Source organism: Talpa occidentalis, unplaced genomic scaffold (assembly GCF_014898055.3).
Source record: "Talpa occidentalis isolate TD23 unplaced genomic scaffold, MPIMG_talOcc4v2.1 talOcc4.10, whole genome shotgun sequence".
Classification (NCBI taxonomy): domain Eukaryota; kingdom Metazoa; phylum Chordata; class Mammalia; order Eulipotyphla; family Talpidae; genus Talpa; species Talpa occidentalis.
In genome coordinates, this window is record NW_023600993.1 from 83934266 (window position 1) to 84215090 (window position 280825).

Sequence of the window (280825 nt, forward strand, 5' to 3'; positions counted from 1 at the left end):
CCCAGAGATGTTCTTGGGGCAGAAAGATTGAGTGTCAGCTCCCCCTCTTCTTCAACTAGAGCAGCCCCAATTTAAAAATCTGTTTTACAAGGAGGGTGGGAATTGTATGGGGACTATAACCAAGATAAAAATGAATACATTGTGCAAAAATGAAAAATGATGTAAAAAATATATAAAATGAAATTTTGAAAGTTAAAAAATAAATAAATAAAAATCTGTTTTATATACTTCACTTCCATAGAAGATTTCCAAGGACTGGGCTATGCCACTTTTTGAAAAGTTTGAAAATTGCTGTTCTGTGCAAACTCTCAAGTTTCTAGGTATAGAAACTGAGGCCCGGAGGGTGGAAGTAACGAGCTGTGGGTCACAGAGGTCATGACTGACAGGCGCAGGAGGAACAGCGAGACTCTGGACTTGGAGCTGAGAGCATTTCCCTCATGTCTGATGCAGCTGTGTAGGGCATCAGCGCTTCTGCCTCACACACCTCTGTGCCATTCTTGAGGATATTTAGCTATTGGCTGGAGAAATCTGGAAGCCCAACACCCCTCCCAAGGTTCTCCATATCTTTCCTCTCACTTCACACTTCTCTGAGGCCACTCAGCCTTGACACCCCTGGACAAATGCTCCCGGCTAGCCACCTACGCCAGCCTGCCTCCCCAGCAGGCACAAATTGGAGAGAGGAAGGTCTTGATAATTGGAAGACAAGGGAGCTGGCGAACAACTTTCCTCACTAAGAACAGCAAAACACTTTCCTGAACTGGCTACCCAAAAATGAAATAAAGTTGCATGTGGACAAAACAAAATTATATGAACTTTGCTAAAAGGCACATTTATGCCAGGGAGTAAATGAACCCTTGGTGTTTCCCTGTTAGGAGTCCTCCCAGGATTAGCGTAGCTGGATTATAGTCGCTCTTCCTCTTGGAATTATGTTATAACTTTGAGCTCCATTCCTTCCCTCAAAGATAAAGGGAAAGTTCAATACACATCTTAATTTGCAAGGGGCAAATTTCCCCTATTAGATTTTGTCAGCGTGATGCTAAAAATGGTCCTTTGGTTGACTTGTGGGTAATTGATTCTCTGACGCTGACAACGCTTAGGAAAATGAAGGTATAAATGATTGGAGAGTCACGCAGCCGCTGGAGCGACCGGGTGTCTGTGGAACTGGAGCAGCGCCTTACAGCAGAGAGAGGTCGACCACATCAGAGGTGAGAGGGGTGTCCTTGGGGGCTAGGTGGGATGGGGGCCAGAAAGTTGACCTTCTCACCCACTCAGAGACACCAAGATCAAGAGACTCAACACAATCCTCTTTGCCCAAGGACTGGTGAGTACATTTGGGCCCCCTGAGAGGCTCTGGAATGTGCTTTTGACGGTTGGCACAATTTTGAGGTTGTCCTCAGCCCATGCAGAAGTGGTGGGCCCACAGGTGTCTGTTGGAGGCAGATGAGGTCTAAATCCTCCTTCGAGGGTGTGCAGGCAGGTTTCCGGGGAAAGACATAAGCCTACTAGAGTCTCCTGTCAACAATGGGATTCTGCCATGGATCGGAAAGGAGCCAAGTAACTGTGCAAATCAATACCGCTCATTGATTGCTCAGAACCGATTCAACATAATTGCCTGAAAATTGATAACATTTTGCTTTCTTGCTCAATTGCAGCCGCGCTTCTTATTCCAGGTTTCCGACACAATTATCTCTCTTTGGAGCGCTCCATTACCTCCATGCTTGCCTCTTGATCCTTGTTTCAATGATCCTGAAGTATTTGTGTCTTTCCCCTGTAAGCTGCCTCAAATCCTTTCTGGAAGGAGGTGGGGTGTCATTCCTTTAAATGACAATTCAAGATGCTTCTTCGTTAAAAACTTAGATCTCTTTCAACCTGAAACACTATTGGTGAAACAATTTATAAATGAATCAGGATGCTAATGTTTCAGGGCTCTTAAATTACAAAGCAGAACATTTAAGAAAGGTAAGTTTTTTCCTAGGTGTTCAAAAGTAGCCTTGCTAGTTTTGGTGCTTGAGACCTAACCTCTTTTTAGCTGAAGGCACACCCACAGGATTATCATTCTTGACTGTAAGACTGGCAAAAATACCAACTGGCGTAAATCAAGTGCCTGTTTATCCAGAATCCAGATGACTTCAAATACATCTGATCACAGAAATCATTTGTAAGCACTGCAGAAAGCTAACTGATACTGGTAAAGATAGATAATTAACCCTAAAATGACTACGGAGCCTTCAAAGTGTAGCCGATGGTGAGATGGATTTAGACTACACTTAATTCAGTCAATACTACCTCCTTTGACTGGTCGTGTGGCCCAAGTCTGTCAACAGCTCTTTTGTCTGTGGTGACACAACTTCTAGTCTTATCATGCCATAAGATGGATGATTCTTGTTGTTTCCTATCTTTTTGTCCAGTTGGAGTTTGCGACCTCATGGATTAAGTTCTCATAGCCAAGATATTGCAATGGCTATGACCTATCTCTGGGTCACAAGGTTATGGCAAATATAGGGCCTCTTGGTTTACCAGATAATGCAGTTGCTTGGCATTATTCCAAAAGGGGGGGGGGGCGTATCTATTTATTGTGACTGCCCCTGCCCTGCCATCCAAGTCTTCCCTTCTATCATATTATTTTCTTTTTTTTTAAAAGATTTATTTATTTATTTATGCATACAAGAGCTGGGGTACAGGCTGGGGGTACAGAGCTGGGGTATAGAGACGTGGGGGGGGGAGGTGAGAGGATTCGCCAGAGACAGGGTGGGGAACAGAACAGGCAGACTGATGAAATACACTGAGGGGAGCAGCGGGCGAAACAGGAGAGGTCTGCTGCACCATGTGGGTTGCTCCCTGGCTGGCTGGGGATCGAACTCATGCTGCAGAGGCTGTGGATTCCTTTACAGTGTGGTGCTTAACCCCTTGCACCACCAGGGAGGCCCTATCATGTTATTTTCAACTCCTTAAACAACCAGATGTGCACAGGGATGCACCAACCAAACAGGTGTTCCTGTTTGTCCCCCTTTTTCTTTCCCCAAAGACCCAAAGACAAAGTGCAAAAGCTTTCAGTTCTTTTTCAGAATCGTTTCCCATGTGCAGGTGATGAATTCTGAAACACCCCATGAATAGGGAGCTGGTGAATGGGGTATTGTATAGGGAGGTTGCTGTGCCCAGGGGGCCGTCTGCTGCCTGGGAGGTCCCTTCTGAAGTGCCCACTCCCAAATGAATTTGATGGAGAACCATAGAAAAGGGCTCCTCTCCTGTCTGGGCTCATTCTTCGCCTGTAAAATGCAGATCGTGATACCTGCTCTAGAGGGCAAGTCTGAGGGTGAATTGTAGGAGCCAGAAAAGCAGGGGCCTTTTGGGAATTACTTGTTCCAGCCCTGAGGGAAGGGGCAGGAGGTGAGGAGGCCTAGGGCAAGTGTAGGCCAAGAGCAGGGGTTTGTGTTTGCTCTGGAGGGAGTAGGAGGCCCAGGGCTTCTGAGCAGGAGAATGAGATGAAAGAGTGGCTGGAAAGTGCCCAGGTCTTTAAAAGATGAGCAGCAAAGAAACCAAGAAAACCCGGGCTGCAGCAGGGATATAGAAAAAGTAGTGGTTGTATCAAGGGGCTGGTCTTGCTCCAAAGATCTCCCTGCTAGGAAATCTCACTGCCAGAGAGTCAGCCTGGATCAGACTGGTTGAAGGGGAACCAGATGTGAGATGGTGTGATGAGGACAGGAGACTGAAGAGCCATGGTCTGCGGAGATTTGGTCTAATGCATCTAAAAGGGCTTGTCATGTGGACAGAGGTACAGAAACTCTGGGTGGCACAGTAGGTGGATGTCAAAGGCAGAGCAGTAGGGGCAGATACCATGCTCTCATCTTTCTCTGGCCCAGTCCTTACCAGAATAGTAGAAGCTAAATAAGTATTTGCAGGATGTGATGAGCAAAACTCCTATCGAATAAGACAGACTGGCTTTGAGGTAGTGAGCTGCCTGTCACCCACAGGCAGCAAGCGTTTGAGTAGGAACTGGAGGATTTTCTATAGGGTTTGGGAAGGGAGAGGGTATACCTCAAGGAGGGGTTGACTTAGGGCAGCTCTGGAGGATTGGGGGACTTGGGCTGTGCAAAGGAGTCCCCATGGGAGTTCCCCTGGGGATCAGGGCACTCCCTGGGTTAGTCAAGACCCCAGGGCCTGTGGGGAGGGGTATGATATCCTTTGAGGGCAAGTGAGCCCCGAAAAGAAAGTGGATTCCACCAGTGCTGGCCCTGCCTGATGGAAATCACTCCTCAGCAGGACCAAGGAGGACAGGAGGACGTGGGGCGATCACAGGTTCTGCCTTTTGGGGGCTGGCTGGGGCTCTGGATGGGTCTGCACCCCCATGGAGTGTCTATCCCGCTGATGGGGAATGGGAAGACCCAGCTCCTAGGTGGCCGATTCATCCCTGGCCAGCAGCCGTTTCCACCCTAGGCAGGTCTCTGTTGACAGCTCTGGTGGAGCTGGGTTCTTCTCCCCGCTGACTGTTCTTCCCTTAATTGTAGAGCACCATGTAAGCAGCCCCAATTAAGGGTAATTAGGTGATCCCTGGGATGATCCTACTACACTGGCTCCTCAGGTTCCTGGGTCTCTTACTGGCAAAATCTAAGCATCTAGAGCAAGATTTATAGCTATTTCTTCTTTCCAACTTCCTACAAAATAAAAATAGGGCAAGCCTGCCCTTTGAGTCAGTCTAATATTAGATAATCACAGCAAAGACTTATGGAGAATTCCCTACATGCCAACCTACTCACTTCAGTTATCTCTTCTCATCTACCGTTCACAACACCTAACACAGGAGCCTCCCTGGTGGTACAAGGGGTTAAACACCGCACTATGAAGCAATCCGCAGCCTCTGCAACACGAGTCTGATCCTCAGCCAGCCAGGGAGCAACCCACAAAGCGAAGCAGACCGCTCCTATCTCGCCCACTGCTTCCCTCAGCAGTGTATTTCAGTCAGTCTGCCTGTTCTGTTCCCCACTCTGTCCTCTCACACAGACACCCCACCCCCTGCATCTCTGGCCTGTACCCCATATCTTGTATGCATAAATAAATAAATCTTAAAAAAAAAAGAAAAGACCCAATGTAGTAGGCATAGTTAATAAGACACCATTTTATGAATGGGGAAACTGAGGCTCAGAAAGGAGAAGTCACTGTCCTGGGACACACAAATCTGAGCCAAGATATGAACTCAAATTTGTCTGACAAAGAGCCTAAGCTATTAAGTCCACTCACTAGGTACCACACTGGATAGCGGTGACTTAGGGCAAAGGAAAGATGCTTGCTTAGCCCATCCCTTGCTGAGGCCTGATTTCCATATGCAATGCCCTATAGGAAGGAGAAGCTTCACCATTATCCTTAGTTTTCTGTTCAACCCTATGAGATCAGCAGGGTAACTTTATCATGTCCATTTCACAGATGGAGAAATGAAGTCAGAGCTTGTAACGGACTTGACCCCTGGTCTGTCAAGTTCTGTCTGTCTTTCAGAGTCTGGGTTCTTTTTCCTAACCTACATCTTCCAAAGGACAAGGACCAAGGCTTGCACCAAGGTCAGACCACAGCTGGGCCCAGTCAGTAAAGGCCATCCCTGTTTTATGCCTCCTCCTGACTTTCCCCTCCTATCATTTTCCAGGTGCAGCCCCCAGGGAAAAGGATGCTACTCTGGGTGTTCTTTCTCGTGATCCTCACCCTTAGCAGTGGCTCCCACTGCTCCCCACTCTCCCTGCCCCTCAGGTAAGTTGTCCTGCCAGCAGGACCTGGATTCCTGTCCCAAAGTCATCCATACCATGGGGAGGGCTTGAGAGTGTGAGTGGGGGAGCTTAAAGGATGCAGAATCAAGCTATCAGCAACAACCTAGCTATCTCTTCCGGCAGTTCCCACTGCCCATCTCTGGGAGGGGGACATCGAAGCTCCAGAGAGGTCATTCAGCTGGGGTCCCACCCTCCCTTGGGATGAGCTAGGCAAAGAGCAACGAAGTGAGTGCAGCAAGCAGCAAACCCCCACCCCAGCCTCATCTGGCCCTACCACCTGCCCTGTGACCTCTAACTCCTTCCATGTAGGATGCCACGGTATGCAGATGCCATCTTCACCAACAGTTACCGGAAGGTGCTTGGACAATTGTCTGCCCGCAAACTGCTCCAGGACATCATGAGTAGGCAGCAGGGGTAAGCAGAAGTTCTTCCTGCTTCAGTGCTTCCAAATGCATCAGGGTTAGGAGGGAACACATTTGGTATCTTCCCTTGCACAGCAGCTGTCATTTCTGGAATAGCCATGGAAAGACCCAGATAGCAAACCTCCCTTTTCCTCTAACTATTAAATAATCTATTAAATAATAACTATTAAATATTGATATGTGCTTCTCCCTATGCTAGGCTCCAATAGTAGCAACACCTATGGCCGCTACCGCCCCATTGTAACTCCATGCCAGAGGCCAAGACTCTGCGCTGCGATATTTCCATGGACTTGGCACAGAGCTGGGCACATAGAGAGCACTTGGTAGTGTTAGCCATTATGCTTCACTTCTTGTCTGCTCTCATAACCCTACAAAGAGGTATTCTCATTCCCATTGTACAGAGCCACTGATAGTTTGGAAAACACACACCAGACATGGCAGAGTGAGGGTCCAGACCACCTGACTTCACAGTCTGCACATTTTTCATCTTTATTTTATTTTGAAAAATTCCAAATGTACAAGAAAGCTACAGTCGATTTCCACATACCTTTCACTGTATTCAACAATTGCCTAATATTTTATCATATTTGCTTGTTCTCTATCTGTAGCTATAGGTCTATATTCAAATACAAACACCTGTACATTATTATTATTACTCTTCAGCAGAGTCATTTGAAAATAAATTGCAGTGATCATGACCCTTTACTCATAGGTACTTCTGCATATGTCTCCTAATTCCTAACAAAATGACATTCTTTTACATAATCACAGTATAACTTGCACTCAGAATCCACATTCAAATCTCATCAGTTGTCCCAACGTGTTCTTGATAACAATTTTCTTTTTCAAATCCATATTGCAATCCAGGCCCATGAGTTGTAATTATTTGTCACATCTTTAGTGTCTTTTAATCTGAAATAATTCCTTATTCTTGGGGTTCCCTGGTGGCACAAAGGGTTAAGCCTCAGCTCTATGAAGCTATCGCCAGCCACTGCAACATCAGTTCAATCCCTGGCCAGGGAGCTACCCACATGGTGAGGCAGATCTCTCCTGCCTTGCCCGCTGCTCCCCTCAGCAGTGTCTTTCAGTAGATCTGCCTGTTCTGCTCCCCACTCTGTCTCTGGTGAATCCTCTAATCCCCCCACACACACACCTCTGGCCTACACCCCAGCTCTTGTATGCATAAATAAATAAATCTTAAAAAAAATTCCTTATTCTTTCATGGCATTGACATCTTTGATTAGTAAAGGCCAATTATTTATAGAATGTGCCTCAAATTGGATTTGCTTGATGCTTCCTCATAAGTAGGTTTAGGGCATGCATTCATGGAAGTGGTGTTGTGTCCTGCTAAGGAGGTACATAATGTCAATTTGTCCCATTGTTGGTGAGGGTAACTATGATCATTTGTTTCATACCAGTCTTCCCCTCTGTAAAGTTAATTTTTTCCCTTTGTAATGAATAAGTAATCCATGAGGAGATATTTTGCAAATATGTATTTTGCAGCCTGTACTCCTCACTGTATATGTACTTCCTTCCCAGTCGTTGCCATGTCTAATTCAGTTGGGTGGAAAAGTCTACACCTGATATTAGAATAGGCTTAGGGATACACCCTGCTCTACTCCCTTTGCCCTGGGCTTTCCCAGGCCTCTCTGCATCCTACCCACATAGCAGCCTCAACTGTTCTCTTTTTCTTATCAAATAGAGAGAGAAACCAGGAGCAAGGAGCAAAGGTACGGCTTGGCCGAGATGTGGACAGCATGTCGGCAGACCAAGAGCAGAGAGCATTAGATAGCATCCTGGTGTCCTTGCTGCAGAAACACAGGTAGAAGCGTGTGTGTGTGTGTGTGCGTGTGTGTGTGTGTGTGTTTGGGTTCCCACTCAAAGAATACTTGAAGAAGGAATACTTCTCCAAAGGCCTGGGGCTCTGCCAAGAGAAAAGGGAATGAGATTCCTCTTTACACACATTAGGAACTGGGGAGAAAGTGTGTGACAGAGACTACAGCTTATCTGTTGCTGATCCATAGTGTAACAAAAGCCCAGACTCAGCATCTGTGTCCTAAAATGTAACTTACTTAATAGTTCTGGGATGGGGCTCAGGTAACTGAATTTTAACAAATATCCCAGGGGCTTCTGATATGGACAATCTGAGAGGTATGCCTTGGATCCCTTGCCAGGTTCACAAAATTATAAAACTAAAGAAAGACCAGCCCCTCCCAGCACCCGGTAGACCAGTGCTCCATCTCCCCAAACTTTATTCACACTGGGAGTCAGGGAAGACGAGGAATGAGTTTTCCCATTTTACAGAACAGGAAAACTGAGCCAAAGGAGAAGCAGCTGGTCCTAAGTCAGGCACTAGCAGGCCCCAGACCTGCTCTACCTCCCCAGAGCTTCTTCACATGGAGCTCCATTTCACAGACAAAGTTTCCCCAAAATGACATGACTTTGAAGAGACTGCTATGTTTAGAGCCAAATCTTAAACTGTGACAGCACAAGCATTTCCTGACATGGCGCTTCCTGGCACTTCTGGACCAATCTGTTTAGCAAATCCAGTTCCCAACAGAGCTTTCCATGTGCTCTGTCACCTTCTTCCCAACCTAACTAGACACCAAGTGCCCAGAGATCTCACCAACCACAACTGCAGACACATGACCAGCAGGTTGCAGGAGGGGTGAGAAACAAGCTGGGAGGTGGGATGGATACCTAGGGGGCCCTGGGCCTGGTTCTTCAATCAGCTTCCTGGCTTCCTCCTCTTGAAAGGAGGGTGGTAGGCTGATCACCTCAGAGGTCCCCAAGGCTAGAATTATAAAAATAATGTCTCTGAGAATAATACCTCTCCTGCGTCTCTCACACTGAGATTAGGTCATCATCCTGCTTTATGGCCCCAATCAGGCCCTTCTGGGGTAGGGAGACCCCAAAGGGGGACAAGACTAAAAGAATGCAGGTTTTGTACCTGCAGGTTAAAAGCCAGAGGCTTCAGATAACTAGTCACAGAGCAGCAGGAAGGGGTCCGGAAGCCTCTGCAGCCGTTTTTCCCTCTGCAGCTCTGCTGCGGCAGATACCAGGCTGTACTGGTGCGCCTGAGAAAACATAAAATCAGAATGGGCTTTTATACCTTGGTTGTGTAAAGCAGAAGGATTTGGCAGATGGCACTTTTGCACCCGCCACACTTATGTCCACCTACCACACTGTAAGGTAACAGGTTTGGACTTACCCATCCTCCTTCCCTGTGAAAGTCATCAGCGACAAGCAGGTGCCAGACTCTGGCTGGGGGTCCCTGCTCTGGTGGAAATCACACACTGAGGCAGGCAGAAAGTAAACAAGTGCTGTGCAGTGGATGACTTAATCTATGATAAATGGTAAGCAGTGTATGGGGCGTGGTGAATGTGGGCGCCAGAAAGAATAACCTCGTGTAACCCTGTCTGGGGATTTGAGGCAGTTTCTTTAAGGGGAAGTGACAGGGTCAGGATATCAGGGGGAGCCAGGTGGCAGAATTGGGGCTGAGACTAGGCTTCAATTTGCTGGCACACGGGAGATCTATCCCCTCATCCCCGTTGTCTATCCTGGCACACAGCCAGCCAGTCCTGGCCCTAGCGTGTCCTTCACCCCAGCTCCAGGTGTCCTGCTCTAACTCGCCCTTATTTCTCTTCCCCACTGAGCTTTTTCTTTCTTTTTGCAATAGGAATTCCCAAGGATGAAGACCCTGCCATGTTTTATATTACCTGCAGCCAAAACACAACGGTTCCCAGTTAATCCTATTTAATTCCTGACCTACTTTTTCCTTTATAAATACAATAAAAATCCCCATACTCGTCTGCATTTCAATTTTCTTTTATCTTCAGTGTGATTTTTTTTACATATTTTACATAGTTACATCTCCCAAAGTGGTGTTACAGGTATAAAAAAAATTGCTAACATTTACCAAGCGCTCAAGTCTTAGCCAACAGCATCATGCAGCGTCCTCTGTGCTCCTCACACCACCCAGTGTCATCCTTCTCATTTCACAGACAAGGAACTGAGGCACAGAAAACTTACCTGGATCACAAGGTCACAGCTGACAAGTGAAAGAGCTGGAATTCAAACCCAGGTAGTCTAGCCCAGAACCACATTCTTGATCATATTCCTCTTCTCTGGGCCAAAGTTGTTCTTCATCCACTGGTGACATGCTCATCTATAATCAATATGATGTATTAATTCATCAAATATTTAGAGCACTTGCTATGAGCCTGGCACTGTTCTAGGCCTGGGGGATATAATCATGAGCACACAAAGCCTGATGGAGGAAAAATAATAAAAACAAGTAAATAGAGAATATGTCAAATGGTAGCAAATGTAAAAGGAAAATAGTTTAAGGACATGCAGAGTGCTAAAAATGTTATTTTATCTCTATAATGTATGTATGTGCTATCTAGTGGTCACTGATGAGGTGACATTTAAGTAAAGACCTAGAGGAAGAGAGGGAGTTGGTCTTATGAATACTTCACTCCAGGTAGAGTGAAAACCCAGGACAATTGTCCTGAGGCAAGAGCGTAGAAGGAGAAAGAGCAAGGAGGTCAGTGTAGCTAGCTAGAGCAGCATGAGTAGAAGGAAAGGAGGCCAGGAGAGAGGAGGAGGCCAGCGCCTAGGGACCCTTGGAGGCCACGGAAGGGACTTGGGATCTCACCCTCTCTGAGATGGGAACCACCAGAGTTTAAGCAGGAGGACATGATCCGACTTACTTTTAAATTCTCTCTGAGAGTGGGCCTCCCCGGTGGTGCAGCGGTTGAGCGCTGGGTTGCGAAGCTGCCCGCAGCCTCTGCAGCTCCAGTTCGATCCCCGGCTGCTCCCCGGCCACCGGAGGAGGGTCCCACATGGCGCGCAGACCTCTCATGCTGCCCGCTGCTCCCCTCAGCAGTGTACTTCGGTCCTTCTGCCTGCTCTGCTCCCCGCTCTGGCTCTGGTGAATTCTCTCACCCTCCTGAGCTTCTGACTGTACCCAGTGCTTGTATAAACAAACAAACAAACAAACGAATGAATGAATGAATGAATAAATAAATAAATAAATAAATTCTCTCTGAGAAAGAGTCAAATTCTGGATACATTCTTAAGGCAGAACTTGTTTGCTGATGGATAGGGTGTGGGGACTGGAGAGGAGTCAAGAATTACTACCAAGTTTTTGGCCTAAACAACGGGAAGGATGGAGTTTCCATTTAGGAGCTTTGGTGATGGGCGGAAAATTCGGAGTTTGGGTTTGGACATGTTGAATCTGAGATGTCTATTAAAAGTCCAAGTGAGCATGTTGAGTATAAGAGTCTGGAACCAGGAGAGATGTCTGGGCTGTTGGTTTGGCTCAACTGCCATCGCCAGTCAGATGATCTTTAAAGTCAGGAGAGTGGGGTAGATCACCAAGGAAGAAAGAATAAAGAAAGGGTCCAAGGAATGACCCCAGGACACCCACATTTGTAAAGTTTGGAGGAAAGATTAGGAACCAGCAAAGGAGCCTGGGAAAGAGCAGGCAGTGAGATAGCAGGAAAATTCCGAGAGGAATTGCAGAAGCCAACTGGAGAAAGTTTCAATAAGGGACCATATCAAATGCTGATGGGTCAAGTCAATGGAAAACTGACCCATAGAAGCTACTGGTCACCTTGGCAAGAACAAACTGGGTAAAATTCTGACAATTGGATTAAGAGATGGGAGGAGAGTAATCAGAGCTGGAGTTATAGAGACCTGGCTGTTCAAAACGGTGGCCTCCAAGCCACATGTCTACTAAACACTTGAAATGTGGCTGGTATGAACTGAGAAGTGTTTTAAGTGTAAAACTGGATCTCAAAGACGATATGAAAAAATAAAAAAATCTCAACAATGTTTTATACTGATTACATATAAAAGTAATATTTTGGATATATTGGATTAGATAAAATATATTAAAATGAATTTCACCTGTTCTTTATTTTGTTACTTTGGTTGCTAGAAAAACTCAAGTCACCTTGTGGATATAATGTGGCTTGCATTGTATTTCGATAGGACAGTGCTGATAAGAGACGGTTCTTTTTTTTTTTTATTTATTTATACAAGCACGGGGTACAGTCAGAAGCATGGGAGGGTGAGAGAATTCACCAGAGCCAGAGTGGGGAGCAGAGCAGGCAGAAGGACCGAAGCACACTGCTGAGGGGAGCAGCGGGCGGCAGGAGAGGTCTGCGCACCATGTGGGACCCTCCTCGGTGGCCGGGGAGCAGCCGGGGATCGAACCGGCGCTGCAGAGGCCGCGGGCAGCTTTGCAACCCAGCGCTCAACCGCTGCACCATCCGGGAGGCCCTAGAGACGGTTCTTTTGAGAAGTTCTGCCATAAGGAAGCTGAGAACTGAAGCTATTATAGGGACCCTGGAATCTAGTCCTTCTTTGTCAAGTTATCTTCCTATTGTTGAGTTAATCTGATCTTGTTTGTTGTGAAAACCAGAAAACCCTGGTTAGGCAATACCCTGCTTCTCTGCTACCCTGGTGCTCAACCCCATTAAGCCAGGACCCCTGCCACCCTTCTCAGGAGTGAGCGGAGATCTGGGCTTCCTTTCCTCGTATCAATAGTCAGACAAAAAAGCTGACAAAGCCACTGACCTGAGGTACCTATGTCAGAGATGACGCATTTTTCTCTTCATGAAACATTTTCTCTGGGTCAGCTCTCCCCACGTATCATCTACCCTCCACATACTTCACATTAGAGTCTCAGAACTCCCTGGGTGGACCAAAATGCTCTGTATTTTTTTTTTAAAGATTTATTTATTTATGTATACAAGAACTGGGGTGTATGCCAGAGGTGTGGGGGTGGGGGGGTGAGAAGATTCACCAAAGACAGAGTGGGGAGCAAAACAGGCAGATCTACTGACATACACTGCTGAGGGGAGCAGCAGGTGAGACAGGAGAGGTCTGCTGCACCCTGAGGGTAGTTTCCTGGCCGGCAGGGGATCGAACTCATGCCATGCTGCAGTGGCTGCGGATAGCTTCACAGTGCTGTGACTTAACCTCTTGTGCCACCAGGGAGGCCCCCAAAATGCTCTGTATTTTGATTTGGGTGATGGTCACACCGGTGTAGTTAGATGTAGAAATTCACTGAACTGCCCACTTAAGACATCTGCATTTTACCATAAGTAAATTCAACCTGAAAAAACAAGTGTGAAAAGTCTGGTTGAGGGGATATGTTTTAAGTACAAGAAGAATCACAGTGTTGTAGAGTTGATGGGGACTCACACATGAGCAATCCCACCCCTTCTACAGTCTGGCACACACGGTACCCCATCCAGATCCCACGGGCCTGGCAGGCAGGTCTCTGGCCTCGCAGCAAAACCACAACTGTAAAGCCAACTAAGTTCTTCACAGGGTTTAGACCACCTGCTCTCCCTGGAAGCCCCCAGTTTACCCTCCACGTATGAATGTGAAGCGTGGGAAAGGCTTCGCAAGGGGCTACTGTGGCAGCTCCACTGAGGAGACAATACCAACAACGGGAAACAAAAGCCCCTCCAGAGGGGAAGGCTGGCCATTGAGAGCTGGGCAGTCCACTTAACCGAGAGAGGCAGGCAGGCAGAGAACCAGCCAAGGAATGAGAACAAAGGAGGAGACTCTGAATGATCCCCGCCTGGGCCAGCCCCCACCCTCACCCCAGCTCCCTTCCCCCAGACCCACCTGCTCATCTCTTTCCTTGGCCTGTCTTGACAAAAGCAAAAACTAAGGGCTCTCTCAAGTTCCAATTAGTTTTTCAAATGAAATAACGATCACTGCGACCTGCTGCTACTTGAGATTTTTGAGGTGAATGCAATTATAAAGGAAAAAACCGCGATGCCTACAATTCCTGGGCTTTATCACCATTAACTACAACAAGCATCTTGAAAGACTTGACCCTTTCCCACAGAGGTGTTAGGAGCTTCCCATTCTCATGGGGGTCCTACTTGAGATCTAGCACTACTTTTTTTCCCTGAAGAAATGCTCTAATCAATGGGGTACTTGCCATTTTCAATGATAATCCCTTATGTTTGCATTCACTTAAAGTTCACAAGGAGGCCCCCCACCCATTGCTTCATTTGCTCCCTCCACAGACCCCCAGAGAAAGGCAGAGGACGAGGACTGCTGGCCTCACAGAGGTGAGGGTCACGTGACCATGGGGTCCTATAGCTCCAGGGAGCAAAACTGGAACTGGTTCCTGACTCTTGATTCCAGAGTGGTCCTCTTATGCAATTTCGAGTCTCCGGGTCTCTCAGGAAATGCGAATCAAGTGAATTAAATGAACAAACAAATGTGGACCTGGTTCAAACTGTTTATCGGGCTCCTGCTGAGGACATGTAGGAAATAATGATTATAATATCATCACAAACAGAGTCAATGCTAAATGCCAGGAGCACTGGTATGTTTTTGATGTGATCTCGTTTAATGGGAAACTAAGACCCAGAGAATGATGCCTAAGGACACATGGTTAATCAGAAAATTCAAAGCTGATCACCTGGACTCTAAATCACCATGCTTATGGCCTCCCTGGTGGCACAGGGGTTAAGTCTCAGGGCTATAAATCTATCACCAGCCACTGCAGCATGGGTTCCATCCCTGACCAGGGAGCTAACCTACATGTTGCAGCAGACCTCTCCTGTCTTGCATCCTGCTCCCCTCAGCCGTGTATTTCAGTAGATCCACCTGTTCTGCTCCCCACTGTCTCTGGTGAATCCTCTCACCCCCCACCCCACACCTCTGGTCTGCACCCTAGAGTTCTTGTATGCATAAATAAATCACTGTACTTAGTATTCCTTAGCTAAGGCCAGGCCCAGGCACTGCTGTGATAGCAAAGAAAACACAGAGATGTTAAAGCAGTAAAAACAGATCTTATTTAGAACTACTGCAATAGGAGGAAAGAGACCTCAGTATAGAACTCAGCTTGATTCCAAATTCAGCATGAGCATATGGAAACTGACTAAGAGGATACATCAGGGGTAAGGGATCTTGGCTAACCCACCTAATGGGATTCTTGCTGAAGACAGGTAAGGTGGTCAGACATTAGCTAGGGGAAGGTGGACCTCATCAGTTATCAATATGATCAGGTAGCTAGACTGGGGGAGGGGAGACCTGAGGCTAAACAGACTTAGCAGATTCTTGCTAAAATTTGTATTTAAAATAAAATAAAATAATGGGCCTCCCTGGTGGCGCAGCGGTTGAGCGCTGGGTTGCGAAGCTGCCCGCAGCCTCTGCAGCGCCGGTTCGATCCCCGGCTGCCAGGTGAGGGTCCCACATGGCGCGCAGACCTCTCCTGCCACCTGCTGCTCCCCTCAGCAGTGTACTTCGTCACTCTGCCTGTTCTACTCTCTGCTCTGGCTCTGGTGAATTCTCTCACCCTCCCGGGCCTCTGACTGTACCCAGTGCTTGTATAAATAAATAAATAAATCTTAAAAAAAAAAAAAAGTTACTCTTTAAAAAAAAAAACAAAATAGGGCCTCCCCGGTGGCGCAGCGGTTGAGCACTGGGTTGCGAAGCTGCCCGCGGCCTCTGCAGCACCAGTTCGATCCCCGGCTGCTCCCCGGCCACTGGAGGAGGGTCCCACATGGCGCGCAGACCTCTCCTGCCGCCCGCTGCTCCCCTCAGCAGTGTACTTCGGTCCTTCTGCCTGCTCTGCTCCCCGCTCTGGCTCTGGTGAATTCTCTCACCCTCCCGCGCTTCTGACTGTACCCAGTGCATGTACAAACAAACAAACAAACAAATAAAACATGCCTCTATTAAAAAAAAAACAAAACAAATAAAATTTGTATTTTATAAGGAAGTACACAGATGGGCCTAGGAGCAGCTTGACTAAAGTTTGATCAAGCAAAGAATCTTTGTCAGTGATGAATAATTTGAGCAAAAATCTTGTGGATTTTATAAATGAGGCATTAGGCCTGCTGTCAACTTGAGCCTTTCCAGACCTGCTAGGCTACCAGCTAGCAGATTCTCCCCTGGAGGTTTGTTCCAGAGCTAAGTCTTTCAAAAGGCTGCAGCCAGTGGGTAAGGCCAGAAAGAACATGTGAGATAAGTTTCTGGCTCTGCTATATCCCAACACAAAACTCAAGTTCCCTGAAATTTGCCATTGGTCCTAAAATAAAATCCGTCCCTTTACCAAAGCCCTTAAAAGCCGTATTTGTTCTGGCTTCCAAGAATATTTTCCTTGCTAACTACACCCTAGTTACACTGGCCCACTTTCAGTTGAAATATGCCAAGCTCTTGCTTCAGAGCCCTTGCGTATTTTCTGCCTAGAGTGCTCTTCCCCAGTTCTGCAAAGGCTTCTTTTTCTTCAGGTGTCAGTTTAGCCTTCCCAACCCTCTAGTTAAAATTGCTTCCTTTGAAGTCTTTCTTACATTTAAAATCACTGCTCCCATTCCCCCATTCCCTCTAGCTTATTAGTGGATCAAGGACAGAAACTGTATCTTCTTGCTTATTGCCACAGCTTCAGACACAACAGAGCCTGGTGCAGAGCAAATGTCTGCTGTGCTTTATTCTGCTTCCTCTGGTCAGCTTTGGCACCTCTTAGCCTTGACAGCTCTTTCTCAAGGAAGCTGTTTCCTGACCTCCTTTTCTCCAGTCATTATACTTCTGCTCTCAGGCCCCATGGTTCCTTCTCTACATCACTGTCCATCAAGCCTCATCCAGCCTGTTTTCTAGAAAGATCTGATTATAGGTGGGCAAGTCCCAGCACGGTGGCCGTCTCTGCTCTCATCCCATACATTGCTGGCTACCCCCCTCATCCCCACACTCTGAGCTGCTGAGGTTTCAGCAGACCTAAGTAGGGACACTAGGAGTCACCCAAGAGCTATAGGAAACCAGTATCATCATCTCTTCTCTACAGGGTGAGAAAAGCTAATTAAAAGCAAGGCTGCAAAAGTCCTATGTCTACAGGAGTCAGGCAAGTGTCAACCGAGTGGAGCTGGCATGTAGAAAGGCCCATGAGCCATGGGAAGTGGAACCAACACCTGTGAGGGGTGGGGCTATGACAAACCAGAGTCCAGGACTCATCCAATGGGCAAAGGGTGCTGCTGCTATCAGCTCCAACCGAGTCACTGAGGAGGAATAAGGCCGCCATACTGCCAGTTGATTTCCTGTCAGGAGAATCCAAACCCCCAAACCTAGATTTTTATGAGATGTCTCAATTTATAAATGCTGGCAACTAATTCAAAAATTTTTTAAAGATTTATTTATTTATGCATACAGGAACTAGGGTACAGGCCAGAGATGCGGGGGGTGAGAGGATTCACCAGAGAAAGAGTGGAGAACAGAACAGGCAGAATGACTAAAATACACTGCTGAAGGAGGCAGTGTGTGATCAGGAAAGGTCTGCTGCGCCATGTGGGTTGCTCCCTGGCTGGCCAGGGATTGAACTCGTGCTGCAGAGGCTGTGGATTGCTTCATAGCGTGGTGCTTAACCCCTTGTGCCACCAGGGAGGCCCCTAATTCAATTTTTTTTTAAAAAGATTTATTCATTTATTTATACAAGCACTGGGTACAGTCAGAAGTGCAGGAGGGTGAGAGAATTCACCAGAGCCAGAGCGGGGAACAGAACAGGCAGACCGATGAAATACATTGCTAAGGGGAGCAGTGGGAGCGGCAGGAGAGGTCTGCGCGCCATGTGGGACCCTTGCCGGCGGCCGGGGATAGAACCGGCGCTGCAGAGGCTGAGGCTGCAGGCAGCTTCGCAGCCCAACGCTCAACCGCTGCGCCACCAGGGGAGGCCCCCCTAATTAAATTTTAAAAAAAATATGGGACCTCCCTGGTGGCGCAAGGGGTTGAGACGCAACCTATGAGGCTGTCCACAGCCAGTGCAGCACGAGTTCAATCCCTGGCCAGGGAGGTGACACATTATGGTGCAGCAGACCTCTCCTGACTCGCCCGCTGCTCCCCTCAGCAGTGTATTTCGGTTGGTCTGCTGGTTCTGTTCCCTGTTCTGTCGCTGGTGAATCCTCTCACCCCCCCTCCCCACCTCTGGTCTGTACCCCGGTTCTTGTATGCATAAATAAATAAGTCTTTAGGAAAAAAAATAATATGGATCAAGTGAAACATATCTGTGGGCCACCAGCTGGCAGCCTCTGAGAAAGGTGAAGTCTCCTTCCCATCCACATCACCCCATTCACCTGCAGAAATTCCATTCAGAACTAGCCCCAAATCCCAGAATTGTATAATCTTATTTCTTCTTTCCCCAGTTAAAATTCCAAAGTCCTGCTAAATTGGAAAGCAATTTGATTAAAGTAACTGCTACCCTCAAGTTCAATAACTACTGTTAGATTATCTGTGCTTCATATTTATCTAAATGATCATGTTTCAATAGAATTAGAAGCAATGAATCACACAGTACTTAAGTATGCCAACACTGAGCAAAGTATTTTAGATGCATTAAACTCCTTTAGTCATAAGAGGTAGCTGCTGTTATCTCTCTTGTAGGAAAGAAAAAAAAAAAAGTTAAATCACTTGCCCAAAGTCTCTCATCCTAATAAATGGGAACCGCAGTTTTGTGGGACACTTACATCTATGTGCTTAATTGCACTATTCAATATTACTTCTCTCCATTATAAAATTTCATGTAATGGTGATGCTGGGCGCAGTTTCAAAAGGAGCATTCTTGAGATGTGTGTGTGCCCTGTTAGAGCCTAAGATAACTCAAGTTGTCAGCCTTCCTTTCAGACAATCCCTCGCCTTTCCCACTGCATGTCAAGCTCAAATCTGTCAAGGCAAAAGCAGAACGGGGCCTTCAGATAGCAACAGGGCTCCCATGCAGAGAGTCGGTGCCCACTGCTGGAGAAGAAGGGAGGTTGCTGCCTTTCCCGGGAAAAACTCAGTACTGTTAAGCAAGGTTAGAAGAATCACTGGAAAAAGGCCTGGAGAAACACCCTGGCCAATGTGTTAATGGTATTTTAGCAAAGTCCTCACCTCACAGGTGCTACAAGCCCAAAAGTACTAGAGTAAACTCTCAATCAGTCCTTTGTTTCTGTTATTCTCTTTATTCCAAAACATGAATTACACATTTCAACTTTTTAAATTCAATATCTGGCTAAGCTGGGAATATTCACAGCATCTCTCTAGGGCACCATGCCAAAAAAAGACTATCTGAGCTCCAATTATCTGCTCCATGTTGGGGAAATAGAAAAACAACAAGTCAAAGTATAACCACAATTCTGACTTTTTTCTCTTTAAATAAGTTTTTTTTTCATCCCTCTTTTTAAACTGTGAATTGTTCTTGACTCCTTTTCTTGATGCTCATTTCAGAATTCAGAATTTCCTTTCTTCTTCAGGAATTAATGTGCTGTTCTGAAAGAAAATGGAAGCAAATACAAAGTTAATAAAGGTTTTAATTTAATGTTAAAGTTCCTAACTGATGACAAAAGAGACCCACTACAAGGTCCCATTCATAAGGGAATAATCATTTATCTATTAATTCTACTGATTTATGTCCCACTCCATTTCACAAAAGAACATGAGACATCTAGTTCAAACTAAAGCTTATGACAACTTCAACTAAATGAAACAAACCTGAGGCTAAACAAGGAAGTGGTATGTGAAAAATATAAGGAGATGAGGTAATTCCAGGCACACCTCTCACAGTGCAAGGCCATAAAGACCATAAATTTCAACCAGATGAACAGAGAGCAGGGTTTAAAAGATCGTTCATCTTCAGTTCTCCAGGTTTCAGGCCTACCCACCAATACATGACTGTCATGTGGCTGGAAGACAACATTCTGACCATTCAAGAACCCCAGCCATGCAGTCACACAGGGCCAAGTGGCAAGACTCAGTGTCTAAACCTAAATTAATTCCCCAAAATGGGACTCAGCATACAGGAAAATCTAAAGAGGGGATAAAAACGTCTCAATCTCTTTATTCTTTCTTTCCCCATGGCTGCCTTTCCCTAGATTCCAAGAAATGATAAGCAAGCACAAGAACAAAAATGACCATCTAGCCAGGCACTGCAACCAGCAGGGTGATAGCAGCAAGTGTCTGGGTGGCTCTGGCAGGCAGAGGCAGGTGCTGTGCTAACACACGGTCAGCCTCAGCAGGCAGTTGCATCCAGAGAAAGGTGAAAGGGTTAGTCAGCCACGAGCCTCTATCTTGGCCAGGCCACTATGCCCTCTTTTATTCCTGCTCAAATTAATGTCTGTCCTCAGGAAGTTTCGAAGTTCCAAACTTCCAAACGATCAAGTAACTTTCCTCTCTCTCAAGTAATACTACTTAGGGGTAGTAGAGTGGAGGTAGAATATCTAAAAATCAAGAAAAAAAAATCAATCCAGAGTTACCTGAAAGAATTAAAGAGCTCAACATTTAGCAGAAAGGATTAGTTCTGAAAGCATACCTCGTAAAGAAAAACTATACTTTAGGACAAAACCCAATGGGTATGGCCGGGGGGTGGGGGGCGGGGGAGAGGCTGACTACAAAGGACACAAAGGACTTCCACAGGAGACAGAGATGGCCTGTTTTGTTTATACAACTATAAGCTTGTCAAGGGTCACAGAAATGTAAACTAAAAAGGTGAATTGTACTGTATATAAATGAAACCTGAAAAAAATAAAACCAAAGTGTTGGTTTCTTTTCGTGAGGATGAGCTATTCCAGCTTATGCTCACACATGCGAGCTTTTGTTGACTTCTCCTATTTTCAGAGGATTAAAAATTAGATGTTTCACTGCTTTGGCAGAGAAAGCCATTTCCAAGGCACAGGACAAGGGGGACCGCAACATGAAATTCAAATAGCTCCCTCCTCTTTGTTGAACTGGTATAGGGGTCTGCAGACTACAGCCCACAACCTATTTCTGTAAACAAGGTTTGACTGGAACACAGCCACACTCGTTTGTTTATGTAGTCAATGGGTGCTTTCACATTGTGGTGGCAGAGTGCAGTAGTTGTGACAGAGGACATATGGCTACTTCCCAGAAAATGTTTGCTGATCCCTGGTCAGAGGAGCTCATCAATGAAAAAACAGACACTCTCCTCTCTCCTCCCCGCCTCTTGCCTCCATCTAGGCTAATACCATGATTAATCACTTGACATTTTAGTCTCTCAGGGTACAGCTCTGAGCCATACCGAGCTCTAGGAACCCAAGTTCTGATGCTGGCTTTGACCTGTGGCCATCAATTCCTTCATAATTTAGTCTTACCAAGCCACACTGTTTGGTGTAACCAGAGACAGATATTGCAAAAGCCTAGAAACAGTGACAGGGTGTGCCAGGATTTGCCATGGGACCATCATTTACTGAACTTAGATGTTCTGAATGGAGCTTTTAAGACGTTCATGTCTGGATCTGTCTTATCCTTAACTCTGCTCTTCCTGTGAACACAGAGGAGGCTGTTGTTTGTAAATAAAGTACGCCGTGGGACATGAGGTAGCAAGGAGTCTTAGTCACCAAATCCAGGGAAAGCTGCTCTGCCGGTTACCCCATCAGGTGGGCTCACATGGGGAGCTTTTGCTTATGCCCCAGTTCAGGCACAGCCTGGTCTAACAAGTTGGAAAACAGCTTGAGAACTAGGCTTTAGCGTGGGAGTGATAGGGAGGGATGAGCAAGCTGGAAACTAGATAGAACAGCTAACATGCATGAGGTGGGCAAGACGGGAAAGGGGCCCTGCTTCTGGGATGAGTCCACCCTTCATCTTTACCGTAGTGTCCTATATTTTGCCAATCTACTGCTCTGCTCTGCAGCGATCCTGCCAAAGGAAAGAGGATTTGAGAATCAAGAAAGGACAGTGAGAAGGGAAAAAAGCTGAGGAAAGAAATGACAAACACCCAACCAGAGCTTCCATTAGGGCCAGTGATTTTCCCAGTGGCAGAGTTCATTCTAGGACTCACAGAAGTGGCCACAGAAGAATATGCTTTAGCCTTCAGTGTGGGATTGGGGAAGGAGGGGTGAGAACCATGGTTGCTCTCCCCAGAAAATGTCCATAATTTGAGGATTCCAAATTAGGAACTTCTGCTAAGCAGGACCGAAATCAAGTAGTTTCCACCCCTACCTCCCCCTTGATTTTGTCTTGTGTGAACAACTTCCTGGAAAAAAAGAACTCAGCAGAGTATTGCCTTTTGGCTTCGTGAGGCCCACTGGCTGCTATGAGAGAAACAGGGCTCTGCTTAGAAAAAACAGCTGAGTCCCCAGGTCTTTCTCAGATGCACAGCACAGCTACCAAGTTAAAGGCAGCTAGAGGGCTGGACAATGAGGCAGCTGCCATTGTGGTGCTAAGGGAAGCTCTGGTAGAACCTGGGTTACTACCGAGAAGTCAACAAGCAGCCGGGTCTCCATGGTGAGGCCCTCAGAAAGCTCACAATGGATGCCCGGGCAGGAAAGAGGCCTCTTGCTCTCCCACCCACTAATGATCTGAGAAAGTCCCTCTCTGATCTGACCAACTTGGCAAGCCACATGGGAGTGCAGACTATTAAGTTAGATTCCTCCAGCTAAAATCCTGGAGAGGAAAAAGCAGGGCACGTCTGAAAATGTTAACTTCCAAAGGTAAAAGCAATTCTGACCTTTTCTTAGTGACCTTTACGCAGCTGAAATCACCCAAGTTCTAATAAAGTCAAATCAATGAGAAACACCTATGTGACATTTAAATTTGTCTGTAACCCAGGTTGGAAAGTCAAGCTGCCAGCAAGCTGCCATCGCATGGAGATCTGACCATTTGTGTGAACTTAAGATTGTTCTGGTTTCATCTGGGCATGAGGTATGGGCTACGGAATGGTGCTCTGCCGGGGCTGCTGCAAAACCTGCAATCTTCTGAGACCTGCATGGACCTCAAGCGCAGGAGGAAAAGGTCCGGGAGTCTGATACAGGTTACAGAGGAGTAATGCTCTGAGCATGAGAAGAAAGCAGAACCAGAGAAAATTTTCATATGGCCAGCATATTAACAATAATCTTCTGTCATGTTATAATCCATTTTAATCTTCACAAAACAATGATCTCTACTCTCACTCTAATGTGAAGGGGTAAAAGCCGTGGTAGTTTGAATATATTTAAAGCTGATCACAAGGCCCTTTTCTGACTTAAAAGGCTTCTGTATCACACTTGTCCCCCAAGGATATGAATCATTTTGTCATATACTCTTGTTCAAAGAGCTGGGCAAACAGCTGAGAAAACTATTTCCAATCCCACTCGGGGATCCTGACCCACCCCCAGCCTTACCTCTTAACTGCCTGATGGGCCAGCATCCGATTACCAGCCAGAAACGTCACACTGCCCAAGATGGCCAGGTACTTCAAGGTCTGGAACATGTTGAGCTGAGTCCAGTAGACATACATGAGCCCCAACATAGCTACAAGAACAAGTGTCGGGACAGCTAATTAAATGAAACCAAGACAACTCCCTGGGGCAGAGGAATTAGGAGCAGTGAGTGCTGGATAATGAAAAGATCTAGTTTCTAGATTAGCTTGTTTGATTCCTATTATGTGATGCCAGAAAATAGATTAACTCAATATATATATGCCTCCTAGCTTTGGCTACCAAGAAATCCAGTGGTGAAAACCAGACCTTGGCAACTTTTACTAACTCACTCCATGTTCCAGTTCACATTTATTTTCTTCAATGTCGGTTTTTTTTTTTTTAAAGTTTTTTTTTTTTAAATTTATTTATTTTTATACAAGAGCTGGAATACAGGCCAGAGGTGTGGGAGGGTGAGAGGATTCACCAGAGACAGAGCCAGGAGCAGAACAGGCAGAAGGACTGAAATACACTGCTGAGGGGAGCAGTGGGCATGACAGGAGAGGTCTACCACACCATGTGGGTTTCTCCCAGGCCGGCTGGGAATCGAACAGGCGCTGCAGAGGCTGCGGACAGCTTCACAGCGCTGCGCTCAAGCCACTGCGCCACAGGGGTGGCCCAATGTCAGTTGTTTTAATGTTGCTGTCATGTTATTGTTGGGATTCACTTATTTTTTTCAAATTCTGAATGAAAGCATGCAGAATATAAATGAATAATCTTTTCTATTAAAAAAAATTTTTTAAGGATAATTTGCCACTGTAACTAGGAAGGAAACAAGGTGGTAGGTTGAGTACAAGGGGCTCAGAACTGCACATCAAGAGCCCTGGGTTCTGTCCAGGAGCTGCCCTTCCCAATCACTTAATTTCTTTGAACCTAAATTTTCTCACCTGTCAAATAGGGATCATAATTCCTGCCCCAGTCACCCTCATCAGGGTTGTGATGAGAATCGAATGAAGGAATGTGAACAAAAAGCACTCTGGCAAGAAAAGTCATGACGCTAAACAAATTTATATTCAGGTTTTGTTCTCAGCTGACCCGGCAGGGCTATCACTCAAATCCAGTAACTGGACTGGAAAGAAAGGTCATCCTGTCAATTCTGTCCAGAAGGATGACGGATGAACTCCAGCAGGGGTTCTTAACCATTTTTGAGGTCACAGACCACTGTGTGAAGCTGATCAAAGTTAAGGACTCTCTCTTTCCCCAGAAAAAATACAGATAACACATTTGCTTAGAATTTCAAGAGATTCATCTACGGACCCCTACAAAATCCACACATAATGGACACACAGAGGGGAATCCTGAGTCAAAGAAATTAAAAAAAAATACTGAAGTCACAGTGAAATGCAAGGCATCACTGATCCGAAGTGTCGAAAGTCTCTGAAATGCTTAAGTGATTTGTGAATTTACTGTCTTGTTATGTTCAGGCCCTACGTTCTCAAGAGAACAATGCAGGACAGTGTGTCTGACCAGGGAAGGGACTGTTTTCTATTATTGTCCAGACACAGCCGCCAGCAAATGTGAAGATCGATATGGTGGGGAAAGATAACCTTTGGAAACTGCATTAATGCTCTTCATCCAGGAAGATGGCTCAATGTAAAGAAAGGATTAAGTGAGTAATCTCTGGAAATGAACAGGGCTATTAAATGAGGGTAAATGGCCTGCCGACAGTAGCTGAGTACAATGAAACCCAATATAATGACAGCTGTTCTAAACTGATGGTCCAAACAGGTTTATCATCATATTAACTGCCCTAAAAGGCCAGGAGGAAGAGGGAAATGTTATGCTATTAAGTCATTATAGTTAATAGGTTGCGGGTCTACTTAACAGGGCTTTTGCGTGGGCAGGCTAAATGTCAGCAGAGGTTAAATGGAATTAGCAGCCTGGGGCGCTTACCAGCATGTCCCAGGTGAAAGATAATTGTGCTAGGAGCAAAAGTGAAGTTGGAGACATTGGCACCAATCCGGATCCACTGAACGATGGAGAGAAATAAATTAAAAAGCCATTAGAACTTAAAAGGAAGACAACACATGCCATGTCAATGCTAATCCAATAAATAGCCCTAAGGGTTTAAAAGTTCAGAGTACTTGAAGGGCAGGGAATTTTTCCAAGTGACAACCACCCTACGTCCTCAAGAGAGACTGTTCCTTTTTTTCTTTAGAAAGGCCTCTCAACAACTGCTCTCAAATGTGCTTGGGTAACTCAAACCCGAACATCATTTTTAATGACAGCAAACTCTTCTATTTTAAAACAGGTGAGACCAAGAAGCTGAAAGGGCAGGAACTATATTTATGATGGCAGAGCTGGCATCCCAACTGATTTCTCTAAGTATTGCCAAGATGAACCCATGAGCAGCAGTCAGAATGCATGCTCTTGCTGCAAGTACTGGGCCTTTTGAAATTCTCATCACTCAAATGTGAGGACAGGTGCTCATCCCTGGATTCTGAAATCTTGAGATATGCCATCCAGATTCAGATCGACTAATCATTTTTTTTTTTTTAAATCAAGGAACACAGGCAACTTTTCCAAAGTAAGATCTAATGACTATTCCATATAGTCCTCAAAAATCCTCCTAACTTGTAACAACTGATCCGTGGTTATTACTTTAAAAGACAAAAAAATATAAACAGTACACTAAAGTATAAAAGGTAAAAATTTCCTTCCTCTTTAGCACACAAAAGAACCTCTCCTTAGAGGTGACCAACACTAGTAGACAATGGCTTTTTAAAGTTCCTCATTCTAAACATCTTAGCCTACCCCTTGTCTTCTTAACTCAAGCAGATGTGTTGGCAATCTTGTCACATCAGCATTTAAATCTACCCATTTTTTTTAATAAGCCACATATTAATTCACTGCAATGATGTGCCATAATTTATTGAACACTTGCTTATATGAGGACTTTAGGTTGTTTCTAGTTGGATACTTCAAATTGTGCTGAAACACACAGCCTCTATACTCTTATTTTTATACAGCTATCGGCATTGGGCCTGACTTCTTTCACACGTGACCTCATCTCTACACTCTTAGGGAACACCATAGTCTATACACTTTTATCATTTTTAATGGCTATTAGGTACTTTCTCATGCCCCTAATTAATGGATCAGTTTATCGGGCTGCTCCCCCATAGTGGGGAATTTTAGTTATTCTAAAATTTTTTGACCATCGGTTCCGGTCACAGCTGCTAGACCCCTTCGGAGCTGTGCTAGGGTCAGAGCACAAAGCCTCCTTTGGCACAGCAACATCTGCTGAGTCTGGTGCCAGACACACACTGCCCATGCTAATTACAGCTACTCACCAGAGCAAAGAGCAGAAGCAAGGGCGAGAGGATGAGGGCGGTGAAAGTATTGGACACCACTGTGGGGGGCCTCTTCTCAGGCTCTCGGAACAGGTGCTGCCAAAAGAAGACACACAAAGAATATTTAAGAAAGTGCCCTCCCCAGCAGGGCCTGCCATGTATACCAGGGACCAAAACACCAATGAGAACCAAGAAGAAATGCCTCCCAGAAGCTGAAACCACCAAACAAGGACTTGCCACTCAGCATTCTGCCTCGTCTCAATGATGGCTTCTGGATTTCAGAATGCTTCTGGGTTGCTAGGATGACAATGTCATATGTTGTTGCCCCATTTAAGTTAGCTGATTAAGCTAACTAACATTAAGATAGCTGAGTAAGCAACCTCACTCTTTAAAATTTAACATAACTTCATTATGGGTGGTTCCAACTGTAATTGACCCCAGAGATTTCTATTTGAGTCCAAACTGATTTATATGAGCAGTGCAATCAGGCATAAGTTGCTTCACCACTCTGCCTCAGTTTCTAGCTAGAAAATCGGGGATGGGAGGGTAGTGACCATCTTGCTAGGCTTGTAAGGATGTTGTAAGGACCAACTGAAACAGGACATTCAACTCTGCTTTGTAAGTTGTAACACACCCACACAAATTTAAATTTTTTTAAGACTTTCTTCAAATGTGTAAACTTGCGGCTCTTGCTTGCTGGCCAATGTCCAGCCTTCCCAAGGTCCACGATGAGGTAGTTCAGCCCCATGTGAGATTTCTGCCCCCAATTTTCAGCTCCTCTTTGCTACCACTGCCACTAAGGGTTTTTAATACAATCTGTGGCAGCTGCTGCCATCTACTCCACCCTACAAATTGACCAGCACCCTTCATCATTATAGTTATACCTTCAGCTATTTAACTGTATCTCCAATTCTTAAATAATGCTATTATTAACACTAGGAAGATTTTTAAAAAGAATCCTATTACTCTTGGGCACTTGTCCTTTTTTAATAGTGAAATGAGATTAAGTGGTCTCTCTGAAACACTTCAACATTAATTCATATGTAGGTTTCCACATTACTACAGTATGGCAGGGAGGCGCCACCTCTATTTCCTTAAACAGTACCCAAATAATTTAACAATTGTTGTGTCTATTTTATAAAATGTTCAGAAACTCTTCGAAGTTTTTCTTTCCTTTTCTGTTATATATTATGATCCTAACAAAAATCTGGCTGGGCTGGGCTGGGCAGGGGTTCTAATATTTGTGTGCAAGAAAGGAGAGTCCCTGAAGAGATAAAGGGCTTGCCTAGGGAGAGAAAGCCCTGATTTCCTGGTTGAGTCTTCCACCTGTACGACCCATCAGCCCTGACTGCTGCAGGAGCAGAGATGAAAGGCAAACCCATGTGGCATTCGCTGTCCAGCAGTGATTTGAGGGGCTGAGCCTCCTAGATGTTTAGGCAAAACAGACTAGGGTTCTAATTCTGTCTCTATCTGCTTTCTGGGAGCTAGTTACTGGGCTCTCTGGGCCAGTTTTTTCAGCACTTGAATGAGACTGATGTTTATGCTGCCAAATTGGCAGAGTAGTGAGGACCAATCTATAAAACATATAAACAGGTTAAAACAGGAACCAGAGCCATGGTCCTGGGGTTTGCTGCCCCTGCTCACTGTGCCCATTTCAGTTTCATGGTTAGTACAGACTCTTGGGATATACCTGAATCTCCTGCTTGGGGGTGAAAAGATTCTTGGACAGGACAGTGGATGGAGCATCTTCTTCAGGGAATTTGATGACCACATCAGCCTAAAAAATAAGGACAGTCTTCAAAGGCACAGGGCAGAGAAAGGGGTGCAACACATCAGCAGGACAGTATTCCCTGACTCACATTCAGGACCATAACTGAACAGAGCACCAAGCAGTCCAATTACTTCTAATCCATTAGTTGAAAAATTGAGGCAGTAAAAAATTCAAGAATAAAGTATTTGTTGAAAATGCTTTTTAGAGCAAGAGTTCCAATTTTCTGCAGGTCCGATGAGTCCCACAGAGCTGCTTAATACAAAGATCCCAGCTGGCACTTGGGCTGTTATGGCTGCAATCAGAAACTGCTTGGTATCTCTGGGAAGTGTGATTTAGTCACATTAAAAAAAAAGAAAAAGAAAGAAGAAACGAAACTGTACACTCATACAAGCAGCAGCCCAGGAGGATAGAGGAGCTCTGAACACAGCAGAAGAAATCGCAGCTGGCCCTCTGTCCTGCAGAGGAAACCAACCACAATTCAAAGCCCGCAATTTAGCTTCTGCTACCTTCACAGCCTCATCACCGGCTGCTCTTGACCAGATTCAGGTGGCCCTGCACAATGGACCCACTTGCGTCTCGCTGAAACCTTGGGCTTTCATATGAGTCAGTCCCCAACCAACAGCCCACAGTGCCCAGAGACTATTTTTATAAATCTCTGTAACTCTTCAACTCCAAGGCTCAAATGCCAAGTCCATCAATGAAGTTTTCTCTCATCATACCAATCAAAACAAGATATATAGGTGAAAAGCACCATGTAAACTATAACATGCTATGTAAATGTTGGATTTATCGGTTTCCTAGCATTTTGCACATCTTACAATTCACTGACCCATACCATTCTGAATTGTTATTAGAATCCAAAATCTGGACCTCCATAGTGGCACAGCAGGTTGAGCGCAGCGCTGTGAGGCTGTCCGCAGCCTCTGCAGCACAGGTTCAATTCCCGGCCAGCCAGGGAGATTCCCACATGACGCGGCAGACCTCTCCTGCCTCGCCTGCTGTTCCCCTCAGCAGTGCTTTCAGTCCATCTGCCTGTTCTGCTCCCCGCTCTGTCTCTGGTGAATCCTCTCACCCTCCTGCCTCTGGCCTGCACCCCAGCTGTTGTATAAATAAAATAAATCTTAAAAAAAAAAAAAAAAGAATCCAAAATCTTATCCCTCCTGCAAAGCTACAACATTTCTCAAATGTCAGGGCCGTTATTTCTTACATCTGTGTATCCCTCATGTTCCTTGCTATAAGATGAAAATCCCCATCTACTATATTTCTTACAGAAATTCAGACTACTAGAGGCCACTAGGGCAAATCTATACTTCATTCATTCATTAAGTCACTTCTAAGGACTTATTATGTGCCAGGCCAGCACATCCCTCTACTAATACTAAGGGAGAATACACACGCAGGTCTAGAGTGAAGCACCCCACACCTCTGAAAAAGGACCTGTTTGTGCCTGACTATGGTATAGCCACTGTTGCCTGGGTCAGAGTGTACTGAGGCACATACCACATTCCAAAGGATTGGATTCTTCAAAGTGGCATCCCCGATGATCAAGTAAAGAGTGTAGGTGCCAGACGCAGAGTCGAATTCGATCTTTCTCTCAGACGTGTCCAGCTCAAATTTATACACATTCTTGCTGTCCGGCTCAGCAACAAACACCACTTCCTGTCCAGTCTTCTGGTTATGAAGTCGGACGAATGTCTGACGAAACAATAATACATCTTTTCAGCTGGCAGGTTCTAAACTCCTGCTGGCCCAACATTAGATTAATGAGGCAGCAGAGTGCTGCTCTTCTGTCACACTGAGAACGTGGGATTTTCCAGGCACACTTGAGAGTGTGGAAAGAGTGGCCATCCCACCCTGATTCCCAGCTCAGAGATTTTAGATAACTTTTTGTTGGGATGAAGAAAGAAATTTAACTTAGGAGTCCAGCCAATTCTCAACTACTTGGAGGCTGAATGCCCAGTTTGTGCATGATTTAAGCCCTTTGCTCTTGCTGCAATTTCTTCTTCCTGCCAGCCTTTTGGCCACTTTGCTGCCCAATTAACTTCTTCACCAGAGGGTGAAAAGAAGGGAAATGAGGTGGAACTGTAAGAGGCCCATTTTCAATTTCCCAGTGCCTCCAGCTAAAGATTTAGTAGAGGAAGCTTGGGGATTGAGAGCAAGCAGAGTTCTAATCAAGCAGAGTAGCCTGGTGTCACAGAAAGAGCCCAGGCACTGAAGATGCATTAGGTTCCACTAACCCATTTGCTAAGCAGGTTAGTTGACTTCTTTGGGCGTTAATTTTTTCATCTTTAAGATAGAAAGATTAACTTCTACCAATAATATATTGGTGAGACGATTCACAATAACATATGCAAAGCATTTAGCACAGGGCCTGGTATATATTAGCTAATTAACAAACAGTAGTTGATATTATTATCAAGACAATGATACGACTCTAATCACCTTATCCTCCCAATGACATAAACTAAACAAGGTTTCTGCAGCAAAACTTAATGGCCTGAGATTTTCTTTCAAGTGTTTCAAAATAGAGAATTCTACAGTAGCTACATTGGTTCCATTTTACGGATCATAAGGCACAAGCATTAAATGAGTTGCCACAATCAAATGGCCAGTGCTGGATCCAAAGGAAAAAACATAAATCTCCTTTGTTACTCTCATCTGGATAACAAAGAACCACCATCAAAGTATATATTTAAGGAAGGGGTCCAGAGTTGTGAAGCATCTTGGCCATATCAATTAGTCTTGGCCAAAAAATGGGATTTAGGAATCCAGAAGCCTGATATCCCTCTTGTCTCAGGAAGCGCAGGTGGTAGTCGGGTTCTTTCACAAAATGCCATCTCCACCTGGGAGAGCTCTAAGCCACAGTTTCTAAAACTGAACCTTGCATGGGACAAGTATTCAATTAAAGTTATATTTCTCCACTAATTGTCCCTGGCTAATAACCCTAATCCCAATTTAGTCTCATAATTTCTTCTCTCTGTATTCTTTCTTTCCTCTGCTGCTTGGTTAGAAAAGGTCATTTTGAGAAGGAGAGGGGAAATGCTAAGAGGTTGAAGTGCTTAAAGATTAGTTAGCCAAGGAGTTTTCAGGTGCAAGGGAGAGAGAAGCAGAGAATTGGACCTGGGGACAGCTATTCTGGGGCCTGTACAAGAATCAGAAAGCAAAATGGTCTCTAAGTAAATCCACTGACCTTAGTGGCCTGCCCTAAAGCTGCCTCTCAGCATGGACACAAAGCTGCTGGCTCTTGCTAAGTATCACTACAAAGCATCTTAACCAGGCCACTGGGTCCCACATTCTTCCCTGTCTTTCAGCATACAAAGTATCTGAATTTCCCCTTACACAATACAACTGTGGATAGGGCAGGGCTGAAAGCAGTATTCCCAGTCAAGGGGACTGACAAAGGTGGGGGGGGGAAAGGGGGCAAGAGACAAGGTATCTGAGAAGACAGGTAGGACAGCTGTGCTCTGGATAAAGGGTATGGCCTGAAATCATCTAAGTCCAATTCAAATCAAAATCACAATGAGATACCACCATACACCAGTGAGAACGGCACATATTAAAAAAACTAGCAACAACAAATGTTGGCGAGGATGTGGTGAAAAAGGGACTCTCCTACACTGTTGGTGAGAATGCAAACTGGTCCAACCACTATGGAAAACTGGGAGGTACTTCAGACTACCAAAAATGGAGGTACCATATGACCCAGCAATTCCACTCCTAGGTATCTACCCAAAGGACACAAAAACATTAATTCAAAAGGATACCTGCACCCCTATGTTTATTTCAGCACTATTTATAATAGGTAAGATTTGGAAACAACCCAATGCCCAAAAATGGATGACTGGATCAAGATGTGGTACATATACACAATGGAATAGTATGCAGCAATCAAAAAAGATAAACTCATGCCATTTGCACCAACATGGATGGAACTAGAAGAGATTATGCTCAGTGAAGTAAGTCAGAAGAAAAAAGAAAATTATCGGATGGTTTCACTTATAAGAGGAATATAGGGGAACCAAATAAGGGATCAGGGAAAAAAAATAATGAAAAACAACAAAAATAAACAGGTAACTATAAATCAGAAACATTCTGCAGGGGAGGGGGAGGGAGAGGGATCAAAACAAAAGCAGGGGGCCTCCCCTGGTGGTGCAGCGGTTGAGTGCTGGCCTGCGAAGCTGCCCAGCAGCCTCTGCAGCGCTGGTTCGATCCCTGGCCGCAGGGCAAGGGTCCCACATGGCGAGACAGACCTCTCCTGCCGCGCCCACTGTTCCCCTCAGCAGTGTATTTCGTCAGTCTGTCTGTTCTGTTCCCTGCTCTGCCTCTGGTGAATCCTCTCACCCTCCCGCGCTTCTGACTGTACCCAGTGCTTGTATAAATAAATAAATAAATCTTTAAAAAAAAAAAAAAAAAAAAAAAAAAAAAACAAAAGCAGGAAGAGCACAAGGGACTATTGTGATGGTGCAGGAGTAAAATGGTGGTGGAAATTCTATAGGGACTACACCCGAGAAAAGAAAGCAAACATTGTACAAAAATGAACAATAATGTAATATATATATAAATAAGTTATTTTTAAAAATCCTATTGTTATTTTATATAGGGAAAAAAATATGAAGGCTTTTGCTTTCGTAATATGAAGCAGGTACAAGGTTAAAAGCGCTATTCTTCAGATTCTCACAGAAAATCTGCTTTGGACAGAACAAAACAATGCTTTGGATCCACTGCCTAGGTTCTCCTTTTTTTCCAAATTACTTCTATGTATTTTTTTGTCAGAAAGAAAAAAGCTTCAACTAGGCCTAATTTGCTTTTTTTTTTAATTTCTGATTTTTTAAATTATTTTATACATTTTTTACATTATTTTTCATTTTTGCACAATGTATGCATTTTCATCTTGGTTGTATTCCCCATACAATTCCCACCCCCCTTATTTTGACCCTAATGCCTCCTCCCCTCCTTTTGCCCCCCCCAACACCCGCCCCCATAGTGTCTCTGGTTTATAGTTGCTTGTTGATTTTGATTTTTACTTTATTATAATTAGTCTTTTTCCCGGTCCCTTATTTAGGTTTTCTAAATTCCTGCTATGAGTGAGACCAACCAGTAATTTTCTTTTTCTTTCTGGCTTATTTTACTGAGCACGATCCCTTCCAGCTCCATCCATGTTGCTGCAAATGGCATGAGTTTATCTTTTTTGATTGCTAAGTAATATATTCCATTGTGTATATGTACCACATCTTCTTGATCCAGTCATCTATTTTTGGGCATTTGGGTTGTTTCCATAGCTTACCTATTATAAATAGTGCTGCTATAAACATAAGGGTGCAGGTGCCCTTTTGAATTAATGATTCTGTGTCCTTTGGGTAAATACCTAGGAGTGGAATGGCTGGATCATATGGAAGCTCCATCTTTAGCAGGTTGAGGAATCTCCACACAGCTTTCCATAGTGGTTGGACCATTTTGCACTCCCACTGTAGTGCAGGAGAGTTCCTTTTTCTCCATATCCTCACCAACATTTGTTGTAGCTAGTTCTTTTATTTTTTACTTGTTATTTTTTTTAAAGATTTATTTATTTTTATACACGAATTGGGGTACAGGCCAGAAATATGGGGGGTGAGATGATTCACCAGAGACAGAGCAGGGAACAGAACAGGCAGATAGACCAAAGTACATTGCTGAGGGGAGCAGCGGGCGAGACAGGAAAGATCTGTCCCGCCATGTGGGCTTCTCCCTGGTGGGCTGGGAATCGAACTCATGCTGCAGTGGCTGCAGATTGCTTCATAGGTTGCGTCTTAACCCTTGCGCCACCAAGGAGGCCCTGTAGCTAGTTTTTTTAATATGTGCCATTCTCACTGGTGTAAGATGGTATCTCATTGTAGTTTTGATTTGCATTTCCCTGATTACAAATGATGCTAAACATTTTTTCATATTCCTGTTTAGGCTAATTTGTTTTTAACCTATCTTCACAACACCAACTAATCTTTTAAAAAAAGCATGTTCCAGGTTCAGGATTACAAGCAGTCCCACAGGGGGCCATATGGGAGGACCTGAAGAACTGTCAGGGTTCAGAGGAAGATCTGAAGGTGGGAATCTGAAATCTTCTGTAGTCAGGTTATATACCACAACACTCTAGTGGATGTTAACATACACTAATACACATTAATGTTTCAGATAAACAGAATGGTCTGGACTTCATTCTGACCTGGTGAGGGGTGAGTTCAGTACCAGTGTTCACATCTACCAGCTGGAAGAACAAAGCAAAGTTCTGATGGCTGTCTGCGATGAATGTGCCCTTGGCTTTGGCTGGGTAGGTCACCCTGAAAAAGACGTTCATACAGCAAGTTTTCAGAGATGATACATAGAGCTCTGAGGACAGAGTAAGCATTCAAATGTCACTTCATTGTCTTATCTTCCCTCTCCTACTCTAACACAGTCCTGCTGTGGACAGAAAGAAATGTACAATCTCTGTGGCCTGGGGGCAAACTAAACTGATAAAGTCAGGTCTGAGGACAGCACAGAATAAACTTTGATCAGGGCCTAGGAAAAATGCTATGTGCAGATGCTCCAGGCTTTCACTTCAAGAACCTAAGGATATCAACTCAATGGCATCAGGCACCAGGGGAGCTCATGTGTGTCCCTGTAGAGTGGGACTAGCAGACCACAGGAGACAAAATATCAGGATTGATGTTAAAAGCCTACGTAAGCAAGGTCAACAGACAAGCAGGTGGGCCTTCCTGGTGGCGCAAGGGGTTAAGTCTCAGCACTATGAAGCTATCCATAATGCAGCTGCACTGCAGCACGAGATCGATCCCTAGGCAAGGAGCTAGCTCACATGGTGCAGCAGACCTCTCCTGTCTTGCCTGCTGCTCCCTTAGCAGTGTATTTCAGTCAATTTGCCTGCTCTGTTCCCCACTCTGTCCCTGGTTAATCCTCTCACCCCCCACACCTCTGGTCTGTACCCCAGTTCTTATATGCATAAATAAATAAATCTAAAAAAAAAATTATGAAGGAAAAGAGTAATCCAGAACATAACTAAATTCACTGCTTCCTTCACTGATATAATCTTGTTTTTAAAAATTGTCATCTGAATGAATTAACATAGTTGGTAACATAGCTGACTGACTCAAATTTACATTCTGAGATAAGCTCCTTATCTCACTATGGACTGGAAGCAAATAGCTTACTCAGGGACTGACTACTGGTAAAGACAACTGCCAAATCGGCCTGGATGTCAAGCAGCATCCCTGGGGCTGTGCCAGAACTATAGCCTCTTTAACCTGGGGTGCAAATTGGATCACTACCGACAGAAATGACCGAAGGACTTGGCGCCTACATGTGCTCGTCTCAGCTAATGCTGGGGTTTCCTGTGTGTCCAGGTATCATCCCACTTACCGGGTGGTTTTGGGTGCAATACTCTGATCCTTATCCACAGTAGAGAGATCAACATTTGTGATGCCAACTTCAGTAGAGATCTTGACTCTGAGCTAGAGTGAAATACAGAAGATAATCTCAAGTCAATTGGTGAGTATTCCAGGAGTTACCATTCATATCCAAACTTCTCTACTCCTAATGATAAATAAAGGCGGGGGGGGGGGGGGGGGGGGGGGGCGGGGGCGGAAATCCAAAGACAAGCGTCTTCAATGGTTATAGTAAAAGGGTCGACCCAGCTAGGCACTATTTCCATCTCTCCTATTCTGAGGCTGAAATAGCTCCATGATCTTATCTCTTTTTTCCTTCACTGGCTTTGGTTGGATGATAAATATTTAAAAGGGGAGAGGGGAGAAGTGGAAAGAAAAAAAAATCTTTTCTTTTCTAATGTCCTTTAAAATAAATAAGGGGAAAATCTTTAAGCAATAACCTTCAAATAATTTAAATCAACAAATACTCAAATTCTAAAGACAGCTAATATTTATGGTTTATTATGTGAAAGGCACTGACTTTATAAGGACGATCTCAATTTGCAAACAGGTAAATTACTATTACTTTAGATGAGGAATGAAAGATTAGGGATGAAGTACTTCTGGTTCTCCTGTTGAGCAGGGGGTAGAATTATATTTCCCTGGCCCTTTGGAGTTAGGTGTCCCCATGTGACTTGCTTTGGCCAATGAAATGAACAGAAATCAAGGTTCAGCTTCCAAGTGGAAGCTTTGAGAGTTAGCGTGTGATTCTCTCTTTTCCTCTTATGTGAACATTGTGTGCACAGAGAGGTTCACACTTTCTGAAATAAGGACAACATGGAGCAGGGAGTACAGGTGAAACATTAATAAGACACCTAGTGTGTGCAAAAAAGAATCTTGTTATTGAAGTCTATTATCAGCACAGTTCATCTTTATTCTCACAATGCTTGAATTCTACATGTTCCTTATAAACTTTTACAAAATGAAGGTAGCCAATGCCAGTAAATATGAAATTTTTTTAAATTAGAATAAGATAAACCTGAAGTTGCTTCTCAGGTAGAATATGGTTTTAGTGAGCTTTCACCATGGTATAACACGGACAGGATCAAAAAGAGCTGGAGTTGAAGTGTGCAGCTCATCAACCTCGTCTTCAGATTCTGGCAAAAACAGATCTTAGACCCAGATGTGGCTTTATAAGAAACTGAATATTCAGACACAGGGGCTGTATTATTGCTTTTGATGACTATGTGAACCTCATATTAAATGATGCAGAAGAGATTCAGGCTAAAACAATGTCTAGAAAACAATTGGGTTGGATCATGCTAAAAGGAGATAACATTACTTTGCTCCAAAGTTTCTCCAATTAAAAATGACCAATGAGGTCAGAAACTTGATAAGAAGGCAATAGTTTGTTTTCTTTAAGTGTCCTTTGTTGGGGGTGTAATATTTTGTCTTTGATTACTCTTATGTTATTAACAGATGACAATAAATGCAATGGAATTTTTACTTAAAAAGATTTGTGAATTTCCTGGGCCTCCCCGGTGGCGCAGCAGGTTGAGTGCCATGCTATGAAGTTGTCCACAGCTTCTGCAGTGCGGTTTGATCCCAGCCAGCTGGCGAGAATCCCACATGGCCCGAAGACCTCTCCTGTCCCACCTGCCACTCCCTTCAGCAGTGTATTTCTATCATCTCCTGTTCTGCTCCCTGCTCTGTCTCTGGTGAATCCTCTCACCCTCCTGTCCCTCTGGTGTGTACCCCAGCTCTTGTATAAAAATAAATAAATCTTAAAAAAAAAAATTTGTAAATTTCCTAAAGTGAGAAAATATGCTAAAAGTCTATTCATGGGAAATTTTTGAGTTAAAAAAAATCTATGTTTGAATGCACAAATTATGAAAACCCAAGGCACTTTTTATGTGCAAACATGTTTGTGAGCCTTCCAAATATTTGTTAAGCTTGAATGTAATGTTTAAGGAGATCCTTGTCAAATCCACTGGTTTAGAGTCTAAATGAGGATCAAGGAAAAGAAATAGAGGACTGGACAAACCAGTGAAGGACAGCTTTGGCATTTTTCTAAAACACACTATTCAAAGTGTGACAGCCTCAATTCAAGGGCAAAGAAGAAAATTTAAAGAGGGATAATAAAGACAGCTATCAAGTAATTCCTTTAACAGCCTTCTCTTCTGCCTCCATAATAACTATTTTGTAACAACAGCCTCAATTATCAGGTTAAATAGGGTGTTCTGTTTTGTTTAAAAAAAAAAAAAAGTCAGAATGTAAAAGATTAACTGAGGCTGTAGAATAATATTACCTTCTAGTTTTGAATACACAGCCACCAATTGGCAGAACTATAATTAGCATCACTGCCTGTTACTACATCTAGGCAACTAGGTGAATTATGGCAGTGGATATGGGGAGAGCTGGGTGTCTCAACTTTGCTTCCCTGGGTTGTCTGCTGAACAAACAGCTTCACAACTCATACAGGACTTGAAACCTAAGTTAAGTTTACTATACAAGTTCAATGTAACGAGACACTTATACCACTTCCATCTGAAGAACTACTAGAATGGAATGTTCAAAGAAGTAGCCAAAGAACTTTGATTAGGCAACTGAGTTTAAGCAAGAAACCCACTGAGACTGCTTTTCTTACACCACCTGGAGCATCTGGAGTACATAGGGGCAGAGGAACCTCTTACCCTAACGGGATGCATACACACAAAGCATAATTACAAAAGACCAGGTTGCTGCTTTAGTGAAGGGATGCGCAAAGAGCTGTGAAAGCACAGGAAAGGGAACTATGACCTTGAGTTAGGCCTTTCTTAGGAGTGGGAAATGCATGGCAGGAAGCTTCAGGCAGTCCTCCAGTTTGGGGAGAGGTAGGAGTTAAGCAGTACTCCATGCTTATAAAAATAACCTCTTTTCATAGTCAACTACTCTGCCATTTTCATTAACATTAACTAGAAAATTCCCTCTTCACTTCTGTGACTCATCTTCTTAAGGGCTCACTCATTTAAATAAATGTGTAAATGTGGTCTTGAAATCACTGCCCCACTTAAATGTCCACAAACAGGAGACTAACTAAATAAATAATGGTACATGAACGCTATGAATTACCACAAAGCAATTAAGAACAAGGTAGGTGTCTATGGAGATATTACCTCCTACTTTTTTATTACCTCCTACTTTTGAATACAGAGCCATCTATTAAGAGAATGATATTTCATATCACTGCCTGTTGTTGAGTCTTGGCAATTGGGTAAGTTATGGCAGGGGACCTGGGAAGAAGGCCATCAAGTTAGACCATTGAGAGAAAACCTAGAAACCTCTGTGTTGAATACAAAGGATACAACTATTTATAAAATATTCCCTTTTGTGTAAATAACCAAGGATATGTATACATTTGTTGACAACATGCATACTTCTTTTTCTTAGTGTACACAGTTAACTGTTAATAATAGATTCCTCCAAGGAGAAGGACTAGATCGAAAGGATGAAAAAAGACTCTTGTACTTAATTCCTTCATTATATATCTTTTTGGGTTTTGAGTGTTTTTTTAACTACTATTTTTTAAAAAATATGGATATCTGAGTAATGACACTCTGTGCCACAGACTTTCTTCTTTACTAAAACATTATTGCATTCATTGTGATCTTTAAAATAATCACTCTCTTGCAGCAGATGAATATACACAGGTATTTAAAGACTTGAAATAGGGTTCTTCAATATCCTAATCACAGTGATAAGGAAGTCACGAACTTTTGGGTTTTGTTTTTTTTTTTTTAAAGATTTATTTATTTATGCTGGGGTATAGGCCAGAGATGTGGGGTGGTGGGGAGCGGGTGAGAGGATTCACCAGAGACAGAGAGGGAACATAACAGGGAGACTGAAATACACTGCTGAGAGGAGCAGTAGGCGAGACAGGAGAGGTCTTCTTTGCCATGTGGGTTGTACCCTGGCTGGCCAGGGATTGAACTCATGCTGCAGAGGCCACGGATTGCTTCATAACGTGGTGCTTAACCCCTTGCGCCACCAGGGAGGCCCATATTTTGGGTTTTCATCTTAGAATCCTGGCTATAAATTTTTGGAAACACCATGGTCATTTATGCTGCTAATCAAGATTCAACTGTATGTTTATTCTAGAGACATCATCAGCATTCCCAGACAATACATGACACATGGAATGACAAAGGGAAAATTGCAGTGAACTCAAGCCATTTTTGGTTTTTTCTCAGTCCTAATTTTTAAAGGCCCACTAAGTAACAGGGTTTTTTTTGTTGTTGCACAGAAACACTATAGGGCTGTTCTTGAAGAGGGAACAGTTTAAAACAAGTCTTTCTGCTCCTAAAATGTGACTACAAATGGGTATCTAGAAACATTCAAAAGAAAAACATTTTTATGCTATTCAAAAGCAAACTGAGAAATAAAAATCTTCACAACTTTTTTCAAAGCCCTGTTGTAAAGTGTTCAGTGTAGGATCTCTGTTGGCTAGCTCCTTCCTTCTTCAAACTAACACTACAGGATTAGTTTCTATATTAGGAAAGGGACTTGTTTAGCCACTTTAAATGAAGCTAAGCCTGCTTTACAGTGAATCATGCTAGTAGTCCTTTCTTTGTCTGTGCTGCCTGCCACATACATCTCAAAAAATGTTTTAATGCCAGGAAATGCAGTCTTTCTGCTGAGAGTGATAGACTCCCCGTTTAGCCAATTACTGTCAAAAATGATGGTGCATTAGGGGCAATTAATGCTAATGACAGTTTCTAACATCCACGCTTTCCCTGGTAGCAAGTCCAGTATCAGCAAGTGCTATGACAGCCTCCTACACCAAACTACCACATTAATACACTCTGACCAACGTCGCACATCTCTCAGAATAAACAGGACCTGCTGACCTACTCTGAGGCTCAAAGCGTGACTATTACTGAAATTACAAAGTTACATGTATTAAAGTGGTCAGAGCATTCACACACATGTACACACACACATACACACCTCTAACATAATGAAGAGGGAGAGAGGAGATTTTATAACATTTATTCCATTTACCAGGAAGGAAAAGGACAGAAATGGCTTTAATAGGAACGTATTAACATTATATAAGAAATAGCTATTAACCATTTCTGCTATTTAGTACTGAGATAATTTTTCCAACAACCACAGAAACACTTGAACAAACATACAGATTAAAAGAATAGAATGATAAGTCTAGAAATTAACCGTTACATTTGTGGTCAACCAATTTTTGACAAAGATACAAAGATAATTCAATGGGGAAAGAATAGCTTTTATCAACAAATGGTCTTAGGAGAACACACAAAGAAGGAAGTTGCCCCCCCTACCTTATATCATATTACAAAATTAACTCAAAATGGATCAGAAACCTAAATGCAAGACCTAAAGCTATAAAATTCTTATTAAAAAACAGGACTAAATCTTCACGAGTTTGGCAATGGCTTCTTAGCTGTGACAGTTGAAGGACGAGGCAATGAAAGGAAAAGAAATAAATTGAACTTCAATCTTAAAATCTATTTTGCTTCAAAAAACAACATCCAGAAAGTGAAAAGACAACATAGACTATAAGAAATATAACTCATATAACTCAATAGCAGAAAGACAATTAATGTAATAAGAAAGGCAGGTAAGAGGTGTATAGATTGGGAAAGAAGAAATAAAAAGAGAAAAATATATTTTTAATGAACAAAGGATCTTAATAGACATTTCTCTAAAGAAGATATGCAAATGACCAATAAATACACAAAAAGATGTTCAACATCATTAGCCATAGGGATATGCAAACTAAAATCATAGAAACCACTTTTACACCCACTAGGATGGTGAGAATGAAAGTGCTGGTATGTACAGAAATTGGAACCCTTACACACTGCTAGGAGAAATCTAAAAACTGTGCACTGCTTTGATAAACAGTTTGTCAGTTCCTCAAAAAGTTCAATATAGAGTAATGATATGATCCAGCAATTTCATCCTAGAGCACGAACCCAAAAGAACTGAAAACAGGTATTCAAACAAATACTTGTATATGAATATTCATAGCAGCATTGTTCACAATAGTTAAATAGTGGAAAAATACCAAATGTCCATCAACTGATAAATGGATAAGCAAAATGTGTTGATATACATGTAATGGAATATTATTCAGATATAAAAAGAAATGCAAGCTAACATGAATAAACCTTAAAAATATTTTGCTAAATTTGTGGGCCTCCCTGGTGGCACAGCGGTTGAGTGCTGAGTTGAGAAGCTGCCCGCAGCCTCTGCAGCACCGGTTCGATCCCTGGCCACCGGGTGAGGGTCCCACATGGCGCGCAGACCTCTCCTCCCGCCCGCTGCTTCCCTCAGCAGTGTATTTCATCAGTCTGCCTGTTCTGTTCCCCGCTCTGGCTCTGGTGAATTCTCTCACCCTCCTGCACTTCTGACTGTACCCAGTGCTTGTATAAATAAATAAATAAATCTTAAAAACAAAAACAAAAACAAAAACTGTTTTGCTAAATTTAAAAGGCCAGACACAAAAGGCTATCTATCACGTGATTCCATTTACATGAAACATCCCAAATAAGCAAATCATCGAGGGAAAAAATGTAGATCAGTAGTTGCCAGAAAAGGGAGGAGATATCCCTATAGAATAAGGAGTGTCTACTAACAGACATGGTTGCTTTTTGGAGGGTGGTAATAATGTTTTAGTCTCTAGTTAGAAAGCAGTAATGGTTATACAACTCTGTAAATAAAAACAATGAATTTATACTTTTAATAGATAAATTTTATGGTATGGGAACTAATCTTCAATAAAACTATTACTTAAAAAAAAAAAAAAGGCAAGCTTCTTTGTATATGGTAAAAGGTTCACCCCTGGAAGATGAATTATCAGAATTCTAAAGGCCCTGTTATGTGGGCAAACATCTTTACACCAAGTTATCCTTTTCTCCTTCAAAGTGGTCTGAAATGAGAACAACTAAGCACTGAAAAATAGAAAATTTAATCTCTGCCCATAGGGCATTCCAAACTTAATGAAAACCAACACAGAAGTAAACAACAATAGTAATATAATGCAATAAGGACAATACATACAAAATGTAAAATGCCATAGCAACAAAGTAAGTAGTTAGAAACCAAAAATATAAAAGAAAAAAACCTTAAAATTTGTTAGAAGAAAATATTGGTTTTTTTTTTTTTTATGCTGGAGATTTATATAGGGTTTGTTAAAAACACAAAAAGCATAAACTATTGAGGAAAAAAAGAACATAAAGAGTGTGAAAAATTAACTTTTATGGAGCAAAGGACGCCATAAAGCAATGCTGGGCAAGATATCTCGTGCTTACAACACAGATGAATATCCAGAATACATATAGAGGTATACCTCATTTTGTTGTTGTTTTTTTCAGTTTTATTTATTTTTGCGTAGAAGAACTGAGATATAATCCAGAGGAGCAGGGGGTGAGAGGATTCACCAGAGACAGAGTGGAGAGCAGAACAGGAGGATCTACTGAAATACACTGCTGAGTGGAGCAGCGTGCAAGACATGAGAGGTCTGCTGTGCCATGTGGGTTAGCTCCCTGGCCAGGAATCAAACTCAGGCCATAGCGGTGATATTGCTAAGACAACCCCGTTTGTGGCAACTCTGCCAAGTAAGTCTAAAGGCACCATTTTTTCAACAGTATGTCTTGCTTCATGTCTCTAGGTCACAATTAAGGTATGTGGACTACTTTTTTAGATACAATGCTTTTGCACACTTAATAGACTACTGTGTATTGTAAACAATACTATTATATGCACTGGGAAACCAAAATATTTCTGTGACACATTTTATTGCACTATTTATTTTATTCTGGTGGTCTGGAACTGAACCGCAATATATCCAAACTATGCCTGCAGTTCCTAAAAATATCAATAGAAAGACTAACCAAACAAAAGAAAAACAGATAAAAGATATATAACAATTCAAAGAGCAAACCTAAATGGCCAATAAATACAGAAAAGGGGCCTTCACGGTTGAGCGCTAGGTTGCAAAGCTGCCCGCAGCCTCTGCGGCGCCGGTTCGATCCCCGGCTGCTCCCCAGCCACCGGAGGAGGGTCCCACATGGCGCGCAGACTTTTCCTGCCGCCCGCTGCTCCCCTCAGCAGTGTACTTTGGTCCTTCTGCCTGCTCTGCTCCCCCCTCTGACTCTGGTGAATTCTCTTGCCCTCCCACGCTTCAGACTGTACCCAGTGCTTGTATAAATAAATAAATAAATCTTTTTAAAAATTAATAAATAAATACAGAAAAGATGCGCAATCTTACTAGTAAACAAGGAAAAGCATTAAAACAAAATACCATTTCATATCCACCAGATTATCAAAAACTGATAATACCCAGTGTTGGTAAGGATATGAAGGAAAGAACAAATCTTTAACAGCTAATATTAGAAGATGAGTACTCTATGATTCCACCATTCACTCTAGATAAACAATAAAACATGCATATGGAAACGTCAGAGATGCACTATTTGCAACAGTGAAACTCTAAAATGTTTCACAAGAAAATGAATTATAAAATCTGATTCATTCATAAAAGGAAGATAATTTTACAAAAAATATCCATTTTATGCATATAACTATATAGTTCTACATGTATAAGTATGGCTATCATAAAACTAAGAGAGTAAAAACAAGCAAATTGCAGAAGTCTATATATCTGATAATGCATAACATTTGAGAAGATGCAAATCAATGCAATATGTTATGTGTGTAGCAGAAATATAAAAACTGCCACTGGAATGACAGACCCCAAACCTGGGGGGAAGGAGAGAAAAAATATTTAAGGCATATACAGAGCTTAAATTCAATCTATAGGGTTTTATTTCATACCAAAAATAAAGAAACAGAAGTAGGCTCATGAAGTTTGATTACACCATTCTCTGTTCTTTTGTGGGTATTTGAAGTAATCCATACTAAAAAAAAATAAAATCTATGGAACACAGATGAAGGAACAACATTTGAACTAGACCTTAAAAGTATGTAGTCCAGAGTTCAGAACATGTACCAGGAAGGGGAAGAGCATTCCTCTTGGAGGAAACAAGAACAGAAGTCTATAGGCATGCAGGTGAAAAGCATATCTGAGGATGGGGAGGCACCCACACTGCAGCATGTTCATGTACTTTGTGAGGATCTTCTCAGCCAGGCTGAGGAGGCTGAATCTCACTCCAAGGCAAAAGGAAACCAAAGAAATGTTTAACCAAAGAACATGTGATTCTATCATTCTAGTAGCACTTATGAAAAATTAAATGGAAAAGGTAGAGACTGAAAACAATGAATCTAGTTACTTACCACTTTATCAAACCATACAGAGGATACAAGGCTCTCACTGAGTAGGGACACTGGACTAAGAACACAGGACTCACGCAAAAGACATTCAGAGGTGGAAACAACAGGACTTGGTGACTAACCAGAAGTCATAAGTAGAAAGAAGGAAGAGGTTAAGAACAACTGTGATGGGGCCTCCCTGGTGGCACAGGGGTTAAAGTCTTAGCACTATCAAGCTATTGCCAGCCACTATTGCATGAATTCAATCCCCAGCCAGCGAGCAACCCATATGCCACAGTGGACTTCTCCTGTCTCGCCCTCTGCTCTCCTCAGCAGTGTATTTCAGTAGATCTGCCTGTTCTCCCCACTCTGTCTCTGGTGAATACCCTTCCCCACCCCCCACACCTCTGGCCTACACCCTAGTTCTTATATGCATAAATAAACAAAAATAAATCTAAAAAAAAAGAACTGTCATGGTTGGTGAGTACAATATGGTTTTAATACCTGATGAGGGTATCTCATGTATGTGATATATGGGGGTAGCACCTTAAGCTGGATATGTTGTTCTCAAGATTGGAAAGGCAGGAGGAAGAGATTTCAGGCACACACACAAAATAACTTGCTTTAAATGTGCTCATATGCAAATAGGGTTCTTAATGAAGGAAACTAAAATGGAAAGAAATCTAGATTTTAAAGGTTCAAGGTGTACACTACAATTACCCACACTTTGGGTTACTGAATGGACTAGGATCAGAGGTCTCATGCCCCCAAAAGGCAGAGAATGAGGTAGAAACAAGACAGACTGAAAGTTCCAGAAAAGATCTTCTTTTCTGCCAAACTTTAAACACAAGTATTTAATCTACCTATCTATGTTAAGTAATTCCACTTTTGAAAAGGTCAAACTTTCTAGCTGCCTTGTCATTTCATTAAAAGAGGGTGTCACAGAAGCACTAGAGGAGCTTGCCAAAGGTCAAATCTGGGATGATATGAGCAACAAAACAAAAATGACAGTAATGGATCATAACTCATAAATTAAAATTAATATCCATGAGTCCAAAGTGTTATAAATGATTGAATCAATAAGTAAATGGGAGGGGGAATAATTTTTTCTTACAGTAAAATTCTAATCAATAAATGTAGAAGGAATGAAATAGAAAACCACCTTTTGAAAAACACTACAGTATCACTTCTCAGCGTTTTGGCTAAGATCAAGTGAAAAACACCACAGTAATAAGTGGCAGGCAAGATCATGAGGACATCTGACAGTCTCATAGCATCACTCCATAAGACAATTACAAAACAGAAAAACAGCTACTTTATAATGGAGAAATCTGGAATATTTTTGCAAAAAAAGTATGACCCAAATTTAATTATGAGGAAACAGAGACAAACCCAAAGTTAGGGACACTCTAAAACTAACTGGCTAGTACTCTTCAAAAGTGTCAAGGTCGGGCTCCCTGGTGGCACAGCGGGTTGAGCACAGTGCTATGAAGCTGTCAACAGCACCAGTTCGATTCACACCAGCCAGGGAGATTCCCACATGGCACGTCAGACCTCGCGCCCGCTGCTCCCCTCAGCAGTGCTTTCAGTGTTTTGCTCTCTGCTCTTTCTCTGGTGAATCCTCTCATCCTCCCACACCTCTGGCCTGTACCCCAGTGCTTGTAAAATAAATAAATCTTTAAAAAAAAACAACCAAAAATCAAAAGTATCAAGGTCATGAAAGACACTATCCAAACTGGAGGAAACAAAAGGCACATGACAACTACAGGAATATATGGCCCTACATTGAATCCTGGACCAGGAAAGGAACAGCAGTAGGATAACCAGTGGCATTTGAATTAAAGTCTGTAGGTTAGTTACTATTTATATTAGTTATTTTTATATTAATGTTTATTAATATGAGTTAAAGTACATTGCTAATTACAGTCATATAAGATGTTAACATTTGGGGAAGCTGGATGAAGGACAGATGAGAATTTTCTGTACTACTTTCATAATTTTTTAAAGATTAAGATTATTTCGAAATGAAAAAGTTTAATACCAAACTGGCATTGTATAGGGGATCCACCCAAGAACAGGACTAGAGGACCTTGAACAAACTGCTCTACCCTTGAGTCTCATCTGTGAAATGAAAATGACCCCACCCACCTTTGGAGTTGTAAGAATAACATAGTGTAAACAAAGCACATAAAACTATAACAGGGTTCTTGGGCCTCCCCGGTGGCGCAGCGGTTGAGCGCTGGGTTGCGAAGCTGCCCGCAGCCTCTGCAGCGCCGGTTCGATTCCCAGCTGCTCCCCGGCCACCAGAGGAGGGTCCCACATGGCGCGCAGACCTCTCCTGCCACCCGCTGCTCCCCTCAGCAGTGTACTTCGGTCCTTCTGCCTGCTCTGCTCCCCGCTCTGGCTCTGGTGAATTCTCTCACCCTCCCGCGCTTCTGACTGTACCCAATGCTTGTATAAATAAATAAATAAATCTTTAAAAAAAAAAAAAAAAAATAAAAAAAAAAATAAAAAAAAAACTATAACAGGGTTCTAGGAAAAGGTTATAGGATTACATGTAAGAGGTTAAACCATATTCCATAGTTTAAAAAAGAAGCAAAATATATCATTCATTTTAAATAAAATTCTATTCCAAAAGGTTAGAAATGAAAGCCATGGTACCTAAAGGGGTGAATGTCAATTAGCTGGGGAAACCATTAGTACGAAACACCTCATTCTGGCAAAGCATCAAATAAATGAGGCGTAGCTTTCCATCCTTAAAACCACTTGGATCCTCAACCCTATCACAGTCAGCTAAACATCTGAAACAGTTCATTATGACAGATTACTGATTTTTTGTGTGTGTGTTACCCATATAGCTTCATTACACTGTTGTGTGTCATTTGATGATTTTTATCACCTAATTAGCAATCTATTGAAGTCTACCACACAAAACACTAAAAGAATATTTATGCCTCGATGGAATTAGAGGTGAGTTTTATTTTTTCTGCTTTCTAAATTTTTTTTTCTTTCTAAATTTTATGTAAGATGGTAATGTTAAATTATAATGGAAAATGAATTAATTTACAAATAAAAGACAACATAATATGAACCAAGTTCTTAGCCAAGTCCATCAAACAGCATAATTTGAACTTATCCCTCTCTTAACATATACATTCACATTAGCCTGCTCATAAAGTTATGTCAGTATATCAGACCAAGTACAATTATTTGGTCATTTCCATGCACATATTAACATGACAGTGGACATACAAGAAAAGCACTTACCTCTACAGTATTTGCAATGTAACGGCTGTCACCTTCAACTTTGACAGAGAAGTCATAATAACCACTGGAAAACTTGACATTCATGAAGTTTAATTCAAAAACATCCCTGTGAAGGACAGCAGGATTAGCAAGCACCCACACAGGAGAGCCATGAGCAAACAGGGGCTACAGAGTGAGGTATTCCTTGAGCTAGACCAGGGCTACACCACTTTTGCACTTTCACTGAACCAACACACTCAGGCAGCTTTTTGATCACTCACAGATTCTAATGTTAGGAAAATTTGAAAACAACCTAAAATGACCTGCTATCTCAAGTCCCCAAAGTCATTTTCTCCTTTGTTTCCCCCTTCTTTGCTCCTAACAATCCCACCCCCTGCACTGCTAGCCACTTCTACAGTATGATCCCAATTATTTAAAGAAAAAGATCAACAAGGTTGGTGTAGTGCAGTATAATTACAGGTAATTTTTAATATTATTCCTTCTGTCCTGTTTTATGAATTTCCTAAAAGGGACATACCTTACTCATAAAAATATTAATTTTTAATTTATTTTATTTTTAAAAAAGATTTATTTATTTATTTATTTATTTATTTATTTATTTATTTATACAAGCACTGGGTACAGTCAGAGGCGCAGGAGGGTGAGAGAATTCATCAGAGCCAGAGCAGAGAGTAGAACAGGCAGAGTGCAGGAGAGGTCTGCACGCCACGTGGGACCCTTGCCCGGCGGCCGGGGATCGAACCGGCGCTGCTGAGGCTGCGGGCAGCTTTGCAAGCCAGCACTCAACCGCTGAGCCACCAGGGAGGCCCTAAATTTTATTTTAAAGTGGGAAAAATGGTAAAGAAATCTTAACTCTAACCACAAAGCAAAATCTCCAATGTTTTTACCATTCCACTAATCATTCCTTAAAATGATTTTGCTTTTTAATTTCACAAATTGCCTATGCAACTCTATGACAAGGAAATCCATTTCCTCTAAAACTTAGTTTCCAATCTAACTTACTAATTCAATCCTTAAAAGTTACAAACAAAAACAGACCCTTAATTTTTTAAAAATTTACATTAACAATATGCAATCATTAAAAATACAATTGTGGAAAAACATTTAATTCCATAGGGGAAATGCTCACGACACACTGTTTTAGATAAGGCATAATACTAATTCAATTTAAAAATATTTTTATCTGAATAGAAAAAAGGCTCGGGGCCTCCCCGGTGGCGCAGCGGTTGAGCGCTGGGTTGCGAAGCTGCCTGCAGCCTCTGCAGTGCGGGTTCAATCCCCGGCTGCTCCCCGGCCACCGGAAGAGGGTCTCACATGGCGCGCAGACCCCTCCTGCCGCCCGCTGCTCCCCTCAGCAGTGTACTTGGGTCCTTCTGCCTGCTCTGCTCCCCGCTCTGGGTCTGGTGAATTCTCTCACCCTCCTGCGCCTCTGACTGTACCCAGTGCTTGTATAAACAAACAAACAAACAAATAAACAAATCTTTTTAAAAAAAAAAAGAAAAAAGGTTCACAAAAAATGTTAATAGTAATTATATCTGGGTGGTAGAATTATGAATGAATTACATTTCTTTTTTTTCTTAAGATTCCTTTTCATAGTTTTTTTTTTTTTTTTTTTAAAGATTTATTTTATTTATACAAGAACCAGGCTAGATGTGCAGGAGGGTGAGAGGATTCACCAGAGACAGAGCAGGGAACAGAACAGGCAGAATGACTGAAACACACTGCTGAGGAGAGCAGCGGGTGAGACAGGAGAGGTCTGCCGAGCCATGTGGGTTGCTCCGAGGCCAGTGGGGTGCGAACCGGCACTGCAGAGGCTGCAGACAGCTTCACACTGCTGTGCTCAACTGCCTGCGCCACCAGGAAAGTGCGATTTACATTTCTTTAGGGTACTTTTTGGTATTTATCCTATAATAAACAGATATCATTCATATACCAGAGAATTCAAAATTAGTCATTGTCATATTACAATGACAAGAAAGAGAAACTAGATATAGACAGCAAAGAAAACGATAAAACTAAACCAAAACCCTCAATCTTAAAAATCCCTTTTTCAGATATATAACTATAGGATTTGGATACCAATAGTCAAGTTTACTGAACCAAAGTTTAGGTAAATTTGGTTATGGTTGTTATATATTCATATTAATCTAGGATATTGTGACTACCATGTGTATAAGTTAACTTCCAAAGCAAGTTGCTGGCATCTACAAATGTGCTCAGGACTTACCCTATACGACTGAAAGATGTCTTCTGGAGGACAGTGGCTCTGGAAGCAACAGATTTAGCATGTTCTAGTTTAACAGTGGCCTGAGTCAGAGGCTGGGACAGAACATTGGTAACCTGCAACTGGAAATAAATTAAAAAATTATCTGTAGTAACAAAGACTGAAGGAGGGCCTCCCCGGTGGCACAGGGGTTAAGTCTCAGTGCTATCAAGCTATTGCCAGCCACTGTGGCATGGGCATGAGTTTGATTCCCCAGCCAAGAAACAAGCCCACATGGCACAGCAGACCTCTCCTGTTTTTCCTGCTGCTCCCCTCAACAGTGTATTTCAGTAGATCCTCCTGTTCTGCTCCCCATTCTATCTCTGGTGAATCCTCTCACCTCTCCCTCCCCTCCGACACACACACACCTCTGGCCTACATCCCAGTTCTTGTATGCATAAATAAATAAAATAAATCTTTTAAAAAATAAATCAAAGACAGAAGGAGCAGAAAATTTTGTTCTTTGGGTGCTTATTCCATAGGGAGCAAACTCTACAGGGTAAGAAGCATCACATTTTCAGGAAATTCCTGCCAACCTCAAATACAGGAAAATCAAATAGAGGAAAAAACATGATTAGATTAGGAATGAGACAGATTATAGGATGGTAGATGTTAGGATGGTCTTAAAGATGATCTTTCCCAATGATTTCATTTTTTAGATAAGGAAATTAGAATCCAAGAAAAAGAAAATGACTGGGCCCAGATCATACACAGTTAAGTTTCCTTCTTTCTGACTCCTGTTTTAGTCAGTGCATTCAAGTATCTTACAAAAATTACTTGGAAAAACAAACAAAAAACTTTAGGAGTTTGGCAGTGGAAAAACTACTGAAGAAATATGGGTAACATTAATAACTAAGATTTGTTAGAAGTTAATTTTTTACAGATACCAGGCTCAGCTCTTTACATGTATCTTCCCACCATTCATGAGAGAGCTAAAGCATTCTCTACTTTACAGAAGAAGCTGAGGCCACAAGAGGCAAGAGTCTGCCAAAGGTAATATGGCCAGTTAAGCAGTTGGTCTAAGACTCAAAGTCCAATCTACGCAGCTTCAAGGCCAAGTATTTTCTGCTTTGCTCTCTTAGTGCCCCCTTGACTCATGGTGAACTATGTTAGCCAGGTTACTTCCAATCCCAGTCTTTACTGAGTTGAAAGTAGGAAGAAGAAAGGCAAATAGGAAGTGTGGGTGCTTCTTCAGAAGACAATCTGTGGAACTATCCTGTGTGGAACCCCAATGTTTAGACTTAAACAAAACGCTAATTTCTTATGAGGATCTTAGCTTATCACTGATTTCTCACAATAGCAATAAAATGTGTCATTTGAGATGAAAATTCAAGATTTGTGTATTTGCTCTGCTGAAAGAGCTAACACAAAAGATAAGTCTATGCTTACTACCAGTGAGGGAATGCTATGCTATGAAAAGACAGAAAGATACATTGTCAGCACCGGAGTGGGGGGGGTGGGGGGGGGGGGGGGGGAGGAGCCTGATAGTTATTTTAAGAAATATAAGCTCTAGAATTACTTAGAAAGTTTTAGTATTGGGAAAATGCATTTTAGAAGTATGACTTCTCTACACATCTGGAATTATAAACCCAGAAATGCAAATTTCTTACACTTTATTTAAAGACTTACTATTTTAAAAAATAAAATAATTTTTACTATTTTGGACAAAAAAAGTTTTCCTGGATAGATTTGAAAGGTTCTGTGGTCATGTACCCATTTCCAGGCTTAGGCCGATAGTCCTATTCTGAATGTGTTCTCAGGGGCTGTGTTCCTGCTATAGAATCCTGAAAACCTTATACTGGAAATGGAAATGAGCGCATTTTAGACATGGAAGTCATACCCGAAGAATAGCCTGTTCGTGAGTGTCGGCAGGAGAGCTCTCCGGTACCACCACAACTGGCACATGGTAGCGATTCTGGGAGAGTGCAGCAGCAGCGGAGGCTACACTGAAGGCTTCTGAGAGTGATTCAAAGTTCTTCTTGCTGAAGATCGCATTCATTAGCTGGATAACCTGATCCTGAAAGAAAACAGAAGTGCAGCTCTGGTCTTCCTCCAGTAGGAAGTGAGAGAGCCACCCCGGCTCCCGGCACCTAGCTTGAGTCAGTTCTTGTCTATTTCTAGGTGTTTGCATAGAAGGTCTTTTAGCCACTGATTCAAGTTGGTGGGGAGGGGAAGCAATATTCTGCATTTAAACTTAAAACTTGGATATGTTTGTATTTTTCCATTTTGCAGTACAAACTGAAATTCACACATTTATTTGTCAACCATTTAGAGAATGCTTACTATACCAATACAAGCTACTCCCAAATAACCTGAGATGTGAAAGTATATTATAAAATGCATGTAACAGTACTATTTGTTCAATGCCTTTATCTGCCAGGTACTCTGACAAGGGTTTTACATTTATTAACTCAAATCTTGACAAAAACCCTAAAAAGACTAATATTATCAATATTTTTCAAATGAGAAAACAGGTAACACAGGGTAACTACACAAGCTGTAACAGAGTAAAAGACCAAATTCACAGGTCTGTTTGTCTCCAAAGCCCTTGAATAAAATGTTCTTTCCTGACTCCCCTCACCCTCCCAACGAAACTATCTTCCTCCCAACCCACCTTTAAGCAGAATTGGGGGCTGTTTTTATTTACAAGGCCAAGCCTAATAGTCAAAAAGCAGCACATTAGAAAGAAACTAAAATAATTCTCCATTACAAACTAATGGGCTGCTTATAGGAGGAAACAGAAAGCATTTTTTTTTAAAGTGGAACCTAACAGGTGTTATTAAAATTCTGGAGGATGGGGCCTCCCCAGTGGCGCAGTGGTTGAGCATTGGGCTGCGAAGCTACCCACAATCTCTGCAGCACCGGTTTGATCCCCGGCCACCGGGCAAAGGTCCCACATGGTGCGCAGACCTCTCCTGCCGCCTGCTGTTCCCCTCAGCAGTGTACTTCATCATTCTGCCTGTTCTGTTCCCCGCTCTGGCTCTGGTGAATTCTTTCACCCTTCCGCGCTTCTGACTGTACCCAGTGCTTGTATAAATAAATAAATAAATCTTTAAAAAAAAAAAAAAAAAAAAAAAAAACCTAAAAAAAAAAATCTGGAGGATGTCTGCTTAGGAGGAAACATTTTCCACTTCAATCAGTTTTGTTTTTTAAAATCTACCATCTAACAAAAGAGCTCCCTTGTTCCCAACAGTGTTATTCACAGTCGACATAAAATAATTTTCTTTAATTGTACCAATTACATTTTTTTCATCACTAGGCTGTTGACATGTTAAAATGGGTAACTATTCAGCAGAATGGCTGTGTCAAAAGCAATGACAGCAAAATTGTTCCAGCCAAATACCTGGTTTGTAGAAGCTTGGAAATAAAGCAAGAGAAAGTTTAAGTAGTATATGTAGATATCACCAATTTACCTACTGTACGGTATTAAAGCAATCCCTAAATGATTTGTACCATAAGAATCATAATAGAAATTAAAAGAAAGTGTGCTATCTGTAGTTCTCCTATTCTTAGGATGAAGGAAAAAACACCATAATATTGCCAATACATGAATCAATTATTAGATCATATCCTCCAGAGACCATACAAAATTAATTCAAATCACTCAAGACAGATAATTATTTACTATTTCCTTGATATTCGGCATACAACTCTGTAATACATAAAAGAAATGAAAATTCTAACTTGGAACCCCAATCTCTCCTCCTAAAATTTAAACAGCAGCAGCTTGTATTTTAAGCCCTTTTAGCTCAAGAGTTAGTAACCTTCTCACAGACAAGGGATACAAAGGGGGCCCTACTCAAAAAGACTTCCCACACACATTCCAGCTAAAGGTTCTCTCAGGTTAACAAGCTCCTTTTGAAAAAAGAAAAAAGAAAAAAAGAATTAACTCTTGGCGGATGTCTAGTAGACACACATGGCTCTCAGTGAACTCTGTCAATCAGCAAAGATTAGCTAAGATTCAGTCACTGCTAAGGATGATGGGGTACGAAGGAGAACAGGAGACTTTGAAATAGAGGGCACTTCTCAGAAGAAAGAGGATTTGCCTGGGCCACCAACATGGAAAGCTTTCATCAGACAAGCAGTAAAGAGTATCAGAAAGAAAAGGGAAGAGAAACAAGGCTAATACACTTGGCCTTCTTGACACTACTTCATGGCATGTCTGTATCCCATTTAAAGCATCTGTAACAATTTGTTTACACGTCGATTCCACTGAGAATTGGTTTATTGAGGACAATTACATCTTTCTATTTCTCAATACCTAATGCAAGACATTAAGTGATTATCTTCCAAGACTAACCGAACAGCCCTCTCTGCAACAAGCTATCTTCAGCAGAGAAAGTCAACAATTCCTTTGGGGTTTATGCCTGAGAAATGTTAAGATAGGTACCTCCTTAATAGATGGCTCAGTGCCCACATGGTCCATGAGCTTGTAGGTGGCAGCCACAAACAAAGCTGTTGTTTCCAGTCCTTCTTCAAATTGGAGATACACACCTCCCAGTTCATCCAGGCGAGCAACAAGATCCTGTCACAACAAAATGGAAACATGTTGTAAGTCAAGTGAAAACAGAAAGGAGAGGCACAAACCAATGTCACCCTGGTATAGACAGTTTTGAGAAATCTCACTCTCAATTTTAAGACCACCTTAGTCACTTTGTATTTATTCAAAAAGGGTACTTCACAAAGTATATCGTACAGACATTTGAAGAGAATAGTATCTTGTGAGAACACTCCTTTCCCAGCTCCTTGCACCAGGCTCAAGCCCAGGAGCCATGGCACTCATGGCACTAGCTGCTCTGGGCAGGCCAGTGGGGCAGGCTGCAGTGCACTGAAGAAGCATGGTGACACAGATGGACTCCAAGGCCATCCACATGTTCTGCTCTGTGGGTCAGGACTGCCTATCATCCCTGGCTATGCAGGCCATGAGAATAGCCTCTGAGCAGCAGGAAGACTGGGCAAAGGAAAGGAAAGAATGAAAATAAAAACCAGTGACCCCTAGCTGAGCATCTATTACGTCCTAGGCATTTGAGAATCTCATTTGTTCCTACAGCCACCATATAAGAAAACTGAGGTTGAGTCATTAAATAATTTGCCTGAGATTACAAAGCAGTATATGGCCCAAAAAAAAAAAAAAAAAAAAAAAAATTAATTTCAGGTGTGTTTGGCTCTAAAACGTTGTACTATTAGACTATTCCACAAAAGGATAGAAAGGAAGTTTGTGGCCTAACTGCTGTGTAACTATCCTAGCCTCCCAAATATTCCCTAGAACATATGGCTCTGATATACAAAGAACAAATCAATCACTCACATGAAAAGTAATATAACTGGCTGTAACAATTCATGCATGTCTTGCCTGCAAGACATCTCTAAAGGGTCTCAAAGACAGAAAATTTATTTCGCAGAAAAATTCATACCTCAATCTCTTCCACAATGCTCCTCAAGTCAGCATGCTGGGACAGGTGGGATGCAGTCTGCAGAGCCTGGACTGTTCTGGAAGGTAAAAAAGTAGAAACCCAATAAACAGGCAAGTCTCTTTTCATTTACTCACCCCTTCCTACACTGGGAAATCTCAAACAACCCACTCTTGTATCTTAGAAGTATAAGACCAGAGTTTAGGGCTTCCTTGGTGGCCCTAAACACTATGAAGCTATCAGCAGTGTATTTCAGTCAATCCGTCTGTTCTGCTCCCTGCTCTGTCTCTGGTGAATCCTTTCACCCCACGGCACCTTCTGGTCTGCACCCCAGCTCTTGTATGCATAAACAAATAAATCTTAAAAAAAATACCAGAGTTTATTTACAATTTAATTAGAAAGATGTGACAAAGACTTTTTAGGAAAAGATCACTGCAGCTTGAGAAGGCAATCTGGGCAACAGCAATGGCAGTCTACACTGTGGCTCAGAGATGAAGCACAAGTTCACCGCCCTGTGAAAATCTGCTTTGTCCCTAAGGGCATCACATACGAAACTCTGAGACTACGACTTAATTAGGTTTATAAGAGAGAGGCTATAGGGAAAGGAGGATTAAATTCAACAAGGTGTTTTTGTACAAGGAGCTGTACTGTCAGAAATTGGCTTCCTACTAGGCCTCCCTGGTGGTGCAAGGGGTTAAGACGCAACCTATGAAGCTATCTGTAGCCACTATAGCACGAGTTCAATTCCCGGCCAGCCAGGGAGCTACCCACATGGCGCAGCAGACCTCTCCTGACTCACCTGCTGCTCCCCTCAGTAGTGTACTTCAGTCAGTCTGCCTGTTCTGTTCCCCACTCTGTCTCTGGTGAATCCTCTCACATCCGCCCCCCCTCCCCCCATGCACCTCTGGCCTGTACCCCAGCCCTTGTATGCATAAATAAAATTAAAATCTTAAAAAAAAAGAAATTGGCTACATATTAATTTTCTTACTCCAAAACCAAAGTTTGTGGCACCTACTTTTGTGGCACCAAAGATTGTTGGGTAGAGTTTAAAGCAACTTTTGTGAAACCAGATTAATGTAATATAAACAGGAAGCACTAAGTAAACACATGCTGATAGCTAACACTTATGCTATCAATGCTCCCCTGGGAGAACAAAAGTCCCTCACCCTTCAGGCATTAAATGAGGTGAAAGGAACAAAAGTTTTGGTTCCCAAACCAGAGTCTACTCTATTTTTCTTCTCCTATTACATTTATTTCTAATTATAAATATAAATTATAAAAATACACATCTGTCAAAAATTTAAACAATACATTGACAGAGAAAGCTAAAATACTTATAACAGCCCCTTAAAGATAACTGTTCTCCAATTTATTTTTCACCTTAGTAATATGCTGTATACATCTCTCCATGAGTACTTATAAATGCACTTCAACTTTATAAACAATGACACAGTGTTGCACTGCTTAGATGTAACATAATTTACTCAAACTCAGTTGATAAACATGTTTTACTAAGTCATACAATGCTGTAACCTTATTCATACATACGTATTTTAATTTATTAAAGTGAAATTCACGTAACAATCATTGTGAAGTGAACAATTCAGCAGTACTTAGTATGTTTCACAATGTTGTGCAATCATCTCTATCTAGTTCCATCAGTCCACCATAAAACTCCACATCCAGGATACAATTTTTTCCCATTTCCCCCTCCCCATCACTGCTGGTAACAACCAGTCTGCATTCTGTCCCTGCAGATTTGCCTATTTTGGGTATTTCACATAAACAGAATAATACAGTATGTGACCTTTTGTGTCCCACTTCTCTCACATAGCATAACATTTTCAAGGCTCATCTGTGGTATGGCCCATATCAGTACTTCATTCTTTTTTTCTATTCACATATTTTTATCCATTTACAAGTGTGCTTCTATAAGACAAACTTTTTAAGGTGAAATGTGCTAGGGATGTGCACAGAAGATTTCTGATTAGATTCTATTCTCATAATGCAGATAACTAAGGAAATGTAAATGGCATTTTTCTGGGTGGAAAGGAGAAAGCTGAGGACCCCTGGTGGTTAAACAGACTACTGCTCAACCCCACAACAGCTTCCTAATTCCCGAGAGATGACTGGGCCCTGGTGTGCAACCACCATTTATCTAGTCAAGTGTAGGGGAATGTAAAGAGAGCATTTATCTGCTTTCATCGAGATCATAACAATTTAGATTCCCTACATGGAAAACTAATTCCATTATGATGACAAGTTGGAAAACAGGAGTCACAATTTACACAGAGGGAAGCCCCAGAGTATTCAATGACTCCTACGGGATACTTGCTGTTATAGTGCTCTTGAGAAAAAGAAACCTGAATTTCAAACAAGATAAAAATCCCACATCTGCCTGTGATAAATGCTGAGCCCAGAAAAGTCTGCTAAGGTAGCCAAAAAAGAACTTTTCAATTAAGATATCATTTTTCTCTTCTGGGAATGAGTGAGCATCACTGCTGGTAACAACCTCAGAAGCTTTAGAATGAAATTAATCCATCTAGCTTTTGAAAAATTTTGTTACTGGCTTTAATTACTTATTCCCCAGTCAGCAATTTCTTTCCCTCTGGAGTACCATATTCAAACACGAAGAAAGTACAGTCTGTCTTGCTAATATATAGCAGATGATTCAGAGAAATTGGTTTATGACAGACCACAATGGCAACTTTTCAGATGGTTCATTTTCTTTTTTTCCATTCTAGACAAGTTTATGAACATCTCTTCCTAGAATAAGTTCACTGAAATCTACAAGGCCCATTTAAAAAAGTCCTAATTTATATCAGATTTCCTAAAATAGGGCAAATTAGTAGTAATATTATATAAGGCATCCTGCGATTTTGCTCTTCCCAGTAACCCTATGAGATAGCTATTCTCCCTATTTTACATACAAAAACTATGCGGCATAGGAAGATTAAACAGCAGCCTCATGGTCACAGAGTTAATAAGCAGAAGAGTCTGGAATTGAACAAGTTCTATCTGAGCCAAAGCAAGCGCTTTTCTACCTAGAAGCCTTCTACAACACAAAAGAATAGTTTCAACCTTTATTTACTCTTTGTTGGACATAGCGCAAATAAAGTAGCTTACATCTAATGTAAAATGGCTACAATACAGCCAAAGAAGTGACCACCTACCCTAAGAAAGGGAATGAAAAGGGAAGTGCTCTTTAGGAGAAGGAACTCCACTTGTTGCATGTGCACTAAGAAACAGTCACTTTGCTAGAATCTTCTCAAGTATAATCACATTTAATCCCGACATTTGTTCTATGACAGGGTTATTGGTCTCATTTTACAGATAATGCTCAGAGATTAATAACTCACTCAAAGTCACACCGCAAGGAAGAAACAGAGTTAGGATTAAACCAAATCTAACTAACTCCAAAAAGGGATATACTATCCTTATACTTTTTCCTACCCAGGGGTTTTGAAGAAGGAGATTTTCCTTTATACCTGCAGGAAACTGGGAAAATTTTTCTGTACAAGGTGATGTCAAAGTGAGGCACTGACAGTGACATCATGACATAAGAAGATGGTGACTGGGAAGCATTCCACAGGTGATTATGTGAACAGTTCAAAATAACGTGACCTGGAATTGAACAAGGACCAAGCACTATGCAAAATGTGATCAAAACGTCAGTCCTGGGAAAAGTATCAGTCCCAATGTCGAATATAAGCAGGATGAGAGTGATAGAGGTACTATCCACTGCCTGTGAACCCAGCCCTTAACAAAGGCATCAAGTTTAGAAAACTTTTGGTTCTTAGCAAAAACAAAACAAAGTTACACAAAACTAGAAAACAATGGAACTGTTCTGCAACAGGGAATTGGTGTCACCAACTACTTGCTAACCAGGCAACAGGAGTCCAGGTGGTCTACACTCTTTCAGGGGTTGAAATTAGATGAGGGACACACAGAAAACAAAAACCACATAATGTAAATGAGAACTTTTAGTGATAAATGAAAAAATAAGAAAAAATGGCATATGATCACTTTTTAAGTTTAGTAAGCATCCTTGTATTAGTTATAACTTACATATGTAACAAGCAGTCAACATGCTCAGAGTTTCTTTCTTATATTCTCCTTCACCTAAACCTTTTGCAAAGTTAGTAAGTCTGATTCCTAGAATACCCTCCTCTCCCAGGACTTACCTCTCCCACTGGGTGCAGCTGTCTTAGAAACTTCTCCTTAGCCCTCCTTCAACGCAGGGCCTCCCCTGCCAACATCTTGCTGTGCCCTGCCCTAGCCTCACAGGGGATGCCTGTGACTCAATGGCTCACTCTCCCTTCGTTATCTCCTCCCTTGGTTATCTATCTTCCTACCAGTCTCTAACCTCAAGGGCAACTTGGTCTCTAGGTGGTAGCCTGTTTATGCTCTGATTTGGTACTTGCCTTTTGCCTGAGCAGCTTAGGGAAGGTCGTGTCTAAGTGAGCTCTATGAGGATAGGGACTTTACCTGCTTTAGTTCAATATTACATCTACAGTGTCTACCAGAACATCTGGCACATAGCAGTTACCCAGAAAGTATTTTCTAAACCAAAGAATGAGCCCTCTCAAGTTAGTGCCCAACATAAATGAAATCTAGAAAGCACTCAAGATGATGACTCACGCGAGCACAGTCTCTTCCTTGCTGAGGCGAGCGGTAAGGGCACCAAGTGCTTCTTGGGAAGCCAGGGGCAGGCCAAAGCCACTGAGGGCTGCAACTGCATGGTAGATCTGGGTAACAGATGAATCTTCACTGACAGCTGCCAGAAGCAGATCTTTGGTTTCATTGGAAATAGAGATCTAAGAAAGGATTGGCAAACACGGAGATTTAGAACAGATGCTGGCATGCAGAGCAGTTGTCCACGTCATACCACGTGCTCACATGATCGTTGCCCCTCAACTCCCAACACCAGAACTGAATGTCTATAAAATCTCAGCACAACACTTCAGAAAATGCTGACAAGGCTTCTCTGTTCAACAAAATGGACTTCTAGAAATCTGGTGTCTGGTGGGGGGATTATTCCTTTACTTTGAAAGTGTTTAAATATTAAAGGGAGATGGAAAGAAAAATCAAGGCTTCCCAGAAGACAGGCAACAATTATAGGGAAAAACTTATTTAAAATTCATGAAAAGGAGAAAAATAAGCAATGCTTCCTTAAGGGAAAAAAAAAAAACCCACAAGAATGGACTTCCCACCCCATTTACGAAAACTTGCTTAAAAAATAATCTGACATGAACCTCCCTCTTTAAAAATATACTTTCCAGCTTAAAGTGCATATACATGTAGGAATCTGGACTCACCTCACACCCTGAGAGGGCATGGCTGGACTGGGCAGCGTAGAAAAGGGAATCCACGTTGCTGGAGTCAAGGTTTGATTTAATGAAGGCGCATGCTTTCTAAGCAGGGGGGAAAAGTAAAGGATAAATGGTGATATATACAGAGATTGGGAAAAGCACACGTTTTTGGATGGTAAAATTCTAAGCAATCTGAGAGCCAAAAGTATGAGTTACATAACATTTCACTTTTTAAGCAGTTATTTTACAGAGGACACTGTACTACCCAAAACTGCTGACTTCCTAGAAGGAACAACAAACCTGAAGGCACTCTAGTTCTTCTGAGTCCTAGAAAGAAAGGAAAGAAACTATTTTCGCTCATCACCTACTCTGGTATGACCTGTGCTGGTTGTTTACGATGGTCATCCTTTTACTGAACATAGGACTCATCCCCATTTAACAGAAAAAGAAACTGAAGCTTGGAGTGGGTGATGAAGGTGACAAAGCTAGTAAGTGGCCAAGTGTCTTCTCTCATTCCAGCCATACTAGGGTCTCCACTTTGACATTTCCAATGTTAAGTCAGGCTCAACGTATCTAAAGTGCACTCGAAAGCTTCTGTTTCTTCACCTGGATTCTCCAGCTCATGTACTGGCATCACCATGCGCCCTACTAGCTACAGCAGGAACCTGGGAATCATTCTTGCCTTTCCCTTACCCCCAAGTCTATTGAGTTTCTTTCCATTTCTCAAACCCAGTCCCCCTACCCACTGGCATCTCTCATTGTCTAATGAGGGCCCTTGCCATTTCTCACCTAGAAGATTACAATCATCTCCTATCTGGTCTCAAACCATGAATCCATTCCTCATGCTGCTTCAAGAGTGATCTTTACAAAACACAAATGGAACCAAGCTACTTTCCTACTAAAACCCTTGTGTGATTTCTTATTATTCTCAGAACAAGAACCAAAATTTCTTATACAGCATAAAACGCTCCCATGACTGACTCATTCTCTCCGCCAGCTTCATCACCACTTTCCCTACCTCCAACTCCAAAGTAGCACCCAGCAGTCCGTGGCAGCCCATGTTTTTGACCCTATTACTTTTACCACCCCCTGCCAGGAGAACCTATCCCTTGTCCTTTCTGTATGCCAAACCAGTTCCTATCTTTATCTCTGCTCAGATGTCACTCTTTCAGAGAGTCTTCACCAACATTCATCTCAGGATGAGATTCACCTCAGGATAGGCCAGGTGGTCTCCTATCTCAGTGCTCTCCCAAAGCGCTTACCATACTGTCCCAACTATCTGAGAAGAGACATCATTCATAGTACCTGGCACAGAGTAGGCACATAAAAGACTAGTGCTATTTCTGTATATTAAACTCCAAGAAATATCATTTAACAGCTATATTGCTAAATATTTTGGTTGAAAAGACATAAAATTCAGCTATTCAAAACTGAATGGCAATAAAAAGTTAAAAGTGGGTGCATCTGGGCATAAGGCAAGGTTGGCCACATGATGGATTGCTGCTTTCCACTCACAGCTATCCTACATTATCTGATGTTTTACTGTATGAATGTGCACTTAAACCTTGTTAATTTATAAATAAAATTTAAATAAGAGTCTCAAAACAAATGTTTTAACCAGAAGTTTGAAATAAAGCAAGGAGATAACGAAAAAGAACTAAACATTTCACACTGCACAGATCAGGGATCTGTAGAATAAAACCTATTTGAGGAGTCCTTTCAGCAGTGTGGGCAAGCTTAAGATGTGTGCTCTGTCGCCACCTGGTGCTTTAACAGTGATACAACAGCACCCAAGGCACCCAGAAGGTGGTTACAGTCACTGCCACTATTTTTTGAGTACTTAGTATTTGTCAATCTCTGTTCTGGCAGCTCCTCATTTTCATCCTCTTTAGTCTGGCCATTCAACTCTATAGTTTTTCTCTACTAGGAACACTTTTCATCCATTTTCTCTCTCCCTAGGCTACCTCATCCACGTCAATGACTGTATCCAGCACCTCTATGCAAGTAATCCTCAGATGTATACCCCAATTCAGACTTTTCTCAATGACCACTTGATGACTCAAAGGCAAGGCAAGCTCAGGATGGTGAAGACCAAATTCATGTCTCCCACACAAATCTAATTCTTACAGGATAGTCCAACCACTCATCTATGCAACAATCTTGCCCTATATCCCATGCCATAGTCTGTCCTCTACAAAGTACAAGTCTTTCCAAAATGAAAACTGGGTCCTGATATTTGCTACTTAAAATCAATTGCTTTTTATAGGAAGAGCAAAGTCTCTACTGTGGTGACCAGGGCACTGAGACTTGGCCCCAGGCCTTCTCCAGCCTCACTCCTCTTTCTTCCACTCTGTTGGACACGCAGTTTCCTTATAGTCTCTCAAATGTAACCTGCTCCCAGGTGTGCACAGGTACTTTGCACATGCTATTCCCTCTGCAAAATCCCTTCCCTTCTCCACCTCCCAGTTGATTTCTGCTTTTTCTTTAGAATTTAGATCAGCCATATCTTACTTCATTTATAAACAGCTATTGAGTGCCTACCACATGCCAGGTGCTATTCCAGGCACTGGAGACATACAACAAATAAAAAGGTCCACTATTTATAACAGTGTATATTTCACTTTCATAAAACTCATCACTATTACAAAGATCCATGTATACATTTTATTATATGACAACTACTTCCATTATTACAGCATACATTCCAGTAGAGCAGAGACTCTTTTTCTGTCCAACACTAAATCTTCAGAGCCTACCTACTACCATATTTAGCACACAGAAACTATCCAGAAACTCACTAAATACCTGTTGAGTGACTAAAAGATTCAGCAGCAATCAGCACAGATGGCAACTTCCTCTGCAGGAGGTTGGGGTTTATACTAAATTTTCTCAACAGACAAAACACGTGAGCTGCCCTCTCTGCTGGACTCCACAGGATTTTCCATATACTTCATAAGCACCTGGTCTCACTCCTATGATGCCTGACTCCTCTAGATGAGCTCTGTGGTCTTTTCTGCACTTGGGATAATGCCTGGCACAGAGCAGGTGTTCCTTACATTATTTACTGTCTGAAGGTGTATCTGATTCTATGCTATGCCCAGCAACTACCTGAGTGCCTGGGCCTCAAGAGCACTCAGTACTTGTACAATGGAAACAAATATACTTCCCTCTATATGCATTTACCCTATGTCAGACAACGAACTAAGCACTTCATACTTATTTTCTCATCTGAAATGAAAGATGTTCACTCCTAACACCCAGAGCTGCTTTCAATTCTCATATTCTTATTAAACTCCAACCTACCCAGTTTTTGCTGCTAAAATCTCTTGTGACAAAATAACCAAAATCTCCCCTAAGGATCTACCTGTGAGAGCAACCAAATCAGAGCATCTAGCATGGCTGAAGGAGCTCTTCCAATCAGCTGAAAATAAAAGTCAAGCAGAGGGCCTCCCCGGTGGCGCAGCGGTTGAGTGCTGGGTTGCGAAGCTGCCCGCGGCCTCTGCGGCGCCGGTTCGATCCCCGGCTGCTCCCCGGCCACCGGAGGAGGGTCCCACATGGCGCGCAGACCTCTCCTGCCGCCCGCTGCTCCCCTCAGCAGTGTACTTCGGTCCTTCTGCCTGCTCTGCTCCCCGCTCTGGCTCTGGTGAATTCTCTCACCCTCCCGCGCTTCTGACTGTGCCCAGTGCTTGTATAAACAAACAAACAAACAAACAAATAAATAAATAAAACATGCCTCTATTAAAAAAAAAAAGTCAAGCAGAACATGTGGCAGTAATGGAGACTTCACTCAATGGGTTTATTTGGCACCTAATGAAAATTTAACAGGTCTGAAATTGCCATACCACTCCCTTCCTTCCACTACTTCTAATGCACACACCACAAAACCACCACATCACATTTCCTAAGTGACTTGAAGACAAAGTATGAGTAACCCATTTATTTTCTGATTAAAAGGGCACACTTAGAGATCCTCCATTTCCATTCAGCTGAAGTTTACAATTCACTCATTCAACACCTATTTGTATGTAACCAATGGGGATAATTGAGAGAGGGAAAAAAGTCAAAGAGCATTAAATACTATTCTACAATATAGCGCTACTAATAATAGCCATTACTCACTATATACTTAGCACAAGCAACCACTATGCTAATTGCCCTATAAACATCACCTATGAGCTAAGTACCATTCTTATCTCTACCTTACAGATGAGAAAACAAAGACAAGGAGAAGTTCAATAAGCTGCACAGGCCCTTAGCTGTACAACAATGAAGTCAAGATCTTGAAGCCAAGCAGCCTAACTTTAAAGTCTGTATTTTAAACACAAAGCTGGCCTTATCACTGCGCTGCAACTGTCGGGATGGCTTTAATCTACATTTCAAATCCTGACCAATGTACCTTCAAACTCATGACCATCAGCAGAGAACATCTTGAGGAGTAAGTATCTCTAAATCCATGATGAACTCCAAATCAAGAAGTAAAAAGGTACTGCTCTGGTCAAAGTGAGAGTGACTCACCAGGGCCTAGCCCTGATGCTCAGTAAACAAGTGCCCAATGAACATGTAGTTCATACTGTTGATCCAGTGATGCAGACAGCTCACCACTCTCCACAGAAAAGGAACCATTAGTTCTGAAGGAAACAAAGGGCAGGAGCTCTGAAACCAGAGCCAGAGAGGGCCACAGGGCAGCTTAAGGCAAAGAAACTCAGGAGACTAAATGGACAAGTTATCATTCACTAAAACGCATTGTGTGGAAGAGGATTATACCACCCTGATCTGTAGAACCCAGGTATGACCCACATGACTTGCTTTAGGCAACAAAATGAGAAAAAGAAGTGGCACATATCTCTGCTATAAGCAGAAGTTTTAACTGTCGTGCTTTCATTTGCCTACTGCCTAAGTTTCAGATGAGACTGTTCTCCATTGGCTAAATCTTGGATGGAAGAAATAGGGAGCAAAGCCCGTGTTGAGCCATGCCATCATAACATGAGCAAAATATCAGATTTTGTCACAAGTCACTGAGACTTTGGATCATTTCTATGATAACATGTGAAAAGGTGGGCAGAATTCTGAAGATGCTATCTTGAGATTTCTATTCACTGATTATTCACTCAAACACTAATCTAAGAACTGCTATGAAGGAATTTTACAAGTGGAAAGAAAGCCCCAGTTCAGCTGACCTCAGAATTCAAATTATCCAGGCAGACCTGACTAAAACAGGCAAGCCCTTTAATAGTATTTTTTTTCCAGTTGGTAGCAGAAAAGAAAGTCAGAGGGATTTGAAGAGAAAGGACTCGACTTGCCATTCCAGACTGATATGGGGTAGGGGAGACCACATGAGAAGAAATGCAGGTGGTCTTGAGGAATAATTCACTCAAGACTGTTCTAGGGCCTCCATGGTGGCCTAGGGGTTAACTCTCAGTGCTGTCACCACTATGGCCTAAGTTCGATCCCCAGCCAGGGAGCTGAACCATATGGTGCAGCAGACCTCTCCTGCCTCGCCCACTGCTCCCCTCAGCAGTGTATTTCAGTGTATCCGCATGTTCTGCTCCCACCTCTGTCTCTGGTGAATCTTCTCACCCCCTGCACTTCTGGCCAATACATCCTAGTTTTTCTATGCAAAAATAAAAAAAAAAAAAAAAAGAAAAGAAAAGACTTCTAAAATTCAGGAAAGGTTAATCATGAGGCATTTCCTTTATCAAAGGTCCAAGGATATCAAAAATGCCTGATGCAATGACTGTCACTGTTTAATAAATCTGAATATCCCCAATCTTGAATTCCTTCAATATTCAGTAGCCACACACAGAGCAATTAACAACTACATGTGGTATTATACAGTCTCACTCAGAGCTACAGTAACAGTTCTTAAAGGATCACTGACTCTTCTTTATATTCTGCTACAAGCACTTCAAAGAGTCCTAAACATACATTAGGCATTTCAAACAAACAAAAAATCTGTCTAATTGGCAAAAATATGTCTTATTTTAACCTTGGTAATTCTCAAATGAGTTATTAAGTACACAGAAGGAGCACAGTGAAGGGATGAGGCCACCAAGTTGAAAGCAGCCTTACCTTTACATCTGGCACCTGGGCCCCAAGGCTCCTGAGTCCCACAATGGAGTAGAAAGCAGATTCCAAACTTGTGAAAGGGCGATCCAGTGCAGCTTTCAGTCTTTCCACGTCATGCTTGGTGAGGTAGTGAGTGGGCGTCAGAGCTTGGATGCTGGCTATGATTGTCAGGGCCAATAGGAAGACAGTGCTTGAACCTTGGGAGGAAACGACTATTAAACACATGCCATACTGTTCCAGAGTTCTATACACAACTCCAATGATGATGCACACCAAGGTCTGGGAATCATATCATGTGAGGAAGGGTGAGGCGACTGGGAGGTTTAACCTGGAAAGAAGACTTGGGTGCAAGGGGGGGGTCCTGTCTTCAACTATCTGAGGGACACCCCAGCAGCTCACATATCTCAAGCAGAGCACCCATCAGACATTCCTATGCCCCTCAAGAAAACCTGATGCTGAATTCTCATCAGGGCCTTGCCCACCTCTAAGATTTTCCTGCTTCAATTTTGATTTCTGTTTTCAGGTCAAGTATGTCTTCCTTCAAAAGATTCCCAACTGTTCTCCCCTAGCTTTGGCCCCCAGTACTGTAAAATACTGAAGAACATGGCTTCTGGGGCCAAATTTAAATCCTTACTATGCCATGATTAGCCGTGTGACCAAAGCAGTTAAAATGCGGCTATTCTGCGTCTCAGTTTCCACAAGTGTAAAGTGAGATCATGATAATACCTACCTCAGGGTTGTTAAGAGCATTACCTAAGTAAATACAGAAAGACCTTAGACTAGTGACTGGCATTTAGTAAGTGTTATAGCATTATCTAATTTTTATCTACTATTTCTAATAACATGATTACTGCTGTTGTTTATATCCACTCATAGCAACTTGTACTTCTCCTATGCAGTATTTTTTACAATTAAAATCAATGATGTAATTATCTGATAACTCTGCTAAACTGTAAGCTCCACAAGGATAGTTTTTCTTGTTCATCCCAGAATTTCCAAAATAGTACTGAATTAATATTTGTTGAATGGAAAAAAAAAATCCTTTTTCTATTATGCCTCAGGGGACATGAAAAAGCTATAGGAGTGGTACATTTCTACTTTTCATTTAAAAAAAAAAGTTTTGAAAAAGCTGCTTTACAAATTGTCTGCCACCCAAGTAATAGTAAGCACAAGGCTAACCATGGTCCAAATCCCTTTGCCCACGGTGTCAAATTTAGTTTGAACTAGAACCCGCTAAGAAAGGTAATTAATATATCCTTTTTTTACAAATAGGAAAACTGAGGGCCGAACAGCTTGCACATAATCAATACTGATCTTAAACCCAGGTCTAACTATAGTGTTCACACTCTTATTTTTTGAAAAATATTGGTGGATGTCTAATTAAGGGCATAAATTTACTTTAGTGCATGTATATGTTAAATAACCTAAAGAATGTGAAAGTTCTTTAAAAAAAAAAACACTAGAAAGAGAGCTATAATTTAATATTCATCAAATATTAAATGCCCACTATGTACCAAGTACTTTTTGGTGTGAAAGGTACAGCAAAAAAACAAAACAAAAACTCTCAACCCCGTGCAACTTACATTTTAGGACAAGAAAGACATTACACAAAATAAGAAATACAGGTTACCACATTAGAAGTGAAATGTGTTATGGAGAAATACTGCTGGGGAGAAGGGAGCCCTGTGGAAAGCTGCAATTTTAAACAAAGATATTGTGTACAGACCTGAAAAATAAGAAAACACAAATCACAAAGATTTTGAGGGAAATTATGACAAAAAGAAAAGTGGCAAAGACCCTGAATCAGAAGTGTATATGGTGCTTTTTCACATCAACCACAAGACAGTATAGCAGAGAGGAGTACATGAAGAGAGGCAGGGAAGAGGTGATAGCAGAGACCAAATCCAGAGGGCCCTGTAACCACTATAGGGACTTAGCTTTTATTGAGCAAGATGGGAGACACTGGTTTGAGCTGGGTGATCTGACTTATTTTTTTTTAAATTTTTTTTTTAAAGATTTATTTATTTATACAAGCACTGGGTACAGTCAGAAGGGCGGGAGGGTGAGAGAATTCACCAGAACCAGAGCAGGCAGAGGGACCGAAGTACACTGCTGAGGGGAGCAGCGGGCAGCAGGAGAGGTCTGTGAGCCATGTGGGACCCTCCTCCGGTGGCTGGAGAGCAGCCGGGGATCGAACCGGCGCTGCAGAGGCTGCAGAGAGCTTCGCAACCCAGCGTTCAACCGCTGCGCCACCGGGGAGGCCCTCTGACTTATATTTTAACAGAAGTACTGTGTTGAGAATAAACAATATTGTGTTGAGACTACGTAGGAGCAGGGACAGCAGTTGGGATATCAGTTAGAAGACTATTTTCACAATCCAAGTAAAAAGGTGATGATGGTTTGAGCCAAGGTGACAGCAATGGAAGTGTTCAGAAGTGGTCAAAGTCGGGCTAGAATTCAGTTTAAGCCAGAAAGAAAAGAGAAAGAGGATACTGAATCTCCAGTATCTTGTGTCCATGCATGTACACAATATATTAAGATTTAGTGAATGACGCTGATTAGCATTTTCCCACTCAGACTGTAAATTCCCCTAACACAGCATCTGTGTCAGAATCTCAATGTTCCCACTTTTTTATTAATAACTTTTTTTGGCTGAAATTTGAGCACTTGGTATGTGTCAGGTATGCTCATACTACCCTAAGTACTCTGCATGCATTAGGTCATTAAATTCTCACAACAGCCAAGCGAGGTGGCCATTATCTGCATTTTACAGACCAAAAAAAATTGAGGCTCAGATGTAATTTCTTGCCCTAAGACACATAACTAGAAGCAGGCAGTCTGACTCCTATGTCAGTTTTTAACCCCTCTACTACCTCCAACTTCTCAAATGAATCAGTGACTTATTCCTTAAGTTACCCTGGGCAAGTTACTTTCTTTCTCTGAGTAGCCTCTTACCTGCCAAATAAAAATAAAGCACATATTTCCCAAGTCGTGATGCGTCTGCGTTCTGCACAGTGCGCACTCCATAACTGGTAAGGCAGGTAACTTCACTGAGAGCTTACTTACCGCCAAAGCACAAAGTTATGCTCACACACCATCTCATTTAATACTCGCAGCACCGTATACGAGGCAAATAATATAACAAACCTATTTTACAAATGACAGAGTTGCAGAGGGCTTAAGTAACCCTCCGGGTCACATAACCGATAAGTGGCAGCCTACAAATGTGCACCCCGTGAGTCTAACTTCAGAACTTTCGCTCTAAAATCTAAGCCCCAGGAGAGAGAAGCTTTTGCTCCTTTCCCTAAAGAGAAAGCTACAGCCAAAGGACAATTTGCCCAAAAGCTCACTTAGGCCGCCTGGCCCGGGAGGCCGGACGAGCCAAATGAATGAGTGAAGCCGGCCCCAGGGTGAAGCGCGGTCGCGGTCCGGCGGCTGGGCCTCGGGGGGACCCGTAGACCACCGCACCCCCCCCACACCCCCACCCCTCCGGTCGCAGGCACTCCCACCCGCTGGCCGCCCCGCTGCCGGACCCTAGAACCCGAGAAAGCCCATGCCCTTGCCCCGCAGGGGAAGGGGATCCCGCTTGGTCGGCTCCCGAGTGGTCAGCACTAGCCCCCCGCGAGCGACGGCCCACTGCCCAAGGCGAGCCGGCCGCGGGGACCCCTCACTGAGCCATGCGCAACGCCTCACCCGGCGGCGCCATTCCTCCGAGCAGGTCCCACCAGGGTCCGAGCCGCAGGCTGACTTCCGCTCAGGAAAGTGGCTCCAGGAGCGCGCCGGAGGGGACGTCAGTGATTCGAAGGAGGCTTTACGTGCCGGGATGGGGTCTAGGCACAGGTCAGTCCCCGCCGTTCCACTAGGCCGGGCCGCTTCGAGCGGGCCTGGCCGGGATTCTAGGCCCGGTGCCCGCGAAGCCCCGCGGTCCTTCCGCACAGGCGCTCTTCACCGCCCCCCGGCGTCGTGGCCCACTTGGAACCGACCGCCTCGCAACGGTCCTATTCCGGCCGCTCCCGGGACGCGGTTGGCCGAGGCCTCGGGGTAGGCCCGAGACGGGGCCCCCGCTGATTGGCCCGTCGCGTTGATTGGCCGATCGCGGTGTCACTCAGCCGTGGCTCTGCAGCCCGGCCAGATTTAAAGGCGCGGGAGGGGGCCGGTGGGCAGGGTGAGCTGTAATAAAGAGGTTTGTTTGTTTTTAGAAAACTGTGGCAATTTCCCCCAAAGATTATTTCAGTTGTTAATAACTGGCCAGCGAGTGATGTTTTCTCGGACTTGCGAAGCATCGGTGTGGACTCGATGATTCCTCACACTTAGCTCTGTGAGGAGCGATTTAGGGCAGCTTTACCCAAGAAGTAACTGGCTCAACAATGGAAGTGACTTATCTAAGAACTCCAGTTACCGAGTCTGCTGGATAACACGACAGCGAACTGAGCCCCTGAGTAGATTATTTAATTTACTCACCACCAGTGTGTGAATCATGTGCTGACAGGTATTCTCATTTTAAAGAGAAGGAGCCGTAACGGTTTGAACCCAAGCAGTGTGACTATAATCCACGCCTCCCAACTATTGTGAACACACAAAAATATGCACAGTACGGTCAGTCTTATTACCATTATTACTGTTCCAAATAAGGGAGAGTTAGTTCTTTCTGTGTCTGGTATTGTGCTGTTCAGTATCTTAGATACTAGGTGAATGTGAGTATTTAAGTTTGAATGGAACTAAATTAAAGTTGAAAATTAACGTTGAAATTTTATCCACAAGTGGATAGTGGATAAGGTAGTGGACAGCACAGACTTACAGAACATTTCCACTATCACAGAAAGTTCTGTTCGACAGTTCTTATCTAGAATATATAAAGAATTCTGGGCCTCCCTGGTGGCTCAGGGGTTAAGACATAACCTGTGAGGCTATCTGCAGCCTCTGCAGCACTAGTTCGATCCCCTCGCTGGCCAGGGAACTACCCACATGGCGCAGCAGACCTCTCCTGGCTCACCTGCGGCTCCCCTCCAGCAGTATATTTCAGTACCTCTATCTGTTTTGCTCCCCACTGTCTCTTTGGTGAATCCTCTCACACAAAGCCTGATTTATTTCTCTATCAACTTAATGATAGAGATAATGTTAATAGAAATTAGACCTAAAAGTGGGTCATGTCTGTATACTTTACATTATGAATAGAACAAAATCGTGAGGAAATATTCTTCTAGTGTTTGAAGACATCCAATTTAAAAAAGAAGTCACTGAAATTTCAATGACATCTTACTCATTAACAGAAATTAAAATACCAGCTAGCATTCACTTAAGAACTACACTTGGGGACTCTGTTGTTAAACATTTACCAACAAACTCTTTTAAGCAGTCCAATGAAAAACATGGGCAAAAGACACTTTAGCAAAGATACGCATATGGGGTCGACTTCCCTGGTGGCCTAGGGGTTAAGTCTCAGTGCTATCATAGTGACAACCCACCTTGAGAAGGCCAGAGTTCAATCTACACACAGAGCAGCAGACCTGCCTGGCCTGCTCCCCTTAGCAGTGTATTTCAGTAAATCCACCTGGTCTGTTCCCATTCTGTCTCTGGTGAATCTTCTCACCCCCTGTGCCTCTGACCTACATCCCAGTTCTTCTGCACAAAAATAAAATCTTAAAAAAAAAAATACACATATAGTAAGTAGACATATAAAAAGATGATCAATAACATTGCAAATTACACCATAGTGAGATACTGTTGCACATACCTTGAAATGATCAATATAAAAAAAGTCCAGCAATACTAGAAGTTGACAAGAATGTGAAGCAACTGAAACTCCTAGGTGGTTTGTTTTTAATTAACTGTTTTTTTTGTTGTTTTTTTTTTTTTGTGGGACCCTCGCCAGCGGCCTGCAGAGGCTGCGGGCAGCCTCGCAGCCCAGCACTCAACCACTGCACCACCAGGGGAGGCCTTAACTACTTTTTTAAGTTGTTAAAGTAATAAGGGCACACAGGAAAAAATTCAAACTTCATTGGATTGTTTTTTCCCCTGAAATTGTTGTATTTAGTATTGATTAAATGAAAATATGAATACTTACAAAACATTTGTAAGGAAAAATAATGATTCAGTGAAACTGTACCTGAAGTTCTCTTTCTGGGTCTACCCAGTCTATCCCATTCTACCCCATTCTACCTCCCTCCCCTGCCCTCAGACTTCCCCGTCTTGCAGGTCAGATTGTTGCTTTACTTTTTTTTTTTTTTAAGATAGATTTATTTATTTATTTATTTATTTATTTATTTATTTATTTATTTATACACGCACTGGGTTCAGTCAGAAGCGTGGGAGGGTGCGAGAATTCACCAGAGCCAGAGCGGGGAGCAGAACAGGCAGAAGGACCGAAGTACACTGCTGAGGGGAGCAGCGGGCGGCAGGAGAGGTCCAAGCACCATGTGGGACCCTTGCCCAGCAGCCGGGGATCTAACTGGCGCTGCAGAGGCTGCGGGCAGCTTCGCAACCCAAGCTCAACCGCTGTGCCACCAGGGAGGCCCTGTTTCTTTACTTTTCTTCACAGTATTAGTATGTATGTTTATGGTGTTTCATATTTATTTATGTTTATATTATAACAGTATTTGTTTACTTTTGCATATTTTTAACTTTATATAAATGGAATTTACTGCATAGTTTTTCCATAACTTTCTTTTTTCTCTCAACATTGTTAGATTTATCTATGTCAGTGTACATTACTAAAACTCATTTTTACTGCTATGTAGTACTTCATTGGTTGAATATACTACATTTTACTCTACTCTTGCTAGACCATTGGGTGTCTCCAGTTTTTTGTTTTTTTTTTAAGATTTATTTGTTTATGCATACAAGAACTGGGGTATAGGCCAGAGGTACAGGGTGGTGAGAGGATTCACTAGAGACAGAGTGAGGAGCAGAACATGCAGATTGATTGAAGTACACTGCTGAGGGAGGCAGCAGGCAAGTCAGGAGAGGTCTGCTGCGCCAGTGGGAAGCTCCCTGTCCAGGGATCGAACTTGTGCTACAGTGGCTGTGGAGAGCTTCATAGGTTGTGTCTTAACCCCTTGCACCACCAGGGAGGCCCGGGTGTCTCCAGTTTTTTTCTATGATGACTACTGCTATGAAAATTCTTTTATATATATTTCTGGTGCACAAAAGTTTCACTGAAATACATTGTTGGGAATGGAATAGTGAGGCATGGTGTATGTACATTTTCAACTTTACTAGATAATGCAAATCATTTCTAAAGTGATTGTACCAATTCACACTGCTAACGGCAATTTCTAAGAATTGTTTTTACTCCACATCTTTGTCAAATTTGATGTTCATGTCCACATTTTAAAAATGTCAAACAACACAGAAATTCAAAAACTAAATTTTTCTATCAAGTCTCTTGCACTGATGTTAGGTTTAAGTTTCCTATGCCAAAATGTCTATCCAACATTTTTCTGTGCGTATCTGTACGCGCACTCTCACATACACACACACACACACACACACACACACACTTATAGCTTCACACACACTTAATAGCTTTTGTGAAATCACTGATTTCTTTTAATAAACATGGAATCATAGCCATGGTTTGGCAACTTGTTTTTTCATTCAATAATGTATGCTAAACATTCAGTCATTCACTCAGTGTGTATTGACATTACCATGTGCCAAACACTATTCTCTATCTTTTTTTTTTAAAGATTTATTTATTTGTGTATACAAGAACTGGGGTACAGGCCACAAGTGTGGGGGGTGAGAGGATTCACCAGAGACAGAGAGGGGAACAGAACAGGCAGACTGACTTAAATACACTGCTGAGGGGAGCAGCGGGTGAGACAGGAATGGTCTGCCGCGCCATGTGGGTAGCTCCCTGGCCGGGGATGGAACTCGTGCTGCAGTGGCTGTGGATAGCTTCATAGGTTGCATCTTAACCCCCTGCGCCACCAGGGAGGCCCTATTCTCTACTCTTGAAATGCATTTATGAACAAAATAGCCAAAGATCCTTGCCCTCATGAAGCTTAGATTTTAGCAAGAGGAAATAGATGATAACAAGATGAACAAATAAGTGAATGGTCTATTAGAAGGTGTGTGCTGTAGAAAAAGTGGGAAACAGGAGAATTAAAGGAAGTCTCTTTTAACTGTACCATAGCACTTCTTACCATTCACTCTCCATGAGGCTGACAATATGCTAGTTGCTGAGACTACAACTATGACCATGTAGACAGAGTTCCTTCTCTTACAGAGCTTGTAGTCTAATGGAAGATAGTCAATAAACACAATGAATAAAATAATTGTAAGTAATGGTTAAAAACTGAGGAGAAAATGAGAACGTAACTTGGAGCTGGGATGGAGAGGAGCCACTTAGCCTAGACTGGTTATTAATAAATATTTCTCTGTGGGCCTCCTCTGGTGGTGCAGGCAGTTGAGCGCTGCGCTGGGAAGCTGTCCACAGCCTCTGCAGCGACGTTAGATTCCGGCCTGCCAGCGAGGGTCCCACATGGCGCAGCAGACCTCTCCTGACTTGCCTGCTGCTCCCCTTAGCAGTGTACTTCGTCAGTCTGCCTGTTCTGTTCCCCACTCTGTCTCTGGTGAATCCTCTCACCCTCCCGCACATGTGACCTGTACCCCAATTCTTGTATAAATAATAAATAAATAAATCTTTAAAAATATATATATATTTCTCTGAGAGGTGAGGTTTAAACTTTCACTTGACTGATAAGATAAGGAGTCCTAAAAAACTAATTTTTCAAATCCCTTCTTCTTTCCTAGGACTAATAGGAGGGAAGAAGTAGTGATCCCTTGTGCTTCTGACAGTGATTCAGGAAGTGTGGATTTGCAGCTCAGTAATTTAGAGGAAATTAAAAAAGATCCAAGTAGTCTTGAACTTACAGGTAAAAAGGGGAAAGGATTTTTTTTTTAATGAAAGGAGGGAGCGGGGGAATGGGAAACTCTTTTCAAATCAAGTCGCTGGGTGACCAACCCTTAGTTAGATTTTGACAATGAATTTGGTTCCTGACTTTGAGACCTTAAAATATGGATGGCAAAGTGAGATGAAATACATTGTTGTAGACATATAGGAAATTAAACTGGGCCCTGCAACAGATAATCCTGCAAACTTGCACAAAGCTTCAGTGCAACAAGGATTCTGAGACGGGAAACATAGATGTGAGTGGAATCTGAATTGGGCTGCAGAAAACTGTCTTTCATTTATACTACAAATATTTGTTGAGTACCAGATGCTGGTCATGCAAAATGAACAAGGCTTATATAGTCCCTGCCTTTATCAAATTTACATTATAGTGCTAAAAATGACCCCCCAAAAGTAGACAAACAGGTTGTATAAGTAAGCACTATGAAAGTCTACGAGCAACTGGGATAGAATGAGATAGAATGGGCAGGACTCAAATGAGAATTTTGGAAGTTATGGTTACGTTCTTTCTTTAATAATATTTAGGAGGATAATTCGCCAAAGTGAGCAAAAAGGGGATTTAGGAAAGGTATCCTGGAGCTGAGTCCTGAAGGATGAGTGGGAGTTAGCTAAATAAAGAGGTGGGAGAGGGCCTCCCCAGTGGCACAGCGGTTGAGCGCTGGGTTGCGAAGCTGCCCGCAGCCTCTGCGGCGCCGGTTCGATCCCCGGCTGCTCCCCAGCCACCGGAGGAGGGTCCCACATGGGGCACAGACCTCTCCTGCCGCCCGCTGCTCCCCTCAGCAGTGTACTTCGATCCTTCTGCCTGCTCTGCTCCCCGCTCTGGTGAATTCTCTCACCCTCCCACGCTTCTGACTGTACCCAGTGCTTGTACAAATAAATTAATTAATTAATAAAAAAAATAAAATAAAATAAAATAAAGAGGTGGGAGAAAGTGGAGGAGAGGAAGGAGAAACATACACATAGAAGGAAGAGCCTGTGCTAGCAAGGATCAGTAGTGAATAAGAACATGGCTTCAATAATTGCATTTAGTGGATAACAAGAATGTGGAAGGGAATCAGAGGAATTTGCAGAAGCTATAATTCTGGATACCAAGAGGAACACACAAAAAGTGTAATAAGATGATAGCTGTGTTAAGGGGAAAATAGTAAGACTATTTGTCCAATAAAAATAAGAGGCTGGGTATTGACAAATAGAGGTGGTCAGGATATAACTCTACAGAAAAAGGAAAATGATGCCCTCATAATCCTTGTCACTCAGTTAGCAACAGAATAGTATTTGCCAACACTCATGGTACTAGGCCTTTATCAAACCGTTGAAGTGGGTTCTTTTATCATCCCCATTTTGGAAATGAAGAAATAGGCCCTGAAAAAGCAAGGCCACACAAAGAACACTAGAAAGCAGCAGAGCAAGGATCAAGCCTCAGCAGACCACCTCTGGAATACTACTGGAGTCTGCTCAAAATCAACATGCCTGAGGTGGGAAAGGAGATACCTCCAGCACTCCAGCTATAGCTTGGCCCACTGGAAAGAAAGGAGTATCAGCAAGAGGCTGGTACTTTATTTTTAGCTTTTGTCACCACAGAGTCACAGCCTTTTGAGCTGGAATAGTAATGTTTGCTGTTTAAGTGCTTAGTACAGACAAGATAACCAGGGTAAGCCTTTTGTAACTATTATCTCACTTAATGTTCCCACTAATTCCATTTTACAGATAAGGAAACTAAACTTCCAGAAGGCAAACTAACTTGATAAAGTTACAGTTTCTCACACAAATAAGAGGTAGAGCCAGGATTCAAACAAGTCTCAAACTGAGATGTTCATAACTACTTCAAGAGAGCTTAATCCTAAAGGGTTTTGTAGTTTAGGAAGCCCTTAGAGAATGCTGAATTTGTAATTGAGAAAATGAGACTCAGAGAAGGGAAGGGAATTAGTCAAGGTCATACAGCAAGTAGCAAAGGTGAAAACAGGACCAGTCTATCCTGATAGTCAGTGATTCTCCCCATTAAACTATGTAACTTCATATAGACATGTCAGCCAGTGACTTTTTCTTGGTATTAGACTTAGACATCACTGACCTCCCTGGACTCTCTGAGGAATCCCTCACAGATAACCTCAAGCACCCGAGCCACCAGGTCCCCCTCAGCAATATCACCAGTGAGAGGCTGATCCAGTCCATCCAGGAAGTTTTTAATAGGGAATTAAAGGTATGTACAAACAATCATTACATGTTATCTTATCCTTCCATTTATATAAATATTTTACACATTTATTATTTAATTTGAAAATATTTTACAGACTGTGAAATTAATATTTATACTTTCATCTACATGTTTTTGTAAAATGTCTTTATATTTATAAAAATAATCAAATTTCTATAAAATCAAAACCATAATTTAAAAAGTTAGCCTTCCAATCCTACTCTTCTGAGATAACTACTGTTAACATTTTGATGTATGTATTTTCAGATTTTTTTTTCTATGCATACAAACATATGTAATTATAGAAAAACATATATTTGAAAAAATACATGTAATTATAGAAAATTATTATATGTAGAAAAAATTTTCAACATTAATAACTATATCTCTATTATCCTATTTAATTGTACAGTATTCCATTGTTTGGGTGAATCATTTGTTCATTCATTCATTCAATGAAGAGCACATAACAGAAGAACTTATTAGGGAAGGTATTTCTGAGGAAATGACTCAGATCTGAGTAATGAATAAGAGAAACTAGGAGATGGTAGAATTAGAGGGAAATAGGAAATGGTATATTTAACAACTCTTGGCTCAAAGGAACAGAGTATGATTGAGGAATTGGAAAAGGCGTGGTTTCTGTAAGTCATGGTGACAAAATGAGGCTGAAGAGGTAGGTAGAGTGAGACCATACAGGTCCTTGAAAATAAGATAAGATTTTTTTTACCCTAAGAACAATAAAATGAACATCCTAATTTACATAACTAATACTCCCACCATTAGCCAGTGAGGTCCTTTCTAATTCTTAATGTTATTTGACAAATAATCTTATGTGTGGTTCTCTGTACTCCTCAAATGATTCTCCAGGGTAAATTCCTGGATGTAGTGTTGCTGAATCAACAGATACATATTCTTTTAAAGCTTTTAATCGATATTAGTAAATTATTCCCTGCGATCTTAAGCCTATATGTATTCTCATTGGCAGAATATATTAAATGCCCGGTTATGTACAGCTGTCCAAAATCAGTATTACTTTTTGTTTTTAATTTTGTCTAATAAACAAAAAAAGTATATCTGTTTATTTCCTTTATTTCATGACATGGCCCATCCTGCTGTGTAGTTTCTTGCTTGGTCTGGATCTTTATGAGAGGCAATTATTGCAGTAACATCTCTCTAGTTTGTGTTTCCAGTGAAGTCACCTTTTATATGTCTTTTAAATTTTAATCAGTCAATCAACAAATAATGAATGAGCATCTACTGTTAATAAGATACTGTATTCAACACTGGGGAGAAGTTGGAGTGATAAGATTAAAAGTGTTCACAAGCACACAATCTGTTATAGGACAGGGAGAGGGGCAGCCCAAACCCCGCAAACCTGCCTATTCTAAATGGGTTCTGCCATCCGCCGCATCAACACAAAACATAGGAGACTTTAATGGGAAGGAACTTTAATTAAACTAGGAAACAATATAGGTAAGGCAAAGAGTCTAGTTTCTAAATGAAGCACCCAAAGTTACCCATCCCCTCGTGGGTAAAAGTCCATCCATATGGGATCGGCCCAGAACAAGGCCCCAAAGTCTACCACAAGTCTAAAACATCTTCCAGTGGGGACCCACAGAAAAGGGTCACAAACAACTGGACAAGCCCGGAAGGAAAAGAGCAAAATCAACATCCAGATAAAAGCTGCCATTGTCACCTCCCCACGGGTCTCACCCACATCTGTGTCACCCAGTCCACGACCAAAAGACAAGCACAGTTTCTTCACGTGTCTCTAGGCTCCACGCGCCTCCTCCAGGTCTCCTGGCTCCATCCTGCTTCCTTTCTTCCTCAGTCTCTTCTGCAGCTTTTCCTCTTGCTGCTCAGCTCCACCCTCCCTTGGGTGGGGCAGGGAACCTCCCCCTTTCCTGGGGACCACCCTGTTACAAAACCAGGGTGCACCCATCACATGGAATACTATCCAGCAATAAAAGGCACAAATTCCTGATACATGTCAACAAGTTAGATGAATCTCAAAGACTGATACTGACCAAAAGAAGACGATCCCCAAAGGTTATAGATGGTATGTTTCCAGTTACATGGAATTCCAAAAAGAAAAAACAAATGCTATCATGATCAAGAACAGATCAGTGGTTCCTAGGAATTAGGGTATGGGGGAGGGTATGATTTCAAAAGGGTTGCATGAGGGAAAATTTGGGGGTAATGGAATTGCTCTATATCTTGATGGTAGTAATAGTTACATGGACTTATGCATGTATTAGGACTTATGCACATATTTTTCACTCTCCCCCTTAAAAGGTGAATTTTAGCATGTGGAGTGTAAAAAAATAGCCTTGGAAAAGAGGATGAGGAGGGTCTCTAGATTGCTGGTAATCTCTTACTGATTATATGGTGTTTTTTTCTTTGTTTTTAAAGATTTATTTATTTATGTATAGAAGAACTGGGGTACAGGCCAGAGGTATGGAGGGTGAGAGGATTCACCAGAGACAGAGTGGGGAGCAGAACAGGCAGACTGACTGAAGCACACCACCGAGGGGAGCAGCAGGCGAGTCAGGAGAATTCCACTGTGCCATGTGGGTGGCTCCCTGGCCGGGGATAGAACTCGTGCTGCAATGGCTACAGAACGCTTCATAGGTTGTATCTTAACCCCTTGAGCCACCAGGGAGGCCCTGGTGTGTTGTTTTTTTTTTTTTTTAAACAACTATTGAGATAGCTTTGACATGTATAAATTGTATAGATATCATATCTACAACTTGATGTTTTGATATTTGTATACATTGTGAAAAGATTACCACAATCTAGAATAATTTATTTGTCACATCTACATAGTTGCCACTGTATGTGTGTGATGAAGTTTAAGATCCTTTTAGCAGGGCCTCCCCGGTGGCGCAGCGGTTGAGCGCTGGGTTGCGAAGCTGCACGCGGCCTCTGCGGCGCCGGTTCGATCCCCGGCTGCTCCCCGGCCACCGGAGGAGGGTCCCACATGGCGTGCAGACCTCCCCTGCCGCCCGCTGCTCCCCTCAGCAGTGTGCTTCGGTCCTTCTGCCTGCTCTGCTCCCCGCTCTGGCTCTGGTGAATTCTCTCACCCTCCCGCGCTTCTGACTGTACCCAGTGCATGTATGAACAGAACAAAACAAACAAACCAGCAAACAAATAAATAAAGCATGCCTCTATTAAAAAAATAAAAAAAAAAAAAAAAAAAAAAAAGATCCTTTTAGCAAATTTCAGGTATTTAATACAGTATCTATTACTGTAGTCACCATTGCTGTACCTTAGTTTTCCATAATTCATTCTTCTAGCATGAATGAAACTGTATCCTTTGATTAGCATCTCCCCATTACACTCACACCGCTGCCCCAGGCTGCCACCATTCTATCCTCTGTTTCTATGAGTTTGACTTCTAGACTCCACATATAAGTGAGATTGTGCCACTTTTGTATTTGTGTGTCTGACTTATTCACATACCTTCCCCATTTTTATTCATGTTGTCACAAATGAGAGGATTTCCTTTTTTTTAAAAGCTGAACCATATTCCATTATATGTATACATATCACATTTTCTTTACACATTCCTCCATCAATAGATATTTGTGTTCATATCTTGGCTATTGTGAATAAAAATGCAATGGAAAGAGTGCTTATATCTCTTTGAAATCCAGACTTCATTTCCTCTGGATATACAGTCGTTCATCTCTTAGCAACAGGCATACATTCTGAGAAATGTGTGGTTAGGCAATTTTGTCATTGTGTGAACATCATACAGTGCAATTCCATGACTAGGTGGAATAGCCTCCTACACACCGAGGCCGTGTGGTGTGGACTGTTGGGACCACCATTGTGAATGTGATCTGTCATTGACAAATGTTAATCAGAGTATGCTATGTATATGTGGATTTTTTGGTTTGTGAAAAATCATCAGACTTTACCTTTTCTCTGTCTATAATGCCAATATAATTTCTAAGAAACACTTAAGGCCAGCATGTTGGTCTTTACGTTTTTGGAGGAGGGGGAGAAGGACATTCATTATTATTTTTATGTACAGAAGAAGTGACAGCATACACTTAGCCCATTTTAATGGCAAGTTCTTTCGCCTTTGCCTTTTCTAGCTTGGTGAAGTGAGCCACCAATTTTTGACCCAAGACAGTGCCTCCCCAGTGATGTCAGATCTCACTGTATCTGTCATTGTAATTGGTCCTGATAGCTTCCACCAGCATGGCCAGGGCTCCTTTGTTTTCTGAGTTAACCGTTGCAATGGCGACAGTGGTACAAGTCTTTCTGTGGACCAATCGCCCCAGCCTCACCTTCTCCTTGATAATGCAGTAGGAAACCCCAGTCACCCGGCACAGGGCAGGCAGGAACATGACCAGCTCGATAGGGTCCACATCATGCGTGATCACCACCAGCTGAGCCTTCTTGTTCTCCACCAGGGTGGTGACGTTATTAACCCCTCCTCAAAGTATAGGTGGCCTCTTAGTGGGAACATCCCCTTCGCTAGAAACTTTCTTTTCAGCTTGAGCCAACAATCTCTGCTTCTTCTCTTGCTTGATCTCTGGTCTGTATTTGTGGGCCAGCTTAAGCAATTGAGTAGTTCTTTGGCTGTCAAAGGCCTGGGTGAGGTGGTTAATGGCAGGAAGCATTACAGATGCTGCTGCAGCCTCACCTAGTGGGGCCATTTGACAAAGCTGGTGAGGTGCCTCTTGGGCTGGATGTCCTGTGCAATGACAGAATTTTTGGGCCTTTTCTCAAACAGGGAATTTACCACCTTTTTTGCCTCCTGCTTCTGCAGGACAGCAGGGGCCTGGGCCACCTTCTTCCCCTTGGCCTTCTTTCCTTTTGACATATTGGATAGCAACAGCATAAAATGGCCTTTACTTTTGACTTCAACTATTCTTTATCTTTTTCCCCCCAGAGGATTTTATATAAAGGATTTCTGTGTAATTAATAAAGGGCTTGGATTGCTGCATGAATTGGGAATAAACAGGTCTACTCCTTGCCGTGACCTGAATTCACAACTGGTCAGGGAAATAGATGAATAAGAAGTTAATTTTGTCAGACTGTCACAGATGCCATAATATACTCATGTGGTGTATGAATACACAGCATGATGCCTGACCCTATTTCAGATATCTATTATTTTAGATAATGAGTGATCTAGGTCTTAAAAGATGTATAGATTTTAGTTAGTTAACTAGCATAGAGAACACAGAAGATGCAAAGGTCCAGAAGCAAGAAAAGGCAGCATAAAGTTAATTTGATTAGCACTCAGAATGCTGGGGGAGAAAGGCAAGAAGTGAACTTGAAGAGGCTGTCTGGGGGCCTCCCCGGTGGCGCAGCGGTTGAACGCTGGGTTGCGAAGCTGCCCGCGGCCTCTGCAGCGCCGGTTCGATCCCTGGCTGCTCCCCAGCCACTGGAGGAGGGTCCCACATGGTGCGCAGACCTCTCCTGCCGCCCGCTACTCCCCTCAGCAGTGTGCTTCGGTCCTTCTGCCTGTTCTGTTCCCCACTCTGGCTCTGGTGAATTCTCTCACCCTCCCGTACTTCTGACTGTACCCAGTGCATGTATAAACAAAACCAAAACAAAACAAAACAAAATGCCTCTATTAAAAAAAAAAAAAATATATATATATATATATATAAAGAGGCTGTCTGGGGTCACATTGGGTAAACCTTGACCTCCATGAGTGCTATTGAAAGATTTTTGATAAGGAGTTACTTTATCAAATTTGCATTTGGGGAAGGTGAATCCAGTAATAGTTGGGGAAGTAGGTTGAAGGGGACAACACTAGAGCATAAAACCCATTGTTGTATTGTTATAGTAATCCAGGTGAGAGAGAAACAGATGATGAAGTCAGCCTCTTGCTGTACATTGCTGCATACTTACCAGAGAGCTTATACTGGTTCATATGATTGATCTACAGAGGGTGAAGATGGGACAAAATTCTCCTAAGATGGTAGAATTATTGGTGCCTTTTATTCTTTATACTTCATTTTTTCAACATTGCTATGATGGATATTGCTTTTATAAGAAAAATAATACAAAAGAGAATTTGTTCAAATCAGAATTTGCATTTTAATAGGAAACCATAAAGACTCAAAACAATGAGTCTTTAATGACATCCAAAGTGCTACAAGTAATAGCGTCAGAGGTCACCTTTAGGAAGCTTAATCAATCAGCAGTGTACTGAATGGGTAGATAAGGAAGCCAAGACTAAAGGGTGGGGTGAGCCATGGTGGAGCACTCAGTATTCTAGCTGAGAGGGGAAAAGGTAGGGCCAGTAGAGAAGGAATTTCACAGAAATTCTTCTGTAGTTTATTCATTCCTAATGAAAGGTTGCCATTGCATTGAATGAGATGTTACATATTTCAAACATTGCAATATATTTTTCAAAAGCCCTCTATAATTACTAAATGAAATCAGAACATACAGTTGTGTTTTTGTCCTTTTCCCACAAATTTAGAGTGAGCAGGAGAAGCTGTCATTCCTAAGATCTTTGTCTTCTCTCAGCCAAACATTACCTTGTGATGAAACCACAGGATCATTCATTCACAGTAACATAGAAGATATTGTGCATACCCTAAATGTAAGTATTGTGACCTTATTTTGAATTATTGGGACCATGCAAATTCAGTGACTTGGTCAACAAAAGTTTTAGTGGCTTCACCCATATTATCCTTTGCTGGGGACCAGCCTCCGGCAAAATGTCGTGTCAGGAGTTCCTGAAAGGATGAGACGGCGTCGGCAAAAACGAAAGGTCTACGGGGAAGGGGATGAGTTAGAATGAGGAGACACTGACACTTGTTGAGGTGCTAGTATCTTCTTCTGAGGGGCTCAGCAGGTTCTTTATTTATACTTTTTTAGCAAGCCGAGAGATTACATCATCATATGCATAGAAACAATCAGTGCATCCCTTTTCCCATAGACCTTTGGCTACTACGTGCTCTCAGTAAGAAGGCAAACTTCAAAGTTAATAAAAAACTAAGCCTTACACTAGAACTCCTTGATTCAGCTAAACAATTACCTAAGGCTGTGGATAGCCGCCAGTACATCCCTATCAGCTAAAGCCTAAGCAAGAAAAGACTTTTCTTATTCACATGGCCTTCAGCTGGGGACCGGCTGCTACTCAGCTATCAGAACTTTTTTTACCTAGAAACTCCTTAACTCAAATAGCTTCATTTAAAAACTTTCCCAAGAAACTTCAAAAGAAGGCAAAAGAAGGACCTACTAGAATTATTGTGCTGGATTGCTTGTCAGGCATGTACAATAAATTGTCTCCCATTGTCAAGTGGGCCAAATTGCTTAATACTAATTTCTAAACAGATAATTTTCTGTGCCATTTACTTACAGCCTGCTGACATGTACAATCCACTGCCCAATATACTCTCTAATAAATTTTTCTCTCTCTATGACCAAGAATAAAAACCAAAGGGATGCCAGATCTTCAACCCCACGGTGTGAGGCCCTTTCTCTTAGCTGCTTGTCAGTGTCCTATCTGGCTGGGGCAACAAGCCCCCTGCAGCAATCCTTTCTCTTAGCCTCTTCTCATATCAATATCTTTACATGGAGGAGAAATACTCGGGGACTGCACAAACACAGTCACTCTTAGGAAGCAATAAAAAGAAGAGGAGTAGAAAGGAGAAGAATAGCATTTAAATTTCTCAGTAAGGATGATTCTACATTCTCGTTAAGTAGTAGTCTTGAGGCAGATTGTGTAATCCAATACCTAATTTCAAGTGACAACTCTGCCTCTTTCTAGCCATGGAACTTGGGAAAATGACTTAACTTCTTAGTGCCTCAGTTACCTCATCTCTAAAATGAGAATAGTGGATGTGTCTATTCCACAGAACTGTTGAGAATAGTAAATAAGAAGAATAAGCCACATAGTATGGTACTTAATATATTTTGCATTAAAAAATTGCGGTTGTATTACTTTTATTATTGTATTCTGTCCTAATTGTGCTTCACTTCAGCCACACTTTTCCACTAGCTCATTCATTGCATTGCATTATTAAGTACTTGACAGTTCTAGGCACTTTCCTGGGTACTGGGACTAGAAGGACAAAGAAAACATAATTCATATTCCTGAAGACAAGTAAGGTGTAAACGAGTGTTACAGGGACTATAATAAGAGTTTGTTTCAATATGTATAGTATAGTGAGATCACAGAGGAGTCGTGAACAGTCAGTTCTATATCAAAAGATCCAGAAGGGCTTGACAAAGAAGGCACTTAAGCAAGTATTTAACTTCTTGGTACTTTAGTTTCCTCACCTGTGAAACATTCCCTTTGGTTTCACTAAAGCTTTAAAACTCTGAATCTGAGATTTCTTGTATATTCCAGGAAAATGAAAAGTTGTTTTTCATTACCATGGATATGTAAATCTGATTAGATTGATTAGTAATTTGCAGAATTGAAGAGTAACCAGTTAACAGATTTGTTAAATGATAGGTAATTTATCAAGGGACGGTCTTTAGAACACTTTGGTGCTTCAATAAATTATCCAAATTTCCTGAAAGTGTTCATTTACTCCTTGCCTTCCAAGAGTTTACAATCGATCTGGAAGTGATCACACACCTCATGAATAGATTGACAACCATTTAGATAGTACATCAAAAGGAATAGAATGATATAATGCAGACTCAAGTATGAATGCAATTTTCTACTTGACTTAGCTCCTCGGGGAAGAGCACTGTATGAAACCACAGGACCCAGCAAAACAGCATGATTCCAGAGTACACATCCACGAGAACTGACAGCAGCAAATTGCCACCTAGCTCAACCAAACAGATCAGAAGATCTACAAATGCAAGTCTCAAGCAGCAAAAGTACATTGAATTTCCCTTTGCTGTTCATGTGGATCTGTCCAGCCAGTAGTAAGATATCTACTGCAAGTCCCAACCAATCTTCAGATTGGCTAGGATTTCAGCCTAGAAGAGTTAAGTGCAGTTGGTGTCCATAAGACAAATGCAATTATTGCATTATTGTGCAAGTATATAAAATCCCTCCAAGCTCATGTGCAGGGGTTAAGTGTCCCTCCCAACAACCTGGAGGAAAGATACTCAAGAGGAATAGCGGTTTTGTTGGGGAACCCTCAAGGAAGAAAAAACTAGGGTTTGGGAGAGGCAGAGGGGGTATTGGTATGGATGATTTGGTGGAGGGTGAGTAGAACATGTTCATATATGAAAGAGCAAAAATGTAACTTCAAAAATAAAATAAAAATTTTAAACCTAATTTAAAAATGAAAAAAGGGGCCTCCCTGGTGGCAAAGCGGGTTGAGTGCCGTGCTGCGAAGCTGTCTGCAGCCTCTGTGGCGCTGGTTCGATTCCCCGCCGACCAGGAAGCTACCCACATGGTGTGGCGGACCTCTCCTGCCTCGCCCGCTGCTCCCCTCAGCAGTGTCTTCGGTCCATCTACCTGTTCTTCTCCCTGCTCTGTCTCTGGTGAATTCTCTTACCCTCCTGTGCTTCTGGCCTGTACCCCAGTTTTTGTATAAATAAATAAATAAATATTTTTAAATAAATAAATAAAATGAAAAAATGAGGGCCTTCCTGGTGGTGCAAGGGGTTAAGTCTCAGCATTATCAAGCTATAGCCAGCCACTGCAGTGCAAGTTTGATCCCTGGCCAGCGAGCTAACCCACATGGTGCAGTAGATTTCTGTCTCACATGCTACTCCCCTCAGCAGTGTATTTCAGTCATTCTGCCTGTACTGCTCCCCACTTTGTCTCTGATAAATCCTTTCACCCCCACACCTCTGGCCTACACCCCTGCTCTTGTGTGCATAAATAATTATAATAAATCTTTTTAAAAAATGAAAAAAAAGAAAAGTCCAGGGTCATTATAATAAAGAAGACTTTTAAGTCAATAGTCAGTTTCTCATGACCCACCCCAGTGTATGACTCTTTGGTATTCAAATGAAAAGAACCAAGGAAACTAGGAAAAGAACGTAGAAAGGAAGGAGAAAAATATTTTATGATACTTCACCAAAGAAGATTTATAAATTAGTAATTGAAAATATGTTCCACCACTGTGATTAGAGAAAAGCAAACTGAAGCCACAATGAGATGCAATTATACAGAGTACCAAATGTTGATGGGGATGTGGCGCAACTAAACTCCCATACACCGCTAGTGGGAATGTAAAATGACACAACTACTTCAGAAAACAGTTTGGCTGTTTAAGTTAAACATACAGTTACCATATGTCCCAGCAGTTTCACTCCTAGGTAAAATGAAGCATATGTCCACACAGATAAATATGTACACAAGTGTTAGTAGCAGCTTTGATTCTTATAGCGAAACACTGGAAACAATCCAAACATCCATCAACTGATGAATTTAACAATTGTGGCATATCCATATAATAGAATACCACTCGGCAACAAAATATATGCTACAACTTGGATTCATCTCAAGATAATTATGCTAGGGCCTCCCCGGTGACACAGCGGTTGAGCTCTGGGTTGCGAAGCTGCCCACAGCCTCTGCAGCGCTGGTTCGATCCCCGGCCGCTCCCTGGCCACCGAAGGAGGGTCCCACATGGCCCGCAGACCTCTCCTGCCTCGCCGGCTGCTCCCCTCAGCAGTGTACTTCAGTCCTTCTGCCTGCTCTGCTCCCCGCTCTGGATCTGGTGAATTCTCTCACCCTCCCGCGCTTCTAACTGTACCCAGTGCTTGTATAAATAAATAAAAATTAAAAAAAATAAATCTCACATCTGTTAAAAAAAAAAAAAAAAGATAATTATGCTACCAGACCTTGCTCGCTGCTCCCCTCAGCAGAATATCGTAGTAGGTCCACCTGTTCTGCTCCCCACTCTGTCTCTGGTGAATCTTCTCACGCCCCCGTACCTCTGCCCTGCATTCCAGGTCTTATATGCATAAATAAATATAAATCTTAAAAAACATAATTATGCTGCCAGACAAAAATAAAAGGGATATACTGTACGATTTCATTTATAGAAAATTCAAGTTATGGTGACATCAGATCAATGGTTGTTGGACATAAAAGTAGAGTGGGAAAGAGTAGAGAGGGAGAAATAGAGAGCAGAGCAAGAAAACTTTTGGAAATGAACCATATTTTCATTATCTTGATTGCGATGCTGGTTTCACAGGTATATACTTATGTCACAGATCATCTGTACACTTTAAATATGTACGGTTTATTCTATGTCTTAACTCAAAAAAACCAAAAGAATCTTTTGAGAACTTTAATCAAAAAATATTCACTGGCAACTGGGATATAGAATACACTAATGATATCATTGGGGTGAAATTAATACAGGAATATCACCTAGCCTAAGTCTCGAAGATATGATAAATGGGATTGAGAGAAGAGAGGACTGCAGTAGAGAGGGTGGAGAGTAGAAATTTTTAGATGCTAGTAGAGTACAATAGGAGAGAGTGGACCAAGACCTGTAACAGTGGAATTTTAATACAGCAGACTTGTCCTTAGAATCTTTTTTTTTTTCATTGTTTTATTTATTTACTTTTTTTTAAATAATAAATTTTATTTTTATATTCCCCATGCAATTGCAACCCCCCCATTTTGACCCCAATCCCTCCCCTCCCACCCCCCACCCCCCAAAAAGTGTCTCTGGTTCATAGTTTTTTGTTAATTTTGATTTTCACTTTCTTATAGTTATTCCTTTTCCTGGTCCCTTATTTAAGTTCTCTAGATTCCTGCTATGAGTGAGACCATCCGGTATTTTTCTTTTTCTTTCTGGCTTATTTCTCTGAGCATGATCCCTTCCAGCGCCATCCATGTTGCTGCAAATTGCATGTGTTTATCTTTTTTGAATGCTGAGTAATATTCCATGGTATATATGTACCACATCTTCTTGATCCAGTCATATATATTTGGGCATTTGGGCTGTTTCCAAAGCTTAGCTATTGTAATAGTGCTGCTATAAACATAGGGGTGCAGGTGTTCTTTGGAATTGATGTTTCTGTGTCCTTTGGGTAAATACCTATGTCCTTAGAATCTTTTAACTCTGCTAGCTTGCAACTCTGCCCTAATTCTGCATTTGGAGTCCTCCACAAAACCCTACTATGTTAATTGTTTGATTAAATAATTAATTAAAGGATACACTCAGCATTGAGAAGTTACTGTATTATTTGGGCAATGTGGCAGGAGATGGCTGAGAATGGTATTTCAGAAGAGTCTTCACTGACAATTTATAATAAATGCAGAAGGAGTTCAGAGGATAGCTCACTATGAAAAGTGATCCTAGTGAGACTGAGTTCCCTGAAGCAGAAAGATGGAAAAGAATGGGAGCTCAGAAGATGACATTTCTAGTTCTAGTTCTACAACTCAACCTTAAGCAAATCAACTTCACTGGACAGCTAACTCCACCAGGAAAATGGAGATAGTATTGTCTGTCTTCTTGGTTGCAGATAAAAGAAATCCCCCTAGATGCAGCCAAAACACAAAAGGGAAGATTTGTTCCCCAGAATTCTATGATAGGAAGAGCAACCTGCTCCAGGAAAGAAATAAAACTAGAAGGAAAAAAGAAAAATTTTCATAGACTCACAACTTTTTCTTCATTTCTTATTTTTGTTTATTTGTACTCATTTCCCTTCCTCCCTCCCTCACCCCCACACCATAACTCTATGTGACATTGTCCATAGGGGCCACTGCTCCCAAATTTTCACCTTTCTCGTTTTAGTAGACCAGTCAGACAGAGACTGAGGCACTCTGTCCCAATTCCATATTTCAGAGAGAGAGAATTTATTGTCCCTGGTGTCTACTCCTGGAGAGATGAGCTATGGTTGGTGGGACAGAATGACTTAGCAAAAAAGTGACTCTGAAGTGCCTGTTTCTCTGAGCCAGGGGCAGTTTCCAAAGAGGTTGAGTAGACAATCCTGTAAGTCTCCCACTACAACTGTTTACCTTTGCTCTTCATGTCCCCTCCCTGAGCTACATCTCATTTCATCTATACAGAGAAGGGAACTCAGGCACAGGGAAGTTAAGTTATACAGTCAGGGTCATACAATGAATAAGTGGCAGAGCCAAACTCAAACCCAGGTTCTGTCAAGCTGGGTTTATTTCTATCATTCTGCAGATTTTCCCACGAAGATAAGGCAGCTTTCCCTTAACAATTTGGAATTTGGAAAGTTACACCTTTTCCAAGGCAGGTAACTTAGCATAATATTAGGTGCTATAGCAGAGATAGCTGGTTTAGTGGGAAGGAGATTTTAGAATTCCTAAACTGGAAATAATCATTAGTAATAAAAATAATGTATAACAGACTCTATTTTATAGTTGTTGAGGGCTGCTCTGAGGTATTAATTAGCTCGCTTACTACTCACAATTACTCCATGAAGGTAACTAATACTGCTGCCTCCTTTTTTTTTTATAAATGGGGAAACTAAGATAAAGAGGTTAGATAACTTGTGTCACCTCAGATAGCTAGTAAGATGACCCAGATCTCAGCTTCTGGCTCCAAAGAATAAATTCCTAGGCAGGCCACTGTCCTGCAATGCTGAGGAGCAGCTACTGAAGGACCTGCCATGTTGTTCTTATAGGCCACCCACATCTCTGAATATCTGACCTAATGACTTGGCACTTTTTGACTCTAAAGTTCTTTCCCTCTTTTCAGGTGCTCGTGGAAGAGGAGTCCCTGCATCTGATCTTCAGCCCCGTGCTCCGGGAGCTCTTTATTACCATCTCTCACCTCAGGTGACACCCACATGTCCCTACACATATTTCCTAGATCCTCATTCAGGGCCATACCAGAGTCCACTGATATATTACATATCTTTAACTTTTGAAATGTATTTAGCTGGGGAAGGTGAGGCCAAATTCATGTTTTGGGAGAAGAATTTTGATTTCATATATGCTACCATTTGTACTTTGGAGTTCAGTTTGTTGTTGTTGTTGTTGTTGTTTTATTTATGTGCTTACACTGTGGTGTAAGCCAGAGGTGCGGGGGAGGTGAGAGGATTCACCAGAGAGAGTGAGGAGCAGAACAGGTAGATGTACTGAAATACACTGCTGAGGGGAGCAGCTGGCAAGGCAGGAGAGGTCTGCTGTACCATGTGGGTTGCTCCCTGGCTGTCTGGGGATCGAACTCATGCTGCAGTTGCTGGCAGTAGCTTGATAGTGCTGTCTTTAACTCCTGCGCCACTAGGGAGGCCCCTGGAGTTCAGCTTTGTCCAAGCATATTCAGTGTAAACTTATTGCCACATATGCTTCATGACAGTAGAGTTCCACAGTCTAAGAAATTTAATGGCTTCTTGCCTTTTTGGAGATCTGGACTGCACATTAACTGGTTGAAGGCTCCAAGAAATTCTGATAGTTAAAATATCTTTTTTAACTTGATTCAACCCATCATTCCCCAAACTAACAAACATTCAGGAGAACACACATTAGAAAACCATGATTTACTATATCAAACTATAGCAGGCTTCCCTTGATGGCTGAACTGGAGGAAACCTGGAGGCATGTCACTTTGGTGACCTCTTAGGGAGGAGAAGAGGATAAAGGGAGAAGGATGGAGGCTCTAAACCTGAAATCCTTTCCCTAACCACCTGTGAGATTTAGCTAAACAGATTGACAAGCTATGACATTTATCTTCCATCAGAATGATATGCCAGTCATTCTACCCTAACTTTTATTGTTGCCTTGATCCCTGCTTATCAATGTCAAATAAAACTCTCCCATGTTGTTATTCCAATACTGTCTTTTCTTAGTTACCAAGATGTCCATTTGCTGTACGGCTCTAAAGATCGAGTTGACTTGTTCAGTCTTATCATCACAAGTATAATCACTCTGCCCTCTGTAAAGACTCTTATCCACTTGCAGGAAATTACCCCAAGTGAACCCTACAACTCAGAGGTAACTTATGCTTTGCTTTAGTAACTTGCCATCCAGAGTGTCTGCTCATCTTGGCCCTTTGAGAGAGTGCATTTGATTTTTGTGGAACTAGCCAAATACCATTTAAGACAAGTCAGATGAATAAAATAAGTGGTTAAATTGAGTAGCTTTGCTTCCCCTGCCCCTTTTTTTTTTTGGTCTTCTTTACCCCTTCATTCTTTCTTTCTTTTGGCTTTAAAATGAGGTAAGTGTTTATACAGTTAGCAGATATTTAGGGTTATTGCGCTAAGCAACAGAAATATAGCAGTATACACTCTCCAGAGAGCTTACATCCCAGTGCATAGATACAAACTGCTGATAAATAAATAAATATAGCTAGCAGGTAGTGCCTTGAGAAAAAATAAAATGAGGAAAGAAAAGCAGAAAAAGTAATGTGGTTTATAGGCATGAGTTTTTTGGGTTTTTTTAAAGATTTATTTATTTATATATGTAAGCACTGGGTACAGTTAGAAGCGCGGGAAGGTGAGAGAATTCACCAGAGCCAGAGCAGGGAACAGAACAGGCAGAGTGACGAAATATACACTGCTGAGGGGAGCAGCGGGCACGGCAGGAGAGGTCTGTGCCCCATGTGGGACCCTCGCTGGCGGTCGGGGATCGAACCAGTACTGCAGAGGCTGCAGGCAGCTTCACAGCCCAGCGCTCAACCGCTTCACCACCAGGGGAGGCCCAAGAGTTTTGTTTTTTAATATAGGGTAACCAGGGAAGCCTTCCTGATAAGGTGACAATGGAAGAGAGAGGGTATGGGTAGCTCTGGAGGAGAAGCTTTCAGGAAGAAGAAAAAGCTCAAAGGCTTGATTTTCTTCTGTAGCTAGTAAACTGTCTGGTAAAGTAGTTGCCAAAGGGAACTTTGTTTCCTTTAATTCAAGATATTAGAAAGAGTCACAAGTCAAACTTTAGGCAAAAATAAAAGCCCAAACTTTAAAAAGATCTTAATGATCCTTAAATAGTTCCCAAATGTAGTTAGAATCAGTTAGCTATGGAGTTAATGCTCATGAATCTATTTGAAATGAAGACTCATTGTTTCACCTCATCACAAATTACCTACCAGTATTTTGCACTAGATTTGTGCTTTGAGTAAACGCTCAAGATAACAAGGAGAGCCTTAGAGGTGTAGTATTGGAGAACTTCTCAGGGTACTCCTGTTCCTGTGCCCTTTCAGTGTCTCTACAGGCAGACGTTTGAGAGTTTCTCTGAGATGCTCCAGAGTTTGGTGGTAAAAGACCCACATTTGGAAAATCTTGATGCCATTTTTAAGGTAAATCTTTTTTTTTTTAAATATTTATTTATGCATACAAGAGCTGGGGTACATTTATGTACATTTATGTACATTATGTACCCAGCTGGGGTACATTTATTTATGCATACAAGAGGTGTGGGGGGTGAGAGGATTCACCAGAGACAGAGCAGGGAGCAGACAGGCAGATCGACCGAAGTACACACCTGAAGGGAGCAATGAATGAGTCAGGAGAGGTCTGCTGTGCCATGTGGGTTGATCCCTGGCCAGCAGAAATCAAACTCTTGCTGCAGAGGCTGCGGATAGCTTCACAGGCTGCGTCTTAACCCCTTGCACCACCAGGGAGGCCCCAAGGTAAATCATCTTTAAGGGGAAAATGGAACACTATTCCTATTAACTGGGGAAAGTTGAAGAAAATGTGGGAGGATTAAATTTGGGGAGGCAGTATCATAGTCAGGAGTATCAGCTATCAGTTTTTAATCAGACAGGACTGGTTATAAGTTTAGCCACGAATGAAATCCCAGGTCTTGTTTCTCCAAACTTAAATGTAGATAATTACTGTGAACTTTAAATAAATAGTCTTCTATAAATGGTTTAACTGTTGCTGTAATTATTCCTTGAATTATTATTGCTTACTACTCTAGGGGACTTTCAGTCAATGACCAGAGAACAGTCAGCCTCATGAGTAAGAAGGCTGCTGCCTGCCTTTTAGGTGGGACTCAAAGGTCATTAATGACCACTTGCTACCCATTCCAGTAGCTGCCAATCCTCATCAGGGATGTATGCATTGGTGTGCATTCACTGCAATTCAGACATACTGCTCTCTTAACCTATTTTGAGATGTAGATATCAGAGAAAAGTAACTCTTCACGCTATTTTTTTAAAGATTTATTTATTTATGCATACAAGAACTGGTGTACAGGCCAGAGTTGCAGGAGGTGAGAGGATTCACAAGAGACAGAGTGGGGAACAGAACAGGCAGATTGACTAAAGTACACTGCTGAGGGGAACAGCGGGTGAGGCAGGAGAGGTCTGCTGCGCCAGGTGGATTAGCTCCCTGGCTGGGGATCAAACTCATGCTGCAGTGGCTGTGGATAGCTTCATAGTGCTGCAACTTAACCCCTTATGCCACCAGGGAGGCCTTCTTCAAGCTATTATTAATCCTTTGTGCCTAAGTACAAATGGACATTTATCCTTGCCATGATTGACCTTATTATTATTTCTCATTTCTCTTCTAGTTGTACATTAACACTCCAGCTAGATTGTGTTTCTCACCTTTATCTAGTTGTACCTTTACTTCCCTGTCTTCGCAACTTAATTCAAGTCATTCCTCCTTCCTGAAATGCCACCTTCTTTATGAAGCGTCTCCTCATAGACATTGTTTTCTCATGAATCCCTGCCTGACAATGCAGACGGGTGTAATTCTTCATTCTCAGTGCTTTAATAGCACGTCATTTTCTTCCCAAAAAAGATTTCCAAAGACTTAAAATTGCAGAAGACTAGAATAAAATAATTGAAGAAAGCAGGATGAAGGGAAAATAAGTCTTGAAAAACAGTCCAGCAGAAGCCAGTCACCATAGATCTTTATGCCTTATTTGTAATCCCACTTCTTTCATCTCCAACCTAAATTTCAGGAAATATCTTCAGATACAGTAGTGACATTTGGGTTTTCCATCTCCACATTTTCTTCCTAACAAAATAAGGGTGTTATCCAGGATCTTCCTGATAAATCATGTAGACTCCCTTTATTTTTCACAGCACATGGCCCCCTGGTTACAGTCTATAAAAAACCATGAGCGGGAACGGGCTGCAGCCAGCATGGCTCGGGTCCTAAAATGTTTATCTAAACACCTCAGCTTGACGGTAAGCAGCCCTTCAGTCACAGAGGAAGGCACCAAAGTCATCTGGTTCCCTTCCTATTTATGCCTCCCCTACTGGTGACTCCTCGGGGCTCACTTAATATGGCACTTAGCTATTATATGCAATATACATGTACATTAGTGCCAGTGGGGTCTGTGAACACCCAGACAATTGTATGCAGAATTTTGTTGGTACAATCTTTTGGATTTTTCTAAGGAATGTCCATACTTGTTTTTTTTTTTTTTAAGATGTATTTATTTTTATACAAGAGCTGGGGTACAGGCCAGAGGCATGGAGGGTAAGAGGATTCCATCAGAGACCAGTGCAGGGAGCAGAATAGGCAGATGACAGAAATACACTGCTAAGGGGAGCAGCAGGTGAGACAGGAGAGGTCTGCCACACCATGTGGGAATTTCCCTGGCTGGCCGGAAATTGAACCCGAGCTGCAGAGGCTGCTGACATCTTCACAGCGCGGCGCTCAACCCGCTGTGCCACCAGGGAGGCCCATACTTGTTTTTTTTAAATCAACTTTTTTTGAGTTGTAATTTATATACAATGAGATCCATCCAATTTAAGTGTGAAATTCAATGAATTTTCACAAATGTGTATTCCCTGGATCCCTAATTTTTTTTCATGCTTTCTTTTTTTAATTTATCTTTTTAAATTTATTTATGCATACAAGAACTGGGATATAGGTCAGAGGTGCAGAGGATGAGAGGATTCACCAGAGACAGAACAGGCAGATTGACTGAAATACACTGCAGAGGGGAGCAGCGTGCTGCACCATGTGGATAGCTCCCTGGCCAGCCAGGGATCGAACTCATGCTGCAGAGGCTGCGAATAGCTTCACAGTGCTGTGCTTAACCCCTTGCACCACCAGAGAGGCCCTCATATTTTCAAATCTACCTAAAAAGGTAAAAAATTAATAGAAAAATTAGTAGAAATAACCACCATTAACATTTTTATTTATTCCAAGTTCTTTTTTTTTTGGTGCATGAAGTTGGGGTGGACACCTTCTCTTCGGTTCTTTTTGGCTTCTTCTCTACATGTAACCAAACTTATTTTCTTCAAACCCATATCATTCCTTTGATCTATTTATTTTCAACTCTTTTGAGAATACATGGCCTTATATGATTTAGCCTCAGCCTGCCTGTCTACACCCCAGACTTACTCCAGTTGCACTGGCCTACCTTACATTCCTTACCATATAAATTTCTTTTGGCTTCATGCCTTTATACTTGCTACTTTCTCTGCATGGAATGACCTTCTCCAGCTGCTCAATAGCCAGCCCCCTCCTTATTCTTTAGTTTTCACCTCTCAGATTCTGTCACTGATTATGTTTCTCTTGTTCATCACCCCAGTAACACACAAAATCTGCCACATAGCAGATGCTCAAGTAAATGCTTTTTGAGTAAATATAAGTCAGCTCATGTCCTTTCTCTGCTCAAAACCCTCCAATGACTTCTTATCTCACACAAAATAAAGTCTAGAATCCTTACAATATTCTGTAAGTTGCTATAGCATCTGACCCAATCCCATCTACCTTCTGTTTCTTTGTACTTACTTTGCTCCAGCCAACCTATAATTTAGCCTGCTTACAAGATTGGATATTTTGCATGCTAACCAAATTCTTAAATTCGTTTGTTTTTTCTACCTTTATTTTCAAATTATCCTTCTTTCTTCACTATTTATTTTAAATTATATTTCTTTTTCTGGTATAGTTTTTTTGCCAGTTACCTTACCTTTTTTTTTTCCTTAATAAGGCAGGATATTGATAACCAAATTTTTAAGTTGCGTTAAATGATATTCCTCAATTTTGCATCCAATTTTTTCACTTAGCTAACTAGCACATTTTCCTACCTTACTTTAAATTCCAAAGATACTTGATACCTGGTGATTACATTCATAGAGTGACTATACCATGTTTAGGATATAATTTCTAGAATCATTAAAAATGGTGCTAGAAAAAATGTAAAAAAAAGAAAACAAAACAGTACTAGAGTGATCATCTTTTTATACAAAGCTTTTTCATTTTTCAGATTGCTTACTTAGGTTAGAAACCTGCCCTAATATTCAATACTATCTGCTGGATATACTATATCTACACATGTGAAATGTTAAACCTAAAGAGATCCAGTGTGACTCTTGCACTTCTTTTTTTTTTAAAGATTTATTTATTTATGCAAACAAGAACTGGGGTACAGGCCAGAGGTGTTGGGAGGTGGTGAGAGGATTCACCAGAGACAGAGAGGGGAACAGAACAGACAGAGTGACTGAAATACACTGCTGAGGGGAGCAGCAGGTGAGTCAGGAGAGGTCTGCTATGCCATGTGGGTAGCTCCCTGGCTGGGGATCGAACTTATGCTGCAGTGGCTGTGGATAGCTTTGTAGGTTGCATCTTAACCCCTTGTGCCACCAGGGAGGCCCACCCTTTCACTTCTTTTGGGTAAGGGGTGCAAGTGGAATTTCTTCTCAATAACTTAAACCTCTTCAATAACTTAAAATGCATTCTAATGACATTTTTCTTTTTCTTCCTAACTAGCTTCCACTGCAGTTCCAAAGACTTGGACACCTTGTGGCTCTGATGGCACTGCTGTGTGTGGACCCACTGAAAGAGGTGGCTGAGGAGGCTGCAGAGGGCACACACTACCTGCTACATATCACACTGAGGCTGAAGTGTAAGACTGTGCTGAAGGCAGTGAGGTCCTGAATAAAATTTCTAGCACAATGCAAGAATATCACATAGCACAACTCATTGTACCCTCATCTCTCCCATGTTCTAGAAAGGTGTTTAACAATAGTTCATAAGGAGAAAGCTCCATGGTCCATAGACAGAGATGAAACAACACTAACAATAATTAGAATCATAGTACTGGATTAGACCCATCAGTATCAACCGCCTGCATGACTGTGGAGTTAGAATGGCTGAACATGTGGCCATGTAAACAAATTGAGTGATTGGTTTGTTCAGAAGTAGAAGAGATTCTTGTCATTATTTGGGCCTTCATTCATTTATTTATTCCACAAGTGTTTATCAAGAACTTCCTCAAGTTCCAGTAACCAGGATACAAAATGGTCCAGTCTTTTCATTATTGCCGTGTGTGTGTGTGTGTGTGTGTGTGTGTGTGTGTGTTGGGGGTGGGAGGTGAGGTTCAGAAAATCAAGAATCAACAAATAACTGTTATATAAACAAAGATAACTGCTATGAAAGGAGATTATAGGAGCCATTAATAAGAATCACATCTACCTATGGGGTTCAGAAAAGACCTTTTTGAAGATAACCTGAAAAATATAAAACAATTGGCCAGGGGGAGAGATAAAAGGAGCATTTGAGGCAGAAGTAGCACCCTGAGCAAGGGCCCTGGCAGGTGCGAGCTTGAGGAATTTGAAAAACACGAAGATCAATGAATGAATCATTGAGTCCCTCAGAAAAGACTTTAGAAGATGTCTAACCCAGCACCCCCACTCTCACTCTCCAGTGTTTGAATCTCAGTCTGCTCTCTTCTCACCAAGTAGTTCCTCTCTTCGGTTTGCTTATTCCAAAGATATGGATGCTTTGCACTTCCCAAAGCAGCAGTGAACAATAGCTACCAAGATTTATAGCCAAGGAAGCATAATTGATTATTCATTCATCAAATATTTATAAAGCCCTTACTGTTCCAGGCATGCAGTGATAAACAAGACAGAGTCCCTTCCCCAAAAGAGTTTATTTCTTAGCTGGAGAGACAGTATCCTCAGCCAAGTGCTCAAGTACTTACCATAGATAAATTTCCAGTGAACATGAATCACAATAAAACATGGGAAATGCAAGGTGCTTTGAGTATTGGGAGACACAATAATCAGCAAAACTGGATACACGAAGAGTTCTCATATCAAAATTACCAAACACAGCACAAAATTATAAAATTTTTGTGGGACACTAAGCTTCAGAGGGAGAGCCCTCAAAAGTCCTTACCAATGGGGAAATGACTTAGCATACCTGAAATATACCCTCAAATCACTAACAAACTCTGCTCTATCAAAAAGATGGCATCTGCTTCAACTGAAAATGAACCAGACCTGCAAAATCAAGAAGAAATAAGCTGAAAACTATTAATATTTTGTATTTTCTTCTTAGATATTACTCATGACAAGAAAAATCACCAAAGTTTAAAAAAAGCAATGAAAAAATGCCAAGAATTCCTAGAATCCTACAATATTAAACAGTTCTACAGTTGCCCTATAAAGATTGCTCAGGTAATCAGTATGTTGGAGAGGATGGGAAGTGACCAGAAGTCTCATAGATTTGTTCATTGGAATGTAAAATGCAAAGCCACTTTGGGAGAAGTTCTGTTAGTTTCTTATAAAACCAAACATACAGGACTTCATTGTTTGGAGACAAGGTGTTATAGTGGTGACTCAAACACCTTGCCCTGTTCAAGTTCCGTGGTTTAGGCCAACCTGTCCATGGGCCTCTATACCACTGTTTGGAAATCTCCCCAGACAAACTCCCTTTCCATTGATTGTTTCCTAACCATGGTCAGTCTCTTGCAAATGTAAACCCTTGTCGCCAAAAGGAGCTTTAAGACAGTGGTTGGTCCAACAAGTCATGTGCTTATTAATATAGTAATTCAACAGATAATTAAACATCTACTAGGCACCAGAAACTACAATAAGGAATGGGGGAAAAAGAAAGCCTACAGATCTTACTCATGTAGGATCAAAAGTAACAGTTTCCCCATCTGTGCAGTGGGCATCCGTGAAAATTGGGAAGCTGGGTTGTGGTAAGGGGTAGATGAGAGTTTGTGTGGAAATGTTCTGCTTAGTGCCTTTCACATAGTGAATGTCCTGTAGGTGATATTATTATCACATGATGGACTTTACACTGCCAAGTGTAGTGAGAAGCAGAATGACACATTCTTTTAAATATTGTCTGCTATGGTCATTAACAGAGTATGATTGTTAACATAGACTCTTTTTCATGTTCAAAACCCTTTCTATTGTATCTTGAAAGTTCATTTCCCCTAATCATCGCAGGTCTTTGAAGTTTTTCTCAATTCTAATGAGCTCTGCCAATTTGCAATGACTATATTGGATGGCCTGAAAAATCTGAAATATTCCTGCACCCAGCGATCAGCAGGAGAATTACTGATAACATTAGTGAAAAATGCGGAATCCCGATTTGAGAAGGTAAAAAGTTCAGTGGCCATTTCCTGGGTTTGAAATACCAGCAAGACTGCTCCCCTCTTACAGCTGCTGAGGTCTCTGCTGCTGCTCCTATCCAGCTGAGAACAACCACTGAAGGAGAACAGCATCAGAGCCTTAGACCATTAATCAATGTTAAACATTCATCCATTCAACAAGCAGATAGCGAACATCTCGTGTACACAACTAGGGAGGGGGATTTTTATTGATATTTTACCAACAGGCTTTTTTTTTTTTGAGGTAATACCGGTTTAGGATCTCCCCTTCAGTGTTGTTACCACACCACACCCACCACCAACACATTGGTAGTCCTCCTCTATGGTCCATTATGGGGAGGGTTTTTTTTTAAATCTAAGGTATAATCCTTATATTTCAGAAGAATATAGTTTTCCTGAGAAAATATAATTAACACATGAGAAGGGTAGCTTCATTTAGCTCTTTATCCAAGTTGAAGTTAGTTGAGGGTGCCATATTTTTAAAAAGCAAGACATAAGTCATCCTAGAAGGAAGCTGACTTAATAAGCTTCAAATTAAGAGACTTATTTAAATGTATTTGAAATTGATACATCAAGAAAAACAATATATCTCTTAGAAATATGGAAATACATTCTGGAAGGGATGAAAGTAGTTGTCTCTCCAGACTAAACCTGAAAAGAGGGCAGGAGGGAACCTTTACAGACCATTGGACTTATAAAATTGCATGCATATGACACTTTCATAAAGATAAAAATATTTAGGGCCTCCCTGGTGGCGCAGTGGTTGAGCGCTGGGTTGCGAAGCTGCCCGCAGCCTCTGCAGCACCGGTTCAATCCCTGGCTGCTCCCCGGCCACCAGAGGAGGGTCCCACATGGCACGCAGACCTCGCCTGCCGCCCGCTGCTCCCCTCAGCAGTGTACTTCGGTCCTTCTGCCTGCTCTGCTCTGGCTCTGGTGAATTCTCTCACCCTCTTGAGCTTCTGACTGTACCCAGTGCTTGTATAAATAAATAGATAAATCTTAAAAAAAAAATACTTAAAAAAAAGATAAAAATATTTAATTATGTAATTTTAAAATCTATTTTGAGCTATTAAAGTAGAAAAGATGCAAAGAGAACAGTATGATGAGAACATGGAGAGATGGGCACTTCTATCAATTGTATGCTTCCAAGTATAAAAAATGACCAAGTGTGAGAAGCTATTTCCATCTAATAAATCTGGAAGTGAAGTATATTTTCTAGTGACTCAGCAGTGCTATCAACCAGCCGAGACCCTTTTCTCTCTTTCCACTATGCCTGTTCCTTAGTCATGAAATTGTTGCTGCAGTTTCAGACTTTGAGCAGTTAAGACTATCCAGCAAAGAAAGATGACGTTGCCTTTTCCCCTTTAATCAGGAAAAAAAAAATCTTTCCCAAAACCTCCAGTAGATTTTTTCTCATGTTCTTTTGGCCAGAATTGCATGACTTCCCCACCCTCGAACCAGTTTTTCGCAACTAGTGATAGTCACAGCCATCCTATGTAAGGTTGTTGAGGGCTACCTCTCTGAGCAACTGACATTTCCACAGAGACCTGAAGCCCTGAGTCTCTGAATGGGAAGGGTAGTCCAAGCACAAATGGACCAAAGCCCACTGGTTCCCGTTTCCTTCATCTGAGCATGTCAGACATCTCTGGGAGGAACTCAGATACTGACCCTCTGCCTTTCTTAGTGTCAGACTGGGGGAAAAACCCTGCTTCCTTGCAGCACTTTTATTAGTTTAGCTGTTATAAAAATCAATATATAATCATTGAGAAAATTAGAAAAAGCATATAAACAAAAAAATCCTGTCACTCAAAGACACATTATTACCATCTTTGTGTATACGTTTTTCCAAGTCCTTTTATATATATATATATATATATATATATATATATATAAAATATACATACAGATATATTTTAGAAAGCTTTGATAAAAAATATCTTTAAAAGTAATAAACGTTTTGGGCCTCGCCTGGTGGTGCAGCGGTTGAGCGTTGGGCTGCGAGGCTGCCCGCAGCCTCTGCAGCGCCGGTTCGTTCCCTGGCTGCTGGTGAGGGTCCCACAAAAAAAATGAATAAAAAAATTAAAAAAAATAATAAACGTTTTATTTTATTTTTTTAATTTAAATATTTTATTTTATATAATTCTTACGTCATTTTTCATCTTTGCACAATGTATGCATTTTCATTTTGGTTATATTCCCCATATAATTGCACCCCCCCTTATTTTGACTCTAGTCCTTCCTTTCCCCACCCCTCCCTCCCACCCCCGTAGTGTCTCTGGTTTATAGTTGCTTGTTGATTTTGATTTTTACTTTGTATTGATTAGTCTTTTTCCTGGTCTCTTTTTAGGTTTTCTAAATTCCTGCTATGAGTGAGACCATCTGGTATTTTTCTTTTTCTTTCTGACTTATTTCGCTGAGCATGATCCCTTCTAGCTCCATCCATGTTGCTGCAAACTGCATGTGTTTATCTTTTTTGATTGCTGAGTAATATTCCATTGTGTATATGTACCACATCTTCTTGATCCAGTCATCTATTTTTGGGCATTTGGGTTGTTTCCATAGCTTAGCTTAAACGTTTTTTTTTTTTTTTTTTTTTTTTTTTTTTTTGAAGAGTTTTTTTTTTTTTTTTTTAAAGATTTTATTATTTTTTATTTATTTATTTATACAAGGACTGGGTACAGTCAGAAGCGCGGAGGGTGAGAGAATTCACCAGAGCCAGAGCGGGGAGCAGAGCAGGCAGAAGGACTGAAGTACACTGCTGAGGGGAGCAGCGGGCGGCAGGAGAGGTCTGCGCACCATGTGGGACCCTCCTCCGGTGGCCGGGGAGCAGCCGGGGATCGAACCGGCGCCGCAGAGGTGCGGGCAGCTTCGCAACCCAGCGCTCAACCGCTGCGTCACCGGGGAGGCCCTAAACGTTTTATTTTAAAAGACACCCCAGGACATTTCAAAATTAGCCACAATATCCTCAATAACCATCAATGTCCCACAGGATTAAAGTCTTTGTGATTTCTTTTTTTTTTTTTTTTTTTTTAAATGTGATGAACACAGAGCAGGGGACGCCACATAACATTTTTTTTAAAAGATTTATTTATTTATACAAGCACTTGGTACAGTCAGAAGCATGGGAGGGTGAGAGAATTCACCAGAGCCAGAGCGGGGAGCAGAGCAGGCAGAAGGACAGAAGTACACTGCTGAGGGGAGCAGCGGGCAGCAGGAGAGGTCTGTGCGCTATGTGGGACCCTCCTCCAGTGGCCGGGGAGTAGCTGAGGATCGAACCTGCGCTGCAGAGGCAGTGGGCAGCTTCGCAACCCAGCGCTCAACTGCTGCGCCACCGGGGAGGCCCTAAAATCTTTGTAATTTCTTTTTTCTCCTCAGGTGCCAGAAATTATGGGAGTTATCTGTGCCCAATTATCTATGATCAGCCACCGTAGAGTCCGCCAACAAATCATAAATACTGTGAGTTTGTTTATCTCCAGGCCCAAGTATACAGATATAGTGATCAGCCATCTTCTGTGTCATCCAGTACCATACAGCAGGTAACAAAACCTAGGCTCTCCTCTGAATTGAATTAGGATATATGACACAGCTCTGAATGTTGTGGAACTTACTGGACTTCAAAAATCTAATGATGTTCTTGTAGAGAAGATAAGATATAGACAGATTCTTGCAATATAAATCATAATATAGACCATTAACATAAGGAAATAATCCAACAAATCCAGAGTAAAGAACATTCTACAGGATAGTCAGACTACATTCTTCAAAAAAGTTAATGTCGTGAAGGAAAAATTGGTGCTGGGGGCAGTTCTAGATAAAAAGACACTAAAAACACATTACCAAGTGCAATATGTTTCAGGACCTTAATTGATCCTGAATCAAAAACAAAAACTAAAAAAGAAAATTTTGAGATTTAAATATAGTTTCTATGCCAGATTATTAAATCAATGTAATTTTATTAGGTGTGAAATGATAATATGGTTATACAAAAGAATGTCCTTATTCTTAGGAGATGTAGATATTGAAGTTATTTCTCAATTCACTTGAGAATGATATATATATATCTCAGTATATATGCTTTATATATGGGAGTATAAATATATACATAAATGAGAATAAGCTAGAGAGAGAAACAAACAGACTGCTCTTTTTTTTTTTTTTCTTTTTTTTTTTTATTCTTTTCTTTTTTTTTTTAATATTAAATTTTATTTTTATATTCCCCCATACAATTGCAAACGCCCCATTCTGACCCCAATCCTTCCCCTCCCGCCCCCCACCCCCCAACAAGTGTCTCTGGTTCATAGTTTTTTGTTGATTTTGATTTTCACTTTCTTATATTCATTTTCCTGGTCCCTTATTTAAGTTTTCTAGATTCCTGCTATGAGTGAGACCATCCGGTATTTTTCTTTTTCTTTTTGGCTTATTTCGCTGAGCATGATCCCTTCCAGTGCCATCCATGTTGCTGCAAATTGCATGTGTTTATCTTTTTTGAATGCTGAGTAATATTCCATGGTATATATGTACCACATCTTCTTGATCCAGTCATCTATTTTTGGGCATTTGGGTTGTTTCCAAAGCTTAGCTATTGTAAACAGTGCTGCTATAAACATAGGAGTGCAGGTGCTCTTTGGAATTGATGTTTCTGTGTCCTTTGGGTAAATACCTAGGAGTGGAATTGCTGGATCATATGGAAGCTCTATGTTTAGTAGGTCCAGAAATCTCCACACAGCTCTCCATAGTGGTTGGACCAGTTTGCACTCCCACCAACAGTGCACAAGAGTTCCTTTTTCTCCACATCCTCGCCAACATTTGTTGTTGCTAGTTTTTTTAATATGTGCCATTCTCACTGGTGTGAGATGGTATCTCATGGTAGTTTTGATTTGCATTTCCCTGATTACAAGTGATGTTGAACATTTTTTCATATGTCTGTTGGCCATTTGCATTTCCTCTTCAGAGAAGTTTCTTTTTAGCTCTTCTGCCCATTTTTTGACTGGATTATTTTCTTTGTTGTTGCTGAGTCTCATCAGCTCTTTGCAGATTTTTGTGATCAGTCCTTTATCATTAGTGTTGGGTGCAAAAATGTTCTCCCAGTTGGTGGGGTTTCTCTTTGTTTTTGTTATTGTCTCTTTTGCTGTGCAGAAGCTCTTTAATTTGATGTAGTCCCAGCTGTTTATCTTTCTCTTCACTATCACTGCTTTGGGTGATGTGTCTGTAAAGATGTCTTTGCTGTGCAAATCCCGTAGTGTTTCGCCTATATTTCCTTCTATGTATTTTATGGTTTCAGGTCTTATGTCTAGTTCTTTAATCCATTTTGAGTTGATTTTTGTGTATGGTGTGAGGTAGTGGTCAAGCTTCATTCTTCTGCATGTAGCGACCCAGTTTTCCCAGCACCATTTATTGAACAAACTTTCTTTGCTCCAATGCATAGTCTTTGCTCCTTTGTCAAAGATTAGTTGACCATAAATCTGTGGGTTTATTTCTGGATTTTCTATTCGATTCCATTGGTCTGTATGTCTGTTCTTGTTCCAATACCATGCAGTTTTGATGATTATGGCTTTGTAGTATAGTTTGAAGTCTGGGAGTGTGATGCCTCCATTTCCTTCTTTTTTTTTCAGTAGAGCTTTGGCTATTCGGGGTTTTTGGTGATTCCATATGAATTTCATCAATAATTGTTCTATTTCTTTGAAGAATGCCATTGAGATTTTGATTGGAATAGCATTGAATCTGTATATTGCTTTTGGTAGGATGGCCATTTTAATAATGTTTATTCTTCCAATCCATGAGCAGGGGATGTCTTTCCATTTCTTTGTGTCTTCTTCTATTTCTTTTAACAGTGTTTTATAGTTTTCTTTGTATAGGTCCTTTACCTCTTTTGTTAGATTTATTCCCAAATATTTGATTTTTTTTGTTTCGATAATAAAAGGGGTGGTTTTTTTGATTTCTTCTTCTTCAGATTTATTGTTTGTGTATAGGAAGGCCACTGACTTTTGCGTGTTGATTTTGTATCCTGCCACTTTACTGAATTGATTGATGAGTTGAATTAGTTTTTCTGTGGAGATTTTGGGGTTCTCTATGTATATTATTATATCATCTGCAAATAGTGATAGTTTGACTTCTTCTTTTCCTATTTGGATTCCTTGGATGTCTTTCTCTTGTCTTATTGCTCTGGCTAGGACTTCCAGTATTATATTGAAAAGCAGTGGTGAGAGTGGACATCCTTGTCTTGTTCCAGATCTTAATGGAATTGCTTTCAGCTTTTCACCATTGAGAATGATACTGGCTGTTGGCTTGTCATAGATGGCCTTTATGATGTTGAGGTATGTTCCTTGTATCCCAAGAATTTCAAGGGCTTTTATCATGAATGGGTGTTGCACTTTGTCGAAAGCTTTCTCAGCATCTATTGATATTATCATATGGTTTTTATATTTCTTTTTGTTGATGTGTTGGATAACGTTGATTGATTTTCGGATGTTAAACCATCCTTGTGCCGCTGGAATGAATCCAACTTGGTCGTGGTGAATTATCTTATGGATACATTGTTGGATTCTGATAGCTAAAATTTTATTGAGGATTTTTGCATCAGTGTTCATTAGGGAGATTGGCCTATAGTTTTCCTTTTTTGTGTTGTCCTTATTCGGTTTTGGTATTAGTGTAATATTGGCTTCATAGAACGTGTTTGGTATTGTCCCTTCCTTCTCAATTTTTTGGAAGAGTTTGTGAAGGATAGGCACTAATTCGTCTCTGAATGTTTGGTAGAATTCATTTGTAAATCCATCAGGTCCTGGGCTTTTGTTTTTGGGGAGGTTTTTAATTACCATTTCAATTTCGCTGCTTGTAATTGGTCTGTTTAGGTGTTCTATTTCTTCTTTATCTAGCTTTGGGTGATTGTAGAGTTGTAGGAATTTGTCCATCTCCTCTAGATTGTTGAACTTGTTTCCATATAACTGTTCATAGTAGTTACTGATTATTCTTTTGATTTCTGCTGTGTCCGTTGTGATTTCTCCTCTTTCATTTATGATTCTGTGTATTTGTGCTTTCTCCCTTTTTTCCTTTGTGAGCCTGGCTAGGGGTTTGTCTATTTTATTTATTTTTTCAAAGAACCAGCTCTTGGTTTCATTGATCTTTTGGATTGTTTTTTTAGTTTCAATTTCATTTATTTCTGCTTTGGTTTTTATTATTTCTTTTCTTCTACTGGTTCTGGGTTTTTTTGTTGTTCTTTTTCTAGATCTTTGAGCTTCGAGATTAGGTTGTTTCTTGAGTTCTTTCTTGTTTTTTGATGTGAGCTTCTATTGCTATATATTTTCCTCTTATTACTGCTTTTGCTGCATCCCATACATTTAGGATATTGGTGTCCTCCTTGTCATTCAATTCAAAGAATTTTTTAATTTCTTCTTTGATCTCCTCGTTAGTCCAGTGGTCTTCCAGTAGTGTGGCTTTTAATCTCCATGAGGTAGGATAGTTCCTTGCCTTCTTTTTATGATTTATTTCTAGTTTGATGCCTTCGTGGTCAGAAAAGATGGTTGGTATGATTTCAATCTTGGTGTATCTGTTGATGTTTGTCTTGTGCCCCAGTATGTGATCGATCCTGGAGAATGATCCGTGTGCGCTTGAGAAAAATGTGTACTCCGTTTTTTTTGGGTTTAGTGTTCTATAGATGTCTGTTAAGCCCAAATGCTCTAGGTCCTTATTTAGAGCTTTAGTTTCTTTACTTATTTTTTGTCTTGTTGATCTATCCATTGTTGATAGTGGTGTGTTGAAGTCTCCCACTACATATGTGTTTTCTCTGATGTCTGTTTTCAGAGAGGACAACAGTTGTCTGATATATTTTGGTGCTCTTTTGTTTGGTGAGTATATGTTAATGAGTGTTATTTCTTCTTGAAGTATTGTCCCCTTAATCATAATGTAGTGACCATTGGGGTCTCTTTTTATTTTTTGAGTTTGAAGTCTGTTTTATCTGATATAAGTATAGCTGTTCTGCTTTCTTTTTGGCCCATTTGCTTGTAGGATTGTTTTCCATCCTTTGACTTTGAGCCTATTTTTATCTTTTGTAGCTAAATGTGTTTCCTGGAGACAGCAAAAGGTTGGGTTTTGTTTCTTAATCCAGGCTGCAACTCTGTGTCTTTTTATTGAAGAGTTTAGTCCATTTACATTTAGAGTTAATATTGATATGTTAGCATCTGTATTTGCCATTATGTTTGTCTTTCCTTTGATTTTATTTATTTATTCTTTTAATAACTTTTTTTTTTTTTTTTGGTCTTCTTTCGTTGTTATTCGTCCCTCTGAGGTTCTGGCTTTAGGATTCCTTGTAGTTTTTTTTGGAGTGGGGGTTTAGTCGCAATGAAATTCCGGAGTTTCTCTTTGTCTGGGAAGGTCCATATTCTTTCTTCATGGAGGAAAGAGAGCTTTGCGGGATAGAGTATTCTTGGTTGGCATCTGTTTTCTTGGAGTCTGTTGACTATGTCCCTCCACTCTCTCCTTGCCCGTAGTGTTTCTTCAGAGAAGTCTGATGTCAGCCTGATTGGTTTTCCTTTGAATGTTATCTGTTTCTTCCCTCTTGTCAGCTTCATTATTTTTTCCTTGTCCTGGATTCTTGGGAGCTTTACTATTATGTGTCTTGCTGTGTTTTTCCTTTCGTCGTGGAAGTTTGGTGTTCTTCTTGCTTCTTGTATATCAATTTTCAGCTCCTTCTTCTCATTTGGGAAGTTCTCTTCAATTATATCCATGAATATTTTCTCTGTTCCTACATCTCTCTCCTCTCCTTCTGGAATTCCTATAACTCTTATATTTCCTTTCCTCATGGAGTCAGATAGTTCCCGAAGTCTTTCTTCATTCTTTTTCCTTCGTACTTCTCTTTCCTTTTCTGTTTTGGTTCTTTTTATTTCTGTGTCTTCAAGATTACTTATTCGTTCTTCCATTTCATCTATTCTGCTTTCATTGCTTTTCCCAGAGTTCTTTAGTTCCTCCATTAATTCTTTGATCTCCTGCATTTCTCTTACTTCCCTCTTTAGGGACTCAATTTCCTTCTTCTGATCTATCACTTTTTTAATCATGGCAATTTTAAATTCTCTTTCTGGAAGGCTCAGAAGTTCTTCCAATTTGCTGTCGTTGCAATCTGGGGAGTGGTTTTCTTTTTGTGGTGTGCTTCTTTCCTGAGGAGTTTTTAGGTTGCGTGTGGTTCTTCTACTCCCTACTGTCTGTTTTCTAATTTGTCGTATGCTTTGGGACACTGTGTTGCTCGGACTGACTGACATCTTGGGTGAACTTCTCCGCTCCCCTCTGGCTCTTCAGGAGCCATCTCTGTCTTCTGGGGGCTTTCTGCTGGTTTTAGGCAGTTTTTACTGAAGAAATGTCCCTGTTCTCAAATGGCGAAGCGGGATGCAGTCCCTGCGCCTCCGGTTTCAGGCACACTCTTCTGCGCACCCGGTCTGCCCCGGACGTGGGTGCCTGCTCCCTCTGTGGGCTCAGACTGCTGGTCGGAAGGGGCCTGGCGTGGAATAACTTCCCGGCTGGCCACTGGGTCCTCCAGAAACCTTCTGCCCTTTTCAAGCAGTCTTAAGAAATGTCCTGTTTTATAGGGTGTTAGTGACTTTTTTTTTCCTGGTCGCTAGGTGGCGCCAGAGATCTCTCCTATTGTCCTTGGGGGGCTGTTTTTCGCCTCCCCCCACCCCGTGGGACAGAGAACAGAGCGGGAATGGTAGGGTACACCTCAACAGCTTTGGGGTGCTGTGTCTGCCTTGTGCCCCACCGTCGTGGAGAAACCACGCCCCGAATTTTCGTGCCCCGGGTCTCAGTTCAAAGCCCTCAGTTCCAGGACGCGGGCTGTAGCCCAGTTCAGTGGCGCGGGAATGGCGCCTTTTGCACCGCTCCTGTGCCTGGGCGCCTGGATCCTGCTTACTCAGGGAGGGACCTTCACCTCAGTGAGGACCTCCGCGCGTCTCCCCGCAAGCCTAGGTAGTCTCCCCGCAAGCCTAGGTCGCAGGCACGGGGACCTGGGCAGCCGCGATCCAGGTCTGCACTTGCTTTTCAAGCGCGCCGAGCACTCCGCGTTCCCGCGCCAGCTTACCGGCAGCCCGGGCTGTGTGCGCGTCTCCCGGGGTCTTTGTTCTTCTCTAATGGCGCCCGGAGCCGTTCGCTCACCGCCGCGGCGAATCCTGCAGGGTTCGCCTCAGCTCCCGTTCACGGGGTGTGGTGGCTGCAATAGTTCCTTTCCGCTCCCAGTCCCGCTTGCTGCGTCGTTTGTTCTTGTGGGCCGTTTTGGTTTGTTGTTTCCTCCTCTCTGCGGGTCGGAGAGTGCCGCCTCTGTGGGCGGGGGAGGGGAGCAGGGTTCTGCGCTTCCCTCCCTTCTAGTCCTCTTTTATGGCCAGTTTCTTCTTCGGGCAGTTCGCTGGCGTCACCCGTTTATCTTCCGTGGCCCAGTTCTCACTGGGACCTGCCGCTTTTCCTCCCTATTCACTTTTTTTAATGGGAGATCTTCCCTATTAACTTTTTTTAATGGGAGATCTTACTCGCAGCGTCTCCTCGCCGCCATGTTGCTCCGCCCCCCCAGACTGCTCTTTTTTTATGCTAGTGGTTTTCAGAGTTGGAAGCACCTGGAATTCCAGATGCTTTATGGGAAAGGCAAGTGAGACATTAGTGATACTACTTGTCACTGGAAGCTCAAATGTGAGGGACAAGGGCTGGTGTTAGGATAACAAAGGCTTGTTCAGAGACCAGTACCCAGAGGAAATGACTTGACTACTGTCCTAAGAAATCATCTCCCCAATTAAGAAAGGGAATGAAGTTTTACAGGTTTGGGGGACCAGGATTGAGAACAAAGGAGTTCAATTTTATTGGCTGATAAGCAGGATGGGACAAAGAAATATGGGCTTGGCTGAAGTTCATTGGCTAGTCACAGTCACTTAATTCGTGAAGTGAAAAGAGGTTTTTTTTCCTCAGATGACTGGAGTTTTGAATTTCTGTTAAGGCTCCCCTCTTCCATTGGGTTCTCAGTTCCCAGTTGATCTTGGAGCTCAGCTCAAGGTTGTTGATAAGCCTCCAGACTTGCTGTTTCTGTGAAACCAATTCTCCGAAAAAAAGTTTAGATGCATGTTTTATTTTTTCTTTTGTGCTGTTAGGCTCTGAAAGTAATTTAACTTTTTAGACTCATTCTCATTAAGATAGATCCCCAGGCCCACACCCACTTTATCTGCTTTGTATATTGTGATTCTGAGTAATAATTGTATTTGAAGAAAAGATTTCTCAGAGTTAAAAGCATGGAGAACCACTTCAAATGAAGGGTTCTCACAGTGCCTTGGTGTAGTGCTGATGGTATTTATAGGATGAACTTAGTAGACATTCTGCCACAAGCTAAATCTAATTAAGGATTTTTACCCATTCAGAGGAAAAATGAACTAATACAGATTTTTGAATTATTATTTCATATATCTCAAATAGATTTTTAAAAAGCTCAGCTACTTTCTTCAGCTTTTCTATACAAGATTCTTGTTTAAATGTTAGTGCAAATGTTAAATACGTCTACTTATTTTAAGTGTAACTTTAGCATAATTTTATTGTTTGTTTTTATTTGAACTCTTGGAGGACTTTAAGAACTTCTGCTTTAGATCGTACAGCAACTCTTAGAAATGGAAATGACTTAGTCAGGAAACTTCATCCTGATCATATTTTTGAGTATCTACCTTATGAAGCCCATTAGTCGGTTAACGTAAAGATTGGAGTCGTCATTCCTAAGATTCTGTTCAAAGCATCTGATGTGTGCAAGGTGCTGTCAGGCACTGGGGTGATAATGAACTGGACATGGACCTTGCCCTCAAGCAGTACATGTGCTAATAACAGACAGGATGAATAACCGAGGATTCCAAAACAAAATAATAAGAGAGGTAATCAGATGATACATTGGAGAGGAATTTTTAAAAGAATGGCTGCACCAGCCTAGTTTTAGTGTAAATTAGCCAAGTGGAACATGAATAGGGGGAGTGGAAAAGGTGTTTTAGACTGAAGAAATAGCAAAAATACCCAGGGAGGGTATGAAACTGCTTGATGAATGCTCATTCTCAAAGGGATGGTGAGCAAACAAAAAACATGTGACATCTACAGAATCAGGATCACTGGAGGTGAGGCCTGTTCCATATTTTTAAGAAATGAAAATCTTCAGAATTTTTTCACACTTAAATTTGTGAACTATTGATTTATGGACCAATGTGTGTGCTTTCCTAACTCAGATTCATTCCCAGCATATATAAAAATGTATGGAGACCAAAGCATTTTTGGAACTTTTTTCACAAAAATCAGTTTCTCAAACGCTTCTTTTATCCCTTCCAGAATTCAGAGAAAAAAATCAAGGGTAAGTGAATATAGGAATTTCATAATTTGATCCCAGGAATGCATGTTCATATTCTACAGTCTGTTTCCCCACATGAGCCTTTTTAGCATTCCACATTGCCCTTTTGACCATCCCTTCTTTGCTTTATTCATAGATTAGAATTAGCAGAATAGGAAGTGAAATATTGAAATATTAAGTCCTTCAGCATTTAGAGTGATTTGATGCATATAGTTGGAAGATCAACTTTTAAAATCACTGGCTTTGGGCCTCCCCGGTGGCGCAGCAGTTGAGCGCTGGGTTGCGAGGCTGCCCGCGGCCTCTGTGGCGCCGGTTCGATCCCCGGCTGCTCCCCGGCCACTGGAGGAGGGTCCCACGTGGCGCACAGACCTCTTCTGCCGCCCGCTGCTCCCCTCAGCAGTGTACTTCGGTCCTTCTGCCTGCTCTGCTCCCTGCTCTGGCTCTGGTGAATTCTCTCACCTTCCCGTGCTTCTGACTGTACCCAGTGCATGTATAAACAAAACAAAACAAACAAACAAATAAATAAATAAAACATGCCTCTATTAAAAAAAAAAAATGTTAAAAAAAAATAAAATAAAATCACTGGCTTTAAGCATGCAAAATTACCTAGGTAGATTCTGAAAATAAGAGAATGAATTAAAAGCATAAGTAACTCCCCAACCTTTCCCTGTAGTGTTCCTCCATGATGTTTATATAACTCTCAGGCCCTACCTTTGAGTCAATGATAGAGGTTATTATCTACTACTTTAAGGAAAGGTCTCATCTAGGGAGGAATCAAAGCTTTACTTTGGGGCTTGACCTTAACCAAAATTCAAGAGCCATGGACTGGATTTATTAAATATGGTTATAAATGAGTCTGACATTGTGGTAAGCTCTGAGAATTCGTGGGAGAAAAACCAGACATAACCTCTTCCCTCAGAGGGAACAAATAGCCACACATACAGAGACCTGACAGATAAGTTTGAAACAACCTCTATAAAGAAGCAATTTTAAAAGTGTTATGGGACCTCTCATGAGAGACCTGATGAAGCAGCAGCAAAGGCTTCATAGAAGAGATGACACTAGAGTTGAGCCTTGAAGAATTCTGAGTTTTAGGCAAGCCTGATAGTTTAAGGAAATTATATTAGCAAAGGTGTAGGATTTCCAAATACATGTTTGGTGAAATGAATGGTCTGGGGCAATTAGAATACAAGGTATATGATAGAGAAGTTGTGAGGCTAAAAAGATGTTAGGACAGTTTGTGAATGGTCTGGAAGTCCATGCTCAGGCATTGAGCATGGACTATAAAACCTTGAAAGTTTCTGTTACAAAATCAGATAGTAAGTCTTTGGCACCCTGAAGAACTAAGCAGAGAGGAAAACCTCTTTTAGATTGGATTCCAGACAGATTCTAGGAAGGTTGTGGTCATGGGAGGTCTAAGATAAGCCATTCTTCTGAGCCCTCTTACTCTTTGGAATTTCTAGGCATCTGACTGAGTTGTGGAGAACTCTGGAGGTAGAGCTTTCCAGTTCAACCTGGGTTCTGTGGAGACTCCTGAGGAAGCTACAGAAATGCCACAATGTGCCCAACCAGGAGAAGATGGCCTACGTAGCTGTTGCTGTAAGCCGTTGAGCTCTGCCCCTCCCTCTTCAGCCACAATGCTCCCCTCTGGAATAATTGGCCCAACACCCCGACTGGAGAGCCTTTCTTTTCATCTCTTGAAGTTTACTTCGATTATCCATTTATAAATCTACAGTATCTCTACCAAGGGGTTGACATGGAGAAGGTTGGGGAAAGTAAAAGTATCAGTATGGTGTGATGTATTTTAAACATTCCTTCTCTAGTCCTTTAAAAAAATATTTACCACCATTAAGAGTAATATTAACTAATAGGGGGAAAAAAGTCAAATAATACAGAAGAGTATAAAATAAAGAAAAGGTCCTGCCTGAGCAGAAGCCTGCAACATTTTCTGTAAAGAATCAGTAAATATTTTAGGTTTTCGGGTCCATATAGTCTCTATCACATAATCTTTGGATTATTTTTTTAACAATCTTTTAAACATCTAAAGACCATTTATAACTCATGACTGTGCCATCTCTCTAAAAATAAACTTTTTAGAAGTGTTTATACATATATAAACTTTTTTTTTTTTTAAGAATTATTTATTTATTTATTTATTTATACAAGCACTGGGTACAGTCAGAAGCGCGGGAGGGTGAGAGAATTCACCAGAGCCAGAGCAGGGAGCAGAGCGGGCAGAAGAACCAAGGTACACTGCTGAAGGGATCAGCGGGCAGCAGGAGAGGTCTGCGCGCCATGTGGGACCCTCCCCCAGTGGCCGGGGAGCAGACGGGGATCAAACCAGCGCTGCAGAGGCTGTGGGCAGCTTCGCAACCCGGCGCTCAACGGCTGTGCCACCGGGGAGGCCCAACTTTTTTTTTTTAAAGATTTATTTATTTATTTATACAAACACTGGTTACAGTCAGAAGCCCGGGATGGTAAGAGAATTCAGCAGAGCCAGAGCAAGGAGCAGAGCAGGCAGACTGACGAAGTACACTGCTAAGGGGAGCAGCGGGCGTGGCAGGAGAGGTCTGCGCGCCATGTGGGACCCTCGCTGGCGGCCAGGGATTGAACCAGTGCTGCAGAGGCCACAGGCAGCCTCACAGCCCAGCGCTCAACCGCTGCGCCACCGGGGAGGCCACATATAAACTTTTTGTCTATGTATTTAGTATGTGTCCTCCCCAACATTTTTTTCTTTTAAATGCTTTACTTTTTAGAGCAGTTTTAGGTTCACAGCCAAATTGAGCAGAACGTATACAGAATTTCTATATAGTCCTTCTTCCAACATGCATAGTCTTCCCTACTATCAATATATACTTTTTGCTTAATTTTCTCCCCTAAGTTTATGGTTCAGCTTTTTCTAGCCGAAGTTACCATACATTTCTTCTTAGTTTCCAAAATTATTTTGACATCTTAATTATCTCCTATTCTCTCTGTTCTTGTGAATTTATGCTGTTTTTAAAATCCTTACTGATGTCATTTTAGTGTAGTTTTAGTAAACAGAGCAGATAAAGGTATATATATATATAATCATTTTAGTCTATAAAATTGTGTGTATATATCTATATGTACACATATATTAACAGGATTATACTACAAAAACTTTTTGACCTCCTTTTTTTCCTTTAACATTATATGAATTATTTTCCATATCAATATGGGCTCTCTGCTAGTCTTTTCATGGCTGCATAGTAATTTATTTATTTTAATTACTTTTTTGAAAATAGGTAGCATTTATATGGCACAGATCCATTTACCTCATCCATTTATCTCATCATTATTTTGGTGAGGTTGAAACTGTATTTTTTTGGTCAGCCAATTATATTTCTCCTTTTGGGACTTAACTGCTCATGTCCTATAGACTTGTCCTTCTAATATTCAATATGCACACAAACCACGATCCCCTGGGGATCTTACTAAAATGCAAATTCTGATGCAGAAAGTGAGGGGTGGGACTTAAGAGTCTCCATCTCTAACCAGCTCTCAGGTCATGCCAGTACAGCAGGTAGTAAGCCTTTTTCTATTTCTTGATCTGTAAGAGAATTTTATATATTAGAAACATCACATTGATGCAAATTCTTTTCTAGGTTATTTGTCTTCTTTGTATGTTAATAGTTTCCTTTTATAACTACTAGGTTTCACTCTTTGGTAACTTTTAATGACCAACTCTTATTTCTTTTTCCCCTCATTTCCATGTCCTAGCACTGATTCCCTCTGTCATTCTGCCTATGGATTAGTAGAACCAGAAAGCATGTTCTGACACAGGAAGAAGTAAAGCAAAAGTCAGGATTTGGGCTAAGCGATGTTCAGGTTTGCTGTGTACCTTTTCTACCACAGGCAACAGATGCCCTTTATGAGCTATTTATTGGAAACAGGCTCCGAGCAGCTACATTCCGACTCTTTCCTCAGCTTCTCATGACTCTGCTCATCCAGATTCACCACAGCATCAACCTCACCATGTCTGATGTCACCATCCCAAGTGGCCTGTACGGAGAGCAGAAAATGTCTTCAGAGGTCACCCCTTTGTGGTAATACCTGTTGTGATTTCATTACCTTAGCCAACCCTTGCTAAGCTCTGAACACAGTGTTGGACAGAAGAATAGCCAAGATGTGGTTCCCAACTGTTGGGGGAGCTGATGGTCTGCTTACCTCATGAGACAGCAAAATAAAATGCCCAGAAATTATTCCGGGCTCTCATTGGTTATTTTTGGTTTTGCTGGTGCTAAGGCAACCTGCTAAATAATATATGATATCATTCTAGCCCTTTCTTGATAAATCAAGTAGAGATGGCAACAAGCAACACATCCTTAAACCCACCTCCAAAATAGTGCTGATCCATGGTTGAACAATACTTCCTTTCTGCTTTTTTGCATGAAAAGTTGTTTTTATTTCTCCGTTTCTCTGTAGAAATGTCTTGGTGTCACTGTGGATTTCTTTCAGAGGATGTGCTATACAATGTAGAATATTTAAGAACACCTGAGTAAGAGTCAGGAGAACTGAATTCTCATTCATCGATTTAACTAGCTGGTTTTTGTGGGCAAATCTTTCTGTTGTTTTGTGCCTTAGTTTCCTTAGATGTAAATAACATTAGGTGCTCTCCGAGGACCCTTATAGCTTTAAGATTCTTTGATGTTATGTCCAGGATACTGGTTCAGTAAGTAGTTTTAAAAAGCAGTGGAGGTAAATTTTATGGGGTAGCAGTGGATATCAGATCAGCAGCCTATACCATATATTTTCTCATAGATTTCTTTCCAAACTCCCAGAAAAGCAAAATCTGTTTAGATTTCTTTATGCTAAGAATTTTCTCAGAAGGGCCTTTCAAGTTATTGGCACATTAAGAGTCTTAGGGGAAATCTAGAAAGGAGAAAGGAGAGAATCACTAGCTAGTAGCTGTCAGTTCATGACCCTCCTCAGTGAGAACAGGGTGGTTGTGTGCTGGTCAGTGGAGAGACCCTTTCTCTTCACTCACTTGTACTGTTTTTGTGGAATTTAGTTTTGCCATGCAGGCTACAAAGACACTCCTCCTCAGAACATGGTGCTGGCATGAATTCAACATCATGGAAAAGAATAAAGGATGGGTCTTCCTAGAAGGAGAAGATTGCCATCTTCAGGGAGTATCTCTCCTTGCCAAGTAAGGCTTCCTTGCATGCATTATCCCCACCTGCTCTAAATCAGTATTGGTTTGGATATTTTTTTCCCTTTTAGTTGTCATAATAATCTTCTCATCAAAGAGTGTACAAATAAACATAATGCCAGGAAGATTTTTCAGGGATCCTGGCCCTGCCATACCTTCCTGTATACCTGAGGTCAGGCAAAACTTTAAAGGATCCCCAACCCTGGGCACAGTGCCCTCTGGACAAGAGCATCTCTAAGAGCTGTTCTCTCGGTGTTCTGTTTTGCAGTGCACTGCTGGAAAAAAATCATGTCCTTGCACATAAGATTATGTACCTGTTAGTCCCTTTTCTTAACCGAGGGGATGACAAACATAAACTCACATCTGCAGGCTTTTTCGTGGAGGTAAGACCTCTTCTTTGGAAGTTGGATTCAGGAAGCTTATAGAACAGCAGTACTTGCCTTCCTAGGTTCTAACCAACTTGCTGTTAGATGGGGATGCATTTCAGACATGAGATAGAAATAATTTCAGATTCAAGCCTATTGAATTGCTTCTGCCTACATTCGTTATTCTTTGTTCCTCGTGTACCTGCAGTGTAAGCATCACCCTGTAATGTACGTGTTATGGAGTAGAGGTTTCAAAGGAAAATATATATTTTGGTGTTGGTGGGAAGGTGGCTTCTTTCATGAAAAAGGATTTAAATATAACTTGTTTATTTCTTTGTTCTTGCAGCTTCTCCAGAGTCCTTTGGCTAGGAGATTGCCCAGCATATACTCTGTTGCCCGCTTGAAAGACTGGCTACATCATGAAAATACTATTTTTAAAGTTTTTGCCCTGAGAGGACTGTATTATCTTATGAGACACCAGGAGATGGTAGGATGGAACCCCAGACCACTGATTCTTAAGTCAGAGAGCTTTAGATTTATCACTTGAGTTTATTTTATTTAAAAATATATGTATCTAGGGCCTCCCCGGTGGCGCAGCTGTTGAGCGCTGGGTTGCGAAGCTGCCCGCAGCCTCTGCAGCGCCGGTTCGATCCCTGGCTGCTCCCCGGCCACCGGAGGAGGGTCCCACATGGAGCGCAGACCTCTCCTGCCTCCCGCTGCTCCCCTCAGCAGTGTACTTCGGTCCTTCTGCCTGCTCTTCTCCCCGCTCTGGCTCTGGTGAATTCTCTCACCCTCCGCGCTTCTGACTGTACCCAGTGCATGTACAAACAAACAAACAAACAAATAAATGAATGAATAAAATACATGCCTCTTAAAAAAAAAAGAGTTAAAAAATAAAAATAAAAATAAAAATAAAAATATATGTATCTATCTGCAACAAAAATGGCAAGATTAATAAGTTAATTCTGGTTGGATACATGAATATTTGTTCATATAATATGCCTTATTCTATTTACATTTTACATTAATGTTTTAAGCTCTAAAACCATGAGCTTCTTTTTTTTTCCAAAGATTTATTTATTTATACATATAAGAACTGGGGTACAGGCCAGAGGTGCAGGGGGTGAGAGGATTCACCAGAGACAGTGGGGAACAGAACAGGCAGACTGACTGAAATACACTGCTGAGGGGAGCAAAGGGCGAGACAGGAGAGGTCTGCTTGCACCATGTGGGCAGCTCCCTGGCTGGGGATTGAACTCCTGCTGCAATGGCTGCGGATCGCTTCACAGTGCTGTGCTTAATCCCTTGCACCACCAGGGAGGCCTTAAAACCCTGAGCTTCTTTGGAGGGTTTTGATAAGAGCAGAATCCCATAAGTTAATTTCTTCTTAAATTCCTACAAAGGAATCTTTTAACTTTTGTTTGGATACCTTCCATGTTGGGGAACTTACTGTGACCTGAATTGGCCAAATTTCACTTTCTCTTATTGTTAGGAGAGCAATTCCTTACATTAAGCCCGAACCCATCTCCCTGGACTGTCCCTACATCTGGTTTGTGAAGCAGCTCACAACAGTCCTCTCCCACTTTACATATTAGCCCTGCCAATACTGAGAGAGAGCAGTCACGCCCTCTTTACTTCTCTGCTCTTGACTGCCAGCATGACCAAAAATTCAACAAACATCAGGTGCTGAGTAAAAAAAGGTGGGACTCCCTACTCCAGCTCGAGTGCTGTTAGAAGAGGTGATAATGAGATCCCTTTTTGGCATACAGAGGGAAGACATCAGAAGCCTGTTGCCAAGCATCTTAGACCTCCTGCATGAAACCAATGAGAAGATAGTCTTGCTGGCCATCCAGATACTGCTGCAGTTCGTCAGCACAATGGATTTCACCACCCTGACTGACATGATGAGGACTCTCTTCTCCTTATTTGGTGATGTAAGACCCTGAGAGAGGAGACATTTTCCTAGGAGAGAGTAATTAGCATAATAGCAAGTAAAAGTCGTAATAGTAATAAATATACTCTATTTGATATGGTGCCTTTTACATTCAGAGCACTTTAACTTTCTTAAGACCCTTCTAAGAAAGAAAATATCAAAATCAACAAACAACTATGAACCAGAGACACTCTATGGGGGGTAGGGGGCGGGGAAAGGAGGGATTGGGGACAAAATAAGGGTGTTGTAATTGTATGGGGAATATAAAAATAAAAATTAAATTAAAAACAAGACCCTTCTAGGTAACCAGTGATGTTGGTAGGGTTGGTGTTATTGCCATATTTCAGATTAAAAAAAAAAAAAATGAGACATAGAGACTTGCCAAAGATGTAATCCAGCTTTATGAGATAGGGAGTATGTCTAGGAGAAAGCATTGTCTTTCCTCTCAAGGAACAATCAGAACTGGGTCAAGATGGTAAACTGTACATATATTCATTCCTCTCCCAAATCCCAAAGATTTTTTTTTTTTTATTTATACAATAGCAGGGGTACAGGCCAGAGGCGCGGGAGGATGAGAGGCTTCACCAGAGACAGAGTAGGGAGCAGAATAGGCAGACAGACCGAAAGCACTGCTGAGGGGAGCAGCGGACGTGACAGGAGAGGTCTGCAGTGCCATGTGGGAATCTCCCTGGCCAGGCTGGAATTGATCCAGTGCTACAGAGGCTGTGGACAGCTTCACAGCGCTGAGCTCAACCCGCTGCGCCACCAGGGAGGCCCAAATCCCAAAGATTTTTCAAAAATGTATGGAGCACAATGAACTACATCCTTGAAAGGTTCAAACTTGCGAAGACTGATATTTTGAATTTGGTGTGGATGGTTATACCACTACAAGGCACGAGCTGTGGTAATTACAGGTGGAACTGTGCCCACATTTCATTTGTAGAGGGGGGTGAATAACACAGAATGCTCAAGCAGCAGGTCTTACTGTCTCCAAGTTGATTTGGTGTCTTGCCCTCAACACCCTATTGCTGATAGCCTCGTGCTAAGACTAGTGTTTCATCCCACACAGAGCTCATGTCGAGCATGAACATTTTCAGTGACTGGCTTCCCTCTGGATACTCTCCTCACAGGTGAGACCTGATGTTCATCGTTTCTCCATGACCCTCTTTGGAGCTTCCATAAAGTCTGTGAAATACGCAGATAAGAAAGGTGCAGAGAACCAAGTCCTGGACAGCTTAATCCCATTGCTGCTATATTCTCAGGATGAAAATGATACTATAGCTGAGGTAATGCCTACTGTCACTTGCTTTCAGCCCTGAAAAGCTTCAAATCCAATGCCAAATCTGCACATAAGAATTCATATATATGATGGCAGGGACTCTGTGAAACCATCTTTATTTCCTACTTCCTCTTGCACAGTCTTCATTTCAGTTATCTTGCTTGAATGAAATTGTATGAAAAATCTCACTCCTTGTTGGTGTACAGCAAATGACTGCCCTTTGTGGGTAAGAACAATATATTATAACTTTATATAACTCTGCCCTAATGATCAGCCTAATAGAGCTTTAAATATAGTACCCATTTCAAAAAACTTTTGTTGATGACAATGTTAATCTTCTATTAGCTATTTTCTTTCATTTTTAAGAAATGTCTTATGGCCTTAAGATTAAGGTGGGTCCTGACACCTTGTTATAAAGAAAGTTTTATGACCTTGTAGCCATAAATATAAAATATTTCAGGTGCCAATAAAGTATTGAGCAGAACTTCCCAACCAAGTGATGGTGAAGTTTGCTCTGTGCCCTATAGGGGTTACAGATGTGTGGAGGTATTGATACCACCCCAGTGCCTCTGTCAGCCCTTGACAGTCAGGCAACTGTAGAGCAGCCGAGACCCTGGGCTGAGCTCCAGTTCATTTATTTTCACTGCTATAGAGAATTCCATCATGTGAATATTCTATAACATATCAACTTGTCCTATTTCTAGATATTTAGATTTTTTCAAATTTTTCATTATTACAATGCTGCTACGGATATTCTAGTACATATTTCCTTGGATATGTATGTAAGAGTTGAAGGGCATAAACCCAGAAGTGAAACATCTATCTCTAGAGCATGGGGTCTTGGGAACTCCTGCCCAAGTCTCTGTTCTGAGTATTAGTCCTCGTAGCTCTCACTTATGCCCTGGAGCAATGATTTCTACATCCTCCCAGATACTTGAAGGTTTTATGGATCCACATTAGGGACTAATTGGGGATGCTGAAGAAGGGCGGTATTCTGGCCCCTTTCCACCCCTCTCCTCGCTTCAACCAGGATTATTCTGAGTTTATCAGCTTTTCATATTGGATTTAGTATTAGTTTTATTTCAAAAAAGTTTACCCCAGCTAAGAAATGTTTGAAAATGCCCACCTATGTTCATCTTTTTCACAGGAGAGTAGGCAAGTCCTAACTATATGTGCCCAGTTCCTGAAGTGGAAGCTGCCACAGGAAGTGTACTCCAAAGACCCCTGGTATATCAGACCTAATGAAGTTGGAAAAATCTGCACATTCATTGTATGTGGGCTATAATGATTTCATGATTTAAACTTTAGTAAGCTGACGTACTGATTTTTATCAGACAAGGATTGTAAATGGAGGAACATAAATAAAAGAAGCATTTCCCATCTCTTTTTACATCAATAGTTGATATCTATGAACTGTTTTGAACTGTAAAGCTGTTTTTCTACATTTTCTCCCAAGTCACAAATTCACTTTCTATTATTACCTTTCCTCATAAAAAAGACTGGTAAACTCTTAGATTCTGGAGACTCTAACGTGAGCCAGAGTTTTCAGGATCAGGCTGATAATACATGCTCAAAAATTACTTATGACTCAATTGAAATAGTGTTTTGTATTGCCTTTACAGTGATCTCTAATCCTTCCCTCTGATATCTTGGATGGTTTTACCCTTCATCATACCATGTTCAGAGAACTCAAGCAAGGGCTGCCATGCTGTTGTAGGCCATGCAGCATGAAGGCAACATGCTAGTGATTCTGCCAAGACTTCGATGGCATCCTTTCTCTTTAAAATTTGACAAGGATACTGTGGCCAATCTCAGAGCCAGGCTTGGGCCAGGCAGCTACAGAGAGTCCTAGGAAGTTTTCTTTTTTTTTCCCCAGGAGGTTTTCTAGACAACTATCTCTAGAACCAGTCTCTACTATCAAGACCCTAGGAGTGACTATTCTCAGGCATCTTCCATATATGTGGCCTATTTAGGACCCAATATGAGTTCCTCTAGTAGGCTAGGACGCCCCGTAGTACCCTAGTATTAGGCTTCCCACTGGGGATTTTCTCTCTAACCTCTAACCAAAGTGATGCACTGATGACAGTATTTAGAGAGGAACATGGCCAGGATTAAAACTTCCTCAGGAGAAATAAAACCTCCATGGAAAATTAAATAGAAACTCAAGGAGTACCAGCAGAATGCTCAGGGCAGGCAGGAGCTGTCAGGGAAGAATTAATAGGGAGGCAGAGCTCACAGAGCAGGAAAAGTGTATCTCTTATATACAGAGAAGTGAAGACGGCTTTAAAGGCACTCCATGCACAGTATGCAGCATGAGTGTGTATGAAGCAGGTGTACTCGGGATTTAGCTTTGTTGAGGGGCTTATTGTTGTGGCATAATATTCACTGGGCAACTATAGTTACTTTAAGCCCTGTACTCTATATGTATTTCTACCATAGACCCTAACTCTGGAAACTATGATGAGACTGATATAGTGCTGTTTGCGACTTTACACTCTTTTTTCCCCACTTAGGGAAAGAAATGCCAGGGGAAAGTTAACATCCTAGCTCAAACATTGATGTTCTCCAAGAATACAAAACTCCCCATCAGAAGAACAGCAGTCTTGTTTGTAGGTACAGAGAAAATCCTTTCATTCCTACAGTCACTTTTATCCTGTACTTTACCAAATTGTGTTGTTGAGTATCCCCTTCTTTATGAAGATGACCTTGAAAATACTTCTTTGGAGAAAGGGTTATATTATCTATAGTAAACAATCAGGTGCTTGGAAGTTGGGTTTTTGGAATCAGTCTATCAAAAGGTAAATTCTGCCAGCTGAAGCCAGATCACAGACTCACTGACTTTATCCTGCATCTAGGGCTTTTGTCACAATACATGGATCACAGTGAACTCAGGATGAAGGGTACTGGCTGGATAGAGAATGGTAAGTGATAACATCAGTGGGGCTGGGGTGCCTCATATTTTGAAAGGTGTCTGAGACACAGTGATGGTAGGTAGACTCTGTGGCAGAGTTAAGACTCTGAGATCCAGAAAATCTGACTTTCGCAGTAAGAAAGCCCTTGGAAACTTCAACTGAATGATAAGCTCATCCCAGTCCAGTTCTCCCTGTAGGAAAGAACAGGACCCTATTTGTGTGAAAACAGGCTTAACATGTTGAGTGTTCCAGGAACAATTCCTGAACTTCCTCGGGAAATAAGATGTTACCCAAATACACTCTTTTTTTTATTTATTTATACAAGAACTGGGGTACAGGCCAGATGCTCGGGAGGGTGAGAGGATTCACCAGAGATGGAGCAGGGAACAGAACAGACAGAATGATGAAATACACTGCTGAGGGGAGCAGCGGGCAAGACAGGAGAGGTCTGCTCACCATGTGTGTTGCTCCGAGGTCGGCAGGGACTGAACCGGCACTGCAGAGATTGCAGACAGCTTCACAGTGCTGTGCTCAACCACCTGCACCACCAGGGGATGCCCCCAAATACACTCTTTTTTTTTTTTTAAAGATTTATTTATTTATTTATACAAGCACTGGGTACAGTCAGAAGCGTGGGAGGGTGAGAGAATTCACCAGAGCCAGAGCGGGGAGCAGAACAGGCAGAAGGACCGAGATACACTGCTGAGGGGAGCAGCGGGTGGCAGGAGAGGTCAGCATGCCATGTGGGACCCTCCTCCGGTGGCCGGGGAGCAGCCGGGGATCGAACCGGCGCTGCAGAGGCTGCGGGCAGCTTCGCAACCCAGCGCTCAACCGCTGCGCCACCGGGGAGGCCCACCCAAATACACTCTTAACTAATTTTGCTGACACCTTACAAGTATCACAGGTGCAGCACTGTTTTCTATAGGTGTTTGTCCTTATAGACATGTCCTTATAGTAGGACGTGGTAATAGAGATGTTTTATAGTTGTATAAGGTAATATCATGCAAATGGCTTTTTGAACTGTCATTGAGTGAAAATTTTCTATAATTATACAACTTTGAGGATGTGGTATTCAAAGAATTATACCCACTGAAGAAGTAGTGGATCTCAAATATGTATATAAGATTATATATACATAGATTGGGGTGAACCATATGAAATTGCTGTTCTTCAGAACAAAAAAATCAGCTGTTTCATGTGTTTTAACCTATTGAAATAATGCCACCCTCTTCATTCTCTAACAGTGGCCTATCTGTCTTAAAAGTAGGTAAAATAGAGCCTCCCTGGTAGCGCAGGGGTTAAGTCTCAGCTCTATCACTTTTTGCCAGCCACTGCAGCATGAGTTTTATCCCCAGCCAGGGAGCTAACCCACATGGCGCACTCTCTCCTATGTATTCTGTAGAATACGTAGACGTCTTAACATAAGAACAGAAAGACACTAAAGTCTAGTGATGTATTATTCCATTTTGGAAATAACTGATAAATTAAAAGCTAAAATGTTCCTTAAAAAATTAAAAGTTCTAATTTATGAAGCGGTTTTGAACATTTTTGAGACCTTAGAGAATTAAAATAAAATAATTAAAAATAAAAAAGGGAGTCCATCCTAAGTATAATTACAAAGACAGATCCATAAAACAAAAGACTGATAGTTTTGTTTAGATAAAAATTTTAAAAACCAACTTTTTTTTAGATGTATTTATTTATGCATAAAGAACTGGGGTACAGGCCAGAGGTTCAGGGGTGAGAGGATTCACCAGACAGTGGGGAACAGAACAGGAAGACTGACTGAAATACACTGCTGAGAGGAGCAGCAGGCGAGACAGGAGAGATCTGCTGCGCCATGTGGGTCGCTCCCTGGCTGGCCGGGAATAGAACTTGTGCTGCAGAGGCTGCAGATACTTTCACAGTGCTGTGCCTCACCCCTTGTGCCACCAGGGAGGCCCTAAAAACCAACTTTGTAAAAAAAAGGAAACAGAAAAAACTGAAGAGTAAACAGGAAATCTGAGGGGATGTATTTGCAATATGATAATATCCTTAAAAAATATCCTTAAATTCTTTGCATTCTCAAAAGAAAGTATCCATGAAAAATATTTTAGAAAAAAATTTATAATATAGTGGATAAATGATGATGCTATATTAAGGCAAGCAATTATTAGATAATATGTATAATATGGTTCCATTTGGACAAAAGATAAAAGTATACATGTGTAAATAAATGAATAAAAAACAGGCCAGAAAAATAGCAATGACTTTCTCTGATAGTAGGATTATAGTGATTTTTTTCTTCTAGTGCTTAGTATGTATTGTCCTAATTTTCTACACAATGAACATGTATTTCTTTTGGAATAAGAAAACAACAACTAAGTATTTTAAGAACAGTTTAAAGGGAATGATGATATGAGAGTACCCTCCAGGACTAACACAGAAACTTAGGAATTAGCAGTATTAAATATGACCTAACAGGTCCAGATAATTTGACTTTATGTACAGTAGTTGGGAATATGATTATTGTAAAAGAGTAAAATATTTGGCAACTGAGGAGCATGTTTTCTAAGTCAAAATTAGAATTGGCCTACACACATATAAGCTTTCAAGCAGAGGTTTGGAAAAAGTTAGCCCTTCATCTCTTTTGCTGTAGGTTGTTGGCTGTTTAGCCTGTGGCCTGAAGATCATTTCCATAGATTTTTTACCTCCAACCTGGATTTTCTTTCCCCTTAGATCTGAAAGAGCTGCTATATGACCCTGAGCCCTCTCTGCGTGTCATTGCTTCCCAGGCTCTGTTCCGAATCCAGAAGATGCAGACTGAACCAAGTCCTGGGCCAACAGTTTGTTGGTTGAGGAAGCTCCTGGGCTGTCTTCCTACCTAGAAATGCAAGTCAAGCAATGTCAGGTAAAAACGAATCCTTTCAGAAACCACAGAAGCAACCAGTGCGGCTTTTTGGGGTTTTTTCCAGCTTCAGGCAATGCTAGCAGCAAACTACTTCTTCCCATTTAATTACCTCAGAACATTTAAGGAATGAGAATATACAAAGGGGGGCAGCTCTTGGTTTCAGTTTTCAGAAATAGTGAAAATGTAGTGAATTTTTGAGGCATACCAGAATATCCATATTCTTGTCTCGTTAAACTAGTCCCACTCCAGTATTCTAAATAAATGTTAATGTTGCAGTGTTAGTATTGTTGGGTCTTTTGTCAAGGCCCACTCTACTTATCAGAAGCTCTAAGAATTAAGAAACAATCTGTTGTTATAGTTTGGTATAAGTGATCTATTTATTTTTTTAAAGATTTATTTTCTTTATACAAGAGCTGAGGTACAGGCCAGATGCGCGGGAGGTAAGAGGATTCACCAGAGACAGAGTGGGGAACAGAACTGGCAGACTGATGAAATACACTGCAGAGGGGAGCAGTGGGCGAGACAGGAGAGGTCTGTCGCGCCATGTGGGACACTTGCTGGCCAGCCAGGATCGAACCGGCGCTGCAGAGGCTGCGGACAGCTTCACAACGCTGCGCTCAACTGCCTGCACCACCAGGGAGGCCCATAAGGGATTTATTTTTATAAATCCTTTATGACCTTTCTCTTTCCTTTTCCATTTCTCTTAAAAATCCTAAAGCCAGACAGCCACCCTCCTGCCCTCCTGGGCCTTTGCAGGTGCTCCTTGTCACTGACCTTCTCCCTTTCCAGGGCAGCAGTGGCAGCTCTCCTCCCAGGGCTGCTGGCCTGTGACAATGCAGGACTCTCTCTTAACAAACCTGTCCCTTTCAGGGGCAGCTCTTTCTGCCTGCTTGTGTCTGTGCAAGTGTCCTTTACTCGTCTCTCTCTTTTAATAATAAACCTGCCCTTTTGGATATTAAAAAAAAATCTTAAAGCAAGAAAAAAATGTCTGAAACAGTGTCATACTAAATCTCTCCAATATATGCAACTCTCCTACAACTCTCCTACAACTCTCAGGTCCTCACATGGGTCTATTATTTGTTGAGTACCCACTATCTGCTTTAAACATAGATGGAGAAAATTATCTCAGAAGCAGAAATTTCCTGAGGAAGAGATTAGTTTCTGTTGTAAAGTGTTGATAAGCTGCACAGGGCAGGGTGGGAAACCCCCAGTGAGATGCTGGATTAATTAGAAATGGTCACTATTGGTCTATTTCCCAGGCTTTTGTTTTGTTAAAGAACATAGTGGACAGCTAGAACTGAACTATCTAGGGCCATGGCGAGGCTTCTTGGAGGTAGGATGGAAAGTACCTTTGTAAAGTAAGCAGTATAAATCTTTACCTCTGCATCTCCCCGACTCCTGCTTTCAACCCCATCCCTCTGCCAAAATAGAACAAATTTAGGAACAAGTTTCTCCATGATTCATGGTCAACTGGATTTTTTAAAGGAATATAGCTTTAAGAAGATCCCTGCCCAAGAGAGACTGTCATATTTGAAACTAGAAGTCAGGAGTTTTTGAGCCAAAATGCAGGCTCCAGCTGCCTGATGCAGGAAATCTCCCTCGAGCAGAGCCTATAATATACCTTGAGGATGGCCACTAGATGTTAAACTTCAGTGCAGCAAGTACATTTGCATTACATGCATTCCTTGCTGCTTTCTCCTTGGTTGACTGCATGCAGCCACTTTTGAACTATCCATTTTGTGGATTATCCAATAAAAGTGACAAACACAGGGGCCTCCCTGGTGGCGCAAGGGTTAAGACGCAACCTATGAGGCTATCCGCAGCCACAGCAGCACGAGTTCAATTCCCGGCCAACTAGGAAGCAACCCACATGGCGCAGCAGACCTCTCCTGACTTGCCCGCTGCTCCCCTCAGCAAGGTACTTTGGTCAATCTGCCTGTTCTGTTCCCCACTCTGTCTCTGGTGAATCCTCTCACCCGCCCCACCCCACGCCTCTGGCCTATACCCCAGCTCTTGTATGTATCAATAAATAAATCTTTTAAAAAAATGACTAACACAGTGAGTCAGGATCAAAGTGCATTATATAATTCTTTAAATTCTCAATCACTATATTTATTATTATCTCCATTTTGCAGATGGGGAAGCTAAGGAACAGAACATGTAATCAAGCAAATGTTCCAAATGTAAGGTGATATTGAGTCTTAATTTATCAAATAGAAAGTTTGAACAGTTCTTACCTGAAGTTACTGTACCTAATTTTATCTTTTTAAATATTTTTCCAGTTTTATTGATAAATAATTGACATATATCACTGTGTAAGGTATATAGCATGTGTCCAAGGTATACTGCATGATAGCAGTAGGTTCAGCTAACATCCATCTCCAATATAGATACAATAAAAAAAGAAAAGGAAAAAGGGAAAATTTATCCTTGTGATGACTATAGAATTTACTCTTAACAAATATCCTGTATATCATACAGCAGTGTTAGTTAGGTTCCCCATTTGCAGAGTCAACCAACCAGGGTGGAAAATACATACTATGAGGTTAGGTCTGTATTGGTTGCATCTTTACTGAATACGTAGACTTTTTTTTCTTGTCATTATTCCTTCAACAATAGAGGATAACAAGTATTTATATAACACTTATGTTGTAGTGGGTATTATAAGAAATCTAGAGATGAGATATATGAGAGGACGTGCATAAGTTATAAGCAGATACTATGCCATTTTATGTAAGGGAGTTGAGCATCCATGGGGGAAGGGGGATTCTGGAGCCAGTCCCCCTCAGATACGAAGGGATACTATTGTCATCATGTTGTACATTACATCCCTAGTACTTATTTATCTTTGACTGTAAATTTATACCTTTTCACTACCTTCCTCCAGTTCTCCCTCCCCGCACCTTCCACCTCTGGTAACCACAAGTCTGATCTCTTTTTCTATGACTTTAGTTCTGTTATATTTTTTAAAATTGATTTTTAACCCATTTATGTTTACTACTATATTATTGGCATTTATTTATCCCACCTCATTTCATATTATGCGTTTACCAGATTGAAGATGTATTCATTGGCTTTAGCTCAACATCACCAAGAGTGAATCATGTACACAGGATGGTGAAACAAACCAATGACATCATGAAGATAGTTTTGTTTTGTTTTGTTTAAGAATCCACATATGAGATCATATAGTTTTTGTCTCAATTGATATTGTCTACCTAGACCCCATTTTATTTTTTTAGTGGGACAGAGTACACACTGTACAGAAATGAACTGGAGCAAAATGTGGCATTCTTAAGCAATATTTTTGAATCTTTGTTTTGATCTCAAACAATTCCTACCTCACAGCACAAAACAGATCTAGTTTTGGGGTGCAGTTTATATCACTAGTGACCTGTAAGAGGGTGAATGGATCCTTTCTCATTAATGGAATTTTATTCAGCAATCAAAAAAGATAAACTCATGCCATTCGCAGCAACGTGGATGGCGCTAAAAGGAATTATGCTCAGAGAAATAAGCCAGAAGGAAAAAGAAAAATATCGGATGGTTTCACTTATAGCAGGAATATAGGGGAAACAAATAAGACATCACTGTAAAAAATAATAACAGTACAAAACACAACAAAGCAAAAACGGACAATTATAAATCAGAGACATCCTGCAGGGGAGGAGGAGGGACAGGGATCAGAGAGAAGGAGGGAGCACAGGGGACTGAGGTGACGGTGCACAGGTGCATTGATGAAGGAAACTCTATGGGGACTACACCTGAGGGCATGGGGGGAAGCAAAGATTGTTTAAAAATGAACAATGATGTAAAAAAAAATTAATAGAAAAAATAAAAAAAATAGAAAAACCCTAAAAAAATAAAATAAAATAATGTTATTTATGCTGGAGTCCCTTTACCTCCAGGTAGACTTTTATTTTCTAAGTAATACCACCAGCAGGGACTAGAGTAGCAAGCACAATACTTACTCTCTTTTTAATTATGCTATATTGTGTTAAAATTCACAGAGAAACATCCTTTGAGAGACAGAGGACTGACTGCACTTTATTGAACTACCTCAGCAGGACTGAGGTAGTACTGGGAAGGACTGAAGGACTACCTAAAGTCTGTTTATTCCAAATATCTCCAATACTTTTATGCAAGGTTATCTCCAGAAATAGATCTGTATTTTAGGGATTTTAAAAGTATACAAAACAAAAATTTTGGAAATTTAATTTTGTTATGTTGAAATAAAAGTTCAATATAATTGAATATCATTTTGGTTTTATTTTTACTTTTTTTACTTTGAGAATTGCTTTTCCTTCTTATACTGAGATAAATGCTTTATAAGAAATTATTTTTTTTCCTCTTACTAAAAGATTAAACTATCATGGAAGTAAAGGATAAGGTTGGGGAATCTCTCAGGCAACAGCCTGACAAGGCAACAGCCTTGAGAAGTAAAACTGCTAGGTTAAATTATAAAATAGGCCAAATCTTGGGCCTCCCCAGTGGCGCAGCGGTTGAGCGCTGGGTTGCGAAGCTGCCCGCAGCCTCTGCAGCGCCGGTTCGATTCCCGGCTGTTCCCCGGCCACCGGAGGAAGGTCCCACATGGCGTGCAGACCTCTCCTGCCGCCCACTGCTCCCCTCAGCAGTGTCTTTGGTCCTTCTGCCTGCTCTGCTCCCTGCTCTGGCTCTGGTGAGTTCTCTCACCCTCCCCGCTCTGGCTCTGGTGAGTTCTCTCACCCTGCCGTGCTTCTGACTGTACCCAGTGCTTGTATAAATAAATAAATAAATAAATCTTTTAAAAAAAAAATAGGCCAAATCTCTCTGTTCCTTCCAACTCCCCCCACCCCTTCCTTCTCCGGTTCTTGGTAGTTCCTTTCCTACCTCTCCCTCAGGAAAGGATCTGATGAACTCACTGTTAGTGTGTTTAATGCAAGACTTAATGAGGTTAATTCTTCCAGAGTGTTTTGCTTTTTAACAAGGTATAGAATTCTAAGGCCAAAAACATGAAAATCTGGGCTGCTTTACTAAGCAGGATAGAGACAAGAAGTACTTGGAGATGGAGTTGGAGATGATTTGGGGAACAGAGATTTTCCTGCCATCCTCCAAACCTTATGACAAAAGCAGCTGCTTTCTTTCAAAAACTTCCTCGGAACACACAGAGTGAAAAGGATGAGAAAGGATAACTAACAATCGCTTCCTGTTACGTTCTCCTATGAATGAGACTGACAATATGGAAGGGATATCAAACATAGGGTTCAACCTTACTGACTCCTCCTAGCACATAGGTTTTCAGTGAAATCTTCCCCAGACTACTGTAGAAGCCCACTGTGAGGGTAAAGAATCTGCTTCCTGAATTTTTTTTTTTTTAATTTTTTTTTTGTTTTGTTTTGTTTTATTAATAGAGGCATGTTTTATTTATTTATTTGTTTGTTTGTTTTGTTTATACATGCACTGGGTACAGTCAGAAGCACGGGAGGGTGAGAGAATTCACCAGAGCCAGAGCGGGGAGCAGAGCAGGCAGAAGGACCGAAGTACACTGCTGAGGGGAGCAGCGGGCGGCAGGAGAGGTCTGCGCGCCATGTGGGACCCTCCTCTGGTGGCCGGGGAGCAGCCGGGGATCGAACCGGCACTGCAGAGGCCGCGGGCAGCTTCGCAACCCAGTGCTCAACCGCTGCGCCACCGGGGAGGCCCTGCTTCCTGAATTTTTTAAGATTTCTTTATGCATACAAGAGCTGGGGTACAGGCCAGAGGTGTAGAGGGTGAGAGGATTCACCAGAGACAGAGTGGGGAGCAGAGCAGGCAGATCTACTGAAATACAGTGCTGAGGGGAGCAGCGGGCGAGTCAGAGGAGGTCTGCTGTGCCATGTGGTTCACCTCCCTGGCCAGAGATAGAACTCATGCTGCAGAGGCTGCAGAGAGCTTCATAGGTCGTGTCTTAACCCCTTGCGCCACCAGGGAGGCCCCAAAAAGTTAATTTTCTTATTAAAAGTAATGAACCTGATAAAAACTATAAAGAGGAAATGCAATTTTCTCTGAACTAAATTCCAAACCTTAGATTTCTGATAAGAGTGTAGGATCAGGGCCTCCCTGGTGGCGCAGCGGTTGAGCGCTGGGTTGCAAAGCTGCCCGAAGCCTCTGCGGCGCCAGTTCAATCCCCGGCCACTGGGCGAGGGTCCCACATGGCGTGCAGACATCTCCTGCCGCCCACTGCTCCGCTCAGCAGTGTGCTTCGTCAGTCTGTCTTTTCTGCTCTCCCCTCTCCGCTCTGGCTCTGGTGAATTCTCTCACCCTCCTGTGCCTCTGACTGTACCCTGTGCTTGTATAAATAGATAAATAAATCTGAAAAAAAAAAAAAAAGAGTATAGGATCAGACAAACTGCAAAATAAGATCTTAATCTACCTCTTCTGCTATCCTCCCTATGCCTGGTCCATAAAAAGTGTTTTTTTGTCTTAAAATGTACTTGGTCTCAGTGAGGTCAAACAAACAAAGTAAAGGCAAAGGATCACATCTTAGTATTGCAAAGTTAAGGAATGTTTTCTTATCTGAAGAAGTTAGTAATAACTTAGAAACTAATAAAAGTTCTCAGTGTCTTCACAAATATTGGGAAAATAACATTCTTTTATGTTATTTTTATATTCCCCAGACAATTGCAACCCCCTTATTTTGACCCTAATCCCTCCTTTCCCCGTCCCCCACACCCCATAGAGTGTCTCTGGTTCATAGTTGTTTGTTGATTTTGATATTTTCTTTCTTATAGTTATTCTTTTTCCTGGTCCCTTATTTAAGTTTTCTAGATTCCTGCTATGAGTGACCATCTGGTATTTTTCTTTTTCTTTCTGGCTTATTTTGCTGAGCATGATCCCTTCCAGCTCCATCCATGTTGCTGCAAATTGCATGTGTTTATCTTTTTTGAATGCTGAGTAATAGTCCATGGTATATATGTACCACATCTTCTTGATCCAGTCATCTATTTTTGGGCATTTGGGCTGTTTCCAAAGCTTAGCTATTGTAAATAGTGCTGCAATAAACATAGGGGTACAGGTGCTCTTTGGAATTGATATTTCTGTGTCCTTTGGGTAAATACCTAGGAGTGGAATTGCTGGATCATATGGAAGCTCTATGTTTAGTAGGTCAAGAAATCTCCGCACAGCCCTTCATAGTGGTTGGACCAGTTTGCACTCCCACCAGCAGTGCAGGAGAGTTCCTTTTTCTCCACAATCTCGCCAACATTTGTTGTTGCTAGTTTTTTTAATATGTGCCATTCTCACTGGTGTAAGATGGTATCTCATGGTAGTTTTGATTTGCATTTCCCTGATTACAAGTGATGTTGAACATTTTTTCATATGCCTGTTGGCCATTTGCATTTCCTCTTCAGAGAAGTTTCTTTTTAGCTCTCCTGCCCATTTTTTTTACTTTTTTTTATGTTTTATTTATTTATTTATTCATTTATTTGTTTGTTTTTTTGTTTATACATGCACTGGGTACAGTCAGAAGCGCGGGAGGGTGAGAGAATTCACCAGAGCCAGAGAGGGGAGTAGAGCAGGCAGAAGGACCGAAGTACACTGCTGAGGGGAGCAGCGGGCGGCAGGAGAGGTCTGCGCGCCATGTGGGACCCTCCTCTGGTGGCCGGGGAGCAGCCGGGGATCGAACCAGTGCCGCAGAGGCCGCGGGCAGCTTCGCAACCCAGCGCTCAACCACTGCGCCACCGGGGAGGCCCTCTCCTGCCCATTTTTTGACTGGATTATTTTTTTTTTGTTTTTGTTGAGTCTTATCAGCTCTTTGCAGATTTTCGTGATCAATCCTTTATCATTAGTGTTGTGTGCAAAAATGTTCTCCCAGTTGGTGGGGTTTCTCTTTGTTTTGTTATTGTCTCTTTTGCTGTGCAGAAGCTCTTTAATTTGATGTAGTCCCAGCTGTTGATCTTTGCCTTCACTATCACTGCTTTGGGTGATGTGTCTGTAAAGATGTCTTTGATGTGCATATCATGTAGTGTTTCGCCTATATTTCCTTCTATGTAAAATTAGTACACATGGCCAAAATTTTAAAGGTAAATCAAGAGATATCTGTGTCTGTCATTGTCTTTTGCCTCCAGAGGGTGCCTGTATACATTCTAATAGAAAACCCAAATTTTGAGATTGTGATCTGGAATTTTGATTAAACAAAAACTAGTTCAAAATTTAATGGATTAATTTGAAGCAGGCATGCCTTGAGATTTTAATGTTGGGTATTAATACTTAAATCTGTTTAATCATTATTTAAAGTGGCTAAATCTTATAAAACTAAGGTTTTGCTAAATTTAATAATGAGAATTTGTTGACTAAAGTCACTTTATCTGAAATTACTGAATTTTCAGATTTACTTTTTGCTCCTTCCTATAACGAGCTAAAATTTAATGTAATCTCACCTAAAAGGTAATTAAAGGATGTGTTTAGGTAAGCTGTCTAGTCTAAAGGGATGATAGTATAACAGCTATTGCAATGTCTTACAATCAAAAGATTAAAAACTTGGATGTAAAGTGTGTGTTTAAAAAGGAAGGAATGTATTGGAAATAGATATTTTGAAAGGCTTGAGAAGGATTTAGTGTCAACATGAAATGGTTATCATTGAAATAAAATCATAAAGAATGAAAAATCACACCATTAAAAGTCTGAGAAAGGTATGGTAGGAAAAGAAATTTTTTGTGCTTGAATGACTTGCTGCAAAAGAATATTTAAGTTACTAAATACATAGTAGTATACTAAGCAGTATACTAAATTACTAAATACATAGTAGTATACTAAGTATACTTAGTATACTACTATGTATTTAGTAACTTAAATATTAGTTAGTCCTTTTTTTGCATATGAAAAAATTAAGGTGTTGTTGTTGTTGAATTAAGGTATTTTTTTTTTAAATAAATTTTATTTTTATATTCCCCCATACAATTGCAAAAGCCCCATTCTGACCCCAATCCTTCCCTTCCCGCCCCCCACCCCCCAAAAAGTGTCTCTGGTTCATAGTTTTTTGTTGATTTTGATTTTCACTTTCTCATATTCATTTTCCTGGTCCCTTATTTAAGTTTTCTAGATTCCTGCTATGAGTGAGACCATCCGGTATTTTTCTTTTTCTTTTTGGCTTATTTCACTGAGCATGATCCCTTCCAGCGCCATCCATGTTGCTGCAAATTGCATGTGTTTATCTTTTTTGAATGCTGAGTAATATTCCATGATATATATGTACCACATCTTCTTGATCCAGTCATCTATTTTTGGGCATTTGGGTTGTTTCCAAAGCTTAGCTATTGTAAACAGTGCTGCTATAAACATAGGGGTGCAGGTGTTCTTTGGAATTGATGTTTCTGTGTCCTTTGGGTAAATACCTAGGAGTGGAATTGCTGGATCATATGGAAGCTCTATGTTTAGTAGGTCCAGAAATCTCCACACAGCTCTCCATAGTGGTTGGACCAGTTTGCACTCCCACCAACAGTGCAGAAGAGTTCCTTTTTCTCCACACCCTCGCCAACATTTGTTGTTGCTAGTTTTTTTAATATGTGCCATTCTCACTGGTGTGAGATGGTATCTCATGGTAGTTTTGATTTGCATTTCCCTGATTACAAGTGATGTTGAACATTTTTTCATATGTCTGTTGGCCATTTGCATTTCCTCTTCAGAGAAGTTTCTTTTTAGCTCTTCTGCCCATTTTTTAACTGGATTATTTTCTTTGTTGTTGCTGAGTCTCATCAGTTCTTTGCAGATTTTTGTGATCAGTCCTTTATCATTAGTGTTGGGTGCAAAAATGTTCTCCCAGTTGGTGGGGTTTCTCTTTGTTTTTGTTATTGTCTCTTTTGCTGTGCAGAAGCTCTTTAATTTGATGTAGTCCCAGCTGTTTATCTTTGCCTTCACTATCACTGCTTTGGGTGATGTGTCTGTAAAGATGTCTTTGATGTGCAAATCCCATAGTGTTTCGCCTATATTTCCTTCTATGTATTTCATGGTTTCAGGTCTTATGTCTAGTTCTTTAATCCATTTTGAGTTGATTTTTGTGTATGGTGTGAGGTAGTGGTCAAGCTTCATTCTTTTGCATGTAGCGACCCAGTTTTCCCAGCACCATTTATTGAACAAACTTTCTTTGCTCCAATGCATAGTCTTTGCTCCTTTGTCAAAGACACAAAGAAATGGAAAGACATCCCCTGCTCATGGATTGGAAGAATAAACATTATTAAAATGGCCATCCTACCAAAAGCAATATACAGATTCAATGCTATTCCAATCAAAATTTCAATGTCATTCTTCAAAGAAATAGAACAATTATTGATGAAATTCATATGGAATCACCAAAAACCCCGAATAGCCAAAGCTCTACTGAAAAAAAAAGAAGGAAATGGAGGCATCACACTCCCAGACTTCAAACTATACTACAAAGCCATAATCATCAAAACTGCATGGTATTGGAACAAGAACAGACATACAGACCAATGGAATCGAATAGAAAATCCAGAATTAAGGTATTTCAAAGCTGCTTTCACTAGCTTCCCATAACAAAGACTGTTTAGGGGCCCCCCTGGTGGCACCCTGGTGGTAGTTAAGTCTCAGCAGTATCAAGCTATCACCAGACTCTAAAGCAGGAGTTCGATCCCTGGCCAGGGAGCTAACGTACATGGCACGGCAGATTCTCCTGTCTCACCCACTGCTCCCCTCAGCAGTGTATTTCAGTAGGTCTGCCTGTTTTCTGTTCCCCACTCTGTCTCTGGTGAATCCTCTTACCCCCTAGCCCACACCTCTGGCCTATACCCAAGTTCTGGTATGCATAAATAAATAAAGCTTTTTAAAAATAAAATAAAATAGTTGATCTGAAAATTGTGGTGCTCTTTTACCCTCAGGTTACCTGAGAAAAATCTTACCCTATGAGCATTGCCGAGCTTTGTCAAATATCTGTTCTTTAAAATCTTTGTCACTCTGAGTAATTAAGCATTTTACACATCTTCTCTGAAATAAAAAATTCTAAACTAGTAAAGTTTTTGTCTTAAAAGGATTCCTAAGACACCTGATAAAATCTATTTCATTGTGAAAAACCAGTTGTGTCTATTTGGGTATATTGATACCTCACAGGTATCATATGACATATTGATACCTCATAGGTATCATTGTCATAAAAATTGTTACACCTTTTCAACATAAATGTAAACTAATGGGAATGATCTAAAAAATACAAAGACTTCTTAAAACCTAATGTGTTTTGGTAGGTCCCTAACACTGACTCTAGTGGAGTTCACAATTCCAAGACTCTGGTCATAAAAGCAAGGATCACATGATTACCTGCCTCCTTCAGGGCATGCAGAACGCAATCGTTAAGTTGGTCAATTTTAAAAACTGAGGGAAGTTACTCAGAAGATCCAAAATCCTGCACTATTTCAAGCTAGATTTGCTGAGGCTATGAAAAAGTACACTAATCTGGATTCAGAGACTGTAGAAGGACAAGCAATCCTAGCTGTGCACTTCATTAGCCAGTCTTGCCCTGACATCAGGCACAGTCTCCAGAGATGGAATCAAGGGCCTCGGGCCCCTTTCCCCATATTTTTGGACATAGCCTTTAAGGCCAACAATGACACATAGTGGGGCAGCCAGGCTAAAAGAAAAGGGAGGACAACAGAAGGGCCCAGTAACATAGCAGCTGCCATTGCCAGCACCCTGCCATCTCAGACTCACCCAAGGTCCCATGGATCCCATGGCATTTGGAACCTGTTAATGGACTGCCAGCCTAGTTCCACTGCCACGTTCAATCACATAAAATTTGCAACAAATTGGGACACTTCAGCCATGAGTGTCTGAAGAAGCTGCCCCCAGGACCATTCTCCAAGAGGGAGGCCAGCCCAAACCACAGGCTAGATGGGAGGACAAACTGACCACTAGCTGCCTCTGACTATGAAGCCAGTGCAGGCGAAGATCGCTGAAGAAGTCCAGAGGTGAGACAGCCTCCCCTATTTACTTTTTCCTTCTTGTTTTTAAAAAAGATTTATTTATTTATTTATACAAGCACTGGGTACAGTCAGAAGCACAGGAGGGTGAGAGAATTCACCAGAGCCAGAGCGGGGAGCAGAACGACAAATTACACTGTTGAGGGGAGCAGCGGGTGGCAGGAGAGGTCTTCACGCCATTTGGGACCCTCGCCCAGTGGCCAGGGATTGAACTGGCGCTGCAGAGGCTGTGGGCAGCTTCGCAGCCCAGCGCTCAACCGCTGTGCCACTGGGGAGGCCCCCCTATTTACTTTTTCTATGGGTAAGCCCTGGGTAACCCTAGAAGTGGCAGGCAAAGAGATCACATTCTTGGTAGAAAGGGACCACTTGCTCTGCCTTGCTCCAATTCTCCAGGACCAACCTACTGTTCAAATGTCCTCCTCACAGGTATTGATGGCCAACCTAAACAGTACCACTGCCCTGTTCACTACAAGGCCATGTTTATACATTCATTTTGTGATCTTGCCTTCTTGCTTATTCCTTTCAGTCACAGAGGATTGAAACCTACAGGCACAAACAGCTACAAAATTCTTGGACCTGGATGCTTGGGCATCCCATTTTGGACAACCTGCACCACGGATAGCTCTTCAAAACAACACATTAACAGCTAAAATTGACTCTGGTCTGAAAGCCCAAAGTGCAGCCTTCTAGTTCCCTTTCACAGCCCATCCCCTGTCCTGACAATAAGCTAGGTAGGGCCAGTGCTATGCCCCAAAATTCAGCCTGAAGCAACTACAGAAGCTAGATCTTTGCCCCATTTCCAAATATTTGTTATTGTCCTCTCAGGAGAGGGGGGGAAATGCTGGGGTACAACTGACTAAGGTTAAGGACAAGACCATGAAACTGACCACTATGATGAGAAAAACCAGGCCTGCTGCAGGAATGTAGAAGCAGAAGCAAAAGCCAAAACATGTTTCTGTGTCAAAGGCCAGAGACCAGACATCCCAACAGATAACTGGTGCAAACTGGCACCCCAGGCTAGAAAGCCCGCAAAAACAGAGTCTCAGGGGCCTGCCTAGTGGCGCAGTGGGTTGAGCACAGCGCTGTGAAGCTGTCCTCAATCTCTGCAGCACGGGTTCAATTCCCGGCCGGCCAGGGAGATTCCCACATGGCGAAGCAGACCTCTCCTGTCTCGCCTGCTGCTCCCCTCAGCAGTGTATTTCACCCAGTCTGCCTGTTCTGCTCCCCTCTGTGTCTCTGGTGAATCCTCTCACCCTCCTGCGCATCTGGCCTGTACCCCAGCTCTTGTATAAAAATAAATAAATCTTTAAAAAGAAAAGTCTCAAATCCTTCTGAGGGTGCAGACTTCTCCCACCTCACCTGTTGCTTCTCTTAGTCTATATTAATAAATCCACCTGGTTCCGTTCTCCCCCGTGTCTCCGGTGAATTCTTTCACCCCCGCGCCTCCAGCCTCACCCTGCTCTACCCCCAACAACCCCTAATATCCTTCAGCCATTCAAATGATCACTCACTGGGGCTATGAAGATAGAGTCCAAAGCCTCCAGGGAGTAACTTTTTTCTGTTCTTTCCTGCATCTCAGAACTCAAGGCACAGGTCTCAGTCAGACCGAGTTTGGCACACCGCGGGAGTTACAAACCCGGGCCTCACAGGCTGGCAGAGTTATTACTGAGATGAAGGACACCACCTGGCAAAAGGCAGGAAACCAGACCCAAAAGCAGTCCAGAGAAGACCTGTGCGCCGGCAGCAAGACGGGGCCTGAACTACAACTCCCAGAAGACTCCGCGCCGCACGAGAATCACTCCGCTGCCAATATTTTGTTCGGCCGGTTGCGCCAGAGCTGCCCACCAAGGGGCAAGCCGCGGTTTTTTCTTTCCGACCCGAGACTTCATCTTCTCACATTTCCGCCGAAAGACGGCTGGCGGCTCCGGAGAAGGAATGGACTTTTTTGAAGAGAGGCGCGGAGGCAGACGAACGCAAAAAAAACCACATGACACCGAAAGGGCCGCTTTTCGCGCGCTTTGGCGCGGGGGGTTGTGGGTACCGCGCCCGGGACTGAGGAAGGAGCCGCGGCTGCGACGGTGCCGCCGCGGGGCCCGAGGGGATGTTCGCGGACGAGCCCCACGCCGAGGGGTCGGCGGTGGTCGCCGCGGCCGGCGAGGCGCTGCAAGCCTTGTGCCAGGAGCTGAACCTGGACGAGGGGAGCGCGGCCGAGGCCCTGGACGACTTCGCCGCCATCCGGGGCAACTACAGCCTGGAGGTGAGCGGCGGCAGGTGGGGCTGCCGGGCCGACCCCCGCTAGGCCCCACCCTCGCCCCGCCCCGCCCCGGCCCCGCGGCCTGGGTGGGGGGTTCGCCCGCCGGTAGGGTCGCGGCCCGCCTGGCGCGGACGACCGCGGAGCTGGAAGGGCGGGTGTAGATGAGCCCAGCTATACGTTGGTGGGTTGGGTTTGTGGTTGTTTTTTTTTTTCTTGAGGCGGGAAACAAGTCTGTCAGAGGAGCGGCTGGTCCGGGCCGCAGGCCGCTCAGGAGTCCTCCAGTCTCCCGTCTTCCAGACTGGGCTTCCCGCCCGCCGAGGCGTCGCAGACGTCTTGGGGCGGACCTTACATCTGTTGTTTAAAAACCTCGAAAATGGTGTAAGTCCAATCGTGTGCTTGGACACCGCTGCTCAGAGCGTTAAATGTCATCTCACCTCTCTCTCCCCCGCAACCTCTCGAACACCTTCTGTGGTCCCATTCCTCAGGTGAGGCAGTTGAGCCCCCCTGAGCCCCCCAAAGGGTAAGCACGGTCAGCCTCACCAGGGAGGTGGTGTGGGTCGCTCAGGTGTGATAGCACAGCACGCCACAACAGGTGGAGCGAAGCCTGTGAGTGTGCTGCCTTGCTTGCTTGCTTCTCAGCCCCAGCTTCCTCCTGTGACCTGGGAGTCTGAGGTTTTCCGGATTCTTAGCACAGTGTCTGGTCCTAAATAAAACACGACTGTCAGCTTGACTGGGAGTGTTATTTCCCAGGCAATAATATCAAGGCCTAAGATTATTCACATAATTATTATAGGGAGCCAGACAATCATAAGCCCAGTTGTAGAGACAGACTTGTGATGGAATACATAGCATTCCAGTGTGCGTTTATTCAGAGGCTTTCCTGGACTCACCCAAATTGACATCCACTGGACTCACACCGAGAGGGCGCCTGACACTCCACCTAGTGAAATAATTAGTTGCTAGGTTCGAAGGTATAGAGTTGGGTATTTGGAGCTGAGTTGGGTATTTGGAGTTGGGTATTTGGAGTGTGTCTGTATAGGAAGGGGAGATTTTTATCTGAGAGCAAAACTTGTATTTCTCCAGAGTAAGACTGGATAATGGACACTGATTGGCATGACTGGAAAGCTGAGGGAATAAGAAAGTAAGGAAGATTATGAACTATGGCCTCTCAGTTGAGAACAGATTTTTAAAAGCCTGAGGAAGCATTTCTGACGTCATAGGTCCGCATATGGTCTCTCATTGAATAGGTATTTATGAAGTGCACGCTGTAGTCAGGTATTAAAATAGGGTCTAAAAATGCACCTTTTTCCATTCTTGAATATGCCTCCTTGTGTGCTTTCTACATGCTATTCCCCTTGCCTGGAAACTTTTCCAGGAAAAGAAGGAAATATTAAATTAGAGTAGGAAATATTATTAAAGGAGGAAATCTCAATTTGGCAGAGTAGATCAGGACATCTTAAGTGTTTGATTTAGAAATTATGGATATGTGAATTAAGATACCGTGTTTATTTTAACCAGCTCCTACCTGATAGACGTCTCCTTATATTTTCATTTCCCTCCACTCACTATTTGCCAGTTTTAAGTCTACATTTGAATCAGTCAAATTAAGTTGATCACTACACTATATTCACCCACAACACTTTGCCGTCTTCTCTTCTTATAGCGTATCTCACCAATTATAGGTAATCAATCTTTTCTGCGCTCTAGACTTGGAGTTTGCTGAGGTCAGAAACCATCTTTTTATTTCTGGGGCCTAGCATCAAAAAACTAGAATAATATGGGTTTTTATTTTTAAGGAAAAAAATTAAAGCACTGATCCTAGGACTTAAATTTTCTACATTTTAGTGGTATTTTCATCTAGTCTGTGTCCAGGGGGCCTTCTAATTTTAGGGTGCTAGTCCCAAACAATTCATTAATCAAGGCTTCTGAAAACACTTGACTTTATTTTTTTATATATTTTATTTTATATAATTCTTAAATCATTTTTCACTTTTGCACAATGTATGCATTTTCATTTTGGTTATATTCCCCATACAATTCCCACCCACTCCCCCCTTATTTTGGCCCTAATCCCCCCCCCCCCCGTGTGTCTCTGGTTTATAGTTACTTGTTGATTTTGATTTTTTCTTTATTATAATTATTTTTCTTTATTATAATCTTTTTCCTGGTCCCTTATTTAGGTTTTCTAAATTCCTGCTATGAGTGAGGCCAACCGATATTTTTCTTTTTCTTTCTGGCTTATTTCGCTGAGCATGATCCTTTCCAGCTCCATCCATGTTGCTGCAAATTGCATGAGTTTATCTTTTTTGGTTGCTGAGTAATATTCCATGGTGTATATGTACCACATCTTCTTGATCCAGTCATCTATTTTTGGGCATTTGCGTTGTTTCCATAGCTTAGCTATTGTAAATAGTGCTGCTCTAAACATAGGGGTGCAGGTGCCCTTTTGAATTAATGTTTCTGTGTCCTTTGGGTAAATACCTAGGAGTGGAATGGCTGAATCATATGGAAGCGCTGTCTTTAGTAGGTTGAGGAATCTCCACATAGTTTTCCATAGTGGTTGGATCATTTTGCAATCCCACCAGCAGTGCAGGAGAGTTCCTTTTTCTCTACATCCTCGCCAACATTTGTTGTTGCTAGTAAAAACATTTGACTTTAATCTCACCTGCTTTAATGCTTTGAGCAAATAAGATATCTCACTACTTTAGGAACACTGGAGTGCAGCTTTATTGGTTGCCATCCCTTACCACTAACCCCTTTTGGCTTATTTCAAAGTCTGATCTTAAAAGAGCATCTGCACAATGGTGAATAGAAACAGTACTATAGTGTGCTATGAGATTTATGTCTAATTCTTAATCCTTAAAATTTCAGGTATAATTCCACGGTGATGTCATGAAGTGATTCCAGCTTGTAGATAGCTCAAGTCTAAAATGGAGAGTTGTATCAAATTCCCGAATAGCATGTTTTTTTATAGCATTATAAATTGAAATATTCTCTAAACCATAGAGCCATACTTGCTATTTTAATGATTAGGGTAAATAATTCCCCAAATCTTTACCTCACCTAAGTTACAGTCTCAGATGTTGTGCAAGATAGGTATTAATTTTTTATGCCTGACTCCCTTGCTATGTTTCTATTCTATTCTTTCCCTTTTCTACCAAACAGATTTTTTTAAAAAACATGAAACTAAAATGGTAGAAAAGAACTTAAGCATCATCAAGGCCATGACTGGTAGTTTAAAATCAAGAAAACTAATACTGAAAAATTTTAACAGAATTCTTCCAATAATATTAGATATGGGATATAGGTGAGAGATCTGTCTTTAGATTAATACTAATTTATCATGTTACGCAGAATGAGAATAAGGAGTTTTATATTCATTACTGCAATTAACTAAATTTTGTGACCTTGGGTAAATATCACCTCTTTGGTCTGTTACATACATAATGAAAATTGGACCAGATAAAACTCTAGTTCTAGAATGCAAGCATTTTAACATAATATATTCCATTTTTGTCTTTCTTTTTTACCTGCCAGGGAGAAGTTATACACTGGCTAGCATGTTCATTATACGTTGCGTGTCGCAAAAGCATTATTCCCACAGTTGGAAAGGGAATCATGGAAGGAAATTGTGTTTCACTTACTAGAATACTACGTTCAGCTAAATTAAGGTAAAGCACTTTGGTTTTTCAAACATTATTTTATAAGTCCTAAATTTAATTTTACATTTTAATTTATTTTAAATCATTTAACTCATTTCATTCTGTTTTTTATCTCGATTGGTATCCTTTCCCAATTCTCATATTCTTCTTCTGCCATTCCTCCTCAAATTCTGACTTCAGTCAGAGACCTCTGTACTAAATCTTAATAATTTTTTTCATTTTTTAAAAATTTGGAAATAATGTTACGCTTTAAGAAAAGTTGCAAAAATAAGAGAAGTATAAAGAACACCCACAGTGGCATCCCTGGTGGCGCAAGGGATTGAGACACAACCTTTGAAGCTGTCCGCAACCTCTGTAGCACGAGCTCTATCCCCAGCCGGCCAACGAGCAGCCCTCATGGTGCAGCTGACCTCTCCTCACTCGCCCGCTGCTCCCCCTCAGCAGTGTCCTTGGGTCAGTCTGCCTGTTCTGTTCCCTACTTTGTCTCTGGTGAAGCCTCTCATCCCCCACACCTCTGGCCTGTATCCCAGCTCTTGTATGTGTAAATAAATAAATCTTTAAAAAAAAAAAAGTAAAGAATACCCATATACACTTAACCCAGATTCACCTATTGGTATTTTACCCCATTTGCTTTTGCCTTTGACCTTAAATGTATAGAACTTTATCTATTATGCAATATATTTTCCTCAACCATTTTAAAGTAAGTAGTGTACATCCTGGCTTTTTACCCCTAAATACTTAAGTGTGTATTTCCTTGATTATGGTAGTTAATCAACATCAGCAGAGCTAACATTGATAGAATAATCTATCAACTCTTCCAATTTATTCAATAATGTTCTTTTTTTTTTTTTTTTCAAAGATTTATTTTTATGCATACAAGAACTGGGGTACAGGCCAGAAGTGTGGGGGGTGGTGGTGAATGGATTCATCAGAGATAGAGTGGGGAACAGAACAGGCAGAATGACTGAAATACACTGCTGAGGGGAGCAGCGGGCGAGTCAGAAGAGGTCTGCTGTACCATGTGGGTTGCTTCCTGGCCAGGGAATCGAACTCGTGCTTGCAGTGGCTGCGGTTAGCTTCATAGGTTTGTGTCTTAACCCCTTGAGCCACCAGGGAGGCCCCTCAATAATGTTCCTTATAGCATTTGTTTTCTTTAAGGACCATCTCCAATCTAGAATTAGGCATTGCAGTCACATATATCTCTTTAGTCTTCTTTAATCAGGAACATTTGTCATAGCCTTTGTCTTTTTGGACATTGAAATTTTTGATGACTGTAGTTTAAATCAACCACACCAGGGCCTCCCTGGTGGCCTGCAGGTTGTCTTAGCACTAACACTGCTGCGGCCAATGAACTAACCCACATATGGCACAGCAAACCTCTCCTGTCTTTTTTTTTTTTTTTTTTTTAAAGATTTATTTATTTTTATTTATTTATTTATACAAGCACTGGGTACAGTTAGAAGCGCGGGAGGGCGAGAGAAGTCACCAGAGCAAGAGCGGGGAGCAGAGCAGGCAGAAGGACGGAAGTACACTGCTGAGGGGAGCAGCGGGCGGCAGGAGAGGTCTGCGCGCCATGTGGGACCCTCTGCCGGTGGCCGGGGAGCAGCCGGGGATCGAACTGGCGCTGCAGAGGCTGCGGGCAGCTTCGCAACCCAGCGCTCAACCACTGCGCCACCGGGGAGGCCCAACCTCTCCTGTCTTGCTGGCTGCACTTATCAGTATATTTCAGCAAATCCATCTGTTCTGTTCCCTACCTTGTCTCTAGTGAATCCTCTCACCCTCTGCACCTCTGGCCTACATCCTAGTACTTCTACAAAATAAATTAATTAATAAAAATATGTAATAATTTTAAAATTCACCCACACCGCTTTTAAAAAAAAGTAGTTCTCACTTTGGATTTGTCTAGTGCTGCTTTCTTATACATTCCCAGATGGAATACTATATAAAAATGATTTTGTGTCCTCGGTGGATGAGACTGGACTCATGATCTCTGTCTGCCCCTCGTTGGTGATGTTACTTTTGATCACCTGCTTAAAGGGTTTTCATTTTTCTCTGCTGTATAGTTAGTATGCTTTTCCTTGCAACAGGTAAACATTTGGTAGGTGTAAGGTATAGCTTTTACTTAATCAGCTATCAACCATAAGGAACTATTGGTCTGGGTACAAAACAAAAGAAATGGAGTGATTCATATTTGCATGATGCTAATGTTCTCTGTTTTGAGGGTTTTTTTACCCATGACAGAACAACTTGAATTTGTTGTCTATTTGCTCTTCTGGGTTTGTAGGGCAAAAGAGAACATATTTTATAACTCTATCCACGGAGGTAATTAGGTTTAAGTTCATTTTAAATTAGAAAAAATTTCTCAGGAAGATTTTCATTTCTATAAATTGGAAAATAAAAAAGTCCACACAATTTAAATAATCTTCAGAATAACAATTTTATCATGGTGATAAAAATAAAGTGAAGGTATAATTAAGATTGTTATAATTCAGGTAGATTTTTTTAAAAGATTTATTTATTTATACAGAGAAGAATTGGGGTGTAGGCCAGAGGTGCAGAAGGTCAGAAGATTCACCAGAGACAGAGCAGAGAGCAGAGCAGGCAGACTGACTGAAATACACTGCTGAGGAGAGCAGCAGTTGAGGCAGGAGAGGTCTCCTGCACTATGTGGGTTAGCTCCCTGACCAGGGATCGGACTCAGGCTATAGTGTTGATAGCACTGAGACTTAACCCCTAGGCCACCAGGGAGACACCCTCCCCCATCCCTGGTAGTTTTTTTTTTAATTGAAATAAATTTTATCCACTGTATTATAAAACAATATGATCTTTTTCTATCAACATTTCTCTTACTGACCATACAAAAATTTTTAAATCTTAGAAATAGTTGTTGGAAAACTAAATAAAAAAGGAAAACTTAAAATTTAGAGTAGTACATATTCAGATAAAAATTTCAAATAATGAAAAGTTCGAAAGTCTGTCATGGTGGTGGTTTCACAGTATAAATATATTTAATACCGCTGAACTATACATCTTAAAATTACTACAGTGATGAATTTTACATTATATGTACTTTTGCCTTTTATAAAAAGTTTGAAACTTTTTAAATAATACAGAAGAGTTGAAAGAGATCTTTCATCTATACATACTATGTTACATGACAAGGGGATAAGAGGAAAGAATCAAAGATACACACAAAAACATTTCTTTTTTTAAATTTTTTTATTATATGTATTTATATTTATATATTTTTATATTTATATATATTATTACATCATTCTTCCTTTTTGTGCACTGCATGCTTTCTCTTCTCATGTGTAGTCCCCGTAAAATTCCAATTCACCCATGCACTGTCACTCTAGTCCCTTGTTTTCTTCCCTTCCCTGTTTAGATCCCTTTCCCTCCCCCTCCCCTGCAGAGTACCTTTGATTAATAGTTGCCTATTAATTTTGTTTTTTAATTTATTGTAATGTTTTTTTCCTGATCCCTTATTTGGTTCCCCTCCATTCCTCTTATAAGTGAAACCATCAAATATTTTTCTTGTTTTTTCTGACTTATTTCACTGAACATAATCCCTTCCAGATCCATCCATCTTGCTATGAATGGCATGTGTTTATCATTTTTGATTGCTGTATAGTATTCTGTTGTGTATATATACAACATTATCTATTTTGGGGCATTTGTGTGTTTCCACGTCTTACCTACGGTAAATAGTGCTGCAGCAAACACAGGGATACAGGTATCTTTTTGAATTAATGTGTTTGTGTCCTTTGGGTAGATTCCTAGGAGTGGAATTGCTGGGTCAGATGGAAGCTCCATTTTTAGTAGTTTGAGGAACCTCCACACAGCTTTCCATAGTAGATATTTTTGGCAGAAGCATTCATGCAGGGAAGTCAAATCCATATCCAGAGAAAGTGTCTATTCCAGTATGAAAAAAACAGTGTTCGTTCCATGATGGGAAAAAATGCAGTGTACTCAACCACCTACCATATCACTGGCTAAACACTGTGGGGAATGATGGCATATTGAGAACTTTGTGTTGGCTGAAGTTGCTGGCCAGTTAGGCGCTCAGCAGTGACTGTAGCCAGCAGGCCTTGGTGACTGGCATCAATATACCACATTTTATTTATCCATTTACGCATTTTATTTATCTATTTATTTGATGGGCAACTTAGTTCCCATCTTTTGCCTATCATAAATAATGCTACTATGAACATTTGTGAACAAGTTTTTATTTTCTTTTGGATATATACATATGTGTAGTATTGTCAGATCCTATGGACTTGACTAATTAGGCTTGGAAAATGCCAGGAACAAAAGGACCCTGGTTATGCAGCCAAAAAGTTTATCACAGAATCTGTCTCACTAGGACATAGCTTGTGTGATCAGCAGTGGATCTTGCCATTGTGTTTGTTCCCATGGGCAAAAATTATTGCTGTTGATCCTGTTATAAGAATTACTACTTCCTTACTTAACTGCACCACCAGTTTCATATTTAAAATCCTAAGGAGATAAATCTGATCAAATATCTGTGAAGCTGATCTGTCTATTGATAATAGATGGCAAGAATTGAAAGAAGGATATTCCTCACAGGAAAGAGTTTGACATGCTGAACATCTCCCACCTTCAAAACAAAGCCCTCTATAAAGTAGTATAATTTGTCAGACAAAAAAATCTTTAGTAATCTGGAAATTATTATTTTTTTAAATATTTATTTATTTAGGCATACAAGAACTGGGATACAAGCCAGAGGTGCGGGGAGGTGAGAGGATTCACCAGACAGTGGGGAACAGAACAGGCAGATTGACTGAAATACACTGCTTATGGGAACAGCGGGCAAGACAGGAGAGGTCTGCTGTACCATGTGGATAGCTCCCTGGCCTGCTGGCAATTGAACTTGTACTGCAGAGGCTGCAGATAGCTTCACAGTGTTGTACTTAACCCCCTGCGCCACCTGGGAGGACCCAAATTATTATTTTTTGCTACTATTAACAAGACTCAAAAGACACTTAGATTCTCAGGTTATAGTCAGCATGCCTGAAGTTTCAATACTTTTTGACAGTTACCTTTATATATTTATTTATTTTAAAGATTTATTTTTATTTATGCATATAAGAACTGGGGTGTAGGCCAGAGGTGGGGGGGCAGTGAGAGGATTCACCAGAGACAAAGTGGGGAGCAGAACAAGCAAATCTACTGAAATATACAACTGAGGGGAGCAGTGCGTGAGACAGGAGAGGTCTGCTGTGCCATGTGGGTTAGCTCCCTGGCAGGGGATTGTACTCATGCCCCAAAGGCTAGCAATAACTTGATAGTGCTGAGACTTTAACCCCTGCACCACCAGGGAAGCCCTGACAGTTACCTTTTAATGTCTTCCATCACTTTTTAAAAAAATATTGCAAGTGTCTTTCTTTATATAGTGGTAGACACTTAAATGCGCTTAACACTACACATTTTCAGTCTAACACCATACTAAACCAGGAACATAAAAAATGTGCCTATAGGGCCTCCCCGGTGGCGCAGCGGTAGAGCGCTGGGTTGCGAAGCTGCCCGCGGCCTCTGCAGTGCCGGTTCGATCCCCGGCTGCTCCCCGGCCACCGGAGGAGGGTCCCACATGGTGCGCAGACCTCTCCTGCCGCCCGCTGCTCCCCTCAGCAGTGTACTTCGGTCCTTCTGCCTGCTCTGCTCCCCGCTCTGGCTCTGGTGAATTCTCTCACCCTCCTGCGCTTCTGACTGTACCCAGTGCATGTATAAACAAAAACAAACAAACAAGCAAACAAATAAATAAAGAAAAACATGCCTCTATTAAAAAAAAAAAAAATGTGCCTATAGGGCTTCCCCAGTGGCCCAGCGGTTGAGAGCTGGGTTGCGAAACTGCCTGCAGCCCATGCAGCGCCGGTTCAATTCCCGGCTGCTCCCTGGCCACCGGCGAAGGGTCCCACATGGCGCGCAGACTGCTCCTGCCGCCTGCTGTTCCCCTCAGCAGTGTTCTTCGGTCCTTCTGCCTGCTCTGCTCCCCGCTCTGGCTCTGGTGAGTTCTCTCACCCTCCCGCGCTTCTGACTATACCCAGTGCTTGTATAAATAAATAAATAAATGTTTAAAAAAAAAAGTGCCTATAATTGAATTAGCCAAAAAGGTAGATTTAATAATCTAAATAATTTTCTGGGTATGTACTACCATCTTGGTTTATGTTTGATGGTAGAAACGCACACAGGTGCTTTGTGATTAACTTCCAGAATCCACTACTTGGGAGATTCTGTCTTCCCTCTAGCTCATTTTGTGAATTTATCCTTAAATAACAATTATATTAATGGTTTACATGCAGAGCATTGTGTAGCTGCTGTTGTAGGGAACAAAAAAGTGGTAAGTACTGTCACTCCCTGCACAGAATACATTTTATATAATGACCACTAAGTCAAACTCTATATTCCCACGGTGATTCTGGGACCAGAGTATTTTCATGGCATTTGAGAGTGAGGTATTTTTGCTTTTTGCTCTTTTTTAAAAAATAAATTCAGACTTTTAAATAAAGATTCTTAGGCATAAATAGCATATTCTTTATCCATCCATTATATGGTTTCATTTTAAAGTTGCTTTTCCTCTCTATTTGTTTAGCTTAATACAGTTTTTTAGTAAAATGAAGAAGTGGATGGACATGTCAAATCTGCCACAAGAATTTCGTGAACGTATAGAAAGATTAGAAAGAAATTTTGAGGTGTCTACTGTTATTTTCAAAAAATTTGAGCCAATTTTTTTAGATGTATTTCAAAATCCATATGAAGAGCCACCAAAGTTACCACGAAGCAGAAAGCAGAGGTAAGACTTTTTAATCCTTACATAGTGATGTAAAAATCATGATATAAGTTTATTAAAGGAATTGGCTTTTTTTTTTTTTTTTAAACAGATTTATTTATTTATTTATTAATACGAGCATGGGTACAGTCAGAAGCGCGGGAGGCTGAGAGAATTCACCCGAGCCAGAGCAGAGAGCAGAACAGATAGACTGACGAAATACACTGCTGAGGGGAGCAGCAGGGGGCAGGAGAGGTCTGCGCACCATGTGGGACCCTCACCCGGTGGCCAGGGATCGAACCGGTGCTGTAGAGGCTGAGGGCAGCTTCACAACCCAGTGCTCAACCGCTGCGCCACCAGGGGAGACCCGGAATTGGCTTTTTTTTTTTTTTTTTTTAAGTATTTTTTTTTTTTTTTTTTAAGTTTTTTTTTTTTTTTTTTAAGATTTATTTATTTATTTATACAAGCACTGGGTACCGTCAGAAGCTTGGAAGGGCGAGAGAATTCACCAGAGCCAGAGCGGGAAGCAGAACAGGCAGAAGGACCGAAGTACACTGCTGAGGGGAGCAGTGGGTGTGGCAGGAGAGGTCTGCACGCCATGTAGGACCCTCACCCGGCAGCCGAGGATCAAACTGGCGCTGCAGAGGCTGCTTGCAGCTTCACAGCCCAACACTCAACCGCTGTGCCACCAGGGGAGGCCCAGAATTGGCATTTTTAAAGCCAGATTTTTATCAGAAGTATTCATCTGCAAAAAACTTACATTTCCTTTTAAATCCATTTATAATTACCCATATCTGAAAATTTAGGATAATGCTTTTTACTTTTTTTTTTCTATGTTCTGATAGTTTTGCACAGATTGGGAAGGCTTACTTATTTTTTTTTTTTTTAAGATTTATTTTTATTTATTTATACAAGCACTTGGTATAGTCAGAAGCGCGGGAGGGTGAGAGAATTCACCAGAGCCAGAGTGGGGAGCAGAGAAGGCAGAAGGACGGAAGTACACTGCTGAGGGGAGCAGCGGGCAGCAGGAGAGGTCTGCGCGCCATGTGGGACCCTCCTCCAGTGGCCAGGGAGCAGCCGGGGATCGAACCGGCGCTGCATGGGCTGCGGGCAGCTTCGCAACCCAGCGCTCAACCGCTGCGCCACTGGAGAGGCCCAGGCTTACTTATTTAAAAATGAATCTTAGATTGTCCTTTATGGATGGAACTTTAAATGTAATTTAACTTCACTATTTGCTGTTTGTTTGCTGTTTCAATTTGAAAGGAATATATGGAATAATATTTAACAAGTTAATCAGATAAAACGTACATTTTCCCCCCTTTTAGGAGGATTCCTTGCAGTGTTAAGGATCTCTTTAATTTCTGTTGGACGCTCTTTGTTTATACTAAGGGTAAGGTGACACATCAGTATTTGTATTTCTCCTGTGGAAATTTAGTGATAATTAACCTGCTTTCTGGTTTTCTCTTTTTTTTATAAAGGTAATTTTCGTATGATTGGAGATGATTTAGTAAATTCTTATCATTTACTTCTGTGCTGCTTGGATCTGATTTTTGCCAATGCCATTATGTGCCCAAATAGACGAGATTTGTTAAATCCATCCTTTAAAGGCAAGACCTTATTTATTTTTGAAAACTGATCATCAGTTTTTATAAAAAGAGTTTTAAGAGTTGATCACATGTGTTCTTTTTTCCTTTCTTTGCTCTTTATATCCTGTCAAACTAGGTTTACCATCTGATTTCCATACTGCTGATTATAGTGCTTCTGAAGAGCCACCCTGCATCATTGCTGTACTGTGTGAACTACATGACGGACTTCTAGTAGAAGCAAAAGGAATAAAGGAGCACTACTTTAAGCCATACATTTCAAAACTCTTTGACAGGAAGGTACTGTACTTATAATTAAATGACTGACATTTTTAGGGGTCAGCAGCAGAAGCCCCACAACAGTGTTTTAAGTTCTCAACATTGTAGGACTCAGGCTCAAGATTCCTAGGTTTCAGTCTCTGTTGTGATGTAGAATTTCCTTATGATCTGTGATGAGTAAAATTGAATTGTTGAATAATGTGACAAACCATATATATACGTTAAGTAAGTGTACTGTCAGAAGCAACTTTAGGAAATCCTGATAATTATGAAGGACAAAACATGAGAATAAGCCTGATAGAATTATGAAAAGCAGGTCAGAATATGCTAATTTACTACCATAATTTGAATAACTGGATAATAACTGGGTATACATGGTAGGATAATAAATATACATGGCAACTTAGTTTTAATTCCATATAAGTAGAGCAGAAAATCCCCTTTAGTTTTGTTTATACTTGTAGGCTAGCTGCATGCACTCTGGATTTTTTCTCAAAAATTCACTTAACTATTTCTAAAATTAAAATTGCCTTGTTTCTTTGCGTCTGTTTCTCCAATATTGAGCCATTTAATTCAGCTAATTCATGCATAAAAATATATATACACACATATCATGGCTTCTTATTTGTATTTTAATGTATTAGCAAATTAAACTTTTTTTTTTTTAAAGATTTATTTATTTTTATTTATATAAGCGCTGGGTACAGTTAGAGGTGCGGGAGGGTGAGAGAATTCACCAGAGCCAGAGCGGGGAGCAGAGCAGGCAGAAGGACCAAAGTACACTGCTGAGGGGAGCAGCGGGCGGCAGGAGAGGTCTGCGCGCCATGTGGGACCCTCCTCTGGTGGCTGGTGGCTGGGGAGCAGCCGGGGAATAAACCGGCGCTGCTGAGGCTGCGGGCAGCTTCGCAACCCAGCGCTCAACCGCTGCACCACTGGGGAGGCCCAGCAAATTAAACTTTTAAAGGAACCCAAAAGATTATGTCTGCTGTGTTCTGCAGAAGCAGCATACTAGTGACTGTTGGATATGATGACCATACATCTTGGTTTGCCAGGATTATCTGGTTTTTGCCTCTTGGCATGATTATGATAACACCCCTTGTACTCCACAAGCGTCCTGGTTTTGAACAATGGTCTTCCTGCCCATAGGCCACATGTGTGAAATGTTCTTTATTTCGTTTATTTTGTTAAATTTTTAATTCACATAGATCTTTTAGACGCTATGGCTGTACTGGTTTAGAATTTCTATATGGTAACTGTCATTGCGAAAAATGATGGCTATTTATGATGGGCTTTCTGTCCTCTTTATTTTAACCTGTTTCAACCCATAGTGAATCTTGGCCCCAAAGGCACTTGAAGTTGCAACCTGTGATGGGTAGTAATTTAAGTATAGTATTAATAAAATATTAATAACAGTGTAGTTTTCCCCCCTTGCCAATGATAGTACCTATATTTCTGAGTCATTTTGTTTGCCTTATCACATAATCATTCAGTAAATGTTAGTTTCCCTTTTCCTTAAGCCATTAATTGAAATTAGATGGCTTTTATGAGAATCACTTGGGAAATTTGTTTAAAAATCCTGTTTCAACTCAGGCCTGAGGCCATCAGTTTGAGTGGAAAATTTTTTCATGTCATACAGCTGACAAGAAAATGATATCCAAGGCCTATAAAGAATTCATACAACTCAACAAAATGAAAACAAGTGATCTAATTAAAAAATGGATAGAAGATAGAAGAGTTACATAGACTCTTCTCCAAAGAAGACATAGAGCTGGTCAGCAGGCACATGAGAAAAATACTATCATCAGGGAATGGCAAATCAGAATCACAATGAGATATCATCTCACAACTGTGAGAATGGCCCACATCAAAAGGACTAGAAACAACAAGTGCTGGTGAGGATATGGAGAAAAGGAACCTTCATATACTCTTATTGGGAATGTTGACTATTCTGGCTCCTCTGGAAAATATTTATAGCGGTTTCTCAAAATATTAAAAATAAATCTACCATCTAAGCCAGCAATTCCATTGCAGGTATCTACCTGAAGAATGCAAAAACACTGATTTTATTGTGGTACTATTTACAGTAGCCACATTGTGGAAACAATCGACGGACAGATAAGTGGATTAAGAAGACATGGCATATATATACACGATGAAATACAACTCATCAGTAGAAAAGAATTCTTGCCATTTGCGACATGAATAGAACTGGAGGGGATAATGCTAAGCGAAATAAATTAGAAGGACAAAGACAAATACAGATGGTTTTACTTATGTGAAATATAGAGAACAAACAAAGGATCATAGAAAACCAAACCAGCAAACCCTAGAAATCTATAGAATTAAGGCTACCAGAGGGAGAGAGAGAGGATGGAGAGCAAAGTATAGAAGGAGATCCAATAGACTATGAAGAGGTATGATGCCGTGTCTCTGAGTCATATACAGTGTTGTAAACCAGTGTTGCCTCAAAGAAAAAACAACCAAGCTCACCCCTAAGTGTATTCTGAGGTTGCTAAAACTTAGAAACCACTACCATCGATAAACTTCAAGGTATTTTCAAAAATTTGACTGTGTTTTTTAATATCGGTTTACATGCTAAATAGTTTTTACTGTCCTGAATGGATTATTTAGTTTTTCTGATTTTTGTGTATGTTATTTATAACTACCACCAATATGAAAATTAGACTAATGTCATGTTTTTGTGTATATGTTAATATATTTAATTATATGATATCACAAAATTACTTTCTCTTCCAAGATTTTAAAAGGTGACTGCCTCTTGGACCTTTCCAATTTTACTGATAATAGGTAAGTATTTAGCACTAATGTTATCTGGCATATTGTAGTCTGCCAATAATGATCTGTTGCACTTTGTTAAGTATAACTTGTTGCAGTTTGTTAAGTGTAACATACCAAGGTAACTGTTCCAAATTCAAGTTCCTTCTGTGATAGTGACATTGAATGTGTGATGTCACTAAGCCTTGTTGTTTTTCAGTACATTTATTTTATAAGAAACTTTTGGTACTTAATACATCTGCTATCCTGAGAAACTCAAGCAAAGCTAGCTACTTTTTTTTTTTTTTAAGATTTATTTATTTATGCATACAACAACTGGGGTACAGGCCAGGTGTGGATGGTGAGAGGATTTACCAGAGACAGAGCGGGGAACAAACAGGCAGATTGACTGAAATACACTGCTGAGGGGAGCAGTGGGCGAGTCAGGAGAGGTCTGCTGCACCATGTGGGTTGATCCCTGGCCGCCTGGGACTCGAATTCGTGCTGCAGTGGCTGCAGAATGCTTCATAGGTTGTATCTTTTTTTTTTTTTTAAGATTTATTTATTTATGCATATAAGAGCTGGGGTACAGGCCAGAGATGCGGGGGTGAGAGGATTCACCAAAGACAGAATAGGGAACAGAACAGGCAGACTGACTGAAACTCACTGCTGAGGGGAGCAGCAGGCGAGGCAGGAGAGGTCTGCTGCACCATGTAGGTTGCTCCCTGGCCAGCCGGGGATCAAATTGGTGCTGCAGAGGCTGCAGATTGCTTCACAGAGCAGTGCTTAATCCCTTGTGCCACCAGGGAGGCCTGCATAGGTTGTATCTTAACCCCTTGCACCACCAGGGAGGCCCCAAAGGTAGCTGCTTCTATGTTTGATTTTATATTCTTATTTAATCAAATAATGTCAAATTCAGAATGTGCTTGTATATTTCAAAGCTGCTACTGTCTCCTCAATGATAAGATCATCATTAATTAGGTTCAATTGGTTTTCAGATAAAGTATATATTCTCTTTCACTTTTCAAAGTAATTTATTAATGTTTATGTATGTGGATGTGAAGAATGTCCCTATTAGATAGGAATGTTTGATATCATTAGATAGGCAGAGTTAACAAAAAAATTAGAACCATCCACTTTTCCACGCTGTAGAGTCTAAATTTATCTTCAAGATAAATGCATTGTGCAACTTAGTTTTATTCTAGCAGGCTAAAAGCATTCTCTTTTCAGCAAAGCAGTGAACAAGGAATATGAAGAGTATGTCTTAACTGTTGGTGACTTTGATGAGAGGATCTTTTTGGGAGCAGATGCAGAAGAGGAAATTGGAACGCCTCGAAAGTTCACTGGTGACGCCCCAGTAGGGAAATTGACAGCACAAGCTAATGTGGAGTATAACCTTCAGCAACACTTTCAAAAAGTAATATAACCTAGCCTGGCTTCAATCTTGAATAATCTTTTTCTCTCTGTGTATGATTCTACTAACAGCAGAAGCATCTTTCAAGTTAAATCTTGAGTTTCTTCTACTAATTCATATTTCCCATGAAAACCTTAAAAGGTAATTTTTAAAACTATGTCACTTAGTATTTTTACCTTATTTTTCTATTTTTTCATATTTTGAATGTATTTTCCCACAATACCTGAATTTTTCAGTAGGGTATGTTTCACTGAACCCAAAGGATTTATAATTTCTTACCATTCTTTATATCAATTTAGCCACTGTTCTGTTGATTTAAAATGTAGTTTGTTTTCCTCCCCATCACAAACTGTGTTTTTCCTGAACTCCAGCCATATAACTTTGGACTTGATCATATGTGGCAAAGGCTTAATTCTGTATTTATGTGTAAAATGGTTTGGAGGATGAAGTCTAATGGAAAATTCAGCAATCTAGAAGTCATAGATAACTGAAGTTTTTAATCCAAATTCTCCTTTGTCAATTTAGGTTTTTTTTCTAATGTCACTATGCCTGTTTTCTGATATGTAGAATGAAAGTGTATGTATTTCAAATGAGTGTTGTGAAGATTAAATGAAATTATAGATAGAAAGTACTTTGAAAAAATGTTACTCAAATGCAACAATATTAAATACATAATGAGGGGGGTGGTGACTTTTTTAATCTCACAGATTTTTCTTTTCTAACAGAAAACGTCATTTGCACCTTCTACGCCACTGACAGGACGGCGATATTTACGAGAAAAAGAAGCAGCTATTACTCCTGTTGCTTCAGCCACCCAGAGTGTGAGCCGGTTACAAACTATAGTGGCTGGACTGAAAAATGCACCAAGTGAACAACTTACAAATATTTTTGAGTAAGTCCAATACTATTATTTTTCTAAATGTCTCATTTGAATTAGATTATGTATACCATTCTGTTTTCAGTATATTCAGAATTCTTGAGATAGTGCTTTTTATATATACATAAAAATATATAAGTTTTATTATACATTTCAGCACAAAGCACGTTGATCTAAAATCATATGCCTGTTAAAGTATTAAAAATTATATATCTTGAAGGTGTGTAGCTCTGGCAGTTCACTCTTATAAATACCCCTAAGTTATACATTACTGTTTTTCTTTCTACATTGACTTTAAATGGGTTCAGTCTAAATGTACATCAAATGATACAACTGATGCAATGGATGGTGCAACCATAAAATGGAATTAGATCCACTTGTTTAAGAAAATGCATGTTTCCTAATAAAAATGGTAGGGTGAAGCCAGATCAGAGAACCATCTTTCCTAACACCAATGATATAAGAGTAGTGAAGATCAGCAAACTGTTTCCCAGCAACAATCAAATGAGGGATATGATCTTATGGTATAAATTTCCAAAATGGTAGTAAATAAAGAAAATAAATGAACCTGGTATGCCCAGGGTATATAGGACCTTGAAAATGCTCAAGGTGTGGAGAGAAGTAAATGGGGTGAGTAGGCAGATAGGTAAAAGCTCCTCCTCAACTGAAAGTCCCTATATACCACACCAGGGTTGCATCAGAGATATGAAAAACTCCAGGAGCTTCCATTTTCCAAGATTTCATGCTGATTAGGGAAACAGTTCTCATAGAACTAGAATATATCCCTGACTGGTACATTGAACTCTAGAATGTGGGGGAATTTAACAAAGTCTCAGAAGAGAAAGCAAAGCCCTGGGCTTCTATCAAAAATGGAGCATAGTACCATATAAACTACTCAAACCTTCATTCTGCAGAAAAGTGAACAGAAGACTTCCCAGCCTCAAACACAGCTCAGATAATAAGCAGATATACAGATAAGGTAGAAAGACTGTCAGGAAGATCTACCCTTATTGTATTTGAATAAATAGGTCTGTGCTGAATTACCCATTTAAGCACAAATTTTTTTTTTTAAGATTTATTTTTATTTATCCATACAAGAACTGGGGTATAAGCTAGAGGTGCAGGGGGAGGGGGGGTGGTGAGAGGATTCACCAGAGACAGCGGGGAGCAGAACAGGGGTATCCACTGAAATACACTGCTGAGGGGAGCAGTGGGCAAGACAGGAGAGGTCTGCTGCGCCATGTGGGTTAGCTCCCTGGCTGGGGATTGAACTCATGTTGCAGTGGCTGGAGATAGCTTGATAGTGCCCTCACTTAACCCCTTCCACCACCAGGGAGGCCCCAAAAATCAATTTATTAAGAAGTGGTAAGGGGGTCTTCCTGGTGGTGCAGGCAGTTGAGCTCAGCACTGTGAAGCTGTCTGCAGCCTCTGCAGTGCTGGTTCAATTCCCGCCGACCTCGGAGCAACCCACATGGCAAGCAGACCTCTCCTGTCTCGCCTGCTGCTCCCCTCAGCACTGTACTTCAGTCAATCTGCCTGTTTTGTTCCCTGCTCTGTCTCTGGTGAATCCTCTCACCCTCCTGTGCATCTGGCCTGTACCTCAGCTCTTATATAAATAAAATAAATCTTAAAAAAAAAAGGGCCTCCCGGGTGGTACAGGCAGTTAAGCGCTCCACTGTGAAGCTGTCCCCAGCCTTTACAGCACGTGTTCGATTCTGGCTGGCCGGGGAGAATCACATAGCAAAGCAGACTTCTCCTGTCTCGCCTACTGCTCCCCTCAGCAGTGTATTTCTTCAGTCTGCCTGTTCTGTTCCCCGCTCTGTTTCTGGTGAATCCTCTCACCCTCCCGCGCATCTAGCCTGTACCCCGGTTCTTGTATAAAAATAAAATAAATCTTTAAAAAAAAAAAAGAAGTGCTAAGGAAGGTAACTGCAAACATTTTATAGCAACAAGAAAAAAGAAGGAAACAAAATTCAAAAGACAAAAAACCTAGGAACCAATAAATGGGAAGTTGATCCATGAACCTGAAGTGTTTTTTTTTTTTTAATATTTATTTAATTATACAAGAACCGGGGTACAGGCTAGATGCACGGGAGGGTGAGAGGATTCACCAGAGACAGAGCAGGGAACAGAACAGGCAGATTGACGAAATACACTGCTGAGGGGAGCGGTGGGCGCGACAGGAGAGGTCTGCCGGGCCTTGTGGGACCCTCGCTTGCTGGCCGGGATCAAACCAACATTGCAGAGGCTGCGGACAGCTTCACAGCGCGGCACTCAGTCAGGGGAGGCCCTGAACCTGAAGTTTTAATATTGTTAAAATAACCGTATTACACAAAGCAATCTACAGACCCAATGTAATTTCTGTCAAAACCCCAATGACTTTTTCTTTTTAGAAACAGAAAATAAATTCATAAAATTTATTTGAAAATTTATTTTTAAGATTTATTTTATTTATGCATACAAGAACTGGGGGGTACAGGCTGGAGGTGTGGGGTGTGAGAGGATTCGCCAGAGACAGTGGGGGAACAGAACAGGCAGATTGACCAAAATACACTGCTGAGGGGAGCAGTGGGCAAGCCAGGAGAGGTCTGCTATGCCATTCGGGTTGCTCCCCGCTGGCCAGGGGATCAAACTGGTGCTGCAGAGGCTGCAGACAGCTTCATAGGTTGCATCTTAACCCCTTGTGCCACCAGGGAGGCCCATTCATCCAGATTTATTGACGTATAATTTATATATAATAGTCATCCATTTTACTGAACAGTTATGAGGTTTCACACATGCATACAGTTGTGTAACCATCACAATCAAGATAGACTAGTTCCGTTCCGTTATCCCCTCTTTGTAATTGAGCCCTGTGTCACACCCATCCTCTGGCAATGACTGATATGTTTTCTGTCCTTACAGTGTTGCCATTTTTTGGAATGTCGTATAAGCAGAAACATAATACAGAGGTCATTGACTACTCTGGTGTTGAAATTCTAAAACAATCTACCAAATAATTGTATAATATTTAAAACTAGACTTCTTTGAAATACATTAGGTTTACATGTCTAGGTGTATCATTGAGAATAGACCTTTGGTCACTAAAAACCATGCTAATTCTTCAAAGAAGAAATGTTGGTAGTCTGGATTTTTTTCCCCAAGTAATTAGGTTCCTCTTGCATTTTATAGATCTTGTATGCGTAATCCTATGGAAAACATTATGAAAATAGTGAAAGGAATAGGAGAGACTTTCTGCCAACACTATACTCAATCAACAGATGAACAACCAGGATCTCACATAGGTAAGAAGATAAAACTAAAGTTGGCAAGCACTGAAAATAGTTTGTCCCCCTACAAAGTAGAAATCCAAGTTTTCCCTTCTTTACTATTCTTAATATTTAAGATTTGAGTTTTTGTAAGTTTTGTTTTTTCAACCTTTAATAGCTGCATGTCATTAACATATTTTCCTTTTATTCTGCCTGTAGACTTTGCTGTAAACAGACTAAAACTTGCAGAAATTTTGTATTATAAAATATTAGAGACTGTAATGGTTCAAGAAACACGAAGACTACATGGAATGGATATGTCAGTAAGTAAATTCATTCTCGCAGCCACTGGCAAAATCCAAAAATCCTAAGCTGAAACCAGTGTGGTTGAGAAGCTATATATGGCATTGTAGGGGTCAGTAATCAATGGCAATCTTAGCCAAGATGACATATTAGGGCCTCCCTGGTGGCGCAAGGGATTAAGCAGTGCACTGTGAAGCAATCCGAAGCCTCTGCAGCACGAGCTCAGTTCCCCAGCCAGCCAGGGAAAAACTCACATGGCAAGGCAGATCTCTCCTGGCTTGCCCACTGCTCCCCTCAGCAGTGTATTTCAGTCAGTCTGCCTGTTCTGTTCCCCACTCTCTCTGGTGGATCCTCTCACCCCCCGCATCTCTGGCCTGTACCCCAGTTCTTGTATGCATAAATAAATAAATCTTAAAAAAAAAAGATGACATATTAGTTGATCTTAGTTGTCTTTGGTACATGGAGATGTTACCATCTCTGGGCAGAAATGTGAGATACATAAAATTTGTCTTTGGTTCACCATTAGTAAGTATGCTTTCCTTTCAGTCTTTTTTTTTTTTTTTCCATTTTTAATTATTTATTTATGCATATAAGAGCTAGGGTACAGACCAGCGATGCGGGGGTGAGAGGATTCACCGGAGACAAGAGTGGGGAGCAGAACATGCAGATGTACTAAAATACACTGTTAAGGGGAGCAGTGGGTGAGACAGGAGAGGTCTGCAGTGCCATGTGGGTCAACTCCTTGGCCAGGGATCAAACTTGTGCTGCATTGTCCACAGATAGCTTCATAGTGCTGCATCTTAACCCCTTGCACCACCACCGGAAGGCCCCACCTTTCAGTCTTGTTCTTCATTCCCAGCTAGCTAATAATGAAACAAGACAGAATGGTAGTAAGTCTAGCAACCTCAGGTCATTATGTATGTAGCATTAGGAAGTCTCAACCATTGGTGTCTTTAAAACTTTTCTGAAAATTTTAAAGATTATTCATATATACAAGAACTGGGATACAGGCCAGAGGTGGGGGGATGGGGGTGAGAGGATTCACCAGAGACAGAGTGGGGAACAGAACAGGCAGATTGACCGAAATACACTGCTGAGGGGAGCAGTGGGCGAGTCAGGAGAGGTTTGCTGCGCTATCTCAGTAGCTCCCTGGCCGGGGATTGAACTTATGCTGTAGTGGCTATGGATAGCTTCATAGGTTTATAGGTTGTGTCTTAACCCCTTGTGCCACCAGGAAGGCCCTCTGAAATATTTTTACTTCTTTAGAGAAGCATCTGCTAATCTCTTGCCTATCTGTTGGTGGTATGTAGCAGAACAAAGAAGGGAAACTTGGTCTCAAATTGAGTCTGCAATCTCTCACCTAAAACCATAGTATGTTTTCTGTCTGGTGTTCTCAAGCACTTCGTTGCTCTAATTCAGCCTCTGTGGAAAATAATTCTTCAGGTCCCTGTTGGGTTGAACTAGAGGCCTTATCATCTGACTCCTTATAGTTTTGAGGGTTGGGTGGGGGGACCTGAGGACTTCTAACTACTGCAGATTTTCAAATCCTCCAGCCTTGTCAGCCTCTGCCTAACCTGTTTTCCATTTTGCCTGTGCCCTCCATTGCTGTGTTTTTCCCAGGTGCCTAAAACATTTATTTGAAGTATGTCTCTCGAGGCCCTTATGTTTAAGCATCCTACTTTCTGCTAAGTAATTTGTCATTCTCCCATGTACTGTCAATCTTCATATATTACTTTTTGCTGTTACAGATGATTACTGGTTTTTTCCAACATTATTTTTTATTTTAGTGCTTTCTAATAAGCTCATGTTGACAAAACAGCAACCATAAAATTGGCATAATAAAAAAGGAACAAATCTTAGTACTTTCATGTTGATGGGAATGTTTTCTATTTATTATTTGCTCAAATTTCAAAGCAGATTGTTGTGTGTGACTCTTAAATTTAAGATCTACCACGGAGCAAGATTATATAAGAACATTCCTTACCAGGGCCTCCCCTGGTGGCACAGCGGTTGAGCGCTGGGCTGCAAAGCTGTGCGCAGCCTCTGCAGCACCAGTTCCATCCCCGACCACCGGTGAGGGTCCCACATGGTGCGCAGACCTCTCCTGCCACCCGCTGCTCCCCTCAGCAGTGTACTTCGGTCTTTCTGCCTGTTCTACTCCCCGCTCTGGCTCTGGTGAATTCTCTCACCCTCCTGCACTTCTTACTGTACCCAGTGCTTGTATAAATCAATCAATCAATCAATCAATCAATCTTTTTTTAAAAGAAATTATTTAAAAAAAAAAAAAAGAACATTCCTTACCGGTTTGAGAATACAATGTACAGTTATTTTGTTTATTTCTATAGTCTTTATAAAATGGCAAAGAATGAAGTTACTGAAAAATAATAAATTGGCTCTTTCTCTTCTTCAAGGTTCTTTTAGAGCAGGATATATTTCATCGTTCCTTGATGGCCTGTTGTTTGGAAATTGTGCTCTTTGCTTATAGCTCACCTCGCACTTTTCCCTGGATTATTGAAGCTCTCAATATGCAACCATTTTATTTTTATAAGGTGAGATGAGAGCAAAGTTCTGTTATGGTATACCTCACATAAACATTCTATTTATTTTAGAGCTGAAAATAATTAACTGTAGTGATATCAGGAAAATACTTCCAGAGGTATTCTGAAAACATATATTCCTTTTGGGTAGAATCAAGCACAAAAGGGAGAAGATGAGAATAATAAAGCCAGCCTCATAGCTTCAGTTCATTTTCCATTGCTGACTTGCAAATTTATCAGCAAGTAAGTATTTAACTTTGAACTTTCCGTGTTTACAAATGGAAGTCACTAGTCTGTTAAGTAGATGCATGATGAAGAGCAAAAACACTTTCTCCCAGGAGAAAGAAAATGTCTAAAATTGTGATCCTGGTCTACCTAATGAAACTGTAATAACAGATCATGCCCCTTCCTCAAATTTGAGCTGAACATGAGTCTTATTTTCCCTTTTTCCCTGCTAAAACTGCTTTTATTAACTTTTCTTATAAAACATAGAGGTTACTGCTATGATAACATTTAATGCTCCTTAGTGTCTGAATTTAAGACTGATGCTACTATTACATTTAATTGGCATGATTTAATTAATATTTTGTTATATGTGTTACTTTTAAACTATTAATGATAAAAAAGTTAGTTTGAAGAGTTAAATTTTTTCCCTAAAATTATAGAAAATGCAGATAATTGGAAGTCTTATCTGTTTGAATTGTTGACTGAATGGGATTTTAGTTTCCTAGAGGAAATTGCTTCTACATAGTAAGTCTAATGTTAATGTGTTAGTTCAGATTTCCCACTAGGAAATATATATAATTTCATTCAAGGATAACATTAAATTTTGTCCTTAACTAAAGCAATTTGTTTTTACTTGTAACATCCTTTTTTCATTTAAGAAGCTAAATGCTTTTGATTTTTAATAATGTAAATAATATGTATTCCTTGAAGAAAACCAGAAAATATAGTTAAATATAAATATTAAAATCACATGTTATCATTATAAATAAGAGATGAATGTATGTGGTTATTATAAGTTAATAGTAATTACAAATAATCATTATTGATATTTTTGTATGTAAACTAATAAACCTTCCCCTTTTTTTCACCCAATGCTATGTTTTATTCTCAAATCAAGTTACATGTTACCTTCAATTCTTTGCCAGTCTACTGAGGTTTTAAGTATAAGTTAGCCTGTTAATTAAAAATCAAGACAATAGTAGTACTGGCGTAAGCATGTTTTATTTGGTCACTGGGCAGGATAGATATTAAAATAGAATTGTAGTGTATATAAGTAAAGTTCCTTTTGTAAATACATTATTCATTCTGTTCTTTTGAGCTCATTGGGAAGAGTACTCTGAGATGGGGCAATAAATTCAAAATAGCACTGTATTGGGACATGCTAAGATCTGACTTGTATCACTGTTGTGTGTTGACCAATTTCTACCTATCATTGTCTCAGTTTCCATGTATAAAATAACACATGAAAAACAGAAATGTATATGAAAGTATTTGAAGATACCAAAAACTCCTTCATAAATTAAAATGTTTTTAATAAGCCATGGAATTATGGTTCAAAGTTATCTTTGGTTCTGTGTTATTACTATGACCAGAGCTAGCCATATACGCAAGCCAGGTATAGAATTGACTGCTTAAGAACACATTGCCATCTCAATTTTCTCTTCTTCAGGTTATTGAGGTGGTGATCCGCTCTGAGGAGGGGCTCTCCAGGGACATGGTAAAACATCTGAACAGCATTGAAGAACAGATTTTGGAGAGTTTAGCATGGAATCACAATTCTGCATTGTGGGATGCTCTTCAGGCTTCTGCAGACAAAGTTCCTACTTGTGAAGAAGTGAGTCAGGGCTAGGCTGGTAACTAATGTTATTTTGTAAAATAACAGCTTTCTTTACAAATAATTGACATACTCTACAATTCACCCATTTAGAGAGTACAATTTAGTGGTTTTAGTATACTCATAGATATGTGTAGTCATCAGCACACTCAGTTTTGAAACATTCATCCCTTCAAAAAGAAACTAATCTTTAGATAGCATGTCACTGTTCCCTCTAGCCGTAAGTAGGTGGTAATCTACTTTTGTTGTAGTGATTTGCCTATTCTGAACATTGCATATATGAAGTCATAAAATATGTGATCTTTTGTTATTCTTTCACTTAGCATAATGTTTTCAAGGTTATGTTGTAGTGTATGTCAGCACTTCTTTTTGTGGCATAAAACTCCATTACATGAATATACCACTTTTTTTTTTAAAGATTTATTTTATTTATGCATACAAAGAGCCTGGGTGTAGGCCACAGGTGCGGGAAGAGAGGTGAGAGGATTCACCAGAGACAGAGTGGGGAACAAAACAGGCAGATTGACTGAAATACACTGAAGGAAGCAGCAGGCAAGACAAGAGAGGTCTGCGCCGTGAATATACCACTTTTTTTTTTTTTTTTTTTTTTTTTTTTTTTTTAAAGCATATTCTTTTTTTTGTTTTATAGAGGCATGCTTTATTTATTTATTTATTTTGTTTGTTTGTTTTGTTTATACATGCACTGGGTACAGTCAGAAGCGCGGGAGGGTGAGAGAATTCACCAGAGCCAGAGCGGGGAGCAGAGCAGGCAGAAGGACCGAGGTACACTGCTGAGGGGAGCAGCGGGCGGCAGGGGAGGTCTGCGCGCCATATGGGACCCTCCTCCGGTGGCCGGGGAGCAGCCGGGGATCGAACCGGCGCCACAGTGGCTGCGGGCAGCTTTGCAACCCAGCGCTCAACCGCTGCGCCACCGGGGAGGCCCACCACTTTTTTTTTTAAAGATTTATTTTATTTATGCTTACAAAGAGCCTGGGTATAGGCCACAGGTGCAGGCAGAGAGGTGAGAGGATTCACAGGTGCAGGAGGAGAGGTGAGAGGATTCACAGGTGCAGGAGGAGAGGTGAGAGACAGAGTGGGGAACAGAACAGGCAGATTGACTGAAATACACTGCTTAGGGAAGCAACAGGCAAGACAAGAGAGGTCTGCTGCACCATGTAGATTAGCTCCCTGGCCAGGGATCGAACTCATGCTGCAGTGGCTGCTGATAGCTCCATAGCACTGAGACCTTAACCCCTTGCGCCACCAGTGAGGCCCGGTATACCACTTTTTTAACACTTAATCAATTGATGGACATTTGAGCTTTTTGCACCTTTTGGCGATAATTAATACTGCTGTTGTGAACATTTATGAATGGGTATTTGTGAAGACATATGTTTTTATTTTTCTTGAGTATTTGTCAGTAGTAGAATTGTTGGGTCCTGTAGTAACTCAGCTGAAGCTATTGGGCCAGACTATTTTCCAAAGTGACTGTACCATGTAACATTCCTATCATCAGTGTATGAAGATTCCAACTTCTCCACATCTTCTCCAACACTTACTACTTGTTTTTTTGTTTTTTGGGACCCTCGCCGGCGGCCGGGGAACAAACCAGCGCTGCAGAGGCTGGGGGCAGCCTCGCAGCCCAGCACTCAACCGCTGTGCCACCAGGGGAGGCCCATCTTATTGTAATTTTATTTGCATTTCCCTTATGGCTAATAATGTTCAACATTTTTTCATGTGCTTATTGGCCATTTGTATATCTTCTTTGGAGATATATCTGTTTAGATCTCCTGCCCATTTTTTTAATTGGGTTATTTGTTTTTTTATTATTGAATTGTAGGAGTTCTTTATAATTTTCAGCTACAACTGCAAAGCTTTTCTCTCCTTCTATGGGATGTTCTTGATGATATCCTTTAGAACACAAAAGTTTTCATTTTAATGATGTCCAGTTAATATTTTTCCTTCTGTTTCGCGCTTTTGATGTCATAGCAAAAAAACCACTAATCCCATTATTTAAATTTTTTTGAATGTTCATATAAGGAAATATATACTTCATTTAGTTATTTAAATTTTTAAAAATCAAAGATTTGTGCATAATACACCCAAATCACACATTTAACAGTTTAGTGTTATATGAGAAAATGAGTTTTTTCCCTCTACCTCATCTGTTTCTTTGATCTTTTGCAGTAGATTGTGTGTAATTGTGATGTTCACTGTTGATCAATATTTTCATTGTAGAATCCAAATAATGGAAAGCTCTAAGTCTGAAGGAAAAGGATTTGAGTTGAACCTCTTGGTTTATTACTTTGTAGTAGTGTATATACTTGGGCAAATTTTATATTTTGAGCCTCAATTTTCTCATCCCTACTTGGAGAATAAGTGCCTATCTCATAGGTTTACTCCTGTGGTCAATGAACTTAACTAAATTATATGATTAAATGAGATGAAATCTTTACATATATCAAGCAATATTAATTAAGTACTTTAGGCAAGTTGTTATATTTTATGAAGGTAAGAGAAACAAAACAGTAGAAGTAGTTAAAACTTTTTTCTCATTTTACATCAGTGGATTTATATATATCTAAAGCAGAGGGATTTTGTTTTCCACAGGTTATATTTCCAAATAATTTTGAAACAGGAAATGGGGTAAATGTACAGGGACATCTTCCCATGATGCCAATGTCTCCTCTAATGCATCCAAGAGTCAAAGAAGTTCGGACTGACAGTGGGAGTCTTCGAAGAGGTAGATTCAACATTGATAATGAAAAATAATTAAAGATTTTTTTTTTCAGAGAAAATTTCAAGTCCTGCTAATATATTAAGAAATCTGATATTTTTATCAGAATTTGAAGAGGAATTTAATGCTTATGCTTGTGTGATTCACTGTATACTTTTTAATATTAAAGTAATAAAATTTCCACTCTGGCTTTTTAACTGTACCTTTTTTAAATAGATTATTAATCTATTGTGGAAATACAGTATTTTCACTATTTAATGAACATGCACAATCTTTTCTAAGGCTAATGGGAAGCTATTTTTTTTTTAAAGATTTATTTATTTATGCATACAAGAACTGGGGTACAGGCCAGAGGTGTGGGGGTGAGAGGATCCATCAGAGAAAGAGTGGGGAGCAGAACAGGTAGATCCACCAAAATACACTGCTGAGGGGAGCAGCAGGCAAGACAGGGAGGTCTGCTGCGCCATGTGGGTCAGCTCCCTGGCCTGGGATTGAACACATGTCTCTGAGGCTGGCAGTAGCTTGGTAGTGCTGAGACTTTAACCCTTGCCCCACCAGGGAGGACCAAGAATGAAGGTGTTTCATTTTTTTAAAAACTTACAAATAGCTTACGCTGCTTGTTGCCTTCTTGTGTGATTTATAATACTGAGTGAGTATCTTTTTTGTTGTGTTCCTTTCCAAGTCTAGATCAATTTCCAACATTTTATCCTTTGTGCTCTCAGTGCTTTAAAGTATCTCAGAAAGTTCCTTTAATGTTAAGCTTTTTCATGTTGGTCATCTTCATCCTTTTCATCGTAACAACTTACATAGTGTAGTCAAGTTTCATTTTCTTGAACTTCACCTGACTGCGTATTTAATTTCTTTAATAGCAGCATTTTCAGTATTTCTATGGTAACCTGTTTATTCTAGAACTTCATTGACACATTTAATTTCACTTTTAACATTATTACTTTCCATTTCTTTGTTGCACTTTCATTTTTTTTATTGACAATTTCCTCTCATTTATATCTGGTTTTGTGAAATGTCACATGGATTTATCACAGAGACAGGAGGCAACATAACAATATGCTTTGCTGTCTGCATGAATTGAATAATTGATGTATCCTGACCAACTTTGGGTTGCCCTGTCCAGACTTTAAAAGAAATGACATGATTGATTGATCACTGATCGTGATTCACATTATGATGCAGATAATGATTTGAGAACTAAAGTTTGTAGTTTTTGTAGTTACTTGGTTTATATACCATAGCAATTGAAATTTGAACTGATTTGTTAGGGCTGTTTAATTTAAACTGCAGTTACTGAAATTCATGCATATTGGAACTGCACAAAGTGTGAACTCTGTGTGCATGTCAGTGACTATAATTTCTATGTATCTATTGCATATATATGTGTATATGCCTAGCAAGAGATCTGAGAACTGAGATCATGAAGAATGATTACAAAAAGGGAACTCTCAGACCTCCCTAGTGGTGCAAGGGATTAAGCTCTCCACAGCTGCTGCAGCACCAGTTTTATCCCAGCCAGGGAGATGACCCACATGGTTAGCAGACCTCTCCTGCCTCCCCCCTGCTCCCCTCAGCAGTGTTTTTCAATCAAGCTGCCTGTTCTGCTCCCCCACTCTGTCTCTGGTGAATCCTCTTACCCTCTGCACCTCTGGCCTACACCCCAGCTCTTGTATGCATAAATAAATAAATCTTTAAAAAATAAAAATAAAAGGTAATTCTCTCCCGGTGGTTGGATTTTGAATGAGTGTTGCTTTCCTCATTATATTTCTTTTGGTATAGTTTACATTTTCTTTTTTAATTAGGGTATAATTCACATATCATTAGATTCACTCTGAAGTGTACAATTTAGTGGTTTTAAGTATATTCACAAGGCAATACAACTATCACTGTTATCTAATTCCAGAAAAGGGCGTGGGTCACTTCCCTGGCCTGGGATCAAACTCTTGGTGCAGTGGCTGTGTATAGCTTCACAGTGCTGTGTCTCAACCCCTTGCACCACCAGGGAGATCCCATAATTCCAGAACATTTTTATCACCCCAAAAGGAAACCCAATCTTATAGCAGTAGTTCACTGTCTGTTTTACCCCTCCCCAAGTATCTGAATTGCTAATCTACTTCCTGTCTATGGATTTGCCTATTTGTGGACATTGCTTGAAAATGGAATCATATTATATGGCATTTGTGATTGGCTTCTTTCAGTTAGCTTATTTTCAAGGTACATCTGTGTATTGTAGTGTGTATCAGCATTTCATTCTTGATTATTATTTCATTATATGAAATAATACGCATGCCACATACGCATGCCACATACTGCTTTTTCATTCATTAGTCTATGGACATTTGGATTACTTCCACTTGTTAGCTATTACAAATAATGCTGCTGTGAATTTTCAGGGCATATGTTTTGTTTTGTTTTTTTTAAAGAAGAAAATGTTATTTTCTTATAGGAGCTCAGGCAAGAGAGGCAAATAATAGAAAATCCTTAGAAAACAATAGTATTAAACTTTTACTCTGGCAGAAAAAATACAATTTATTAATTTGTATATTTATTAAATTTTTATTGAGTTCCAGTGTAGATTTTCCAATACTCTGGTAGGAAAAGATCATTCCAGGGTGTTTGCAGCTAACTTCATGGCTGTAATATCAGTCCTTACTTGGAATGTTTGAACATCCATCACAGACAGATTCAAGAACTGCCTTGCATTTTTAGATAAAAAGCATCCAGGTAGATGCCTGTTAAGGGGTAACAGAAGCTACTGAAGTAATTTACTTTTTTTTTTTTTAGTGAAAATGGGAAGATAGCTGTTTTAATAACCCCCAGAATTCTGGAGATTTTTCTTATACCATGACTGTTACCTCAGTAATACAGAGAACTCTAAAATGATTGCCAGAGGTAAATTTTGTACTATTTAAGCATGTTTTGAAAACATACTACATGACTGTAATTATCTAGCAAATGTAAAAATAGTGAAATGCTTTAACTTTGAAAGCATACATACACACTCACACAGCCCCCCCACACAAACACACACAAATATATATATGTTAAGATATGTGTGTGGGCCTCCCTGATGCAAGGGGTTAAGTCTTAGCACTCAAAGCTATCAGCAGCCACTGCAGCAAGAGTTCGATCCCTGGCACAGCAGACTTTTCCTGTCTCACCTGCTGCTCCCCTCAGCAGTGTATTTCATTCAACCCGCCTGTTCTGCTCCCTGCTCTATCTCTGGTGAATCCTCTCACCACCACACCCCCCACCCTCTGGCCTATAACCCAGCTCTTGTATGCATAAATACATAAAATAAATCTTAAAAATAAAAAGACAGAATGCAAGTGAGGAAGAATTGTGGGTAAAGATAGAGGGTTGCAAGAGTCCAGGGGAATTCTTGTACTTAGTGGAGAGGGAAAAGAGGTCAGCTCTAGCAGATGGATAGCTCTATAGGAAAACATCATTCATACCTTTTTTTTTTTTTTTCTAATTTATTTATACAAGCACTGGGTACAGTCAGAAGCGCGGGAGGGTGAGAGGATTCACCAGAGCCAGAGTGGGGAACAGAACAGGCAGACTGATGAAATACACTGCTGAGGGGATCAGCGGGCGGCAGGCGAGGTCTGTGCTCCATGTGGGACCCTCACCAGCAGCCGGGGATCGAGCCGGCGCTGCAGAGGCTGCGGACAGCTTTGCAGCCCAGCGCTCAATCGCTGCGCCACCGGGGAGGCCCCTTTTATTTTTTTTTAATCAACACACTACTGTCTACTCTCATATTAAAGCAAATTAAGCAGAGTCATATCACCTTTACTCATCTTCGTCTAGTAGACTTATAAAAGATAATCCCATATCTACTAAATCAGAAAACCATAGCTACCACCTTAAACTTCTTGAAGGGGGATAAGAGGGGGTGGAGGAAGCAAAATTATGAACCAGATCACTGATTTTTTTTTTTTCCCTTCTGAGCTGTTATTTATTAGATAAGATGGGGAAACAAGCTAACTGGAGTACTTATTAAATGTAGTGATGATCTGGGCCTCCCAGGTGGCACAGCGGTTGAGCGCTGGGTTGCAAAGCTGCCCGCGGCCTCTGCGGCGCTGGTTCGATCCCCAGCTGTTCCCCGGCCACCAGAGGAGGGTCCCACATGGCGCGCAGACCTCCCCTGCCGCCCGCTGCTCCCCTCAGCAGTGTACCTCAGTCCTTCTGCCTGCTCTGCTCCCTGCTCTGGCTCTGGTGAATTCTCTCATCCTCCCGCGCTTCTGACTGTACCCAGTGCATGTATAAACAAAACAAACAAACAAATAAATAAATAAATAAAAAAAACCAAAAAAAATAAAAATAAAAATAAATGTAGTGATGATTTCATTCTATCTTTCATTTTCTATTTTACCTTGATATTTTGCTCCATTAACATAGGCAGAGGTTCAAGAACCAAAAAAGTGAGCTATCATAATTTTCACATTTTATTGTAATGAATTAATTTCATGTCTCTTTTTTTTACTAGACTTGATATGCTATGAGGACAGAGGCCATATTATTCACTGCAGGATGCCTAGTGCCTAGCATAATATCTTATCTGTTAAATGAATGAGAAGCCTGCTTTATTGTAATATACAGCAAACTTTTAAATTTATTTTTCTTTTTATTAGATATGCAGCCACTGTCTCCAATTTCTGTCCATGAACGTTACAGTTCTCCTACTGCGGGAAGTGCTAAAAGAAGACTTTTTGGGGAAGACCCTCCAAAGGAAATGCTTCTGGATAAATTTATAACAGAAGGAACAAAATTGAAAATTGCTCCTTCTTCAAGCATTACTGCGGAAAATATATCAATTTCACCCGGGCAGAGTCTTCTAACAATGGCCACAGCCATAGTAACAGGGACAACAGAACATAAAGTTACAGTCCCATTGCACGGTAACATTTTAATGCATTTTTCTATATTTTTTGAGTTGGATAAAAAAATTTAAGAAATGTCTTACTAGACTGGATCATGTTGTCTTTCTTCAACCTATAAAATTTTTTATTTTTTAGAGCAGTTATAGGTTCACAGCAAATTGAATGGAAGGTACAGAGATTTCCCATGTACCCTTTGCCCAGACACACAGCCCCCTGCATCATTAACATGAGAATTGGTATATTTGTTACAGTTGATGAACCTACATTGATATGGCATTATAACTCCAAGTCCATAGTTTGCATTAAAGTTGACTACTGTTATTGTACAGTCTACAGATTCTACAGATATCTGATGATACATATCCACCATTAATGTATTGTACATAAAGTATTGCACAAAATAGTTTCACTTCCCTAAAATCCTCTGGATTCTATAAATCTATAGATTTTTTTTTTAATCTATGCTGGTTTTTGAATTTTCATGTTTTATGTACTTACTGACCTCTTTGTTAGAATTTATTTTATATCTGACCTTATAAGTGTTTTGGGCAAAATTCTTGTTTGTTGATTAAAAACATCTCTTTAAGAATTCAAGAAAAGACAATATTGTTGTTTCCACTACAGAAATAGAAAAAGAATATCACAGCCTAGAATTACTGTGTTTGTGGTTCTTCTTTCCTTTTCTAATATATTCCTACGCATATACACAGAGAAAGAAATAATTGCTGCTTTTCTGGAGCACATGCAGTTTATTTCTAAGAGTAAGAATCTTGCTTGTACATTCAGGTATTGCAAATGATGCTGGAGAGATCACACTGATACCGCTTTCTATGAATACAACTCAGGATCCCAAAGTCAACAGTCCTGTATCACTTACAGCTGAATCGTTAATTGATGTTTCTCCAAAACATACCCATCTGACTAAGGCACAAGACATATATCCAGCTGGTATAAACAAACCAAAGAGAACTGGGTCCTTAGCACTGTTTTATAGAAAGGTATGTATTTTTATAGTATCTAAAAAAATCCCATTTGATCAGTGCAAGAAAGATTGAGTAACAAAGGGCAGCTTTAGCTGCTCTGTGTGTGTGGCAAAATATATAACAAAAGGTTAGTCATTTTAACCAGTTTTTGTACAGATATGTCATTAAGTACATTTACATTGTTGTGCAGCTTTCACCACCATCTGTCATCTTTCTAAACTAAAACTACCCATTGAACAACTCCCATTCCTCTCCTTCCTGTAGGTGCTTGGTAACAGCCATTCTATTTTCTGTCTATATGAATATGACTGCTCTGAGAACCTCATAAATAAAATCATACAATATTTGTGACAGGCTTATTCCACTTGGCATAATGTCTTTAAGGTTCACCCATCTTGTAGCTTGTGTCAGAATTTCCTTTATCCTTTGTCTATCCCCTCATCTGTAAAAGGGACATTTATTTTGTATCTACCTTTTTGTTACTGTGAATAATGCTGCTATGAACATTGGTGGGTACTTACCTATACAAGTCTGTGCTTTCAGTTCTTTTGGGTCTATATTATCAGAAATGGAGTAGTAGGTCTAAATTTAATTTTTTGAGATACTGTCACATTTTCCACAGTGGCCACACCATTTTACATTCTCATCAGCAATGCACAGGGTTTCCAAGTTCTCTACATCCTTGGTGTTATTTGTAATATTTTATATTTTTTATAATAGACATCCTAATAAGTATGAAGTGATATTTTAAAGCTTTGATTTGCGTTTCTCTAATGGTGATTTTGAGCATCTTTTCATGTGCTTGTTGGCCATTTGTATGTGTATCTTCCTCAAAGAAATGCTTATTCAAGTCCGTTGCCCATTTTTCATTTGCTTTTGTTGCTGAGTTGTAGAAGTCCTTTATTTATTCTATTACTTATCAGACACATGATTTGCAAATATTTTCTCCCCTTCTATGGATCGACTTTTCACTATTTTGATAGCTTCCTTTGTGGGAACAAGTTTTTAATTTGATGAAAACCAATTTGTGTATGCTCGGCTTTCTTGCTTTGTATTTTTGGGCTCATATGCAAGAAATCATTGTCCATTCCAATATGCAAATTTACTTCCTCTCACCTCTTTCATGACAATTCTTGAGAGACCTTGCATTTTCTTTCACTTCCCGTTGCCTTCTTTACTCTGTTCCTCAACTCTGCCCACCTCTTATGCCTAAGGACTGTTTTAAGTCAACTCCAAAATGTAGCATCTTCCCCATTTATTTCCTATTTTAACTTTCAAAATGGCAAGGCGTGGGCCTCCCCTGGTGGCGCAGTGGTTGAGAGCTGGGCTGCAAAGCTGCCCGCAGCCTCTGCAGCACCGGTTTGATCCCCGGCCACTGGCAAGGGTCCCACATGGCGCACACCCTCTCCTGCCGCACCTGCTGCTCCCCTCAGCAGTGTATTTCATCGGTCTGCCTGTTCTGTTCCCCACTCTGGCTCTGGTGAATTCTCTCACCCTCCTGCGCTTCTGACTGTACCCAGTGCTTGTATAAATAAATAAATAAATCATTTTTTAAAAAAAATGGCAAAGTGTACTACATTTGATAATGATTCTAAGATTGATAAAGATAAGTATTTCTGAATTTTCAATTCTCTATTTCAGAATCTATTTTGTCCTTTTCCTTCCATTTAATTGTAGCCCATATATCAACAAAGAATTGATAGATAGATTAGAAGGTAGAAAAAATTTTATGTTAAGAGAATTGTAAAGTCTATAAAAATTTCATATAGCCATGCCTTGAATCAGTGCAGCTATTATCCATTCTGTATTTAGTGTGATAGTAGCATTCTTTGCCTGAATAGAATTTACTATAATTTTATAATAGTGAGTTAATGGTCTAATGAATTTCTTGTTAGAGTCAAAAGTTTTCCAGAGTATGTGTATCTTTAAGGTATTAGATTAGCTCTGTAAACAACAATTAACATGTATTACTTAATTACATTATATAAATATTATTTACACATTTTTAATCTTTCTAACTAGACCTGTATCTTTTATCTTTCATCACAAATGTAAAGTTTTAGCATCTTTCCCACTGTTTCCTGTTTATTGTTTGGCCAGCTAGACCTGAAACAAAGAATTGGATGTAGAAAATTGGTTCACTGTAAAATGAATCACTGGTGGTTTTAGAGTCAACCACGTGTCTCTCTAGCCAATATAAGCTACTGAATAGCTTACACTTGTTTTTATACCTAATTTGTGGACTTTTTTTCCCTGCCAAAGATACTTCTCTGTAAGTGATGCCTTTTTAATTTTTCCTCCTGAACATTTAAATTTACAGACTTAAACAGCATAGTCTGGGTTAGTATTACCACACCAGGGTTACCAGTTCTTAAAACAGTAAAATGCAGTAGTCCTTGAATAGTTAAAAAACCTTTTAAAATTTTGCAGGACCTTTGGGGCATTTGCATTAGTAGTAATTCATATATTTGTGTATATGTAAAAGTTTCAGGACATTGATCAGAATTTACTCTGATGTACTTCAAAACAACCAAAACAAAAACTTAAGTATCATTTACTTTAATTTTTCATGTATTCTTAAAAACAATGTAGAATATAAGGGAAATTGTTTAAGTAATTTCACTTACTGAGTCATTTTTGGAGTCAGACATTTTAGTTCTTTATTACCTGAAATTTTAGCCTTTTGGGCACTCTTACCTGAGCTAAAACAAAAATTTCTGAACATTTGAAAAATTATGTATTCATAATGGTGTTGATGTAGCTAAATCCTGTTTTTTACTGTTTCTTACATTGCACAATTGGCAGTACAGAATAGCAGATAACATCTTTTCATAAAGAAGTTTTGAGGTGGTTTGTCAAAAAAAAATTGCTTTGGGTCTTCCTGGTGGCGCAAGGGGTTAAGCACCATACTGTGAAGCAATCTACAGCCTCTGCAGCACTAGTTCGATTCCTGGCCTGCCAGGGAGCAACCCACATGGCGCAGCAGACCTCTCCTCTCTCGCCTGCTGCTCCCCTCTGTAGTGTATTTCAGTCATTCTGCCTGTTCTGTTCCCTACTCTGTCTCTGGTGAATCCTGTCACCCCCTGCATCTCTGGCCTATACCCCAGCTCTTGTATGCATAAATAAATAAATCTTTAAAAAAAATTGCCTTAATCTATATTTTGCTATAACAGTATAGTACTCTAGTACTACAGAATAGAAATTTTTATGTAATTTAATATATCAACAGCCTAAATGTTTGTTAATGTTGGCCTGGAAACCCACATTAAAACAAATTTGAGAAATCAAGTATCAGTTTTTTGCATCATTGTGCTGTCTTCCATCTTAGGTCTATCATTTGGCAAGTGTACGCTTACGTGACTTATGTTTAAAACTGGATGTTTCAAATGAGTTACGAAGGAAGATATGGACATGTTTTGAATTCACTTTAGTTCACTGCTCTGATCTAATGAAAGACAGACATTTGGATCAGCTACTTCTTTGTGCCTTTTACATTATGGCAAAGGTATGTATAAGTTGGGAGAAGGTCTTTGTCCTAGTTGATTATATTTGAAATATGAGGTGAAGAATATGTTGCACTTGATTGTTAATTTGCTTTAAATGTCAACAGCCAGCTATGCCCACCATTGTTAGTTAAGTAGTAAATTCCAGCAACTGTATCTATTCACTAGATTCTCCATTTGTAATGATCAGTTTTCCCACTTCATAAGAATAATACATTGGCTATAAAAATACGGAAAAGATCTTAGAGACTATTTGTAGTAAAATAGCTCACCACATAATGTTAATAACAACAGTTCCACCCTGACCCCTGCGACACCTCTAGTCTGGTAATTTAAAATAAAATTGTCATTGCATTGTAGGTGAATACCTGAGGCTCAGAGGTAAAAGTAACTTGGCCAAAGTTGCATAATAAGTGGAAATCTAGAATCTTCTGATTCATAATCTGATATAAAATGACATCTAGACTGATTTCCAGTGACTTATTGCTGGTGACTTATTGCTCTTAGAAGAACATTTTACTATCTAATTGCTATAACATGTTTTAATTGCTATAATTTGTTTTTTAAAACTGATATCTGACATCATCTGGGATTATATTGCCACATTGGCTGTCCTAATAGACATACAGTTATTAAAACCTAACTTTTAAAACTCTTTGAGACAGAGAACATGTTTTCAAACTCCTTTGTGACTCTTCTCTTAAAATATTTCTTTAAAATCACAAAACAAAATAGGTAATAATAAGTGTTATTAATATCTTCTATATTTTCCAGAGAACTGTGAGACTTCAGGCTTTGTCATTTCTAGCTCATCATTATGGAAAACATGTTTAGTGCTAATGGACAGTGAAACAGAGGAAAGGATTAATTAAAGTGAACTTTATTAAAACAAATAGACCAGAAGGAATTCCTTTATGGATCTCTAATTCATTTTCTCCCTTTTGGCCACAACTGTGACTTTTTATCTAAGTATTTGAAGTGTTAAAAGCATAATCCTATAATAACTGCTCAGTTTTATTGTGAATCACCACAAGACATTTTCTCTCCTTACTTTCATTTTTTTTAAAGATTTATTTATCTATTTGTTTATTTGTTTATTTATTTATACAAGCACGGGCCTCCCCGGTGGCGCAGCGGTTGAGCGCTGGGTTGTGAAGCTGCACACGCCGGTTCGATCCCCGGCTGCTCCCCGGTGCCGCAGCGGTTGAGCGCTGGGTTGCAAAGCTGCCCGCAGCCTCTGCAGCGCCGGTTCGATCCCTGGCTGCTCCCCGGCCACCAGAGGAGGGTCCCACATGGCGCGCAGACCTCTCCTGCCGCCCGCTGCTCCCCTCAGCAGTGTGCTTCGGTCTTTCTGCCTACTCTGCTCCCCGCTCTGGCTCTGGTGAATTCTCTCACCCTCCCACGCTTCTGGCTGTACCCAGTGCTTGTATGTATAAATAGATAGATAGATAGATAGATAGATAGATAGATAGATAGATAGATAGATAGATAGATAGATAGATAGATAGATCTTTAAAAAAAAAATATTTATACAAGCACTGGGTACAGTTAGAAGCACGGGAGGGTGAGAGAATTCACCAGAGCCAGAGCAGGGAGCAGAGCAGGCAGAAGGACCGAAGTACACTGCTGAGGGGAGCAACGGGCGGCAGGAGAGGTCTGCGCGCCATGTGGGACCCTCCTCCAGTGGCCAGGGAGCAGCCAGGGATCGAACGGGCGCTGCATGGGCTGCGGGCAGCTTTGCAACCCAGCGCTCAACCGCTGCGCCACCGGGGAGGCCCAATTTACTTTACTTTTAAATAAGTATTTAAAAACTAATAAAACCTGAGACTTGCAGGGGATTTAGCAGATCTTGAGTTCATGAATCATTCTTTTTATAAGGAAATGCATTTTCAGTTGAGTTCTGCCATAGCAATGTCAGTGCTTTTTGATTAATGAAACTATTAGCTGAGTCCCCATAGGCCATAAAACCTGAACTTTAAAGGTAGTGAAAATCATAAATGGTAGTGGTTTTTAGTCATGAACTGGCCTGGGGTTAATGGCTCTCTGCAAGACTGCTCTCAATGCTAACTTAAATTGAAGTTTTCATTCAGAACAATTTTTCTGTTAAAAGCATTTTATAAATGCAGTTTTTATTTTCCCTAGGTAACAAAAGAAGAAAGAACTTTCCAAGAAATAATGAAAAGTTATAGGAACCAGCCTCAAGCTAACAGTCATGTGAGTTACATTATTTTTCCTCCTGTCCAAAAATAGATTTGTATTATTTTTCTGCTGACAAGCCATATAAAAGGTAAACTTCTTTCATAGTGTTAGTGTACTTCAGATTTTTTTGCTTAATGGATGCCTTTAAACTCTGGACAATTTCATTAAATGATAGAATGAGTAGAAGCCAGGAAATATGGCCATCTGACTCACACATATATTTGCATATAATTCTCCCATTTATTCATTTGTTAAGTGGATCATTTTTCATTAGAAAGTCTAGTGAAAAATACCTATGATAATATTTTTTGATTATATAAGTTTTGATTTGCTGATGATGCTTAAATCCAGTAAAATTTGAGGATTTGTCAACTTAAGTACAGCTTCTTTTGCCATCTGCTGAAAACCTTGTCTACATTTTTGAATAGGTGTCAAGCATTTCTGATAATGTTATAATAGCCATAGTGAGAATCCTGTACAGTCTTTTAGTAATGGAAGTGCAGAATGTTAGCATAATGACAGGACATAAAGTATGAATTAATGACTGCTAACTCTATGTTATTGTTACTGCCGTAGCTGAAGAACACAGGGTTAGGTTATCTTAAGACTTTGGCCATTCAAGAGCCTGGCTGCTCTGCACCAAGGGAGCATAATGGGCTCTTCTCTGGCTCCAGTGATCTGCCATCGTAGACAAGAAGAGATGTATTGGCTCAGATACCAGGCCCAGTACGGACAGTTATATGCCCTTCTAAGAGAGCCCCCCAAATAGTTTTCATTTCTTTACTTAAGCCCTAAAATTCACTAATAGTGATCTAGAGATATTAGAAAAGCCAGGTTAGATGTTTGTTATATCCATCAAAGAATATCAGGGCCTCTTCAGAAAAACCCTCAAAAGCAGAGCCTAGAGATGTCCACATTGTTCCTAAAGATGATTAAAATAAAATTAATATGGGTCAAAAATGAGCCAACTGACAACTTCTTAAATATCTTCTCAGTATGAATACTTATAGAATGAGGGTGAATGGATTATGCTTTGAGCTATCTTGGAAGTAGGAGAACATTTAGGAATAGAGAGGGTGACAGATTTTCATGTGGTCACCTGAAAGGAGATGGGGATAGGATAGGAGCAGGAAAATAAACCCCAATGACATTAAATGACTCTTCATGTAAGGAAATAAAAGGAAGGAAGAACAGATTCAGACCTTTGAAGTTGCTTTTATTTGGCAAAACCTGCTCATCAAAGTTTGATGCTACTTATATACTTAATTCTTCTATTCTACAGACTTCAACAATGGCGTATTTTAGATAGTTAGTCCTGTTTGTGTATCCCTCTTCTGCATTTCCCAGTCCAGTAACATTTTACCCTTGATATCACCCATACAAATGCTTTTTAATTGACTTGATAGTTTAGTCTCCCTATTTGGGTTTTCTTTACCTATGCCTCTTTGTACTCAGCAGTTCTTTATTTCCCTCACTGTCCTTTAGGTCTATAGAAGTGTGCTATTGAAAAGTATTCCAAGAGAAGTTATGGCATACAATAAAAACACACATAGTGATTTTGACATGACAGATTGTGGTAAGTTGCCCAATTTAACAATCATGTGTAACATAACTTTGATTATACTGTACAAACAAAGTGGCTACCAGGTAATATGAAGTCAGAGAGGTAGGTAAGGTTGGATAATACATTTGTATTTTGGAAAGAAGTAAGTTGGAGAAACATATGGGTCAGTACCTCCCTCCAAAGAAATTCTGTACTGCAGTAATTAATTTGTCCCGTTTAACTGTGTTTTAGCAATTTCCTGGTCTACTTACATTAATAAAACACATAAATCTGAATGACAGGGAAAGTAAGGTAGTCAGTGATCTGCTTGGGGAGACAATTATGAAACTATTCTATAACTATTCTGTCACTACCAGCAAGGCTGCCACCCAGTTGCTACCATCATACTAAAAGTTTAGGCACTAATTATTATTTTTTGAAGAAAGAAAAACCAAATAGTATTCTTATGTTGGTAAGTTTTGAAAATGCCTCTTTTTTTTTTAATGATTTATTTTTATTTATTTATGCCTACAAGCACTGGAGCGTAGGCCAGAGGTGCAGGGAGGAGGGGTGAGAGGATCCACCAGAGAAAGAGTCGGGAACAGAACAGGTAGACTGACTGAAATCCACTGCTGAGGGGAGCAGTGGATGAGACAGAGGTCTGCGTACCATGTTAGCTCCCTGGCCTGGTATTGAACTCGTGCCTCAATGGTTGGTGATAACTTGATAGCACTGAGACTTTAACCCCTGTGCCACCAGGGAGGCCTGAAAATGCCTCTTCTGCCTATCTCCTCCTCTTGTTCTTATCTCATCTTTCTGTTACTCAGTATGTATGTATGTATGTACCATGTTTTACTTAATTCCACAGTGTGGGACACTTCGGCTGCTTCCAATTATACACAACTTTATGAGGAACATCCATGTAGCGTAATCTTTGGTCCACATAATTAGGATAAATTCCTAGGGAAAACTGACTGTATCAAAGTCATTTTTTTAATTTATTTTTTTTAATTTTCTAACATTGTTGTTCATTTTTGTACAATATTTGATTTCTCGCCTCAGGTGTAGTCCCCATAAATCTCCCATCAGCACCTCACCCATGAGCCATTGCCATTGTCCCTTATGCTAGTCCCTCCCCTGTTCAAAGACATTATAAAATTACATAAATATCCATTATCATTATGGTATCCACTGGGACCTGAACTTAAGATCTTACCCCCAAAATCCTTTAATAATAATCTCCTAGATGGCCTCCTTGATGGCACAAGGGGTTAATTCTATGAAGCTGTCTACAGCCACTGTAGCACAAGTTCGATCCTTGGCCAGGGAACTAACCCACATGGCACAGCAGACATCTCCTGTCTCGCCCACTGCCCCCCTCAGCTGTGTATCTCAGTTGATCTACCTGTTATGCTCCCTACTCTGTCTCTGGTACTTTCTCTCAACCCCCACACCTCTGGCCTGTACTCTAGTTCTTGTAGACATAAATAAATCTTTAAAAAAAAAAACAAAAACATTGTTTTAAAATAATAATAATCTTCTAGAGTCTGACCTCATTTAAGGATATATAGGCCAAATTCAATTCTTTTAAAAGTCTGTTCAGATAACACATATTCTGGTTCCTGGAGCTATAGCTAGTTGCTCTAACCCAGATATATACACACCTAAGACAATCACCTTGAGAAGAACAATTCTGGTTTTATAGAAAATAGATAAACAATGTATAAAACAATACTATTTTAAAAACTGCACAGTTTATGGACCCTGAGCAGGTAGCTCAAAATCCCAGTAGTCTTTCCAACCTAACATAAAGGTTCACTCAAGGCAGATTCCAAGATTTCTATATATAGGATTATCTTAACCTTAAAGCCAGGATCAAACAATATGCATCAGAGTTTAGGGCTGGGCATCTTCCATGATAGTAAGCCCCAAAGACCTCATTGGTTCTCTCTTTTATGCTATTATGGTTAGTTAGTCTCAGATATTTTAACCAAAATCATATTTTAAATTCTTCTAATTTCTCCAACATAAGCCAATTTTTAGCATTATGTATAATTAATAAATGGTCGCTATTTTCATTGATAAAAAATCATTTCTGACTTTGAGTATGTTAATTAGCACAGCATTGGTCATTGAGATCTGCCTAACAGTAACCCTTACAGTAGCCTGTAGAGAATGAGCTTTCTGATTAAAACCCAGCTCACTACTCATGGACAATACATTGTTCATTGTTGTGTTAGTAGACACCCCACATTGGCATTCATTTTTTTCAAAGATTTATTTATACATACAAGAGCTAGGTTGGGGCCTCCCTGGTAGCGCAAGAGGTTAAGCACAGCACTGTAAAGCTGTTCGCAGCCTCTGCAGCACAAATTCAATCCCCGGGCGGCCAGGGAGCTGCCCACATGGCACAGCAGACCTCTCCTGTCTCACCCGCTGCTTCTCTCAGCAGTGTATTTCAGTCAGGCTTCCTGTTCTGTTCCTCACTCTGTTTCTGGGTAAATCCTTTCACACCACCCCCCGCACCTCTGCCCTGTACCCCAGTTCTTGTATGCATAAATAAATTAATCTTTTAAAAAAAAAAAAAAGAGAGAGCTAGGGTATAGGCTAGAGGATTGACCAGAGACAGAGTGGGGAGCAGAACAGGCAGACTGACTGAAATATACTGCTGATGGGAGCAGCAGGTGAGACAGGAGAGGTCTGCTGCACCATGTGGGCTAGCTCCCTGGCCAGGGATCGAACTTGTGCTGCCGTGGCTGCTGATAGCTTGTTAGTGCTGAGACTTAACAACCCTTGCGCCAAAAGGCCCTTATTAATTAAGGCGCCAAAAGGTATTATTAATTAGTAATTTTTTAATGTCCTTTTTTTAAAGATTTATTTATTTATGCATACAAGAACTGGGGTACAGGCCAGAGGTGGGGGTGAGAGCATTTACCAGAGTGGGGAGCAAAACAGTCAGATTGAAATACACTGCTGAGGGGAGCAGCAGGCTAGTCCGGAAAGGTCTGCTGTGCTATGTGTGTAGCTCCCTGGCCAGGGATCGAACTCATGCTGTAGTGGCTGCAAATAGCTTCATAGGTCGCGTCTAAACCCCTTGCGCCACCAGGGAAGCCCTAATGACCTTTTCTAAACTCATTTGTCTAAGACTTTATTCCTTAAAATTCTTCAATTATTGAAAGCTAGGTCATAACATACAACACAAAAACAGTTAAATTCTCTCAGTGGACAAAAATTGAGCACATTTTTATAGTGTTGCCTTTTTGAGGTCATGAGAAACTGCCTAAGTGTTACTGGAATGGTCTAAAAATTCTGAAGTTTTAGTATTGCTGTACTGGTCAAGCCCATAATATCTCAACATAACTCTGATTTATAAATAAGTTCTTGCCCTTTTTTTTTTTTAATTTTTTTTTTAAATTTTTATGCATAGAAGAACTAGGGTGTAGGCCCAGAGGGGAGACACTAGCTATAAACTGAACATTAGGATTCTTGTACATGGGAAAATAAAACTCTTTGAATACCTGTCACCTGCCAAGTATTTGCAGAAAATAAACACAAGCAATTCATCATTCTTCTTCCTTTCCACTTATGAAGATAAGCTTTACCTTTTAGAGTCTTTCCAACTTTCACAAAAAATCAGTATGATTATTTGCAGGCCCTTTTGTTATCTGAAGCTCAAGGTTTGCCTCTGCCAATCATATCTGGAGCTCAGTTTAGCTAAACTGTAATCCTCTAAGGGCCACCAGTCACAGTGAGCTCAAAAGGTACAATTGCAAAAAAATCTTGCTGCCGTAATATCTAGAGAAATGGAGCACCTACCTTAAGTTTAATGTCTGCATTTCTCTAGATTTCAATTTAATTATATGTAATATAGGTGAATTTCTGAATCTTCAAAAAACATAAATTGGGGCCTCCCTAATGGCACAAGGGGTTAAGTGTCAGCACTGTGAAGCTATCAGCAGCCACTGCCACTTGAGTTCGATCCCCGGCCAGAGAGCTGACCTACATGGCACAGCAGATCTCTCCTCTCTCACCAGCTGCTACCCTCAGCTGTGTATTTCAGTCAGTCCGCCTGTTCTGCTCCCCACTCTGTCCCTGGTCAATCCTCTCACCTCCCCACCCCTGCATCTCTGGCCTACACCCCAGCTCTTATATGCATAAATAAATAAATCTTTAAAAAATAAATAAAAACATAAATTGTTTTACATAAAGCAATTTTTTATATTTTAGAGTCATAATTCAAATCACCAACTTAAATATTAAAACATATAACTCTGAATTCTTTCAGCAAACTTGGAAGATGCTGCAAAGACACCTGAATGTTCCAGTGGACCAGTGAAAGAGGAAAGAGGTGATCTTATCAAATTTTACAATACAGTATATGTAGGAAGAGTGAAGTCATTTGCATTGAAATACGATTTGTCAAATCAGGACCATGGGGTATGTTTTATGTTTTACTTTATTAATATTTTAGCCTTAGTTGGATTATTATGGGTCTATTTTGCTAGATAAATGCTTCAGATTTAAAACCTAATGGATGATTTATATAGAAGAAAATATACTCGTAATTAATCAGAGTGATTGGGCCTCCCCAATGGCGCAGCAGTTGAGCGCTGGATTGCGAAGCTGCCTGCAGCCTCTGCAGCGCTGGTTCGATCCCCGGCCGCCAGGCGAGGGTCCCACATGGTGCGCAGACCTCTCCTGCTGCGCCCATTGCTCCCCTCAGCAGTGTACTTCGGTCCTTCTGCCTGTTCTGTTCCCCACTCTGGCTCCGGTGAATTCTCTCACCCTCCCGTGCTTCTGACTGTACCCAGTGCTTGTATAAATAAATAAATAAATCTTTAAAAAAAAAAAATCACTTAATCAGAGTGATTAAGGATATGATACAACCGAGACTAGAGGAAATCATCGAAATTTTATCCATACTGTGATTATGTTGCTAGAAACTATGTATGCATATGTGTAAGAACATGGAAAAATGAAAATAATTTATTCTGGTAATTTTTTTGTTTCAGATTTATATTGTCTAAGATAAAGAAAAAAGGAAATAATCATTAATAGAGGCAACATTAAGAAATTTTTTTTTAATTTATTTATCTATGCATCCAAGAGCTGGGGTATAGGCCAGAGGTACGGGGTGGGGTGAAAGGATTCACCAGAGACAGAGTGGGGAGCAGAACAGGTGGACTGACTGAAACACACTGCTGAGGGGAGCAGCGGACAAGACAGGCGAGGTCTGCTGCACCTGTGGGTCAGCTCCCTAGCTAGGGGTCGAACTTCTGCTGCAGTGGTTGCTGATAGCTTCATAGTGCTGAAATTCAACCCCTTGCACCACCAGGGAGACCCAACACTAAGAAACTTTTATGCAGGCCCTAAAACTGGTAGTACCAGCAGGCCTGTGAAAGTATTACCAGCACATAACCTGAGATTGGTTCACAGGATACAAGACTTTATTTATAAGAAAAAGGGACCTTAAAAAAGAGAGAAGGACTTAGTATAAGTTGCATCCAGCCAGTAACCATGTCTGTGTATATGTTTGTCTCTGGATTTCTGTCCTTGTCTCGCTCAAGGAATATAGTCTGTGAGTATCCTCAGGGGCCATGACTGCTCATCCTACTCCATCAGTTCCACCTCCCCCCTATCATGTGCTATATTGTGAATATCTCTATCATTAACAAATTGAAGTTATCTTTAAGTGAAATTGATGAATATTAAAAAGCCATCTTTATTTATTCTTGGACTAAAAACATTGTACAAAATAGTATAGAAAAGTGCAGTCCCTGCTCATCTATTTCTGAATCTTTTGTATTAGTCTTAACCATTTTATTAACAGACTAATTTTATATTGGACTATTCCTACTGGCTCATAGAATTCTCTGTCTCTCTGCTACTGCTTTGGTTGTGGGTATTTGTGTGTAGAAAAAGTCTTACTGCATGTGTTAGGACATTGATTATTCTTTATTTTCTGAACATGGACATAATGTTCCTATGTTGCGGACTTATTCCTGGCATCTTGCCCAGAATTCTTAGTACTTTATAAAGGATTTCTTGAAAGATATCCAGGAAAATAGTTTACCTCTTAACTGTAGCAACAGGAGGGGTAGTAGACCATTTCTTTGTTTTTTTTTTTTTTTCTTTGAGCAATAAATAAACTCTTCCAATATAACTGACTCCTCCTAAGTAGGAAATGCCAATAAGAATAAAAATATGGTGGGATTCAAAAAAAGCAAGAAAATGTTTTATCTTAAAAAAACTTTCGGTTATTTCAGATGGAAGCTCCACCACTCTCTCCTTTTCCACATATTAAGCAACAGCCAAGCTCACCACGTCGCATTTCCCAGCAGCACTCCATTTATGTCTCTCCACACAAGAACGGGTCGGGTCTTACACCAAAGAGTGCGCTCCTGTACAAGTTCAGTGGCAGCCCTTCTAAGGTAACGTACACACAAACTTCACTCCATAACAACATATGTACATATGTTAAAAATTGGATTTCATATTACCAATTAGTAATCTTTATTCTTGTTCTTTTTTTTTTGAAAAGTTACCACTAATAGATATGAACAATTACTATGGCAAGTTTCCTGTGATCAAGAGCAGTGTGTTCATTTAAGCTAGTTAATTGCTACTGTTGACATAGTACTGGGGAGTTCTCTGCAAGAGAACAATGTGTTTTCTTGCTCAAGCATGATCTTGAAAAGGGACTAGTAAGGCACTACCTGCAAGTGGTCAGACATAGGAGATACTAAGTTTTAAGAAAGGCTTCGGAAGTAAAAATTCATTTGGTAGATGGCAACCATAATAGCGAAAAAATGGAAAACAAAGGCCTGCCCTTATTTACAGAGGTAGCACTAGTTATCTCCATTTTTATTCCCGTAGAATAATGCTCTGACAGGGACATGATTGCTATTTTCAGATATTTCAAGGGCTGTCAAGCAGAGATGTTCAGTATAGCTTCAGACACAGTACCAACTAGAAGAAAATGCAGTGAGACAGATTATAGTTCAGACCAAAGGCAGTAGCAGCACCTAAACTCATTAGTTCCTCATAAAATTCCACAATCATCTGTTAAGTCTCCACTATACACTTAGAAAACAAAGTTGACTAATACATTACCTCACAGATTTGTATTTCCTCTTCATAGATGATTTCCTAAAAGGATGTTTAGAATAGATTCTCACATAAAATCTAAGGTGGGACCAACTGACTTCTAAGGCAGTGATCTTGAAACCATAGGTCAGAACCATCTGGGGGACTTGTTGAACATAGATACCTGTCTCACAGACCTACTGAATCACAAAGCTTTGTAGCCAAGTTCCCTAGACAGATGTGATGCATGGCTCTCAGGAACCACTTCTCTAAGGCCTTGCTATTCAGAAAGTGGTTTATAAACCAGCAATGTCAGCATTACCCGGGAACATGCTAGAAATGTAGAATGTCAGACTTCACACCATTGCCTCTGAATCTGCATTTTAACAAGATCTTAGATCATATTGAGCACATTACAGTTCAAAAAATAGTGCTCAAGGAGGAAGATCTCACACTTAAGGGAGCATCAGAATCATCTGGAAGAATTAATAAAACAGGGCCTCCCTGGTGGTGAAAGGGGTTAAGCACCGCACTGTGAAGCAATCCGCAGCCTCCGCAGCACGAGTTTTATCCCCAGCCGGCCAGAGAGCAACCCACATGGTGAAGCAGACCATTCCTATCTCTCCTGCTGCTCCCCTTAGCAGTGTATTTTAGTCAGTCTGCCTGTTCTGCTCTCCACTCTGTCCTGGTGAATCCTCTCACACACACACACCCCTGTCCCCCACATCTCTGGCCTGTACCCCAGCTCTTGTATGCATTAATAAATAAATCTTGGGCCTCCCCGGTGGCACAGTGGTTGAGTGCTGCGTTGCGAAGCTGCCCGCGGCCTCTGCGGCGCCGGTTCGATCCCGGCTGCTCCCCGGCCACCGCAGGAGGGTCCCACATGGCGCGCAGACCTCTCCTGCAGCCTGCTGCTCCGCTCAGCAGTGTACTTCGGTCCTTCTGCCTACTCTGCTCCCCGCTCTGGCTCTGGTGAATTCTCTCACCCTCCCGCGCTTCTGACTGTACCCAGTGCATGTATAAAACAACCAAACAAATAAATAAATAAAACATGCCTCTATTTTAAATAAATAAATAAATAAATCTTAAAAAAAATCATTAAAACATAGATTATTGGATCCCATCCCCAAAGTGTCTAATTCAGTAGGAGTAGGGTGAAGCTTAAGAGTTTACATACCTGATGAGTTCCTAGATATCTGCTGCATTTGGTCTGATGGCCACACTTGAGAATTACTGTCATAGGTAGATCCAAATTTTAAAACCACCTGAATAGATTAGGTCTAATCACCCTTTTTAGGTTGGAATACATTCAAAAAATAATCTTTCCTTCAGTGTTTAGCTCTAGATGGAGTATATAGGGCAGAAGAAAACCTCTTAGTTATTTGTTATTTCCTCTGTCTCCCCTTTTACCTATACATGTCCTCTATTTTTTCAGAGTTTGAAAGATATCAACAACATGATAAGGCAGGGTGAGCAGAGAACCAAGAAGCGAGCAATAGCCATCGATGGTGATACAGAGTCACCTTCCAAACGCCTCTGTCAAGAAAATGATGATGTTTTACTTAAGCGATTACAGGATGTGGTCAGTGAAAGAGCAAATCACTAGTGCTCTTCCTGTCTCTATAATAAAAGCACTTTCAGGTTGTTGGCAGGAAGTTGGGGCTCTTTCAGCCCTGTAGATGGTAAACGTCACTGGGTTATAAGAAAAATTGCACCAAAATTAAGCGCTTTTTTTTTTTAGCAACTAGCCCAGAATCTAGTTGACAGAAATGTATTTTGAATTGGATTGGAGAGGAATGTTTTAAGTGCCTTTTAAGTGTATTGATAATCTTAGAATTTTTAAGTATTTGTTCCTTGGGTTAGTTTTTAAGATGAAGAAAGAAGAAACCTTGTAATTTTTTAGCTTACTTTTTAAAAGAATCAAATCTCTCTCTTGTGCTTTGTTAATATGAGGGTAAGTATGTGTGCTTTGAGATATTTGTGTCCTTAATTTAATATTGCAGGTTGGTTCCCATAGCACCTGCACCATAGGTGATGCACAAGCCTGTCTCTGACCCACTGTAGTAATTCCACATCCAGATGCCATTACCATTCTGGGTTGTCTAGTCCCAACTTCTCATGCCCTTCCTCTCATTGAGCATAAGTAGATTTGTGCCTGAGCCTTTGCACTGCCCCCACTCTTTGCTTGCCAACCCCTAAGCTCTCTTAGCCTGGTTACACGTCTCAGTAAATGGGATGCTTGCTTCTTCTTTAAACTACAATCACTGTTTTCCAAATGCATGTTTAACTATGTATGATTATATAATGTAATTCTCAGAATTGGAAGCTGCTTCTCAAGTCAAGGAAATAAAATCAAAGTTGTAAGAAACTAAATTTTCTTGTGAGGTAGCACCATGATAATGTGCGAGATACTATTTTTGAGGTCATAAGGTCAGTCATTATCAGTGGCTAATTGATTCCCTAAGAATAGTTAAAAAACTTTTTTATAATCACATTAACATCACCTCCTCCTTTGTAATTGTAATATCCTTCAGTAAAACAGCTGCTTATTACTTCCCCCTATTTGTTCTCACTTATATTGGTACATTGTGAAGTTCCCATTATGGTTTAATCACTGGGGGGAGAGGGGCCTTAGGAAATTTCCCAGTATTAGGGATACAGCTTTCCAAAGAATCAGGTGTTCAATATTCACTTTTTCTAGTGTGTTTCCAGAAACTGGAAGGACATGAAGAAGCCATTCTTAATTAATTTTGAGAAAATGTTCTCAAATGTATATTTAACTGTAAACATTTTTAAAATGCAAAATAGTTAATTTAACCTATGTCTAACCATGGCTATATTGAATTAGTCTAAATTTTGACTGTAAATTGGTAATTACTATTATCAGGAATTTTATTTTTTAATTTTAAGAAAAATTACTTTGGTAATATTTTACTTTTCTGAAAATTGCATACTCTTTTTTGTGTAGTATCTACACATTATAAGCCAAATAACATGTCTTGAATCTTTGTACATATTTTTATGTAGCTATAACTATTATTATGTCACTTTCATCTGTCATAAATGAGCATGTGAACACTGACTATATGAGAATTCTGAATATGTTTTAGTAGTTTTCAGTACTAAATATCAATGTACATAAAATGGTTAATAAAATGTTATTTTTGAGATTGAAAAATTGCTTGTGCTTTTTTCTGTGTGACTAGAAGCAATTGTAATTGTACAGCCATCTAGAATCTATATTTCTTTAAATATCTGCTTTATATCTTTTAAATACCTTAATGTTACTTGAAAGTGAATGTTCCTCATGGTTCCCAAGAGCTAGGAAGAGAATGAGTACCTGATTGTATAATGGGTACATTTTAGGATGATGAGATTATTTTGAAAGTTGACATAAATGGTAGTTGCTTAAATACACTAAAGGAGACTAAATGGTATACTTTAAAATGTTGGATTTTAGGTTAATTTCACCTCAGTTTTTAAAAATGCCCTAGATATAGGGGCCTCCCTGGTGGCACAAGGAGTTAAGTCTCAGAACTATGAAGCCATCAGCAGCCACTGCAGCACCACAGCCACACTGACATCTCCTTGCCTCTCTCGTGAAACCATCCCTGAAGTTGTAAGAGCAGCCACCAGAGCCTCTACCTTGATCCTGGCCTTTTGGAGATTTTCCAATGATTGTTGAGGGCCTACAGCCAATTTTTGTAATTTTTTCCTGATATCAGGGGCTGTCTGTAGCATGAATTTATCGTTTAGTAAAGTCTGGCCCTCATAGGACTCTGGGTCTACATTTGTATATTTACGCAGTGTCTCCCTGAGTCAATCCAAGAACACCACGGGACTCTCATCCCCCTTTTTTTGTCGGGGTCGGGGCAGGGGTGAATTTAGAAACTTGAGTATAGTTAAGTGTCTTTTGTTTGGCTGTCTTCAAACCCCTAACCATGTATTTCACAAAGTGAATTTGTAAGAACATGTGAGTTTTATCATTAAAATTTCAGCCTGGATCTACCAAGGGAACTGCCTGGGCTCCTACAACATACTCAAGAAGGGATGATCTGGTTTTCCCGGGTTGAGGCAAGCTCAATCAGGCTCTACGTGCTGCTAAAGCGACCTGCTGGTATTCTGCTAACAGTCTTAGCACTGTGAAGCTATCAGCCACTGCAGCACAAATTCGATCCTCTACTAGGGAAGCTAACTCACATGTTGCTGCAGACCTCTCCTGCCTCCCCTGCTGCTCCCCTGGTCATATAGAATTTGGTCATATAGAACTTGTTGGTTTAAATCTGACTATACACCACTGCCTGTAAGTTGTTCAAAAGAAATATTGATGTTATTTTGCTGATTAATCCTGGTTTGTTCTTGTGCATAGTCTCTAAAAGTCGCCTTTTTTTTTTTTAACGAGAAAGCCATCGTACAGTAGCCATTTTTGGATCATCTGTAAAAATTGTCTTTTGTTCTTTCATAGCTTTGGCTAAAGCTATGAAAAGGATTATTCCTTTTGAAAAGGATTATTATGAGAACATTTATTTTTAGGGCTTTTACTTTCAGGGTAATTTTCCCTTTCATTTAGTGGCGCTGAAGGTATTGAAGGCTGAGGAATATTAAGTACCTCATATTTATGTTTAGTTTCCTTTTTTGAAGTTTCCCAAAAGGGTTTCAGAGCCATTTGTACCAAAGCCCATGTTGAAAAATCTACAATAGGGATTTTTATACCTTGTTTATGATGCCTTTTCAGTTTCACCAATTTGTTTCCAAGTTTCTACGCCCAAAATACCTTCATCCGGGAACTAGGGAGAGGTCTGAATGACCCACTCTAACAGCTGATTTAAGCTGTCCGTGGAGACAGTGGCTCCACTCTGTTCTAATAGGCATTTTGAAAGGGTTACATAGTTATGATATGCCAAATTCTTCCCCATTTGTTACCCAATCTTGGAAAAAGTCCCCTGAGTTGCAACCAATGACTATAGAGGTTAGCCAGAGAACGCACCTACCACACATACCTTCCTTGAGCTTCCAGGGTTCATGACCCTGTTGGATGCTACTGCCACAGTCAGAACAGCCTAAGAAGTTCTTTGCCATTAATGAAGACTTGGAGTCTAAATGAATTTGCAACAGGGAGGAGGCTGGGAGAGTGCCATCGAGAGCAGCTCTGCCTTCCACTCTTCCAGCCCAAGCTTTTATTAAAGATATGAACAAAGGAACAAGAAAATAGCATGAAATTGTGTTTTTGCTTACACAGATTAATAAGTTATTGCTGAAAACAAGTTTTTTCTGGTTAGTAGGGAACATGCACCTAAGCCAGTACTTCCTCAGAGAACAGGAGTCAATTCTGGAAACCAGAATTTCTTTTTTTTTTTTTTTAAAGATTTATTTATTTATTTATTTATTTATTTATTTATTTTTGAAGATTTATTTATTTATTTATACAAGCACTGGGTACAGTCAGAAGCACGAGAGGGTGAGCGAATTCACCAGAGCCAGAGCGGGGAGCAGAGCAGGCAGAAGGACCAAAGTACACTGCTGAGGGGAGCAGCGGACAGCAGGAGAGGTCTGCGCACCATGTGGGACCCTCCTCCGGTGGCAGGGGAGCAGCCGGGGATCGAACCGGCGCTGCAGAGGCTGCGGGTAGCTTTGCAACCCAGCACTCAACCGCCGTGCCTCCGGGGAGGCCTGGAAACCGGAACTTCTAACACCCTGGAACTCCATATGCAGAGTAAACAGGTACCGTCAGAAAACTCCAGCTCCATTTAGCTGCCAACAAAGTCTTAGCACTATGAAGCTATCAGCAGCCACTGCAGCACAAGTTCGATCCTCGACTAGGGAAGCTAACTCACATGGTGCAGCAGACCTCTCCTGCCTCCCCCACTGCTCCCCTCAGCAGTATATTTCAGTAGATCTGCCTGTTCTGCTCCCCACTCTGTCTCTGGTGAATCCTCTCACCACACCCCCACCCCCACACCTCTGACCTAAACCCCAGCTCTTATATGCACAAATAAAATAAATCTTTTGGTCCTCCCTGGTGGTACAAAGGGTTAAGATGCAACCTATGAATCTATCCACAGCCACTGCAGCATGAATTTGATCCCCAGCCAGGGAGCAACCCACATGGCGCAGCAGAACTCCTGACTCACCCGCTGCTCCCCTCAGCAGTGTATTTCAGTCAATCTGCCTGTTTTGCTCCCCACTCTGTCTCTGGTGAATCCTCTCACCTCTCCCCCCCGCCTCCCCCGCCCCACACACACACTGACACCTCTGGCCTATACTCCAGCTTTTGTATGTATAAGTAAAATCTTTAAAAAAAATAAAAAGTCTCTTTGTGCCCCTTGATCATCATCCCTGCCCTCCCCACATCTTCCCCGCCATGCACACCCAGCAACTGTCAGCTTGCTTTTTGTCATTACCTTTCCAAGAATTTCAAATAAATACATAATAGTACATAATCTCTTGTATTTTGAGTCTTTCACTTAGTATAATATTTAAGAGATAATTCATGGTATCTATAAATATTTCCTTTTTCTGATGAGCAGTTTCCCATAATGTGAGTATATTACAATTTGTTCACTACTTCATGAACGTGAGTTGTTTCCTGTTTGGGCTATTAATAATTATGAACATTTGCATGGAAGTTTTTTTTTTAAGATTTATTTATTTATGCATACAAAAACTGGTGTGTAAGCCAGAGTTGCAGGGGAGGAGAGGATTTACCAGAGACAGAGTCAGGACCAGAACAGGCAGATCTACTGAAATACACTGCTGATGGGGAACAGGAGGGAGGCAGAAGAGGTCTTCTGAGCCATGTGGGTGCTGCCTGGTTGGCCGGGGATAGAACTTGTGCTGCAGTGGCTGGCAATAGCTTAATATTGCTGTCTTTAACCCCTGTGCCACTAGGGAGGCCCTGCATGGAAGTTTGTAAAGATATTTTTATTTCTTCATTCCCTTATGAGTTGGAAGTATTTTTTTGACTTTATAAGCTATCAAATGTTTTTTTTCCAAGTGGATCACTTTGCATACCCATCAGCCGTGTGTACGAGTTCCTTCCTCGGGCTTCCCCGGTGCCGCAGCAGATGAGCGCTGGGTTGCAAAGCTCCCCGCAGCCTCTGCAGCGCCGGTTCGATCCCTGGCTGCTCCCCGGCCACCGGAGGAGGGTCCCACATGGCGCACAGACCTCTCCTGCCGCCCGCTGCTCCCCTCAGCAGTTTACTTTGTTTCTTCCGCCTGCTCTGCTCCCCGCTCTGGCTTTGTGAATTCTCTCACCCTCTCGTGCTTCAGACTGTACCCAGTGCTTGTATAAATAAATAAATAAATCTTTAAAAAAAAAAAAAAAAAGAGTTCCTTCCTCATGCATATTTCTGATTAATGGGAAAAATTAACAAAAGGCAATGGAAAACACCAATGGCCATTGTGAGAAATTTTGAGCTCCCTAATTTCCTTAAAACTAAATTTCAGAGGGCCTCCCCGGTGGCGCAGCAGTTGAGCGCTGGGTTGCGAAGCTGCCCGCAGCCTCTGCAGCGCAGGTTCGATCCCCGGCTGCTCCCCGGCCCCCAGAGGAGGGTCCCACATGGCGCGCAGACCTCTCCTGCCGCCCGCTGCTCCCCTCAGCAGTGTACTTCGGTCCTTCTGCCTGCTCTGCTCCCCGCTCTGGCTCTGGCGAATTCTCTCACCCTCCCGCGCTTCTGACTACCCAGTGCTTGTATAAACAAAACAAACAAACAAACAAATAAATAAATAAACATGCCTCTATATGTTAAAAAAAAAAAAAACAAAAAAACACTAAATTTCAGAGCCATGACTCTAAAATTGTTGAAAGTGATAGGGAAGCTTATTTCAGTTGGTATCTTTTTTTTTTTTTTTTTTAAGATTTATTTATTTATTTATACAAGCACTGGGTACAATCAGAAGCGCGCGGGGGTGAGAGAATTCAGCAGAGCCAGAGCAGGGAGCAGAGCAGGCAGAAGGACCGAAGTACACTGCTGAGGGGAGCAGCGGGTGGCAGAAGAGGTCTGCGCGCCATGTGGGACCCTCCTCCAGTGGCTGGTGAGCAGCCGGGGATCGAACCGGCGCCGCAGAGGCTGCGGGCAGCCTCGCAACCCAGCGCTCAACCGCTGCGCCACCGGGGAGGCCCTCAGTTGGTATCTTAAGGCCTCCAAATGTTACCAGGAGACTCATACTGTCTCTCAGCAAAATAAAAACTTTAAACCAAGGTGGACAATTAAGAATAAAATGACTTCAAAATCCTCTCTCCCCTCTCCATCTCCTTTGTCTCCAAAAGTGCAGCAGTAGCAAGAACTCAGACCTGCCCCTGGGCCATCTCTCTCTCCCTTCTGTACCGCCTGCCATTCCTCCATACCTTCAACTCCTCCACTCTACTTCTTCCATGGAACCACCCCTACCCCTAAGACTCTCTCTCATCCCTCCTGCTCTGAACTTACTGGAACCTGCCCTTTTAAAGTTAAGCCTCTTCTGGGCCTCCCTTATGGCGCAGGGGTTAAATTCTAAGCTCTTTCAAGCTATTACCAGCCACTGTGGCATGAGTTCAATCCCCAACCAGGGAGCTGACCCCACATGGCACAGCAGACCTCTCCTGTCTCGCCCGTTACTCCCCTCAGCAGTGTCTCTCAGTAGATCCACCTGTCCCGCTCCCCACTCTCTCTGGTGAATCCTCTTACCCTCTGCACTTCTGGCCTATGCCCCAGTTGTTGTATGCATAAATAAATAAAAGGAAATGTTTAAAATAAAAAGCAAATAAATAAAGTTAAGCCTTCTGAGGATCCAACATCAAATCTCTTATGTGTCCTGGACTAAGGCTGGCCAACCAAATTGCAAGTCATAATTAAAAGAGTTCCATCAGTGGGCCTCCCCGGTGGTGCAGTGGTTGAGCGCTGGGTTGCGAAGCTGCTGGCGACCTCTGCGGCGCCGGTTCGATCCCCGGCTGCTCCCCGGCCACCGGAGGAGGGTCCCACATGGCGCGCAGACCTCTCCTGCCACCCGCTGCTCCCCTCAGCAGTGTACTTCGGTCCTTCTGCCTGCTCTGCTCCCCGCTCTGGCTCTGGTGAATTCTCTCACTCTCCCGCGCTTCTGACTGTACCCAGTGCATGTATAAACAAAAACAAACAAACAAATAAATAAATAAATAAAACATGCCTCTATTAAAAAAAAAATTTAAAAATTTATTCATTTATGCATGTAACAACTGGGGAACAGAACAGAGTGGGGAACAGAACAGTCAGATCTACTGTAATACACTGCTGAGGGGAGCAGCAGGCGAGACAGGAGAGGTCTGCTGCGCCATGTGGGTTAGCTCCCTGGCTGGGAATCGAACTCATGCTGCAGTGGCTGATGATAGCTTGATAGCGCTGTCTATAACACCTGCACCACCAGGGAGGCCCCCACATCTTCCTTCTGATGCTAGCTCTACTCAAGATAGCCTTCAATTCTATGTTAATGGACTGAACGAAGATCTTTCTCTGTTCGTTTAAAGAATCCAGGTTAAATGGAAAATTATGTCCACTTCAGATTTAGATAATTTGGCAAATCAGCTTATTTGCACCCTAAATGAGCCATGAAAACAATGTTTCAGGCACCATCAACCTTCCAACCAACATTTTCAGTGTCGTCCTAATAGCAAATTACAGGGTTCCAAGGAACTACAAGGTTGGTCTATAAATCTGAGCTTCAAAATTAGCTGCTGTGATTACAGTTCTCACTTCAATCATGAGTAAGGAACTCAAGAACCTACTATCACTGGCATATGACATCATGGTCCAAAGGGATATTTCTCAAAGTGATAACCCAGGAGAACTGGCCTAATGAGTCCAATAATTGGCCCCAGAAAAGGAAAAACAAGACAGAAATTAAACAATTATTGGTATAACAAAAAGAAAAAGCCCTGGATTTGGTCAAATAACAACCCAGTCTACCGAAGTCTCTAAAATTTCCATTCCTAACTAGTATACATGCATTAAACCATTAGTCCACTAATAAAATGATGTAATTCAGGGCCTCCCTGGTGGCCTAGGGGTTAAGTCTCAGCACTATCACCAATATAGCCTGAGTTCAACCCCAAGCCAGGAAGCTAATCCAAATATGGCACAGCAGCCCTCTCCTTTCTTGCACACTGCTCCCCTTAGCAGTATATTTCAGTAAAATCAGCCTGTTCTGCTCCCCACTCTTTCTCTCTGGTGAAGCCTCTCACTCCTTTCCCCTCCCCCCCCAGACCCTGTGCTTCAGGCCTACACCCTAGTTCTACAAAAAAAAATTTTTTTTTTTAACATTTATTTATTTATTTATACAAGCACTGGGTACAGTCAGAAGCGCGGGAGGGTGAGAGAATTCACCAGAGCCAGAGCGGGGAGCAGAGCAGGCAGAAGGACCGAAGTATACTGCTGAGGGGAGCAGCGGGCGGCAGGAGAGGTCTGCGCGCCATGCGGGACCCTCCCTGGTGGCCGGGGAGCAGCCGGGGATTGAACCGGCGCTGCAGAGGCTGCGGGCAGCTTTGCAACCCTGCGCTCAACTGCTGCGCCACCGGGGAGGCCCTACAAAAAAAAATTTTTAATGATGGAATTCATGGATCAATATTGGTGGGGAAATCTCGATAAGGCCGCAAAAACTACCTATTTACTTATTCCACCTGTCTGAAATATAACCCAGCAAAGCTTTTCACACTGCTCTTAGACATTTTAAATCACCTAATGGACCATTCGAGCCCTGGCAGTTGGATTTCATGGTTATCCCTGTCTTGTATATATAATGTGTTACTCATGATCTGTGTGTTTTCTCATAGGACTGAGGTCTTCCCTTATAAACAGGCTATTGTCTCTCTGTGGCCAAAGTCGTTTTGGAAAGAATTATCCTGGGAAACACCTTTTGAACTTCACAGTGATTAGGAAGTCACTTTACAGGCCAGGTGCAGTTTGTGCAATTTGCCCACTTTTGCAACACTTTCATTGTGTTAACATTCTCAGTCATCTAGCTTAGTCAAATACACCAACAGTAATAATAAAACACAATTAACAACATTTTTAGGGACCCTCCAAATGCTTTGACCGAAAGCATTGCCTCTGGTCTTTCTAAATATTATCAGCTTTTTCCCCGTTTGGAACTCAAACTCCCACCCTTTGACAGTCACAGGATTGCCCAATGTACCTAGCCTCTCCCTCTTCTGATGCAGTTGACAAAAGGAGATATAATTCAGTATTATCAAGGCCTAATTGAAGATGTCAAAAATTACCATGTTTTCATTGAACAACCCATTCACAAAATGCTCCAGGAAGACAAAGACCTTAAGCAACATACTTTGCAACCTGGAGACTTCACCTACTGGGAAATACAGCTAACACTTGTGTAGCAAATTTCAGGAAAGAGACTCTTAGGTTCTTGTGACACATCTGAAAGAAGGTACCAACTCCTGACTGGACCTATATGTCATCTAGTGACCAGACAATGAAAATTTCCAGGAATAAAGCTTTCCAGGAATTTGAACAACATCTTAAGAGCAAGATGGCTTCCCAAAAATGACCAAACCAGGCCTGTATATGTTTTTCTCATTGCTACTTTTTTGCCTCATTTTCTTACTGTTTTTCCGCAGAATTCAGACAGTCCCATTTGGATTCCTGATAGACTGATTCGACATCATGTCTCAAAGGCTTCCACCAAAGCGCACATTCCTGATCCCCCACTTCTCCAGCCCACTCCTTGGGGATTTCCCTCGCCTCATGTATTTACTAATTACTCTGATTTGTTAGGTGGTGATTTGGACTCTTTTATTTTGTTCAAAAGTACTAATAATTTTTCCTTTCATGGGGGAGTGGATTCTTCTCCCATGTGTTTTACTTCTAATTCCAGGTATATGATGACTTCATTGCATGGCTATTTACCCATTAATGGTAAATATTTGTTGACAGATTCCCCAAAATCTTCCTCCAGGCCAAAGCGTGATTTATGGATGTTGCTTTTACCTTTTCTTGGTCCTCACAGCTCATTTTACCTCTTTGAGTTTTATGTCTTTTCTGTTAAATGAGTATAAAACACGTGGGGTCTGAACCAATTCTCTTCCTCCTGATACTAGACTGTTCTCTCCCAAGCAGGGTAATATATTACCTGATTGGGTCAAACATGTTATAATACAGCAATTGTCCACAGTGATTCATCCAGAAATAAAGACAATCCAGGCTTGTTGAAGTCATTCCCTTACTGGAGGAGCAGAAGCTTTCTTTCATTTCTAGATGGGGGTTGTAAAGACAGGATCTCTGAGCTGTTTGCAACACGTAGCCCTCATGTTCCTACATGGTTTGCACCCTACTTCATGCATCTCTTAGAACTTTACCTTCCACTCATGTTGCCCATCTACAATGGTCTCCTCACTGTTGATCAACTCCAGGCCTGCTCCTGCTTTAGAGCCTTTGTGCCGCGGACCAGTGCAGCGTTACTCACCTTCTCTCAGGCGCAATTTTTTTTTTTAAATTATTCTTTTTTTTTTAAGATTTATTTATTTATTTATTTATACAAGCACTGGGTATAGTCAGAAGCGCGGGAGGGTGAGAGAATTCACCAGAGCCAGAGCGGGGAGCAGAGCAGGCAGAAGGACCGAAGTACACTGCTGAGGGGAGCAGCGGGCGGCAGGAGAGGTCTGCGCACCATGTGGGACCCTCCTGTGGTGGCCGGGGAGCAGCCAGGGATCGAACCGGCATCAGGCGCAATTTTTAATGTTGAGTTGAGTCGTGCCCCACATTGGGCGCCACCTGCCGCGGACCAGCGCAGCGGTAGACTAGCAACGCCGACTCAGGGATGAGAAACTGTGCAGGATGGTCAAGGATTCGGCGCATAAATGACAGACACACTTTAGGAGTGAATATCTGACTGTAATGTGCTCAAATCACCATGCATTTTTATACATTCTCAAACAGCATTGGATTACATAATTCTATTTTTCTCAACAAAAATTAATGTTGACACGAAAGATATATTTTCTTGTTTTCCACAAAAATGTGTGCAGTGTTCCATAGCAAGGTACATAATACAATTTTCTAGGCAATGATTACAAGTTGCTAAGCATATGTGGTTAACCATACATGAAGTACAAACATTGTTACTATATTGCTGAACCTGTTCTGCTAGTTCTAACTCAAGTGCCTCAATTTCTCTGACAACTTCTTTCCGTGTCTCTAAATTCCAGTAATCTTTGAATCTAGCTAAAACCATTTTTAAGTAACTAACTTTACTTTGTGATGAATAGGAATTCCATGGTAATCCTGACCTTTCAATTCTGTCCCAGAGACTTAAGGGCGCCACCTAATTCTCTTTCCTTCAATATTAACTATTCTTTCACCATTCAGGTAGATTCCTGTATATGACGTAAGCTCATCAGTGGGTTCTGGGATTATGTATTTAACTTCATTCTTTCCAGGACCACCTCGGGGTGGTTGCCAAAAGCGCTTTCCAATCACATAAACAACTCCAAGTGAGGTCTTGACTGTTGGGGGGAGTTTTCTAGCTATTATATTTAAATGTCAATTAATTCATACAATAATTCCACGAAATGAGGAAAATTAGAACGATTCAAGGAATTAGAGAAAAACAACTCATGATCAGAAAAGTCAGCAGAAGACAGTTCAGTTACAGTACCATCACCAGATACGTTCCTAGGAGTCAGGAGACGAACAGACAAAGGGTTACTTATTTTGCTACACAGGGAAAATAAACATGTTATGAGCATAATGATCAGCAGCAATCTTCTCGGGGTCCGATGTGTTATCCGCAGTACTCTTCTCGGGGTGCAGTGTGTTCTTCCCGCGTGCTCGGTACCTTGACCGTGCCAAACATCAAGGACTAGATTGTTATCACTTGAGTTCTGCCGCGGGAGGGGGTGCCGCACCTTTGCACCTGCTATTCTCTTCACCTGGAATGTTTTCACTCCAGATCCCTACATGGCTGACTTCCCCATCTCCTTCAAATCTCTGTTCAAATGTCACTTTTTCAAAGGATCTATTATGACTAATATTTCCAAAATTGTGACTCTATCCTCTTTAATGGTTTTTTCCACAGCACCAAATTCTTACATATAAGTTTATTGTTGTCATTTATATTATTCTTCATTGCCAGTCTCCCCCACTAGAATAAAAGTTTCACTAGGGCAAGGGTTTTTGTTTCTTTTGTTCATGTGATGTGTCCCAGATGCCAGGCAAATAGTAAGTACCCAGTAAATATTAATATTTATTGAAGGAATAAATGTATTGATAACCAGAGAAGCGTAACTAACACAAAACTGTTCTAATGAGGTTGTTTTGAGGACTCAAAATTATAGAATAAAGCACAGGTAGAAAGTCTGATTCATAATGGGCAGTCAAATATGGTTGTTATTGTCATTCTGACAATTCTTTTTAATTCCCAAAAGAATTCTCAGACCTGGTGATAAGTTTTTATATCTATCGGTAATAGAAAGGGACTTACAAAGCACATACCAGGAGGTGCTCTTTGGATTTATATGTGTATATGTATACATATGTTTTCTACATTTTGTTTTCTAGGTTTTATTTCTTGAGCATTATATGGTAAGAAAATCTTACATGAAATTGTTTAAAAAGAGTTTTCGCTTGATTTGGGGGTTTCGGTAGATGGAAAAAGGAATGTGCTGAGGAGGCTAAGTTCATAAAGGATGAAGAGGAAGTAGACCAAAGAACCAGAGTGTGATGGGAGCTGGCATTGAGAACCAGCAGCATTGACTGAAAATGAAGCTGTGGAGAGAGGTAAAACCACAAGCAGAAATAGAACTGCTCAGTTCAGCTGGGTGGGTAGAAGGAAAGGGAGGGTTTTATGTAATGATTTTATGTAAAGGTTTTTAGTCTTTTCTAGTTCTAACAAGCGAGACTGGCATCAGAGGAGAGCAGTCATTTCTCTTTAATGTGCACAGGGTCTGTGTCTAGTATATTTGTTACAAGTTGTGGAATGACTGACTGGATGGGATCACCACCTGGAAGAGGAGTTAAGTGAAGTGACAGACTGGAAAGTGCCCAAGCTTTGGAGGCAGCTCTGAATTTCAACTCTGTCACTTTGATCAGTCAAGTGACCTTGAGCAAATAACCAACCACATTGTGTTAGATCTTGAGCTCTTAGAATAGCAGATTGGGGTGGGGGTGGGGAAATAAGAAATACGTCATTAAATTATACTTTTTTAATAAAAGCAAGCAAATAGAAAAATAAAGTTTGCCATAGAAACTGCTTTGTGTAAACCCAATTGATTTAACCCAAAATCCTGCTGATATCACCTTCTACTATCCTGGAAACCTTGCTGTGGTGCCACCCACAATTTTTTAAAAAATTATTTTAAACCTATATATTTACTAGAAGTAACATTCATTTACATCACTGTATATGATTCAGGGAAATGGGCTCATCCCTGCTCAGGTCTGGCTCACCACACTTCACCCAGGAAAAAGCAACTACACCCCATTACCGTATACCGTTGGGCCCTGGCCCCACCCTGTTCTCTCCCTGTTCCTCACAAGTTTAATAAACACAAGTTTCAAAACAATCATTTCTGAGTTGAAATGCCTTTCACATGTATGCGATTTGTTGCCTCCTTCACCACCCTTGTTTCTGTTTCATAAGTCTTTGAACTGGTCTTCCCCAAACTATTTTGGGACTTTCTGGGCTTGGCCCTCCTGCAAAAAAGGAAGACAACTACACAACTCTGTACTTACCCCCACAGGCCTATGGTAAAAGGGAACAATTGAAATATTGGGGTTTATTCACATAAAATATTTTACATCAAAACTCCCATTAATAAGCAATTGTTGGTAAGTGATTAAGACCAGAGACTTCAGGGTTCTTTTGTGTAGAAGAACTGGGGTGTAGGCCAGAGGTGTAGGGGGTGAGAGGACTCACCAGAGACAGAGTGGGGAACCAAACAGGCAAACTTACTGAAATACACTGCTGAGGGGAGCAGCGGGCAGAGACAGATGTCTGCTGCACCATGTGGGTTAGCTCCCTGGCCAGGGATCAAACTCAGGCCATGGTGGTGATAGCACTGAGACTTAACCCCTAGGCCACCAGGGAGGCCCAAGAGCAGGAATTTTGGAGTCAGGCCATATTGCCTTGGTTTGAATATAGGCTTCATCACTTCCAACCTGTGTGAAACTGGGCAAATTACTCAGTTATTTCTCTGTACCTCAGTTCCTTACCTTGTAAGGTTTGTAAAAGTTGACAAAAGAGGAGGCATTTAAAAAATGGAGCTGGGGGATCCATTCTAAAGAAACTGTCTTGGTCATCTGTTCCTTGAACTTGTTAACCTAAACATAAAAGGCTAAGATTAGAGGCAGTCAAGTGCTTATTTAGGATTAAAGTGTTGCATTTTAGAATACAGTTTTTTTTTAAAGATTTGCTTTATTTATACAAGAGCTGGGGTACAAGTCAGAGGTGCAGGAGGATGAGAGGAGTCACCAGAGACAGAGCAGGGAGCAGAATAGGCAGACAGACCAAAAGCACTGCTAAGGGGAGCAGCGGGTGAGACTGGAGAGGTCTGCCATGCCATGTCAGTATATCCTGGCTGGCCGGAATTGAATCCACACTACAGAGGATGCGGATAGCTTTCCAGTGCTACGCTCAATGCTCAACATACTGGGCCACCAGGGAGGCCCCTTTTTTAAAGATTTATTTTATTGGGGCCTCTCTGGTGGCAGAAGGGGTTAAGTTAGCACTATGAAGCTCCACAGCCACTGCAGCACAAGTCCAATCCCGATCCCCTGCCAGGGAGCTAACCCACATGGCATAGCAGACCTCTCCTGTCTCACGCGCTGCTCCCCTCAGCAGTGTATTTCAGTCAATCTGCCGCCTGTCCTGCTCCCTACTCTGTCTGGTGAATCTTCTCACCCACACCCCACCCCGCACCCCTGGCCTACACCCCAGTTCTTGCATGCATAAATAAATAAAATAAATCTTTAAAAAAAATAGAGTTAATTAGTTGATCATTTAACCTATTCTTGGCCATACATAACTGGATACTGATTCTATCCTCTGGCAAAAGTCCATAATCATCTGTCCTTTATGATCAGAAGTCCATTCTACTGGATTCTCAAACAAGGGTTCCTGAAACAACTACTGTTTGGTCATCTTCAAGGGTCTTATGGCCCAGTACAAATGGCCAGTAAGCAGTTTTTCCATCATGACAACTCTGACCCTATTTTATTTTATTTATTTTTTTAAAAAGAGTTATTTGTTTATGCACACAAGAACTGGGGTGTAAGCCAGAGGTGCAAGTGGGGGGTGAGAAAATTCACCAGAGAGAGTGGGGAGCAGAACAGGCAGGTCTACTGAAATACACTGCTGAGGGGAGCAGCGGGCGAGACAGGAGAAGTCTGCTGTGCCATGTGGGTTAGCTCCCTTGCCAGCCAGGGGATCAGATTGAACTCATTCTGCAGTGGCTGGTGATAGCACTGTCTTTAACCCCTGCACCACCAGGGAGGCCCTCTCTGACGCTATTTTAAAGTGGTTCCACTTACGTCTGTTTTTCATAAACTCTTGATCTGGACTAAGCTGCTTACATTTCAAGAAGCCAATGTGACCCTTTTGTCTGAACAATCAGTGAAGTCCAAATCTAGGCTTGCTTTTCATCACTAATGACCCATCCTTCTCTTTTCATAAAACCCCCTGCCTTTTGCTCCTCCTTGAGACACTGGGTTTCTAGCCAAATCTGTGCTCCCTTGAATGCAATTCTTAGGTTCCAAATAAGCATGCTTTGCCTTTTTACTGTCTCTTGATTTTTAGGTTAACAGGCTATTGTGATACTCAAGTTATTTGCAAAGTCTGTAGAACAGTGCCTGGCACACAGTAAAACTCTGTGTTTGCTAAGAATATTTTGTGTCACCACTAGATCACTAGTTCATACTGCTTGAATTATTCATCATTTATCCCTTAGAGGGGGGTCCATGGCTGGGTTGATGGGATGGGTGTTGCCTCTAGCAGAGATAGGAGCTCTCCTTTACCAGTTAATTGCATGGACCAAGGTTTTTTTTTTGTGGGACCCTTGCCGGCAGCCAGGGAACGAACCGGTGCTGCAGAGGCTGCAGGCAGCCTCACAGCCCAGCGCTCAACCGCTGCGCCACCAGGGGAGGCCCGCATGGACCAAGTTTTATAGGCAAGTTTGAGTCCTGCCATGGTCATAGTGTAACCGGAATACCGGAGTTCTGTCACCACCAATTACCAATAAAGTAGAGACAGGAATTGAATCTTTAAAGTGTGCTTTAATCAGACAGCTGGCAATCTAGAAGGCAGGGCTAATATCCTAAAGAAACTGCCTTAACATTTCATTTCCAGGTGACTTTTTATCGTGAGTTGAACAAAGAGAATTCAGCAGTAAGCAGGCCTTCATTGCTGCCAGGAGATTGTGATGTACAGACCACGGAGCAACTTATCACCCTGCTGGACATCTGGCTAGTGTGCTGAAGCTGGTCTTCTGATAGCACTGGTTCCTCGCACTCCTCCAGACATGTCCTTGGGCTGGAAAATTAACTCAGAGCAGACAGGCCATAAGCAGTACATGTGTGCAGTTTTCCTACTCTACCAGCTTAGCATCTCACCAGATCTACTCCTCCTCCCTAGCCCCTATCAAGAAGAGAAGATATAGGGAGGGCAATGGCGGCATTTTCAGAGGCTGTTACCACCAAGTAGTGAAAGTTATTGAAGATAAATTTTAATCAGATTGGCCAATTTGTTTCCTTAAACTCCCGGTGTTTGGGGTGGAGAGGATTCTCTTGGAGAGAAGTCCATTCTGTAACAGGGTGGTCTTCAGGAAAAGGGAAGGTGCCAGGATCCCTGTCCCACCCAAGGGAGGGTGGAGCTGAGCAGGGAGAAAAAGAAGCTGGAGAGACTGGGGAAGGAAGGAAGAAGGATAGAGAGTAAGGAGGAGACTTGGAGGAGGCTCATGGAGCAGAGAGACATGTGAAGAAGCTGCACTTGCTTTTTGGTCCTGGACCATTTGAAACAGATGTAGGTGAGAGACCCCTGGGGAGGTTAATGGCAACCTTCATCTTGATTTTGATTTTGCTCTTTTCCTTCCAGACACCCCTTCTGCCCTTTTCCTTTGGGTCCTCCCCAGCAGGTGCCTTAGACTTGTGGCAGGCTTTCAGTCAGGCCGCAGAGGCCCTGCTTTGGGCCAACCCTGTTTGTCTGGACACTTACTTACAAGGGGCCGGGTATCTTTGGGTGCTTGATTTGGAAATTATATTCATCCCCATTCTACCCCTTTTCTGTATTGCACATTGACTGTGTTAAAGTTCCCTTCCATTGACGGTATTACACACTAGAGTATGTTTTGTCTTGATGTGGCAAATGGCAGAACCTATTTAGAGTGGGCAGGTCTGGGGGTTTTGGGGGGCCCCTCTCTCTATCCTGTAACGGATTCTGTATAGCAACCTAAAGATAAGACTAATAGGGTTTGTGGCTAGGCATATCCAGGGCGCTCTAGCAGCCCAGTCAACTGGTAAAGCCTAATACTGTAGAACTTGTGAAATGCAAGAAAATACCTTCACATACTGTTTTAAGTCATTCCAAGATCTTTCAGTTTTGCTTCTTACCCATTTTTCCCAAGATGTTGGCAGCCTGGTGGCCTTTTAGGTTTGGGTCTCTGAAACACGGCCAGGGACAAGCCTGGGATTTTCAGCAGAGGGTACCCTCAATTCACCCCGAAAAGCCCCGGCTAAGGACTGTGTCGGGACTTCCTTGGGTGTGTACTCAATCTTTCTCGACACAGCCTTTACTTGGCACCGCCCTTGGTTCGGTTTCGAGCAGAGCCCTTTCTCGGAAACCCCCTGGGCGAGGTTGAAGACCATTGAGTTGTCACGGCGCCTGCGCAAGGAACCAGCTGGCCAAAGTGGCTGAGCCGCGGGCGCCCCAGCTGAGCTGTCAGTGCGCCTGCGCGGAGGCGGGGGCCGGCTCTACTAAGCTGACTCGCCACCGGGGCCGGCCGCCAGTGCGCCTGCGCGCGGAGCGGGCGCCGCGGTGCTTGACTGTGTGGAGCGGGTTGCCGGCTGTGGCCATGCAGAGCTCCGACTCCGAGAAGCCCCCCAAGCGGGCCCGATGCGATAGCAGCCCGAGAACGCCGCCAAACACCCCTATCGTAGAGGCGAAGATGTCCCCGCGCCTCGAGCTCCACCCGAACCATAAAACCTGGGATCCGGAGCAGGTGTGCTGCTACCTGCAGCACTGTGGCTTCAGAGACTCGGGGCTGCTGCAGCGCTTCCGAGGTAGCGGGGCACTGGGGCTGGAGGGGCGAGGGGTGCGATCCGAGGCGGGGGCCGCTGGGCCTGCGGAGGGGGCGCCCTGATACAGTGAGCAAGTGCCTCTCAGAGGCCTCGGCACGGAGAAGGGGGAGCTGATGCGGGAGGCACCCGCAGGGGTGGGGACCCCAGGCGGGGGGCGCCCTGGGAGGGATGACCTGAGGCGGAGAATGGAAACCTGAGGCGCGGCGGAGAGCCAGAGAAAGGGGCCCGAGGGGGGAAGGCTGATCTGGCGCCAGAGGCACCGAAGGGGGGCACCTGAGGCAGGAGGTGAGGTGGAGGGAGGCGAAATGGGGCGTCTGGGTCTCGTGGGAAGGAAGCCGACTTTGGGTTGCAAATCTGGGCGGCGCAGGCGGTCCAGTTCTGCTGGGATTCTTCGGGAACTTGCGGCCCCAGCGCTGGACAGGAGAGACTCGAGTCCCTCGGTCGTGTGGTTGCTGTCATTCGGGCGCCCCGGTCTCGGGAGACCCCTCTGCTACCGCAGCTCGGGCACGCTTGCCAAGTTAGGGTGTGTTTTGGTGCTGATAGGTTTTGCTTTCCTCTGCTTGCCTCCTCAATTTGGGGATTTCCTAAAAAGGGAGGAGCTTGTTTTGTTAATATCCCAATCCAAACCATAGTATCCCAGGAGGGCCCAGAATGACCTGTTGATTGTACTTCAGTTTCGTAATGATCATGTTTTATTCTCCAAAAGCATTTTTGGGATGTTCAGTTGACCAGCGAACTCCCTGCAGCTCACAGTTTGGTCTCATCTCACCTGAGGTGTGTAGGTTGTGTTAAGTGACTTTACTGACTCAAGTTCAAGCAGCCATCCCACCACTTGAAATGCATTCAGCTCTCTGTGATGGGTGTGACCCCTTATCCTCTGGCTTGTTCTAGAGGGCAGTGATGTGGTTTGCAAATCCAGCAAACTTCTGCAATTGTGGGGCCCTGTTTCTCCGCTCTGGTGACTTGGGTCAAAATAAAATCAGTAGTTCAGGTAGTAAAGATAGCTTGAATGGGTGTGGGAAATTGTGCCTCTTCTCCTTCCCGGCCCCCTGTTCTCTGTTGGAGTGGATTTTTTTCCTTGTAGTAGCAACAGGTGGTGATAAAGGAGTTTAATTTTTCTGGCTCCAAAATGTGATTGGCTATGTGTTGGCTGTCTGTTCAATGGTGTTCTGTAGATTAATTCATCTGCTTCCAGAATGATCTGTTCTCTTGAATCCACAGTCTAGTACAATGCTACCAGAAGATACTGCTTATTTTTAGTTGGTGTTTCACAATTCCTTCTCTTTGTTTTGTCAGTTAGGCCTCTCTTTTTCTCTCCTGCAGACCCCTGAACTTGTGGTTGCCCCCAAGCCTGAGCAAGCACTGAAAAAGTGGGTTATGCCCCTTGTCAGCTTTCCCTGGGATCTGAGCTGAGCACAACAGGACACTGTCCTGACAAACACCAGTAGGGTCATTTTTCTTGCTGGTTCCGCTTTCCTTCCAAACATTCTGCTTTTCTCTGCCTGTACTTCCTTCACTTTATTTTTTTTTTTTAAGATTTGTTTATTTATGCATACAAGAGCTGGGGTGTAGGCCAGAGGTGGGGTGTGTGTGAGAGGATTCACCAGAGACGGAGTGGGGAGTAGAACACTTAGATTGACTGAAATACACTGCTGAGAGGAGCTGTGGGCGAGACAGGAGAGGTTAACGCCCTGTGGGTTAGCTCCCTGGAGGGGGATCAAACTTGTGCTGCTGTGGCGCTGTGACACAACATCTTGTGCCACCAGGGAGGCCCCCATTTCTTCACTTTATAAAAAGCCCTACAATTTTCTGTTTGATTTTGAGCTGCTTGCAGATTTCTAAAGTGGGAACTTTCTCCTTATTGTGGTAATCTTTCTAAATCTCACTATCTAAGTCTAGATGTTTTTATTTGACAAACCCAGGCACAAGGTGTTGGAGCTCTTACCTCATTAGGGAATACATTCTCACAACAAGAACCCTGGAATTTTTTAGATGCTATCATCCATATATTTTTCCCTGCCCTGCCCCCCCTTAACCATATATTTTTTAAATAGATGATGTATTTGAGGTTCAGAGTATTAAATAACTTTCCAAGGTCACACAGCAATAAAAAAAGTGGAGTTTGATTTCAAAGTTAGGTCTTTGGACTCCATAATTCATGCCAGCTACAACTTAATAAGTTTTCATCAAAAACCATCAAATTTCTCTCAACAATTAGGAAATAAACCAATTTTTTGAATAACTGGAGAACATAATCAATTAAGAGAAGTGGAAAGAAGAAAGCACCCCAATAGAAAAATGAGCAAAATACAAGAACAAACAATTAACAACAAACCAGTAAACAAAAGTGTTCAGTCTCAATAGCAATTTAAAAAATACCAACTGTTTAGATGAGAAGATATTTAAATATTAATAATAGGAGAAATAGGTAACCCAGTGAAACTGATGGAAAATATTGATTGTTGAGCTCAACCATGGATAGCTTGGCAATACTTTTTATCTCTAGGAAACTTACAGGTAGGAGCGTACAGATGTCAAAAAATATATGCAGGATTATTTTTTAAAGATCAGAGATCAATTCATCTAACCATTGGTTATAGATAGCAAAAAAAGTAGAAATTACCTAAATAATAATTATCAATAATTGTGACTGTACTGAGAAATGAAATTAAAATAAAGGAGGTTGTCCAGAACAGAATCTGAGGTCATTAGGAGAGTAGAATTTATGCACATATACCATACCCGACCACTTAGCAACTCAAATGATGAACTTGCCCCAAACAAACCTGAGCCTCAATGTGGGCTATCTGTTGTTCATATGCACTAAAAAGCCAGGCTTCCTCCTTTTGCATGTTTATATTTCCCCTTTTCGAGAATTTTGTTAGTTTACCTCTAGGAACTCTGCCTGTATAAAGTGTCTTTTTTACTCCAGAGTGGAGTTTCACAGGGCCTTGTTAAGGTGTGCTTCTGGATTACCATCTCCATAACTATCTCAAATAAAAGTCTTGTTTTCATTTGCAGATGAAGTTCTGAATGGTACTGAGTGAATTCTTTATTTTTTTTTTTACACTTTTTTTTTTTTTTTTTTTTTTTTTTTTAGAGGCATGCTTTATTTATTTGTTTGCTGGTTTGTTTGTCTGTTTTGTTTATACATGCACTGGGTACAGTCAGAAGTGCGGGAGGGTGAGAGAATTCACCAGAGCTGGGAGCAGAGCAGGCAGAAGGACCGAAGTACACTGCTGAGGGGAGCAGCGGGCGGCAGGAGAGGTCTGCGCGCCATGTGGGACCCTCCTCTGGTGGCCGGGGAGCAGCCGGGGATCGAACCGGCACCGCAGAGGCCACGGGCAGCTTCGCAACCCAGCGCTCAACCGCTGCGCCACCGGAGAGGCCCCTGAGTGAATTCTTTAAATAATAGTAATAATTAAGTGATGGTTAGCATTTATTGAAAGTTTACTTTGTGTGAGATAATGGTCTGTGCTCTTGATGTTTTTTGTCTTAAAAAATCTTTATAACTCTATTTAAATTCAGTTATGCTCATTTTAGGGGCAAGGAGCTTATGGCTCTGAAAAAAAGTAGTTAAATATATCTTACTACATAGTATATCTTATGGAAGATAAGACTGTCATCAGTTTAAAATGATGTAGTTTAATAATTGGCAAGAAATAAGTTTATGACATGTTAGCTATGAAAAAGTAGGTCATAAACAACATAATCTCATTTATGTAAAATTACCTAGTTGCATGGATGAATGCCTTGAATGATATTAACCAAAATGTTAACAGTGATTATCTATTAGGAAAATTTAAATTGATATTTTATACTTTCTGTATTTTTAATTGTTGAATTTATTTACATTATTTTTTCATGATCAAAAAATACAAAAAAAAGCCACTTTCATTTAAACTCTTTCTTTCTGGAAAACTACTTCCTCATCTTGTTAGCTTCAGAAAGATATTGTTTTAAAGTAGTCTAGAGTTTTGAAATCTTAGGTCAGGAAGGACTAGAATTAATTATATAAAAAGAGAAAGAAAAAACAAATCATATATAAAGCCTTTAGAGGTATAGTATTGCATGCTTTTGTTGGAGGTTTTAGAACTAAGTTAACACTTTGGGAAACCCTCAGGCTATTTTTTTACATGACTAATTTAAGAATGAAAGAATTTTCCCCACCCCAGAAAGGGGTCAACTTGGTAAAAACCCCACAGGTTTGTTGTTGTTTTTTGGCAACTGAGCTTATGCAAATTTACTGAAATAATTTTTAAATTATCATCTTCTTTATAAAAAAAAAGCTTCTTGGTATAATCATCTTATTAAAATTAAGACCTCCAAGTAGCAATTAAAAAGTAGGACATGAGACAGTCCAGTTGATTAATGAATCCTCAGAAAATGTTGATCTGAATAAATTCTGATAGATCCAATTTGAAAGAAATCAAAGATCATATGCTCTAAATATTGAAATCATTCATCTCTCTTCCTTTCTTTCCGTAGAAAATAAAATCACAGGTTCATTACTGCCCTTTCTTGATGATTCCCTTCTTGAAAATCTTGGAATGAGGTAAGAACTATAAATTCACATTGAATCCAAGAATACTTATAGCCATTTTATTTACATTTGAGGGATAAACTCCAAGATCACTAATACTAACTATCCTCATATAAATTTGTGGCACATTTTAAAATTGTTCGCCAGTTGTTTCTGTTGTGCAAATCCTATGTCTAATATAACTGATGAGTCATATTTTTAAAATTTTGCTGACAAACCTTAATGAAATTTGTAGTAAACAACTTTTTATTCTCACGTTCAGAATAGTTGAATATTAAACACTAGAAAAGAAATAAGAACTGATGGGGGGACATGTTAGCAAGAAAAATCAAGACTATAACCTTATTTTGAATATATTTCTAGGTTTTCCTAAAACTATCTTAGACTGTAGTGTTTGCGGTATTAGATTTAGAAACACTATACAAAGTAGTTTGTGACTAGTAGTTATGACAAAGTAGTTTGGTGCTTGTTAGTTGTTGATATGGGACAAATTATGTAATCAATTTCTATACCTGTGAAATGGATACTAATAATGATACAATGTATGTAAAGTGATTAGTACATAAGCCCTTGTAAACTTTATATATATACACATATACATATATATATATATATATATATATATATATATATATGTTGAGAGAGAGAGAGAGAGACTTTGATTCCAATGTATGGCTGGAGGTGATCCAATATTTAAATATTCCTTAAAATGGAGACTTAGTTTCTATTATGGAATTTGGCAACAGTAGTGAAATATGATCTTTTCTTCTGGAATTCCACTTAGCTAAATGTTGTTTGTGGTAACTGTAACCAAAGAATCAATACAAAGGATTATACTGAATGGCCTCATGCACTTTCCCTTAGTAAATAGTAATGGAAGGAGATTGTGAAGAAAAGATCTTTTTAGAACATTTAGCTGTCTTTCAATGTGTGTTTTTTGATCAAACCTTATGACGCCTGGGCCTCCCTAGTGGCGCAGGCGATTGAGCTCCACACTGTGAGGCTGCCTGTGCAGCCTCTCCGCAGCCTCTGCAGCGCGGGTTCGATCCCGGCCAACTGGTGAGAATCCCACGTGGTGCGGCAGACCTCTCCTGTTGCACCCGCTGCTCTCCTCAGCAGTGTATTTCATCAGTCTGCCTGTCTGTTCCCCGCTCTGTCTCTGGTGAATCCTCTCACCCTCCTGAGTATCTGGCCTGTACTCCAGTACTTGTATAAATAAAAAATAAATCTTTTAAAAAAAAAAAAGAACCTTATGACGCTTTCATAATTTTCAAGCCTCTTAGTCCCCTCAAAGGCCCCCCACCCCGGTACTACCTCTTTCTTGCATATAAGTGTTGCTTATTATTTGAGATTCCAATATCCTTTCTTTTTAGAGAATCATAGACTTTGTAGACCCAAATGCTATTGATTTATTCAACAAATATTTATGGAGTGCTCATTACGTGTTAGACATTCTTCTAGAATTTAGGACACATTAGTGGACAAAACAGACAATTTCAAAAGGAACATTATGTGATACAACTTATGTGCCCACCTTTAATTCAAAGGTAGATTCTGCAGGACTCCTTACACTTGTGTTTCCTTATATGGTAGCCACTAGCTACATGTTTAAATTAATTTAAATACTTCAGTTAGGCTAGCCATATTTCAAGTACTCAATAGCCACTTAGAGCTTATGACTAATGGTTGGACAGAGCAAATGTAGATTTCCATCATTGCTAAATTCTACTGGACAGAATGATGCTACTTTTTTTCTTGACTAAAAGAACTAGGGTGTGGGCCAGAGGTACAGGGGGTGAGAGGATTCACCCGTGACAGAGTGGGGGCAGAACAGGTGAATTTACTGAAATACACTGCTAAGGGGAGCAGCAGAGGAGACTGGAGAGGTCTGCTGTGCCATGTGGGTTATCTCCCTGGCTGAGGATCAAACTCAGGCAGTAGCAGTGATAGCTCTGGGACTTAACCCCTAGGCCACTAGGGAGGCCCAAAAAAGCTGCTACCTTTAAAGATCCCAGTGGGATCAGCTGAAATTGTCCAAAATGATATCATTGCAACTAATTTAGTGTATCCTTGTATTGTTCTTGCCTCCTTTCCTGTTTGTTTCACCTTTGTTAGCCCCTACTCCTGTTCCCAGGATTCATGCCCCAAAATAAATTGTTTTATGTAAGCTCTTGTTCTGGACTCAGCTTTCTAGGGGGAATCCAGTTTAAACAAGCATTTCTTATAGTCACTTGATTTTTTTTTTAAAGATTTATTTATTTATGCATACAAGAACTAGGATATAAGCCAGAGGTGTGGGAGGGTGAGAAGATTCACCAGAGAAAATGGGGAGCAAAATAGGCAGATTGGCTGAAATACACTGCTGAGAGGAGCAGTGGGCGAGACGGAGAGGTCTGCTGTGCCATATGGGTATCTTGCTGGCCGGGGATCCAAGTCGTGTGCTGCAATGGCTGCTGATAGCTTCATAGTGCTGAGACTTAACCCCTTGCACCACCAGAGAGGCCCCCAATTTTTTTTTAATTAGCTAATTTAAAAGATTTTTTTAGAAAATAAGGACATTGTTATGTTAAATGTAGATATGGGTTGTAACAAGGATTACATTTTGCATTAGAAATGCAGAAATAAAAATCTTTATATTTTAACAGGACAGGTTTATTAGGAAAAGGAGAAAAAAAGAGGTACATGCACAGCCATAAGTAGGCAGGAGGGCTGTCAGAAATAAAATCTTAACATAACCTAAGTATTCTGGCCCGGGATCTTTGTTTTAAGAATTTATTTTGCCATAAACTTTGCCAAAACAAAAGTCTTCAGATTTTTTAGTGGCTATATTTATTTCCTTTAATCAGGAAATTCTTTATGAATAGTTTCTGTTTGGGGTTTTAAATAAATGATTAGCTTAGGAAAATACTGGGCAGTGAGGTTAATATATGTTATGCTGTAACTCTTGGTTACAGCTCAGCTAAAAGAAAAGTTTCTAGGATTAAGTTTGTATTATTTATTGTTTCTTTTAATCTGACTTCTTTTTCTGTTAGTGTAGATAATCTTGAGTTGACTATAATCTATTAAATATTCCATGAGTTATTATTAAGTAATTGATGACAGATTTTTTTAACCTGTTATAATTTTAGTTCCTTGGGTGAGAGACGGAAACTGATTAGTTATATCCAGCAACTGGGTCCACGTCATGTTGATGCAATGAAGGTAAGAAGAATCTGAGTTATCATGTTTTTGAAATATAAAGTGATACAACAATTATGTAGAATTGATACAGTTCACATAACTTCAGCTTACTCGTTGAAAGTGTACAAGTTAATGTTTTTTAGAAAGTTCACAAAATTGCTCACTTATTCTCACAATCTAATTTAAATTGTAAAATTTCTTTATGTATTGTGCCTTCCTGGTGGCGCAGAGGTTGAAGTCTCACTGCTTTCAAGTTATGGTCAGCCACTGCGGCCTGAGTTCAATCCCCGGCCAGGGAGCTAACCTACTTGGTGCAGCAGACCTCTCCTGTCTCTGCCCACTGCTCCCTTCAATAGTGTATTTCAGTAGATCTACCTGTTCTGCTCCCCACTCTGTCTCTGGTGAATTCTCTCACCCCCCCACACCTCTGGCCTACACCTCAGTTGTTGTATACATAAATAAATAAAAATAAGTCTTTTAAATAAAGTTCTTTATATATTATGGATACAGGTCACCATTTATTTATTTGTTTGTTTATTTATTTATTTATTTATTTATTTATAAAGATCTATCCATTCATGCACACAAGAAGTGGGTTCAGTCCAGAGGTGCGGGAGGTGAGAGGACTCACCAAAGAGTGGGGAACAGAACAGGCAGATCCACTGAAATACACTGCTGAGGGGAGCAGCGGGCGAGACAGGAGAGGTCTACTAAGCCATGTGGGTTGCTCCCTGGCCTCTGGGGATTGAACTCGTGGTGGGGCAGCTAGCAGCAGCTGGCAGCAGCTTGAAAGCTTTGTCTTTAACCCCTATGCTACTAGGGAGGCCCTATTTATTTATTTTTAAAAACTTTATTTGTGCATACCAGAACTGGGGTACAGGTCAGAGGTGCAGGGGGTGAGAAGATTCACCAGACACAGAGTGGGGAGCAGAACAGGCAAACTGACTGAAATACACTGCTGAAGGGAGTAGCAGATGAGCAGGAAAGGTCTGCTGCACCATGTGGGTAGCTGGGTATTGAACCCTGGCTGCAGAGGTTGCAGATAACTTCACAGTGCTTTGCTTTACCCCTTGCACCCCCAGGGAGGCCCTAGGTCACTTTTTAGATATATGATAAGTAAATATTTTCTACCATTTTCTGTACTGTCTTTTCACTTTTTGTTGGTGATTTTCTGAACACGGAAGTTTAAATTTTTGATGTAGTTCAGTTTATTTTATTTTATTTTATTTTATCTTGCATAGAAGAACTGGGGTGTAGGCCAGAGGCGCAGGGCTGTGAGAGGATTCACCAGAGCCAGAATGGGGAGCAGAACAGGTGTATTTACTGAAATACACTATTAAGGGGAGCAGTGGGGCAAAACAGGAGAGGTCTGCTGCTCCTTATGTGGGTTAACTCTCTGGCCGGGTATTGAATTCAGGCTATGGAGGTGATAGTGCTGAGACTTAACCCCTAGGCCACCAGGAAGGCCCTATTTTTTTTGTTTTGTTTTGCCTTTTTTGCTTTTGGTGTTATATCTAAGAAACTATTGCCTAGCTTAAGGTCACCATCTTTTTTTTTTTTTAAGATTTATTTATTTATGCATACAAGAATAGGGGTACAGGCCAGAGGCGTTGGGGGTGAGAGGATTCACCACAGACAGAGTGGGGAACAGAATGGGCAGACTGAAATACACTGCTGAGGGGAGCAGCAGGCGAGTCAGGAGAGGTCTGCTGTGCCATGTGGGTTGCTTCCTGGCTGGAAATCGAACTCATGCTGCAGTGGCTGCAGATAGCTTCATAGGTTGCGTCTTAATCTCTTGCACCACCACGGAGGCCCTGCCATCTTTTATTCTTAACTCATTTTTCTTCATACTAAATTTAGTATAGTTGGCTTCTGAATCCAGATTTGTAAAAACATGAAAATTGTTCACCATGCGTTCTGACATGAAATAATTTATAGTGGGGGATTTTAGATCTGTAAATGAATGAAACTAGATTACAGAATTGTTCTTTGATAATTTTAATGATAAATTGTTATTTGTATTTTTTTAAAGATTTATTTTTATTTATTCATGCATACAAGAACTGGGTGTAGGCCAGAATTGCAGGGGTTGGGGGTAAGGGGATCACCAGAGACAGAGTGAGAAGCAGAACAGGTGGATCTACTGAAATACACTGCTGACGGGAGCAGTGGGCGAAGACAGGAGAGGTCTGCTGTGCCATGTGGGTTAGCTTCCTGGTCAGGGGCAAACTCAGGCCGCAGTGGCTGGTGATAGCTTTATAGCGCTGAGACTTTAACCCCTGCGCCACCAGGGAGGCTCATAGGTCATTATTTGTTTTATGGTAATTACATTGATCTTATATAAAGGGAAAGATATAGACTAGTTTATCGTTAACTCTTTGGAAAGTAAAAAATTATATTGAGATTTTTGACTGGGGCATTGGGTGGTGAAATAGAAAGGCTCCTCTAACTCATGGATTGCTCAAGGGTCTACTATATGTAATTTTCATAAACTTAAAGATTGTGAAACTTTTTCTTGTCTGATAAGGACATTCACAGGGTTGAATTGTTTAACAAAGGTACAAATTCTAGTCATTGACTTTGTAGTGATACGACTTATATGATGTGAATGACTGTCTTAAATATGTTTCATTTGATTCAACACTAACTTATTAAAGGCTAATTAGGGCCTCCCCTGGTGGCGCAGCGGTTGAGCGCTGGGCTGCGAAGCTGCCTGCAGCCTCTGCAGCGCCAGTTCAATCCCTGGCCACCAGTGAGGGTCCCACATGGTGCGCAGACCTCTCCTGCTGCCCGCTGCTCCCCTCAGCAGTGTACTTCGTCAGTCTGCCTGTTCTGTTCCCTGCTCTGGCTCTGGTGAATTCTCTCACCCTCCCACACTTCTGACTGTACCCAGTGCTTGTATAAATAAATAAATTAATTAATTAAAAAAAACCTTATATTTAAAAAAATAAATAAATAAAGGCTAATTAGTCATATATATATAGTAAAATGATTAAGATCATTATCTTTCTGTTACTAGAATCCATTAGGAAGAAGTAAGATTTACCCAGATCGAATATACTTGATCTCTCTGGTAGTGATACCTAAGTAAGGTAATGATATTAATGTCTTGTCATTTCCCTTAGTATTGTTCTTACTTAGAACAAGCAAATAGCTTTAACTTTGGATTGTGTATAGGGATGACTGCACAAAAATTTTCAATGAAGTTATGTATTATTAATAATATTAATTGAAACATAATTTTCTAGGTAATTAATGATCCTATCCATGGCCACATTGAACTTCATCCTCTCCTCATTCGAATCATTGACACACCTCAATTTCAGCGGCTTCGATATATCAAACAATTGGGAGGCGGTTACTATGTTTTCCCTGGAGCTTCACACAATCGATTTGAACATAGTCTGGGGTAAGAAGGGAGTTGGTGGGGAACTTAGTCACTAAGAACCTTCTCTGTCTCATGAAATAAATGTCTCCTCTTTTAGAGAATAGTTTTACCAAATGGTAAAGATAATTTTATTGATGAGAAAATTGAGATTTATCTTGCTATATTTTATTTGTTTTATATTCTTATAAGCCCTCAGATCTTTCTTGGAAAGATAATGAAATACCATCTATTGACACATCATTTGGAAGAAATATTTATGTTTTTATATTATAACTATCAGGGTTGGTTACTAACAAATAACTTTATAAGTTTAATTATTTAATAAATAATAAATTATTTAATAAATAATAAATATTAATTATTTAATAAATAAAGTAGTCCCTACTTAGTCTTGTATAGAATTGCCCTTTGAATCCAGATAATTTTCTTAGCTATCAGAAAATATGCAAATCAGAAAAGCATGAACAGACATATAGAAAGTAGCACCTCTTTTCACACAATCTGCTTTTTCATTATAAACTGTAGAGCTGAAAGGACATGGCTGGGAAGAACTGGACTACTAGGTTTTCTAGATTTTCATGAAGTACTCACATTGTATTGCTTTTGTGTGTGTAGGTCGATTTGAAGCGTTTTTAATTATCCAAACATGTATCTACTCAAATGCCTATTTAGTCATCAAAAATATTTAGTGAAAACTTACTAGGCCCTATGAATCCAGTAAATAACAATTGTCTCTATTGTCATGGAGCTCAGAATTTAGGAGAGAAGAAAGATTTTGTATTCATACAGAACTAAGGAAGTGCTAAAAGTGCATTTGACATTTGTGAGGTGCTTTATCTTCAGTCTGTGTTGCAAGCATCATAACGCCAACAGTTCTACTTTTTAAAAAAAAATTGTAGCTAAAATACACAGAATGTAAAATTTACCATCTTAATCCTTTTTAATTGTGTGGTTCAATAGTATTAAATATATCCACTGTCAACATATTATAAAATTTTCTGGGGATCAGGGCCTCCCCTGGTGGTGCAGTGGTTGAGTGCTGGGCTGCGAAGCTGCCCGCAGCCTCTGCAGCGCCGGTTCGTTCCCCCGCTGCAGGCGAGGGTCCCACATGGCGTGCAGACCTCTCCTATCTCGCCCCGCTGCTCCCCTCAGCAGTGTATTTCTTTGTCAATCTGCCTGTTCTGTTCCCCGCTCTGGCTCTGGTGAATTCTCTCACCCTCCCACACTTCTGACTGTACCTAGTGCTTGTATAAATAAATAAATAAATCTAAAAAAAATTTTTTAAATTTTCCAGGGATCAACCCCCTATCTTGCAGACAGGGAAGCAAGGCCATCTTCATGGGCTTCATCCTCTAATGCAGGTAGCTGCATCCTGAACGTAAAGTCAGTCTTTTCAGATAATAAAAGATTTGACAATGATACCCAAGCTCTGAATCTCTGCAGTACATTCCTTAGCAAAGAAAAAATTGTATTCTGAGTTACTTTCCTCTAGCATCAACAAATATTTAGGTCAGGACAAGTTGGAACTACAAACCCTTTCCCCACCTATCAAGAATAATTACTTTCTTAATGTAAGTGACTCATTGTTTCTACCTGTATTGTTTCTACCTGTATCCGCTAAATTCAGACTGTTTATTGGAACAATTCTCACAGAATAAAATCTGTCAGACTGCTTCCAGGGTTCTAATTGTCACTTGGATTATTTAACAAACTCTTTAACTATCATTGATACTTTATTTTCAGTGAATAATGCATTATTTGTAACTTCTGCAAGCTACAGCAGTTTTACATCTTGCAAAACTGCTTATTTCACTTAGCATAATTTCCTTGTTTATCTATGTTGTAGCATAGGTCAAAATTTCATTCTTTTTAAAAGCTGAATAATATTCGTGTGTGTGTGTTTATATAATGGTCATCGTAATGGGTGTGTGCGTGTGAGGCGGTATCACATTGTGGTTTAGATTTTGCATTTTTTAGTGATGAGTGATGCTGAGATAAGAAGTATCGCTTTGGAATTCTCTGTTTGTGCCTGGCTCTGAAACAGACTATTCTGTTAAGTTGACCAAGATATATATTAGAAAACATGAGAAATACATATTTTTTCTTTTTCTTTTTTATTGAAGTAACAGTTTATAAAACTCTAGGTTTCAGCATACGGTTTAACCTCAGCAAATGTCTATATCATACCACACCCACTACTGAGAAATATATTTAAGTTTTTTAAAAAGATTTATTTATTTATGCATACAAGAGCTGGGGTGTAGGCCAGAGATATGGGGGTGTGGGTGGCAAGAGGATTCACCAGAGACAGAGTGGGGAGCAGAACAGGCGGATCTACTGAAATACACTGCTGAGGGGAGCAGTGGGTGAGACCGGAGAGGTCTGCTGCGCCATGTGGGTCACATCTCTGGATCGAACTCATGCTGCAGTAGTTGCAGATTGTTTCATAGTGCTGACGCTTAACCCCTTGCACCACCAGGGAAGCCCCACATATTAAAGTTCTTAAGGGCCAGAGGTATTATTCATTTTTCAAACAGAAGTATGACTTGTTTTGTTTTCTGCTCTGCAGTGTAGGGTATCTAGCAGGATGTCTAGTTCGTGAACTGCGTGAAAAGCAACCTGAACTGCAGATAAATGAACGTGATGAGCTCTGTGTTCAGATTGCTGGACTTTGTCATGACCTTGGTAAGTTGGGCAAGAAGAGGGGCAGCCCAGGAACCCTAAACCTGCCCACTCTAAATAGGTGCTGTCATCCGCCTGTCAAGAGAAAACATACTCTACTGAGTAAGACCTTTAATGGAAAGGAACTTTAATACAATTAGTGTGCAACAAAGACAAGAAAAAGGATGAAGTTTTTTTTTAAAGATTTGTTTTTATTTATTTTATGCATACAAGAACTGGGGTGTAAACCAGGGCTGCGATGGGTAAGAGTATTCACCAGAGACAGAGTAGGGAGCAGAATAGGCAGATCTACTGAGATACACTACTGAGGAGAGCAATGGGCCAGACAGAAGAGGTCTGCTGTGCCATGTGGGTAGCTCCCTGGCTGCCCATGGATTGAACTCATGCTGCAGAGGCTGCGGATAGCTTTATAGTGCTGTGCATAAACTCTTGCGCCACCAGGGAGGCCCAAGAACTCCTTTTCTTCCCTGACCCATGTGATGTCTTGGTGCACAACCTAGTAGAATAACATCATCCTTTACCGTTGATAAAGAAAGAGAAAATAGTGCTTCCCTGGTGGCGTAAGGGTTAAGTCTCAGAGCTGTCAAGCTATCACCAGCCACTGGAGCACTGGATCCCAAGCCAAGAGATGACCTCTCCTGTCTTACCAGGTGCTCCCCTCAGCAGTATATTTTAGTAGATCCACCTGTTCTGCTCCCCACTCTGTCTCTGGTGAACCCTCTCACACCCCTGCCTACACCCAGTTCTTGTATACATAAATAAATAATAATAAATCTTTAAAAAAAAGATAATCTTGCCTTCTTTTATCACAGAAGTTTTTACCCCTATCCTTATGTTAATTCATACCTATTGTAGGATCCTGAGGGTTGTGTTTCCCCTGTGGCTGTGTTCCAATAGCCAGGTACTTAAAGGGATATGGCATTTTTTTAGCCTATCCCTTTGAAGATTTCAGTATAAATAGTACTCCTCATGGTAAATATAACAGATTCTTGGTATTTTAATTCTTCCTATTTTAAGAGGAAGTCATTTGGAAACCTTTGATAGATCCCCAGGAATCTGAGCCCCTTAGTGATGAACCTTTGTGTACTCACTGAAAAAAATCTCTGTGCTGGTCTCTTGTGGGCTCCCTCCAGGCCAGGAACTCACTAATAGGGAAATGCTGATAACACCACAGTTGTGCTTCAACAGAGTTTCATCATAGTAAATGTGGAACCTTAAAATCATATACAAATAAGAGAAACTAGTCATCTTCATTTCTGATTGCCCAAGTCGTCAGTAAAATCCCTAGGTATGGGCCTGATATGTGTATGTTTATTATAGAATATGTACATGATGAATTTTACTTAAAGATAGGTGTTTATAAAGAATGAGAGTAATAAAATTAAGTTCTAATATTTTCTTCCTGACCCTAATGGATTGTCTTAAAGCTGCAGTTCTAATCCACAAATACTCAATCTGGAGATGCCAAAAATTTTGTCATTTACATTCCTTTTAGCTACATAAGGCTGTCATTTTACTCAGATTTATGCAAACTCTGGTGATTCAGTGACCTCTCTCTTTTTTTTTTATGGTTTGACAAATTTTTAAAGAGTCAAGTAAGGAAGGACATTAAAATTTCAGCTACCATTATTTTATCAAAGAAAGGAAAGTTTAACAGCAAAAATTAGGAAGGGCAAAATTTCAGAATAAAAGTTTAACTCACTAAGTTGTGCTTATTTCTTAGAGACCTCTCTTTGAAGGACTTGTTTTCTGATAGAGTTCTGTTTCCTGTAGAAATAAGAAGGAAAGATTTGCCCTTTTTTGTGATGTATTTATGGATTTTAATTTCTGTTGATATGCTAGTTAAATTAAAAAGATTAAAAGATTCCATTTTTATCAATTTGCAAACAGTTTTCTTGTTCTAAGGCTGCTTTTTGTTTTTAAGGTCACGGGCCATTTTCTCATATGTTTGATGGAAGATTTATTCCACTTGCTCGCCCAGGGATAAATTGGAAGGTATGTATATATACTCAATATGTATATAGTGTATGTACAAATATTCAATAGTCAATAAAATAAAAGCTATTGTAGGCAACTGCTGCTGTGGAATAGAATACTTCCCATTGCAGTTTTCAGGGTGTTTTTGTGTGTGTGTGTCCACTGATCTCACCGTAAGGAAAGTCCTTAAGTAGTCCATAAGGAAAGAATTATCATCTCCGTTTTTCACTAGTGCAAAGGAACCTGAAGCACAGAGGTGTATTGATGCACCAAAAATCACAGAACTGCTAACTACCAGAGCCAACACTAGAAAACTTGGTTTTCTAGTTGCTAATTTAATGCTTTTCTACTTTTTCACACTACCGAAAAATAAATAAAAATCATTTCACTTGTTTCAATTCATTTTGTATGACCAAGTTTCATCATGTAAGTTAAAGGAACCATTTGATAATTTGGGACTTGCAGGTAACTGACCCATATATTTGGAATCAATTTTGAGAAGTAAAGCTAGGTTCAATCGTATTTTTTTCCACATGTACTTCTAGAACCTGGAGTTGAAAGGAATATCAGTATATAGCAAGTGCCTCTTATGTGTCAATCACTATTTTCTGTTTGTTTTCTTTAAAGGGATAATTCACACGTGATACATTATATAGATCTTAAGTGTACAATTCAGGGAGTTTTGGCACGTGTATGTCTCCATGTAACCACCACTTAAAATCAGGCTATAGAATGCTTTCATCTTTCTGCAAAATTCCTTTGTACCCCTTTCCATCAATTCCTTCTTCCCTGTTCCCACCACTATCTTACACTTTCATAATTATAGATCAGTTACCTTGTTTTTAAACTGGATATAAGTATATCACATAGTGGGTGCTTATTGTATCTTGCTTTATTCACTCAACAAACGATTTAAGATTCACTCACTTGAATGCATTCATTATCCTAATGGATTGTCTTAAAGCTGCTGTTCTAATCTACAAATATTCAATCTGGAAAAGCCAGAAGTTTTTGTCATTAATAGTAGTTCATTCCTTTTTATTGCTGAGGTAGTCTGTTGTATGAATAAGTCAAGTTTTGCTCATCTTTTCTACTTTTAATGGAAGTTGGATTTTTACTTTTCTGTTTATTAATGAGGTTATTAATTACTAAGGTTAATAAAGTTGCTATGCGCAGTGTTTTTTTTTTAAAGATTTATTTATTTATGCATACAAGAACTGGGGTACAGGCCAGAGGTGTGGGGGGGTGAGAGGATTCACCAGAGATAGAGTGGGAAACAGAACAGGCAGATCTACTGAAATACATTGCTGAGGGGAGCAGTGGGTGAGACAGGAGAGGTCTGCTGCTCCATGTGGGTCACCTGCCTGGCCAGGGATCAAACTCATGCTGCAGTGGCTGCTCATAGCTTCATAGTGCTGTGACTTAACCCCTTGAGCCACCAGGGAGGCCCCAGTATTTTTTTTTTTTAAGATTTATTTATTTATGCATACAAGAACTGGGGTATAGGCCAGAGGTGCAGGGGGACAGAGACAGAGTGGGGAGCACAACAGGCAGATTGATTGAAATACACTGCTGAGGGGAGCAGCAGGAGAGACATGAGAGATCTACTGTGCCATGTGGGTCAGCTGCCTGGCTGGGGATCAAACTCATGCTGTAGTGGCTGCTGATAGCTTCATAGTGCTGATACTTAACCCCTTGTACCACCAGGGAAGGATTTTGTGAATATTTTCCCCCTGGTCCCTGGCTTGCCTATTCATTTTCTTTTTTTTTTTTTTTAATTTTTAAAAATTAATTAATTTATTTATACAAGCACTGGGCACAGTCAGAAGCACGGGAGGGTGAGAGGATTCACCAGAGCCAGAGCGGGGAGCAGAGCAGGCAGAAGGACCGAAGTACACTGCTGAGGGGAGCAGCGAGCGGCAGGAGAGGTCTGTGCGCCATGTGGGACCCTCCTCTGGTGGCCGGGGAGCAGCTGGGGATTGAACCAGCGCTGCAGAGGCTGCGGGCAGCTTCGCAACCCAGCGCTCAACCACTGCGCCACCGGGGAGGCCCTCATTTTCTTTTTTTTTTAAGATTTATTTATATTTATAAAAGAACTGGGGTACAGGCTAGAGGCGTGGGAGGGTAAGAGGATTCACCAGAGCAGAGCAGGGAGCAGAACAGGCAGACTGACCGAAATACACTGCTGAGGGTAGCAGCGGGCAAGATAGGAGAGGTCTGCCGAGCGATGTGGGAATCTCCCTGGCCGGCCTGGAATTGAACCAGCACTGCAGAGGCTGTAGACAGCTTCATAGCGCAGCACTCAACCTGCCGCACCACCGGGGAGGCCCCTATTCATTTTCTTAATGGTGCCTTTTGAGAAATAGAAATTTTAAATTTGATGAAGTTCTCTGGTTCTTCAGGCCAGTAAGATGCAGAGTTTCTTTCCAGTTTTGCTACCTTGGGACCCACTCTTAGGCTAAAAGGCATTTAAAAAACTGGAATATTTCCCAATGCCTTTGTCTTCCAAGTGTTGACTCTCTTCTAACATCTGCCTGCTTTCAGTTGCTCTCCAGTAGGTTTGGTCTAGAGTTTACAGTTGCTTTCTCCTATTTAATTGACCTAAATAGGATCTACTTATTCTCAAGTCTTCTTCTTTAAATATTTTGCCTCTCACATTTAAATTCATAACTCTTGTGGAATTATATTTTGTCTCTCTGTGTGATAGAAATCTACTTTTCTTTTAACTAAGGGTAATTATTGAATAGCTCATCCCTTTGTTACAGGGCAACCTCAATGTGAAATGGGTTGACCTGAGTGTGGGTCCTCACCCATGTGCTTAAAGGGACTTATAATGAGACTCAACTGCAGGCACACACACAAGAAAGGGTTAATAAAGGGTTAATTTACAAAAAGGGGAAATGAAGAAAGGAATAACCCAGGGAGAAAGAGAGAGAGATAAATTGGTAAATGTGTCCAACTAGTTCCCGAGCTGGAACCCAAATAGCATGCTGAAGGCCAGCAAAAAAAACACAAGAACCCTCAAACTCCCATGGCTGGTTATATACCAAACCTGGCTGCTTAACTTCACACTTAGTTCCCAGCAATCCTCCCTTTGGTGGTGATGACATTATGGGGTTTGTAGTCTTTGGTGCCTTGGATCTCTCTGGTCTGGGGTTGGGATGGAATCCATAAAACCTGTGTTTGTGGAATTCATTCAGGACATCCTTTCCCCCCAACATTTTCCCTACTGATCTATAACACTAATCCCAGCAATAATTAGTTTTCAATATATAATGTTTCTAAATTCTTTCCTATTCTACACTTTCTTAGTTATTATTACTGTATTATAAGTTTTGAGAGTTGGTAAGACAACTGTTCACACTTGTGTTATAGGAATATCTTTGACCCTTTGTTCTTCCATTATAAGTTTTATAATTTTTCCCATAGAGGTCTTAAATATTTTCTGTTATACCTACTCTTGTTGATAATTTCATTATTTATTTTTTTTAAAGTTATGCTTATTTTTTATTTTTAAATTTTTTTAAGATTTATTTATTTATTTATACAAACACTGGGTACAGTCAGACACACGGGAGGGTGAGAGAATTCACCAGAGCCAGAGCGGGGAGCAGAACAGGCAGGCTGACGAAGTACACTGCTGAGGGGAGCAGCGGGCAAGATAGGACAGGTCTGCGTCGCCATGTGGGACCCTCACTGGCCAGCCAGGATCCAACCAGCGCTGCAGCAGATGTGGACAGCTTCACAGTGCTGCGCTCAACCGTCTGTGCCACCAGGGGAGGCCCTCAGTGGTTATTTTCTAAAAACAAGGACTTTTTTTATATAACCTCAATGGCGTAATCAACACCAGGAAATTAATATTGAAGCTGTACTCTTACCTAATTTGTAGGCATTATTTCAGATTTCACCAATTGTTCATTAAGGGTGAGGCATTTTTTTCCCCCTGGTCTATACACTTAGACCAGGTCTATACACTTAGTTGCCATTTCTCTGATGATCTTATCAATTTTTTTTAAAAGATTTATTTATTTATACAAGCACTGGGTACAGTCAGAAGCGCGGGAGGGTGAGAGAATTCACCAGAGCCAGAGCGGGGAGCAGAACAGGCAGACTGATGAAGTACACTGCTGAGGGGAGCAGTGGGCATGGCAGGAGAGGTCTGTCTAACCATGTGGGACCCTTGCTGGCGGCTGGGGATTGAACTGGTGCTGCAGAGGCTGTGGGCAGCTTTGCAGCCCAGCGCACAACTGCTGCGCCACCAGGGAAGCCCGATCTTATCAATTTTTTAAACAATAGAGGTGAATTATTTTGTAGAATGTCCCTCAGTTCATTCGGTATTTCCTTATAGCATCAGACTGTATTTTTGGCGGAATGCCACAGAAATAAGTTGTGTAAATCTTTAGTGTATCCCATCAGGCACATAAAATCTGTTTGAGTATTACTGGTGATAATGAGTTTCATTCCTTAGGCAGTATCTGCTCAATTTCTTCATTATACACCTGTTTTTCCTCTTTGTTATATAGTATATTTTTTAAAGATTTATTTATACATACAAGAACTGGGGTATAGGCCAGAGGTGGTTGGGGGTGAGAGGACTCACCAGAGACAGAGTGGGGAACAGAACAGGCAGATTGACTGAAATACACTGCTGAGGGGAGCAGCAGGCGAGACAGGAGAGGTCTGCTGCACTAATTCGTACTGTGCTGCAGTGCCACAGGATGGCTTCACAGTGCTATACCTTACTTAACCCCCTGCCCCACCAGGGAGGCTCTGTTATATAATATATCTTGAGTTAATTTTTTTAAAATTTTTTTATTTATTTTGTGCAAAAACTAGGGTATAGGCCAGAGTCACAGGACAGTGAAAGTATTCACCAGAGGCAGAGCCAGGAGCAGAACAGGCAGACGGACTGAAAACACTGCTGAGAAGAGTAGCAGGAGAGACAGGAGAGGTCTGCCGCACCATGTGGGTATCTCCCTGACCAGTCGGGAATCGAACCCATGCTGCAGAGGCTGCAGACCAGCTTCACAGCGCTGTGCTCAACCTGCTGTACCACCAGGGAAACCCTTGAGTTAATTTTTTTTTTTTAAGATTTATTTTATTTCATTTATTTATTTATTTATACATACAAGCACTGGGTATAGTCAGAAGTGCGGGAGGGTGAGAGAATTCACCAGAGCCAGAGCGGGGAGCAGAGTAGGCAGAAGGACCGAAGTACAATGCTGAGGGGAGCAGCGGGCTGCAGGAGAGGTCTGTGCGCCATGTAGGACCCTCCTCCGGTGGCCGGGGAGCAGCCGGGGATCAAACCAGCGCCGCAGAGGCTGAAGGCAGCTTCGCAACCCAGCGCTCAACCGCTGCGCCACCGGGGAGGCCCTAATTTTTTAACAACTTTTATAGGACTATGCAGATTTTTGTTTTTGCCTTGAGCTTTTTATTTTTTGTCAAATCTGGGATAGGACGGATGTATTCATAGGATCATGTGCTCTTTACAATTATCAGTGAACACATTATGAGTAAGTGAGCAGAGATAGATAAGCAAACTGTTGCCAATTTGAGATTCCAACACAGATGTTAACTTGAAAACTCTAAAGCGTTTTTTTTTTTTTTTTTTTTTTTGCTGGCAAGTTTGCAGTTTCCCCTTTCACCAGTAGATGGAAGTGTTGACAGAATTATTTACAACTTGATATTTTCCAAGGCTGTTGAAACAATAGAACTGAATTTTATAGTGCTGTTCATTTAAGTGGAATTTTACCAGTTAATATTCTTCCAGGCACTGTAAATGATTATATCTCATTAAATATATTTACAAAACAATGAACATGACTTGTATAAGATCTACAGACTAGTAAAACACAGATAATTTGACAGATTTTTTGAAGATTATAGCTGGAAACCAGAAAATTAACATGCAGTGGAACCTTATCTCTAAGTTACCAAGAATCATGTAATTTGGATAATCTAGAGTTCCTATTGGACAAAAGTCTATAATGGACCATATTATGTTAACTTTTCCTAGCATGAACTGGGCTCAGTTAAGATGTTTGACCATTTAGTTGATTCTAATGGACTCAAAGATGTCATGGAACACTATGGTCTCGTCCTTAAAGAAGATATTTGCTTTATTAAGGAGCAAATTGAAGGGCCACATGGATCACCAGACAGTAAGTCGAAGGTAGGTTTATTTTTTTTTTTTTAAATTTATTTATTTATTTATTTTTATTGATTGATTGATTTATACATACATGCATACAAGCACTGGGTACAGTCAGAAGCGCGGGAGGGTGAGAGAATTCACCAGAGCCAGAGCGGGGAGCAGAACAGGCAGAAGGACTGAAGTACACTGCTGAGGGGAGCAGCGGGCGGCAGGAGAGGTCTGCGCGCCATGTGGGACCCTCCTCTGGTGGCCGGGGAGCAGCCGGGAATCGAACCGGCGCTGCAGAGGCTGCGGGCAGCTTCGCAACCCAGCGCTCAACCGCTGCGCCACCGGGGAGGCCCCGAAGGTAGGTTTATAACTTGATTTGAACCGACTGGTGTTCTTCACCTAGTCGTTCCTTGATTTCTTCTGAGCTACACATTTGGCTACTTTAGAGTGACTGAATGAAAAAGTAAGTTATATATTTCTACTTTTTTTAAAGATTGTTTCATATTTTTATTAATTTATTCTTTTTTGTTAAAGATTTATTTATTTATTTATTTATTTATTTATGTATGTATGTGTAAAAGAACTGGGGTACAGGCCAGAGGTGTGGGAGGGGGTGAGAGGATTCATCAGAGACAGAGTGGGGAACAGAACAAGCAGATTGACTGAAATATGCTGCTGAGGGCAGCAGCGGGCAAGTCAGGAGAGGTTTGCTGTGCCACATGGGTTTCTCCCTGGATCGGGATCGAACTCGTGCTGTAGTGGCTACAGATACCTTCACAGGTTTCATCTCAACCCCTTGCACCACCAGGGAGGGCCCTATTTATTCTTTTGCCTGAAAGGACTGGGTGTAGGCCAGAGGTGTGGGGAATGAGAGGATTTACCAGAAACAAAGTGGGGAGCAGAACAGGTGGATCTACTGAAATACACTGCTAAGGGTAGCAGTGGCGAGACAGGAGAGGTCTGCTGCACCATGCAGGTTAGCTCCCTCACTAGGGATGGAATTCATACCCGCAATGGCTAGTGATAGCTTGATAGCACTGAGACTTTAACCCCTGCACCACCAGGGAGGCACCAGATGCAGATCTCTTTATGAGATGTAAGATAAAGAGGTGGATTTGAGGCAAGCATCCTATTTCCAAAAAATAGAGCTCCAAAAATTCTTTGGACAATGCATATCATCTAGACTAGATTTGTAGCTACTTTGAAAGATTAATACTAGTTTAATGCATTAATTCATGCATTATAAGAAACATTCTTACTACTTCATAATTAGATTTATATATTTTTAAAACTTTCAAACAAAGAAAGCTGGGTTGTTATGGGAAATGTTAACAGACTTAAGAGCTTTTCAATGGCACAAAAGATTTTGTAATAGCAGAATATCCGAAACTTTAGCATTCCCTGCCCCACCCCCCTTCCCTACTAATTTGGGAATCAAACAGAGGAAGGAAAGAGTAAAACCTTCTGGGCCTCCCTGATGGCGCAGGGATTAAGACGCAACCTATGAAGCAATCCGCAGCCACTGCAGCACGAGTTCGAGTTTGATTTCTGGCCCGCCAGGGAGAAACCCACATGGTGGGACAGAACTCTCCTGTCTCACCTGCTGCTCCCCTCGTCTGTGTACTTCGGTCTCTCTGCCTGTTCTGTCCCTGCTGTCTCTGGTGAATCCTCTCAACAACACCCCCCAGCCCCTGCATCTCTGGCCTGTACCCCAATTCTTACATAAAAATAAATAAATCTTTAAAAAAAAGAGTAAAACCTTCTAATTTACCTCATGATCCTAATCAAGTATTTATTTATAAATTTCAAACTAATAAAATTGTTTTGCTTGTAAACAGATTTGGTTCTTATCCTAAAACCTTTTAAGTGAGTCTTTTTTTCTTCTAGTGGCCATATCAAGGACGCCCTAAAGAGAAAAGCTTCCTTTATGAGATTGTGGCTAATAAAAGAAATGGCATTGATGTGGACAAATGGGATTATTTTGCCAGGTATGTACTGAATACTTCAGAAAAGTTGGCAACTTAAAGTCCTGGTATAATATATATATATATATATATATATATATATAAAATAAATTATATATATAATTATAAATTATATATATAATTATAAATTATATATATAATTTTCATATAAGTAAATAAATATAGTCATTGTATAAAGGGTTTATAAACTACTGTATATAAAATTTAGTGTTAACATTTAAGGTAGGTTTGCCTTGTTGAAAATTTTCATCTCTCTCTGCTTTGGATTCTTTCTAGGGACTGCCATCATCTTGGAATCCAAAATAATTTTGATTATAAACGCTTTATTAAATTTGCCCGTGTCTGTGAAGTGGAAAATCGGAAACATATTTGTACAAGAGAAAAGGTAAACTATATCATATATCAGAAAAACAAAATAGGAGGTATAGTTTGTGGTTTGAAATCTAGAAATAATCATTCAATAATTTGGAAAAATCAGTACATGGTAGATTGTTCATCTCTTTATTTCATGCTTTGTGTTTGTAAGTATCTTAAGATTCTCTCCACTCTGTGGCATTATTAAATAATAATACAATTATAATAGACTTTTTTTGAGTATTGTGGCAGGCTCTGTTTTAAGTGCTTTAGATTTATTAGCTTCATCCTTATAATCTTATGAAATATATACTTATTATTAGCTCACTTAATATATAAGCAAATTGAAACTCAAGACGTACAGTTGATAAATGTCAGAACTAGAGTTTTAACCCAGAAAGTTGGACTTCAGTTTCATCCTTAATGTGTTTTGTAAATGTTTAAAAAGACTGGACTATGTAGGTGCCTACTAGATTATAGAGTCATGAATTAAAGAGTAGTGTAGTCTTATGTTATAGAAGAATGAAGAATACAATGCCTTTTGAGAATGAAGGATACAACAATAATGATTCCTAGTAACAGTAATTCTTAGTGTTGAGAAGGTTAATAATACATTTAAGATACCTAAAACAGAACCTGTTACAGAGTTAAAGCATTTAATAGATTTTGGTTTACTGAAAACAAAAGTTGCAAATAAATAAATGGCTTTGCCACCATCCCTTTTCCTTGTCTTATATACTTGTCTACTTACAGAGGTTACATAATCTGATTTTGCATTTACTTTACATTTTCCTACAGGAGGTTGGGAATCTGTATGACATGTTCCACACACGCAACTGTTTACACCGTAGAGCTTATCAACACAAAGTTGGCAACATCATTGATACGATGTAAGAAATTCAATTGTTATATGCGAGAAAATGTTCCCATGGTGCTTTGTTAGAGTATCATACTTGGTTCAAGTTGAGATTTCTAGATAAATTTAAGTAAATTTTAAATGAATAAATCTAAAATGGTTCCCTTAGATAAATAAGCAAAAAAAGTAAACGTACTTGGGAGAAGAGATGGAAAGTGAATAAGGGGACAGGTGAAGGGACAGAAGAACTGGCTTAGACTATTCATAAAGAGACAATGGAATGACTTGGATTTCCATACTTGTAGTCACCTACGTACCAGGTAATAGTCACCAAGGTAATGAGATGTGGATGTGCATAATTCTGAAAATAATGACAATTAATTTTTAGGATTAAGATTAATCCTTACACTGTCAATTATTTATCAAAATTAGTGCCAAGTAGTAAAACTAACAGGAATTTCACCTTTTCTTTCTGAGTTGATCAGAATCATAGCATGAAAGTACAGCTAAGTGTCTTATGCAACTCAAATACCCCAATGAGTGGTTATCAAAAATTGGATGTGAATTGAGTTAATTTCATGTCTCTAAAATAGCTTAACTATTCTAAGCTTTTCATGTTTATATATGTGTTGAAGAAATTATGCTTATTTTTATTTTTCCTGTTTGTCATGAACAAGCTAGTTAGAATAAAGTCTCCTATTTGTTACTTTGGTAATATGTTCTTGTTGTTTTGGGTTCATGTATTTGGGTTTCATTTTTTTAGGATTTATTTATTTATGCATACAAGAGCTAGGTTGCAGGCCAGAGATGTGGGAGTGGGGAAATTCACCAGAGACAGAGAGGGGAGCAAAACAGACAGATCTACTGAAATACAATGCTGAGGGGAGCAGCGGGGGATACAGGAGAGTTCTGTGTGCCATGTGGGTTACTCCCTGGGCAGGAATCAAACTTGTGCTGGGGTGGCTGCAGATAGCTTCATAGTGCTGAGATTTAACCCCTTGCACCACCAGGGAGGACCATGTGTATTTTGTTTTTAATTTGGAGAGGCAGAGAGATTTAGGTTCAAAACTTGGCATTGTAGGGGTCTCCCTGGAGGCACATGGGTTAGACACAGCACTGTGAAGCTATCCGTAGCCTCTGCAGCACCCACTGGCTAGAGAGCTACCCACATGGCATAGCAGACCTCTCCTACCTTGTCTGCTTCTCCCCTCAGCAGTGTATTTTAGTCAGTTTGCCTGTTCTGTCCCCCACCCTGTCTCTAGTGAATCCTCTCACCCTCCTCACCTCTGGCCTGTACCCCAGTTCTTGTATGTAGAAATCAAAAATCTTTAAAAAAAACAAACCTGGCGGGCCTCCCCTGGTGGCACAGTGGTTGATCACTGGGCTGCGAGGCTGCCTGCAGCCTCTGTAGCGCCGGTTCATTCCCCGGCCTCTGGCGAGGGTCCCACAAAAAAAAGAAAAAAAAAAGAAAGAAAAAAAAACCTGGCATTGCTTCTTCCTAACTTTGTTACAAAAATTAATTTATGCATCTATAAAACTGAAGCTGATTACACCTATTTTATTGTTGAAAATATGGAATTAAAACAATGTATCTAAATCCCTGTTCCAATGCCTTTAACATAGTTAACATGGTAGCTCACAAATCACCATGTCCTTGTTTAGCAGTTATTTAGTTTGATAGAGAACCAATTGCTTTATAACATTGTGTCTCAAGATTTTATTTCCCTAAAGTAGAAAGAGTTCCTTAACTTTAAGTAAAGCATAAAGTAAAAAATATTCAACTTTTGTCATAAGCATAACATTTTTTTTTAATGATCCATAGGATTACAGATGCTTTTCTCAAAGCAGACAACTACATAGAGATTTTAGGTACTAATGGAGTAAAGTACCACATTTCTACAGCAATTGATGACATGGAAGCCTTTACTAAACTAACAGGTAAAAAAATAAAAGGCAAAGTATATGGTCGATCTCAGATCAAATAGAAGCCATCCTCAGATTGCAAATGCATTGTTTTCCAAACATTCCAATGTATTTTAGCTTCTCAAGTCATATATACTTTTAGATTTCTGTTTTGTCTCTGCTTTGCCCTAGTGAGTTGACTTTGATAAAGTCATGTAACCTTTCTGAACCTTAGTTTCATCATCTATGTAATGGGAATAATGGTACCTTGTGTATAGTGTTTTTTTTTTTTTAAGATTTGTTTCTTTATGCATATAAGAACTAGGGTACAGGCCAGAGATGTGGGGGTTGAGAGGGTTCACCAGAGACAGAGTGGGGAACAGAATGGGCAGATCTACTGAAACATACTGCTGAGGGGAGCAGCAGGTGAGCCAGGGGAGTCCTGCTGTGCCATGTGGGTCACCTCCCTGGCCAGGGATGGAACTCGTGCTGTAGTGGTTGTGGGTAGCTTCATAGGTTGCATCTTAACCCCCTGCGCCACCAGGGAGGCCCATTGTGTATAGTTTTGTTATGATGCTTAAAAGAGCCATAACAGCCAGTACGTAGTTGACAGGCAAATACTCAATATTTATTATTTAATTTAGAATACAACTTTACTAATACCAAAAAAAGCTGATAACCCTTTGAACATTATTTTTGTTGCAAAACTCAGGATGCCAGGAATGTTTCTTACCATTTCAACAGAAATGAAATCTATAACTTAGGGAGGGAAAGAACAGAGGTGAAGATAACACAACTGGTTCTTTAATGTGGCAAAGTGTAGACTGACAAAGATATAAAGAATTTTGAGAATAAGCAAAAAAAAAAAAGGACCATAAATTACATGCCAGTCAGAATTTTTACTTGGAAGTCATGAAAACTCACTCTGCTTAACTTAAAATAAAATTAGAAAGAAATCACATACTTTCAGAATTAGTGGAGAGGCTGGAGACTGAAAATAAGCAAAAACAACAGAAACTAAATGGCCTATGAGATAGCTGAGATCATCCTTCAGCAGTTTCCTGTGTCAGGAACTCCTGCTGTTCTGGTCCTGCTGAATTCTGTCTGCAGACCACTGCCAGAATGAAACCGGAACCATTTACCCTCACACTGTCTCCAAACAACCAGTATTCTTCATTTCCAACCTCTCTGTTGATAAATAATATAAATAAATCCAATAAAAATAAATTACTAAATAAAATGGTGGGGAGGGCCTCCCCGGTGGCGCAGCAGTTGAGCTGGGTTGTGAAGCTGCCTGCAGCCTCTGCAGCACCGGTTCGATCCCCGGCTGCTCCCCGGCCACTGGAGGAGGGTCCCACATGGCGCGCAGACCTCTCCTGCCGCCCGCTGCTCCCCTCAGCAGTGTACTTTGGTCCTTCTGCCTGCTCTGCTCCCCGCTCTGGCTCTGGTGAATTCTCTCACCCTCCCGCGCTTCTGACTGTACCCAGTGCATGTATAAATAAATAAATACATAAATCTTAAAAAAAAAAAATGGGGGGAAAAGACATGAAATACAAGCCCATGATTTTATTGAATTTCATGAACATAATAAACATTTAAATATAATAAAATCAGAGAAAAGTTAGATTGCCAAAACTATTATGTATTATTCTTTTAAAATATACTTACTTGGGCCTCCTTCATGGTGCAAGGGGTTAAGCACCTCACTATGAAGCAATCTGCAACCTCTGCACCACGAATTTGATCCCCGGCCAGGCAGGGAATAACCCACATGACGCAGCAGACCTCTCCTGACTAGCCCACTGCTCCCCTCAGCAGTGCACTTCAGTTAATCTGCCTGTTCTGTTCCCCACTGTCTCTGATGAATCCTCTCACCCCCTGCATCTCTGACCTGTACCCCAGCTCTTGTATGCTTAAATAAATAAATCTTTTTAAAAAAGGTAAAATAAAATATACTTATTTGTAGGCAATTAGCACAGTCTTTTTCTAATTTTTTTTTAAAGATTTATTTATTTATTTATTTATATGATCACTGGGTACAGTCAGAAGTGCGGGAGGGTGAGAGAATTCACCAGAGCCAGAGCGGGGAGCAGAGCAGGCAGAAGGACTGAGGTACACTGCTGAGGGGAGCAGCGGGCGGCAGGAGAGATCTGCGCGCCATGCAGGACCCTCCTCCGGTGCCCGGCGAGTAGCCGGGGATCGAACCGGCGCTGCAGAGGCTGCGGGCAGCTTTGCAACCCAGCGCTCAACCGCTGCGCCACCAGGGAGGCCCAAGATTTATTTATTTATACATACAAGAGCTGGGATATAGGCCAGAGGTACAGGGCAGCTTAGAGGATTCACCAGAGACAGAGTGGAGAGCTGAACAGGCGGATTGACTGAAATACACTGCTGAGGGGAGCAGTGGGAAAGACAGGAGAGGTCTACTGCACCATGTGGGTCAGCTTCCTGAGTGGGGATTGAACTCGTGCTGCAGTGGCTTCTAGTAGCTTCATTGTGCCGAGACTTAACCTCTTGCGCCACCAGGGAGGTCCCATTTTTATTCTTATTTTTTTTCCTATTGAGGCAGCATTGTCTTACAAAATTATATATGATTCAGAGGCATAGGCTAACACCTCCTCAGATGCATGTCCTCATACACACCCACCTCCAAGGCACCCATGGTCCTCTTCCATAGTCCATTATATTTTCCTTCCCACTGTGTAACAAAACATAGAAACAGTTTAGATATACATTATCCCCTATAACTGTAATCATCCAACCAAAATTAATTAATAAGCAAGAAGCAAGCTCTTAATAAGCCTTAAATATTGATGTACATACAGTGTTCTCAAGTGTGCACTGACTTTCAATATGGGGGATCCCTGTTTCATTTTGTTATGTGTATATATATATGTATATGTATATATATTTATTTTACAGTTGGTTAAGATTAGAAAATGGGGGCCTCCTGTCTCACCTACTGCTTCCCTCAGCAGTATATTTCAGTAGATCCGCCTGTTCTGCTCCCCACTCTGTCTCTGGTGAATCATCTCACCTCCCACACCTCTGGCCTGTACCCCAGTTCTTGTAATCATAAATAAATAAATATTTTTAAAAAAAAGAATAAAAATAAATAACATCATACTATATTGACTAGCCTCCTGTTGTTATGTTGACAGAAACAGAGATAAAGCAATTCGGGCAGGGAGGAGATTAAGCTCTCATTTAATATCAATAATAAGTTCTTAGAAGCTGTGATTTTTAAGTGAAATGACATAATAAAATCAATTTTATCATAGGCTAATTGTTATAAAGAAGAGTTAAATTCCAAGGGCAGTTTTCTGGTCACAGGAAAAAAATCTCTACACTACTAAATAAAGACCCCAAATACTCTGATATTAATTAATAACTTATATTCAGTCATTCATTTTCACACAGTTCAGGGTTGCAGAGGGCTAGAAGCTGTCCTGGTAGCTCAGGGCATGGGTGGGAACCAGTGCTGCACAGGACTCTCTGGGATGATTCTGATACACCAGTGAACCTAACTTGCTCATCTTGGGATATGGGAGAAAAGCAGAGTGCCTGGAGAAAGCCCATGCAGACATGGGGAGACACAGAGGTCCCAGTTACCAATGGATTTTTTTTTCCCCTCATCAACTTTGTAATGAAATTTTGTTATTCAAGGACATGCTATATTTAATACTGACCTTTTTTTAAGATTTATTTATTTATGCATACAAGAACTGAGGTACAGGCCAGAAGTGCGGGGGGGTGAGAGGATTCACCAGAGACAGTGGGGAGCAGAACAGGCAGAGCAACTGAAACATACTGCTGAGAGGAGCAGCAAGCAAGCCAACAGGGGTCTGCTACGCCATGTGGGTTGGCTTCCCTGGCTAGAGATCTAAGTCAGGCCATGGTGGTGATAGCCCTGAGACTTTAACCCCAGTACCACCAGGGAGGCCCTCCTAATTTCATGTTTCTGATGAATGTTTCAGCTTCTCTGGATGTAGCTATCTTTAAGCATTGTAGATAATATGGCCCTAGTCTTACGAGGTAACCATTTTCTTGGTCTTTCTCCTCAATATTCATTAGCATAGGTGGACCTTACCTCTAACTTCTAGTCCCCTGCAATAACATTTTAGACTCTGGGACATTTTACAAGATGACTGCCTGAACTTTTCTAAAATATCGATATCACAAATGATAAATCAGGGGAATTATTCTAGGTCTAGATTAAAGGAGACTTAAAAAACATGATGACTAGTATCATTGACTTTACTTGGTTTCTTTATCAACAAGAAAACCCTGTAAGTTGAATTAATGGATTAAACAAATTTAAATATACACTGTTAGTTTTAGATCAATTTTAAATTTCTTGGCATATTGTGCTTATGTAGGAGAATTTTCTTATTCTTGGATGATATTTGCTTAAGTATTTTGGAATGAAGCGTTCTAATGTCTGTGATTTTCAAATGTTTCATAAAAATGTATGTGCATGCATATAAACATATAAACATATACCCATGGAAAGAATGTGCATATAGATGGGAAATGTTAATTGTTTTGGTCAATGGTATTTTCTTTTTAAATTTTTTCAAAGTAACAAGCTGAAGGAAAAAGAGAAGGGAAAAACTACCTTCTCATGGACTGGAATGTTAAAAAAACTTTTAATTAAGAAAATTTACAAAATTCCATGTACCTATCACTTAGCTTCAACAATTATCAGCACAGCAATTTTGCTTCCATCCACCCACTTCTGTAAGACACTAGGCTATTTGGAAGCAGATCTCAGACATAATTTCAGTATTACTTAAATATCATTCTCTTATTAAAAAAAAACTAACAAACCAGGGCCTCCCTGGTGGCACAAGGGGTTGAGCACTGCACTGTGAAGCAATCCGCAGCCTCTGCAGCATGAGTTCGATCACCGGCCAGCCACATGGCGCAGCAGACCTCTCGTCTCTCACCCGCTGTTCCCCTCAGCAGTGTATTTCAGTCAATCTGCCTGTTCTGTTCCCCATTCTGTCTTTAGTGAATTCTCTCACCCCACACATCTCTGGCTTATACCCCAGCTCTTGTATGCATAAAAATAAATAAATCTTTAAAAAATAAGCAAATCATAACAAATTAACACCCATGTGTGCCCGTCACTCAGCCTCATGTCGTCAACTCCAGTGCAGTCTTGTTTTAGCTCTGCTCCTTCCCCACTTGCTAGATTACCTTTAGCAAATCTAAGACATGGACTAGAACTTTTCTTAAAATTCACTCTTTATAAAAAAATTTCACATTGTCTATATCTGTAAACTTGTGATTGAAATTTCAGAAGCACAGCAGTGTATGAAGCCTGTTAAATCTTGTGGTTTTTTGTTTTTTTGTTTTCATTTTGCGATAACTGAAATTTCATCAAATTGGCAGATAATATTTTTCTGGAGATTTTATACTCTACTGACACCAGATTGGATGCAGCACGAGATATTTTAAAAAAAATTGAATCCCGTAACCTATACAAGTATGTAGGTGAGACTCAGTCAAGAGAAGAAAAGTTTCAAAGGGTAAGTTGGGTTAGCTCGTACTTTTCTACCATTAGTAAAAGTTTCTCTGCCCTCCAAGAGGAAACCATTAACTCATCACAAAACCTAGACTCTGTTCTAAGGCCTTGTGTTCATTCTTAGCTTCACTGAGACTTTAAGGACCTACTTTTAACTTCTGTTTTCACAATATATCTGTTTCTCCCAGATAGCACATTCCTGTCTTTCTTAATTCAGATATCTTATTTTTTCCTGCTTATTGAGGTTTTCTTTCTTTTTTTTTTTTTAAAGATTTATTTATTTATACAAGCACTGGGTACAGTCAGAAGCACGGGAAGAAGAGAGAATTCACCAGAGCCAGAGCAGGGAGCAGAGAGGCAGAAGGACCGAAGAACACTGCTGAGGAGAGCAGTGGGCAGCAGGAGAGGTCTGCGCGCCATGTGGACCCTCACCCGTTGGCCGGGGATCGAACCGGCGCTGCAGAGGCTGCGGGCAGCTTCGCAACCCAGTGCTCAACCGCTGCGCCACCAGGGAGGCCCTTTCTTTCTTTTTTTAAAGGTTTATTTATTTATGCATAGAAGAACTGGAGTATAGGCCAGAAGTGTGGGGGGTGAGAAGATTCACCAGAGACAGAGTGGGGAGCAGAGCAGGCAGATCTACTGAAATACACTGCTGAGGGGAGCAGCAGGCAAGACAGGAGAGGTCTGCTCTGCCATATGTGGGTTAGCTCCCTGGCCAGAGATCAAACTCAGGCCATTGATGTTAAGTGCTGAGACTTAACCCCTAGGTCACCAGGGAGGCCCTGAAGGTTTTCTTCTTTGCCAGAAATCCATACTGATAACCATACCCTACTGCACACATTTCCTTGAGTTACACTTACTTCTTCTGTTATGCTGATAAGTTGATGCTACATGTTTTTAAATGTGAAAATTTTGTTATGAAAACTGCTCTGTTGTGACATGATTACAGGATGACATACACAGAAAAGCTATGTTTTTGCTTGGTTATTTCTACCCACTTTTCTTAGTAAAGTGCCATTTTCAGGGCCTCCCTGGTGGCACAAGGGGTTAAGACGCAACCTGTGAAGCAATCCGCAGCCACTGCAGCATGAGTTCCATCCCCAGCCAGGGAGCTACCCACATGGCGCAGCAGACCTCTCCTGTCTCGCCTGCTGCTCCCCTAAACAGTGTGTTTTAGTAGATCTGCCTGTTCTGTTCCCCACTCTGTCTCTGGTGAATCCTCTCACTCCCCCACACCTCTGACCTGTACCCCAGTTCTTGTATGCATAAATAAATAAATCTTTAAAAGAAAAAAATTGCCATTTTCACAAAGGGAACCTCTTGGGCACAGAGTGATAAAAAGGTAAGGAAGGTTCTAACATAAAGAATCTTATCTTGGGCTTCCCCTGGTGGCACAGACGGTTGAACACTGTGCTGTGAAGCTGTCCGCAGCCTCTGCAGCGCTGGTTTGATCCCGGCCGGCCAGGGAGGGTCCCACATGGTGCAGGAGACCTCTCCTGTCTTGCCCGCTGCTCCCCTCAGCAGTGTATTGCGTCAATCTCCCTGTTCTGTTCCCTGCTCTCTCTGGTGAATCCTCTCACCCTCCTGCGCATCTGGCCTGTACCCCGGCTCTTGTATAAATACATAAATAAATCTTTAAAAAATAAAAAAAAAAGAATCTTATCTTGGTCCTTCCTGGTGGGGCAAGGGGTTAAGTACCAGCACCATGAAGCAATCACAGTTACTGTTCGATCCCATGCCAGGGAGGTGACCCACATGGCACAGCAGACCTCTCCTCTTGCCCCGCTCCCCTCAGCACTGTATTTCAGTCAGTCCACCTGTTCTGCTCCCCACTCTGTCTCTACTGAATCCTCTCAACCCTACCCCACACCTCTGGCCTACACCCCAGCTCTGGTATGCATAAATAAATAAATCTTTAAAAAAACATCTTATCGGGGCCTCCCCGGTGGCGCAGCGGTTGAGCGCTGGGTTGCGAAGCTGCCCGCAGCCTCTGCAGCGCTGGTTCAATTCCCGGCTGCTCCCCGGCCACTGGAGGAGGGTCCCACATGGCGCGCAGACCTCTCCTGCCGCTCGCTGCTCCCCTCAGCAGTGTGCTTCAGTCCTTCTGCCTGCTCTGCTTCCCACTCTGGCTCTGGTGGATTCTCTCACCCTCCCGCGCTTCTGACTGTACCCAGTGCTTGTATAAATAAATAAATAAAAATAAATAAATAAATAAAATAAATCTTTAAAAATAAATAAATTTTTAAAAAATCTTATCTTTTCTAGGAAGACTGCAAAAATTTTCCACAAGAGCTTGCTGATGCTAAACCCGAGGAAGTGTACCTGGAAATTGAACTGAAGGCTGAGGATTTCATAGTGGATGTAAGTAGTTAGCTTGGTAATATACAGATGTATACCATCATAAAAACAGTATGTGTTCATTATAGAAAATTTAGAAAATACACAAAGACAAAAGAAAGAGAATTATCTGTGATCTCATAGAAACAACCAACATTAACTTTTTAAATTTTTCTTTAACATATCAATATTTTTTATATAACTGCTTGTGTGGTTAGTAGAACATTGTTTATATTAATTTTTGAATGTTTTCTTGATCACAGAAGTAGCACATGCCAATTATTTTTTAATCGCCTGTGCACACCACAATGGAATAAGACTTTTTTCCACTGAGAGGTTGTGGTGACTTTTTATATCCTAATGAGAATGTCAAATGGTTCTCTCATATGTTCTTCTGCTTCCTATAGAAATTTTTTTTTCAGAGTTCACTCTTCTGGACAATGTTCCTTGTGTATTTTTTCCCCATGAGACACTCATTTGTTATTTTCTTATTGACACATCTTTGAGTGAAGGGTAATCTTTCCTAACCATTCTCTGCCAAGGAATACACTAAGGAATTGCCCTTGGACCTAGTGTCTGTCTACTTGATCATGTTTTAAAGTGCCTCAGGCCTGCAGATCAAGCTGCAATTTCCGTTTCATTAGATGGATGAGGTTGCCCCAGAATAAAGGACTTCACATCCTGACTTCCTGAGACTCTGAAAGACTTCACTGTCCAGAATGTTTTCCCTGGGCTCTCACATGTCCGCCCTTGCCCTTGGTGCTCTCCCCAGGGGACCGGCTCACCCTCAGTGTGGTGCATTGCTCCTAAACAATCCCCAGCCTCCCATTTGATTTTTCTATCAAATTGCGGTCTCACTGGATATAGGATCAGAGGTACCTGAAGAGGCCATGCACAGGAGAAAAGAACATCTGTATGGCCAGAAGACATGAAAATAAATTTCTCCTTTTAACCTAAAGGCGAGTTGGTGCAACAATGAAAGATTTTTTTTTTTTTGATGCTCAGCCTTGTAAGAATAAAAATTATATACAGATTTTGTGGTAATAAAGTTATGTGAACATGAGAGCATAAATTGATATGCGAGAACAAACTGGGTCCATTTTTTTTTAAGATATATTTATGCATACAAGAGCTGGGGTACAGGCCAGAGATGTGGGGGTGGGGTGAGAAGATTTACCAGAGACAGAGTAGGGAGCAGAACAGGCAGACTGATGGAACTACACTGCTGAGGGGTGCAGTGAGCAAGTCAGGGGAGGTCTGCTGTGCCTTGTGTGTTGCTCCCTGGCTGGCAGGGGATCGAACTCAGGCTGCAGAGGCTGTGGATTGCTTCATATTGTGGTGTTTAACCCCTTGCACCACCAGGGAGGACCAAACTGGGTTCATTTTAATCAAATTATTTCATTTTAGGGATGTGTCCTAAGGAGATAATCCATTTTTCAAAAAGCGCAATTATTGAATATATTTATTGTGGCATTGTTATAGTATGAAATTAGAGGACAGATGTATATGTCTGTTAATACAGTGGAATAATGTAAGCATTAAAATTTGTTTTTAATATAGAATTTGTTTATACTAAGTGAAGAGAAGAACATATAGTATGATTTTGTTTTAGCTACTTTAAATGTATATATACTGTGTGGACAGTGAGCACATTGAAAAATAATCTGGGGTCCTCCCCGGTGGCGCAACAGTTGAGCGCTGGGCTGCGAAGCTGCCCGCAGCCTCTGCAGCACCGGTTCGATCCCCAGCTGCCAGGCAAAGGTCCCACATGGCCGCAGACCAATCCTGCTGTGCCCGCTGCTCCCCTCAGCAGTGTACCTCGGTCCTTCTGCCTGTTCTGCTCCCGGCTCTGGCTCTGGTGAATTCTCTCACCTTCCGCGCTTCTGACTGTACCCAGTGCTTGTATAAATAAATAAATAAATATTTAAAAAGGAAAAAAGAAAAAGAATCCGGATATTTTAATAATAAAATGTTAATATTGTTTCTATCTAGGTAATAGAGTTACAGGTTTCATTGTTATTTTTGTTTGTTTTTTACAGTGAGCACAGTATGACTTTCATAATCAGAAATTAAAACCTTTACATTTTAAATGCTTAAAGCCTTTCTGTATTCTGAAAAAAGCAAATAAAACTGCTAATTAAATGTCATATTAAGCATCTCAGTTTTAGTTTGACAGTGTAATATATCTATTTGGTGAGTTTTACATAGTTCCTTTTAGGGTTTTGTAGAAACTTTTATGGCGATTAAATGGGCTATAAAACCTTATTTTACTATTTATTATTTAAGATTTATAGTCAATCTGTAGACCTTTCTTTTGCTTGTGAATCATTGATAAAAAATATGCTCTCCAATACTCTTGATATTGCCTTTCTGAAAAAATTGGTATTTTATCAAATCTTCTTTAAGAAGCACTTTCCAGTAATACATTAGAGATTACCTTTTATTCCTATTCTAAAGCCTAGGAAAGAGCTAGTGGCACTTCTGAAAAATGCTTAAAAATTTGATTAGTGTTTATGCCTTAACGAATAACTGAAAATGTCCAAGCCTATGACAGCACCATCCCGCGTGAAACAATAGTCAAGAGTGAGGCCTATGACAGCACCAGCCCTGGGGTCATGGGGAGGACTGAGCAATTGCTCCCTCTCAGGGGAAGGGATGCAGCATACTCCCTGCAGCTGTCCAAACCATTCATCTGCACAGAGTTGACAGACCCCTGGTCTCTCCTACACTGCAGCTGAACCTCAGGTGTACATACACCCTTCTTTCAGATAGTAGAGCTACCAAACCTCAGATTCTGGTTTTCTTTAGTCACCACTCACCAAATAAGATCCTCTTATCATCTGTTCTTCTCTGTATCATCACAGTCACAACACTCTGCTGCCATTTCATTCTAGTCTCTCCCTTTCTCCCACACCTGACTGTGGAGCCCTTTGAAATTTCCACTCCATAATTAATGAAGCCGCCCATATCCTCAGCCTTTTAGCTGTCTCATTGCCTCTGTTGCAGCCTGGCTGTCCTCGGAGAACCCGCTTTCCCTACATTCTTTTAGAAGCACATTCCTCAGGGTCAAGAGACCTTCCTCTTGTTCTGTCATAGCATTTCCAGACCCCAGGCCAGATTCTTGTTTCTCTAAGGCTGCAACTCCAATCATCCACTGTCCTCTTCAAAGGTTTTGTCATGGTTGTCACTCTTAATTCTTGCCAATAATCAAGTGATTTCATAGCCACTTGACTGGCCAGTTCTGAGGTCTGCAGTGATCTTATCCACTCCACCTCAACCATCACACACAAGAGATTATTAAGCTTTGAACCTTATTGACATTCAAAACTACCTTCCTTCTAAAAATCACTATTTTGAGCATCTGGGCTGTCCACAGACACCTTTATTCCTTATTTGCTTGTTCCTAGTTAATGGGGACCCCCAGTTTATCATCTCTCTACTTTTTTCTCCCAATCTTAGATCCTACAGTCCATTAGTTCAGTAATTTTCTCTAGTTATCCTTAGCTCCCTTCCCCTTCTTTGTACCTACCTAGCAAAAGGCCGAGTGACAGGGATGAATCTAATCCACTTCTCTGTGTCTACAGTTGGACATAAACTGCTGCTATAATCACTGTTGCTCGTATCTCTAAATTCACGGTCACCCACCTTATCTGGACCCTCTGGCCTTTCTTGCAAAATTAGTGTAATTTTTCGGTCTCTGGAATTTCTCTTTGAAACCATCTTCTCTCCCCTTAGATCTTCAATGCTGCTTCCCACCCCAACTGTATTTACCCTTGATGACTAACTTGGCTTTTATTTCAGGCCTTTAGAAAGGAACCTCCTCAAACTACCCCATCAAGCAAGCAAGCCTGCTTCTCGCTGCAGCTGTGTTCAGTCTCCCGCTGTATAGTGGGGCAATGTCTCTTCTTATCAAAGTCTCAGAGTAATCCTGCTGCTTGTGTTCTAGACCCCAGAGCTGTGTGATGGAATTCTGTGGTGTTGGCAATGGTCTGTATCTGTGCTGTCGTGTTGGTGGCTGCTGTTGGCTATTGTGGCTATCGAGTACTTGAAATGTGGCTACTACAACTGAAGAACCAAGCTTTTCATTGTATTTTATTGTATTTAATGACTTTAAATTTAAAAGACCACATGTGGTTACCACATTGGGCAATGCAGCTATAGAGCCATTTGTCTCAGGACTTCTGAGAATCTTACAGTATCCTCTCCTCCCTCTGACCTTCCCTTCAGCTTAGACAGACTTTCAGTTTCAGAAAACCACCCTCCTTTACCCTTCACCTTTTCTTTAGGATGAAACTCATTGAACAGTTGTTTCTGCTTACCTTTCCTAGGTACTGTATTCCTCTCCATAATCATCTCTGCTGCCTCTTCATTTTTTTTAGAGTTCCGCTTTTTTTTTTTAAGATTTTTTTTTCATGCATACAATAACTGGGGTACAGGCCAGAGGTGTGTGGGGGGGATGAGAGGATTCACCAGAGACATAGTGGGGAACAGAACAGGAAGAGTGACTGAAATACACTGCTGAGGGGAGCAGCGGGCGAGTCAGGAGAGGTCTGCTGTGCCATGCGGGTAGCTCCCTGGCCCGGGATCGAACTCGTGCTGCAGTGGCTGCGGATTGCTTCATAGGTTGCGTCTTAACCCCTTGTTCCACCAGGGAGGCCCAAGAGTTCAGCTTTTTATTGAACATTTTAAAAAGAAGCTTAGTCAAAAAGATCAAAACCAAAGTCTTCATAGGACTCTTCAGATCCTTCTTTCTTTGATCCTACATTTTCTTCTCAGGTGGGGCAGCATTGGTAGAGGGGGCAGGACTTCCTGCTGATGAGGCAGGTCCCCCAACCCCTACATTACAGGTAAGACTCCACAATGTTGACGTGGGCCAGAGCCATGCAAACGAGCCTGGCCAGAATGGCTCAACATTTACATCACCTACTTTAATGCGGGTCATCTTATCCTGTGTGACTGACACCTCATTATCATACAGGATGAGGGCCAAGTAGACTCAGAAGAGCTTGGAGATGGAGGCCAGTGCTGGGTAGGTAGCTGCCAGGCCTGGTGCTGGTCACTGGATGACATGGATGCTTCACTGCAGTGTGACCTTACTTTCCTCAAAGGACCCTGAGTGGGGAGCAGAACAGGCAGATCTACTGAAATACACCACTGAGGAGAGCAGCTGGTGAGACAGGAGAGGTCTGCTGCGCTGGGAACTCGTGCTGCAGAGGCTATGGATAGATTCATAGGTTGCGTCTTAACTGCTTGGCCACCAGAGAGGCCCTTTTGCCTGCTCTTAAAAGCCAAACTTCAAAAAGTTGACCTCTCTCTTTTTATTTCTCATTTATTCCTGAATCTTTTGTTCTGTGGCCATTGCTTTACTGAACCTACTCTCTCCAAAATCACCAATGACTTCAGTGTTACCAGATGCAGCAGTTTCCATCTTCTCTGGCTCACAGCTGTGTCCTCTGCCTGGAATTCTTTCCTTCGTAGGCCTGGTTAATTCCTACTTATTTCATAAAGTCACTTTCCTAGGAAGATACTTCCAGTCATTCTTTCAAAGCTCCATGCTATCAGGCTCCAGAGTTTCACAGCACCCTCTACTTTTCCTGGGTAATTCTGATAGTGGCTAGATAATGTTATAATTATTGGTCCAACTTCAGTCTAGGCTACATGGTCTGTTGGTGCTGGGGTTGTGTCAAGCTTCCTTATATTTCTTGTGCCTACAACATTGTCTGTCATGTAGTAGGTATTGACTTTATGCCAACTCATATTGAAAGCACAAGTACCTAACCCCCACACCCAGACTTCATGACCAAATTCCTGTGGGTCGTGCACTATAAACTCCCTTAATCAGTGCTTTTCCTTCTGAACCTCCAGAGAGCTGTGATCCATATCATACCCTGAACTCAATTCTCAGTTACTATGTGAGCACTTATTTCCTGCTTTTATTAAGGTTATCAATATGGATTATGGAATGGAAGACAAGAATCCAATTGATCATGTTCGCTTCTATTGTAAGACTGACCCCAACAAAGCCATCATGATTACAAAAGAACAGGTAACTACCTATAAAAAATAAATATCCCACAGTGGAATTTAGTAAATCTCTAGAGTACATCTGCATGCAGTTCAGGTTGTAAAATCAGTGTGTACAGTAAAAGTAAAAGCTTATCTTTAAAATTAAAGTGTACCACCTGGTTTTGTATAGACTAGACCATCTTGATAGTTTTTTCTGCTTGCTTAACATAGATGAAAATGATGCTTTTGGTTTAGAGACTTGGTTAAGAATACAGAATACTGGCCTGTTACTAATTGACATAAAGTTGTGGGACATTTTGCAATATGATGACTATCTTGAATGTTTCCCTTCGGATTATATTTGGGATAAAATAGCAAGACATCGTGGTGCTTTTAATAGTACATTAAGAATGGAGTTTAGGAGCCTGGAAGGTAGGTAATTTCTCTTGTGTGAATTCAAGGTAACAGTGAAATCTTTTCTTTTTTAAAAAGGTTTCACGGCTTTTGCCAGAGAGATTTGCAGAGCAGTTAATTCGAGTTTACTGTAAGAAGACAGATAAAAAGAGTTTGTACGCAGCACAACAGCATTTTGTTAATTGGTGTAAAATCAGAGATTTCACCAAGCCACAGGTGGGTAGCCTATTATTCACAAACTGTACAATTTAAAATTTTTAAGTGAAAACCAAATTCTCTTGGAAATGTTCTCATTTAAATTATAGTGGGTTGGTTATGATTTTTGAAATTTATTTGTATACCTTAGGCTTTCCTTTTTAAAATGTCTCAGCTGTGTGAACCAGTGATTTCTTCCTACACTGATAGTCAGTGGTGCTTTTAATACCACATTAAGAACAGAGCTTAGGAGCCTGGAAGATAGCTGATTTTTCTCGTATGAAAAGAAATTAACCTCATGTCCTAATGTCCTAATGATAAAAGTTTAATGTGCTGAACATGTAAATAGTACTTTATAACCTCACTGCTCATCTCATCCAGTCCCCTCCACTGACACTACAAGGAATGTTCTAGTGTCCTTATCTTTCAGAGAAGGTTACCAAAGCTGAGTAGTTAACTTGTCTAAAGACACATAAAACTGGGCCTCCCCTGGTGGCGCAGCGGTTGAGCACTGGGTTGCAAAGCTGCCCGCAGCCTCTGCAGTGCCAATTCAATCCCCAGCCGCCGGGCGAGGGTCCCACATGGTGCGCAGACCTCTCCTGCCACCCACTGCTCCCCTCAGCAGTGTACTTCGTCAGTCTGCCTGTTCTGCTTCCCGCCCTGGCTCTGGTGAATTCTCTCACCCTCCCGTGCTTCTGACTGTACCCAGTGCTTGTATAAATAAATTTAAAAAAAACTTTAAAAAAAAAAAAAAAGGACAGATTCTCCCGGTGGCGCAGCGGTTGAGTGCTGAGTTGCGAAGCTGCCTGCAGCCTATGCAGCGCCGGTTCGATCCCCAGCTGCTCCCCGGCCACCGGAGGAGGGTCCCACATCCCGCATGGCGCGCAGACCTCTCCTGCCGCCCGCTGCTCCCCTCAGCAGTGTACTTCGGTCCTTCTGCCTGCTCTGCTCCCCGCTCTGGCTCTGGTGAATTCTCTCGCCCTCCCGCGCTTCTGACTGTACCCAGTGCTCGTATAAATAAATGAATGAATGAATGAATGAATGAATTCTCTCGCCCTCCCGCGCTTCTGACTGTACCCAGTGCTCGTATAAATGAATGAATGAATGAATGAATGAATGAATGAATGAATAAATAAATAAATAAATAAATAAATCTTTTTTAAAAAGGACACATAGAACTGATACTACATTTTCTAACTTAATATTTGAAACTCAGCATTATCAAAATCTGTAAACTATTTAAATTCTCTGAAATAAGAGAACAGAGGGAAGAAGAACCCAATTGTAGTTGCCAATCCTATAGAAAATGTTGTTAAAATTATCCCTAATTGGTCCTCCCCGGTGGCACAGCGGTTGAGCGCTGGACTGCCCGCGGCCTCTGCAGCACTGGTTTGATCCCCAGCCCCCAGGCGAGGATCCCACATGTTGAGTAGACCTCTCCTGCCGCCTACTACTCCCCTCAGCAGTGTACTTTGGTCCTTCTGCCTGCTGTGCTCTCTGCTCTGACTCTGGTGGATTCTCTCGCCCTCCCACACTTCTGACTGTACCCAGTGCTTGTATGGATGAATAAATAAATCTTAAAAAAAAAAATTATCCCTTATTGACCTACATGTATTAAGTATCTGGGAAAGAGATAATGACCAATCAGGACCTGGCAACTGAATGAATGAATGAATGTAATTGGCGGACAGGTAGGAAACCTCATTTGACTCCCTAATTAAGTGCTCTCTCTGCACTATCGCTTCCTCTCTCCCCTCTGTGTCTGGTGCTGAAGGGAACAATAACAAAAGATCAGGCATGAAAGAGTTGGCTGGCACGTGGGCACTTTGTCACATGCCAGGTGAGTCCTGGTAGGATTCAGAGAGATGGGAAAACTCAGAAAAGCCTGTGAAGGAGGGAGGACTCTGTTGGGTCTGGAAGGCTGGATTGTATTTGGTTAGATAACAGAGAGACAGGATGGATATATTTGGTAATGAATAACGGAGGAATGGGATTGGAACAAGCTGAGTGTGTTTAGGGATTTTGAGGAGGCCTGTCGACAGAGCAGAAGATTCTTATTATTGAGTAGTGAGAGGTTAAACTTGAAGAGTAGACTAGATTATAAAGAACTTTGGAAAATCAGCTAATGAACATTTTCTCATGTTTAGTAGGAGAGAATCCTCAAGAATATTCAAGTTACCATGTTACTGTAATTATTCTGTGTTTGTCATCTCCAACTAGAGTGAGATCCGTGGGAATAAGGAAGTAAATCTCAGGAGGTGTAGCACCAGGGAAACTAAACCTCTGAGGTAGAAAGAAAACTAGCAGTGGATGGATTGTGCATTGGAGAGTTTGGAAGCAGAGATACGAGGCTATTAAGGTTTAGCTACTTTAAATCTAGGTACATTCATTCAACGAATGGGTATTTTTGCCAGGCCTTGTGTTAGATACCAGGGTTACTAAGACATATAGTTCCTAAGACATGTAGCTCACTTGGACCTCACTCTGGTTGGGGTTTGCAAACACAGGTATACATAATTTTTTTTTTACTTTATATATTATTTTACATCAGTCTTCATTTTTGTACAATGTATGCTTTCTCATCTCAGTTATAGTTCCCATGAAATTCCCACCACCAGTTCACCTGTGTACTATCACCATAGTCCCTTGTGCTCTTCCCTCCTTTGTTTTGATCCTACTCCCTTCTCTTCCCCTGCAGAATGTCTCTGGTTTATAGTTGCCTCTTGATTTTGATTTTGATTTTATTATAATTACTTTTTTTTCTCTCTGATCCCTTATTTGGATCCTCTACATTCCTCCTATAAGTGAAACCATCCGATATTTTTCTTTTTCTTTCTGGCATATTTCACTGAGCATGATCCCTTCCAGCTCTATCCATGTTGCTGTGAATGACATGAGTTTATCTTTTCTGATTGCTGAGTGATATTCCATTGTGTATATATACCACACCTTCTTTTTTTTTTTTTTAAAGATTTATTTATTTATACATACAAGAACTGGGGTACAGGCCAGAGGTGTGGAGGGTGAGAGGATTTGCCAGAGACAGAGTGGGGAGCAGAACAGGCATATTGACCAAAGTGCACTGCTGAGGGGAGCAGTGGGTGAGACAGGAGAGGTCTGCTGCGCCATGTGGGTTGCTCCCTGGCCGGCCAGGGAATTGAACTCGTGCTGCAGAGGCTGCTAATTGCTTCATAGGTTGCGTCTTAACCCCTTGCACCACCAGGGAGGCCCTATACCACATCTTCTTGATCCAGTCATCTATTTTTGGGCATTTGGGTTGTTTCCATAGCTTACCTATTGTAATTAGTGCTGCAAAAAGCATAGGAGTGCAGGTGTCCTTTTGAATTAATGTTTTTATGTCCTTTGGATAGATCAGAGATATAAATACTTACAGTGACACAATAAGTACTTCGGGGCCTCCCCTGGTGGTGCAGGTGGTTGAGCGCAGCGCTGTGAAGCTGTCTGCAGCCTTTGCTGCTCAGGTTCAATCCCCGCCAGCTGGCGAGGGTCCCATATGGCGCAGCAGACCTCTCCTGTTGTGCCTGCTGTTCCCCTCAGTAATGTATTTCGTCAGTCTGCCTGTTCTGTTCCCCACTCTGTCTCTGGTGAATCCTGTCACCCTCCCGCACATCTGGCCTGTACCCCAGTTCTTGTATAAATAAATAAATAAATCTTAAAAAAATAAAATATGTACTTCGGAGGGGAGGAGGGCACAGAGTTTTAGAGGAACAAAAAGGAAGATGCTTTTAACCTGACTTGTTCAGCTGGGAAAGGCCTATTTTTAAAGAAGGACTTAGAAGCTGAAGAGTGAACTAGATGAGAAAAGTCACCTAGGTAAAGGAGGCCTGGGAGACTGGAAGATGAGAGAGCACATGGTGCATTTAGGGATGGGGTCTGGGATATGCATAATTCTGTAAGCCAAGAGCAGAGGAGAGCCTTTAATATGTTTTAAGCAGGAGAGTTACAACTTTGCATTTTATAAAATCCACTAGAGTAGAAATTAGAATGAGTAGGAATAAGAAAGTTTGGTAGAAATAGAGGTGAATTTGAAGACAAATAATGGTTGACTTTGAGACAGACAGGTCTTTCAGGTATATGAGTATTATGGCAGCTGAATGACTGCTTTTAATAGCTTTGTCAAGTCGGGCCCAATGTTGTTGAACAAAAGAAAGTTAATATGGGGGAAGAGATAAAGTTTCAACAGAGCCAAATGAGCAAACAGTACATTCTTTCTGCAAGACAAGGTGTGTGTCCCTGAAACTTTCACCCAAAATTAGAAAAACTGGCTTTTCTGTCTCTAGTTTTTTTTTTTTCTCCTTAACAGGATGGCGATGTTGTAGCCCCACTTATAACACCTCTAAAAGGTGAGTGGAATCACAATCCAGATTTCCGTCGAGAAGCATCCAAATCCAGAGTCCAGCTTTTCAAGAACAAAGACGTGTGAATGTCTGCAATCAATTCATTAAGTTCATTAATCCAAAACAATTCATTAATTTAGGAAATTTGATCATAGAGCTTGCTCTTCAAATTTAGTGAAAACTAGTACTTTTTATATTTTGAATGTATACACATGCTAAATCTAAGAAATTTTTATTCAAAGATAAAGACATATTGGGCAAATTTTGCTGTATACATGCTGTGAAAAGCATTATCTTGCCCTTTTTTAAATATTCATTAAGGCTTCTCCTTTAGTCACCTATTTTCTTAGAATAACTTCCTTTTAACTCTTATGATATATGATTGTTTTTTTATTTTTTTTAAATGAGACAAAGGTGCACACTGCAATTTGACATTGGGATTGTCATGAACAACCATGGTTAAAATCCTAGCCCTGAGGAGTTGCCCATCACCCCATATTTGAGGCTAGTTCTCTGTAAGTGGTCTGAATGTAAAAGACACCATTCGCTCAACCCTTTTACCCCTTGTAAGCTGCTCAGTTGTAGTCAATAGTTGAGGGCCAGGAGTGGGCTCTAACTCTGATTAATTTACTGAGAAGGTCTAAGAGCTCCGGCCTCCTCTGAAGTGGGACATAGACTACCTTTTGGGAAACCCATGCACCTGGTGCCAGAGGGATTCCCCAAACCAGGCTGTTCTTGGGCTCATTTACAGTTCCAGACTCTCCTGAATACCCACTGCCTGAGTCCCGAGGGTTTTACCACTGGTGGTGTGGAGAAGGCTGCCTTCTGACCAGCTCTGTCACCTCCCTTGAGCTGGTCAGAATTCTTCACAGGAATCATCCTCAGGGCTACTCAGAACTGAGACTTCATTTTTTGCTAGGTTGGTGCAATTTATAGGTTTCAGAGCAAAGATTGATATGTCTGTGCTGAGATGAATGATTACCCCTAAATTTCAGGATCCCGTGTAACTGGATGTCCCCAGCACTTACTCTTTGTCTCTAGCTGTGAGGTAGCAGTAGTTGAACAGTATTCCTGCACTGAGGGCACCCCTACACACACACATACACACACACACACACACCCCCCTCCCTCATCCCCAGTTCTACAGAAGTTCACCATGAGCAAAGTCTAATGTTAATGCTGAAGCCTCCGGGTTTGGTCCTGAAGATACAAGGCAGTAGGGAGTGTTAGCGACGAGTCCCTGACTTCACACTCCCTTATGAGGCCCTCCTTGATTGACTGGGAATAGGGAGCCAGCGCTGGCTTGGGCAAAAGCAAGTGGGAGGAAGGGAGCACTGAGAACCTGCCAAGAGACTCACCTCAGAGTCTTAGAATACTGCCACCTACCACTGTGTAACCAGCTTCTGTTGGCACTGGGGTGAAAATTATGTGCCACTTGGAATGTATGCCATTCTGTATTATACCCCCTCCAGCATCCCTCAGTAGGTAATCAAGATTTCATTGTAAATCATAGGAGAACAGTGAAAATTCTGCTCTCTCTCCCCCACCATGATTCTGTGAGTGTGAGGTGTGTTCAAATGGAGGCTCATAGAAGCACAGATGAGGTGGGCCATTAAACAGGGTCATACCTGTTTTGGCCATTGGTGCCTCTAAAACTTTCAGTGGGGAGAACCATTTGACTCAACCCAAGGTTAAGAATGTAATGTTTTTCTGCTAAGATGGTTTTATTTTTGTAACTCCTACCTTTAAATAATTTTTATCTACTCTAGAATTTTGTAGACCCAGTATTGTATCACTTTGCTATCCGAAAAACAACTTGAATCTTTTCCATTTGCATCTTTTGTTACTTATAAGGCAGCTGCACTTTATGTCCTTTGCAACTGTTTTAATTGTAAAAGAACCATGTGTCATTTACAATGTTAAATTTTTCTTAAACATCTTCACTATTATAAAAATGGAGACTTTAACAACTTTACCTCTAGAGTTAGTTAACATTGTCACCTTCAGAATGTAAATAGAAGTGCAAGTTAAAATGATGCTTGGGTGAGGAAATAGCTGCAATAAAACTTCATGAATGTATTTCCATCTTGAAACTAAAGGTATGTTTCTTAATGACTTTATCTCAGTCTTATGTGTCCAGCTTTAACCCTTTTGTTCAAAGGAGATGTGTTTTTTCTAGGAATCCACCCAGATATTTGATGGTATATCTGCAAGGGGGCTGTATTTAACAGGCCAGTGTTACTTGATTTCCTTCTGTTAATAATGGTGGATAATAGCGAAGTTTTTCCTTCTAGTAGGAAGCAGGCAGTAGCATGGGAACGGATATGGATTTTTCTTATTTTTCTGATCTCCTGTTGTGCCAGAAAATATCCTCCATTTTAGCCTTTCAGGGTTCCTTTATTCTAACATAAATAAAGTCCCTTTATTCTAATATGCATACCTTTATTCTTTGTTATAAACTTCTTTATTCTATTATGCATACCTTTCATTTGCTGCATTCATATCTTCCCTGTGAAATTAGAGATTTGCAAGCACCTGGCACACTGGCAGTAGACAGGCCTCAATGTTACAGAAAAAAATTGAAGCTAACAGAGTCTTTATTTCACCAGTTAAACCCAGGTTCTATGGGTTTAATTTTCTTTAAAATAATTTCTAAAACATACATTGCAGAATCCCATTTTTAAAAATCTCTCTCTCCGTGGGAAATTTTCTGAAAGATAGACATGAAAATGTTAGTATTGGAGGGGAGGGTTGAATTTCAGGTAATGTTTGTATCTTTTTTTCTACAATAAACATGTATAATTTCTTTTTTAAAAAAGATTTCTTTTTATTTTATTTATGCATACAAGAATTGGGATGTAAGCCAGAGGTGCGGGGGGTGAGAGGATTCACCCGAGACAGAGTAGAGAGCAGAAGAGGAGGATCTACTGAAATACATTGCTGAGGGGAGCGTGGGCAAGACAGGAGAGGTCTGCTGCACCATGTGGGTTAGCTCCCTGGCCAGGGATCAAACTCATGCTCCAATGGCTGGCTATAGCTATTGATAGCGCTGAGCCTTTAACCCCTGTGCCACCAGGGAGGTCCATAAACATGTATAATTTCTAAAAAGATAATTTACATGAAGTGCTTTGCACTGCTCAGATGAGGTATAAATACCTTTCACTCCTTCAAAGGTACCTCTTCTGGAGAACAGTTTCTGCACCCATGCCTGTTTTGGGTTCAGAGACCACAGGGGGTTTGGCTAACAGCTACAGTCAACACTTTGCCATCCACTTTGGGACTGAATGGGCTGCCCTGTGTAAGAGGCCTGGGTGGCGGTGTGAGCTCGTCCAAGCACCTGTTGCCTCAGGAAGCTGTCCACTGCGGGGCATCAGCTCAGAACCCAGGCCTCCAGCTCCTGGATGTAGAACTGCTCCTGCCGGGCCAGCACCTCGTTGTTGAAGGTTGCACAGGGATGGCTCCCACCATGGTACAAGTCTCCATCCATCCAAAGACCAAACTGGCCACTAGGGAGAAGTGCAAAGTCTTGGCATGTCTCCCTCCTGGGTGTGAGACTATTCAGATCCGCATGACTGGCCCTTGGCCACACTACCACAGCTCCTTTCTGCCAGTTTCGTCTTCCCCTAAACTGATGTATCATGAATTGCTGGGGACTCAGCATGCTGTTCCCCACAGGATATAAAGGGTGTTTGGTTTTTTTTGCAATTCATTGATTTTAATAAATACATAGAGTGATACAACCATGATCACAGTCCAGTTTTAGAACTTTTGGAACAGTTTAGGATGTAGTATTTAATCACAGGAGTGTCTAACAGCCGTGGATTCTGAGCCCAAAACACGTCAGAGAGCATCCAGTCTAGTCCTCTCATCTGACAGAAAGCAAGCTGGAGCTGGAAGTGAGTAATGCCAATCAGCACTGATTGATTGGTTTGTTCTGTGCCAACCTGCTTCTTGTGGAGGCCATTGGGATAGCAAGGAATTTGCCTGGCACTAATGAAGCAATGCTTTCATCTTTGCCCTCAGGATAAGATTTGTTCTGCCTGAATTTGCAGGTCACACCAGGGGCCGACTACCCTTTTCTTCCTAATCCACTTCACCGCCCATCCCCCAACCCACACACCAATGCACACGTGCACACAGACTCGTAGGCCAGATTTCTGGGCAGATGCCAGCTTTTTCCAGGGAGTTACATCTGCTGGGATCATGGGACTGACAGGTAAATTTGAGGTTTGCCCATCCTTTGCCTCCAGCTTTATCCAGCCATGTGGAATGTTGTTCCCAAAGTTATATAAATCCAGACTAACTTGTCACCAACTGTAAGACTTTGGGGGAGAGTTCATGCCATCATTCCCTCTCAATGTTGATTTAGAATGGAGTTGAGGGAGTTGGCTGGGGGAGTTGGTAGCACCTGGGGGTATGGAAGGAGGAGACCTAAAAGTTAACTATCAGCCTCCTCATTTTGTCAGAGGCAGCCTCACCCAGCCTTTCCAGACAGGAAAAGGGACCAGAACACAGACCACCCGAGACTCGGGGATGATTAATACACGTACCTGCTACTGCCCATCATTAGTGAATCCAAGTTTCCTTTCACAAAGAAAGAGTTATTTCCTGTCCACTTAAAGACCTGGGATGATAGGAAAAGGCTCAGGTTACTAGACGTGTCTTTCCCTTTTGGTTTGATTCCATACCACGAGGTGGCAGTGTTGTAAAGGGCGCAACATCCAGGCACCCACTAAGTACTCTGGGCACTTAGCTCTTGAAATTTCTTTCCAGTCTCCTTAGAGGAAGTACATTTACTCTTGCCCTCCAGTCTGAATTCCCAAAACCCTCTGTTCTAGAAATATACCAGAGCCCTCTGAAGCAGTAAGGCCAGCAGGATCCACCCCAAAGACACACTGACTTCCAGCATTGTCCCTTCCATCTCTGCTCACCCTTGCCTACCCAATCCATACCACCCAATCCATACCATAGTCTCTCCTCACCCTCCTCAGCCTCCCAGTGATTCTCTCTGCTTCCACGGTCTCCTGCTCACAGTCCATGTCCACATTGCAATATGAGTGATATTCAAAGTCTAACTGGATAAAACTCTAAAGGTTTCCCATTGCAATGGGAATAAAATCCAACTCCTGACTATAGTCAAAAGCCCACCTTACTCTGATCCCTGATTTTACCTCTGACTTTTTCTCCTCCTTATGACAGCCACTTCAGCTACACTGGCTTTTCTGTTCCTGAGGTACCACAGCTCATTCCTGCTGATCCCTCTCCCCAGAACGTTCTTCCTTCAGATCCTCAAATGGCCACTTCTTTTAACCCAACTGTCATCACAGAGAAATTTTCTGGACCACCTATCTAAAGTAACCCTTTCTGAGACTCCCTGGTGGTACAGGGGTTAAGTCTCAGCTCTATCAAGCTATTGACAGCCACTGTAGCATGAGTTCAATCCCCCACCAGGGAGCTAACCCACATGGCACAGCAGACCTCTCCTATCTGGCCTGCTGCTCCCCTCAGCAGTGTATTTCAGTAGATCTGCCTGTTCTGCTCCCCACTCTGTAATTGGTGAATCTTCTCATCCCCTACACCTCTGGCCTACACCCCAGTTCTTGTATGCATAAATAAATTAAAAAATCTTTAACCCTTCCTCCCAGACCCTGCTTTTTATGACCCTGTTCATGTGTCAGTGTACCCATTAACATGTAAACTCTGTGAGGGTTGTCCTGACTCCTGGCAATATTCCTAGCACAAGGTATAGATGTTTGTGGAATGAATAAATTATAAGATGTTTAAAGGGCTGCAAAAGTACAGTATATTATTGCCTATAATTAGTTGCCAAAAAAATGCTGTGAACAATCAAAGGATTTTTAGCAAGAAAGTGGATGAATAAAAGATAAGCCTTGAGCTCAGAAGAGATAATATTAACAAGTAAGCACAAGGAGATAGAACCATTCAACTCCTCTACTTTCATCAAGGAAGCTGACCTTCAAACTTGAAGGAATGAGATAAGCATTGCTGCAGAAGAAATTAAGACCTTGTTCATGGTAGTGCTGGGAATAGCTATCAAGGAACTGCTAGAAATTCATTAACTCAAGAAGTGCCAAAAGACCAAAGGCAGACAAAATTAACCAAGTTTTTAAAAGATAAGTGTCCTAACAACAGGCTGGGAAGACAGAGCAACACTCTGGAAAAGTCATTCATTCAACAACGCTTTTTTAGCATTTTACCCCAGGCACCATTTTAGGCACTATATTAAATAGTGACTAAATAATATGTTAGTTGGTGACATGCTAAGGAGAATAAAGTAGAGAAGGGAAGTAAGGGTTTCCAGGGCATGAAGTGTTGTAAAGTTAAGTCAGATGGTCAGGAAGGATGCCTTGCTGAGTTGGTGACACTTGAGACCTAAAGGAGGTGAAACCAAACTATGTGGACATCTGATGGACAGCACTCTAGCAAAACTGCATGTGCAAAGGCCCTGAGGTAGTAGAGTTGTGTCTAGAGTAGAGTGAAGGAAAGGCAAAGTAGGAAGAAACAATTCAGAGAAAGGTCAGGAGACATAGAAACTTGTAGGTTATTATAAAGACTTGTGTGATATGCTCTGACTTACCTTTTAAAAGGATCACTCCAGCTATGTGATGACTGAAAGGGCAAGCAAGGAGACCCATTAGGAGGCTATCACAGTAACACAGGCAAGTAATGGTGGTGACTTGAACCAGGGCAACAGCAAAGGACATGGTGAGAAATGGTGGATTCTAATAGAGATAGAGAGGGAAGGCAGAGTCATCAGGATTTGTTGATAGCCCAGATGTAGAGTGTGAAAGAAAGAAAAAGGAGTTAGGAAGGACTCCAGAGTTTTTGGTTATCAGTAGCAGGACAGATGGTGGTTCCACTAGCTTTGCTGGGGAAGGTGGCAGAAGGAGCAGATGTGTGGTTAAGTAAGAAACTCAGTTTTGGACATGTGAAATTTGACATGCCATGCTTAGGATCTGACTGGTGACACTGGATTGCTGTCAGATATGTGAGTTTTGAGTCCAAGGGAATAGGCTGTTAGTACACAGATGGCATGGATGGAATGGATAAGATCTCAAAGGAAATGAGGGCAGTCAGAGAAGAGATGACAGCCAAAAGTAGTTCCAGAGCCCTCTGATGTTAAAAGGTTGAGGAAATGAGGAGGAACTAGCAAAGGATTCTACCAAGGAGTTACCAGTGTTGTAGGAGAAAATTCTAGAACTTTAGAATTACAGTAGGTGACTATAGGAAGGCAAGTGGTGATAACTAGAATCTAACCTAGGTTCACCATGAATAACTGACCACTGACCTCTTTCCTGATAACTAGTCCAACAATGCCAACAATGAAATACAGAAACAGAGATCTCCTTAATTCCTTGTCATGGACAAGATGGTTGTGTGGCTGGATGTATCTGTAAGTGTCTTGGTCTGTGCATTTCAGAGGATGTCTCTAGTAGCAAACCCAAGCACTTGAAACCAGTTCTTAATCCACTGAACAAATATTTCTTGAGGGCTAATGGGGAGGGTAAGGTTCTCCCTTATACTCTTCTCCCTCTCCCACCCATCTCTTGGTTCCTAAACGTGCTTCCCCTTCTCTTCAGTTTCTGAGCCCAAGAAAACTGCTCCTTATGCTCTACATCACCAGGTGATGTTCTATTTGTCTACCAGGACCCAGCTCAAGAAGCTCCTCCTCTAGGAAGTGTCCTTTGGTTTTCCCACCCCACTTCATAAAGGTGCTCTTCCTTTGTGCTTCTGCCATAGCATTTATCATTCTGTATCCTGAACCTCTCTGGGAGCATCTCAAGGCAGTGACTGTGGTTTAGAGAAATCATGCAGTGCTTTTGGCTAAGTTCAAGCTCAAAGACCTTTTTCCACCTCTCATCCTTACCACTAAGGATGTGTGGCCTTGGGCATGTTTTTCCCGGCAGCTTCCCCTTCTTGTAACATGGGGATGATAATGATATGTACCTCATAACTTGCTGATTCAATGCTCTAACTTGTGAAAGTCTCAGAAACAGCCAGTAAACTATGCAGGTTAGCTGCTACTGTTTGTGTTAGTGAAATAGCATGCTCTGGGCCTCCCTGGTGGCATAAGGGGTTAAGTCTTAGTGTTACCGGGCTATCAGCAGCCACTGCAGCATGAGTTCAATCCCTGGCCAGGAATCTGACCCACATAGTGCAGAAGACCTCTCCTATCTCACCTGCTGTTCCCCTCAGCAGTGTATTTCAGTAGATCCACCTGTTCTGCTCCCTACTCTGTCTCTGGCGAAACCTCTCACACACCCCCACCCCCCACCTAGCACCTCTGGCCTACACCCCAGCTCTTGTATGCATAAATAAATAAATCTTTTTAAAAATAAAAAGAAAGTAGCATGCTCAGTGGTTTTGTTCAGTAAATAGTCCAGAGACAGAAAAAGCTGTGGATGAGAGATACTTACAATTATTCTCCCTCCTTCAAAGGCTCCCTGGCATCTGGTGCTATCTGATGGCCCCATTCGTCTTGTTTCTGTCATTGACCCATCTCCTAGTCACCAGTTACTTGAGCCTGGTTCACCCTCTTCCCCTCCTTCCCCATTCCTGTCATTGCCTTCAGTGATCTTCACCATCCACTTGTCTCCACCCAATGCCTGCCCCTCAACTCCTTCCTCTCTAGTGGGTTTTCTTACACCCACCTCACCACTGTCTCCTGTGGTCACACTCAAGGACTTGACTTTACCAGTCTGTTTAAAATGTCCCTCTGTATCCTGTATTCCGGCACAAGGGTTCAACAAGTATCACCACTCCTAGTCTCTGACTTCAAGATAAGCTCTCATGGCCCCGATTCCATCTGCATTTCATTGTGCTTCAGTCCCCATCTGGTTTCCCTGCCCTCCTTGCCTGTGGTCCATTTTATATTTCTACTTCCTTCAAATTCCTTTTTTTTTTTTTTAAAGATTTATTTATTTATTTAGACAAGCACTGGGTACATTCAGAAGCACGGGAGGGTGAGAGAATTCACCAGAGCCAGAGCAGGGAACAGAACAGGCAGACTAATGAAATACACTGCTGAGGGGAGCAGCAGGCGGCAGGAGAGGTCTGTGCGCCATGTGGGACCCTTGTCAGTGGCCAGGGATCAAACCTGCGCTGCAGAGGCTGCGGGCAGCTTCACAGCCCAGCGCTCAACCGCTGCACCACCAGGGGAGGCCCTCAAATTCCTTTTTTAAAAAAGATTTATTTATGCATAAAAGAGCTGGGTGTAGGCCAGAGGTGCAGGGGTGGGGTGGGGAGGTGAGAGGATTCACCATTAATAGCATGGGGAGCAGAACAGACAGACTGACAGAAGACACTGCTGAGGGGAGCAGCGGGCAGGTGATAGGAAACAGAAGAGGTCTCATGCTTCAGTGGCTGCTGATAGCTTCATAGTGCTGAGACTTAACCCCTTGTGCCATCAGGGAGGCCCCTCCCGTCAACTTCCTTTTCCATCTGTCCACCAGCTTAGCAAAACCCCAGTCACAGCTGAATCCTCACATTCACTTTCCATGCCTGGACCCAAGGTGCTGAATGGAGCACCACCTCCAACACTGCCCTGCTGTCCTGTGTCTACTTTTCTCTAGCAGGCTTCCCCTTTGGCTCCCGTGATGACTATTTGATACCTTCACTCCCATCAACCTTCACACCCGCTCCACTATCCTCACTCACAGCCGATGACTTTACTCAGCAAGTCCTGAGAAAATAGAAGCCAAAGGACACATCTGTTTTCATCTTCTGACCACCACACCCACAGGCCTCCCTGCCCTTGGACCCATCTCTTTTCAGCCTGTGTTTGGTGAGCAACAACCCTCTCCCAATCAGAGCTAGACAGTGGTTGCTGGGGACTTCAGCATTTTTAAAAAATAAGCTGAAAAAATAAGCTGAGCAGGCCAAGGGGAATGCTCTGCCCACACTGCCCTGCTGCATTCCCTCTGTGGAAAGAAGGATCTTTGTCCTGCCCTAGATCCCACTCCTTCCTCCCACCCCCAAAGGTTGGTAATATCACCTTCAGCTCTGGCGAGAAGGAGTAGAGGAATGTCTCGCCAGTACCATAGAAGCCTTTGCTGCATCGAATAGCCGAGGAGGAGAAGGCCCCAAACATCTGGAAAACAAAAGAACTTGGAGCTAGAAGGAAGCTGGACATCCTCTGGCGATCCCATTCTCCAGTTTTGGTCATAGAGGCTCACCCTAGAGGGGCACCCAGGACTGATCTAGGGCTTAGAGAGATCTCCTTCAATATGCATCTTTTCCCTTAACCCTCCCCAGGCAAGAGCTCTTGCTAGCATCCTCCTTTTTCTTATGTGTTTATTTTATATAAGTATTCCTTCCAGAAAAATCTTAGCAGTTATAGGCAAGCAGAAAGAAAAATAAAGTCACCCAAATGCCCATTATTCCACTTAACATGTTAGTGCATTTCCTTCCAGCATGCCAGTGTACTTATTCTTATACATCAAGTCCTCATTTAATATCTTCATTAGGTTCTTGGAAACTGCAACTTTAAGCAAAACAATGTAGAAAGGAACCAAATTCACCATAGGCTAATTGATAGAAACAAGAGTTAAGTTCCTATGGTGTTTTTCTGGTCACAAAAACATCCCCAAACTTCTAAGTTAAGATTCAAACATGGGGCCTCCCCTGGTGGCGCAGTGGTTGAGTGCTGGGCTGCAAAGCTGCCTGCAGCCTCTGCAGCGCCGGTTCGATCCCCGGTCACCAGCAAGGGTCCCACATGGCACTACAGACCTCTCCTGCTGCCCGCTGCTCCCCTCATCAGTGTACTTCGTTAGTCTGCCTGTTCTGTTCCCCGCTCTGGCTCTGGTGAGTTCTCTCACCCTCCCGCACTTCTGACTGTACCCAGTGCTTGTATAAATAAATAAATAAATCTTTAAAAAAAAAAAAAAAAAAAACTCGGTACAGAGGAGCTTCCATGTGGATTTAAGTGTGTAAATGTGTTTGCCATATTTCCTTTCTCTTCATAGTTTTTCTGACCCATTTAAAAGTAAGTTATAGATAGTGCAAATTTTCACCCCTAAATAGTTCCTCTCTGAAGGGTGGGGAATGTTGACTTATGTAACCACAGTCCTGTTATCTCACTTAAGAAAATTAACAGGTTTCATACGAGATGGCATCCCGTTTATATTCCATTTCCCCCAGCTATCTGAGTGTCTCTCATGTTCTGCTTTAAAAACCAAAACTTGGAGGGCCTGCGGTGCTCCTACTCAGTGAGGACTCTACCAAGGTCACCTGGGTCCTGGCTCCTCACTTTTCTCTTTTCAGGGCGCCACCCCCCAACCCCTGCCTCCCTAGGTGGCACCAATAGCAAGGGCACCTCTTCTGGGGCTTGTGGGTGCTGCTCTGAGCAGTGTCACCCTTTATACCAGAAAGCGGGTGGGCTCTATGGGGAGAAGACAGCTAGAAGAGAGTGGAGGAGGGGCTAGCAGAGGAGGAGGAACATGGAGTGGGAAAAAGCTCTGACCTAGGGCCTCCCTGGTGGCGCAGAGGTTAAAGTCTCAGCACTGTGAAGCTGTCTGCAGCCACTGCAGCATGAGTTCAATCTCCGGCCAGGGAGCAACCCACGTGGCGCAGCAGACCTCTCCTGACTCACCCGCTGCTCCCCTCAGCAGTGTATTTCAGTCAGTCTGCCTGTTATGCTCCCCACTCTGTCTCTGGTGAGTCCTCTCACCCCCCGTACCTGTGGCCTGTACCCCAGTTCTTGTGATTCTTCTGATAAAATAAATCTTAGTTCTTATAGGAAAAAAAAAAGGTCTGATCTGGGTGGGGGAGGGCGAGGGCACAGTGAAGCTCAGCCTGCTGGGGACAGGGGTCTCAGGTGAGCACACCTGGAGGGAACCAGAGAACTGGAGTGCCCTGTCTCACAGCTGAGTTTCTGCCATCACGGAAGACAACACTGGAGACAGATAGCGCAGACAGAGGCAAGCTTTGCTGACTGATCCTGAAGATAAAGGAGAGGAGAACAAGCTAAAGAAGAAGAAAGAAGAGAGTGAGAAAATCCACAAGGCTTTGCCAGGACGGGGAGCCTGAGCAGCTGCAGACCATAGGGGAGAACTGGATGAAATGGGGAAACTTCGATGAGGAGGACCTGGTCCCTGCCAAGGAAGCCAACACAAGGGCCCACAGGTTGTCTTATCCTTCAGTGAGGAAAGACTGAGGTGGCATCCTGGCCCCTCGGAGTAAACAACAAATAAGAGACCAGAACAGACTCTCCCGAGGACTAGTCCCTGTCCAGCTGGGTTGGACATTCTACTTCATGGCAGCACAGAGGTGGCTTGAGAAGATGTCCTTTGAAGAGCCAGCAGAGTTTCTGTGCCCCACGGGACTTTAAAGTTGTTCCCTGCTGCACTGTTTGCATATCCACCCCAGGGAGGGGAAGAGTAAGTGTTTCAAGCAACCCATCCTGCCCTTGACTGAGAACAGCAAAGGGCCTCTTATGAGGACAAATTTGCAGAATGGGTGTGCGGGTGAGCAAAAGGATTCTGTGGATCTCCGAAAAGCATCTCCATGGCCCACAGCCCGCTTCCCAGTAGTGTCAACCCCACATTCTCACAGACTGGCATGTGTGAAGTTTTAGACTATTTCTGGTATGTTATTTGGGGTGGGGGTGATGGGCTGGGGAGGAAGGGAGGTGGGTGGGATCATTTTTGTTACAATTGGGGCCTCACTGGAGTAATGGTGAAATAATGGAAAACACAAACAACCAATGATGATTTGTTTCTATGTCTAGAATATTTTATCTTTTCCAAATATGTCACTGGTGACATGAATGAGGACTGTGTGACTCACAGACTGAGTGCCTGAAATTTATAAGCCAAGGCGTTTCTTGCCCAAACTTAATGCTGTTACCAACAAAGGACTAAACCAGTTAATAACTTACTAAAGCTGCCATTTGGGGGGCAGAAACTGATTAAGGAGTGAAAATCTTTTATTGGGGTGGGGTGTGTAGACAGGCAGATCATTCTGTCTTAGAGGTGCTAATTCTTGAAATTGGCACATGGACCCTTCTGTCTTGGATTATGAAGTTACAAATACTAGCTTGTCCCTCAGGGCCACTGGCTAAAGTATTGTGGAGGAGGTATTGTGGAGGAGGCTAGAGGGTAGGAAAAGACAAGGATGTATGCTCTAAGCATGGAAAACTCTTGGAGCCTTTCTGAATTTTTTTTTTTTTTTTTTTTGCACAGAAGAACTGGGGTGTGAGCCAGAGGTGTGGGGAGTGAAAGTATTCACCAGAAACAGAGTGGGGAGCAGAACAGGTGGATTTACTAAAATACACTGTTAAGGGGAGCAGTAGGCAATACAGGAGAGGTGTGCTGCACCATGTGGGCTAGCTCCCTGGCTGGGGATGGAACTCAGATCTCAGCAGTGATAGTGCTGAGACTTAACACCTAGGCTACCAGGGAGACTCCGCCTTTCTGATTCTTGAACTTTGAAACCATTGGTGCCAGGGTTCAGTCATTGACAGCACAAGTTCTATGGAACACTTCAGAGTTTAGTGATTTGAGCCCTGGTCTTGGTAGAAAAGTGAGCTTTTATACTGGGGTAAATAAAGGCTTACTTTAAAATACAGAACAAGGGTCTCCCTGGTGGCCTAAGAGTTGTCTCAGTGCTGTCACCTCTATGGCCTGAGTTCCATCCCCAGCCAAGGAGGTAACCCACATGCACAGCATACCTCTCCAGTCTCGTCCACTGCTCTGCTTAGCAGTGCATTTCAGTAAATTTGCCTGTTCTACTCCCCACACTGTCTTACCCTCCACACCTCTGGCCTACACCCCAGTTCTACGCAAAAATATTTTTTTTTAAAAATTGACAATAATTGGGCCTCCCCTGGTGGCGCAGCAGTTGAGAGCTGGGCTGCGAAGCTGCCCACAGCCTCTGCAGCGCAGGTTCAATCCCGGGCCGCCAGGTGAGGGTCCCACATGGCATGCAGACCTCTCCTGCCATGCCCACTGCTCCCCTTAGCAGTGTCCTCCATCTGTCTGCCTGTTCTGCTCCCGGCTCTGGCTCTGGTGAATTCTCTTACCCTCCCGTGCTTCTGATTGTACCCAGTGCTTGTATTAATAAATAAATAAATCTTCAAAAAAAAAAAAAAAAGATTTAAAAAAAAAAAAAATTGACAATAATTAAAATACAGAACAAAACAAAACAAAACAAAAATAATATTAAGAATTAACACTCCTGGGCCTCCCCGGTGGCGCAGCGGTTGAACTCTGGGCTGCAAAGCTGCCCGCAGCCTCTGCAGCGCCAGTTCGATCCCCAGCCACTGGCGAGGGTCCCACATGGCGCGCAGACCTCTCCTGCCACACCCACTGCTCCCCTCAGCAGTGTACTTCGGTCCTTCTGCCTGTTCTGTTCCCCGCTCTGGCTCTGGTGAATTGTCTCACCCTCTCGCACTTCTGACTGTACCCAGTGCTTGTATAAATAAATAAATAAATCTTTAAAAAAAAAAAAAAGAATTAACACCCCAGGGCCTCCCTGGTGGCACAAGGGGTTAAGCACCTCATTATGAAGCAATCCACGATCCCTGGCCCGTCAGGGAGAAACCCACATGGCGAGGCAGACCTCTCCTGTCTCTGCCCTCTGCTCCCCTCAGCAGTGTATTTCAGTTAATCCACCTGTTCTGGTCCCCACTCTGTTTCTGGTGAATCCTGTCACCCCCCACATCTCTGGCCTGTACCCCAGCTCTTGTATGCATAAATAAATAAATAAATCTTTAAAAAAAAAAAAGAATTAACACCCCAAATGCTGTCTTGAGTCATGACAGCCATCACTTTTGCCATCATCTAGACCTGCATCTTGAATTCCATTGTAAAATCTGTTTAGACATATGTTAGGCTTTTGTGACAACTGTTTAAATGTAAACTTCATACTTCATATCACACTATCAGTTTTTGTCCTAATAGAACTAAAGCTTTATAATTCTTGAGATAAAAAACCACTTGGAATATCTATGGTTCTACATCATTTTTCTTATCTACCAAATATTTCACTGTCTAGGCCAGAGTTGTTTTTAGCCATTCTTCTCTGGTGGGATGGTTAGGTGGAATGCACTGGATGGCAGCACAGGATCACTGAGAAGACAGGGGTTAATATGAGTGGACACTTCCTCCTAGTCAGCATTGTTTTGCCAAGGAAGAGGCTCCATCCAGGGGGAGTCAGCATCCTGGTTTTATAGCAACAAGTTCTTCTATCAGCATTTTAAGGGAGGTACTCCTGACCAAGTGGGGTCCCCTGGGACCCCCGAGATCTCTCCTATCTCTAACATGTTTCTTCCACAGAGGAGCAGCTCTAACCAACTTTTCCTCCTTCCTACCCCTGCTGCCTGAATCCCCCCATTCAAGAGACCAAAGGCGGTGCCCTCTCCACATTCCTCTTATAAAATGTAGGAGTCTACTCTTGATGCTTTCTGCAATCCATTCTTTTTTCTACCAGCAGGTAATGTTTTAAAAATTTCTGTGTTCTCTTTCCTGAGGCTGCCCATTGGAACCTAGTTGGAAGCCCCCATAGTCTCAGGTTGGGGCCCCAGTCCAGCTCACCTGCCCTTCCTGGTCCCTCAGCACCAGCAGCACCGGCCCGTCGTGGCCCTCCATCTGCCTGTACAGGTTCCGTAAACTGAAGCCATCCCTCGAGGTGCAAAAGACCAGACTCCAGGAATGGCCAGTGAGTCTTGCAGGGAGGTGGAGGCTGAGCTGGGGAAGGGCAGGAGGTGAGTGTGGGATCTATAGTGGAAACTATATCCTGGGAGCCCCAGAGGAATGGGTTAAATAGCCACCACTCACACAGGCATGGAGCTCTACAGGTTAGAGCAGTTTACTATTTTCTGGGGGGTTTTCATGCCTATTAGCAGCAGCCTTTGTACAGAGGGATTATTATTCCTGTTTTATAGATGAGAAAACTGAGGCTCAAGGGAGGTAAAGCAAGTTCCCTGAAGTCCACATGGGGAGTAAATAGCAGAATCAAGTTTGGAAGCCGGGTCCCAAACCCCTGGCAAACAGAGAATAGATGAAATGCTGAATCTTTCCTCCTAATCTTCCCACCTACAAACGCCCCACCCCACCCCACCCCACCTTTGGCTTCAGTCGCAAGGGCTGAAGCTAATTTCATTTGATTCGTAACCTCCTGGCCCAGTGAAGAGCATGGTGCTAGTTACTACTGGGTCATTTTATAAGAAAGGAAATAGATTTCCCCAAGGTGACACTAAGCTGGGGGCAGGGCAGGAGTGATCCCAGGTGTCCCTGGACCTGTCTGGGGTGGGGCAGAAGACTGGGACCTTTCCACTTGGGGCTGGAATCCTTGTGCCTTGGACCATGCCCCAACCTGCTTAATCTCTGAGGCTCCCAAAACCTGGCTGGGTTCTGTCAGCTGGGGCTCTTCGGGATCTTCAGGAGCAGGGGCTGAGGCTGGAGCTGGCGCTGAGGCTGAAGCTGGTGCTGTCTCCTCCTCTTCCTCACCCTCCTCTGCAGACAGAGTGTCTTCTAACTCACTGGACTGTGAAAACACAAAGAATCAACAAAAGGAGACACCAGTTTCCCCACCTCCTGAGCATGAAAGCCTCTCAGCTTCATGACCCCTTCCCAGGCCCCTGCCACCCCCAGCCCAGCCAAAGTAGGCTGGAAAGTGTCCACAACAGATCAGACTGACCCTGCCCCCAGCCTGCCACTTACCAGCAGAGTATAGCGCCAGCCACCTTTCATTCTCTCGTGAGTTCTCAGTCCTGCGGGGAGAGGAAGCCTCACTGGATGAGGCCTGGAGATGACAGGGAGAGGCCTGGGGCACACCCAGCTGATTCCACGCCCACCCAGTTGTCCTTTGCTCCCTTTCTCCTGTCCTCCCAGGCCAAGCTGTCACTAAGTGAGTCTCTAAGGTCAGCCACAATCAACTCACTTGAAGTTGGCATTTGATACATGTTAGGTGTGAACAGTAATTCTATTCTCATTTCTTTCTACCTCCTTGCCCTTCAGGCCACCTGGTCTAGTGACTATGGCCCTAGGTTGGAGGTCTGGGGCCTCTGAGCCCCAGGTTGGGAATCTGGGGCCTCTGGTTCTCCAGATCATCTCAGAGGCCCCCATAGCACTGACATCTTCTCAAAGCTGGTGAGTGCATCATAACAGAAGCTTGAAAGGCATTAAGCCTGGACCAAAGGAACAGATCTTTTGGGGCCTCCCCTGGTGGCACAGCGGTTGAGTGCTGGGCTGCGAAGCTGCCCGCAGCCTCTGCAGCACCGGTTCAATCCCTGGCCACCAGCGAGGGCCCCACATGGCACACAGACCTCTCCTGCCATGCCTGCTGCTCCCCTCAGCAGTGTATTTCATTGGTCTGCCTGTTCTGCTCCCAGCTCTGGCTCTGGTGAATTCTCTCACCCTCCAGCACTTTTGACTATACCCAGTGCTTGTATAAATAAATAAATAAATAAATAAATCCTTAAAAATAAATAAATAAAAATTTTAAAAAAGGAACAGATCTTTTAAAAAAATACAAAATTTCATTTTTGTGATTAAGAAATACATATTTAATACACATTTATAATAGAAAATTTGAGAAATCTAGGAAAGAATAAAGAAAGATAGAAAAATATTCATAATTCCATCTCTCAAAGTTAAACTCTCACTGCCTAAGGGTATATTTTTCACATTTTTGGATTTATTTCATATACATGTGTACGCACACATTTATAAATAGATCATACCATGTGTATAATTTATAAAGAGCTTCTCTCAACTCAATGAGTGAGAATTTTCCAGTGACATCCTATAATCTTTGAATATGTGGGGTTTTTTTTTGTTTTTATATTTAAAGGGCAGGTTTATTAGGGAAGGGATAAAACAGTAAAAGACACTTGCATAGACACAAGCAGGTAGGAAGAGCTGCCCAGAAGGGACAGGTTTGCTAAGAGAGGCCTGCATGGTTGCAGGCAGGCAGCCTTGACAGGTCACGGGCAGGCAGGAATGCTGCTGCCCTGCAAAGGGAAAGAGTTGGTGAAAAGAGGCACCTGCATAGTCACAGGTGGGCAGAGGGAGTGCTGCCTGAACATGTGGTTTTTAACGTCTGCAAATTATTTCATCATAAGAAGTACATCACTTATTCCTCTTTTTGGATATTTTGTTTGCTTCTCATTTTCTGCGATTAGAGGCAAACTGTAATGAATTTCCTTGTTCATAATTCTGATTATGTCCTTTATGATGAATTTCAAAAGTTGAATGCTCGGTCAAAGGGCATGTACATAGTTCTTGATAAATGTTTCCAAAGGTTTCCCAGTTGCTTAAAACCCACCAGTGTCCAGAAACCTTTAGGGAATGGCAGGGTGATATCTTTCAGATCCTTAAGTCTTATACCCTCAAACCACAGACAAGGAGCCTTGTGGCACAAGGGGTTAAGTCTCAGGACTATCAAGTCTCAGGACTATGGGCAGACACTTCAGCATGAATTTGATCCCCCACCAGGGGGCGAACCCACATGGCACAGCAGACCTTTCCTGTCTTGCCTGCTGCTCCCCTCAGCAGTGTATTTCAGTAAATCCACCTGTTCTGTTCCCCATGTTGTCTCTGATGAATCCTCTCACCACTCCCACCCCACATCTCTGGCCTACACGCCAGTTCTTGTATGCATAAATAAATAAAAATAAATAAAAAAAAAAACCCACAGATAAGCAAACTGCCCCTCAGAAAGGGAGGGACTCAGCACAGGACAGTATACACTAATGGTAATGATAAGACTAATTATGATAAGACTTACTAATGGTAAGACTCTGGAGTCAGGGAGTTCAAACCCTGCTTTTGCCACTTACTTGCTATGTGACCTTGGGAAGTTACTTAACACCTCTGGGCTTCAATCTCTTCATCTGTACAATACTAATATCTACCTCCTAGGGCTATTATAGGAGAAATGAAAAAAATGTCTCAAGAATTAGAATGTCGGGCCTTCCCGGTGGCACAGCGGTTGAGCGCTGGGTTGCTAAGCTGCCCGCAGCCTCTGCAGCGCCAGTTCGATTCCCGGCCACCAGGCGAGGGTCCCACATGGTGCGCAGACCTCTCCTGCCACCCACTGCTCCCCTCAGCAGTGTACTTCATCAGTCTGCCTGTTCTGCTTTCCACTCTGGCTCTGGTGAATTCTCTCACCCTCCCGCGCTTCTGACTGTACCCAGTGCTTGTATAGATGAATAAATAAATCTTTAAAAAAAAAAATTAGAATGTCATGCCAGACTATCTTCAATTTGCTGAGATAACCCTCAGTACCTGCTGTTTGCTGACTGCTGGATAAATGACAATGCTTATTTCTATCCACCTGACACTGCCTCCTTGAGAGATCCAGGACTTGAATTTCTGACAAATGGCCACTGTCTCTATCTGTCACCTCTGGGATAGTGACTTGATCACATGCAAGAGTGAGTGAGTAGCTCAGGTGGGGAAGGAGAGGCGGGAACTGTGGAGATGTACTCACCCTGCTAAGCCCTGGTATCTGAGACCTCCAGTCCATTCAGCCAGTTGTTTTCCTTAGTGCATCTCTCTGAACCCCAAAGAGGGGGCCGCATCCAGAACTGACTTTGCCCAACTAGTGGTCAGTACGCAGAAGCTTTAGTTCCACACCCTGGTCCCTTGGCAGGTGGCTGGCACTTCTACCACGATCAGTTCCAGGCTCTCCTCCCTGGCTCTTATACTTGCCCAGAGGGTGGCAGGCCCTGGCCCTGCGCCCATGCTGGTTCCAGCTGGGAAGGCCTGGAGGTGATTATTGTCCATCAGAAACTCAAACCCCACAAATACACACAAACATGACCTTGTCACCCCTCTGGCCCCGCTCTGCCCCCACTGGACCAGAGTCTCTCACCACAGCCACCTAGTAACTAAAGCCCACTGTCGAAGGTTCTTCCCTTGTGGGACACAACTGCTACAGCATGGGTAAATCTATGGGCTCTGCAAGGGCAGCTCAGGGCTGGAGGCTGGGAGAAGCAGCCCTGCTCTGGCCCTACTGATTTCCCCTCCATCAGATGGGGTGCTGATTCAATTCTTTCCTCATTGACAAGCCTTGACATTTTGTGAGGTTCCACATAGAAAGCCCAGTGTTTAGCATACATCAGGCACCCCATCTATGGGGGTTATGTCTTTGTCCCTGACCCATAGGAGGATTTCAATGAAAGTTGCATTGTTGAATCACAGAACTCAAAGTTGGAAGGGGCTTCAACCTGTCCCAGAGCAAGCCACCTCCAACCCAGGGCAGGATCCCCATGAAAATATGCTCACCAAATGGGCAGTCAGCCTTTATTGTGGGGGTGAGCCCCCCCCAATCTGGGGTTACTCACACCACTGAAATATAGCTGAAAAAAAAAAACACAAAAAAACCTCTTGCTGGCTTTAGTGGAGAGGACTTCGATCCTTAGCTACTCTATCTATGGCCATGTCTCCAGGGCATCCTCTGTTCTGGAAGGGTGGGATGCCAAAAGGACTTGTATTATGGGGAAAACAGGAAAGTGAGGGGCCCTGTTGCCATCTCAAACACGGCTGTTGCAATATGTGTTGAAACTGTAAACAGCTCAGGGGTCACACACCTGTCCCTCCCTGCTCTCCCACCCCACCCCCGACCTATGTCCCCCACACTCAATCTCTAAACAGGTGGCACAATGAGATTTGCCTTGCTGTCTCATTCTTTTTTTTAAAAAAAAAAAAAAAGATTGATTTTTTCATGCATACCAGAACTGGGGTACAGGCCAGAGGGGTGTGGGGGGTGAGAGGATTCACCAGAGACAGAGTGGAGAGCAGAACAGACTGAAATACACTGCTGAGGGGAGCAGCGGGTGAATCAGGAGAGGTCTGCCATGCCATGTGGGTTGCCTCCCAGCCGGCCGGGGATAGAACTCACCGCAAAGGCCGTGGACAGCTTCACAGTGCTGCGTTCAACCCCCTGCACCACCAGGGAGTCCCTTCTATCAATTCCTTACATGGTGCTTTCTACTTGGATGGTCCATAATCATCTCAAACCCAGAAAGAAGTCATGATTTCCCCTTCCAAATCTGGTCTCTCTATTCTTTGACCACCTCCTAGTTTGCCTTTCCTGTCTGGTTAAATAGCATCATCATGCACCCTGTATCTAAAGTCAGAAACTAGAAAGTTGAACTTGACTTCATTTCTCAGAACCCTTACTTCCTGCCCAGGGAAACTGACTCTTCAAAGCTCCAGAAAAGATCTCAAGACCACTCTCCTTTTCCTCTCCACTGCCTCCGCCTCATCCACTGTTCTCTCGGACTATGGTTCAATAGTCCTTTGGCCCACTATCTTCCCTTCTTGCGAGGATCTAGAGTGACCTATTTAAATCATAAGTTAGAGAGCCTCATGGATCTGCTGACATTCTCCAATGTCTTGTCACTGGGTCAAAAATAAAGCCCCTGCCCAGGACATGCCTTGGCTTCTGCTGTCTACCCCAACTTTATCTTCTCCTTCTGCTATCATCCAAGTTCCAGCCACATTGATCTTACTTTCCTGAGACTATCAAGCTTGTCTTCCTTTGGAGCCTTTGCCTTTTCTGTTGCTCTGCTCGGAGTTCTCTTACTCTGTCTCTTTGATAACTTAGTTTGTCACCTTTTCAGAGACGCCTCCCTAAATAAAGCAGGTACCCTACCAATTCCTCTAATTCTTCCTCGACCAGTAGCTTTGTTTCTTCATGATTTGTATAATGAAAAAAATCTTTCATTTAAAAAAATTACCTTTTGGCCTCCCTGGTGGTGCAGCGGTTGAGCGCTGGGTTGCGAAGCTGCCCGCAGCCTCTGCAGCGCAGGCTCGATCCCCTGCTGCTCCCCGGCCACCGGAGGAGGGTCCCACATGGCGCGCAGACCTCTCCTGCCACCCGCTGCTCCCCTCAGCAGTGTACTTTGTCGGTCTGCCTGTTCTACTCTCCGCTCTGACTCTGATGAATTCTCTCACCCTCCCGCGCTTCTGACTGTACCCAGTGCTTGTATAAATAAATAAATAAATCTTAAAAAAAAATTACCTTTTATTGAAGCCTTCTAGGATTTAGCCTCCATCATGTTGGTCACTTTAGCAGCTAGAACAGGAGAAAGCAAACTTTTCCCACGGGGAAATCAGCATTTTTATTTCTTACATGGTGATATATAATTCTTGCAATCATTGAATACTTCATTGCTTTTGAGTGGAGGTTTATACAGCACACACTGTATGCCTGGGCTGGATACAGCCTGATCACGCGGCACAACAGGTTCTGGGGTTGGGTGGCCCTGGGTTCAAATCAGTCCCAGCCCTGTAACAAGCTGTATGACCTTGGGCCTGCATTCCTGGTATCCATCGCTGTGTAACAAACTTAGTGGCTTAAAACAACAATATTTATTTTGCAGTCAGGCAGGATCAGTGGGGCAGCTAGTTTCTGCTCCACTTGGCATCATCTGGGGCAGCTCCAAGGCTGCAGGCTGAACCATCTGAAATCTCATTCTCTCACACATCTAGTGGTTTAATGGGGACCAGCTCTGGAGTTGTTGGCAGGAACACTTCACGTGGCCTGTCCATAAGGCCTGGACTTCCTCCCCACATGGTGGCTGGGTTCCAAGGGTTAGGAGAGAGAGAGGGAGAGAAAGAGAGGGAGAGAGAGTGTGTGCTTTCATGGGCAGAGCCATGTTGCCTTTTATGACCCAGCCTTGGAAGTGACAGTGTCATCTCCCCCATAACCTTTTTTTTTTTTTTTTAAAGATTGATTTATTTATGCATACAAGAACTGGAGTACAGACCAGAGGTGTGGGGAATGAGAGGATTCACCAGAGACAGAATGGGGAACGGAACAGGCAGATCTACTAAAATACATTGCTGAGGGGAGCAGCGGGTGAGTCAGGAGAGGTCTGCCGCGCCATGTGGGTCACCTCCCTGCCCAGGGATCGAACTTGTGCTTCAGTGGCTGCGAATAGCTTCATAGGTTGTGCCTTAACCCCTGTGCCACCAGGGAGCCCTCCTCCCCCATAGTCTTTTGGTTGAGGCAGTCACAAAGATCTGTTCAGGTTCAAGGGAAGGACCCACAGACTCTGCTACTCAATTGGAAAAGTGTCTGTGCCACATTGTAAAAAGAGCAGTTGGGATGATATATACATTGCTGTGCCCATCTTTGGGGGAAAAAAAAAACAGTCACAAGAAGTTCCTTGCCTTTCTGAGATGCTCCACTGCAGTTTGAGCACAGAGCCCTGCGTACGTGAACATCCTCAGGTCAAGAAGCACAGGGCTTGCTTTGCTGGCAGTCAATGATGGTCTCCCTGCAAGCAGCCAATTTTGAACTCTCAGCAAACCTCCCTAGTCTGAACTGATCCTGAGTCCAGAGCTCTTATCTCAGTTCTTTCACCCCCAGATTCCTCCCCAAAAGGGCCTTTCTTTTTCTCCAGGACTCTCCAGGGGCTGCAATGTAGAACATGGCTCCCCCAACCCCTTGCTCAACCATGACGGTCGGTGGAAGCCCAGTGAGGATATGTGGTTGAGCTGGGACTCAGGCCCAGGGTCAAATGGGGAGATCCAGGCCACTCTAATCTCAGGCCCCCTGGTGTGGCTATGGGTATGTGAGGAGTGGCTGAGCCAGCCTCGTCTGGCATGCCTCCTGCATGGATCCACACCATCCAGTATCGCTAAAGCCATATTCTGCATAGGAGAAAAACTGAAAGCACAGAGAGGGTAAACAATGTCTAAGAGCTACACAGCATCTCTCTGTGCCAGGCCAGAATCATC

The 280825-nt window shown here is 41.7% G+C and overlaps 6 protein-coding genes and 2 pseudogenes across 10 annotated transcripts; 4 read left to right on the forward strand and 4 right to left on the reverse strand.

Annotated features, from left to right (window-relative positions):
• The first annotated feature begins 5653 nt into the window (after window positions 1-5653).
• GHRH (growth hormone releasing hormone) lies at window positions 5654-7998 on the forward strand. The gene is made up of 3 exons (XM_037501606.1): window positions 5654-5733; window positions 6060-6164; window positions 7875-7998. The coding sequence occupies exons 1-3, from the start codon at window positions 5654-5656 to the stop codon at window positions 7996-7998; spliced, it is 309 nt and encodes a 102-aa protein (XP_037357503.1).
• An 11127-nt stretch (window positions 7999-19125) lies between these two features.
• RPN2 (ribophorin II) lies at window positions 19126-71373 on the reverse strand. 2 transcript variants are annotated; one of them, XM_054696677.1, is made up of 18 exons: window positions 71120-71373; window positions 67430-67623; window positions 61367-61462; window positions 60690-60865; window positions 56052-56127; window positions 55028-55162; window positions 52478-52654; window positions 50602-50720; window positions 48375-48480; window positions 35815-35906; window positions 34625-34739; window positions 29929-30123; window positions 28348-28434; window positions 26658-26753; window positions 25258-25333; window positions 23290-23419; window positions 21779-21826; window positions 19126-19444 (listed from the first exon to the last, which is right to left on the reverse strand). In XM_054696677.1, exons 1-18 carry the CDS (start codon window positions 71130-71132, stop codon window positions 19432-19434), a joined length of 1944 nt encoding a protein of 647 aa, XP_054552652.1. In that variant the 5' UTR covers window positions 71133-71373; the 3' UTR covers window positions 19126-19431. The 2 variants fall into 2 exon arrangements, with proteins under 2 accessions (XP_054552652.1, XP_037351388.1); XM_037495491.2 differs by lacking the exon at window positions 21779-21826 and having other exon boundaries at window positions 71120-71372.
• Window positions 70919-128537, forward strand: MROH8 (maestro heat like repeat family member 8). Of its 3 annotated transcripts, none has more exons than XM_037495449.2 (23): window positions 70919-71266; window positions 76184-76305; window positions 78398-78543; window positions 84992-85114; window positions 92124-92203; window positions 93217-93361; window positions 94560-94655; window positions 96393-96497; window positions 99037-99172; window positions 100612-100730; window positions 101511-101663; window positions 105050-105210; window positions 115472-115607; window positions 117885-118075; window positions 119041-119178; window positions 119450-119564; window positions 119893-120033; window positions 121316-121480; window positions 122610-122765; window positions 123906-124028; window positions 125272-125371; window positions 125614-125679; window positions 128389-128537. In XM_037495449.2, exons 1-23 carry the CDS (start codon window positions 70980-70982, stop codon window positions 128535-128537), a joined length of 3153 nt encoding a protein of 1050 aa, XP_037351346.1. In that variant the 5' UTR covers window positions 70919-70979. The 3 variants fall into 3 exon arrangements, with proteins under 3 accessions (XP_037351346.1, XP_037351361.1, XP_037351353.1); XM_037495464.2 differs by having other exon boundaries at window positions 125272-125367; window positions 128389-128424; XM_037495456.2 differs by lacking the exon at window positions 96393-96497.
• Window positions 82596-83374, reverse strand: LOC119233065 (60S ribosomal protein L7a-like; annotated as a pseudogene).
• RBL1 (RB transcriptional corepressor like 1) lies at window positions 128528-194199 on the forward strand. 2 transcript variants are annotated; one of them, XM_054696662.1, is made up of 22 exons: window positions 128528-128560; window positions 146294-146427; window positions 153032-153232; window positions 154534-154598; window positions 154687-154815; window positions 154931-155091; window positions 157829-157878; window positions 159076-159262; window positions 159985-160151; window positions 163308-163420; window positions 163604-163707; window positions 166099-166236; window positions 167900-168064; window positions 170675-170807; window positions 175445-175711; window positions 176480-176691; window positions 180005-180181; window positions 182322-182393; window positions 183864-183954; window positions 188207-188358; window positions 190188-190352; window positions 192443-194198. In XM_054696662.1, the coding sequence occupies exons 1-22, from the start codon at window positions 128540-128542 to the stop codon at window positions 192611-192613; spliced, it is 3075 nt and encodes a 1024-aa protein (XP_054552637.1). In that variant the 5' UTR covers window positions 128528-128539; the 3' UTR covers window positions 192614-194198. The 2 variants fall into 2 exon arrangements, with proteins under 2 accessions (XP_054552637.1, XP_037351328.1); XM_037495431.2 differs by lacking the exon at window positions 128528-128560 and adding an exon at window positions 142565-142759 and having other exon boundaries at window positions 192443-194199.
• A 16785-nt stretch (window positions 194200-210984) lies between these two features.
• Window positions 210985-259900, forward strand: SAMHD1 (SAM and HD domain containing deoxynucleoside triphosphate triphosphohydrolase 1). Its single transcript, XM_037495505.2, has 16 exons — window positions 210985-211241; window positions 215748-215814; window positions 218931-219003; window positions 222231-222391; window positions 224940-225055; window positions 226977-227047; window positions 233046-233201; window positions 235059-235159; window positions 235433-235541; window positions 236309-236400; window positions 238189-238304; window positions 243666-243802; window positions 246064-246159; window positions 252077-252181; window positions 252634-252771; window positions 257075-259900. The coding sequence occupies exons 1-16, from the start codon at window positions 211034-211036 to the stop codon at window positions 257192-257194; spliced, it is 1866 nt and encodes a 621-aa protein (XP_037351402.1). The 5' UTR covers window positions 210985-211033; the 3' UTR covers window positions 257195-259900.
• LOC119237531 (60S acidic ribosomal protein P1-like) lies at window positions 250833-251563 on the reverse strand (annotated as a pseudogene).
• Window positions 259901-260443: 543 nt separating the features above from the next.
• TLDC2 (TBC/LysM-associated domain containing 2) lies at window positions 260444-276643 on the reverse strand. Its single transcript, XM_037521104.2, has 7 exons — window positions 276564-276643; window positions 273791-273840; window positions 273444-273614; window positions 272663-272815; window positions 267124-267219; window positions 261659-261732; window positions 260444-260614 (listed from the first exon to the last, which is right to left on the reverse strand). Exons 2-7 carry the CDS (start codon window positions 273818-273820, stop codon window positions 260479-260481), a joined length of 660 nt encoding a protein of 219 aa, XP_037377001.1. The 5' UTR covers window positions 273821-273840; window positions 276564-276643; the 3' UTR covers window positions 260444-260478.
• Between the last annotated feature and the right edge of the window lie 4182 nt (window positions 276644-280825).

Excerpts from the sequence above, each read along its gene's own strand:
- GHRH (XM_037501606.1), top strand. The coding sequence starts at position 5,654 with ATGCTACTCTGGGTGTTCTTTCTCGTGATCCTCACCCTTAGCAGTGGC. Across the intron at positions 5,734-6,059 it reads CCACTCTCCCTGCCCCTCAG|GATGCCACGGTATGCAGATG; the intron begins GTAAGTTGTCCT and ends CCTTCCATGTAG. Across the intron at positions 6,165-7,874 it reads ATCATGAGTAGGCAGCAGGG|AGAGAGAAACCAGGAGCAAG; the intron begins GTAAGCAGAAGT and ends CTTATCAAATAG.
- MROH8 (XM_037495449.2), top strand. The coding sequence starts at position 70,980 with ATGCCCTTGCCCCGCAGGGGAAGGGGATCCCGCTTGGTCGGCTCCCGA. Across the intron at positions 105,211-115,471 it reads CATCCAGTACCATACAGCAG|GCATCTGACTGAGTTGTGGA; the intron begins GTAACAAAACCT and ends TGGAATTTCTAG. Across the intron at positions 124,029-125,271 it reads GAAAAATCTGCACATTCATT|GGAAAGAAATGCCAGGGGAA; the intron begins GTATGTGGGCTA and ends TTCCCCACTTAG.
- RPN2 (XM_054696677.1), bottom strand. Across the intron at positions 52,655-55,027 it reads CTGAGCCATCTATTAAGGAG|GATCAGGTTATCCAGCTAAT; the intron begins GTACCTATCTTA and ends GTTTTCTTTCAG. Across the intron at positions 34,740-35,814 it reads ATTGCACCCAAAACCACCCG|GGTGACCTACCCAGCCAAAG; the intron begins GTAAGTGGGATG and ends CGTCTTTTTCAG.
- RBL1 (XM_037495431.2), top strand. The coding sequence starts at position 142,604 with ATGTTCGCGGACGAGCCCCACGCCGAGGGGTCGGCGGTGGTCGCCGCG. Across the intron at positions 166,237-167,899 it reads AACCATTTTATTTTTATAAG|GTTATTGAGGTGGTGATCCG; the intron begins GTGAGATGAGAG and ends TCTCTTCTTCAG. Across the intron at positions 183,955-188,206 it reads TTTTGACATGACAGATTGTG|CAAACTTGGAAGATGCTGCA; the intron begins GTAAGTTGCCCA and ends GAATTCTTTCAG.
- SAMHD1 (XM_037495505.2), top strand. The coding sequence starts at position 211,034 with ATGCAGAGCTCCGACTCCGAGAAGCCCCCCAAGCGGGCCCGATGCGAT. Across the intron at positions 238,305-243,665 it reads AGCCTTTACTAAACTAACAG|ATAATATTTTTCTGGAGATT; the intron begins GTAAAAAAATAA and ends TCAAATTGGCAG. Across the intron at positions 246,160-252,076 it reads CTGAGGATTTCATAGTGGAT|GTTATCAATATGGATTATGG; the intron begins GTAAGTAGTTAG and ends GCTTTTATTAAG.
- TLDC2 (XM_037521104.2), bottom strand. The coding sequence starts at position 273,820 with ATGAAAGGTGGCTGGCGCTATACTCTGCTG. Across the intron at positions 272,816-273,443 it reads GAGCCTCAGAGATTAAGCAG|CTCAGCCTCCACCTCCCTGC; the intron begins GTTGGGGCATGG and ends GCCCTTCCCCAG. Across the intron at positions 260,615-261,658 it reads CTAATGATGGGCAGTAGCAG|TGGCCAGTTTGGTCTTTGGA; the intron begins GTACGTGTATTA and ends ACTTCTCCCTAG.